At 37.6% G+C, this 272664-nt stretch overlaps 2 protein-coding genes across 2 annotated transcripts in view; one reads left to right on the plus strand and one right to left on the minus strand.

Annotated features, from left to right (window-relative positions):
• The window catches only part of LOC140231642 (uncharacterized), a 13597-nt gene extending 9132 nt beyond the window's left edge, over positions 1–4465 (minus strand). The window contains exons 1-3 of the mRNA XM_072311791.1: positions 4327–4465; positions 3004–3099; positions 985–1197 (exon numbers count right to left, since the gene is read on the minus strand). Of these exons, the coding sequence (XP_072167892.1) occupies positions 985–1197; positions 3004–3020 (230 nt within the window). The 5' untranslated portion in view covers positions 3021–3099; positions 4327–4465. The remainder of the gene's footprint in view (positions 1–984; positions 1198–3003; positions 3100–4326) is intronic.
• Positions 4466–67359: 62894 nt separating this feature from the next.
• On the plus strand, positions 67360–243516 carry LOC140231790 (uncharacterized). The gene is made up of 66 exons (XM_072311946.1): positions 67360–67500; positions 74065–74443; positions 75715–75762; positions 76272–76408; positions 77699–77757; positions 78912–79075; positions 82456–82592; positions 84454–84512; positions 85321–85481; positions 87421–87534; positions 88070–88183; positions 99445–99564; positions 100811–100945; positions 106543–106720; positions 108502–108758; positions 109322–109464; positions 109987–110149; positions 110763–111113; positions 112098–112214; positions 112909–113079; positions 115290–115649; positions 124155–124526; positions 129650–129751; positions 130275–130676; positions 131427–131531; positions 132016–132366; positions 140997–141104; positions 142578–142688; positions 143125–143237; positions 145302–145545; positions 145796–145988; positions 156266–156543; positions 158552–158691; positions 159363–159522; positions 167044–167076; positions 170174–170423; positions 172209–172300; positions 174325–174423; positions 178794–179144; positions 179904–179999; positions 181582–181837; positions 183229–183320; positions 185337–185435; positions 190044–190400; positions 197145–197240; positions 200808–201164; positions 202216–202311; positions 204119–204481; positions 205328–205423; positions 210304–210657; positions 211225–211323; positions 213170–213399; positions 215674–215830; positions 217643–217756; positions 218521–218628; positions 219789–219884; positions 221304–221408; positions 222188–222304; positions 226857–226994; positions 229995–230244; positions 233417–233508; positions 235567–235701; positions 236208–236376; positions 237647–237924; positions 239429–239574; positions 241374–243516. The coding sequence occupies exons 1-66, from the start codon at positions 67360–67362 to the stop codon at positions 241557–241559; spliced, it is 11694 nt and encodes a 3897-aa protein (XP_072168047.1). The 3' UTR covers positions 241560–243516.
• Positions 243517–272664: the final 29148 nt, after the last annotated feature.

The raw sequence follows: 272664 nt of genomic DNA on the forward strand, positions 1-272664 counted from the left end.
TGTTTTCTTGCTTCTATTTTCTAAGACCTCAAAGACGTAAAGCAGTTCAGGGTAAGTTGTCACGTGAAACAATCTCCTCCTTGTTTTCGCTCCTTTCACAGTCGGTAGGAGGAATAGTTCGTGAAAGTATAAATCATGATAGAACGAGTATGACTAATATTGCAAAATGAAACTAGTCTGTAAACCAACATTTTGTTGCTCAATTAAATGCAGTATGGTAGCAATAAATATTGTCCTCCTTTAAACAATAACAACAACAACATCAAACAAACAAACAAACAAACAAACACATTGACGATACAGCGGTGTACGTGTTAACAAACTCGGCATGGTGCAATGCAGAATGGAATTTTACAGTCAATGACAGTATAAGAAAACAAAGAGCAAACACTTCCTGATTGCAGCTTATGCTATGTTTACATCATGACCCCGACGCTTCACGGCGGCCACGGTGGCCCGTTTGCCCGTTTGCCCGAAACGTAGTGAGCCGTGGGTAGCTAGGTTGGATATTACACCCCCCCCCCCCACCACCACCACCAGTAATCTAGTCTTGTTTGTTTTAGTCCTCATGTACTACACATATTTCCCGTCTCGTCCCGCTACGGACCGCCTCCAAGTCACGGCCTATAGTATGTGCTGACACGTTTTGTTGCGTTCACTCCGTTTTACTACAGCTTACTTAGGATTCTCACCAGGGTATTGCCATGACAATTGTTTTTTGACTGTTTAAAAATCTGACACGACATCCAGGGCAATCACTGCCTGTCACGTTTGCCCATACATCCCGTCCCACCGCGTTGTCTCACATCCATCCCGTTATGTCCACGATGGCCTGAAACGTGGTTGCCGTGGCCGCCGGGAACATTAAAGCGTAGCATTAATACACTGCAACACACTGGGATTAGAAAATGATTATACAGAAAAGAACGAAAAAGGGGAATATAGGCCCTACACAGTAGCGGAATAATAGATTGGATTACTCACCGGTGGATGATGTGGAGGATGATGCGGTCCGTGATGCGGCGGGGGATGGTGGTGGTGGACTGGGGGAGGTGGAGGGTGATGATGGTGCACAGGCGGAGGTGGGCATGGTGGGTGATGGTGGTGGTGGTGGTGGTGCGCCTCAGCTGCGTAGTGATGGGCGTCTGCTTTAGCACCCGCTGCTTCGGCACGATGGTGGGCGTTGTGAGCTTTTGTCTGCAATTAAGGGAGAGAAAATCAGCATCATGAAATTGATTTTGCAGAAAGGACCATAATGTCGAAACCAACAGTTATTAAAGTTTGAAGTTTTCAACAAACAAAAAGGTATTATCTGAAATAGTTCGCTGAAAGACGACTGCATGATTATACTCACTGTGCTATAAAATTGAAATTGAAACTATACAGATCGAGTGTTTAGATATTAGATTAACTTTCTGTGGTCACCGAAGAAGCAATCATACTCATATCCTACTAAGGAAGCGGCCACGCATCGACAGCCCGTAATATTAATTCAGGCTGTAAGTTCTGAGCTTTTGGGGTGATTACAGCTTCTGTCACAACAGACCTGAATCGAAGACCTCGCTATCAAGAGTGAATTTTTTATCCACTGAGCCACAGGTTCTGTAAGCTATTATTCCATTTTGGAATTTAGGACCGGCGTAATGCAAGAAAGACATAGAATCGACCAACATTTATATTGTGTACATTGTCAAACATTATGAGCATTTGTATACAGTGGAAAAAATATGCTCACGACTGCATAAAATATCAGCTATTATCATCATTTTTATGTCATCAGGTGAATCAGTGATCGTACTAACAAAAAGAAGAAGACAATTTTCGACTGTTTATCTATAGTAGCGATTATCACAGAACTATCATTATCTTAGAACTGCTTCTTATTTGTTTTGATTTCTTAACAACTTTCCATTTCCCACATAGAAAAAAAAAATAGTTTGGTGTATATAAATGTACTCAGCTGATTTATCTGCCCAAGATCTATATTCAACACCGTTATACGTTAATGATTCTTGTCTATAAGCGCCGATCTTTTTTTATTCTTTACCGACTGAACGACAATATGCCCGGCATCGACGTAAATTAATACCGATTGCCGATCAGTTGCGATATATTATGTGCATTCGTACACTTTAGTACATGCTTGTCATATACTGTTGATAAAGCTGTTTTTTTTTCTTTATTCTCTTTATACTCATTAATATCCAAAGTCAATTATGCTTGGGGCCTGTTTTGTAGATTTCAGCAGCAAGTGGGGACTCTAACGCGTTTTGTGTTTGTAACATATCCGAGAATGTGTACAGTGTGTCTTTCATATTTGTTTTATTACATTGGTTCAGCAGTAATTGTGGGGTTATCACATCATGTCATCGTTTTACCACGTTCCAAATCAGGAGAACACCTTTATATCAGGTGAAGAGTTTTAAGGTTCGTCACTGTGTGTGTGTGTGTGGGTTTTTTTTTTTCTGATAACAAATGGGCGTCGCTAATGTATGAACAGTCTTTTGATGGCACTGTATCCTCATGTTTGCTTTCAGTACAGGGTTCATGACTGTCAGAGTCTCCCAACGGGTGAAAAAATCCATAACGAAGTGGAACAAATATGCAAAAAAACAAAACAACAATATTCTTTCTTTTCTTCGCTTCTATATGTATGAAATTTACTAATCCCTCTCCCCTCCCCCCCAAAAAAAACCTAACAAACATATATTTAACACTCCTAACGTAAAACTAATTACGCTATACAACAGTACTGTCAGCAACATTTAAATGGGAAGCAGTGTGTGAGGCGATACCATAATCTTAAACGGGTGATATTCGTCAGTCTGAAGGTTCGTTTATCCGAAAATGAAATGAGGTTCTTTATTCGTTAAGGTTCGGTATTCAATTGCCAGTTTGTTTGATCTTATCGTTTTCTTTCCCTGAAACTAATTCGCTAATGGAGAAGAATATATCTTTAAATGGAAAGCTTGAGTAGGGTGTGTGAGTTCATGCTTATCTTACCTCGAGCCGCATGGCATGCCCAAAGTTCCCCCTCAACATCTCGTTGACAGCCCTGTTGTGCAGGTGCTCCTCTCGACGCTCTGCCCGGGCTTCTTGCTGAAAATAATTAGTGTATGGAAATTGATTGGTGTTGTAAGAAAACAGATTACATTAACCCACAAGACAATCGTTTTCAAAATGGCTTCTTATATCCCCCTTTTCAGGTAAATGGCACGCATGCAAGGCGACCAGTAAGAGGGACAAAAATTGTGTGTCGTGGAGAGACAAAGATGTACATAAAAACTGTCAAATTTCATACGTAGGGGGGCCTACATAATCTACTACTAGTAGTATATAGGTCTGATCTATACAGGTCTGTAAAAGGGTCGAAAGCTTGACAATAAGTGAACTACTGCAACGTCTGCTAGCAGCTCTTCTTCCTCCTTCACGACTATTAAAGGACAAGTTCACCTTCATTAACATAAGGATTGAGAGAATGCAGCAATATTAGGAGAACACATCAGTGAAAGTTTGAGGAAAATTGGACAATCGATGCAAAAATTATGAATTTTTAACATTTTTGTGTTGGAACCGCTGGATGAGGAGACTACTAAGGCTCGTGATGTCATATGAGTACAACAGTATAAAGAAAATGTAAAGAAAATTCAACATATTTTCATTTTTTTCGCATAATAAAAGAGCACTTGACTTGCCTCTTTCTAAAGGCAATGGGAATAATATTTCCCATAACATATGTCAGTAACGAGTCAAGGGAATGTGTACTTTTTTCAAAAGATGAAATTTTGTGAAATTCTCTTTATATTTTCCTTATATTGTTGTACGCATGTGACATCATACACTGCAGTAGTCTTCTCATCCAGCGGTGACTGCACAAAAACTTCAAAAATTCATAACTTTTGAACGGATTGTCCGATTTTCCTCAAACTTTCAATGATGTGTTCTACTAATATTGCTACGTTCTCTCAATCCTTATGTTAATGAAGGTGAACTTGTCCTTTAAATCAAAAAGCAGCATCCATCACGTATGAGGCCGAGCCCACTTCACGTTATGTACATATATATATATATATATATATATATATATATATATATATATATAATATTATATGCTTACATAGGAAAACGGAAGAGAGAGAGAGAGAGAGAGAGAGAGAGAAATTATGCTTTTGGTAGAGTAGATTGATAGTATAAGTAAGACAAAAGTGGGCTAGGTGGTAGGCATCAATTAACAGTCAAATTAATAGCAGGTGTTATATTTGTTAACATGTTTCAGTGCTGTTAGAAAATAAGAAATATGCTAGCAGTATTTCAGTGCAAGCTTACCCGGAGCGCCTTATTCTCCTGCTTGTGATGATAATAGGCCATCTCAACCAAGACTGATTCCGATCCAAAGTCTTTACCTTGTAACGCTGAAGGCTATCAAGTCTTTACCTTGTAACGCTGAAGGCTGTATATCTCTTCGCCTATACCCAAGAAGGGAACACAACAGCGAACTGACAATCCCGTGATAAAAATTTCAATATTTATCAGTTTCCACCCACCGCGATTAAATAATGTTATCAATACATACTTCCGTCATAACCGAAATTATCAGGAGGGATCACGAGTGCTAAGTATCTCATGGCAAATATCAGGTGACGCGCGGTTATCCATCTGCACGTGATCGCACTCTATGACGTAGAGAGTGACGTCACAACACTCCGTCGCAATCTCGACCTGGTACGCGGTCATAAAGTCAGCCATGTTGTTTCGCACAACTTCTGACCGATTATGTGAGTGGAAAAAAAAAGGGGGGGGGAGGAGCAAGTACTAGACAACAGACAAACAGAAAGAGGATATCATAAAATGTAATGACGTGTATGTACATTGTCACCACCGATATAATTCAGACAGTTTTGGCTATAAGGCAAATTGGATTACCTGACAGCCTTACAGCTGCTTTTACATACATTTTTGCAAGTAGTTAGCAGAATCATTCCATAAAATGCATGTCTAATCTATGTATTTCTTTTTTGTACATTCTGTTGAAAAAGGTGAAAATGAAATTTGAATTGAATTGAATTGAACTGATCGAATTATTATCTTTTTTTTGGCCTCTTTGTTGAACATCTTGGCTACGAGGTACAAGATTTTTGTTTACATACCTTAAATGAGATCAAAATCACCACTACTCTATGATTGTTGTTGTCACTACTTTTATTTTTCTCATTCTCATTCTCATTATCGTGTCTTTATTTTTCTATCATTATGCTATATAATCATAATTAGTATAATGAGTTACACTATTAGTAGTTCAAAGCATTCATGGTAGTAGTACACCGTATACAGTGGCCGAGACAGGTCCTCGGGGAGGGGGTGGGGGGGGGGGGATGGGACATGATTTGCAGTTCAGAGGAGATCTCAATAAACAGTATGTTCAAACTCTCCCCCCCCCCCACATACACGCACACACACTCACCAGTCATTAAAACAAAAGTTTCTTAATTCGAAACCTGGGGGGGGGGGGACGATTGTACATACCATCCCTCCACCTTGTGAGCTGGGGACGCAAATCCCCCCCCCCACGCCCATGTACACAAATATAAACAAAAAGCAATATCCAACAGTGACAAAGAGAGTAGTGATTAACATGTCTTGCATTGGTGGTTTTTGTCATTATTGTTTCAGTCTCCTTTTCCCCTTTCTTTATATCACGTCATCGTTATTCCGTTTAAAAGTGGTATTAAAGAAAATCCTGTCGGTGTGTATAGAAATGCATGATTACCGATAACTTAGCACATGAAACGTTAAACCAAACAGACATCTGACTGTCGATCGCAACTGAAATGGACTTTGTAAAATAGACCTAATAGGTATGACGTGCTTTAGTGACGTCGTTCACGTAACCTTCGCCAGTAATAAAAAGAAGAAATTACCATTTAATCTTTATATAGATATTATTTGTGTGTACATTATGTATGCGTGTTTGTTGTGAAACCAAAGTCTATAATCAAATTCATTGGATTTGTTCCAAGTCAGCTAGCTATACAAGAGGTTAGTGAACATTCGTAGGTTCTGTACGCTGAAACAATCTTCAAATAACATTTCTTAAAGCCCGTCTGTACCGACGACATCGCGTTCAATATCAGAATACTGTCATCTACTGAGCAAGACCTCCCCCGTTTTATGTCTTATCTTTTGTTATTCATCTTGTTAATGAACTGTTGGAACCCGCCTTACAATTCCCCCAAACAACATAACAACAGCAGCAGCAGCAGCAACAACAACAACAACAATCCAACAACATAAACTCAGTGGGGTTTTTTTTTTTCTCTTGACGCAAGACGAATGAAAATAACGATGTTTTTAAACATTTTGTAATGTGGACTGCAGTAGTTTAAAGCTATGAATGCTGCTTTTATAGGTGAGCAAAGTGTATCATACGGCGTTGTAACACAGGCCAGGGAGACGTGTCTCACTTCCCTGCACAGGCTTTATTGCACTTTAATGTAAATGGCATAAAAATGAACACGTGAAGTATGTATAGGATTAAATTTATGCGAATGATACCCCTCCTCCCAACGGCGTAAATCCGTACTGAGGAGTGGGGGGGGGGGGGGGGGAGCTTTGTGCCCCCTCCCCCCCCCCCCACACACACACACACTTTACAGGGATCGGATGTCCCACTCTTTTGCAGAAATATAAAGTGGGAGGAGAATGGCAGCAAAAATATGAAGACTTTTTGTTCTTGTTGTTGCTTTTTTTTTGCTTGTCAGATGACTTGCGGCGGAAAATCAGTTTGTTTTTGAAATATCTGTGAGAGGGAGCGGAGCGACCGAACGGGGGGAGGGTGTGTAGGGGGGGGGGGTGTATCCCTCTCCCACAGGAGGAAGATTTTGCATTTTTAAGACCTGAAATTCAGCGATCTGGTGCACACGTTTGGTGAAATTTGTGTGTTTTTTTTTCCTTAAAAAAACCCAATAGAAAATGAAATATTCACAATATATTATTGAATGACTAAATCGTGGTATTTCAGCTCTTGCTCCGCCTGTGCGACATCACTGCGAAGGCTTACAAAATAGTGGGGTCTATCACCGGCGTAGACAGGATTTGATCTTAGGGGGAGCGGTTATGAGATCGTGAGGGAGCGAAGCAAGCAAGGGGGGAGGGTATGGTAGGGGGGTTTCCCCCTCCCACGGTGAAATCTCTTTACATTGAAAATTTTGACATTTTACTGTCCAAAAACTGCCGTTTGTAGCTATATTCTTCGCTTTGGAAACTAAGGGGGGGGGGGGCACACCGGCGCAACTGCTGTCAATCACTGGCAGCAACATCAGGAGAATGGCATAGCGATTAAATGCGAGCGAGCGGAGCGAGCGAGCTTGAAAATTTTGACATAATACTTTTACAGTCTAAAAACTGCCGTTTGTAGATATACTTCTTTGCTTTGGGAATTAAGGGGTGCCGCACCGGGCGCCGCACCGGGCGCCACACCGGGCGCAACTGCTGTCAATCACTGGCAGCAACATCAGGAGAATGGTGTAGCGATTAAATGCGAGCGAGCTTGAAAATTTCGGCATTTTACAGTCCAAAAACTGCCGTTTGTGGCTGTATTTTTTTGCTTTGGAAATTAAGGGGGGCGCACCGGGTGCAACTGCTGGCAATTACTGGCAGCAACATCAGGAGAATGGCATAACAATTGAATGCGAGCGAGTGAAGCAAGCGAGCTTGAAAATCTTGACATTTTACAGTCCAAAAACTGCCGTTTTTGGCTGCATTTTTTCGCTTTGGAAATTAAGGGGGGCGCACCGGGTGCAACTGCTGGCAGTTACTGGCAGCAACTTCAGGGGAATGGCATAACGATTAAATGCGAGCGAGTGAAGCGAGTAAGCTTGAAAATGTTGACTTTTTACAGTCCCAAAACTGTCGTTTGTAGCTATATTCTTCGCTTTGGAAATTAAGGGAGGGGGGGGGGGCGCACCGGGCACAACTGCTGGCAATTACTGGCAGCATGCAAAATCAGGAGAATGGCATAGCGATTGAATGCGAGCAAGCGAAGCGAGCGAGTTTGAAAATTTTGACATTTTACAGTCCCCAAAGTGCCGTTTGTGGCTGTATTTTTTCGCTTTGAAAATTAAGGGGGGGGGGGGGCACACCGGGCCAACTGCCGGCAATTACTGGCAGCAACATCAGGGGAATGGCATAACGATTAAATGCGAGAGAGCGAAGCGAGTGAGCTTGAGAAATTTTTTTACTTTTTACAGTCCCAAAACTGTCGTTTGTAGCTATATTTTTCGCTTTGGAAATTAAGGGGGGGGGGGGGGCGCACCGGGAACAAGTGCTGGCAATTACTGGCAGTATGTAACATCAGGAGAATGGCATAACGATTGAATGCGAGCAAGCGAAGCGAGCGAGTTTGAAAATTTTGACATTTTACAGTCCCCAAAGTGCCGTTTGTGGCTGTATTTTTTCGCTTTGGAAATTAAGGGGGGGGGGGGGGGGCACGCCGGGCCAACTGCCGGCAATTATTGGCAGCAACATCAGGAGAATGGCATAACGATTAAATGCGAGCGAGCGAAGCGAGTGAACTTGAAAATTTTGATATTTTACAGTCCCCAAAACTGTCCTTTGTGGCTGTATTATTTCGCTTTGGAAATCAAGGGGGGCGCGCCAGGCGAAAACTGCTGGCAGTTACTGGCAGCAACATCAGGAGAATGGCATAATGATTAAATGCGAGTGAGCTTGAAAATTTTGACATTTTACAGTCCCCAAAACTGTCGTTTGTAGCTATATTTTTCGCTTGGGAAATTAAGGGGGGGGGGGGGCGCATCGGGAGAAAACTGCTGGCAATTACTGGCTGCAACATCAGGAGAATGGTATAATGATTAAAGGGGAATTCCAGACGATTTTCATAATTTCACATCATGTAGTACATAAATCGACAACTCCATGTATAGATTTGTGGAATTTATTTTGGTTCTTGAGCAGAGAAGCAGTATTTTGAAAAACCTTAAACAAATTACACTGAACAAGGATGATGACATAGGAGGTTCACATATTTCAGAAATGTAGCAGTGTATAATTCCATTACAATACTGCTTCCTTGCGAGTTCACCTGTGTATAATCTATGCATGCCTTCTTCTATTGTTCTGCTTCCTTGAGCCCCAACTCATGCATTCTTATGGTGACTCTGCCATGTCATCATCCTTGTTCATTGCCATTTGTTCTAAATTTTGAAAATATTCTTATTCTTCATCCCAATTATCATAAATTTTGAAACTCTGCCCTCAGTTTAACTAATTTATAGTTGTTCAAAAGTAAAAATCTGAAAATCATCCGGAGGTCTCCTTTAAATGCGAGCGAGCAAAGCGAGCGAGCTTCAAAATTTTGACATTTTACAGTCCAAAAACTGCCGTTTGTAGCTATATTTTTCGCTTGGGAAATTAAGGGGGGGGGGCGCATCGGGCGAAAACTGCTGGCAATTACTGGCTGCAACATCAGGAGAATGGTATAATGATTAAATGCGAGCGAGCAAAGCGAGCGAGCTTCAAAATTTTGACATTTTACAGTCCAAAAACTGTCGTTTGTAGCTATTATTTCGCTTTGGAAATTAAGGGGGAGGGGGGGGGGGGCGCACCGGGCTCAACTGCTGTCAGTCACTGGCTGCAACATCAGGAGAATGGTATAATGATTAAATGCGAGCGAGCAAAGCGAGCGAGCTTCAAAATGTTGACATTTTACACTCCAAAAACTGCCGTTTGTGGCTATATTTTTCGCTTTTGTTTGTCCCACATTTATGGGGGAACCATTCCCCCCCCCCATCGACGCCTCTGCATAATTATGAGGGTGCTTTTGTTAAGTGAAAGATCTGCTGCACACTCTTTGATAAATTAGGGAAATATACGTCAATCTCAAAAGTGTACAAAGTCTATCGAAAGGGATCCTGTATAGCGGAGCTTTTGCATGTTTAAGATTGCAATACAACTATCTGGTGCATAGTTCTGCCGATATTTGGACAATTTTCCATTAAGAAGGTTCGAGATTTGTCCTCATCTCGGGATTGCTTGGGGGATAAATGATTTGTCTGCCTAAACACTTCCGTAGGGGCGGGCAGATGCCCCTTTGCCCCCCCCCCCCCCCCCCGAGATAGATTCGACGCCCCTGATCTTCCCTGGGTATGCCCATAGATGTATCCTGACTGAGTCACCAGTCACTGTCGTTCTCAGGAATGATTCAGGAAATGGAGGGGGTTCAATTATGGCGATATAGTTTTTTTTTTTTTATTGTTTGTTTGTTGTTTTTCGTACATATTTTGCAGATGGTCCCAAGTTACTCGCGTCATAGCATGTTTACATGTAGGCCTATACTATGTGATGTTGTCAACGTCTGAGCCATACCTTACATTGTACAGTATCGTCGGCCTCATGCCAAAAGGGCACTAATAGTGTACAAAGTCTATGGTGTTAAGGCCCTTTTGGCATAAGGCCGACGGTTATGTCGATGTTACTTTCTTCGCGAGCGAGCGAAGCGAGCGAGCGCTTGAGAAAATTATGTATACATTTTCCTACAAGATAGAATACTGTTCAGCTCTGTTACCTGTCTGAAGGCCGGCGTACAAACGTCACGCAATATGCCAAAATTGACACAATCACATTTCTGCTTCCTCCATTTTTTTTTTCAAAATTCAGGGGGGGGGGGGGATGATTGTACAGGCCATCCCCCCTCCTCCATTTCAGGGGGGGGGGGGGAATATATCCCCCCCATCCCCCCCCCCCCGGGATTTACGCCCATGCCTCCTCCCCACCCCCATATGACCTGTGGGAAAAAACAAAACTTCCTTGAGATCGTTATAAAAACTATGAAGAATATTTATAAAATGTGTGAAATGGAAAGTACAGGCAGACAGTGAGGTAGCGAGCGAGGGACTTGGAACTAATTCAAATTCAGTTCAGTTCAAATTTATTTCCATTTTCTCAATGATGACATTACAAAATTATTGACAAAACAAGAGTACAAAATATATACAATCATGTCTTTTGATTGTAGAAGAAAAAGAAAAAGAAAATATACTTGACACAAATGTACATGGTCACATCGTATGAAAATGTCACTAGTAAGTATAAGAAATATGATGGGGCCTACATAAAAGCTTTAAAGCTTGTAAAACTGTAGGTTCCCGAGCTCATAGGCATATAATTTTACACGGAGAACGGATTTGTTTGTCTTGACCAACTAAAATTACACCAGTACAAAAAATCGATGAGTAATAAACTAATGAACCACATAGATATCGCACAAACCAGACTGCATACAAATCTCGCAGTGTTTGAATAACAAAAATGCTATATTGTAAGATGTATCGGTGCCATGAAATCACTTGAATAACTTGGTGCTGAGGACAAGGACAAAAGACTGGGAGCTTAAAAAGGTTGCTAAAGGCTTGGTAGTGTGTATCCACAAAGTAATAACTGTTTTAATTTGCGTTTGAAGGTGAATAAGGATAAGGAAGAAGTGATATCTAGAGGGAGATCATTCCAATATCTGGGTCCAGTAAATATAATTGTCTTCTTTGCAAAAATAGTGCGAGTACGGGGAAGGTGATAGGCGTCACTCTGGCGAGTGGGATAACAGTGGATAGAACGATTCCTTTTGAACATGTGGATAAAAACAGATGGTGATTCATTAGTTGTTAGTTTATACATAAAAATTCCGAGATTATAAGAAAATAAGTCTGAAATTTTCAGAATTCTGTTTTGATGGAAAAAATAATTGGTATGGGCAAAATATCCGGCGTGGTTTATGATTCTTATTGCACGCTTTTGAATACGGAGAAGGGAATCTAGTAATGAGTGAATTGCATTTCCCCACGCCAAAATTCCATAATTGAAGTGTGGAGATATTAAACAAGAATATTATACTCTGCAAAATATGAACAGGAAAGAAATGTTTGAGTTTATTCAAAATGCCAATATTTCTAGACAAAATTTTACTTACAAAATTAATATGAGTTTTCCAGGATAATTCTTGGTCAATCCAAAGCCCTAAAAACTTTGTGTTATTAACCTGCTTTAGACATAAATCATTTATTTTGATATCATATGGAACAACATTCAAAGAATTACTAAATACCATATAATGAGTTTTTTCTATGTTCAAGGATAATTTGTTCGCATAAATCCAGGATTGCACGGACCTGAGCTCAGTATTCATCATATTTATTAATGCATTAGGGTCTCGATGTGAAAAAAACAAGCTTGTGTCATCGGCGAAACAAATGAATGACAAAATTTGCGATAATTTTGGAAGATCGTTTATGTATACGATAAATAAAAGTGGGCCCAAGAGGGAGCCCTGCGGGACTCCACATGAAATAGGCTTTAATTGCGAATTATGGCTATTGATATTAACAAATTGCTTTCTTTCTGTTAAATAACTCTTAAACCATTCTAAGGGGGTACCGCGGATTCCATAGTGACACAATTTATAAAACAAGATTTCATGATCTATCGTGTCGAAAGCTGTAGAAAAATCAAGAAAAACTCCAATTGTATGTTCAAAACTATCTATAGCATGAGCTACCTTGTCTATAAAAGTAAGTAAAGCATGGGTTGTGTTGTAATGTTTTCTAAAACCAAACTGAGAGTCCGACAGAGTGTTATGATTTGTGAGAAATTTTAATAATCGTGTGTAAACCACCATTTCAAGAATTTTAGAGATGGAAGTCAACAAAGAAATTGGTCGGTAATTATTCACCAAATCTTTCTGTCCCTTCTTAAAGATAGGGACAACTTTTGCGACCTTCATCTTATTTGGGACTTTACCATTAAATAAGGATTGATTGAAAATGTACGTAAGAGGAGTAATGATTTCGTTTAAAACATTTTTTGAAAGAAAATTTGTAATTCCATCATATCCTGAACTTTTTTTAATCGTTCAAATTCTTAATAATATCTATGATTTCTTCTTCAGCAATAGGTTCAAAAAATATTGATTGAGAATTTCTATTACCTAAGTATCTATAGAATTCAGTTGATGATTTCGGGATTTTACTGGCAAGATGTGGACCAAGAGTTGCAAAATAATCATTGAAAGATTCTGCCATATTGACCGGGTCGTTAATCTGGCGGCCGTCCACTGAAATATATTTAGGAGGATCAGTATTATTTTTATGTTTGAGCGCCTCATTAATCACCTTCCACGTACTCTTCACATCAGATTTAGAGTCCTCGAACTATCCGATATAAATTCCATTCATACTTTGCCCGTGTCCTTTCATTGTTGTCGACCCTAAAGCCACGGAAGGACTTTGATCGTCAAACAAAGTCAAAGTATAGGCCCTATTGACTGCAGAGCAATATACACGTGATATGTGACACACGTTGCACTATTTAGTCATGCTAGTGATATAGCGTTTAAAAAAAGTGAATTTGTTTGCATTGTCCAATTTTTGTGATGTCATCGCCGAGCAAGTCTTCCAATGCGCTTTGTTTTATACACAAAATTATGCCATATTTTCATCAAGTTATGTGTAGTGTAAATAAATGTTATATGTATATAATACGTATATAATAATACATATATAATTATACATATATATATATATATATATGAAGGGTTTGTTTGCAAAAACCGATAAGTCCAATTTTGAAGATTTTGAAGTACGATCTCTGTCAAAAAGTACAAAATAATACCTTTTAAATGATGTATTGGTCACTATGTATAAAAGTATATTTTTGAAGTTATGGTCAAAAGAAGCAAATATTTCTTATTATTCTCTTTATTTTTCTTGAACTTTAATCGCAAATATCTCCATTTGGCAAATATGGACAGTTTTTGCAAACAAACTCTTCATATATATATATATATATATATATATATATATATATATATATGATATTGTAAGTAAGCAAAGTGTGAACTGCAATGGCTAACAGTGTTCAATTTTTTACACAGGAGTTCATGTACTACGTATATTATTTTATATAGGGGCCGGTGTAAAGTGTCGCTTTATTAGTGAGTTAGCTGAACAGTCTCTTTCGGCCGAAACAGACTGTCCAGCAAGTTATTTCTAAAGCAGCACTTTTCACCCTACTATATTTATGTTGTACCATATTAAATTTGTTATACATCGTTATGGTAATATGATCTCAATTTGTTTAAATGAGCATGGGAGGGGGTGGAGGAGGGCGGTGTAGCCTCAAAATCCCAGAACTATTGATTTTGTTTTGACAAGGAGGTTTAAGGGTTGGAGTTCCAACTGGCTGTAATTATTCAAACAGTCGTCAGATTTCTATTGATGTACAAAAGAATTTCACAGGTGCATTTATGCCTTTGATGATCGATGTTCGAAGCCGCCGTCTTGCTGAGCAATCTGAAGATTCATTTTGAACTTTAGCATAATATTGGCCATATTTTGCTTGTCTATTTATTAAATGAAATGAATTTTTTTAAATTGTATTTTTGTCATACCTCCTCTGATGGTACGTGTATTGTCGAGTGCACTTATGTGGCTTCGTTGCAGCCAAGTCACCCGTGCGACAGATCGTGTGGCTTTACATGTATTTCACATTGTTAGGAATTGGTTGACCAAACTGAAATGTCCTATGTTGTTGTATTCTTTAGAAACTTTGGGGGTGATTCCAACCAATGTTATACCATCTTGTCATCTTTCTCAGGTATGTCCGTTACAAAATGTTAGCGAATGTATGTAATGGAATCGAAGATATCGAAACTCTTAATGCTGATATGCCTGATCTTGATTTCATTCATGATAACCATGATATTTTTTCTCACCAGAAACCAAAAACATCTAGTTATATATTACCCCAACGTGTAGCAAAGCTTAAGTCTTTTAAAACGGAGTATTATACTTTTTCAGTTTTGCACCATAACATAAGGAGTTTGATTAAAAACATTGATCAATTAAATTTTTTCTTGATACTTTGAATGTAAAACTCTCAGTTTTGGGGTTATGTGAAACCTGGATGACCGAGAACTTCACTTCTCTAGTACAATTAGACGGTTATACACTGGTCACAAATAATAGAGTTTGTAAAAGGGGTGGAGGTGTGGCATTTTATGTGAAGAATGACTTGAAATTTGAAATGGTAACCCAGTTGAATTATATGTCGGATTCAATTGAAAGTATCTTTATTGATATAAGTATGCCAGACGGTAAGAATGTCTTAATAGGAGAAATTTATAAGCCACCGAACTGTAATCATTCTGATTTTATGTCCATCCTTGAATTTATTTTAGATTCGCCCTATCTCCGCAACAAACACAGTTATATAATGGGCGACTTTAATTTAGACTTACTCGATTATGAAAAGCCACAAACACGTGATTTTCTAAATACCATGGTATCATCCTTTTTCACTCCTTGTATTACCAAGCCAACAAGATTATGTGGAGCTTCCGCAACACTGATTGATAATGTATTCTCAAACAATCACACTTATGTTGATCAATATATTGTTTTTACAGACATATCAGATCATTTTCCCGTCATAGTTTCTACCAATCCTGTTATACCTGAATCACAGAAACAAAAGATGTGTAATAATTCATCGCAAACAAGAATATTTTCTGATTACAATATTCAGCTGTTTAAACATAGTTTATCCACAATGGAATGGAATGAAGTTTTTGATTCCATTGACCCGAACGATGCGTATGATAGATTTATGAACACCTTGTTACCCTTATTTCATTCACATTTTCCATTGAGAAATCAAAGAGGAAATTATAAAACAGTTCCACGTTCACCTTGGATAACTAAAGCCTTACTCAGATCCATAAACAAGAAAAATACTCTGTTTTACAGATACAAATCACATAATACAGCTTTGAATAAATCAAAGTACATTGTACATTAAGTATCGGAATACCCTTACATCCCTGTTACGTAAAGTGAAAAAGGATTATTTTTGTTCCTTGTTTGAACAGCATAAGTCAGATGTAAAGTCTACTTGGTGTATAATCAATAATGTAATTCACAAACAAGAAAATAAAAGTGTAATTGATAAGATTGTCTGTGAAGGCAAGAATATAACAGATGATGGAGAAATTGCGGAAGCATTTAATTCTTTTTTTGTTAACATTGGTCCAAACTTGGCACGCAACATTTCATCTGCACACAGACCTTTCCACTCATATCTGCTAAATTCCAATCCTCAGTCTTTATTTTTTCTCCCTGTACTTGAAGCAGAGGTCTTAGATATTGTTAATTCCCTTTCCCCTAAGAAGAGTGCAGGTCACGATGGGTTTTCTAATCATCTCATAAAATGTATTATAAATGAAATTCTTTCACCATTAGTCCACATTTTGAATTTGTCTTTACTTACTGGCATTGTGCCCACTCAAATGAAAATTGCCAAAGTTCTACCAATCTATAAGAAAGGTAGAGAGGATGAGGTGGGAAATTATCGACCAATATCATTACTGTCTTCCTTTTCTAAAATACTCGAGAAGGTGGTTTATAATCGTTTACTTAAATTCTTAAAGCTATAGACTCAAAGTCGCATACAGTCGGCCTGTTTTTGGACTACTCAAAGGCCTTTGACACAATAGACCACGAAATACTTTTGTACAAATCCAATCATTACGGCATTCGTGGAAAGGCCCTGGAGTGGTTCAGAAGTTATCTTACCGAAAGAACTCAGTTTGTTACTGTGAATAACCATGACTCAGAAATAAGTTCGATTTGCTGTGGCGTTCCACAGGGCTCCCTCCTAGGTCCTCTTTTATTTATTCTTTATATTAATGACTTTCGCGACTCATCCTCTCTGTTGTCTTTTCTTCTGTTTCCAGATGACACAAGTCTTTTTTATTCCCACTCAGATCCTTATGTGTTGCTTGATTCTGTGAATAACGAACTGCAACTGGTATTTGAATGGATTCAGGCGAATAAATTATCGCTCGATATAAACAAGACTAATTATATGGTCTTTAGTAATACAATAAAGTTTCTTCCAGGTTCAGTATTAGTGAATGGTTTGCAGTTAAATCAAATAGATTCAACAAAATTTTTAGGTATTTATATTGATAGTAATCTTTCTTGGAAGGTTCATGTTGATTATTTATGTAAGTTGTTGTGTAAAAACGTTGGAGTTATTCACAAATTGAAGTGCCTCTTCCCCAAGCCAATATTGCATTCCCTCTGTCTATTCAACTCTATTATTACCTTACTTAAATTACGGAATATTGGCCTGGGGGAATTGCTCCAAGACTAAAACCGATTCGTTATTTTTTATTCAGAAAAAGGCCTTGCGGATCATAAATCGTGCACACTTTTTTGATCATACAAATGAACTGTTTGTTTCCAGTAAATTACTAAAAGTTTCTGATTTGTATTTTTATCACTTTGGAATTTTTATGTATAAGTTGAGCATTGGCGATCTTCCTAGTTTATTTTCCTCAATGTTTGTTAAAAACAGTGAAATTCATAATTACCTTACAAGACACAGTGGATCATATCACTTTTCCCCCGTTCGTACAGTTTTAGCCCTTAAGACAATTACTTCTACCGGTCCTTCTTTCTGGAATGAGTTAGATTCTGTTCGGCTGCAATCAAGTTCTCTAAGTTCCTTTAAGCAAAATCTAAAAGCCAATTTTTTAAAATCCTATGTATAGTTACTTGCCGTGACCATTTGATATATCTGTTCTTATTCGCAATGATGCCTCGCTCGGGTGACTTCATTTGACCACATTTCTTTGACCAATAGTGCAATTTTATAGAGCATTGAATCCCTGAGTTTTACCTTGAACATCATAAACTATTTTGTACATTCCGTATGGAGCTTATCATAATCTCGACATACCGATTTTCGATTGTGTTTCGTCATTTTTCGTAATTAGCATGTTGTACTAAACGCTTATATTATTTCTTTGGAACCTACACCCTGCAAGCATTGCTTTTTAGTAGGCTCCTCATATTTACACATCATTATATTACTGTCCTTATACATTTGTGAAATTATGTCTAAAATTGAATGTTGTGTTATACATATTTTACTCTGAAATCAAATGGAATATGAAACCTGAATATGGAATGTGGAATATGGAACTTGAATTAAAAAAAGAAATTCCCTTAATGATAAAGCATGTAAAACAAAAGTCAATCCCGTGCAGAAATTTGTGCAAAAGTGTAAATCAGAGCTGTATCATGTGAAAATGTTTAAAACTGTACCATCCTGGAAAGCCGGTTTTATCACCTTTCCGCTTAATTCCGACAAATAAAACTAACATGGACTAATCTTCAAGTATACTTCTTGATTGATAGATATATCAGATTAATGCCCGAGTATGCCCAGTCGAGTAATTTTCATCTTTATTTCAGCTTTTTTTTTTTGGCGCAATTTCTATTCGCATATCCTCGTGTCTGTACCACCTACCTTTTATATGAAGGGATAGCGAAAAGTAATTACCATCACAAAGACATATCTTCCTTAAAAAATGGCTGGTGATTATGCAATGAGACACCAGACAATTGTCTTCCTATCTGCGTGGCAGATCCTGTTTGGCGCATGCTTCAAATATTTTTTTAGCGGCGGCATCAAACATCAAGCAAAGGAAATAAGACAGTTGTGACTCCATTCTCTTGAACCTCCTTGGTTTTAACCTTCTTCTTCAGAATCAAAAAACTTGGAGCTAAGTTAGTACTTTTTAGTGCTTAGTGATTTCTCAAAGCGCCGTCTTGTTTTCATCCAGCCTGACAGTCGACGGTCGTGATGAGATCAAAGCACGAAAGCATGTATAAAATGTTGTGACGCTTTTGATAGAAACAGGTGTTTGAATTAATTAACGAGCGATGTATGTCCATTTGTAGTAGGTCCATGTTCATACCAATGTACCCATGACGAGAGTGTGCCAGCCCCAGGGGGTACGTGGGTTGTGTGACGAGAATGTGCCAGCCCAAGGGGGTACGTGGGGTGTTTGACGAGAAAGTGCTAGCCCCAGGGGTACGTGGGGTGTGTGACGAGAAAGTGCCAGCCCCAGGGGGTACGTGGGGTGTGTGACGAGAATGTGCCAGACCCAGGGGGTACGCGGGGTGTGTGACGAGAATGTGCCAGACCCAGGGGGTACGCGGGGTGTGCGACGAGAATGTGCCAGACCCAGGGGGTACGTGGGGTGTGTGACGAGAAAGTGCCAGCCCCAGGGGGTACGTGGGGTGTGTGACGAGAAAGTGCCAGCCCCAGGGGGTACGTGGGGTGTGTGACGAGAATGTGCCAGACCCAGGGGGTACGCGGGGTGTGCGACGAGAATGTGCCAGACCCAGGGGGTACGTGGGGTATGTGACGAGAGTGGGCCAGATCCAGGGGGTACGCGGGGTGTGTGACGAGAATGTGCCAGCCCCAGGGGGTACGTGGTGTGTGTGACGAGAGTCCACCAGCCCAAGGGGGTATGCGGGATGTGTGACGATAATGTGCCAGACCCAGGGGGTACGTGGGGTGTGTGACGAGAATGTGCCAGCCCCAGGGGGTACGTGGGGTGTGTGACGAGAAAGTGCCAGCCCCAGGGGGTACGTGGGGTGTGTGACGAGAATGTGCCAGACCCAGGGAGTACGTGGGGTGTGTGACGAGAAAGTGCCAGCCCCAGGGGGTACGTGGGGTGTGTGACGAGAATGTGCCAGACCCAGGGGGTACGCGGGGTGTGTGACGAGAATGTGCCAGACCCAGGGGGTACGTGGGGTATGTGACGAGAGTGGGCCAGATCCAGGGGGTACGCGGGGTGTGTGACGAGAATGCGCTAGCCCCAGGGGGTACGTGGTGTGTGTGACGAGAGTCCGCCAGCCCAAGGGGGTATGCGGGATGTGTGACGATAATGTGCCAGACCCAGGGGGTACGTGGGGTGTGTGACGAGAATGTGCCAGCCCCAGGGGGTACGTGGGGGTGTGTGAAGAGAAAGTGCCAGCCCCAGGGGGTACGTGGGGTGTGTGACGAGAATGTGCCAGACCCAGGGGGTACGTGGGGTATGTGACGAGAGTGGGCCAGATCCAGGGGGTACGCGGGGTGTGTGACGAGAATGTGCCAGCCCCAGGGGGGTACGTGGTGTGTGTGACGAGAGTCCGCCAGCCCAAGGGGGTATGCGGGATGTGTGACGATAATGTGCCAGACCCAGGGGGTACGTGGGGTGTGTGACGAGAGTGGGCCACACTCATGGGGTAGTGGGGTGTGTGACGTGAGTGTGCCAGACCCAGGGGATACGTATAGAGAAACAGGTAGATGATTGACTTCATTGTTAACTCTTGATAGTGAAAAATGAAGAAGAAGAGGTGTCATAACATTCAGACATAGATGCAACCGAGTTTACTTAAAGATTTTACGCACCTGCGGTTCAGAGACAAATTTAGCTAACTGAATTGTGAAAGCAATGCAGGAGACCATAATCACAAAAGCAGGTGGTTGACGAGGAAAATGGCCTCAGAAACACACATTATACGTACAATACAATAAATATATGTATAATCCAGTCACCACTCACGGAGTGGGAAAACAAGATGTCAGTCAGGGGGGCAGTGGTGCATTGTTCAAAAATTTAGGGGATGTATGTATTGCAGAGTTTCAGTTCGTCACCGAATGTATTTGTTCTCGAAGTTCTCTCCGAGAAGAAACGAAGACACATAATCGAGTGTCACATGTTGAGAACTCTTCAGCAAAAGTGCACTTTGCATTCATTCTCATGATATACATTGCTATACAATATGTATACTTCTCCAATACGCATTATATCTCAATCAAAAAGACACGTCTAATTTTGTACTTTTCATTGGTTTTCTCTCCAATCCAAGAAAAGAGAAGTCTCCTTAGATTTGTGCACCGCGAGACGATTATGATACTCCTGCACAAAATGGCGGACTAGCCCTCTTCTACATGGAATTTTCCGCTTGAATGTTATTTGCTGAATAATGTACTTTGCCATAGTTAGAGGTACTGCCTTGACACTTCTGACGTCACGCAATGCTACATTTTGCTTCACTTGACTAAAAAACAAAATCAAAAGTAAATACAGTATTAAAAGCGCACAAAGCAAATAAAAGCAATAACAAAGATAAAATCAAAAAGAGGAAACAATATAAACAAAGAATATTAAAGTACTGAAGGTGTGGCAACGACCTTCACAGTTAGAGCAGTTCAATTCATCTATTGTTTAATTTTAAGTTAACTGTTAGTGGAACGAATCTTTTGTAAAACGCTATCAGACTACTTTTTGTTTCTTTTTTTTTCTGGGAGAAGGTGAAGGGTATACTCAGAATTGCCAAAACAAACGAACAGACTAATAAAAAACAAAAACAAAACAAAACTGAACAATTCGGCGTTCGGTGAATTTATGCTGTGTTATTACGAAGCTGTATGATTCATATATATATGATATGACCATATGATCGTCCTTTCCTTCCCATTTTTATTCATTTTCCAATCTTCCATCTTTTCAAGTACATTAGGCTCAAAACGTTCTTTCATTATCCACCCAGGACTCTTTTTTATACCCCTTTCAGGTAATCGCGGTTCAATTATCCGCATCCAAATAATGCGGATGAAGTAATCAAAATCGCGTTCATATATCCCATGAAGTGCGCACTACTTTTACGAGCGCCCGTTCATATAACGGTGCGAAAGACGGGAGTATTTGTCATGGTTACTGCGCACGCCTCTATAATGACGCAATGTTTCCGGCGATATATACTCACGTGTATGCACAGCTTTCGCTCAAGCCTCCCTGCTCAAGCTCAGCAGTCAGCGGTTGTGTGCGGGAAATCGAGTGACCTTTCACCGAACTGTGGAATGTTAGTAAGCATAAGTCGTAAAACGCGTTTATGTATTCTCGGTCAACTCCTCATGCTGCAATAATGCGCATAATAGCAGCATCAAAATAATGCGCACTTTTTTACTCCTCTCCCGTTCATGTAATCAAAATTTTACGACTTATTGCTCCTATTATCCGCATCCACGATTACCTGAAAGGGGTATTAGTGTGATCAGGAATTACCATGGTCTCTGACAAGAACGATACACAGCGCCGTCCAAACATGTGTCGTAATACATAAATTCTGTCAGACTTAAGGTGCGATCACACATCGCCGGTTTAGATGGCGGTTCATGGCGGTTCTCAAACCGCCGTGAACCGTGTCCCAATGATGGCGGAAAGCACTTTGACTACGTTCTCAACACGTTTTGAACACAGAGCAAACGCGGATTGACGCGGTAGTAACACGTATCGTCCCGGAAGGTGGAGAAGTCCATACCAAGCCCATGTAGTTGGATGCAATCAGAGCCCTTTCACTTGTCCTCAATGGGTTTCAACAAGGAGCGTTTTGCTTTATTAGGTATATAAACACAATTTGAGTGATGCAACAAGCAATTATCTTCAAGTTTCAACGTGACTTTTCTCTTTCTCTTTTAATTTTTAAAATATCCGTATTAACTGTCATTAAAAAGACATACATATCAAAGCAGAATCCAAAATAGTTTCCAAAGTTTCCTGATCATTTGTAGGTTTATTTATCAAGTGATGTACAAGTACTTGCTTGTTTCAACATCTCTCTTTTTTTAATTCTTTCTTAATCAAGTTTTCACATAATTATTTCGCGTGTTGAATTTAAGATCTTGTTGCTTGTTTATCCATGTTTTCACAAAATTGCTCCTTCTTATCTTTCACAGCTTCTTGTGAAATATGAGCCTAGGAGAGTTCCTAAATTGTAAGGGGAATCTTTATGTGATACCCTCGATCCATTACGACAAACTAATATGGCAAACGTGGTTTATGCCGCCCCAGAACTGTGGACAGCATCCCAAGTGATAGAACATGCAAGTTCCATCAATAAGTCAAAAATGTTTTTAAATACTTAACTGTTAAAATAGTAACATAGTGATTGTAGATGATGATTTATGCAGCATGTTACTGTTTCTGAAATTACCTTTTCCTGTTTATCTTTTTGTTCCCCCTCTAAAGCGCATAGAGACCTTGCCAAAGGTATTATGCGCTATATAAGAACGGTAATGATGATAATATAATAATAATATCTTTAATAACAGTCAATAAAAAGACATATTATGTACATTATACATTATCAAAGAAGCATATATAGTATTATGTGTATAGTTTCCTCTTTACTTACAGGTTCATGTAACATGATAATGGTGTTTTTTTTTTCAAGTTTCAACATTGCTTTTCCCTCTACTCTCTTAAGTTTCAACATATCTGTATCAACATGCAGTCTTACAAAAATGGCATACATAATCACGAAAGCAGAACCCAACATATTTACATAAGTCTTCTGTGTGTAACACGTTGCTGGCCATCTTAAAAGCTGTTAAGTTTTGACTGAACTTACCTTTTAATGTAAATGATGTACTATTCAACATACCTAACAACTTTTTGAACATTAAACTTTATTTGTTACTGTATAAGTGTTAAAGAAGTAAGGAAACTGTAGCATTCAATATATTTGCCCGATCTTGCATTATGGGTTCATCTTTGCGTTTATCTCCATTTTTTATTGCTCCGCCACGAAGTGTCGCCGGAGCCATTATTCTCTTTTAAGTTCATTGTTTCTTTTCGCTTGAAAATTATGGCGGTGTTAACACGGTATTATCACGGATCTTGCGGTGCAAAGACGGAGGATGCCGTTCTTAACACGATGAACGGCGATGTGAACACGGTCCATTTCAAACCGCCTAGACCGCCACGAAAAATTAAACATGTTTAATTTTTCTGGCGGTTCCCCGCGGTTCCCGGCGGTTCTCGGGGTTCATGGCGGATGGGTGACGGATGACCACGGTTTGTGTACGGTGTAAACACGGTCTTTGGCGGAGCACGGCGATTTGCTGAACCGCCATGAACCGTCATCTAAACCGGCGATGTGTGATTGCACCTTTAATGACATAAACATTCAAACACAGACTTCGGGTGTATTTTTTTTACTTACTTTACTAACGTCATCACACAAAGCTACGGCCTTGACCACCAATAATTCTCTCATGCAGAAACTATACAAACATGTCATGAACCTCCACGGTACATTTGATGTGGGTCGGCGTCATCCTCCAATTATCCGCCTAAGAATAATGCGGACATTTCAATAAAAAATGTGTTCACAAACTCTGAAAATTATCCGCATTATTTTTACGAGCGCCCGTCCTGAAAAAGGCGGATAATCGTCATGGTGACTGCGGGTGCTGTTCGTTATTCCGAAGGTTCGCTATTCCGAAGGTTCGTTATTCCGAAGGGTCGTTAATCCGAAACACGCAAATTCCCTATACCTACAGGTTCGTTAATCCGAAAATGAAAAAGGGTTCGTTAATCCGAAAATTTGTGGCGTTATTCCGAAGGTTCGTTATTCCGAAGATTGGTTAATCCGTAAATGAAATTCGGAACAATGAACCTTCGGAATAACGAATCTTAGGAATAAAGAGCCTTCGGAATAACGGACCTTCGGAATAACGAGCTGTAACCGGTGACTGCACACGTCCCTCCTGCGGGAAAGACAGGTGACGTTTTGACCGCACCCCGGCAATTATCCGCATTATTTGGGTTTGCGTTCACAAACTCCAAATCTGGTCCCGATGCTGCTATTATGCGGATAATAGAAGGGTCGAAAAAAGGCGGATAATTCTTCCCCAGCTCCGATTTTACGACCACATGATGCGGATATTATTATTGTTATTATTATTGAGTTTATGAAAGGGGTATTAGAGAGGAAACAAGATGATTGCTATACAAGACAAGTTTGACTGCAATTCATAAGCCTAATATATCATAAATCATTTCACTCGGTGGTCATTAATTTCTAACGAATGTAAACGGGTGAACAAGACAAGACGCAGAATGCAAATGTATCCCATTCATCAACCTCGCCACATATTCGTAAAAGATTCTGTACAATATTCATATCATTCCTGGGGGGGGGGGGGGGGGCGTTTCATCAACGAGTTCGTCGGAGGTTTTCACCGACAAATTTGCTATCAGCCAATCAGACGCAAGGATTTCAGCAGCTTTTAACAGTTGTCAGTGTAAATCACCGACAAAAAGTTTCATGAAACGGTCCCTTATGCAAACTCTTCCCGGTGAGTCCAAACATTCTGGAGAGGGCAAAATTTACTCTTCCAAATTTTGATTGAGACCAAAGTTTTGACGGTTAAATGAACTTCCTAACATGTTTTGCGACTTAATAGCATTGTGCTTTACGTCAATTTTATCCATCCGTTTTTTAACACTGAGCAAAGGTGTACACACGATAAAGGAATTGTTCAAATTCGGTTCTGATCGCGTACGTATAGAGTCATTTGTGAGAACATCTTGAGTCATTGTGTGATCGCCTGAGTAAGTGAATGACTTGCGAAGCATATAAATACCAATGTTCTGGTGTTAATGTCAATCGTATAACAGCCGCCCAGAGTCAATAGGAGGTGTAAATGTGTTCACGACTTTTCAATAATCAAGTACTTTATCAGAAAGTTAATGTTTGTCATGTTGAAGTTCAAAATCAATAAGAAGAACAGTAACTATTTACCTATCCAGAAAAGAAAAGTTTTATATTTTGTAGTGACACCAGGAGGTGTCAATTTACTACCACAAATGAGCAGCGGGAATTCAACACCCGAGTCTTTGCAGTGTGAATTTGTGCATTTGTGTGTGTGAATGTATGCCCGCGTGTGTAGCAACACAACACATGTCCAGCGTAAGTCACCGTTGAAGATATGAAAATAAGGCACACATATTTTTACTCACACATAAAACACACACACACACACACACACACACACACACACACACACACACGAACAAGCAATATAAGAACACATACTGAAAAAAAAATTGTTTTATGTTTTCTTGAGATTTTATTTACTACCACGAAGGAGCATCCTGTGGCTACATCCTTAAACCTTACCCCCCTCCTAACTTTCTCCAGCCTCGCGATCAATGATCTGTTCGCAAACTCTATAATCCGCATATTTCCTCTTTAGTCCCGGAAATAAAAACGGGTATACGCAAAAGGTGATGGACAGAGTAAAATTCAGGAGAGGAAGTAAGCTTCCCTTTATTATATTCGTACACCACATAAAATACAGTGCCTCAGAAGACACAAATCTCTCACAGGCAGGAGATTTTTGAGTCTATTCAATTCCTAGCCATCTAAGATTTTTTTTTTTCCCAGAACATCTATCTTCTCTCATAATCCAAGAAATCAATAACCTACTCGAAACAGTCTCTCTCTTCTCCTTTTTAGACAACAATATGATTCAGATATGATTCTTTACCTATCAATCTATTGAGCAATGTTGAATTGTTAGTGTGGTATCTACATTGCCTGCTTGCCAATAGGACCTGCCTTTTTGTGTCTTCTCCCAACGACAGAGTGATATCTTACTCAGATGTGAGATAATTTCCTTTTATTTTTGTAAAGTCACTTCAGGTTTCTGGCTTCTGCAATATTTCTTCTTTTTCTTTTTTGTTTGTTTGTTCGCAGTTTGGTAAAGAAACAGGAAAACAGTAGAATGCAACAAAAACAATGACGACACGTCACATACATAAAAAGAATCTTATTCTAATATCAAATAGTTCAAGACGTTGCAGAGGGTGACATAATTATCATTCTGAGCAGAGATCAAAAAATTTGGTTTTGTTCGTATTTCGTCATCAAAACTTTAAGGCAAAAGTAGATAAGACTAAAGTGCTTGAGCAGGTGTGATTGGGACCCTCATAAGTCACACTTCGTTTAGATGCTTTAAATCTGTTATCCTCAGTTCAGTTCGGAGAATAAAAAATGATATTTTGAAAATGAATCTTACGAATTAAAGTGGGTACTGTGAGCGTTCTTCCAATTAACCATCTTCATTCGCACATTCTAGACAAGATAATCTTTAGCAGTTAGGATCCTCATAAGACAGATAATGCAGAGTCTAAATGACTGGAGATATGTTTTAACACCACGGTAAGCTTTCCCGATTGAATCGTACCATTTGGTATTAATAATCTATTCAAACCATTGATTATCACTACTTGATAAAATCTCACAAAATTTGGCAAGAATGTGATTGCGGTGAATGTTCAGAGATGAGTCTGTTACATACCTATTCAATGTTGATATTATGACGTTGTTAGCGACTGTTGCGTAACATTCGAAAAGAAACGATGCATTTCATTTTTTTTTTTACTTCTCGTCTATGTATGAACTTTAGAATTGGATTCAACCATCAACATCTTTTTCGGACTTACGCAACCAACTGAATCAGTTAAAGATAGAATCGTTTTCAGTGATATTTGCTGAAGTACAAATATTTCTAATAGTGGAGCGGAATTTTGGGTACTGTGCCGCATAGATAAACGGGTTGGCACATGAATTAAAAAATGTCAGGAATGAGAGGGTATGGTGAAGTGGACTGTTGATGTACGAAGACACAGTTCCGCTTGCTATTGCGATAATCGTTGCAACATGGTGAGGGCATATGGCAACGATATATACCAGGACAATAAGAAATGTAAGTAAAACAATTCGGTTACGCGCTTTGGTGTGAAACGACGCCTTTGAGTCTTCGTTCAATTTGCGCGCTTCTCGAGTGCGACGCCATTGGCGATGGAGCGAACACGCAGTCAAAACTTGAGTGACTATCATAGTGACCGTTGGAATGCCCACCCGAAGGATGAAAAGATACCACCATAGCGCAAACCTAACGGTAGGGCCGCCCGCAGATGAACAATTGTTGTTGATAACAATGAGGTTGATAGTGTACAGAAAAGGAACAAATGAGAACACCCAAGCCGCGAAAACGTACTTGAAAACTGCACGCGGGGTAACGACGAATTTGAAATGCAGCGGGCTTACCACCGCCACCAAGCGTGCACATGACATTCCCATCAAGGTGTACCCTGACGCGTGAAGGCACAACCAGGTTGGAAAGCTGGTGAACACTTATTTGCAGTATATCGTCCCAAGCACAGAGTTAGGTATGCGTAAAACAAGGGGGTGTGGTATGAGAAAAACTGAAGTGAGAAAATCGGCGACGGCAAGGGCAGCGATGAAGATGTCAGTCGAGTGTTTATTTCCTCTTCTCTTCATCAAGGCGAGAATAACCAGCAAATTACCAATCATACCAAACAGGGCGCAGACCAACTGAAGGATGGTGGACCAGGACCAATTGAAGATCCACACCCACTGCGGTAACTCTGACACACTCGACAAGTCAGTAACAAGTGCAGATGCATTCTCGTCTTCGGTAGATAGTGCCATGGCGTCTCGACCGGCGTAAATCTCACCAGTTTTCCGCACTCCAATGCCGTTGGTTACCAGAAGGGCGTAGTCTAATGTAGAGGCAGTTGAAGTCATTCTTTGGGTTTCATGAAACACTGTGGCCAGTACGTCACTGATTGCCATAAGACTTACTACGAAGACAACTCTACCGCTCCTTGTACACACATATCTGCGGGAATAACAGATCAGTATATGCATTTCATCCAGCACAATTCATTCCATTATGTTACATTTAGCTTTACTGTAATCCCAGTGCAAATCACGCTGAGAAAAACAATAATGTTCAAGAGTATAGCAAGTATTTATTGTTAGGATCGGCCTCAAGTAGTTTTTCAAACCGTGGGGATTCCTCCGAAAATTTGGATCTTGTGCCAAATCAAAACATCAACGTATATGAACGCGTAACAGAATTGATGCTGGATAACGTAAAGAATTACAGATATATTGCATTGTGTATTAATTTGCACCTTTATCTGACAAATATCAAATAAGACAATGCTGGTATTAATGATAAGAAATAAAAGAAAATACCAAAGTGAAGTCTAACACATCCAATGAAAATGCAATGTATACAGAAAGATGAACGCATAACTACATCTCCCCAAGAAAACAAATGCTCCTTATTTTATTTTGACGATGCGCCAGGTATGTCATAATTGCAATTACATTACCACTTTACAGGGACCGTTTTCTATGTTTGTGTGTGTATCTGTGTGTATGCGTGTGTGGAGTGGGGAGGGCTGGGAGTGGAGCTTCCTCATCCTGCGTTATATGACTCATCTAACAGTTCAAAATAAAATAATCTTCTCTTGACCACAGCATAGGCCTAAAGAGATTGCAGGGTAGTCCTATAGCACAAAATAGCGCGTTCGGCAGCTAGTTCACATTTGGACCTAGACATGTGCAAAAAAAAGTCTTTTGTACGTAATTTTACTTTTTTTCAAAGCATGAAAGAATGTCCGGCCGACAACACACAGATTTACCACTTAGATTTCCTACAATGTGATTGTGATGATGTAATACATTTCACATGCATTTAAAGAGTGCACGATGTATTATTATACAAATGATGCACAGGATAGAGGCGAGTGCATGTTTCACTACATTGTAAATACCCGAGAGTGAGCTGCATCTCCACTAACGCCACGAAATAATCCTGTGCATCATTTGTTTTATAAAATGGGTCGAAAACTAACAGCATTTTTCACGTACCTTTGTGGGTCAATACCAGTCAGCTACATGTAGCACTCACTCAAGTCAAAAAGTCAAGATGTCCGAAGATGTTCGTCCTAAACATTTACGCACGTCGCACTCGGAAATCCCGCACATAATAAGTACTGTACGTATAAGAGTATACGTACGCCACATGTTATGCACAAGAAAGGCCGGCCGGTGTAGCGGCAGATAGCGTTCCGCGGCGTTTTTTGTTCTAAAACAGTATCCGCCGGCAGATCGTGTCCTAACACTGGCGGATACTGTTCTGAAGCGCAGGTATCGTTAATATCGTTGCTTCTCACTGTGGTTTCTTCTTTTCGCTGCTTCTGCCAATGCGCCCCTGCTTGTTCGCTGCTTCCATTTCGAGTTTCACGTACAATACCCACCGAACTATACCTCTATATTTGCTGCTTCCGCCCCTCGCTGCTGCTGTTTCGCTGCCTCCACTTACACTCCAGACCGGTATTCCGTGGTTGATGTGGAGCTAGCTCTGGTCCGCACGTATCTTTTTTTTTCGTAGCCATGCGAGAAATTATCTTATAAATATTCATTACGCAAGCAGGAAAAGCCTCGATTTTCGTCGAATACGTCTAGTTCTGCGCCGTATCCCTGTGTGTGTGTGTGTGTGTGTGTGTACGCGTGTACAAATCATTTGGCACTGTAGCTGTCTGCACCAACCGCGATCTGTTTTCTGGAAGTAAGAGTTCTCTTCCGCGGTTTGGGCAATGATGATTGTACCTCCATGGTAGAGCGATGGAGCTTCATACACGTTATACTGATATACGGGTGTGAAGTATAAGGCTCTGAAGATATTGCTAAATTTGAAAATTTTCACTGACACGTTTAATAGAGGATTATAAATGTACTCGGGGGGGGGGGGGCATTTCATCAACGAGTTCGTCGGAGTTTTCACCGACAAATTTGCTATCAGCCAATCAGACGCAAGGATTTCATTAGCTTTTAACAGTTGTCAGTGTAAATCCTTGCGTCTGATTGGCTGATAGCAAATTTGTCGGTGAAAACCTCCGACGAACTCGTTGATGAAACGCCCCCAGATGTAAATGACAGGATATTGGCTCAGAATTGTGAAAGGTCAGGAGGGCAACACATTTTATTGATTTATCGTGGTTTTATTTTTGATATGCACAAAGATCAAAATATGTAGTTCACGTCAAAATGATGGATGAGTTACATATGCCTTAAGATACTCGGGAAAGCAGCTTTGAATTTTCTTTTAAAGGATACATGAGAACAAGATTGGCATGCAGCAACATGTTCAAATCGTCTTTGTTCGAATTATAAGATGATTTGTATTGACAAGATTCTGTTAGTGTCCCATGTATTTTTGCCTTTCATTTTTGTTTTTCTTTATTTTGGTCCTACGTTGCATCCGTGCTCCAGGCTTTACACCGTTCAGAATTTGGGATCTACGTGTAGGTTCCATCATATTTCTTATAGCGATATACGTCATAGAACCAAACGCACAATGATTGACCGCTATGTTTTACATGCTTACATTAATTTACTGTGCATCAAAGCCCGATTTTATGATTCACTATGTTTTTATTAGTGATGTACATTTCTTAATTGAGAAATATGAATAAATTGAATTGAATTGAATTAATTAAAAATTACTTGGCATTTGAGACGTAATTCCAGTTTTTAAGTCATACTGGTCGATGCAACTATACAATGTGTAAAATTCAAATGCACGTCTAATAGGTTACCCTTCCCTAACAATCGATTTCTGGAGTTTAGTGAATGAAGATTTAATGAAGAGTAGAGTAGAGTTCCATTATTCATTTGTGTGCTCTTTCTTTACTAGAAAAAGACAGTCGCTGTACATTATACCAACAGAATATTTCATCTAACCTTCTAGCTTATATCAAATGGATAGATTGCTTTGCGTGGCGATAAAAGGTGCAATAAACAAAAGTGAGATTCACTACAATAAATGTTGTAGTCTTTAAATCGGGGATGAGAGTATTCCTTTTATTTTTTAATGATAATAATACAACAGTTATCACACTGGTGAGCGGCAGCGTGGTTAAACAACTAGTGCGTTTACAATGTAATTTTGCTAAACACAGCAATTGTTATAGCTCCAGGTTTTTTTTTTTATTATTATATCTTCATTTTTAGGAGATATTCATTATGTGAAAATATGCTCATTAATATACACTTATTCATTATTGTAAATGTTTTTGTTGAGACTGTCATACTCCCAATCGGGCGTCGGCAGAGTTTAATAACATCTTACAAATCTTACAACACTTCATCGTGGAACTGAGGATTAACAACTGGACTCACTTTCATGTGCACGTAATGATTTTGATGCAGCATTTTGCTTACTAAAATGGCTGCCGTAAAGCTCGCGCAACTATTGGTAGCAATACAGTAGCCACTTGGAACCTAATCCGCGCAGCGCGGAACTCTTTTGACAGTCCCTGACGAAGATCACGTGCACGCGGCAGGTTAAGCAACGCTATTACAACGTAGTAGCCTGTACGTACAAAATCCGCCGCTGTACAGTATCTGCCGTAACTAATCGCGGCAGATTTCAGCCCATGTCGGAACGATAACTGCCGAGTGAAACGATAACTGCCGGCGGATACTGTTTTAGAACAAAAAACGCCGCGGAACGCTATCTGCCGCTACACCGGCAGCCCGAACTAGAAGTTCTTTACAGGATTGACAGCGCGTATAGTAGCTCGCGACGCACTTGTAACAACTGATTGAGTGCGCACTGCTAATGTAAACATTGTGACGTCAGGCCGTGCATGTTAGTGAGAAATTAATGCACGCACACGTGACTCATTTCAGCGCTTCCAATTGGCTACATTCTTGAACCCATTTTATAAATCATTATAATGATGTAAGAAACATTATGCCCCATTCTTTGTACCGCCACCCTCATTACCAAGCGTTTGATGTTTTACGTGCTTCTGAGAACCTCAGCAATGAACCCGAGTATGGAATGATAAAAATTTCCTGCTACCAAAGTTTCATGAATTTTCCTTCATATCATAAAATGGTTTAAATGCAGACCACGCTCCGTAGCATTGCATATACGTTGATGTCGACCAGCTCACGGTAAAGTCAATTTTCATTCCTCCCCCACTTTGATAAATTTCAATTCCACTCAACCAAAGACAAAGATTAGAATGTCACTATATACTGCTTTTACTCTCAATAAATCAAATAGGCAGTATCACACGCGAAAGGTAATTCAATGAGCCTTAAAGGTACTAGCCCACATTTGCAAACCCACGAAAATCAAAACTGCATAAAACAGGTCCAATATGACTTCAAGTACAAGTTACAACAGTAACATACCTCACCTGTTGTTCTTTGTCTATACCATTCGATAAAAAAGAGAAAATCATCGTTTTAAAATCAATTTTCAAACCGGGTCAACCCGACCCAAAATCGAATTACGAGCGCGGGCTAGCTACTTACTAACTGCGACCAGCCCCAACGTGCAGCGTTGGGGCTGTGCCGTTTTTCGCATTCAGATCGAGGAGTTGTACAAAACGGGTGCCGTTTCGGCGCTATATTTCCTTAATTTTTCAACAAAAACTACTAGGAATACTTACATGGGTCGATTAAACCTAAATGATTAATTTCGGCGACTGTTTGATGCATTTCATTGCTTATGATGCAGAAAATGTTGTCTTATAACGCGAATATCTTCAGCTCACCGATGCTCACTGAAACTCACAATCACTTGCACAGGCGCACAGCATGCATGCAGTGCAGTGCGTTGAGAGCATGAGTAATGCGTTCTAATGGATATAGCAGCAAGTCTCTCCACTGTTGCACTAGGGCAGGCCGCTTATTACTCCTAAAAAAATGTAGAAAATTTTGCAGTTTATAGATAAATGGGTGAGAAAAACCAAGTCGAAAAGGTAATGTATTAATTGTCACTGTGTTTATGATAGAAATTTAGCCGTGCTTTATTTGTGAAGTCGCCGTGAATGTGGCAGTGATTTTTGCTCCCGCTCAGCTGCGAGGTAGCCGCCAGGACCGCGCCTTGCGGCGCGGTCTCCGGGGCTAGCTACTAGTACGTACATGTAACTTACACATGTATCGCATGCAAGTAGTACGCGTACGTGGACCGGAGCTAGCGAGCGTTATACGCATGCATACGGTGCATTTTCATTTATTTTTATGAAAGTAATGGACTATTTGCACAGGTGTTACTGCCATCATACCCAAACTCCATGCTAACTATGAGACCAATTGCTGCAGGTTTACGAATGTGGGCTAGTACACTCTGAAGTCGGTGATTTTAAGCGCAGTAATGATCAAAGAAAAGTGCCACTTTTTTTCTATACCGCATTTGCAATTTTGTGGTCCTGATATTAACCACCTAGACAAACCTCTTAATGTTATCATTCAACCAACCTACCTTGTACTTTGAGCGGATCGTTGTCCATATCAGGTTCTAGAAATCGATAGGAGTAACAAATTAGCAGGCTTTCTCATGCTCATGAGGTCCTCTCAAAGTGCTTAAATATAAATTACGCATGGCTTTGAAATACATAACATGCATGTGGGCACCATGCGCATGCTCAGAAACAGAAAAAAAAAATCCCGAACAAAACAGATACTAATGATCATAATGTTCTGCGTCACAAAATGGAAAAGGACAGTAACCGCTCATGGATATTTTTATGTTCGTATAGAAAAATGTATACAAGAGTATATTTTTCGCATCATCTTTCCGTTGTCTCCTGGGCTTCAACCTCAAGCATTATTTCTCCCTTTCTTTTCAGAATTGTAGTTCTTTCAATCACTTTCGCAGTGATCTTGATGGTAAATCTCGGATTGTGCCAATTTTTTTGGCACTGTGTATGTTTGCATTATGTCATACCGACTTGAAAAGATAAAAACTGAAAGGAATTTCTCTTTTGTGTAGGCGTGTCAAATAACCCTCTGTGTGCCACATTACTTTCAGGTCCATAGGTTTGTGTGTGAAAATTCGACCCACTTGACCTATTGGCATAGAAAGGATTAACACTCACTTCATGGTTTTCAGTGATCTCGGTTTTTGACGCCGCAGACCCATTCGCGGTTGGAAGAAAAATGTGTTTAATTATATGTCAAATAGTGACGGCGTATTGTCTGTGAGTTATCACCCATGTAAGGAGAGGCTTATAGGATAAGTCAAGGTTACCAGAAGGTAAATATTATAGACACCGGTGGAAGAGGTTCGATATGGGTTCTGATTGGACAATATAAATCACAAGGTACACACTGACTTTAGGTTCAATTCAATATCAATTCTATTCATTTCCAGCAAACAAAAAGTAACATTAATTACAAAGTATATTAGATTGTCAACTCACATTTTTGAGCAATTATTTGAAAACATCATGAAATATGCTACAAAATCATCGTTCGGATAATTATATAACGGGAGAACAATGCATACCTTGCAATAGTTCCTCGTAGACTTGTATTGTTACCGTCTTCTCTCCTCTCGGTACTGTCTCGCGTCTTACAGTGTATACGTGTGGGTAATCGAATGTGTGTACGAACGTGTTGTCCTTGTCATATTTTCCCGGTACACGTGGTTCAGTGAGCAGTGTCCGGGCACTAGCATTGGTATTCTATATTTTTTTCCCAACCGGTGTATCTCAAAATAATTACATGTATATTGTTATAGAATAGTATATAATTTACTCATTATTTGTCTAGCGATCCACGTCCGACAAGCTATGCTTTTTAGTGGATCACTATTTTCCATAATCGAATTCATTTTCCGCTCTCCCACGAAGTATTTATACAGTGTTTTCCTAAATATTGTACATGTTATATGTTGTTCTATAACTTGTCTCGTATATATATTACATGAATCTTTTGCAAACGTTTGAACAATATTTCATCACATGTATACTTTGTACTATGTTTTGTTTTTTTTTGGATTTTCGTTGATTGGAAATAAACTATGATTGAATTGAATTGAATTGAATTGAATTGAATAGTAACAAAGAATGAACAAAGTGAATGAAAATAACGAATAAACAAAATTGAACTTACACATTCGTTATTCAAATGTTATCTCAAATAGCTAGCAATCATTTTCGTCATTATCATGTTTATTTTTCCATAACTGTCAAATCCTATACTTCAGCAATTCCTTGGAAGAGACAATAATCGTCTCAGCTTTTTTAATAACTGATGAGTACTTTAATTTCTGATAGGCTGGGTAGGTACATGAACAGTGCTGGCGCAAAGAATATTGCTGATCTTTCTGAAAGAGTTGTTAATCCATACTCGTATCTAAAGTCTCTGCAAAACCGATTTTCTGTAGACAAAATTATATTCCTCAATATGCGCATGACTAAAGGGGAAAAACAATCAATCCAAATTGCGCTGTCAGGCGTCACTAATGCATGGATATGCGTTACGCAGAACTTATTTTGATTTTGAGTTGATTTGATTTATTTTCGCATTCAGTCAAATACAAATTGAATTCAAAATTTCAAAAGCACAAAGACAAAGAATAACAAGTGCAGTGATATAAAACGAAAATATAACAGTATAACAAAAAGATACACACATAGGCAATTGCATTGAGCAGTATACATACACAGAAACATAAAATAAAATATACAGAATTTGTAGCAAACAACAGAGATAATTGAATGCAGGAGACCGCCAATATTCCCAAAAGATCACTTAGCTGGTGACGAGATGTCAGAATATTGATCAGTTTTAACTGTTAATTACAATTTTCACCCATGATAGAACTTTGTATTCGTAAAGGTTTCGAATTGAATCATCAATTCCGTTCGTGGCTTTCTATCTGAAATTCGAATGTCTGAAAGAACTCCACGCAAACAATAATATGCTTTTAGAAATTTTCACTCATGATAGAACTTTCTATTCGTAAAGGCTTCCAATTGAATCATCAATTCCGTTCGTGGCTTTCTATCTGAAATTCGAATGTCTGAAAGAACTCCACGCAAACAATTGCTTTTAGAAATAGTCGCCTCCATTGAGATGACAATAACTAGACGCATCTCGGAGAGCAATTCAATCGAGGGAGCGAATGTGAGTGTGAATATTTTCATCTCAATTCATTTCAACTTGTGAAATCCATTGCCATATGCACTGAAGAACGGATTCAATTCATTTCGTTTCACTGAGAATACTCTGACTTGCTAAAGATGTTTTTGATGTCTTCTGCGACCTTCACTACCCATTATTATGCTTCACAATACACCCTTTCATGTGATATGAATCTTATTCAGCTCTCCGGACTTTTTGGTATTATTCCTAGAAGAATTCCAATCAATAATCTTCACTTTTCTGCCCGTGGTTCATTCTCACAGAGTTGCCTCGTTTCACGATAAGTTTATCCTTTTAGTTAAAAAATCTTTCACTGCATGTTTGTGATTCAGACGATTGTGCATGGAGTTAACTGATAGTCCACGATAATAACAATGAGTCTTTAAGTCTTAATTTCGTGATCTGACTAACGTCTCAAGATCAACTGCCGCAAACTGGCAATGAATATCTCAAACTTACGACGGATTGGGGAGCTCACCAGTTCATTATGGAATCCATTTCCTTTGATGAAAATACTATCTGCAACCAAACCACATCATGTAATACAGGGATTTTTTTTTTAATGTGTGTGTGTGTGTGGGGGGGGGGATGGTTTGGTCAAGGTTCAATCATGAACCTACTACACAAGATGGACATTCATAATTTTCTTAAATAATGCATGCCTCTGTACATGTAATAAGCTTTCATTAAGTAAGTAATAAGCTTTCATTGAATATTGATAAGACATGTTTTATACACTTTCATACGTTGCAATCCCAACCCACCCTTCCTCAAAGTATTTTTATTGATGATATAAACATTGCTGAGAAACATTCAACCAAGTTCCTAGGAGTGACCCTGGATAGCAATCTATCTTGGAATACTCATGTTCAAAATATTACAACAGCAATATCTAAAGCAACTGGTGTTTTAAGAAGAATAAAATATTTAATTAATGATCAAACTTTAATTATGTTATACAATACTTTATTTTTACCATATGTAATGTACTGTAATATTGTATGGGGCAACAGTAGCAAAACAAAATTGAATACAATTTTTCTTCTCCAGAAAAAGGCTCTTCGTATATGCACACATTCAAATTTTTTGGCTCACACTGATCCCATATTTTATCGCCTAAAAACTTTGAAAGCCCATGATATACATCTATACCTAACTGCCATATTTATGTATAAACACACTCGAAATTTATTACCATTTTTTCATAATACCCTAGTAACCAATGACCATATTCATTTATACCCTACTCGTCGTTCCCATGATTTTCATTTAAGTAATCCGAAGCTTTTACTTGCTCAAAAGTCAATTAGACATCAAGGTCCGGATACATGGAACACTCTTCCTGAGGAGTTGAAACAGTGTGCCTCCTTGTTTTCATTTAAAGCAAACTTAAAGAAGTATATTTTATTACAGTATACTTCAAATACGAACTAAAAACAAGCAAATTATACAATTAATGTTGGTCTCCCGATAGCAACAATGCATAACGTCCCCTCTTTCAGTAAACCAATTTTATTATTTTAAATTCCAGCCTATCTGCCATTGTGCACCTTCAAGCACCTGCACACACATTCACCACCACCACTATCACACACTAGAGTTTATTTTCCCCTGCTACTTTCGCAGCAGAATTTATATCGTTACGAATCTAGTACGTCCTTATCTTTTCCTCGGGCCGGCCATCTTTTCAAGCAATGCTTATAATGGCGGCCCTCTGCATAATCGTTTCTTAACTATAAATGCTATTCTTATCACTGCTGCATAGACATGCATATTGTATATTATATTTCTTTCATATCGTTGTTTATGCAAGTCAAAAGACAGTGTTAAATTTATTTTATATATTTCCTACATGTTCATGATTATGTACTTATATGTATCGTGGTTTATGCAAGTCAAACGACTCTGCGTTGAATTTACTTTGTATACTTCCTGCATCCTCATGATTATGTAACTTATGTATATTGATTTGCAGAAAATAAAGTATCTATCAAACAAATGTCAAAAGTGTCACAAAAACATTTTAAACATTCTTCCCTGCGTTGATCGTATGATCTCCGCCGCCGGTAAGCCGGGGCAAAACACAACCCAGCAAAAATCTATAAACTAAATGCGCAGAAGATAACAATTGTCTTAAATCAAGGAAAATGCATGTGCAGTTGTGGTATGTATTGGTGTATCACAGCTCAGATATTTTCATTTGCGAAATGCAAGTACTTTTGAAGAGGTAGCTAAATTTTTAGCTAATTTATCATGACTTGTTATCCCATTTTCCACCTTTTCCGCACATTTTCCAGAGCAAAAACATATAGCAAGGGAAGAGGATATGTCTGTCTTACTATTAGGCAAAGCGAGCTAATTGGTAATTTCAAATCCAATGAAACGAGATCAGTCATGTCCTGAGGTTTGCTGCTTCTCGTCATTTGCGTTTATTCGAAGACGTTTCAGTCTGAAAAGGCGCATCAGCCAAATAAGACCAGAATTAGGGAAACAATTCTTTCGTCAGTGACGATGCATGATTATGCAATCATCATTTTTTCGACACCTGTGTGTACTCAATGAGACGCGCATAGTCAGGTGGCGGCGGATCTCGTACAGTTCAAAGTGGCAGGTTTCGTTGCAAGTCCATTCGTTAGTAGGTCCATGGTCACTGTAGTCGGCGTTGCTGGAGTCGGTGTTGGCAAAGATTTTGCTGCTGCTCACGAAGTTATTGCCGGAGCTTGAGAAACTCCATCGGCGGTTTTATTCATTTATGATGGCTTAAGAAGCCCTCATAAATAACAGGAAGCTTACGAACAGAGCCGAATGTAAACGTTTCCTTTATCGTGTGTTCCATCTTTGCTAATTTCGTGATAGTGTGAAGCTTGAGTTATGAAACAATGACTACAACACGTAGAGATAAGTCATCGTGGAATGCATGAACAGTAACAACATACACTTCAACACACACACACGGACACACAAACATACATTTTTTTTTTTTAACTTCCAACCAAAATACGATAGCAAATGATTTCACATCCGGCATGTACGGTGGCTGCTTGCAAACTCTTTATATTCGCATATTTCTCTTGGGATTCCCACCAATAAAACGGGAGTATTCAAAAGGTGCACTATGATAGACAAAAAAAAAAGTCAGGAGAGAACTTATAAAAAGCATTTTCTTTATCTTATTAGTTTACCACGTAGAATACGGTACACAATTATGTTGATAACTGAGCGTAGAATAAAAATTTAGGTTATATTCTTACATTTTCATAACTTCGTTATCAAAACTTACAATGAGCAAGAGTGGATAGGCTTAAAGTACAAGGGCACGTGGCACTTGGCTTCAAGATTTATATTTGTTATCCCAAATTCAATTTAGGAGAAACGTGGAGATAGTTTGAAAATACATGCATATCTTACGAATGGAGGTGAGTAGTGTAAACAATCATTCAATTTACCACGTTCATTCGCACATTCTAGACAAGATAATATGGTAAACAGATATTCATACGACAGATGAATGCAAAATAAAAATCATTATATCTCCATTTTGATATGGCGGTATATATGCTTTCTCGGAAAAAAAAATCGCAATACATGTACTTACTATTCATAATTCAATGGTTTATCACTACTTGATAAAATTGTTGATAATTTGGTGGGAATGGGGTGAATACTTGAACGGACATTCATTGAATCGGTCTGAAATAAGCATGTTATATCAATACATAAAATGTTATTATCACGGCGTCGTTAGCGTCTGTTCCGTAATGGTCGAAAATAAGTCATTGCATTTCACTTATTTTTTTTTTTCGTGTACAAAATTTTAGAAATGGCTCTTAGCTATCGCTATTTCTTGGAGTTACGCAGCTGATTGAATCAGTTAAAGATAGACTCACTTTCTGCGATATTAGTTGAAGTGCAAATATTCCTAATTGCGGAGCGGAATTTTGGATACTGTGCCGCATATATCAACGGATTGGCACATGAATTAAAAAATGTGAGGAAAGAGAGGGAATGGTGAAGCGGACTGTTGATGTATGATAACAAAGTTCCGCTTGCTATTGCGATAATCGTTGCAACATGGTGAGGGCATATGGCAACGATATATACCAGGACAATAAGAAATATAAGTAAAACAACTCGGTTACGCGCCCTGGTGTGAAACGACGCCTTTGAGTCTTCGTTCAATTTGCACGCTTCTCGAGTGCGACGCCATTGGCGATGGAGCGAAGACGCCGTCAAAACTTGAGTGACTATCATAGTAACCGTAGGAATGCCCACCCGAAGCGTGAAGAGATAGCACCAGAGCACAATCGTAACGGTAGGGCCGCCCACAGTTAAACAGTTGTTGTTGATAACAAAGAGGTTGATACTGTACAGAAAAGGAACAAATGAGAACACCCATGCCGCGAAAATGTACCTGAAGACTGCACGCGGGGTAACAACAGATTTGAAATGCAGCGGGCTTACCACTGCCACCAAGCGGGCACACGACATTCCCATCAAGGTGTACCCTGACGCGTGAAGACACAGCCAAGCTGGAAAGTTGGTGACCACTAATCTGCAGTAAATTATTCCAAGCACTGAATTAGGTATGCGCACAGCAACGGGGTGTGGTATCAGAAAAACTGAGGTGAGAAAATCGGCGACGGCAAGGGCAGCGATGAAGATGTCAGTCGTGTGTTTATTGCCACTTCTCTTCATCAAGGCGAGAATGACCAGCAAATTACCAATGATACCAAACATGGCACAGAACAGCTGAAGGATGGTGGACCAAGACCAACTGAAGATCCAAGACCACTGAGGTACTTCTGCTATCTTCGACAAGTCAGTAACTACTTGAGACGTCATTTCATCTTCGGTAGATAGCGCCGTGGCGTCTCGGCCAGGATAACCTCCACCGGTTTTCCGTACACCAACGTCGTCCGTTACCAGGAGGGTGTTGTCTAATGCGGTGGCCGTTGAAGACGTCTTTAGGGTTTCGGGCAACACTCTGGAGAGTACGTCGCCGATTACTGCTGCCATAAGAGCTACTCCAAAGAGACCGCTGGCCCTCATCTTATACAAATATCTGATGGGATAAAAGATCAGTAAACATTTTATGTCGCCTAATTCTGTATTGCATTTTGTCACACTTCTGTTCAGTGGAATCCTTATGCAAACCACATGAAGGCAAACATGAACATTCAAGAGTATGACGATTATCTATTATTAGAATATTTGAACCACCTGGATTAGATCGCACCGTCATTGCTCCTCAGAAAAATTTTGATTTTTAGCCGAATCGATTCATCTACATTCTCACACAACAGCATTGATCCTGAATAACAGAATTATCAATATTACACTATGTATTTGCATTTTATATTATACAAATGGCAAGCTCACGAGTCATACAGCCCATGAGTTCGACACTAGGTGAAAACAAACTACGAGTTCGACAGATACAACTCGGGGTTTAATGTGCCGGTCTCGTGTGTCTTGTTAGCTCATCAGTGTCGAACTAATGGGCTGTATGACTCGTGGGTGTCGGTCTTGTGACGTGCACCCAGATATGCCTGGGGACAATCAGAAAAAGGCATTTTGTGTCTGTACGTAAAATGTTGCCTATGTATATGCAAATGTCAACTGGCATCAACAATGACGAGCCTCAGATGAGATTTGATTCAAAACGATTCCTTTCATTTCTATTTGAAAGTATTAAAACTGAGAACATATTTTATGTCATTATCCAGGGAATTCCAAAACATCAGGATCACAAAAAGTGATTTTGTAAAAATGGTAAAAGTCTACGTGTCATTGGAATGATATTTATTCAGTTGAGGAGTTGAGCATACATCGATGCATTTTTTATTTTTTTAACACAAATTCGAAAACTTTTATTTTTGTAAATTCATCTATAAATGTATATTGACGTATAAAAAATGAACATGCAAAATCTATCTTCAGAATTTTGTTTTCAGACAGTTGAATATGAATTGTCATCTCGAAAGAACATTCCAAATAATACGAAATATTTTCTCTTGTAAATGTCAAATCTTATCTTATTACGTTAAATACCTGTTGCCCCATGCGAGTACTTCATAATTCCGATAAGATAATCAAAGAAGAATATACTTTTTAATGAAGTATACGTAAGGAATCATAGTAGAATACCATATATTCAAAGTCTGCGTAAGGAAACAAGTCTTTAATCTGATGATAGTATCTATATTTCGGGAAATAGTTTGTCATTAGCTATATCAATATGCAATTTCCGGGAAAGTTTACTATCCTAAATGAAATCTACAAAATCTCTTCTAAAATCGGGTTGTTTGAAAGACTATTTCTCTCTGTGAATTTTGTAAGATATTACTGGAAAATATAACAATTTTTGTTACCTAGGTTAATGATTACTAATTCGCTTTTATCCACTCTGATATGTAATTGATTCCGAATTCACAGTATCTATCAAAACAATGGGAGTGGAGCGAGAAAAGAAACGGATGATACGAACGAGAGAAGGATATAAATGATTAGTAATGGAGGACCAAGAAAACTTCCTAAATGGACGCCACATATGGGCTGCAAACGAGAATTGTGACCTTGTAACGTAACAGATTGAATGCTGTTGGACGACTATAGATGGCATTCTTCCTGATGCCGTAATGATTTAATTCATACAGTGTAGGGTAATAATAATGTGGTAGTACAAAAACACACCCCGGTGTGAAAATAATCATTGCCAGCTTTGGAGACGTCTATCATCCTCGAGTGTAGTAATCTTCAAGTGATCTCTTACAAAAATGGAATGATCTCTTACTGGCGAAGGTCTGTAGGACATCACCGAATTTTACTACTTAATTTTCGTAAGCATATTTTTATGAAGCAGATGAATATAGCATTATGATTATAAATACAGTGGGCATTATTCCCCTTTCGTTACCACAGTCTTCATAATTCACGGTATAATGTTTTGCGTTATTCTCAGGGCTGTCTTCAACAGTCGGAAGAGACCATGGTGTGATAAACTTTTCCTCTCATCAGATTTTGATAAACTTTCGTCCATAATCATAATTCAGAATACAGACCAAACTACTTAATGTTCCATAGAAGTTACTGTCGACCAGAGACAGTGAAGTCAATATGTCAAGTATATTTGTAGTCCGACATACACCCATCTTCGAAAGTAAAAAAAAAAAAAAAATCACTCTGTCTATGTTCGGCAACTTGCGTCTTATACTAATATCAGCAAACAATGTTCTCTTCAGAAAAAAATAAGAATAAAACAGCATCATGAACCTGTGTCTTGAAAACTGTTAATGCAGGTCGTAACATTTCAATTTTCCGAGGGCAATGTTAAAATGCCTACTTTGTCTCCAAACAGATGAGATTATTGAAATTGTCCATCTAAGAATAAGTGTCAATGAGTACTTTAAATTCTTCTTACATGATTGGCAAGGTTTTAGCTTCTGTTGGTTTCTTTTTCATTAGTTCGTGTTTTTTCACTTTGATTAAGTTCTAGTTAACCAAGACAAAGGTATAGGTTTGTCCTAAAATTGCATTTTCCCTTATTATCAAATAGGTGCTTTCAAACGCGAAAAATACAACATTGTAGTTTGATGACCATGCAGGGAGCGCAAATAAAGATAAAGAAAAATAACATTGCAATATCTATAGTTCTGATATTAACATCCTACTTATTAATAGTATCAGTCAACCTACCTGGTACTTACAGCGAATCGGTGTCAAGATCAGGTTTCAGAATTGATGCAAGTGACAATTAGTAGACTCTCTCATGCTCTTGAGGCCCTCACAAAGTGCTTAAATAGGAGATTACGCCTGATTTTGTGATACGTATGCATGTGGGTATACCACGCGCATGCTCAGAAAAAAAGAAAACCATTGAAACAGCCATTGATGATCGTAAGACTCTGTGTGACAAAAATGGATAAGGACCGTAACCGCTCACGGACACATTAACGTTTGCATAGAAAAGTGTAAGAGGATACTCACTTCATATGTGGAAAGTTCATCGTTTTGGTTAATTTACTCAATATGCGCACTATACAAAAGAACGCGTGCAACAGTCGCATCAATAAGACACACTGAACAAATGAAGATTTATTATGAACATAATCTTTCCTTTGTTGTTTCCTGTTTAACCTCAAGCATCTTTTTTTTTTTGGGGGGGGGGGGAGGGGAGGTGGGTTCAGAACCAAAGTTCTTTAATTTCTTCTGCAATGGTCATGATGTTAATTTCGAATTGTGTCAACATCTGCAGCATTTTGTACATCTGCATCATAATATCACACTGACTCGAAAAAGATAATTACTGGAAACAGGCTATTTCTATTCTGCAAAGGCAAGTCTTCTATCAATCCCTTTCATATTTTGAGTTATTTTGTTTGTTTATTTGTTTTTCCGTTAGTTTCAAATAGTTCGCGGTTGGAAGAAAAATATATTTCATCATTATGTCAAATAGTGACAATGCAAGAATTGTCTTGATTTGTCATCTGAAGAGGCTGACCAATACCTCACGGTCAAAGTTGCCAATAGGAAAATACAGACTGTGATAGAAGAGGTTCAAGATGGGTTCCTTTTAACCACCTCATACAAAGCAACACCAAGTTACGCTAATTAGACAATAAAAAAGTCACAACAGACACATCGATTTCAATTTGAATCCACCATTTGTCAATTTGTCATTGAACGATCACCATGATCACTGAAAGAACTATCAGCATCATCATTATCATCTGTTTCCGTAATTTCAAACCTTCTTCAAGAGGCTAATAAATCAATGCCGACTAACGTCATTAAGGCGCATACAACTTGTCCCAAAAGGATCTATGGCTATATAGTGACAGGTCAGAATGGCTCAGCTTTGATCTGCAACTGTCAATCAAATTTTCACTCTCGGCACAACTTTTCATCACGGAACTTGCTATTCATGAATGCTTTCAATTGAATAATCTATTCCACTTGTGGCATTCCACCTGAAATTTGAATGTTTGAAAGAACTCCAGGCAAACAAGTGCTCTTGGAAATATAATCATCCCCCACCGAGTTGATAATAACTAGATGCATCTTAGAGATCAATTCAATTTTCACTATATAGGGCGCGACTGTGAATGTAACTTACTTTATTCCACTCAAAGAAATTCAGTGCCATTTGCACCGAATAACAGATTCAATCAATTTCATTTCACAGTCAATATTAAGTAAAGATGTTTGCGATATCTTCTGCGACCTTCTGCTACCCAGTATTATGCTTTATAACACACCGTTTTATGTGATATGAGTCTTGTTCAGCCCTCCGCACTTTCAGGCATTGTGGAAGACTGTGAATAGAATAATGATATTCACTTTGCTGCCCGTGGTTCATTCACAAAAGTTGATATTTTAGTTAAAAGTCTCCCATTTTGTATATGATTCATAAACTGTTGTGAAGTTATCTGAAAATCTACGAGTCTCACTATTTCATGATGTGTCTCACTGCAGAGTATCTCAAGACCAATCGGTGAAAACTAGTGAAGAGTATCTTATTGAATGTAAAATCATATCACAAAATTGCAATGAACATGAAATATAGATTCCTGCAGATCACCATCCCTTGAATTATCCAAGTCTGACCCGATAGGAATGTCAAACTTCCTTTCCTTCAGTATTTGCACGGACTAAGTGAAAAACAGCCGTGGCTGATGTTAGTATTGTGATTAAATAAAACGAATGAATGAATGAATGAATGAATGAATACTCGTATTTTTAGGCGCATATCAATTACTGATATATATAAAAAAGAAGAGCATATATCGCTGGATTAGATATCCAAACCTCCCTGTATCTGGATTCAGGTGAGAAATATATAGGCTTTCCCGGTCAATTTCATACTTTTGTCATTTAAATTCATTAATGTGCATTCAAATTCACACAGCGCACGCACGTAAAAATATTCGGGCATTCAAATTCAGAATCCGAGCGATCATTTTCATTTATGGGCGTTCTACTTCGTTTTCATCAAATCAAATTCACGATTGGGCATTCGATTTCCAAATGCGAGCACCGACTTTCCTACTCGTGCATTCAAATTCATGCGATAGTTATGTAATAGTCCCGATGAGCTTGTTTAGAGCGTTCAGTTTCATTTTTAGGCGATCAAGTTCCTACTTCGTGCAATCAATCTAACGAGGAAAACGGAGTAGACTTTTTAAGAAAGGAAAAAGGGCCAACACAACCAATGAATGATTGCATGTAGTGTAATTACGATTGTTCACAGGTTCTACATTGTTCTCTGTTCATGTATTCTTTGTTTTTCATCTCAATAAATTTCAAACTGTAAGGTCCAACCAGCAGTGCATCCAAACAACACAACGACAATTTAATCATATTTCTTGATGATACTGCATGCTGACAACGCCCTAACACCAACCACATAATGACAATTCATCAATTTAAAGACAAGCTGACACACAAGGATCTCACATAGTCCCGCAAAAATAAACCAATAAGATAGCAATACACAACAAACAAGACGTATAAAATGTTCATGTATCAGTTTCAACATAGTCGAAATTGTTTTTTTTTTCTCGAAGGTGTCAACCAACCCTCCGTATTATGCTCGTCTGTAGGCCTATACAGTGCCCATGTTTGGTCCTTTGTTTCATTTTCCATTAAAGAAGATGGCTGGATAACCCATATTCAGCTGCAATAGCTGGTCTTCCAAATGGGGTCCAGTTGGATTTATCAAGCCTTAAACACTTTGCTCTTTGCGATGAATCTTTATGAATGAAGGAACTTTTTACTGTTAATCAAATATCCAAGCATTCTGGCTTGTTTTTACATCATTACACAAAACAATGTTCCTGGCCAAGCTACGGTCACAAAGGTTCGTACTAACGATGCGTTCGTACGAATGTCACTGTTCGTACGAATTCTGGAGTTCGTACGGCCGCCATACGAAGAGAGGGTTTCGTACGAAGTTAAAGTAAATCTTGGACAAGACCATCGACCAGGCTACGAACTTACCAACGGTCTACTAACGTTGGTTTCGTGCGGCCTTTTTAAGAAGATCTTACGAAATTGTCTAAAAATCGTTCGTGCGGCGTTCGTAGCAGTTCTTAATAGTATTTGTGACCGAGCCATGAGACAACATATAAATGCATTTTAGGTCATGAACATCTACTGAATAATCCCTCGCGCGGTTCATTTAATCTGGGTTAGCATTGGACAAAAAGTAACAATGGAAAAGATGTGTTTTTCCCTTCCAATTTCCAGACCATTGAAAAACAAATTTATAAGATTGCATTCACGGAAGAATGGTGAGGTACAAAAAGGGTATCGGATTTTCTTCCTTTCAATGGCAACGCCTCGGTCCTCCTTTGAAACACGCCCACACTCGCAACGGAACACATTGTGGTATATTTTTCATAAAATTATGTCAAGAAACTTTGCTCAGTGGTTATTAAACAAATATAAGGGGGGGGGGCACTTGTTATTGCAGATTTTGATAATTGATGGCTGTATCAAAAACAAAGAGGGAAATATAGAAACACTGGTAACTTTCACCATCAAAAGCGTACATTATTGTTTACCTAAGAACTGCAACAATGGCAAAAAGGCTGTACACGCAATTTCAACAACAGAAATACATGCGTTTTTTTGGACCTCAGGTTTTCATGCATACAGCAAACGCTGTGTCAAGGAGCTCTTTCTTCATGGCGAATCTTATCGTCCATGCTGGAATGAGTGGATGGTCTTACATTTTACAATTTCACTGTGTATGTTTGAGTCGGCAAGGACGAGTTTTTGTTGACCAGAGCGGTCCCGTTCCAAACGTGATCCCAAAGTTTGGGACAGATTGAGATCAGATCAAGATAGGGAGGATGCATACAAATTCCAAAATGTATTGCAAAAGGTGCAGAAGATGTCACAAGATATCATTCAAAAAATGGCTTAGTGAAACAGTTTCCCATACCTAAGGTGTGATCGATCCCAAATGTCCCTAACACATGGCCTAGGATCAGCTGAATTAAACTTGTCTATTGATGGACAAATTGCCCTACATCAACGTATTAAATAATATTGATCGGCGGTTTAGTAGTAGCCATGGCAAGAGAGACCGTGGGCATTACATACTCGAGGAGGATTCGAACCTGCGACCTCCTGATCACCGGGCAGGCGACATCATTTGCGTCATCCAGTTGAAATTAAAAAAAAAAAAAAAAAAAAAAAAAAAAAAAAAAAAAAAAAACCTCGATGCTAAAATTTCCTAAATTTGAATGAACTAATGAACTTGTCTTGTTTATTACTTGTCGAGTACCTTTTGCATCATGCAAATGTCAATTTCATGGAGACTCGATGGTTTAAGTTATAACAGACATTGTTTTACTTTATCATCACCAAATGTTACTGAGTAAATTACAGGAATGTGGGAATGTAATAGTGTGGCATGGCACCTTGAAAGTGAATAATTTGTTTATGAGATCAGACATCAACGGCGTAACAACTCTCAGCATTGTGACGTTATATGTATACTCGATTCATTCATCTGGCATCATAAAACGGTTTTAAGATATAGTCAATCGTATACTCTGTGAGTTCGGCACGAACCCAAACTATCATTAAATGATTTACAAGGTCGTCTGCACTGCCTATCGAAGAGCGGGGTGCACACTACGAGTCCGACACCCACGAGTCATACAGCTCACTAGTCACAGAGCCCTCGAGTCTATACAGCCCACGAGCTGGACAATAACAGAGGCCCGTGAGTCCTACAACTGGGCAAAACAAGTCCTTCGAGTCCGACACTGGACAATCAAGGCTAACGAGTCCGTCACGAAGCAAAACAAAACAAAACAAAACAAAACAAAAACAAAACAAACAAACAAACAAAAACAAATTCCCCCCCCAAAAAAAAAAACAACAACAACAACAAAGATGCCCACTAGATAGTCCGACACTCATTACATCATAGCGTTTTAATGTGTCGGACGCGAGTGGGCCTTCTTTGTCGAGTGTCGGACACAATCATGGGCCTTATTTGCCGAGTGTCGAGCTCATGGCTGTATGACTTGCGGACTGTATGACTCATGTATCTTTCCAACGTCAAACTCCTTGGTGTCAGGCTCGAGGGATGACCCCGAACAGCCAAGTCTTTATATATCACATATTTACCAGCTAGTCGCCAATTTAATAAAGCAAATAAAGCATACGATATGATGATAGTGGAATTTGAAGATTTGATGATACAAAATTTCCTCATAATCCTGCTGAATTGTAACCTTTTGTCTACCAAGGAGTCAAACGAGCCCCAATTTCACTCACTTACCTTTGAAATCATGTGGACTCTGTCCATCATAATTTTACAGTTATCAATTATTTTCGTTGGTTCAGTACTGTGTCATCAGGTTTTGTCCAAGGGCAATTCATGAGAAGGAGACGTGTATAGAAATGAGAGACTGCAGATGTATACGAGTTTTTGTCATTATACAATATATGTGCCAGAGACTATGGACAGTGTGTACAATGCTATGGAGTTTTCTTTGTTTATCGGTACTCTAAGCACACAGGAGTTGTGTTTTTGTAAATGTCATGTAGTCAGTGCACACAAGTGGACGTGTGTACTTACATCGCGAAAGAATTTCTTGGGAATTAACAAGGCTCGTTAAACCCTATGTCACACCAAATTCATCCATAACCGGGTGTAGGCCTTAAAATTCATACACATAGTTGACACGTTGATCAACACCTTGTCTGGGAGGGAAACGTAGCGTATGTACTTGATTTCACAATGCAGTTGCTGGTTGAACTACTTAGATTTACTCGTCTTGTGTCTCCTTTGAACGTAGAAATCTTTCATAGGATTACAACCCGCAAAGACTGACTACATAAACTTAGGAATTGTTATCACAAATGTATATTCTGTTTGTGTCTCGATATTCCATGCATGGTGCTGCCCTTGAAACCTTCCTTTCAAACGGGACAGTGAGGCATCACCCATTTTTTTTTTTCGGGGTGGGGGAAAAGTTGTATGCATTTCTGCTCTTAACAGAATTACGCTTCGGTTGAAAAAATTATGAATATTCATGCTGTATGTTGACATTGTGAACAACAGAGAGATATATATGACCGATGAACAACAAAGGAATTTCATAGTTTCGGTGGCATTCACCACAGTGAATCTTTCACGTGTTATCCGATTTACTGGCATTTAAGGTACACACGGTAATCGCACCGTGTACGTGACTCTGTTAAATACTGATTGACTGTTGGACATTTGGGGTTCGTGAATTCACCTGACACCCTGATATATCTGGTCTATGTCGAGGGAAAGAGAGGTATGTCAAAGATGCACCTTGCTTCTCAGATTTTTTTTTTCAGTGATAACCTTTAGCCAATCGTTACACAGATATTATCATGATATGCCAAGTCTCATCAAAAGTTGAAAAGTATTTCCGCGGTTGAAGGATGTGTTAAAGTTGAAAGATTTACATGGCATTACAGTGCGTGCGGTTACATCACCAGAACTAATATCTATCTATAAACTATTCAAATGTTTAAGGTATTTTGAAGCTGAGATTCGTCTGATCCATTTCATAGAATACAAAAAACAAAACAAAACAAACAAACAAACAAACTCGTCGATCAATGGATCATGAATCAGTTCATTTCCACTTATTGTTACAAACGAAACAAAGCCAGCAGAAACAGATTTCATTGTCGTGTGTCAAAATGTGACTTGATTAATCTCACCACGAAGGGCCCTTTCATGAAATTATAATCGAACGTTTTATGCACGCGTCAATCATTTTGCAGAGAAACAAGTTAAAATTACGATTGAAAATCTATAATGAAATATATATATGCAATGAACAGATGAATATCTGAAGTTGTTTCAGTCATTTCATTTTGTAGGATACGTAATCAATAATCCATGGAAGTGTTAAACCACGTATGCCATATTTCCTTAACGTATAAACTAAAATGTCATGATCTATTGTGTTAAATGCTTTCGAAAGATCCATGAATATACCTATCATATGTTTTTATTAGCCAGTGATTCAGTGACTTTATCCAATAATCGAGTTAGTGCCAGGTCGGGGTATATCCCTTTCTGAAACTGAACTGATTTGGTATGAGGAGATCATTCGTATGAAGAAAATAATCCAGCGGTTTATGAATATTTTTTTCACAATTTTTTGATATATTAGGGAGTATTGAAATTGGTCGATATAGTTCACAGGTGCAAGCACCTGTGCCCTCTGTTGGTAGTGCTTAACATGACTGTCATAGCGCAAGAAAGCAGAGATGGTAAGGCACAACAAAGACACAGGTCACAAAAAAAATCAAAAGATGGCAAAGAGTGAATTTCTGAGTTCCAGGTACCAGGTGTTCCAAAAAAGCATTTCCCACTTTTGATCCTTAGTAGTTCAAAAACTATATACAGATAGCACTAACATTGATAGGAGCAATAGCTGAATAGTGAACAATTTTGCCTAAGGTAATTTGAAAATGAAAGCATGATTCAGTTTCATTAAATTCAACATTAATTTTTCAGTTAGGTTTCAGATTTTGCTCTATTTTCAACCCTCTGTACAAAACTTTAACTTTGCGCAGGGTTGTTGGTGTGTATAGGAGTGTGTAGTTGACTCCCAGACAATGGTCATGGGCAATGGCCAGGATTGGAATGCTCTATTACATATTCATGAGGAATTCCACTTTTACAGCTAGTCTTCATTAATTCTGAAATATGGTGTATGCAAGCCCATGGAAACGTGTGATTCCTTTTTATGTGCGTGCATTTCACCCTTTGTCCTGAATTCAGACTAGCAGTGCTCAGAGCAATCCACATGAATAATAAATAAAGCATTCATGTGCCTTGGAGCAGAGCTCTGAACAAGTGGTAGCCATGTCCATTGTTCAGGACCATTGTAAGCACACACTCACATACACATCATTGGTTCCTGTTTTTAAGTTCAAGTTTTGTACAGAGGGTTAAAATTTGATCAAAATCTGGAACCTAACATTGAAATAAATCATAGATTTCATAAAACTAATATAACTATGCTTTCATATTTAAATCACCTCCAACTAAATTGTGCACTATTCAGCTATTACTCATATCAATGACAGCTTTATCTGCTATTTTTGAACTATTAAGGATCAAAAGTGGGAAACGATTTTTGTAACACCTAGTATTACCCTTACTACACTTACCCTATGACTCACATGACAACAGTTGGTTAGTCACTGATTTTAAGTGTAATCGAGTCCCATTGTAGTCTTTCATTTCCATAGATTTGATGGATGTTTGATCTGCTGATGTTGATATACGCGTATATGGAAAATTAAATATGGACACTTTGAGCAGAGTTGAGCCATGCAGTCAGAAGAGATTTGAGCCATGGCGCGACTCTTCTTTGACTGCATGGCTCAAACCGCTTGGTATTGAGGTAACCATTTTGTGTGATTTTGTATTCAAATTCAAATTTTGTATATTCAATTTCAGACCACCGTGCCACAAAACTATGAATGAAAGACATAACGATAGAGCCTAACGAATGTACCCCATGCGTTTGTTTGGGAAGAAAAAAAAAATACAAACAGAAATGAAAATGGAATTACAGAAATTAATTTTATTGAACTCCCATTAAACGTCATAGCTTTCCTAGTCAGATTAGTGGCACCTGTGACTGTGAAAGTATCGAATTATACTCTGCTTACAAATAACATACAATACATGTGACAGAGTAGAGTAACTAACTTTTGAAAGTTAAGTTTCATCCTCAAAAACATGCTGCATCACGCCTAGGGCTTTAAGTTGCATGGTTCTTACATTCGTCTTGACTTGGGAAATGTGCATTAAGAGGTTGTAAATTACAAGATCTCCAAAGGAAATATCAGCAAATCCCTGACGGTATGAATCATTGTGTATTTACCTTCAATGATATTTGCTTTTACATATGGAAGTGAATTGTGTATACACGCATTCTTTGACATAAATGACTACGTTTCTGCTGCAATGGCACCGGAAAATAGTTGCACTTTAATTTACTAGCCAGAAAGAGTGTCCATGAGTTTTGTCAGTTATCTTCCATTACTTGCCTGTATTCACTTGTCATGCATATTGATTGAAGTTGAATGAAAGCACAAGCACCCTGAAAAGGAATATATGTTATTGTTATAATACAAATATATGACTCACCTTAACATTTCTGTAATATGCTTCTAAAATAATGGTGCCATAATACTTTATAAGATTCAGGTTGCAGTTCCGATGAGTACCCTGTTTTTAGATGCTTCATCATGCAAGAGATTATCATATTTACAACATAGGAAGGGGATGAGCAATGTAATCCCATTGCAAAAACTTAATTGTGCTACGAGTGATTCTTATGAGGGGTGATAAAGTGCGTATGAGTGTTTGAACTTCTGAAATTTCAAGATATTCATATATTTGAATATAATATAAAACCAATTTTGTCAGCTAAAATGCATTTCTGATTACTTGTAAACCCATTTTTGAATTTCATCTTTGTCTGTTTGCGTCATGGTTCAACTCTCCAACAGGTGGCATACAGTCTTCCAAAGCCGGATCAATTCTCTTGACACTGCGATAGCGTTGAGCCACTTGACTTTTTTTTTTTCAATAATCGAAATCAAAATTTCATAGTTAGAAGACCCTTTGATAGGTATCTACAATTTGACAACACTTGGTATATTATAGGCAATTAGGAAATATGTCCCACATAAAAGAGAAACATTGGCTTAACTGTCCTGCATCTCCCCCACATAAAAAAGGGAATATCCAATTTACATCGTTACAGAAGTATAATTATGTATCATAAATCTTTCTTTGAGCAAGAAATTATTATTCTGCATGGAAATTAAACATTTTGACAAATTTGCATGCACTATATCCTAATGCCTTTTGATATGTTTTTTTCCCGCGAAATGACTAAGTAATCGTGAAGAAGTGTTCCTTGATTAATGTAGAAACAAAGATAGAACTTCTAATTATGCCAATCAAGTACAGCAAATTTTGAATGTCTGGTTGCTTAGATAGACAAGAAGCAGGAAGTACAGAGGTTTTCAAGATTGTAACATATCGAATGCTTGCATGCATTATATGGCCATGTGCTGTATTGCGATGATTAATAAAAAAAAAAAACCAAGGAAAGCAGTGAATTAGACAGAATCCATAGATTAAGGGCACAGTATGCGACAACAAGATATATAAGTAAAAAATGTGATAAACCGAAGTTTATCAAGTTGAAAAAAAATGCAAAAACAATTTCTGTTATAATATTCACGGTAAGGATGAGCGTGATCTCTTGTCGAAATCATTGTCACTCAACTGAATAGTCTAAATTAAGCAGAAAATTGCCAATCTTGTAGTCTATAACTTATGTCCTACAAGTCAAGTTCATGAAAAAGTTTTTGTTCTGAGCAAGTATCGAGGATACTTTATTGTTACAGGAATTTGTAGAGATTGAGAAAACTAACTAGTACTCATGGGACAGCTTGCTAATTCGCTTGAGCTTGCCGTATCACTGCAATGAACTATCATTAATCGGTCTCTCCCTCCACAGGAACTATCGCCTTCATTTACTGACATGGGTAAATGATTGTATTAAGAGTACACAGCAAGGAAATCTTTGTCAACTAATAAAATACGGTACTGCTCAAATTCAATCAGAGATATTTTCACAAACGCTTTATTTACAATGGAGTTTTATGCTATAAATCGCCCTTATGAAAACCGTTTTTTTTTTCTTCTGTGTATGTGTGTTTTTATCTTTTCCCGGTTGACTACATTCAAATTCAAATATTCACTGAGTCAAGGTCTGTAAAAGGGCTATTGAGGTCAAAAAGAGCATTCTTAAAAAGGGCACTAGGAAGGTCATAATGAGCTTTCGTAAAAAGGCTATAGGAAGGTCAAAGTGTGGCATTGTTACTGCTCAGAACCTAGTGACTGAAACACGTACGCCAATCAAACTTTTAGCAGAGAGAGAGAGAAAGAGAGAGAGAGAGAGAGAGAGAGAGCTCAAGAGAGAGAGAGAGAAAGGGGAGAGAGAGAGAGAAAGAGAGAGAGTAAAGTAGAAACAGAAAAAGCAACAACAAGCAAACCTTACAAAACAAAAAGTAACTCATGTGATCTGGCGCGACGTGGCTCGGGTGGAAGTCGCAAAGCATCAAAGTTTCAAACGGATATGCATTGCAGCTATAGATATTTGCAAAGGAAAGGTGTTTGTCATAGTACGGAATTTACATAACTGTAGAAACACGCAATAAAAGCTGGTGATGAACGAGAAGTGTTCGTGCGTGAATGTACACTGTGCACGTAGCGACATAATACTAAGCAACGGGTTCAATACATACGAGATCATAATAATGGAGATCGTATATGTCTCCTTTCAATAGTGGCGTGAATCGCTCCATATGGGAGCTGCGCCAATGTTATGTGTACTTCTCGCAGTAAATGTTTTATCATAAAGTGACCTTTTTGTCCGGAACTCTCATGTAGGTTCGGTATTGTCAAATTTTCTGTTAATCGTTTTTATATTCTGTAGTATCAATCAAACTTCTTAACTTCTTGAAATAACCATGTTCAATCTCAGCATATCTACCAGATGATGAATTTGGTAGTTATGCATTTCGCCGGCAATCACTGTACTGTTCGTTGTGTACACGAATGCTGTGAAATATCAGAGTATGTACTAGAGTCAAACTATTACGCGCGCCTCAAGTGAGAAATGTATACCTTGCTCCTTTTATGTTGTTTTCAAGAAAACCCCTGCGCCGGCACTGACACAAAACTTGAAATCACTCAGTATATGCGCGTCGTACCCTCAAATAAATCAACACATTATCAATGTTACACAGTACAAGATGAATGGCAAATTTATAACCAGACTCGAGGAGAGCGTGCAATTGTTTTTGGCGACAGAGAACCACGTCATAGCTGGTCCGATATACATGCATGCTTCTCTGCTACGTGCCTCTGACACCCGCATGTAATGAATAGAGTGGACATCTATATGTGCTCCTAATGCATTTTCTCTTGTCATAATTTTGATTTGTTTTTTATAGCAAAAGTGGATCTCATGTGAATAAGGCTCATTCATACTGACTCTTCCCCATATCTTCACAAGATTTTTTTGTTTTAAAGAATATTTTATTCTTCATCAATGGAAACATAATATACAAATAAATTGATACAAAAATCTCCGGACCAATTTTATAGTACTTTACATCAATGAATGCAAAACTGATACCAAAACTTTACATCGGTTTAACATGTTTTGATACACTCTGGTACATTTTTTTCACAATCCATATACACAATCCATATATAAACATCTCTTCTTTTCTAGTTTTACATTACTAATTCCTCAATCTCTTAACAATTTTACTCTTTCATTACATAATAAATTCTATCAACCGAATCACTTACCCAAAAAATAATTTCTTTTCAGCTTTCATTCAATCCAACCTAAAATATCAATATCCATTGATTGAAGTTTTTTGTTAAAAAAAACAAAACAAAACAAAACAAACAAACAACAACAAAACAACCCCCTCGCAACCCCCCACCACTCAATACCCCCGTCCATTCTCCCTCTTACTACCCCACCCCATCCCCCTCCCCCTTCCAAAACCCCCATCACAACAAAACCTCAAAAGCAACTGAAACCTGTCTCTTCCTCTTTATGACAAAAAGATCATAAATTATCATTTACGAACTTAAACTGATATAATTGATGATTTGTGTACACTATTCCATGCAATAATCTATACTGAAAATCCCTCAAAGCAGACCTCAAAGTGCTACTTTTTATCCTACTAAAAATACATTTTATATCTCTATTAGAAAAATCACAAAAATATAAATTTTTCATTTTTTCTATCACCGAAGAATCATCACTCACTTTCTTCACTAATTCAACATAAATGTCTTTAGAGGTAATCTTTTCCAGAGGTAATTCCTTCCCATTTCTTATAAAAGTCATTTCATCTACATTTGTATTCTTCTCTACCTCTGCAAGTGTTCTCTTTATTCCTTTTCCAACCAACTGGAAGCGCTTCATATATCTTTTGAATACTCAAAATATTCAAATAATTAAATCCTTTATTATAAAAATATTCAACCGAAAATAATTTACCATTCCTATCCATTATATGTTCCAATCTAAAGCATTTTCATTTTTTTCAAAAACAATTTTTCATCAAAACTGCATTTTCCCTCAATGCGAATCATTTTATTATTAAACAAAACTTCCTTCCTTATTTGATTTTAATTACCCCTGAAATCCCTTGTTTTCAAAATCATTTCCAAATGAGTAGCTTAGTCATAATAAATGTTGTTTTTTTAACCAATTTGGTCTCGTTTTTATATCCCTATACTTCTGAATCGACACTAACCGCTATACAAATATTCCTATAGGAATGATAAACGCCATATAAATTCAAATAACAAAAAGAGCACTGTCTTCCGTATGTCCACAGGTGTTCTGTTGTAAACGCGATGAGCTTAGTCTTTATTCAAGGCAGCGAAGGGAATATCCAAAGGGTTTATATGATGTCCACAGCTGTCACGCGGTGCGCTTAGTCTCTATCTAGACCAATGTACCGTTATCATATTATACTAAAGTTCCTCATAAAAGGGATTATCTATACTGTTTTTATACTACCCTCTCAACAAATACATCAGTTTTAAACATAAATCACTCTGTTCATTTACAATATTATTCATTGTAATGTATTGTAGTGTACCGGTACACTGTTTTTGCATTATATTTTATTGTTGGATGGAAATAAAGCGACATTGACGTGGTGTTAGTTTTTCACCGGAAAATGATAAATAATTGAAAAATACGGTGAAATTCACGAAGAATTGCTTTTTTGTTGTTGTTGTTTTTAGATAAAAGGATTTACACGGTATCATAAGCTTTGGATATTCCCTTCACCGTCTTGAATAAAGACTAAGCGCTGTGGACATCATAATCTTTGGATATTCCCTTCGCTGCCTTGAATAAATACTAAGCGCACAGCGTTTACAACAGAACGCCTGTGAACATATTGAAGACAGTGCTCTTCTTTGTATAGCGGTTAGTTTCGATTCAGAAGTATAGGGGTATAACAACGAGACCAAATTGGTTAAAAATTCATTTATTATGACTAAGCTACTCATTTGGAAATGCTATCATAGCTTGACAAGTGTATCTATGCCCGACAAACAAAATGACACAAAAAAGGTTTTGCCACCTCAGGTACCCTACCAATATCTGGCCTGGCCCATGGACAATAATGCATCCGGCCCGTTAAGATAGGGTTGAGAAACCTTGACCAGTGCATGAACTTGACAAATAACAATCAAACAATGTTATCATACATCTTCACCCCATTTGTTAATTTCCAACTTTCGTACTTCACTGACATTGACACTGTTGACGCTTACGTCTCCCCCCTCTCTCTCTTAAAAAAAAAAAAAAAAAAAAAAAAAACCAACAAAAAAAACCACCTCTTTTGACGTATGAAAGAGAAGGGCGTAGGTCTTTGAAAGCCTCTCATTCATGAAGGTTACCCTATAGTACGCTCAGCCATGTGTGGTGTTACAAGCACCGTCAGTGACACGCCACAATTTGTACTAAAAAACATGTATGGTCATAATTTTGCATTGACATGCACACACACACACACACACACACACGCGCGTGCGCGCGCGCGCGCACACACACAGATAGACAGACACGTGTACACTAGGCCTACTCACTATTATCATGAGTTTTCCCGTCCATTTGACCACTTTTTACCTTACAAGGATTACAGCGAGGCTCTCTTTATATTCATAATTCGATAAAGAAAGCCAAAATGCAAATGTGACCTCGTGACTAGACTCCTTCTTTTCTTCTGGTGTCATACAATGAGAATGAAAATATTATGACTACTATTTGGATGAACCAACGCTACACTCAAATTGCGTCCTCTAATACATATAACTGATAAGATAGTTGTGATTGGAGATATGAATTGTAATGTTAACTGAAAATATTTTTTCACGTAAAATTGTGCAGATGTGCAATACTCTTCACATGTCACAGATTGCAACCAAACCAACGAGGATAACTCGATAGAGTGAAACATTGATAGATTTGATTTTGGTATCTGAAACATTAGGTGATCTTTTTTCAGATGTATACTCCATGGCCATATCTGACCACTCTTGATTTATGTGATTTGAAAGAGTGCACGCTTAAGTCAGTTCCATAAATTTCATATATGAGGTCATTCCGTCAATACAAAGAGGAAGATTTCTTCACTGATATAGAAAATGAACAATGGCACTTTTTGGAGTCTGAACAGGTATTGAAAGTTTATAGGGTGAGTTTAAAGAAATGTTTTTTTTTTGTGTGTGTATTTGTGACAAACATGCACCTTGTATACATAAGTGTAAGACAAAAATAAAATCCGGCTCCTTGGATAAATGATGAGTATTTATTGGTTGCATGTCAACGTGATTATGTTAAATCAAAATTTGATAAGATTAGATCAGAAATATTATGGAATAAATATAAAAAATTGCGTAATACTCTCTAAAAAAAATCGAGTGAAAATATTCACTCTTAATGGAGTGAATACAAAAAAGAGTGAATTTAGAGTGAAATTGGAGTAGTTTTTGAGTGAAAATGTTCATTTTCACTCGTTTTGGAGTGACGTCAGGGATCACTCCTAAATCTTCGAGTGAGAGTGAATATTTTTAAGAGTGAATATTTTCACTCGATTTTTTTTAGAGAGTAAAGTCAATAATTTGAATAAAATATTGAATAGAGAATATTATAGAAATGTTTTTCAAAAAATTGGGAAGAATGATTTTAAAGCCAAATGGAAAAAGGTAAAAGAGCTATTACCCCGTAAGAAGGAAAGTAATATATTGAAATTAGAAATTGATGGTGAAATAATAGAAGATAGATATGAAGTAAGTAATGTTTTTAATTTATATCTTAATTGTATTTCTGATAAACTGCGGGAAAAAGATAAGATTTTGATGATAATAGAATTGTGGTTCCGCTGGGAGTAACGAAACAGATGTTTGAATTTATTGTTCAGAGGGAACTTGAATCACTTGAGCAAAATAAAAGCTATGGTATCGATGGAATGCACCCAAGACTGCTCAAAGCAGCCGCTAAAGGGATTGCTAAACCTTTAGCTTTTATTTTTAATTATTCTTTGCAAATCGGAAAATTACCAGCTGATTTTAAAATAGCTAAAATTATTCCTATACATAAAAACGGTAGTAAAACAGATCCTGCTAATTATCGGCCCATTTCGGTTTTGTCTACTGTAAGCAAGGTATTTGAAAAAGGAACTCACAGTCAGCTTTATAATCATTTGAAAGAACACAATTTGCTAGCACAATGTCAGTCAGATTTTCGACCACTGCAGTCAACGCACACAAGTCTCCTCAATGTTACCGAGGATTTACTGGCAAATATGAGTTCAGGTTACATGACAGGTGCCATATTTCTAGACCTTCGCAAGGCATTCGACGTTATGCCACATGAAAAACTTTTGGAGAAACTTAAACGATTTGGTATAACCGGAAAATAGTATTTGTGGTTTCACTCATATATAACAGAAAGAAAACAGTGTGTTTCAATAGACGGCAAGATTAGTGACTTCCTGACAATGAAGTCAGGTGTACCACAGGGATCTACCTTAGGGCTATGTTGTTCACAATGTCTATCAATGATCTTTGTCATGTCCAATTTTCTTCATCCACCAAGCTATCATTGTATGCTGATGACTCGGTTATGTTAAACAGGGGAAATTCATTACAAGAAATAGAATCTTCGTTACAAAACCAATTTAATCGCATTGTTAACTGGATGTATGCTAATGATATGTTTATTAATGTTGGTATAACAAAAGTTATGCTGTTTGGGTCAAGAAATAAGGTGAGAAATAAACAACAACATTATTCGTGAAAATGAGAGTCTGTAAACAGTTGTATCCATGAAGTATTTAGGTGTAACTTTAGACTCATTTAAATTGGTCTAGTCACGTGGATCACATTGTAAAAAAGTATCTAAAACATATGCATGTTTCCATAAAATTAAGACCCATGTTAATCAGAAAACGTTAATTGATTTGTATTTTTCTCTAATTGTCCCTTATCTGGATTACTGCTGTACGGTCTGGGGCAACAAGACTAAAACATGTACGCAAAGACTGCAGAAATGCCAGAATAAGTTTTCTCGGCTGGCCTTAAATGCCGATAAATTCTCCTCTTCTTCTTCCGTGCTGAAAACGCTTCGGTGGCAATCAATCGAACGAAGACTTAAATACCAGCAATATAGTGGAGCGGCATAGCCGAACAATTGTGCATTTTGTGATAAAAGCACCAAATTTCGTACACAGGTTGACAATCACGTTCAGATTAAATTTAGCTATTGGGCCATCGTAAATAGCGCCCTCAACGTCCATGGCAGCCATTTTTCAAAATGGCTGCCATAAATGCCATGTTTTCGTAAAATTTACTAATCTTAGGAGAGAAGAGTAAACAAGATTTTGGTCACAAATGGGAAATTACATTCAAAATAAATCTAGATATCGAGCCATCGGAAATAGCGCCCTCAACGACCATGGCAGCCATTTTTCAAAATGGCCGCCATAAATGTCATTTTTTCAAAACATTTGCTAACTTCAGAAGGGAAAGCCAGTAAGATTTTGCAAACAAGTGGGAAATTACATTCAAAATGAATTTAAATATTTTGCCATTGTTATCTGCGCCCTCAACGTCCATGAGAGCCATATTTTAAAATGGCTGTCTAATGTGCCACTTCTTCGATGATTTTGCAAATTTCAGAAGGGAAAAGTTAATAGGATTTTGCCCATATATGTTAATTACATTCAAAATAAATCTAGATATTGGGCCATCGGAAATTGCGCCCTCAACGGCCATGGTAGCCATTTTTTCAAAATGGCCTCCATAAATGCCATTTTTTGTTACAAAATGCAAATTTCAGAAGGAAGAGCCAATTTTTTTTTCTCTTTTGTGCAAACAAGCGGAAAATTACATCCAAAATAAATCCAGATATTTGGCAATTGAAAATTGCGCCCTCAATGGCTATGGCAGCCTTTTTTTTTAAATGGTCACCATAAGTGCCACTTTTTCATTTTAAAAAATTCTAATTTCAAAAGGAAAAGTCAATGAAATTCTGGTTATAAATGGGAAATGAAATTTAAAATAAATCTCGATATTGGGCCATCGGAAATTGCGCCCTCAACGGTCATTACAGCCATTTTTCAAAATGGCCGCCATAAATGCTATATTTTCGAAAAGATTTACTAAAATCAGAAGGAAAAGCCAACGAGATTTTGCAAACAGGTGGGAAATTACATTCAAAAGTAAACTTATTGGGCCATTGCAAATTGCCCCCTCAATGGCCATTCCAGCCATTTTTCAAAATGGCCACCATGAATGTCTTTTTTTCGTAAAGTGTTGCAGACGTCAATCAGAATTTCCACAAAGGTGGAAAATTACATTTAAACTGAATTTGATAATAGGCCATCCAAAAGTGCACCCTCAACAGCCATAGCAGCCACTAAGTTTCAAACAGCTGTCATGGATGCCCCCCCCCCCCCACCATTTTTTTCCAAAAATTTGCTGATGTCAGAAGGAAAAGTCAATAAGACTTTGCAAACAAGTTGAAAATGCTGCTCAAAAATAAATTTAAGTATAAGGTCTTCTTAGAAGGCGCCCTCAAGGGCCATGCTGATCGCCATGGATGTCTGCTTCTTTTTATTTTCTTTTTTTTTGGAAAGATTTGCTAACATCAGAGAGAAAATCAATGAAATTTGTACATATGTTGAAAATCATATTCAAAAGAAAATAATATATGAGGCCATTACAAATGGCACCATCAACGACCATGGCAGCCATTTTCCAAATGGCCACTATAAATGCTATTTATTTTTTGAAATATGATAATGCCAGAAGACAATACAATTTCTTGTGGAAATTGACAAAAGACATTCAAATAAATTCAAGTTTGAAATTGAATTTGAATTTGAAATGAAGATACTGAGCCACCATTTAAACATCGTCCCCAACGGCTATGGCAGCTCTTTGTCAAAATGGCTTCCACACACTCCTTTTTTTTATTTGCCTATTCCAGAAGGAGAAAGCAATAGAATACTGCTAAAGAGCAATTAAATCTAATGCAATCTGGTGTTCAAAGAAATTTAAATTGAAAAAAAAAAAGGTTTCATTGATGGGTTAGTTCTAAATTCATGTTTTCAGTTTAGTTCTAATTGCAGTATTTCGCGTGTGACGGCTAACAGTATGGATATCAAATGTATGTGTTTTTATGGAAGCATAGCATAAAGTTTTTTTTTTCGTAAAAATGAAAGGCCATTAAGAATGTCTTAAGAATGTTTAGGAAGTTACATTTTAGAATAGATACACGTCATATAGTCCCATATATTCAATGATATGGTGTTACTGTCAAAGTTGATACATGGCGCCATTATCCCTGGATATTCATATTACTCTTTTTTGGAAATTTTTCATGTTTGCCACCAAAAATATGCATTCATCATTGGTGAGATATAATCGCTAAGCATTTGCCTTGTTTATTTTAGTTGTTCCTCAAATGATTTCTTTAACACCATATTTCAGATTACACAATGTCTCTGTGAGTATTCTACTGTCTTCTCCTTCTAAAGTTAAGCAAATTTTCAAAAAAAGAAAGAAAAAGAAGAGTGTATTGTAGCCATTTTGACAAATAGCTGAAATTGCCATTGAGAACACAGCTTATGATGGCTCAATGTTTAAACTTCTTTGTATGTAATTGTCAACTTGCGCAAAAAAAAATGTTTATTGTCTTCTTCCGGCATTAGGACATCTTCATAAAAGAAAAATGGCATCTATGACAGCCATTTTGGAAAATGGCTGCAATTACCGTTATTAGCATTTTTTTCTTCTTGAAAATTTGCGAAGGAACAATTTCTAGAGTTAGTGCACCCTGGATATATTGTTTGATTTTAAACATGATTTTCAATTTATGTACACATTTGTTGACTTTTCTTTCTGAAATTACCATTTTTTAAAACAAAATGATTATGACAATTGCAGCCATTTTGGAATATGGCGGCAATGGCCGTTGAGGGCAGTATTATAATAATCTAATAAAAATATTTATTATAATAATCTAATACAAATACTTATTATAATAATCTAATACAAATATTTATTTCAAACATGATTTTCAAATTGTGTGCAAAATCTTATTGACTTTTCCTTTTGTGAAATCAGGAAATAAAAAATAATGGAATCCATGGTGGTCATTTTGAAAAATGGCTGCAATGGCCATTGAGGGCGCTATTTACAATAATGGAATACATAGGCGCAAGATATATTTCAAACGAAATTTTTGAATTGAGTGCAAGATCTTATTGACTTTTCTTGTGGAATTAGTAAATTCAGAGAAAAAATTGCATTTATGGCGACCATTTTGAAAAAATGGCTGCCATGACCATTGGGGGCACAATTTGCGATGGCCCAATATCTAAATTTATTTTGAATGTTATATTCCACTCGTTTGCAAAATCTTATTGATTTTCCCTTCTGAAATTTTTAAAATTTTACGAAAACTGGCATTTATGGCGGCCATTTTAAAAATCCCTGTCATCGCCGTTGAGGGCGCAATTTGCGATGGCCCAATATCTGAATTTATTTTCAATGCTATTTCCGACACATTTGCAAAATCTTATTGATTTTCCCTTCTGAAATTTGTACATTTTTACGAAAAATGGCATTTATGGCGGCCATTTTGAAAAAAAATGGCTGCTATGGCCGTTGAGGGCGCTATTTACGATGGCCCAATATCTGAACTTAATTTGAATGTTATTTCCCACTCGTTTGCAAAATCTTACTGGTTTTCCCTTCTGAAATTCTTATTTTTTTTTTGCGAAAAATGGCATTTATGGCGGCCATTTTGAAAATGGCTGCCATTTCCGTTGAGGGCGCAATTTGCTGTGGCCCAATGTTTAAATCTATTTTAAATGTTATTTCCCACTCGTTTGCAAATCCTTATTGATTTTTCCTCCTGAAATTTGTAAATTTTTACGAAAAATGGCATTTATGGCGGCCATTTTGAAAAATGGCTGCCATGGCCGCTGAGGGCGCTATTTACGATGGCCCAATATCTGAATTTATCTCAAATGTCATTGTCAACATGTGTGCGAAATTTGGTGCTTTTATCATAAAATGCACAATTCCTCTAATTTTTCAAGCTATGCCGCTCCACTAATATATAATGGTTTACAAGATTTTAAATGACAGAGTGTCGGTTTATCTAAAACCACTCATAATCATTATCCCCAGTATACTACAACACCAGATACGCAGTCAACAGCCCCCTCTTTGTGCCTGCAACGTCCTTTTCTTACCAGGGAAGTACTAGGTGTTTCAAAGAACATTTCCCACTTTTGATTTTTAATAATTCAAAAACTATATTAGATAACACTGTCATTGATATGAGTGATAGCTGAATAGTGTACAATTTTGTTGGAGGTGGTTTAAATATGAAAGCATAAATCAGTTTCATGAAATCCATGATTAATTTCACAGTTAGGTTCCAGATATTGCTCTATTTTCAACCCTCTGTATAAAATTTTCACTTTGCACAGGGGTCAATGGGTGTGTATGGGAGTATGTGGTTAACACCCTGACAATGGTCCTGAGTAATGGCCAGGGTTTGAATGCTTCATTATTTATTCATGAGAAATTCCACTATCACAGCTAGTCTTTATTCATTCTGAAATGTGGTGTTTGCAAGCACATGGAAACATGTGCTTACTTTTTCCATGTGCATGCATTTTACCCTTTACCGTGCATGAATCCAGACTAACAGCGCCCAGCCAGGGCAATCCACATTGGGAGCGCGAGACTCATACAACGACTCATCGGACCCATCGGACTCTCTCAGACTCTCTCTTCCATTTTCTTCTCTTTTTACTTTTTTCAACTGAACTACATATTTTAATCATCGTCATCTGACTCTACAATACCTGGATATTGTTTTAAGACCTATACCAAGTGAATGGATCTCCTACATTTAGAGACTTTTAACCGTCATTTTTATCCTGACAAGTTGCTGAGAATCGACTAGATAGCCTTACAGTCCCACATCATCGTTCCTGTGTTTGTGCCTTCTTCCGCCTTCCTTGCCAGCTACATAGCACTGAACTATTCATTCATCAAGCCGAATTTTTGCCCATTATGTCGACCCGCAACACCAAAGCACTGATAAAGGAAATTTTACAGGACAATGATGTACTCCATGTGATCAAAACAGCTGTCCAGGAGGCAGTCGACGCCGGGATGAATGAGGTGATCAGTAGGCTGGAACAACAGGAGGGCAGGGTACTTGACCTGGAAAGCAAATGCCAGTCTTTAGAAAAGGAAATCAGCCAACTTAGGAAGGAGAGAGAACAAAATGCAAATGAGGTGATCCGACTGAAAAGCAAAACTGATGATCAGGAACATTACTCAAGGCGAAACTCTGTCAGATTTTTTGGAGTTCCTGAGGCTGACCAGGGCAACATCGAGAACACAGACGAGACCATTCTTCGCATCGCTAAGGAAGTGATGGGTGTGGACCTCCCCCTATCTGCAATCGACAGGAGCCATCGCATCAGACGCCAGAAGCCCCCAAGTGACAGCGCTCCACAGAAGCCAAGAGCGATCATTGTGAGCTGTCCTCGTTCAGGTACCGGCAGATGCTCTTCAGGAATAGGAAGAAGCTCAAGTCAAAGGGAAGCACAAAAGCATCAGCATGTTTGAAGAAAAATGACAGACTTGAGGAGAGCTCTGCTCTGGGAGGCGTTCTCCAAGATGAAGGCCCCCGACAGCAACATCAAGCATGCCTGGACGATGGATGGTCGGATTAACGTTTCAATGACCACAGAAGCTGGGGGGATGGTGAAAAAGGTGATCCACTCGAAAAGAGACCTTGATCTACTGCAAAAGCACATAGCATTGCTTCAACATTTCATAATTTACAGGTATATATATATATGAATTATTTTTTTAACTTGTGCTATTTATCAATATGAAATATACATAAAAGGTTAATATATAAGCAAAAAGAATTTATCTCCAGGGTCCAATATGCCATTTTGATTATTGTTTTATAACTATATTTTTGTATGTTTTGATTGTATGTATCTATAATTTCCTACATTTTTATTTGTTTGTATATGGTGCGTGTGAGTGTGCATGTGTGCATTGAAATGTTTGATGATGACTGACATAGAAAGATATCAGCAATCACTAAGTTCGTGCAATATTGAAAGAATTTCTGAATATTTATCTCCGATTCACAGCGATGACCATGTAATTGAGCCTTTTCATTCCTTTTATTCCCCAAATGAATTCAATAATCAAAATATTGCGTCATCAAATATGTTCTCTATTTTTCATTGCAATTGTCGAAGCTTAAACAAAAACTTTGACGGTATGTTAACCTTACTTAATATATTGAATGTGGAACTTTCAGTGATATGTATTTCTGAAACGTGGTTGAGAAGCAATGATTCATTTTTTGATATTGATATTTATGTTTTTATTACAAAAGGAAGAGAAACAAAAAGAGGAGTCGGATTATATATAAATAATATTCTGAATTTTAAACAAAGGCCAGATTTAGATGTAAATACCTTGTACATGGAATCTGTATTTGTTGAGATACAGAATACTGATAAAAATATAATAGTTGGTGTTGTATACATCCACCTGATCAATCTGTACAATTATTTAATGATGTTTTAGAAGAAATTTTGAGAGTTGTAAAGAAAAGAAATTATTTTATCTTCTAGGGGATTATAATTTAAATCTATTTCATGTTTCATTTTCTGAGAATGTAAATAACTTTCTTGATATTTATATGACAACTTGTATTTATCCTTTGATCCATAGTCCAACACGCATCACCAGTAATTCAGCTACTTTGATAGATAACATTCTAACAAATGACCTTGAAGATGTCTTCTCAGGTGTCATTGTAGCAGACATTAGTAATAATTTCCCGATTTTTGCAATATCCATTGTATCTTTACGCCAAAATGAGAAGCCTGATATTAAGATGAAACGTGTTATGAATGAAGAAAATATTGCTCGTTTTATTACTGAGATGCAGAATTCTCGTTGGAATGTTTATGATAATGATGTAAATGTATCTTATGATGCTTTTTTTGAAAAGTTTATGTATATTTCTAATTTGTGTTTTTCAACTACAAGAGTCCTGAAAAAGAAGTTTAGAAATAAGCCATGGTTTGATAAATCATTAAGAAAATTATGTAATAAGAAATATTGTTTGTATAAAAGATGTAAGAAAAAATATAGTAAAGATATGTATGATAAGTATAAGATATTGAGAAATAAAGTGACTCAGAAAATTAAAGAAGCTAAAGATTGTATTTGCAAAGAAATTTGAAGGTGCTGCAGGAAATATGAAGATTACATGGAATATCATACATGGGATACTAGGCTCTCGGTCAAAGAAAACTTTACCAACCTCAACCAAGTGCAATAACAGTATTGTCACTGAATTAAGAGTATGCAATAAGTAACATTTTTAATGATTTTTTTTTTTATCAATGTTGGTCCAAGTTTAGCCGCAAAACGTCGAGGTACTGGTAATTTTTTGCGGTATGTCAACAAAAACCAATCTACTCTTTTCTTTTTGCCATGTACCCCAAAAGAAGTTATTGACATTGTTTCTAAATTCAAGAATAATAAGAGTCCTGGTTTTGATATTGTAGATGTTATGATATTGAAAAAAGTTATTCATATTTTATGTTATCCACTGAGTTCAATTATTAATTTATCTTTTACATCGGGCATTGTTCCGGATCAAATGAAAATTGCTAAGGTCATTCCAATTTACAAGGGAGGGTCAAAAGAAGAATTTAGTAATTATTGCCCTATATCTATTCTTCCTCTTTTCTCAAAGATATTAGAAAACTGTGTGTATAATCGTTTATCTGGTTTTTTTTTGGAAAAGTGCAATATGATTAGTAATAAGCAATTTGGCTTCCGAACTGGACATTCTACATCTCTTGCCATTGTTGAATTTATACACAAGGTCGCTGACACTTTTGATGATAAAGAAATAATGATTGGTCTTTTTTTAGATTTGAGTAAGGCCTTTGATTCATTAAACCATTCAATTTTATTGCAAAAGTTTAATTTGTACGGTGTAAGAGGAGTGAACCTACAATGGTTTGATAGCTATTTAAGTTAAAGAAAGCAATATGTTGTGTATGATGATATTGAATCTGATATGATGACAATAAGATATGGTGTGCCACAAGGATCTATCCTTGGTCCTTTGCTTTCTTTGTTATATATAAATGATATGTGTGATGTTTCAGATTCTTTGCAATTGATAATGTTTGCGGACTACACCAGTATGTTCATGAAGGGTAGAGATCCAGTTGTACTTCAAAATGATCTTAATAAAGAATTTCTGAAATTTTTTGATTGGTCGGACTGTAATAAACTTGTTCTTAATGCAAAGAAAACAAATTACATGGTATTCACGAAAAGACAGATAGATATCAACGAAATTAAGATTGAAGTTAAAGATTTGAATTTTGACCAAGTTTGTTCGGTCCGCAAACTCCTACAAAACCTCTTTTGAAAGATATAGAAAATTATGCCGTCACTTATTATGATACAATGGTTATTCATTGATTGTTTTAACATTTTTTAAACTGTTTATATTATTTCTAATTACTTTTGTTTTTGGTTTCACTAACCCCTTTTATGGTATTCTAAACTCAATTTTATTTTTGGTGTGTCATAACAGTAATTACACAGTTTTTTTTTTATACACTTTGTTTATGCTGAATTTAGTTTACGTTCTATGTCAGTCTCCATGATCTAGTATCTTTTTAAGCGTGTATTGTTTTGTGTATATGTGTTATACTTGTATGTGATTTTTTTTAATGAAGTTTATTGTAATCCAGTGTTTTATCATGTATATGTACACAGGGCTTCCCTGGAAAGCAGTTGAGAAACTGAGGGGAGTACCCTGTTCAAATATGAGGGAATAAATAAATAGTTCCTAGTGATTGCCCAACCTATTTCCGCTTTATAGTCTATATTGTGTTGTTTCCCCAGTCAAACAATCATGGATTCTTAGCTTAGCCCAAGGATGTACATTAAGAAAGAAGACTGAGGCCAGACCCACTTCACAGTCCATCAACACTCGTCCTGTCTAGGAACAGCTCAATTTCAGGCAGCCTTTGGGGGTAATCTAAAGCTCCGTTTTTACAGAGCTTTTCAAAGCAGAGTAACGGCGACAACGCCCGAATAGCGTCGGGATGTTAATTTTATTTTCCCCCTGTTTGTTAAAATGGTCCAGTCAAAATATTGCTCCGACGTTGGCGAAACAACTTTTGCCAAATTCTACCATAGCCAGCTAGTACAATTACCCCGACATTTTACCCTGACATTATCTAGACAAACCTTCTACTAGGACACAACGGAGGCAACATTCCTTTGACGTATTCAAGACGCTTGCGCAACATTGCAGACAGAGTACGATTGACACGCTGCGCGCCGATCACGTGTATGGATCATAACCACTGATCTAGATCAGTGAACGTAGCCACGTTTTGTTTACTAGACGTAAACAATCTAGAACAATAGGCGGTGCTTGCCGGGGGGGGGGGGGCGGGGTAGTTGCATCAGTGGACACATCCCCTTTGCAGATTTTGTTCTCCAAACGCTGTCCTGACTTTGTCAGGGTTACTAAGGTCTGTTAAAACGGGGCTTGTGGTAGGTTAAGAGAGTACACTACCCCCCCCCTTTCTCTCTCTAACAAAAAAAAAAAAAAAAAAAAAAAGAACAAACGAAAAAAAATGCTCCGAAATACAATAATCGCCAATAAAGGCTCTGTCACACCTTTCCGGGCAAGGTACGCGGGCTTGTTGCGTGTAAGGATTTTCTAGCAGATTCTGTGGGCGGACAAGGATCTGTGCTAGTTCCTCGAGTGTATTCTGTGTGACCTGCGTGTCAGGCGCTTGGTGGATGGCGCGTGAGAGCTCCGATAACGAGCCGTCTTAGTTACGGGCGGCATGCGGGCACTGCGAAGTACCCGTTTTACAACTGCTTGTTACTTGCTTGGGAGTTGTCTGCGAGGTGCCTCGGGCCTCCTACTGTAGTTCTGCATGGACCTCTGCGGGTAATTGTCCGTAACTTACCCGTTACAAGTTCTGAGCACGTTCAAGGGCTTGTCACACCTTTCCTGACAAGCCTTGCGTGCCACCTGCGGGGAGCAATTTTTGCTGCCCGAAGGCAGATGGCCCACACCTGACAGCACCTATAACCATTTATCTCGCCCGAAGTTGCCCCGAGGTGCGAACGCAAGTCCGATATTCCGCAGTCAACATTTGTTAAAAACGTATTCCACTTGAGTTGCGAGGGACTTGCAGAGGTCCACTCAGAACACCAGTAACAGGGGCCTGAAGTACGTAGGTTGCCTGTAGATATGTGCTTTGTATGCACCGGAATCGCATGTCATCTGCAGGCTCTCTACGAGCATATATAATACGGGTGTTTTACTGGCAAGAATGTGTCGATACTGTCAACATCCGTGCAGCTGGTCAGTTCTGAGGGAGTGGAGCGAGCTGTACGAGCAAATCACGTGCACGCCGAGGGTCAGTTACTGCCTTTCCGCTGGTTAGTTGAGGATCGGCTGCGACCAAGAAGTCCAAGACTACGGAATTTTTCCCCCAGCTATTCGACAAGGTCTTCTTCGTCAGCCTCGTCGTTGATCTTTGGAGGATAGCCTCCCTCTTGGGGACATGTTGGACTATTCCTTGCCGGATACATCCGCTTTATTGGCCTCTGTGCCCTTTGTGACGCAGAGGACCTCTTGGTCCTTGTTCATGGCTCTGTGGCCGCGCCCCTATGTTATTTCCGCCTTTGTTTACAACGGGGCATCTTTATTCCAAGAAAACAAGTTGAGAAATGACGGTTTCTCCATTGACTCGACCGGTATACCATTTTTGGATTAAGATTTCCATGCCTTAATTATGTTGGTTATTATTCATAATTTGTATAAACGCGAAACAGCTATATTCAGATCGCGTGTCACATGATATTAAACAACATCAACCTTATTAACAACTGAAGAGTCAATTAATTGGAGTGCACCGCAACTGTTGAAGATAGTAAGGCACAGTGAAGCCGTAAATGATGCAAACTCGCAAGAAAATGACCAATTAAATGAAAAAAGTAGACGACATTGACTCTTATTTGTCATTCTGACTAATCTTGTAATTCCTGTTTTAACTAGAGTATCTTTTTATGTATTCGTTCTGTATTATACCATGATAAAACTCAAAAGAGTTACACCAATTGTGCATCTAAAAACGAAGAAGTAAAAAGAAATCACTTTGGGTTTTGGGTGAAAACCTACTGAAATTGCAACGTTTTGAAGAGGCAACAGAATTTCTGCTCTTTCTGATGGCCGGTTTTGATTTCGTCTGCGATCCCCTTTAAATGTTTCGTTTCGTTATTAGACCTGCTGTCTATAATCTACACATTAATGAAAAATGTATGTATAAATATATACATGTATATACATATATATATATATATATATATATATATGAAGAGTTTGTTCGCAAAAACCGATAAGTCCATATTTGCCAAATGGAGATATTTGCGATTAAAGGTCAAGAAAAATAAAGAGAATAATAAGAAAATTTTTGCTTCTTTTGACCATAACTTCAAATGTGTACCTTTATATGTCGTGACCGATATATCATTTAAAAGGTATTATTTTGTACTTTATGACAGAGACAGTACTTCAAAATCTTCAAAAATGGAACAAACCCTTCATATATATATATATATATATATATATATATATATCACATATTATACGTCTTATATGTATAATTAATGTATACGCATATTCACATACAATACAGTCATGTACAAAATGTACATTCTTTGTCGAATGATGTTATTTGAAGCTTGTATTGACTTTTTTTCCTTTGAACTTTACTCGATCGAAATGCCAGAAAATGACCTTCGCGCATGAAAGACACTAGTTGTAATATGAAACATATTGCATTTTACAAATAATATTGGTGGTGGAGCGTTTGTCGATTTTCAAACAGATGATTAGGGTCTTATGAGCAGGTATTCGAGGGCTGTGTGAAATAAAAATACAACAATTTTTTCGTGTAGAAATTGATGCAAAGGGCAAAGTGCGAAAAATGACAGCAACAGTTAGTTTACTTTAAAATTGAAAGTTTCACGCTTATTAAGCTGGAAGCAAGAAATAAATGGACATACAACATCGATGCCAATATTGCTTATCATTTGCACCTGAATAGTTGGCTACAAAGTTGATATGTTTCGAGACTGCAGCATTCTGACAACAGTAAAATCAATGCAACATGATAAGAAGGCATTGGTCTATTAAGTGTGGGTGATATTAAGGCTGTGTCTAAATCTATTTTTTCTTCTAAGGATCGATATGGCCGCGGTTACGGCCTGGGTAACCGCAGTTATGGCCTGAGTAACCGCGGCTATGTGAGCTATGGCGACGACGGGGTCTATCCGAATTGGAACTTGGGCAGCAATGGACGTCGGAGCAACGGGATTGCATATGTAGCTGGTGACAGTTCAAGTTCTCGAGACTCCGTCAAGCCAAGGTTCATAGCGAGCGGCCGGGAAGGGCGGGAGTCTCCTTATCGCTTTGGATCACCTCTTGCAGGTGGTCATACAGACGCCTACGACACTAAAAATGTCAAGACGCGGCAGGGAATCGCATACGCCCTCATTTTCTTGACATTTTTTGTCATTGTCGCCATAATCGTCGCCCTCGTCCTGGGATTGGTCCTTACACGTAAGTGAAATTGCCTAAACACATCGAATCACAAACCCCGGTCCCCTTTCTTTTGTTTAAAAAACAAAACAAAAAAAAAAAAAGCCGTGTACAACAACATTCGTGCAGATCTTCAACTGTTTTTTTTCCCCTCTTATTGCTTTACATTCATATTTGTTAAAATTTTTACCTTTCGAATATTCTTCAGAGCCAAGATCGCTTATGTGAAACAGACAGACACACAGGTGTCTGTATATACACGCATGGATGCGTTTCAAGCTAAATATTCAGATTACTATATCATATTGATTTCTGCTGTGACGGTCATCATATATTATCTCAGAGTCTCATCTTCATTTTAAGGTGAAATTAAAAAAGACGAATTATGAGTGGTAGATATATCTGAATTCCATGTTCATAATACAAATCAATTCATAATTCAATAAGTCATCGAAGCGGCACAATATCCTGTAGAAAGTGATTTTTGTTAAATCTGATTTTGAACTGATTTGGCCCATTGGTTTTGAGTCTTATATACTATAATAGCCTTTTTCATGAATACTCTAACATAAATGAAGTTGCATATTTACAAATCGAAAATAAAAAAAATAAACAAGTCATAATCAAGAAGGGATGGGAATTTGGGGATTTCTCTTTTACTTAAGACTAATAAGTCTATTGACTCTGAGAAGTCAGATTTAATATTTAATTTTTTATTTATCATCTCGTGAAAAGAAATATTTGCAGATCAAAAGGTTTAAAAGCATACGTGCAATTGATGCCTGAACTTTCTACTTTATCCTGTAAAGGGAAATGGAATGAAAATACAAATGGCAATTGCTTGAATGCAGAAATTTTGGTACAACAGGTCAAAAGAGGTTTGAAGAAAATCGGACAATGATTTCCAAAGTTCTGAATTTTTAAAGGTTTGGTACCGCTATGAATAATTTATTTTAGAAAACCAACAACAATTCGTGAAGTCACAAGAAAAATAATATAAGGAATCCATAAGAAAAATATCGCACGGATTTTATTTTCCTTTCATTGGAGAATAGACATATATTCAATAATTTATTGCTGACGGCATTCTGTGAGGGTGATATTATGGCCCTTGCCTTCAGAAAGGAGCAAACCATGTGATCTTTTCATTATGCTTAAATGAAAATGAAAGCGTTCATGTATGTTTGTCTCAACGAATATTTCACTTTAACCTTCTCTCAATAACCCGTTTTGATTATGTTTAATGCAACACTGTCCTTTGATACGAATTTTTCCTCTGTTTTCCTCTCTAGAGACTGGCTCAACAACAACAACTACAACGTCGACTTTGCCGACCCCAGGTGAGTATGCTTGACCTTAAAGACAGGCAGATACTATTGAAATAAAAAAAGAAATGAAACGTTTAAACTCTATATCTGTGACATGGGTAGATATTGTGGACACAAAATACAAGTGGTGAAGTAACCTAAAGGCTGCCATGGCTATGTCAAATCTTCCTAGTCAAGGAGGTTATATGTTTGCGGGCGTTTTTTTTTTTTTTTTTTTTTTTTTGGTCTGTTTCAGAAATAAGTCAAGAGCACAGAACAATTAACAGGACAAAGTATTCGTGTCGCCAGGAGAGCATACGTGACCACAATATAGGAGTTGGTAGATACATATTTATTCTCTTTATGAGCATTTCTTGTTTCGATCCTTATGATTATCAGTTCTACATTGTAGTTATTACCTATAAGTTATAGAATTCGATTACATTGATATGTTATAGATAAAGAGAAGGATATATATATATATATATATATATATATTCATATTTACATATTGAAATTATGTTTTCATCTTTAATATACAGCGCCCCCGGTACCGCCTGACGCAGCTCACAGTACGATCAACTTGTCGGTTCGGTTAAATGACCTCGAGCTCTCAGACGCGTTGAGAGATCCTACGTCAGCAGAATACAACAGTTTTGTCAGTACTTTCACTTCTGCGGTAAGGATATTTTCATCTTGAAGATATAAGTGTAATGATACAATTCATACAATGATGATGATGATAAAATCGATTCTCACAATGACGATGTAGTCCTACGTATCGACTACCCGATGGGAAATGCCCATTCACCAGAAGCGTTTTTGTTTTGTTTTTGTTCTGTCGATTTCCAAAGATTGTCATGTAACTACTTTGATATGAAAATACTTAAAGGTACCATTTTATACATTTTGGGAAACATGGACAATCAAATAGGACCATATCTTAACTATATCCAATTTTTGGTTACTATTAAATATAACTGCAAGAAGGCTGTAGGGGACGGAGAAAGAGAGAGAACATCATGATAACTTACGTGGCAGCCGTATGAACTCTGCTGATTTGAGTTGACATTTCGCCCACGCGAACATACACACACTCACGCGCACCTATGTGTGTTATATTGTGTGCAATGTCTTTTTTTTTTGCCATATTAATAACACGGAAATATGCAAGTTCTTTTCACTATCGGAAAAGAAGAATGTCAATATCTTCGATTAATTATATAAGGCAGAAATGTCTCTCAGATGATGTCATCGGTAAGATATTGGTTTGAAAGGTTTTAGAGGACTTATCAAAGTGATATGAAGGAATATTCCAGAAAAAATAACGATTATAGAAAGCGCTTAGTTGGACATTTTTGAAAGTATGGGTGATGTCGAAGGTTTCTTGAATTAAAAACAAGTCAAAATGCATTTGAATTGCAAAGTTCCTTTATGCCTCCAAATTGTCAAACTTTCGACACTCCTGCTCACCATCTTGTTAGATTCTACAAGAGTTTTACGTAAATTTCTACAATGTATTCAAGAAATGAATTCCACAGAAACATTGGGGTCCGAGGGAACTGATTGTAAGTCGCATTATTCAAGATTAATAAAGAATAGGGCCCTACTCTGACAGGAAACAGAATAATCGCGAAATCGTGGAAACGTGACAAATTGTCACACTATTTACACTCACACACATATACACACATACACACGCATGAACACATTCACACGCATGAACACATTCACATACATTAATACATACTATCATTATGATATATAAACCCAAAGAAATGGATTCCCACTTTCTTTTCTCAAATTTTCATTTTATACATATAAACATATAACATATTCTTCCCTCATGCACCAAAATCGTATCTTTATATACATTTATGATGATTATCATTATTGTTATCACTATCATTCTTATATTATCACAATCAGTCTTATGTCTAGTGTTTCTACCTTTTTACGTGTCCCAAAGATTGAATCTCAAATTGGAAATCATCCACTGTTCGGAGGAGTGGCGGTCACAGGCTTGAGGTAATCCGTGTTCAATTTGATATATTTCAACGACTTTACAGATTTGTGGCTGCAAAGTCAATATTCCATCTCCACAAAACTGCCGCATCAACGATGCAATATAATTACATGCGTTCGATTAAAGTGCAGAACTTCAGAGCTCGTTCACTGCGTTCTCTCGCACTGACAAAATGCTATTCATTAACCTATAATTCTGACTACATACTTATTCTGACTACACACTTAAAGGCAGGTGTATGCAAACAAATATCTCCGCTTAAGGTTTCATATCTGTTCTACCATACTGTGTCCCCAAAAATTACAACGGGACCCTCCGCAATAATAACTTTAAAAACAGTGAATCCTTTCAAATACAAATTCAGGGTACGAAACTATAACTCATTGCCCACATCTTACAGAAAACCCCATTCGATTTACTTCAGTGGTCAAAGAGAAATGAGGAATTTTGTAGAGCATGTCAGGAATCTCTTCCCTCCAAGTTCTGTCTATTATGTTCACACGCAAGAGCATCCAAGTGCTAAACTTGGAAGAATCAGACTCATGACATGCTTTACAACGACCCACATTTCTCTGTGACCGCTCAATCAAATCAAATGCAAATTGAATGGGGTTTTCTGCAAAATAGAGCTAAGATGTTCTATTTTAAGACCCTGAAGTAGCATTTAGACAATGGGTGTTATCAATGTAATTCTTTTTGGGGGACATACTGTAAATCTATGTACCAATGCTTCTGTAGACGAATTGTGTATATTCATTCTTTACTCAACCCTAGAACCGAGAAGCAAAATACGCCGGAATGTTATTGCGAAACCATGCCACATACTAGTGAAGGTAAAAATGACCAAGTATGCTCGTCGATTGCTATTCAAAATTTGTTTTCGAGAAACGTTAAAATTGTTATCACGATATGAATTGTACACGAATATTGTGAAAATATTCTAAGTTGAGATTATCCGTCAATGGAAAACGAGAGAGAAGCAGTTATTTCCCGAACAGTATTTTGCTTAAATCATATAAGTGTCAAATATTTTGCAGTATATCACGTTTTTAATGATATATTTTTGATATGTATGAAATATATAATATACTAAATTCGTGTATTTATAGACTTGGTAAATTTTGTAAATATATATGTTCCCCTTGTTCAAACATAGGTCTGGAAGTGTCATTGTCGATTTTGTAGTCTACGTCCTGACACCAACAGGGACAGGCGATCAAACGGCAGATGTTGGCGAACTCTTGAAGAACATTGAGTCTGCAATTCTCCCAGCAGGAAGAACGCTCGCCAACGATGTGACTACATACGAGACACAAACAGGTACTTTACATACATAGGAAACTTTATCGCCCTCCCCTGCGATAAAGAAAGAAAATTACTACGTCATGGTTACGTAATTTCACTTTAGTCCACGATTTTTTCAAGTCGTCGCAACACAAATTGCTCAATGTTTCGCTGCCACAATTCCAGCTGAATTGAACGATGAACGATTGCACCACACAATACCTGCCATTATATTATTAATGGATTTGACCATTGTGAGAGACCGACCATCATACCTGACGGGAGTGGGGTGATTTTGGAAGCCTCCTCGCTCCTCCATGTCTTCATTATTTGTGTGTCATTTTCCTTTCTGTCCTGTTTTGAATTACTTTATATCTTCCTCTTGTTGCAACGACAGTCAAAACATTTGCGTTGATCGGAAGAGTTGTCCACCGTATTCAATCACTGCTTTTTAGTTGACATCTCATTTTTTTTTGTTTTACTCAGAGCATTGATAATGCAATACGTTTGGTTTAAAACTATGCGTACCTGCTTTCAATTGGTTGATTACCTTTAGTTTTCATCGTACAGTCAAGCATTGCGTAAAGATCATCTATAAATTTCTGATAACGGTTGAAGAAAATAGTAAGTAAAGTGAGTTGAAATGAATTGAAATGAGTCTTATGAGCACTCATAATGCTAGATGCCAATTAGTGGGTAAGATTTGAAGAAATTACGTAATCTTGGTATCTATATGGAAAGTATCCATGCATATAATGATAATAATAATAATAATAATAATAATAATATATATATATATATATATATATATATATATATATATATATATATATCATTTTTTTTTTGGGGGGGGGGGGAATGATCGTGAACAAACATTCAAAAGGTTGTAACATAGAACAGAAGAAATCGATGATGCTGCTGTAGTTAGGAGTTTTTGGATCCCGCGTCACTCTCGATGAGATTGACTTATTCAAACTACTTGTCTCTGATGTTTAGATCTCAGTTCAGCATCCAAAGTGAAGTCCAAAGTATTTGGACCTGCGTTCTTTGATGACACATTGATTGCTTTTCATGATTACCAAATATCGACAGAATTAAACTGTGATGTCTTTCGTATTCATTTCCAGATCCTTGTTCCATAGGGGTGTGCGCCAACGGGGGGACGTGCCTGTCTACCTCTAATTCTTTGGCATTCACGTGTGCATGCGTTTCAGGATATACCGGAGACTTTTGTGAAACAAGTGAGCACCACATCTCCAGGCGTGTTGCATTGCAGTCATTTTCCTACCTCTTCTAATTCTTTCCACGATAAACCCCGTGACTCTCACTTGGTAAAAAGTGTCATTTTGACAGACTGATGTTGCAAAGCTGAAGTATGCAAAGCCATTTTTTTAATGTCATTTGTATTTATTTTCAGATATCTCAATGAAAAAAAAAAATCAGATATAGCGAGATAGAATGATGCATGATATCCAGCATGGATGCAGAATGAAATAATAGAATTACATGTATATAGAACATAGCCGTTAATCTATGATAGATGAAATCTAATTTAAAACACGATAGAAAAATACGATGGAACCTATATAAAAACAAGCTCGTTAGGCGTAGGTAACAGTAGAAACCAAGAATGAGGGTCAAGATAAGGATCAGTGGATTAAACGTAGGACCGAACTAAAGAAAAAAAGGACAATAGTACTCTGGAATGTAGCAAATACTTCTCAACCGATTATTAGGACAAGTGCAAAACATGCTGCAGATATTTAAATACTACTTATAGGCAATTATTTAAGTTTCCTTGGCAGTCAACAGGGACGACAATGAATCAAATTATCTAAGCATATGCTATGCCAATCATTTCTATTTTTTTTTACATCTTGTTTGCATAATTTAGTACATTTTATACCATGTAATTCTTAAAGGGGATGGCTAGTAACTGATCAGTGGGAATCAGTGGGAATGCTGGGGATGATTGTTCCTATCCTTGTGGGATTCATTTAAGAGCACATTATATATCTATTGTTGTGTGAAAATTATTTGTCTCAGAATGGTCTCATATTCAAGTAATGTGCAGTTTAATGTTTCCAGGTTAGCATGCCTGTACAGTAAGATATAGATTATATTATAATCACGACAATAGATATATAACAATGTATAATGTACTCTTAAATGAATCCCACAAGGATTGGAACAATCATCCCCCAGCATTCCCACTGATTCTCACTGATCAGTTACTAGTTATCCCCTTTAAGGAAGCTGTCAGTTGTCATTAACTTTTCTCTAAATATTCAGAAAACGTCAATAACCGGCAGTTATATGTTAGTAATTAGTAATATTGTCTACTTAGGTATACCAAGAGCACACAGTATTAAAGGCTGTAAGTGGTCAATTATTTGTGAATGCAAAGTTTCACATTTCTTATAGCCTACATTTTCCACTCTTCGCAGATATTGATGAATGTAAAGGTAACCCGTGTTTGAATGGCGGAACCTGTGTAGACCAAGTCTCTGGATTCGTTTGCACATGCGCAAACGGGTACACAGGGATCACGTGCGCAACAGGTATGACAAACAACAGAAAAGGAAGATTTTGCAACGTTCCCCTTTAGAGTTCCATTATGGATAGGATTTCACGAACAGATCTAACCTCTTTCTTTTCTGTTTGGATGTGACAAAATAGTCCATCTCTCTTTCTTTCTATATATTAAATAATATATACATACATCACGTACATTTGTACATTTGTGGAGTGTACATAAAAACACAGGCAGATCAAATATGTAGAATACTAAATAATGAAATATGATCTGTATCCCATTATCAAATTAATTAAATGTTGTAAAATTATGCGAAAATTTTGCATAACTAAAAGGAAATGTCTACTTTCAAACATTTATTAGCTGTTTTTTCTATGTGCCGTTGATAATTCAGTCATTGTGTATGTGAAGCACACTTCTGATAGTATACTTTGAATCATACATATTAATTTATTTTTAGAGAATTTGTTAATGCAAGACTAAGTCTTCTTTGTTGACTGCTATGTTTACATATCTGTTATCAACGAATATCAACGATACAGATATCAACGAATGTCAAAACAATCCGTGTCAAAATGGTGGGACCTGCTTCAATTTGATTGCAAGATACCGCTGTGACTGTCCAACTGGCTATGTCGGACTTACCTGCAGCCAAGGTTTGTAATTTATACACATTTTTTTCACTCTCCCCATCTACGTATTATAGACTACTCACGAACTACTCTTTAATTCCAAGTGAGTAAAATGCAGTGATATCATATATAAGACATCAAAAGTAAATTGGTAATATTGGTAGTACTTAACCGTTATCCGTTTGATATGTACTTAAAGACGTACTCGACGGCAATTTTCTCCTTTCCTCATTTGCAACTCCGAACAGAATTCCAGGCACCAGATAACACGTCATCTACAAACTTCGCATTGACCTTGACCCTGAACGACCAACCTTACACAGATGAACTTGCGAATGAAGACTCTCCTGATTACCAGAGAATCGTGACCAGTTTCACCTCAGCTGTAAGAATTGCCGCAACATGTGCTCAACTCGGTCAACGTGTCTCATGGTGGTCATGTTATTTTTGAGACTAAAGAATATTGCAGTCAGCTTTGATATGGGCGTACTATTCAGTCTTTAACAAGACATCGATCTGGTATGCAATGAACGTGACGAATGGGCAAATAATATATGAGAACAAGTCAGAGTTGTAATTGCACGGAAGCCACCGACTTTGTACGGCTACTACTAGTATCCTTTCAAAGAACATGACACCCTTTCTCATCACAAATTGCATCTCGGAGTTCTCTTGACTTTGGGTGAATTACCACTCATTGTTCAAGTTCCTCTTCGATCATTGCGAATTTTAGTGAACATAAAAAAAAACCACACCAAACAAACAAACAAACAAACAGACAAACAAAAACCGACCCACAAAGAAAGTAACAATACAAACCACGACCTCCAACGACAACAAATTTAAGAAATGTGAATTTCCACTTGTTTCGATCCAACAATATCACATCTGTCTGATTAAATGGTGATGATCTCGTTAGTTAATTTGCACAGTGACTGATATCACTATGAAAAACAACAGCGAATCCAGACCCTATTTTACGTTATCTGATTATGCAAAACCGCTTCCATTATCAGCTGTTTGATGTTTTAACTTTTCAATCAAACTAAAACATTGCACTCAGAAGGACTGAAAATTCTTCTTCCACCATTTGCATTTCTTGCATATGAAAACTTTACCAAGAAGCTTGTCTGGCTTACGCGAAATGCCAGGATAATAAGCTGTTTTGGAGTATTTCAAGACCCAAACTGTAAAAAAAAAAAAAAAAAAAGGTGCACCTGAATATTTTTCTTGAACAGTCCATTGCGTTCAGTAGTGAGTAGGTATTGAACGGTACGTGATGACATATCATGCAGTAGCAATTGCATTCCCCGACGAACTGCATGGGATTTACTCTAGAGCGAGACATGGGTTAATACGACTGTCATGTCCATGATCGCTGTGGCCCCGATTTGTAGATTATTAATGATCGCTTGTAAAGAAAAACACTTAGCAAAAACAATCAGCTTTATGCCACAAGACTGTTATTCGTACTTTCGGCAAACTTTTTAAGGGGCTAGGGTAAAGGTTAGGATTAAGGTCAGAATTAGAGGTAGGAATAGTGTTAGGGTTAGGAATAGGGTGGGGTTAGGCTTAACAGGGTAATATTTCGTCATTACCAGTCTGAAATCGTGATATTACAGCCTTATTTCTCACATTTCTTGTGCATATGACATTGTGTCAATTTTAGAGCACAAAAATTGACAATCTCTGTAGAAGTATACATTATGTCAGTACTAGTATGTATGATTTACCTTTCATGCAGTTTCATTAATTGATGAATAGAGATACGGATACACAATGTATCTTGTCAAAATGAGTTCCTTACTTTTCCCCGTTACCCTATTTATATACAATTATTGTTGGCCTTATCCCCATCTTCGACATCTGCCTCATGATTGTAGGTAGGGTCTATAGGCATAATGGAAAAGAGAGAAAACCCGCACAGGATCCGATGTATTTTGCGACTAATCAACAAGCCATCTTCGAATATTGTCTCCATCAAGAAAAATTAGAAAAAGAAATCTTCATGAGTTTTCTTTGAATTTCATCTTATTGGATATCAAATTAGATTGCCTTGATATAGAAGGATATATATATAAGTGTATTCATATTTCATTCCATCATAATTTTCATTAATTTCAGGTATTAGTGAAGATCAAGCATCTTTGAATGCATACATAACACAATATTGACAAGAGCACTTTATATAATTTTGTACCTTTTCTTTTTGAAAATCAAATCTAACAATTATCATTTTCTTTTAGATGGATAATCAGTATCGAAACGATCCGACATATGGAGGTGTGGAGGTCACTGGTCTGAAGTAAGGACGTGTGAATTCAAATATGACGATATAATCATATCATAAACATAAAGTGTGAGTCTGCTCAACGAAATCTACAGAAAGTCGATGGATAAGATCTGGAGATTCTTTCAGTTTTGAAATAACATGACATCTACCTATCAAGTAGACATTACGCAAAGAGGCCCATGAGTATGACAGTATGCGCTCAGGGCCCACGAGTTGGACATTAAGCCAAAACACCCACGGGTTCGACAAATACATCCCTGGGGTTAATGTGTCAAACTCGCAATTTTTGTTTTGGTTTTTTGCTTACTGTTGAACTTGTGGGCCGTGTTTGCCAAATGTCGGACTCGTATAGCCCTCGATCGTTGGTCTAGTGTCAGACTCATGGGCCTTATGTGCCTAGCGTCGAACGCATGTATGGGCTCTATGACTGCATTACTCGTGATCTGTGTGACTAATTGGCTGTGCTATGAATGGTGAATGTCGAAAAGTTATTGCAAAGCTCCACAATACTCTGTTATTGAATGTGTTGACAACAGTCATGATCAAATTTATGCAGTGCATTTGACAAGTAACCTTTCTACAGCAACTTCAGCTCACAATTACAAGCATTACGCCCTCGCTTCGGCAAATTTATGCAGCTGGCTTAACAGGGATACAGAAAAAAAAATAATGTAAAGAGCAGGATTCGAATCCTATATCTTCTTTTGAAATGCACAAAGCCCCTATCCTCTACTACGTCGTTTCCCCAATAGAAGATTATGAGAAAGTATGTACTGTTTATCGCCGTATATTGATTTCATTTCTCCTTTTTTGAATAAAGCGAGGGAAGTGTTGTCATCGGTTTCATCGTGATCATAATCATACCGATAAATCCACAACTTAGCGCCATCGTTATTGTCGGGTTTCTTTCTAATCTCTACAACAACGTGGAAACCGTCGGCGGGCAACTGTCAAATTCAGCCAGCGTGGACGCCGATTCAGGTACATGCTGTTGACGTCTGAGTGACGACAAAGAAATGAAACAAACAAACAAAATAAAACAACAATGCATGTAGGTACTTAGAAACATATGCGCACATGCACACAAACATCGACTCGCACACGCATATTCCTGCTGGAAAGATTTTTTTTTTCAATTCATTTTATTTCCATACTTCTCATTTATGGACATTATAACAGAAATCAAACAAGTTCTTTCACCTTGCGAAACACAACAATATACATGGTGATACCACAGTAATTATATGTAATAACTGGTCAAATTCGAAATCGAGATGGGGTTGATCAAAGAAAAGTATGGCGGGACCTACATGAAAGCAAGCTTGTTTGGCTGTAAGCCCCGAGTAATCAGTGTTTGTGAAAAACAAACGGAGAACGGATAGTAGATAAGACCAGATGATGTAAGAGTGCCAAATAAGAAAAAAAAAAACAAAAACTAAAATGTGAACTATTACTGTGACCGAGCTATCATTGGTTTCAGGAGTACAACATGATTTGCATAATCATAAAGCCTACTTTGGTATATACACTATAAACTGTTGTTGCATTAAAGCTATCGCCAGGGTATGATCAGTAAGACGCAAGAAGTAACATGTACAGCTATCAAGCCATTTGGTGTCCGCCGTCAAGCTCTGTATAGAAAGTTAGAGAGAGAAAGAGGGAAAGAGGAAGAGAGGGAAGCGAAGTAGAGTGTGGAATTTGATAATGATGAATTAGGAGAGCCTGACAGCAAGACCCAAAATGGAATCTGCAGCGTGTTGACAAGAATGTTTGATCGGACAATAACATGCAACATTACATAAGACATTACAATTATTCACTTTCTGCAAGATATGCACTCAATAAAAACTCTTTTAATTTGCGTTTAAATGAATATAAATACAAGCAGCTTGTTATTTCGGGGAGAGGTCATTCCAATATCTAGGGCCCGTATACATTAAGGGTTTTTTAGCGAAAATTGTTCGAGTACGTGGAAGGTGAAATGCGTCACTTTGGCGGGTAGGATAATTATGAATCAAATAGTTTTTCCTGAACATGCGAGTGAAAACATCCGGTAACTCCTTGGCAGAAAATTTATACATAAATATGCCGAAGAACACAGTAATTCACAGTACGGCTTTAATGTGTTCACACACTCAGTCAGCTATGTGAAAACGCTCGAATCTCACAGCATGAAGATTATTTCACATCCTGGTGTGGTTTTTCAAAGAGAGATCAAGAAGTAATGTTCAGTTTCACATTGTGAATTGATGGTTCACAATTATGTTCACATCGTTAAAACCCTGGAATATAACAGTGTGACGACATTTCACACTGTGTTCACAACGTATTTCACACTATAGAACACTGTGTTCTTTTCATCGTTGATCGATATATGAATATGATTATATATATATATATATATATATATATTCATTACATTGATTTTTGCATGAGTATGACGGGGAAACATCTTCAATATGACAACAAAATTCACATACTGGACATTCATATAAACTTCTTGGCACAATTCGTTACCAATGTGAATACCGTTACGCATCCTTTTTAGACGTATTGAATTATTGTGTCTTTTGTTTGAACTTTTAGTTACTTTCCATAAAAATTGGAATTAATCTTGATTGAAATGATGCTAAAAGTAGTCGGAGTCAAGCAAAATGGTGAACTCAAGACTGAGTGTAAATCATTGATTGTGGGCGGACTATAAGCGGTAAGCCGTAAACCACGCAAGTTAATGGCTCGAGGTACTCAAACTTCCAAATGATGCGCACTGATGTATTCGTTTTAAGCAGTAGATTACGATGCTGACCTGATATCATCTCTAAAGCATTGTGTACGTGTTTTTCTCTTCCACGTTTATATCTGCTTGGATCGTTCGTTATTGCCATGTCAAGCCTTACAATTATGTTCTTTACTATCCCAGATCCATGCGACTTTGATTCTTGCTTAAACGGTGGGTCATGTTTCCCTGGGTCCGACGGCGTGAGCACTAATTGCACCTGCGCGATTGGATACACGGGAATGTCGTGCGAGACAGGTTAGTATGGCAGAATCATAACTCAAAAATAATGTGTTAGATCCCCTGATTTTTGGCTGATCGTGTTTTACAATACTTTAATCTGGCCAACATAAACATACATCAGCTTACAACACCAATTACACTCCATCAGACGCCGCAATCCAAAGAATCATGCCGCCCTGAAAAGGGGACTTCTTGAGGTTAATGCAATGACCCCTAACACCTATACGCTACTGCGCAAGCATGGGATGGACCACCCAGCATGGTAAATAAAAGCAAAATGATAACAAACGTAAACAGGATAAAATCGAATTTTGATGAGAATGTAATTCCCAGCTTTGTAAAGGTTTCGACTAGAATGCTGTCGACAAGGTTTTCATCTCGATTCTCATCAAAGTATAACAAGACAAACATCATTAAGCTAATGAGAAAGCATTCAAAAAATCCAGTGCAATAGTCTGAAGTGCTCCAAAAGCTTTACCTGGGGAGATATCAGTACAAAGAATGATAGATTACAGAATGTAAAATGCTTATGTAATTGATCTTCCGACAGATATTGATGACTGCGCAGAGAGCCCATGCTTAAATGGTGGCACATGTGAAGATCAGGTCAACGGATTTACGTGCACGTGCATAACAGGATATTCCGGTGACACGTGCAACACAGGTAAGATAATAAACAATCTTACGGTCACAATCTGAGCATGTATAGATAAAACGTCATTGCAGACCTTAATCTCTAGAAATTGACTTGTAATCGAGATATTTAGAAACTGGATAGGTCTCCATGCAAAAGCTATGGTACAGAATCAGGTGTGTATTGTAATGTAAAGGTAAATGCGATGTGTTCTTTTCCACTAAATCAACACCAGACGTACACGCAGTACTTACATGTAAATTACCATTTTTTGCTTGGATGTTTCAACTGCTCTTCAGATAGATTATTTCATATCAATTTTTTTTTTCTGCGTCTGTGTGTGTGGTTTCACACGTCATTGCATACTAGTCGGGTTTTATTTGTGAACTAGCTCATACACTTAATTGCACCTTTCCTGTGGGTATGGTGTTACCACTCATTTCATGCAAAGATCTGATCTTGTTTGCCAACAGACGTCGACGAGTGCACAAACAACCCATGCACAAATGGCGCCACCTGCGAAAATTCGGTTGGATCGTATCAATGTCACTGTGCACCTGGGTATGAAGGAGTCCATTGCGAAGACGGTACGTATGGAAGATTTCTCTGCTTTTTTCAAAATGTACATGTATGTCACAGGTAGGCCGCCCTTTACACAGTCCCTTTGAAAGATATCAGTCTTGTTGATCAGACATTAACTTTAGGGTATGAGTGGATCTGAAACGAGGTTTTTAGTATGATAAGGAAGGTCTCTTTTAAGTTCTTTGTGCTATAAAGAAGAGCATGTGTGTGTGAATGTGAATGTTTTAAAGAGGACTTAATATACATGCAAACTTCTCCTTTTACGTCTGAAGGCTTTAGCCAGGCAATGGCGATTAAAAAAAATCCCCCAACAAACCTATTAAAAATAAGTATTAAGTGACACATTGACTGATTGTTTTGTCGGGCCACCAGCGAAAGCGGTTAGTGTCGAGCAGTGGTAAGCCTATGTATCCCTAGCTGTATGTGTGCATGTGTGTATGTGTGTGTGTGTACGTATGTTTGTGTGCATATAATATGTGAGGAAATGCGTGGGTCTCTCATGAATCCATGATGCATAAAACTGAATTTTGATATGCATTATATCTGGTATCTGGTAGGGTTAACAACGTTGCAATGAGGCCAGAAAGATTATTAATTTCATTTTCGTTCACAATTCTTTATATGTACTTGAAGTTTCAAATGATAACGCGCTAACGAAAATTTCTTTGTGTTGGTTATCACACAGACATCAATGAATGTGACAATTCTCCGTGCCAGAACGGAGCTTCCTGCTCGAATTTGGAAGGTTCATACAACTGCATTTGTCCTGAAGAATGGGAGGGAATGAACTGTGAAACAGGTATGAAGGATAGTACGCTACTTTGCGGTCTGATTGGTTAAAACCTGACATCCATTCCGCGGCTGTACAGTTGCATATAGGCCTACAGTTGTGTCATTTACGCCTCATTTCGCCCGCCATAGCTATTGTCCTCGAAAGTTCTGCTGTTGCTGCAGGTAGTTTGTCCATACTTTCTTATCCATTCCTTTCCCATTATCCTTTCTGCACTCCTACAAAAAGAATGGACGAGAATTAATTGTGAACTGTGACACAGGTATGGTATGAATGTTAGTACTGTATAAGGATCAAAAGTTCTGATATTAGCTGTAGGTAATTTTTCCATAATGTCATATTCATTCCAATACACAGAGTAATAGAAAAAATTGTCCGTATTAAAACACAGTGAATTGAAATGCGTTGGAGAATGTTACTTTGATAAAAAGTCTGCTTGTTTGTTTCTGATACATTTAACAGAATACATAATTGTTTCCATCATCATGTCTTAAATGGAATAGATGTCAATGAATGTGATGTCGGTACGTGTGTTAATGGAGCAACCTGCCTCAACTGGGATGGTGGATACAACTGTACATGTGCAGCTGGCTGGGAGGGAACAAACTGCGACACAGGTATGATCCTACGTAATATGTACGTTTTTACTCGAGCCATATCATCATCGAGTAATATATTGCAGTTTCAAACATTGTATTTGGTCTTTTTGGCAACAACATTCTTAAAGCGAACTTCGTCTTTGATATTGATGTACGAAAAATTTGGGTTGGTACTGATTCTGCAGCAATGATTTCGTTGATTATGCATTTCGGCTAGTTGAGTGTATTGTACATTAACAGATGTACTGAATAAATGAGTGTTCTGCTTTAGGTTGTATCATGTCTCAAAGCGATACAACACCTCTAACAAACGGTGCGTCATGCTTAATGCTTGATGTATCTATGTGTTTGGTAAGAAGAAGTTAGCGAATTAGCATATGAATCAGGGAATGAATTGTAAAACCGGTATGACTGATAATACGATATTGCCCTCAAAAGTTCTGGTCTTGCTGAGGGTAGTTTGCCTAAAATTTCTTATCCATTCCTCTAGACTGTGTAATAAGAAATAGTGTTTGCACGAGAACACATGAGATTAAAAATGCAGCTACATAGGATACTGCAACCTCGAATGCAAAACCAGACCACTACTTTCTTCCTGATATATGAAATGCAACACATAATTGTTTACATTATCGTATCTTATATTCCATTACATGTATTAAACATAATAGATATCAATGAATGTGACGACGGTACGTGTGCTAATGGAGCAACCTGCCTCAACTGGGATGGTGGCTACAACTGTACCTGTGCAGCTGGCTGGGAGGGAACAAACTGCGACACAGGTATTTTCAGTAGATTTATATCATCTAACAGTACATAACATTTACATTAGCATAACATGTAACATTGAACTTTAGTCTTTTGGCAACAACAGTCTGTCACCTTATTTGATGTAACAGCACTTGGTTGCATCTGGTTGTGCAGAAATCATGTCCTCAATATTATAGCTACCGTTGAGTGTATTTTATCTGGGTACCTCACTGATATTTCCTTTTACCTTGTGACAAAATCAGTGATGTAGTGTAGTAAGAATTCCAATATTTTTGTAATAGGGCTAATAATCTAAATATAAAAGAAAGGAGAATTAGAATGTTTTATCGAAACTTATAGGAAAGAAAAACAATACGAATCATGATATTAAACTTACAATTAGTAATGGTCAAATGCTAACAAGGAAAAAGGTCAAGTTCTAAACATAACCTTGAATACATTATGCTCATAAGACAAGGTTGCAATCTTCTTCTGGTAATACCATGACAGATTCATAAAACATTTTGCAAAGCTTATCTATGCCTGGATGTGAATTTATACATTTTATGCAGTAAACACCGAATATGTGGTAAAAGAACCGATACGTGTTGACTGCTCAAAAGTATCAGGAATAAATGGTATTAATCCTAAGCTTCTTAACCTGGCTGCAGAGTAACTAGGTGGTCCTGTGACCAATTGATTGAATGCTACTTAACAACGTGGCTGTGTATTTTACGACAGCGCGAATTACTCCTAACATAGCGCAAATTGCTCCTATACACTGTACATTAAGGGGGATCTTTTGATATTGATAATTTTAGACCTATACCTTTGTTAACTACCTTGTCAAAAATATTGGAGAGAGCAAAACCATAAGGCGTTCCGCAAGGGTAGATATTAGGGCAGCTGATATTAACTATTTTTTTTCTTTTTATCAGTGATATATGTAATGTGTAGATTTGCATTTAAATTTTAAAATGTCGAAATATGCTGGTGATACAGTCATTAAATCATGGTAAAACAATTAGGAGGTACAGAAAAAAAAAATCGTAAGATGACTTTGTTACAATATGCAAATTATTAGACCTGGATACCATATACATCTACACCCACAAAAGATGAAAGTCATGGTTTTTGAAAAAAAATGGAGAGTGAGGTGTTGTTAATAACATTCAGAAACTTACCTTAAGAAAATATAACGAAGATAAGATATTTAATTATCATTGCTCGACTCATGTTTGACATGGTGCGAACATGTTTCCTAGTATATTGTTTGCAAAATCTCTCAGGCAATAGCTTGTATAAGGAGGATTTAACATTTGCTGTCATTCAATCTCAATGAAGAATCTGTATTTTGCAATGATTTTACGATATTTATACATGATATACTGATTATTGGGGAAGCTGTGCAAAAATCCATGGGAATAAGACACTAAAACAACAAAAATATACAATGTGCCATGATCATGTTGAGTGATGATTAACATACATCTCAAACTTCCTTGTAACTAACGCTGAAATGGCAATCGGTTGAGCAACGTTTAAGCCATCAATATTGTGCTTTCATTTTAAAAATACCCTATATGTAATGCATAATGTAATATCAAACATATTTAGAATCACTGATGTGTTACCGAATTGTAAATTATAGGATTTAAATTATAGAATTATGGATAATTGTGTGAAATGCCCTTCAACTTCCCCGCCCAGGGACAGAAAAGAAAATCGTTTTCGTATGTCGGAGCTAGTTTGTTTAATGCACTCCCTGTAAATGTTCAAACATGCACATCTCTTTATGGATAAAAAAAACCAAAACAGTTCATAGGCTTATATAACGATTCAGCCAATTTGTGATATGCTGCTATTTACATGTATATCCATTTACTATAATTATCTATCATTAATCCACTCCCGATGACTATAGTGTACAATGTTACCTAAAATTGCATTCAGTGTTTTCTTGTAGAATGATGTTTGTTATTGCTGTGAGGGTGCCTTTGAAAAATATTACAAAATTGAACAGGCCCACCCTGCAGTGTATAGATAAAAAACAAAATAAATCAATAAAAAACACTGTTTGATCGTAAAAATGTGACTGCATTCATATTGAATTGACATTTATCCTCAAAGCAATTAAGTGACCCAATGTTTTTGTTTGTTTGTTTTTATTGTTCCATATTCCACGTTTGATCCTAAAAATGTGACTGTATTCATATTATATTGACGTTTTTCTTCAAAGCAACGAACTGACCTGAAGTTTTTGTTTGTTTGTTTGTTTTTATTGTTCCATATACCAGGTTTCAACAAATAAACCATAAACATAACAAAAAATTATATTCACAATTGAAAGGAATGACAATTTATGAATTAGGGAAATATAAATGTCGAAGAATATAAAGCAAAAATAAACAATGTCCGCGGCACAAAACTTCTAGAGAGTTGCGTGCTCTAGACAATTGCTATTAAGGGTCTAGTAAAAGGCTAACATTGGAAAAAACCTTTACATTTCAACAGACGTCAATGAATGCAACAACTTACCTTGTGAAAACGGAGCTTCCTGTTCAAATGTGGATGGGTCGTACTACTGTATTTGTCTTAGAAAGGAGAATATATCATATATATATATATATATATATATATATATATACAGAGAGGGTGTTTGGTATCCTGTCAAAAGAGACTATTTATGACTTGCCTATCTGTCTATGTGTTAAATTTGAGTACAAAGTGGTGAATTTGCATCTTTTAAATCTACAACTCCCATCCTGAGTAGTTCTTCTTCGGTGTGTGTGTGTGTGTTTGCTCTCAATTCAATTGCAGTTCAGTTTTCTAGCAGGGCAGCTAAAATCACCAACTTGTATACTGACTATACAACATGTGAGTGTACTCTCTTTCACCAAAGATTGCTCAAATTACTTCCCGCCAACCTAACCATGATGTGCGGGAGGAAATTCAGGTAACCATGTACTCTGGCCTTTGCTGTTTGAGTACAAGTATATAAATGACAATGTGCGACTAAAATCGATGTCGCAAATATCGACAAAGTCAACACCAAAAATGAGGAAGAGATGGTTACCTTTCAAGTAGATAAAAGAATATTATACATTAGCACAAAAACAATGGTTTTCGCATTAAAATATAAATGTCGAATAAAGAAAAATGTATATCAAATAACTGAAACATTTTGAGCGATTATTTTTCCTGCATAGCTGTTTATGCCATTGTCTCAAAATGATATAATGTCTTGTTAAACGGAATAGATGTCAATGAATGTGATGCCGGTACGTGTGTTAATGGAGCAACCTGCCTCAACTGGGATGGTGGATACAACTGTACATGTGCAGCTGGCTGGGAGGGAACAAACTGCGACACAGGTATGATCCCACGTAATATGTACGTTTTTACTCGAGCCATATCATCATCGAGCAATATATTGCAGTTCCAAACATTGTATTTGGTCTTTTTGGCAACAACATTCTTAAAGCGAACTTCGTCTTTGATATTGATGTAAGAAAAATTTGGGTTGATACTGATTCTGCAGCAATGATTTCGTTGATTATGTATTTCGGCTAGTTGAGTGCATTGTACATTAACAGATGTACTGAATAAATGAGTGTTCTGCTTTAGGTTGTATCATGTCTCAAAGCGATACAACACCTCTAACAAACGGTGCGTCATGCTTAATGCTTGATGTATCTATGTGTTTGATAAGAAGAAGTTAGCGAATTAGCATATGAATCAGGGAATGAATTGTAAAACCGGTATGACTGATAATACGATATTGCCCTCAAAAGTTCTGGTCTTGCTGCGGGTAGTTTGCTCAAAATTTCTTATCCATTCCTCTAGACTGTGTAATAAGAAATAGTGTTTGCACGAGAACACATGAGATCAAAAATGCAGCTACTTAGGATACTGCAACCTCGAATGCAAAACCAGACCATTACTTTCTTCCTGATATATGAAATGCAACACATAACTGTTTACATTATCGTATCTTATATTGCATTACATGCATTAAACATAATAGATGTCAATGAATGTGATGTCGGTACGTGTGCTAATGGAGCAACCTGCCTCAACTGGGATGGTGGCTACAACTGTACCTGTGCAGCTGGCTGGGAAGGAACAAACTGCGACACAGGTATTTCAGTCGATCCATTTAAGCATTGTGGATCAACCCATCACAATTTCTAACTTTGAACTTAGTCCTTTGGCAAACAATAGTCTAAAACCTAATAAAATTTTGTGTTTAGTAATGAAAGAGCAATGTGCTCAAACTATATATATAAATATATATATATATATATATATATATATATATATATATGTATAAAAAGGGCCGTTCATTGTATTCCTTGTACCTCATTAATGTTCCCTTTTACTTGCGAGAAAGCACTAATGAGTGATACTTCTGCGCTTACGTTTGATACGTATGTATTTCTCTAAGTGAATTATAGTTAGTGAATCAATTAATGCTGCAGTGCAGTAACCATTGCATTTTAGTAAACCTGCGAAACAGGACAATTATGGTATGATCCCACATCAAATGTACTTTTTTGTTTTTACTCAAATCATATCATTGAGCAATATACTACAATCTATCACATTGCCTTTCGTCTTTCGGCAGCAGCAATCTGAAAGCGAACTTCGTTTTAGTGATGTAAGACAATATGGGGAGATACTGGTTCTGCAGCAGTCATTTCGTCGATTGTGTATTTCGGCTAGTTGAATGTACTGTAACTGATGTAATGAATTATTGAATGTTATGCTTTAGCATGTATCATCTCTGCACGTGATAAAACACGAGCAAACTCTGTTTTATGTTCTAATTTTGAATATATCCCTTGCTTTGAATAAAAGATGAAAATATTAAATCAATTTATGTGGTAGTTTAGTAGCAATTTTATTTGGTAGCGATTCTGTTTTGTCACTCATGTATGACTACAATCAAATTAATCTGTGAACTATCTGCCAAAGGCAGTAAAATTAACAAAATGTTAACATTGAAAATACATTAACTTTACATTGCAACAGACGTTAATGAATGCGAAAACTTCCCTTGCGAAAACGAAGCTACTTGTTCGAACGTGGACGGATCCTACGACTGCGTTTGTCCTGACGGATGGGAAGGAAAGGACTGTGAAACAGGTTTGAATGAAGGCTTTCTTTAGTCATTTACTAGTCCTATGGAAGGTGCATTCTTGCTACGTTCAATTATCTCTAACTTCCGAACTGTACCACTGTGATAGAAATGTTTCACAAAAATCATTTTAACTGTATTCATCGCCACAATAAGAAAATATTGATTTTACTGTGAGAAAGAGAGAGCGAGATAGGGAGTGAGATACATACAAAGAAAGTGGTATCCTGTCAAAAGAGGCAATTAATGACTTGTCCTTGTGCTTGTTAATGTAGTATAGCAAGTTAGTAACATTTATTCCTTCTAGATCCACAATTCCTTTCCTAGAAATTTCCCTGAAATCGCCAACTGGCATTACTGCCAACACAATTGAGTGTAGGTTTTTTTTTCCCCCAATGATTGTTGATAGTAATCTTGGAGAGGATGTGTTGAGAGCGATTCAGGTAACCATGCACTCATGAGCATTGCTTTTTGTGTATGAGTCTTTAAAAAGGATTATGCGACGGAGATCTTCTTTAGTTTAAAAAAAGATAAGACCAAAAATGAAGGAAAGGTGGTTACCCGTTACGTAGATAGAAAATCATGGATACAAGGACAGAAAATCATGGATACAAGGACAGAAAAAATGGTTGTTTACATTAGAAAACCTCTGTGGAATTAAAAAGAAAATAGACTTGTACCATATTACTGATACATTTTGAGAAACTCTCTTACGTGCCTGGCCGTGCCTTTGTCTCAAACTGATATAAAATCTTATCAAACGGAATAGATGTCAATGAATGTGATGTCGGTACGTGTGTTAATGGAGCAACCTGCCTCAACTGGGATGGTGGCTACAACTGTACCTGTGCAGCTGGCTGGGAGGGAGCAAACTGCGACACAGGTATGATCCTACGTCATATGTACATTTTACTCGCGTGTATGTAACATACTGTAGTTCTTCACAAATCAAAGCATAAAAAATACAATCCTAGGTTACTACCTGCCCACAAGCAGATAAGTGCAAGAACAAACACAAGGATGTTATCGAGCAATATATCACAATTTCTAACATTCATTTGTTTTGTTTTTGTTTTTGTTTTTTGACAACAACATTCAGAAGTACACATCGCCTACGTGATGTTAGACGATCACGGGGAGATACTGGTTCTGCATCAACCAGTTTGTCGATTGTGTATTTCGCAGCTTGTATAGTTTATCTGCATGCGAAAACAGCAAGAACGGTGTTTATTGTATTAATGTTTGAATGTATCCCTTGCTTTAAATAAAAGATGAAGATATTGAATTAATTTATGTTGTAGTGTAATTACAATTTTATTTGGTAACGAGTCTGTTTGGTCACTAGTGTATGACTACAATCAGTTAATCTGTGAAATGTTTGCACAAGGCAGTAAACTGACCAAAATCTGCTTGTTTTAATAGTTTCAACAGGCTAACATTGAAAATATCTTAACTTCACATTGTAACAGACATTAATGAATGCGACAACTTTCCTTGTGAAAACGGAGCTTCCTGTTCAAACGTGGACGGGTCGTACGAGTGTATTTGTCTTGACGGATGGGAAGGAAAACACTGTGAAGCAGGTTTGAATTATGGTTCTCTTTTGTGCAACCATGGAATTCTTGTAGTAGGTCCATGGTCCTTGCTGCAGGCAATCCGCATCCTACCATTGTGAAGACCTCTAGCGCATCCCATCCCCCCCCCCCCTAAAAAAAAAAAAAAAAAAACACCTCAAGTCTAACTAAGAGCATTTATATTGTTTTTATCGCAGCTACAATACAATTCTTTTCTTCACGATGAAAAGAGAGAGTAATAGATTCATACAGAGGCGTTCATTTTGCTGTAAAGAATAGGATAAAATTTGCCATTGTTTTCTTGGACTTTGAATGGCGGGCAAAAGTGATTTGTACTCTAAAAGATTCTCTTAGATTGTAATAACTTCGGCAATTGACGAACCTCATAAACGCAGTGATTTCACTTCAATTTGAATTCAGTGTACTAGCAGGACAATTAAACTCACATGCTAATAAAACAGGATACTGCCAATAGAGAGGGTATTATTTCCCCAAACCAGTTACATAAATGAACAAAGGTAAAAATAATGAAAGGAGAGAGAATTTATTTAACCACTTGTGGGCATTGTTTTTGGATGTGTGCGTGTGTGTTTTTAATACACGTTAGTCTGTAGAATGCGATTTTGCGTCTCAAATTATATTTGTCTATACACCATATAGGGTCGTTGAGTAGAAGATGCTAAACTATGCGTTCAATTGACCTGTTCGTAATTTATGTTAGATTTGTAAAGATACTATAATCTTTAAAACTTATACCAGTAACGAATTAGTTAAAACATTAATGCAACTTTTCATTATTCCTTTCAGTTTGACCTAAACTATTAGCTCTCTTTTGTTCTCGAAATAGCCAACTGTATTTCTGAGTTTCGTCGGTGAATCTTCAAACGTTAACACCACTTTTCCGTGTGTTTCTATTATTACAGACATTAATGAGTGCAACAATTCTATTTGCCAAAACGGAGCATCCTGCTCCAATTCACAAGGGTCATACAACTGCACTTGTCCTGAAGGATGGGAAGGACGAAACTGCGAAAAAGGTATGAATATTGGTTCTTTTTAATGTCCGGCGGAAATGCCAGTCTTGCATGCATATGGCTAAGGCCTATATAGTTGTCGTTTCTTTTCTCTGCTGCAACTATGACTACTTAAAATGTCAAATCTGACAAACTCAGAATAAATACTCATTGTTGGTCTTTACTATTGCACATCGCTCAAATCATCCCAAAATTAAAGTAATCTTATAATTGCCATTTTCCTTTCTTTTTCAATTTGGAGAGACTAGCCGTCAAAACTAGTCAGATATAAAACCAAATGGTCAAAGATTCACATTTTGAACAATGCATTCTATTTATGAATTATGTAAGTCATGGTTATTACTTTGTAATGCGCAGTAGAGTATCATTACAATTAGAGTCTGTTATAATATTAACTGCGCAATATTGTAATGTCCATTATTGAATTGAGTATTAAGATATCAAACTTTCTATATCGAATGAAACTTTGAGTCTACACAATATTCGCGTCCTTGAAACACAGAAAAGGTCACTTCATAATTATCTTTTGAAACAGTAGATGAACTACTGTTCCACACATCAACACTCCAAATTAGCAAGCATTAAAAGGGAATACTGGCACTGAAATAGTGTTTTAGTGATGATGATTCATGATAAAGTTGTCCCATGCGTTGAAGCTGATAGAAGTCACTGTTTTTTTAGTTGCAATCTAAAGAAAATATACTCGAACATGAAAACAATTATGAAATACCCTCTCCTATTTATCACTACTTATGATTGGGAAGAATAATATGCGTCTCAAAAGAACTTTTAATTTGCTGTTCTCTTAAATCCAAACAGATATAGATGAGTGTACGTTCAACTTTACATATTGTGAGAACGGTGGGTCCTGTATGAACCTCAACGGATCATACGAGTGCGTTTGTGTGAATGGATGGACGGGAACATACTGCGACCAAGGTAAAAATGTTGACATTTAAAGGGAGTCTTAGGCAGTAACGTCAGCCTGAAATTTAATTTCTTCCTTAACAGAAGAAGGAACACACACACACACACACACACACACACACACACAGGCATTTGTATCAGTGGCCACCAAATTTCGAAAAGGCAATTTTTTTTTTGGTGACACTGAAGATTCAATACAATTTGCAACATTCGACGCACTACACAATTCTGGTCATCAAAATTACAGATAAGGATCTTAGAAGTCCAAATCCCACTGTTTGACACTAAACTGTAATTTTGTTAAAATGCAACATTCAGAGAACTTGGAGGAGGGGGGGGGGGGTGGAGGCACTCTGAGTGTAAACTGATTTTTTATGATATCGACCAAGGTTCTGGATAAATAAGTCAAAGGCCATCGAAGGTGAAACAGTTATTATTTGTGGTCAGTTCTCATGATGCATTATGCAGAATATGAGGATGTCATATTGAACCAGGATCAACATAACCCGAGACATCGTAATCTTACCCCCCAAAAGTCCTAGTTGTTTTCTACGAGCATTTTTCTTTTTCTTTTTTGTATTGGTATGTGCTTGAAGTACTAAATTGATGGCATCTTTATCGATGGTAGTAAATTTTTCTGGTTTTTTTTTTCATGATTCCTTTTTTTTTTCTTTAGTTATACAAATGTGGGCTGGGTAATATTACTCATCAACAAACACTGATATAACGCATGCAAGTAAATATTGCTTTGATACGTAATTGTATAGTACCTTAAGATTTCTACACTTTCTTCTCACTTGTACCATGGCGCTATAAATGAAAACATGCAAGTTTGGAACAGTAACGGAAATGAGCAATACTTTGAATGTAGTTTCAATCAGGGTTTAATAATTTTTTCAGAGTAAACAATGATACATACATGAGCAAGGCAAAATGGTATTTCCGGTCACGTTACGATAAAAGCGGAACCCAATAAAAGGGCCTACGTTTTGTATATGACGTAGTTCAAACTGTATTTAGTAAAAACAAACTACTGACTCAGAATTTAGCGAGTGAGAAAGAGAGAGAGAAACATGAACAAAATATACACATGACTGACATAATAATCAACTGCTTTTATGGTTTTAATGATGTTATAACACTTTGAAACTGTCAAAATATAGGCAAGTATATCTTACTGGACACTACGACTCTGCACACAGACATTTTAATGTTACTTCCCACTCTATGCTAACCTGTAAATGTTCTTCATGCAAAGGTTCCCAAATTCTTGTCATTGAGCTGGTAATGGAAGGAAACTACGGGGCAGCCTTCACCCAGGAAGGCACGGACGAATATATTCAGATGACGAACGACTTGCAAAGCATGGTAACAGATATTGTTCCTGTCCTAGGTTGACGTATATCAATTCAGAATGTAAAGCCAGTGGCATGTTTTTTTAAGTTATTGCTTTCTGTTTTACGGTTGATGTGAAGTAACGTCTGAAATGCTCCCTCCTTGGAAAGATGCAAGTATGGTTCATAGATTTATGGAAAATTTCGCTTTTGATTCGATTTCATCAGATAGGTCCAATCTGATTGAGCGTTACGCTATCACTATGTGACGGAACTTGAAAGTAAAGCTGTAATATGTTGAACTCGATGACAGAAACAATTTAGATATAGTGCGAAACGTGTTACGTCAACACACTTTACTAAAGGAAAGTATCAAAATCCCTTGAAAACGTCAAATGGGAAAATAATTTGTCCAATCGCTCAAAAATGTAGGTGCTGTTCATGAAGATGAAGCGGTTTTCTCTGAAAAAGGGACAACACACAAATATGACCTTGGCGTTTTAAAGTTTACCACATATTCATATATTTATACTATCTGACAGTTAAAAGGGCTATATGCGACGTGTGGCTCAATAATTTGGAATATTTCTTTATATCATTTCACACCTCATGAATTGTGAGTTGAACGAACGTGTTTTGATGGAAAGTGAGTACCCGCTGTCTTTGTTGATGTATTTCCAGCCTCTCCATGGCTGGGTTAAAATAAAGTTACGTATCACAAAACCAAAAGGTTGAAGGTATTCTGTTAACGTAGCAACGTTCGGTCGTTTGACATGTGGTTTACTTTGCGTGTCTGTCGGCAGTTACGCGACGTATTGTCTCAACTCATTTACGTGTATGCCGGCTCTTCTGTGGACAATATAAGGTATGGAGATTGAAAACGGTAAAATAAAAATTGTGAGAAAAGGGTAAAATTTGACCCAGAATTTCATGTTAAGATTGGCATTACTGAGTAGTTTAAATTGAATGAAATGTACTCTTAATAATCCTATTCAAGCGGGCAATAACATTACGAAGTATCGCGGAATTTTCACAGCTTTTTATGACGTCACAAAACAGCTTTATTAATATCAGTGGCATATGTAAATTGAATTAGATAATATGTTTCTGCCCAGTCTCTCTATTTATTTTCTTCACAAAAAGTAATTTCTTATCCATATCTAAGAGTCGAAATTGCATCCTTGATGTGAAATTGCTTGCGATGATAACTTCAAGATTATGCAGCAAAGATTTTTGAATTAATGATACATTTCTTTTTAGGTAGAATGAGCGCTTCATAAGAGTCTTTCTATTACTATTATTATTATCATTATTATTGCATGATACAATAAGGATAACTAAGATGATAATAATGACAGTGATAAAAGTAATAGTAACAATAATGATAATAATAACAATGAAAATGATAATGATGATAATGAAAATGGAATCTTCTAATGGAGGCTCGTCAGTTTCGGTATTACAAGTTTTTTTGTCTCCACTTGTATGAAAGAAATCAGTATGACAATATCATCTTTTCACTAAAACATAAAAATATAATCAAGAGAAGTCATAGGAAATACAATAATGTAAATAAAATGTACACATAAATGTATATCTAATGATATATCTTAAAGTATATGCCTAACGTTATGGGAGACCTTCATCAATAAGTATTTCGCTTGACTAGAATAACAGCCTGTGGACATTATGGTTACAATTCTTTTTTTTTTCTGAATGACCAAATCATATACAGGAAAAATGAATAAATAAATAAATAGATACATATATACATACACATACTACAAAAAAAAAAATATATATATATATATAAATATATATATATATATAAATATATATATATATACATATATATATGTATAATTATATATCAAGAGATTGTTTCGAAAGGCGCTAAATCCATAACAAGATCGCGTTTCCTGCTTTGATCTATACCTCGGTTCCGATGGTAGATTTGGAAGCCTTATCGCAACAGTTTCCCTCCAATTTGCTGGTACTTCACCGATCAGCATTGCTGCAATACATGCCGTTCTAATAGAGGCAATGCACACCCATCAACTCTTTCAAGACGTTGGAGTTACGGACGTGCACATAGGTAAGCCTATAGCTTGTGGCAAGGAAAATCTTGCCATAGGTACTGGTAGTAATTACTACATTGTATATAGGGACGGATTAATTGAAAGAAATCAGGCAAAAAAAGTCGAAGTTCTTATAATTTGTAGTTTCGCTAATATTCATCTACCATCCCTTAGACAGTCAATATGAACGTAAACTTGAGTATTAAATTTGATGTTATCCCCTTCAAACTTGTATAATTTGTACCCAATATATTGAAGTTATAAGTTTGGTTTTGCTCAAACGCATGCCCCAGTCTAAAGATCAATATTTGACTGGTTGACTTTATGAATATATGATATTTTTGAATATGTTTATCCAGTATTATGCTTTGCACTGTGATAGCAGAAAACGCTAATTTTCATCATCTTACGCATAGTAATAATGCAGACATCCTATCCCTTATAAATCTCTTGTTAAACATAAAAAAGAAATCGCCATCCACTTCAAAACAGAAGAAAATTGTTCTTCGGGATAAAGATGTTTTCAACATTTTCAACATAATGAAAAATAGCATGTATCTATAACTTCTTCAATTCATTGTTTATATTATATTCCTTTGTATTTACAATGTATGTAAACTATGCATATTTCTTTCTTTCTTCATGCTATGTTTTGTATACATTAACACTCTTAGTTGGAAATGAAAGTGAATGAAATGAATAGTGGTGATTATAATTGTAAATGATAAAAAATCATAATAATAATGGTGGTAATAATGTTAAGAAGAAAAGTGTTGATAATATTTCATAAACAAAAAAAAAAAAAAAAACAACCACTCATTATAAAAATATGTCAACCGAACCCCCCAACCAACACCCCGACCCCCGCTGTCAGATACGCCCAATGTACTGCTGCAGGGCAAATCAATGTGCGTTGTGAATTTTAAGGCGATCAAGGGCACAATGTAATGGAAATAATTCACGATACAGAGGATCCCTCTCTGCCTTTTCCTGCTCACCGTATCTATCTCTGTCCTTAATTGGTTTCTCACAGTCTATCAATTTCTGACCTCCATCTTATTGCTCCCTTTATCATCTTAATTTTTCACCTTTTGCTTCGTTTTTTTTTTCATACTTTTTATCAGACGTTCCAATTCACATAATATTTATTCTACCTCAGTGGCGGATACACGGGGGATGTTTTGTTCTGATTTGTTTTGTTGTTTGTTTTTTTTTGCTTGTGTAGCCGATGTGGAGAAGTGGCAGCAAAAATTGTGAAGAACTTCGGTTTTGTTGTTGTTGTTGTTGTTGTTGTTGTTGTTGTTTTTTTTTGTCAGCCGATTTGGGGTGGGAAATTGTAGCAAATTGATAGCACGCAGCAAATTGATAGCACGCGTGCTATGACATGGACCCCGTTTACAGTGCGGGGCCGGGCTCAATTGCGCGGCCGAGCCTCGCAATTTTGTCCGTTTACACTGCTGGGCTCGGCCGCGCTTTTGATTCAAACCTTTCAATATTTTGTCGTAGTGGCGCTCTGCTTGTAAACAAAACGCAATTTGGTATTGTCTGGTTTTAAGACCCTTTGCCAAATGAATTCCGTGGCGACGAAGTTGCCGTTCGGGCAAAGGCCTTTGCCGAAGGAAAAAATCCTTTGCAGGACAAAACCACCTTAAACTATACTAGTTTTCGACGTTGAGGGGGTTAATATCCTGACTAGCGAAAGATACAGGCAGAGGGTTTGGAAGCCAGACTAAAATTGGCCGCGCAATTGGCCGTGCATTTGGCCCAGTTTGCGTTTACACCAAGAAGAGGCCGGGCTCGGCCGAGACCACCTCCGAGACCACCTCCAGAGCGAGGCCAAATGCGAGGCCAATTTTGGCCTCGCATTTGGCCTTTTGCGCGTTTACACTGAAGCGGGGCTGGGCTTGGCCGCGGCTCGGCCGCGGCCGAGCCTCGCACTGTAAACGGGGTCCTGCAGAGCGAGGCCAAATGCGAGGCCAATTTTGGCCTCGCATTTGGCCTTTTGCGCGTTTACACCGAAATGAAGGTGGACTCGGCCGCGGCTCGGCCGCGGCCGAGCCTCGCACTGTAAACGGGGTCTTTGTTATGGCTTGTCGCGACTCATCATAATTGGATCAACTCCCCCCTCCCCTTAACAAAAAGCTAGATCCACCCATGTAGGCCTACCTGTTAACAATGTGTTGATTGCAAGTATGTTTGATACTTAACGATTACAAACTTGATTCAATGACCCCGTTTACAGCCCGGCCTCAATCGCGCGGCCGAGCCTCGCAATTTTGTCCGTTTACACTGCTGGGCTCGGCCGCGCTTTTAATTCAAACCTTTCAATATTTTGTCGTAGTGGCGCTCTGCTTATAAACAAACGCAATTTGGTATAGCCTGGTTTTCAGACCCTTTGCCAACTGGATTCCGTGGCGACGAAGTCGCCGTTCGGGCTAAGGCCTTTGCCGAAGGAAAAATCCTTTGCAGGACAAAACCACCTTAAACTATACTAGTTTTTCACGTTGAGGGGGTTAATATCGTGAATAGCGAAATAGTACGGGCAGAGGGTCTGGAAGGCAGACTAAAATTGGCCGCGCATTTGGCCCAGTTTGCGTTTACACCAAGACCCCGTTTACAGTGCGAGGCTCGGCCGTGGCCGATTCGCGGCCGAGCCCAGCCCCGCTTCAGTGTAAACGCGCAAAAGGCCAAATGCGAGGCCAAAATTGGCCTCGCATTTGGCCTCGCTCTGGAGGTGGTCTCGGCCGCGGCCGAGCCGCGGCCGAGCCCTGCCTCTTCTTGGTGTAAACGCAAACTGGGCCAAATGCGCGGCCAATTGCGCGGCCAATTTTAGTCTGGCTTCTAAACCCTCTGCCTGTATCTTTCGCTATTCAGGATATTAACCCCCTCAACGTCGAAAACTAGTATAGTTTAAGGTGGTTTTGTCCTGCAAAGGATTTTTTCCTTCGGCAAAGGCCTTTGCCCGAACGGCGACTTCGTCGCCACGGAATTCATTCGGCAAAGGGTCTGAAAACCAGACAATACCAAATTGCGTTTGTTTACAAGCAGAGCGCCACTACGACAAAATATTGAAAGGTTTGAATCAAAAGCGCGGCCGAGCCCAGCAGTGTAAACGGACAAAATTGCGAGGCTCGGCCGCGCAATTGAGGCCGGACTCGGCCACGGCCGAGCCGCGGCCGAGCCCGGCCCCGCACTGTAAACGGGGTCCAAGAAGAGGCCACCTCCAGAGCGAGGCCAAATGCGAGGCCAATTTTGGCCTCGCATTTGGCCTTTTGCGCGTTTACACTGAAGCGGGGCTACTGTAAACGGGGTCTTAGATTCTCATCCAGGCGGAAGCAATTATGTAGACTGGAAGTCACCCATTAGCATGTACACAAATCAACAAAGTCTAAATTGAGCTAGCTAATGACATGATAATCATGTTGAAAAATGACAATTAACTGAAAGATGCTTCACATTCTGCTAACCATTGCTAACTGCATGCAGGGCAACTGTGGGGGGGGGGGGAGGTGGGCATACAATGCAGTGAACGACTTTATCATATTATGCAAGTTATCCCTTCATGTATGATTAACCAGTGCGTGAGTGTGGCTACCGTCCTGCCAGTTCGGCGACCAGTTCTCGGATCATCGGCGGTTCAGACAGCACTCTCGGAGACTGGCCCTGGATGGTCTCGCTGCGAGACGCATCGAACAACCACCGCTGCGCTGCCGTACTGATAGACAGCATGACCGCAGTCACCGCCGCACACTGCGTGTAAGATAGTGCCGGGTGTTATTTTGGGTGCAAGCCACGAGCTCATACAGCCCACGAGTCATAGAGCCCACGAGCCATACAGCTCACTAGCCATACGAACAGCCCATACCATGAGCTCGACACAAAGTGAACACGGCCCATGAGGTCGACAACGAATGAAATAGGCCCACGAGCCATGCAGTCCAGCAGCCCGACCCCAGTCAAAGAGATCGACATTACATCAAGGGATTAGTGTACGCAGTGTACGCAGTTTCGTGTGCCTTCTTTTGCCGAGAAAAGTGTCGAGCATGTGGACTCATGGCGGTCTCGTAGACATTATACTTGCCTAATGCCGATCTCATGAGCCTTATCTGCTTGGCGTCGAGCTGGTGGGCTTAATGACTCGTGGGTGTCGAATTCGTGGGATGATCCCATTAATTGTTCATTTCCGAATGTTTACACTTTTGTCTCACTTGACACTTGAAATAACATGGTGGACAATCATAACCATTCGTTGTCTGTTGATGCATACATTATCTCATCTATATTGTAACCTCTTTGTCAATAGCATCCCTCAATGTTACATCTATAAAGTTGTGATTATTCTAACACTGAGGATGTCGTATTCAACTGCAACTCCGACGCTTCTCTGTCAGTGTCTGTCTTGTCCGATATGTGAACCGCAGCAACAGCAACAGACCTCCGTATAGAAGTATAATTGTCGACATTTAAATTCCAATGTAATATCCATAAAACTGTGCTTGTATAGCGCATATCACATTCAGGGAGAAGTCTCTATGCACTTTAAGAATGAAACAATACAAGTTAACCCTAACTAGGCCGGGGGGGGGGGGGCCTCCGAGGCCCCCCCCCCCCTCGACGTTCCGCGCGATATATCGCTAACGCGAAAAGCTATCGCCGCGACGTTTCATGACTTTTTTCTTTCGAGTCTCCCGCATCTTTTGACACCAAATTTGCCATGCCCGGGCACGCGGTTCCGAAGTTGTGCATAAATATCTACGTGCATGTCAGACCAAAAATTGCTCAAAAACGTGAATTTGTGTACAATTTCAATGCAAACTGTGCTAACAGGCAAATTTCATAAAAGCATGATTATTTTGGGGTTTTATAGATTAAAATCAATTGATAACATATTTTCTTGTTTGGAACAATGTCGCGGACAAGTTTCACCGAAAAAACAATGAAAAACATAAAGTCGAAAAAACAGAGAAATACATAAGAAATTCAAAAAACAATAAAATACTTAACAAATTTTTTCTGATGGCACAATTTTTTGTCCTTATATTTGCTGAAGACACTAAAAAGAATATTTTCACAAAAAATGTGCCCATTTTGAGCTTTATTTAGTGATTTATACCAAATTGTCTGATTTCATGCATCATTATGCATAAATTAGCATAATTTAGCATAAATGATAATTTTTTGAAAATTTAACTTCATGGTACTTTAGATTACATCATAGGCAGTGTGTGTGCCAATTTTCGCCGCGATCGCGCGGTCGATGGTCGAGATCTGGAGGGGGGGCCTGGGAGGCCCCCCCCCCCCCGGCTCTATGATCTACCTAAATAGCCCGGCCTAGTTAGGGTTAAGGAAGTATGGTGAAAATGGGACAGGTAAGTAAACAATAGAAAATTAAGATAAAGCTGACACTGAGAAACACTAATGGCCATGAGCCTTATCAGTGCAAAAATAAATATGTATTATTTAATTATATATAAATATGTATTAAATAATTATATAAATATGTATTAAATAATTATATAAATATCGGCATCTTTCAGAGACAAATTTGAGACGGCTGTCCTCGGCGATTTGAAGCTGTCAATGACATCAAAGTATCACGTGGAAATCGACGTCGAAAGCTACTCCCATCCCGATTACAAGCCCAATCAGATCTTCAACGACATCGCTGTCATCCATTTTAAGACCGCACTTTCATTTGATCATGATTACATTCTTCCCGTCTGTTTGGCGGCACATGAAAACTCAACTGCGTACACATCATGTTATATCACCGGATGGGGCCATACCAGTGAAGGTAAAGGCGTTTTGTTCTTATTTGTCAAAATACTATAAAACCGTTGCTGCTCTGTAAAGTTTGTGGCAAGCCGATACTGGTAATCAATTCATATATTGTATAGTATAGACGGGAGATAGTTGTGCAAAAATTTACTGATATGCTATGAACTGTTTATATTCTAAACAACGTTAATGGGAAATATGCTAACATAGATAAACAGACACTCTCTACAACTATGCAAAGAACATTAAGGCAACTATGCGGAATAAAAACAACAACAACAACAACAACAACAACAACAACAACAACAACAACAAAAACGTCCTTGGTGATGAATGCCTCATTACATGATATTAAGAAAGATTCTGTATTACCTATTCCAACACATAATCGATCCGTCATGTCGATTGCTTACTCTGATCGCAGGTAAGAAACAAAATCACAAACTTTTTTTTTTCTAGTCGAACAAGAATTGTCACATGCAATCTCACTTTCATATATACACACATATATATATACATATATATACATATATATGTAATCTCTCTTTTTTTTTTTTTTGCAATGACTTTGTTTCCAAGGGGGCCATGTCTCGGATACCTTGCAAAAAGCTACCGTGGAGTTGTTCGATCAATCGCAGTGCGAGTCCTTCTACAGTGATAGAGTCATCCTTCCCAGCATGCTTTGTGCAGGTCACCTGTCAGGCGCCATGGATTCGTGTCAGGTTCGTCAATTATTTTGATCACTTCTATCAGAATATTCTCCTGTAGTTTCATCTCTTTTGGTGGATGTTTTGGTGGTGTTTGCGTGTTTTCTGAAAATAATTCGTCTAAAAGTAGATCGAGCAAAAAAAATCCCCTATATATAATGTGCATAGGAAAAGAGAAAATATAATTTCATGAATGTACTTAGCAAAATAAAGAAAAGATGACTCGGATGGTTGAAGTAAAACATGTAAAAGGACGTATCTTTATTAAGTTATATCCATTCACTTACCAGTAACTCATACGCCTTTTCCGAACTGAAGTGCATCGTTATCATCCTCACTTCCATTTATCTTTAATTTCCTGTGGATGGAAATTTTCTTTCTTTCATCTTCAAAGGATTCTCTTTTCAACTAAGTTTAGACCAGTGTCATTCATTTCAAACAGAAATAAACATACAAGAATACAGGTAAGATGTGTTTTTTGGGTCTTCATTTTGCCCCAGAGGAGATTTTTCCTTGATTATTGACTGTTGGATATAGGGAGATACCGGAGGTCCCCTGGTGTGCGAAGACTATGACGGAAGGTTTCACTTGGTCGGCATCACCAGTTTCGGTTATGGGTGTGGCAAACCGAACTATCCAGGGGTGTACACGCGTATCTCCAGCTTCTTAAACTTCATCAATTCAGATGGCGACGATGACGGTGGGTTTTTCTTTATTTTACGTCGATGACAGGTGATTATTACGGTAGAAGAGTAATAATAACAAAATTGATAGAGCAAGAGAGTTCACACATATAGAAATGTCCTGTTTTTTTTTTTTTCCCGCTCCGGTTTTTGAGTGCTATTCTGTCTGTCGTTTCTCAGGAAATAGATAAACGAGTTGTCCTCTTTGGAGGTTTTATACACCTGCTAAAAACATGAATGAATTGAAAAAATACGCGACTATTATTTCTACTCGTGTAATTTCTAATGTTAATGGGTATGACATGAAAACAGACTTTCCTAAGATATCAACTTGCATAACGTTGTTCTGTAATCGCACGATCTGTGTGACAGGTAGGAGATATTTGAAAATAGGTAGATAATATAATACATATACGGAGAAAATTTGACCTTGCTGCCCATCTTTACAAAATTTACAGACAAACGAAACCACGCAGTAATTGAATTGATCCGAGGCAAAAATGAAAAAAAAAAGTTTGAAATGGTGGCGTTACGCTTACACATAGATCCAGGACATTTATTATTTTCATTTTGTGAACCTAAAGCTGTTTTTTTTTTCTTTACTAAAATCTCCATGTGATTTGTCTATAGAACTGGAAGAAATCGAGTTCTCCGTGGCTTCATCGGCAAACCTTGTTTTTCCTCCCGGCCTCAATGACCCTTATCCACCCGATTTCAAGCGAATTTGGGTTTTGACATCAACCGACGGAGACGCAATCGACGTTTTTGTGCGACTGGTCAGGGTCGAACGCGGCTTCGACACCTTCCTCTTCGGCGAGGGGAGCATCCCCGACGATCCTACCTCAGTAATAGCGAGTGGCGGAGATTCCGTGGCAGACTTCTACCGCATCCACGCAATGACTATGTGGTTTAAATTTGAGAGCGACAGCATCGTAGAGCTGGTGGGATTTTATGTCGATGTCTACGCCAGAACAGTTTCAGGTGAGAAATTCTAAGCATATTACTCTCATCATACCGGCTGTGTCTATTTCAGATCTCACAATTTATTGAATATGAATCAGGTTTCTTAAGGATTTATAAAATGAATAAAAAAACGAGCAACAAAGCGTAATCCACAAATATTACCACATGCAACAGAAGGGAGGTATACCATGGCAGTGTGATAAACATTCGTTTGCAGTACACAATAGGAAATACGGGTTCAAGTTTGAACCCTAAAATTGTCGCTATACAACCACCCTATAGGGTGCAACTTTGCACTCCAATAAGCAATTTGCACCCTTAGAGGTGCAATTCGCTTAATATTGAACATGCAGGTGTGCGAATTTGCACCCTCAGTTTTGTGCTAATCAAGGATGCAAACATGCACCATGAACATTAATACATTATTAATTGAAAATTTGGACCACGAGTACCAAGGCTTTACTCGTAAAATCAAACTTACACTCTGATGGATATGTCTGCCTCTTTGTAGGTACGAATATTAAGAGATTTAATATTCTACGTGGATAATAAAAGGTGCAACTGTGCACCCCAGGGTGCTGCTATAGGGACAAATAGGGTGCAAATGTGAACCTGTATTTTTTTTTTTAGTATGTAGTTCATAATTAACTTTGATGAATCAATAATGTTGTGTATGGGTGTTTTTCCCAGCACCGCGACTTTTCCTCCAAAAATGCAAGTCTTGTGCATCTTACCACTTCTGCTTCACTTAATTATGTTTTTCTATGTCAGCCCACCAGTTTTCAGCATTGTATACAACCAGACATATTGATTGTTTGTGCTAAAATCAGTGCTTTCCGTCAATCGTTTTGGACCATTCGACTTACAATTATATTCCCTAGTATCATGAATATTATTTCGCTGGATTTTCTTATCATGACATAAGAAAGTGGTAAATAACGTAGGGTCGTATTCTCATGCTCTGAATGAAATGACATTTACTCTTACTTTTGTCTGATTCAGATGGTGCAATTACCTGCGAGACTCAGTCGTGTGGGAGCCGTAATCTCTGTGAGGATCACCCACCAAATACCTTCTCCTGTCGTTGTTACTTCAGAACATTCACCGGACCATGTGCTGGTTGGTTTAAGATTCATGTTCTGCATTGAAGTGCTGCACACTCCTAGTACAAATGTGTTTGTCCCGCCGGAGGCCCCCCCCCCCCCCCCCCCCCTACTACAACCTGGCACTATGAAAACACTACGATTTAGTCGCAACCGTCCAATTGGAGTGTGCATTAAAAGCGAAAGTTTTGGTCGATAACTTAGAAATTTCATCTCCCCCCTTCCAAACTTCGGCCCGTACGAGTGACAACCACACAGGTATTCTAGGGCTGCACAGTTGCATAATTGAACAGTTGCATATTATGTTGTACGATTTCTAGCATTTTGATTGGTTAAAACCTGACATCTATTCCATGGCTGTATAGTTGCATAGTTGTTTGTTAAGACACATTTTACCCGCCATATGTAACGCCGTCGGTACAAGGCTATCTGCAAATTCACAGTTGAAAGAATGGTTTAAAGCCTTCCCTCACTCACTCTATACCTTCAATACAATAAAACTAATTTTTCCCTGTGAAACAAGCTGCCTAATCAAGTGACATGAGATTATGCCATCCTCATTTCAAAATACTGCATAAGCTATTTCATGCAATAAATTGTTTGTCTTTGTCTTTTTTGCCAATTCAAATATCTGGATGTAAGAGGAGATCTAATTTTCCGAGACTTTTTACCATATGTTGACGTCTTTCCTTTGCTTAATCTTGATTTAGAACCTGTGTATGAACATCGGAGCAATGAAATCCGGTGTGACTTTGAGGATGGATTATGCGGCTGGCAGCAAGTTGCCTCTCCACGGGACGATTTCAGCTGGGAACTTGATTCTAGTGGCACGCCTTCTTTTCAGACGGGACCCTCGGCTGACCACACGTTAAAAAATGCAGGTTAGATATACACTGTAGGTTCGCGTGCCTGCCCTTTCCCCGTCTTCCTTCCCCTTTTTGTCTCTCTTTCTTGAATGCAAAATCATCCAAGTTATAAAATTCTTGCGAAAAAGGACTTCATACATTTCTGATGGAGACTGAGCTGAGACCCATACCCCCTCCCCCCCCCCCCCCAAAAAAAAAAAAATAAGAGATATCATGAACAAGAAATCTGATTCATTTGAAGGAAGGGTATTCTTGTGCTGACAAAACAAAAAATCATCTGTCTTGGCAATCTGTCACATACAAAAAGTACTTACCCGTGCTCCCACAATATTTCAACGATTGAAAATAAATCGCTCTGGTACAACTTGCAATTGGCAAAAGCTTAACCACATTCTATTTTTCTGGTGCCACTTCCGGCACGCCCTATTATTCCTATGTACTGTGCAAAAAATGAGAGAACCCTCCCCCTCCAGTTCCGCTGGCCCTAAGGTGTATACTGCCTGTATTCTGACTGTTTCTGTTGTGTGAATGGCGTGAAACGCCTTAAAGCGAGGAGTGGATTATTATGTTTAGGGTTGCAGACACTTGAAAGTATGGTACAAACACGCACACATGCAGAAACGAGACACACACAATCACACACACACGGACACACATATATATATATATATATATATATACAGTCAAACCTGTCTTAGCGGTCACCTCTCTATAGCTGCCATCTGCTCATAGCGGCCACTGAAAATCCCCCCGAGGAAATTACTGTATTGGGGACACTTTATACAGCGGCCACCTGCCCAACGCGGCCAGCACTGACTTCTTTTGTTTCCCGTGGTGTATATCTATCTGTGTATAGCGGCCACAAAAATTTAGCTGAACCGTTAAATCAGCCATGAATACGATGTCTTTAACGTTCATTGCGTGAATTCTACTGAGTCCTAGCTCAGGCACAATCACACAGACACCACTGACAAAGTTAATGCAGCTCTTTGCCACGAAAAGCCACCTTTTACCACTAATTTGACTAGATTAGATCTAGGCTTCAGTAATGCCGCCCTGAATAGATGCTACAAAACAAAGACAATTCCTAACAATATCTTTGAATTTTACTAAAATGCCAACTAATTAGTGATGAAATTCCTTTCAATAAGGACAATTATGGTGCTTGATTGGGCATTGTTTGTTATTTACGAAACTTCACACATTATTATTCAATCATTATCGAACTCGGCACTCGTGAACCCCGTTCATGCAAACCGGTACGCAACAGAGCTGTTTCTCAGGCCCGAAATGTTGCTCTTAAAGTCAAAAGAACAGAAGCAGGCAAAGAAGTGTCATTGTCATTACGCGTCGAGACTCCTGAAGAAGGTGGATGGAAGCCAACGAAAATTTGAGTTGCTTATAAACTCATTCTTTCTTTATACTTGTATTGGCGAAATATTGCATTACCGGTTTGTTCTTCGTTACATTGGAGCCAATAAGTGAATTCGCAACATGTTTGGACCTAGACTATATATATATATATATATATATATATATATATATATATATGAAGAGTTTGTTTGCAAAAACCGATAAGTCCATATTTGTCAAATGGAGATATTTGCGATTAAAAGTCGAGAAAAACAAAGAGAATAATAAGAAAATTTTTGCTTCTTTTAACCATAACTTATGTAGTGATCAATATATCATTTAAAACTAGAAAGGTATTATTTTGTACTTTATGACAGATATCGTATTTCAAAATCTTCAAAAATGGACTTATCGGTTTTTGCAAACAAACTCTTCATATATATATATATATATATATATATATATATATAAAACATGTGGTAATGAGCGTTACTGTAATAAAAATTATCTTGAATACATATACTTGTTTGACTGTGAAAATCATACATAATTTTTGATGCCTAGCTCTCCCACCTCCTTCCATTATATCTGTTGATTATCCGTCATATTAGTTATTTTAAAAGGAAATTTTGATATCAACTAAAAATACCTTAGCTGCTCTGTCTCACGTTTCACCCGTGTCGGCCCATTGATATCAACGTACCTTTTGATACTCGCGTCAACTTCTTCCCAAATTAATTGTCCTCTTTACTCCCTTACCTCCACCTTTGTTTTTCTGTATCTCTCGCTGTCAGTATCTATGCACTTTTGGTATCAGATATCACATATTATGAATCAAAACGTACATGTCCTTGATTTCTCGTTGCACATAGATGGCAGCTACATATACATTGAAACCACTTATTCACAGTCTGGTCAATCAGCGAGTCTCATCAGTCCGAGAATCGACAGGAAAAAGGACGGTTCTGACGAACCACTGTCCTTCATATTCTACTACCACATGTACGGTGCCGACACGGGCACACTGAATATCAATTACCTCAAAGAAGACACCATGCAGTTCCAGACACTATGGTCGAAAAATGGTGACCAAGGTGATGAATGGCGATTTGGAGAGGTCGACCTGAGTTCTCTTGGTTCCGGGTGGCTTATCATCCAAGCCATCGATGGTCCTGCCTTCCGGTCAGACATTGCCATAGACGATGTGAGAGTCACCCGGAGTCCGTTCACAGGTAGGCAGCAAGTTAGATGTTCCACCACATACACCGACCTAGTTCAAATCACAATTAATGTATAACCTCAAAATGGTCTTTGTCAATAATATTTTACAGTCATTATATTGGGATATTAAACAATCATAGATGAAGTAAAACTGAGCAATCAACACATAAATTGAAAGAATCCCTTTTTATCTATTTCCAATACTATAACGTTGTTTATCCAATATACTGTAAAAAATAATTTTAAAACACAATGATGATAATAACTATAAATATTTGTTCTTATACAGCGCATTTCACCCCTGTTAAGCTTGTCAATGAGCTTTGCAGACTATTACTCCGGTCACTGGACACGTTATTTCCAACCAACACCAACCGTGATAGCAACAATGAGAGGATATAATCTATGTAGACGATTATGGCAAGAGACAAATATTGCAACTTCAATCGTACATCGGAGCGTAAACTAAATAACGCCTCGACGGGATAATCACCCCGGTTACGGCCATAAGCACACTCTATGACGAGAGACACTCTATAGTACAAATTCTGAGTATTTGATTTTCCCCCGACAGACAAAGCCAGCATGTGATTCTTATAAGTAACGTTAATGGTAAGAACAATCAATGTTTCAGTTCAGATGTGTCGGAGGGTTAACGTCTGTTGATTGGAGCAATATGACCCCATAAGATGAAAAAAAAAAACTGACTGAAATCTCAAATCATATTCAGGCAGTTCACGAATTCCTATGTAACATTTTAAACTCAGTGGTTTGCTGAAACACACACATAAAATAATTATCACACTTTCAAAGACAATTGTTGTATAGGTAAACGATGGTGACAAAAAAAAATCCTCTATTCAAATTTGATAAGGCTAATCACCTTTGCGAACAGAAAACTTGAAGAGTTTGTCCGCAAAAACCGATAAGTCCATTTTTGAAGATTTTGAAGTAAGGTCTTTGTCATAAAGTACAAAATAATACTTTTTGAATTATGTATTGGTCACTACATGTAAAGGTACATTTTTGAAGTTATGGTCAAAAGAAGCAAACATTTTCTTATTATTCTTTTTATTTTTCTTGACCTTTAATCGCAAATATCTCCATTTGGCAAATATGGACTAATCGTTTTTTTTTTTGTTTTTTTTTGCGAACAAACTCTTCACTTACTTCTGCTATTGAATATTATCCGAGAGGGTACAATTCGTCGCTGAATCCACGAACCGGCACACGCGCACCGCCGGTGCGCGAAGTACATTTCGAGTAAATCGCATTTAAAGATTTCTGTTTTTTCAAACTATCAGTAAGATATGTTAATGGAATTGCTATTCAATAAATTTCACTGTGACGTATGAGAAGAATCTGCTCTTTCTTGCTATTCATAAAAATACTCCCAGTGTTGTAACATTTGCACACAGTAAGGCTATAAAGCTGTGTGTCGTTTTGTGAAAACTCCAGACTAGGTCCAAAAAAATCCACGAACCGGCACACAGCGCTTAGTGTCGCGCAGAGCGTTCAGGATTCTCCGCAAAATAAATCCACGAACCGGCACACAGCGCTTAGTGTCGCACATGGCGTTCAGGATTCTCCGCAAAATAAATCCACGAACCGGCACACTGCGCTTGTGCCGCACATAGCGTTCAGGATTCTCGGCAAAATAAATTGATTACCGCTCGTTATTCCGAAGGTTCTTTAGTCCGAAGGTTCATTAATTCGAAAATGAAATAAGGTTCGTTATTCCGAAGGTTCGTTATTCCGAAAATGAAACAAAACTAGATATTCCGAAGGTTCTTTACGGACCCTATGCCCTATCATTTCGGATTAAAACCTTCGAAATGACGAACCCTATTTCATTTTCGGATGAACGAGCCTTCGGAATAGAGAACCCTATTTCATTTTCGGATTAACGAACCTTCGGAATAACGCCGCAAATGCTCGGATTATTGAACCCTACTTCATTTTTGGATTAATGATTGTCTAGTTATAGGGAATTTGTGTGTTTCGGATTAACGAACCTTCGGAATAACTAACTTTCTGGATAACGAACCTTCGGAATTACGGACCTTCGGAATAACGAACCTTCGGAATGGCAAACCTTCGGAATAACGAACAGAACCCAATAAAATCACGAAACGGCACATGGCCTTCAAATTTATTTCTGGTTAAGGTTATTTCACTAAGAAAATTTATATTTCAATTAGCTCTTCTAGTATAATACTAGCACTGTGCTCTTGGGATTGTTAATCTAATATCCGTGGATAAAAGTATTGTAGAATAGTAATTATGTTGTTCTTTTTTAGATCATGGAGCTTCATGTTTAGATCTTTACTTCTTTTTTCTTCTTTTTCATTACGTATTCTCAATATTCATTTAAACAGAAAGGCAGCCTTTTATATTTTATGATCTTCATGCACTTGCTTGCTTACGAAAATGAACAAATTCCCGACTCATTTTAGTAGGTATGCAGACGTACATTAACATCCAATTAGAATTCACACAAATTCCTCGTACTCCCCTCTTCTCTCCATCACTCCTTCTCTTTCAATCATCATCATCATCATCATCATCATCATCCTCTACACTTGTCTTCTTCGAGAAATAATGACATTTTCAAACTCTCTCAAGTCCTGTATTATATTCAATCATTCATTAAAGGAAGAAATACACATTCCTTTTTCAACAAATGACATTTATTTTTATTAGATCATATTCAACATTTAATTCGTGCACAACTGCAAAGAAAAAAGAAATGTAGGAAAAATAATCGTTTGAATATTTACATTCATTACTATAATTATATTGTATTGTTTTCAAGTATCATAAGTTGTACATTTCATTAAACGGATTTCCACATTTCATTTTCAGCCAAATTAAAAGTTCATTACTATGGTATTCCGTAACGACAAATATATAAGCAAAACTGCTGCTAAATAAGAAGCTGTTAAAATGAGATTTGTGTATTATCTCGAGGATGGACAGTAGTTCATTCAATCATAATTTTAAATAACTATATTTCCCGTAATGAAAGAAATCTTAACGTTATTAACATATATGTTTTAATGAACAAGACAATTTCGAGGAACCCATATCACAATGAAATAGAAATATATTACATTGTACCTTTACATAATATTCCTTTACCTTTATAAAATGAAATATTGCTTAGTATTTCTTATATCCATTTCTGACCAAAAAATGAAGGAATAATTTTTTTCTTATCATCAAATTAAATACTAGTCATCTCTACTTTTTCGGAACCGATTATAAAACTCATTGTTCGCTTTCAGCTCTCTGGCCGAAAGAAATGTCATGTTTGTTCATTCCAAATCGGCATAATATCAATCTCGTTTCTTACTCCAAAATCAGTTACTGGATATTCCATATACACGAATTAATGATAAGTTTTACTTCTTAAACTTTACTGTTGTTTTAGTATGATTTATTTTGATTGCAGGAATAAAGTCTAACCTCTTCAAAGTAAACATTTCTTTAAACACTACAAAGATATCGTTAAACACTTTACAAAGTTATCTACACAAGTAATGTTCTTTAAAAAGATTTCATACAGATGAATATCTACAGGATATCTTTACTATAGATTTACTCGGAACTAATCAGTTTTGATATCTTTTCGAGTATCACACTTTCCACATTCAGAATCGTTAACGCAATCAAATTTTACATGTTTTTACATTTCTGTGGTTCTTTACGTCACAAATATTTCTGTATATAATTTCTGCACATGTTTCTGTGAATAATATTGACACCATGAAACTAGGTGACTGTGTTTTTTTTTTCTGTTACTCTACCTGTTTACAATTACACTGCTAACATATCAGACCTACATTTTCTCATTTTTCCGTTAAAAAATGAAATCCACAACAATATTCAATATAAAAAGGTAATGATGGCCATGCTATAAGTCCTGATGTGGACACAGACTGCAAGAATATGGCTGTGTACTGCAGTACAAGTATCATCCAATTAAACATTATCTGTCAAAGTTTATTAATCATTCTCGAAGCGAAATGAGAGCAAACAGAGAAAATGTAGGCATCCAATTGCTTATAACCCTCTTGCAGTCTCCTAATACCTTTCTAGCTCGCACATCTTGACTTGAAGCTTAGTCCTGATTTAATTTACATCTGCTGTGGGTATCCGAGGTGCTGGGGTAGGCATGATAAAAAAAAAAAAAAAAAAAAAAAAAAAAAAATTACTGAGAATCATTAATGGGGTTGGCCTAATGGCGGCCTGGCTAAAGGAGGCAAAATGAATAGTATGATAGGTGAGCTGGTTCAAAAACAAAGTAAAAGAAAATACATTTTATACGGCTTTTGATACTTATAAAGTTTTTGTTGTGAAAAGCACTGTTAAGCCAAAGAGAATGGAAGCATATTACAGTGGAAATTGAGGAAGGCATCATTGTGACAAAGCTGTGTGGAGAGACCCATGGATTGATTGTTATCACGATTAATGCCAGTGAATAAAGTGACAGTGTAAGATACAGTACTTAGGATTAATGTCCCTTAATGTCCCCTTGATTCTTTCACATACAATATTTGGAAAATGTGCGACTCCATCGATAAACACATAGCAGTACGTTCAGTTCATTGTTTCTTCATTTGACATGTTGATTTCATCATTAATTAGTTTGTGGATTGTCAGTCAAACAGATACAGAGATAACAAGCTATTCCAAACTCTGCTGCAAGACTAGTGTTCAAATTAAAAAAAAAAACAACAACAACAACATATTAACACAAATTTAAGTGGTTCTACGAAGCTTCCACTGGCTTCAAGTCAAAATTCATATTCAGTACAAAATGTTGATATTAACTTTTGAATACACACTATTTGAGAGAACTACTTTAAATAGGAGACACACCAGAGAGAAACCTTTGTTCGAAAGGCAGGGACTTATTTGTTATGCTGAATAAAAAAGCAACAACATACATACTTGCTTGTCATGTCTCTACCATATGGAATAATCTACCCCAGAATTTGAAATAATTTACAAATGTTAACAAACCTAAGTCAGCCTTGGGAATGCCTTCATTACAGTCTAAACATGAAACAAGGTATTATTGTTATTTGCAATTGTATGTTTTTGTGTAATCATTTTAATCCTTGAGCACATACGGACATAACACAGAATGTTCTATGTGCTATACATAAGCACTGTTGATTATTGTTATTATTACTTTTATTATCATTTATATTATTATTATTATTGATATTATCATTATTACCATCACTATTATTATTATAATTAGTAGTAGTATCATTATTATTATTATTGCTATTATTAAAATGATGCCATATTTTATAATCACACTACCCACCCCCCCCCCTTTCTGCACACACACAACCCAAAGTCATTAAATACGACATTACGCAGAATATCGAGATAATGTTCTGCCAGAACCTGACTGCCCATTCATCAGGCACACACATTGTGAAAAGTTCGCTGTCTCGAGCAACTCTGTGATTGTAGTGAAATATTGCTATGATCTCCTTCCATAATGATCCCTGGCTTGGACTTTGGTGCAGATGTTCAGCTCAGCCACCCTAGTCATTTGAAGCTATTCCTGGTTTCTCTTGGTTTTCTCCACTTCGACATATCCAGTAGACAGTTGTCATCAGCTTCTCTCCCTATGCAAAGATGAACAATTGTTTTTCAAAGACAATGTTACTTCTATATTGCAGAGGGGAATGATGATAATTATTTGAGAAGACAGTCATAACATACTACTTAAACAATTTTCCACATCTGTAAAACTATATTTGATTTGCCTGAGAAAAGTATTATACAATAGTGTTCCTTTCATATCAACACTTTGGTAGTGTTTTGCTCAAAAGTGCTAATGCAATTATGTTGAATTATAAGTTTGAATCAATGTGATAATGTACATAACAAGACTATACTAGGATAACTTCTAATTGTCCAATGACACTGAATATTCTGAGTAATATCTATGACAAAATAAAACCGAATACTACATGAATAGGTGTTGCACTGATTGCCGTTTATATCTTGCTCACCTTTAGCTCAGTGCACAATGTAACCTTTGAGTGCAGTAAGAAGAGGATGCTAAGCCAGACGAAATGGTGAATGAACACATTGTTGACTAGAATCAGGAGCAGAACTGAAGTAAAGAATAAGACAAAGAATAAAGAAAGCAGAACATCACAAGTGAAAATCAGTGACACAGTCAACCCCATGTATTAAGTAAAGTCTCAGATTCTTACAACATTTGACTTCTGAGTGTAGAAAGCAAAAAAAAAAAAAAAAAAAAAACACCCAACATTAATATGAATGAAGCTTTAAATGCATATTGAGACCTTTCATTTTCATCGTCTTTGCCAAGTATTTGTCATACAGTATGTACCATTGACTTTTGCAAAGTTGATGGCATCTCATATCAGCACAGAGAGCTGCTCATTCCCCATCTCCATTGTGCCCCCCCCAAAAAAAAAAAAAAGAAAAAAAAAACACACACACACACACAGCAAAAAAACAAAAAAAAACAAAAAAAAACTACAGTTATAACAGTAATGAAAGATAAATGACACTGAAGAAATGCATATTGGTACCATATCAAGATCAGATTGAGAGACAGCATTGCCTTTATACCAAAATGCAGCATGACTGCAGGTAATTAGATGTCAAAATGTCGGATTCCATGTTATGTCAGTGCTTCACGTCCATCTAAACTACAAAATACAGTTGTAATTTTTAAAAAAGAGTAAGATACACAATCATTTCATTATGTGAAAAGTCAAATTATTAGTCGTATTCCTGCATCCTGTACTAGCAAACACTGGTTTGTCTAAATCCTTGTCAGATAGTAATGTAACTTACGGTTGTTGTTCAAGCTTGTGATGATGGTAGAAATCTACAGGAATGTGGTTCGGAGTACAATTTTGTAAAGTAGCCCATCATCGAAGAACATCACTCATTTCAGTCCAGTCTGCAAGTTGTCGCGTTGTCCACACAAATGCCTCAATATCTGTTTGGAATGGAAGATGAATGCAAGATGTCAGTCACATGAAACTCCATCACTACTAACAATTCTGTAAGATCATTAATATGAGCCACAAATTTGCAAAACATCACCCTGCCCCCTTCCCCACCTCCTTTTCAGGTCTACATTATAATGGCTTATTAGAATCTGAAGTTTGAGAACATCACTCTGGTCTAATATTATAATTTGCACAGTTCTGAATCCTCATAGCCCCCCCCCCCCCCCAAAAAAAAAAAGAACACACAAAAAAAAAACCAACAACAACAACTGTGTTTCAAAGAACTATAGATTGTAGAAAATCAAAGCAAGCAAAACCACAAACTAAGGCAAAATTACTTGCCAGGCACATGCTTTTAATGTTTATTTTTAGGCCTATAGCATGATAGAACAATTTGTGAATTCAGGTACTGAGCATTAACGAACCTTATTTTTGCTCTTAACACCTCAATTTAGACAATGAGGTGGGAGGAGGACCTTCCTCAATTACATTTTAGTATAAGTAGCTTTAAATCATTTCTTTTCCATTGAGACTTCAAGGGTAGTCAGCGAAATAACATCACAGTAACCTGCACATGCGGTATTCACGAGCACTATTAATAATTTTACACTGTAACACAGTTAGAGTCTAACTACTAGTATCTCAATTAGATCTAGAAGAACTGTAACGTTAGATACTTCCTGGAAGGTTCAGAGGATCTATAAGAGAGCTAAATTAGCTGGGAAGAAGTAGGCCGTAGCATTACAAACTTGAGCTCGTATTACAGGCAACAATAGAATTGTTCAATATATCACCATTTTAGTGCGTTACAGACCCGATGCAAATGTGAGACGAATTCATTTGATTCTACTAGTTCGAACCGCTTTCCCTATTCTTTACTTACACCGAACAATAGCTGTGGGACTGCAAACGTACAGTACGAAGCTAGGACAGAGCCAAACTAAGTCATTGTGACCTGTTAGAGTACACATTTACACTCTTTTTATATTCTAATTCCTTATTCACAAATCTACATTCAATAAAGTGAAAATTCGAATAATTTAAGTGTCAATACAGAGCTATATGTAACTTTACCGATTTCATCTGTCTCTTTTCCGTTGCTCAGGGCGCAGCCATTTTGGACGAGCGCGTACGAGGACGTTTGACAGATCAGTGATTTTTGATGAAGTCCGGCGTGTACGCACGCGATAGTGCCACTTCGTGAAAATCTAGACGGACCGGTCGGAGTTTTCACGAAGTGGCACAGTCGTTATTATTACGTAATTACTCGAGATTGAGGGTCAAAAATTTGTCAGGTTGTAGAACTCGGTATATACTATCATAATATGCACAAATCTCAAAATCGAAAATTTACCCGATTTTGGCCGGTTGTGCCGGTTCGTGGATTCAGCGACGAATTTATTCAGCAACATATGATAAATGAAGCACATTGTATGAGATATATTTCCTTGTACATCCAAGTCAAGTTGCCATGCCCTTTTGGTTCTCCCTCAGATTTTGCAACTGGTGGGAACATCACACTGCAACCTGACTATCTTCATTATGTTGCCTCCCCGGGATTCCCCGAGCCGTACCCTAGCTGGTCCGATCAGGTCTGGACAATCACCGCACCCAACGGGTTTGGCACAAAAATTACTATTGACTTGCTATCGTTGGAGCCCTCGTTCGATCGTCTGACTATTGGCACGGGGCACGATGCTTCGGCGAGAGACACTGTGCTACAGCAATTCTCTGATGGACACTACGATCCCAGGGGCATCCTACCAATCACCACTATCGACCAGCATTTGTGGATTAGATTTAAATCTGATTTTACAGTCAATAATGAAGGATATCTCTTGGCAGTGGAGGTCATCGATCTATCAGGTACGCCAATGGTGGTGGGATATAGCGGGGTCTTGAATAGTCTGTAGATCACGTGTGAATTTGCGGCAAAAGTAAAGGCAGTACAGTACATGAGCGCCGATAGAAGAATGCATATTTTCACTTTGTATATGTCAAGTAGTATCTTTATCATGCTTATGTCAGAGACAATGGAAAGAAACTCTACCGTGCTTATTCTTTTTGAATCGATGTAGAGTACTTCATCTGCGATAGTACAACTGTCATAGAACCACACCGAAGATGCGATGACTCTATCGATTGTGATGACAGAAGCGACGAACGTTCATGCAGTAAGTGGATTCTCAATGTCTTACGTCATTCTTCTTGACCCTCGCAGTAAGAAGGAATCTCAGTCTACTGTTTTGGGGTGCAGTGTGGACTGTATACCTCATTGTATATCCACGGCTTTCCTTACACTTACAGTTAGACGCATACTTTTGGACAAGGTGCACTGGGCTTGCAGCAGTGGAAGTAAATTGAAAACATGGATGTAATGCTTCATCAAGATTTGAAAAAAGAAAAAGTGAGGCAAGTGGGATGAGATGAACGATTTGCACTAACAAGGACAGGATTCAGAAGAATTTCTGAAGAAGAAAATATTCTAAAGGGATTCAAGCTGTACAAGATAAAACAATGTGGATATACAAATTAATGTCACTGCATAAAATTAAAACCCGTCAATATAATATTAACGTCATGGATTAACTGCTTTCCGGCTCATGCATTTTAAGTAGAACATTTTGGGAGATATTCAGGTGGGGTTGTCATTAGTAAGTATGGAAGATTAAACACCTAGCCAGATATTCAGTGTCTCTTTTCGGTTGCAAGGTATCTAAAGTAAATAACCAACCATATGTTTCAACCACCATTTTTTTTTAAGTCTCATAGCGCTAATGCTAACAAGGCGTATCCCCCTGGTAGAATTGAATGATTCTTCTCATTTGATAAAAGAAGTAAATTAATTAAGTAAATAATGACTTTGCATGAGTAAGGCGTTCGTAGTCTTTGATATCATACAGTATGTGAGAAAAAAAACAAAGAAAATCTTTGCGTTGGCCGTGTACTTCTGCCCAATGAAAACAACTAATTACACTAGCTAAAGTCAAAAGCCTACTCCTCATTGAGATCTCACATAGAATTTCCGAATCGCTGATTTGAGTTTCGTTGAATAATCCGCGTTGATAACTAAGACCTCGAATTGCATTTCATCTTATTTCATTTAGTGTTTGAAATCATGAAGTGTGACACTAGTACAGATGTACATATAATTTATATGCGTATGTATTATTTGAGTTAATATTCATGTTCGCGAGCTCTGCCAAATTTACGTTATTTACTTACTTACTTTTACTTTTCTGGAACGATATTGTAGGTCAGGACCTGTTCACTGATCATGCAGAATTGCGTATCCTCTGCTGCTCTTGATCCTTCCACTAAAAGCTAGACTAATCTCATTCAAACATCTATTCTAAAGTCTAAGAATCTACTGGACATGCACATGGCAGGGAGTGGTGACAACTATTTGAGATCAAGGACTTACATCATACGTAGTCAAACTACCTAATTACTCGTAGTCAAATCCACAATTCTTCCAGTGCTCGTCCAGCTTATTCTTAAAAGGCATTAACGGAGCACGCCGAGACCACAAGTCATCTTCTGGAAGATAATTCATTTCGACCACTCTGTTGGCAAAAAAGTACATCCTCACATCCAATCTTTCACATCGTTGTCCAAGTTTTATTTTAATGACCACGCTCGAGTTCTCCCACAACTGTTACGACTCAACATGTCAAACTTAGTGTAACAATGACCATGCAAGTATTTGCACACATCAAGTGTATCTCAAAACGCAAATTATTCACTTTTAGATGTCACTTTGGAGAGTATTGGAGATAGCTACGAGCGGAATACAGTCGGTTACTTTGACTTCGTCTATGGCGACCAGTCTGTCATCGCACCCACAGGAGTGCAAATTCTAGTCGAATTCTACTCTGTCGTGGTACCGGATATTGTCGAAGTGGAAGTCGATCTTGACCCAAGCGCTTCCGACTCGACATTGGAGCTTACGTTTAACGACGTTAACCTGCGGGATTCCCCTCTCCTTCCTCCCCAAATGTTGTCATCCACCAATGAAGTAACAGTCAAAATTCGAACACCTGAGGGATTCAGCCCCAGATACGTAGCACTTTCGTTGCTATTTACAGCAGTTAACGCGACTGGTAAGTGAGGTTCACTTTACCTAGAATATCGCATTTTACATGTCAATAAAATGTGATTCTGTCAAGAAGTCGTATGCCTCTACCTAAATCTTTAAACATGTCCTATTTGAGGTTTGTCATAAAACGAAACTGTCCCAAATACATGTTTCATGACAGCTACTGTTTCCTCCTGGGAAGGCCACACAATGTTTAATTGGAATGTTTCAATAGTTTGAACCCGATGTCATCACTATACATAATTATTCACAGTGAGTTCACTATGTGAGCACACCGTGAACAAACTCTGTTCTCTACGGCAAAGATTACCATGTCTGTGATTGATAACTCATATCACACAAGTCTATTTCCTAATCAATGCATGGTTGCCGTATGATATACAGTAAACTTGCCACATCCAGACAACTACTAGTATCACATTTAGAACCAGCTTCTTAACATGCTCTTGATTTGAGAGTTTAGAACTCAAGAACGTATCGAGCATAAAAGTACAATTAGATAATACTTTTTCATTTCCTATTTCTCGTCCTGAGAATAAAAAGTAATGTAACCTATCAGTCTTAAACCAGTCATTTAATTAATTGCATGATCGGTAATCAAGCCATTGAGTTCCTCTCTGTCTCTTTTTCATGCATAATGTAACACACAGTCCCTTGAACAAAATCATCTAAAGTAATGTTTGAATCTAACACTGAAAAAGGTAATAATCTACTAACTTTAGTACAATATTATTTCATGAAAATACAAGACAAAGACTAGCAGGCGTCATTTTGTACGTATTTCGTATTTACGTATATGGCGCGCTATTTGCCCAATAATTCAGATAAACTGAGTTTATCGGAATTATTGGGCAAATAGCGCGCCATATACGTATCTAAGAATCACACCTGGCTGCTGTCCAAATTAAGCTATACAAATTAAGCAGCCATTAAGTGGAATAGAGATATGGCTGATGTGAATTAATGGGAAAAATAAATACAGACTACGTTTTACCTATAGGGAGAAAAATCATACAGACAGAAGAAACTATACTGTACACAAATAGACAGTGCACTCCCGTTATAACGAACACGGTTATAAAAAAAAAAAAAAAAAAATCCCGATATAACGAAGTAACAATGTATGCCGCAACATTATCTATTTTTGTCTCGCCCACCGGAGGTGAAGGCGAGACTAAGGGATCCAAATGGCGTCCGTCCGTCGTCCGTCCGTCGTCCGTCGTCCGTCACAAATGTTAAAGTTTACCTGCAAGACTCTCTTATGATGCATAACTTAGCAACTGTTACAGCAATGGTAGCCACACTTGAATGATAGAAACACTAGGGGTATCTTCATGTTATGGTGTTGTGAGAGGTCATGTGATGATGTCAAAGGTCATTTGAGGTCATATATTAAAGAATATGTACAAGACTCTCTTTTCTATGTTAAAGTTTACCTGCAAGACTCTCTTTTGACAAATAACTTCGCATAAGTTGCTTGGATTACAACCTAACTTGGGTCATAGATGCACTGGGGGTACCTTCATGTTATGGTGCCATTGGAGGTCACAGGATAAGGTCGAAGGTCATTTGAAAGACTCTCTTATCACATGTACCTCGACACATGTTGCTACAATGGCAATCAAACTTGGGTGATGGATGCACTAGGGGTACCTTCATGTTATAGTGCCGTAAGAGGTCACATGATAAGGTCAAAGGTCATTTGAGGTCATACGTTAAAGTTTACTTGCAAGACTCTCTTATCACACGTAACTCAGCACATGTTGCTACAATGGCAATCAAACAGGGGTCAACGAACTTTTAGGGCCCAATGTTAAGTTTTTAGGGCGCATTTCGTTTATGGCTCATATCTTCTGATCCCTTTGTCCGTTTGTGACCAAACTTGGATGGAAGATGTCCCTTGGGGAGGTGAAGGTCGTCACAAGGTCAAAGGTCACAAACAGGGGTCAACAAACTTTTAGGGCCCAATGTTATATTTTTAGGGCGCGTTTTGATTGTGGCTCATAACTTTTGATCCCTATGTCCGTTTGTGACCAAACTTGGACAGTAGATGTCCCTTGGGGAGTTAAAGGTCATCACAAGGTCAAAGTTCACAGAAAGGGGTCAACAAATTTTTAGGGCCCAATGTTAAGTTTTTATGGCGCGTTTCGATTATGGCTCATTACTTTTGATCACTTTGTCCGTTTGTGACCAAACTTGGATGGTAAATGTCCCTTAGGGTGTTGAAGGTTACCACAAGGTCAAATGTCATAAGCAGGTCAATTAACTTCTGGGAGTTATAAAAAATATTAATTCCTTGTACGCAAATGGGCGAGACACAATTTGGCGATTGCCGTGTTATTGTGTATTTGTTCGGTTGTAACGAAATTTCGATACAACGAAAGAAAACTGCCAGTCCCGAGGACTAAGTTATAGAGGTAGTCCGCTGTATACACCAGGGACCGCTGAAGAGTGCTACAGTGTTTTCACTGTTATGATAATACACACCTATTGTATATTGGGTTTTGATATCCTCTAAAAGCACAAAATCTCCTGTTTTGACAAAAATGTACGAGCAGATGCTTCTATTCGTTTTGCTCAATCTTATTTATCATAAGCCTTGTATTCCTTTTCATCAAAGCTGAATTTTACAAAATGTGGCTGTATGTGGTTTGATTAAATAACTAAAATGACATCGCAGTGCCAAATCACTATATTACGCTAAAATACTCAAAACTTATTGAAAGAGTACACCATAATCTCCAGTAGGATACCTCCTACTGTTGCGAATTGCAGCATATCATTGAATGTGAAATTCATTTCAAAGAATATTGGTATTGTTATAAAATTGTCCTATGATGTTAACAACAAATAGTAATGTACAGTATATAATGATTGTCTTTATTTGTAGAGTACATGTACTGCAATAATGACACAGGAGAAGCAGTTGAAGTAACCAGTCTTTGTGATGATGTGCATGACTGCTTTGTTGGCACAGACGAGAAAGATTGTGGTAAGCATACCATACACGATGTAAGCAATACTCACATTTACCAACAGAAGTATGAAAAAGACTAGTCCTATAGGTTAAAAAAAAAGTATCTCCCACGAATGAAATCATATAACCTAGGTAACCAAATATGTCTTCAATTGCGCTTATTTTCTAGTAAGGTATGTCAAAAAAGAAATATTCATTCATTGACAGACAGACATTTTCTCATTAGATTTGTGTGCATATCAATTAAACAAGAGAAATTACTCAGTTTCTTAGGATTTTGATTATCTGCTTCTGAAATATTTTGAAAACCAATATCTAAAATTTATTTTTCCGTATTCAAATATCAATATTCGTTGTAAGTCCAAGTTCAAAGCACTTTACTTTCATGTTTTACATCCATTATTTTGAGATAACTTCTCGTCATTGTTCTTTGAAATTAATTCTTCCCACCTTTATTCCATTTAAATGGTAGCTGCTCAGATACAATTTTAACGATACAATGTGTGGCTTTATGACATTCTTCATGCTTTTCATTCAGCTGAATTCTTACCACCTGGGTCGACAAGGAACCTTCTCTCCTATGATTATCCCAGACCCGTCCACGCTAATTCAAGGGTAGAGTGGACGATTTCGACATCGCCAGACTTTGGGTTTTTCATCCTGTTTGAGGAAATCAAAATCGATCAGGGTATGCTATGCGTGCACGCCATCAAAACGAGTGACTCGAGAGTCCCCGCAGACGACTTGAACGTGTGCATATCGCAATTCCAAGACACGGATCCTTCCTTGCAGGATATCTACGAAGGTCCGTATGTCTTCCCCGTGTACTCCATACCCTGGGATCGAATCAGAATCACTTTCCACAAAGACGACGTTGAAAGCCCGGACCTTTACTTCCGATTCGCGTTGAATGTTACGGCAGTGAATAACTCGGCTAGAGGTTTGATGTTTCGTGTTTTTTTTCATAGGTATATGTGAAAATGCCAGGGAATTTCTACGCAAGTATTTTAATCTTTAACGCAAGCAACACATTGTGATTGTTCTGATTGTGCACAAAAAGCAGCTCACTGACTTTCAAACCTTTCTGACAGGAAGCAAATACGCGAAGAGATGAGCACTGTGAATTCGAAATGATTCCTCATTATTTGTTTTTGAATGTAAATCCGGGTCAAAACACTCTGAAAGGAGGAAATAGGCCAGAAGTTCATTTGTTTTCGTTTATTATTTTAAAGCAAACATATAGTTTTGAAAGTTGTCATGACTATCACAACTTAGAAAAAGGTATAGGATCCTACCACTTTTTTTCTCCTTACTCCGCAAGTGGCACCAGAAAGCTGCCGATATTTTTTGACATATATTTTTTGTTTGCTTGTCAACTGATTAAACTCGAAATGGCACCAGAAATATAAACTGGCCCCACGCTTTTAAGTACATGGCGCTGGCCCTGGCAGTCAAAGTACACGCGCACACACATAGATAGGCCCTGAAATGCACTTTGTTTCGTACATACATAATCGTCTGAATATGCCATAAACATCATGCATAAATCCGTTAGGGAAATAATTTTTCCTGCTTGAGGGCATCTCTCTTATTTCGAGTAAAAATCTCTGAATCATTTGCTTTTTCTTTATACCGGGCCACTTTCTTTTAACCTCCCAAACCATTTTCCTTTTTAACCGATGTTAAAAAGAGGACGTCACGAGCTGTGGCAACGAGACAGTTGGTGTGTACCTGTCACCCACAGGCTGTGATGGCGTAAAACATTGCGAGCTCGGATTCGACGAAACCGGTTGTGGTAAGGCAACGATTATGATTTTCAATTAACGCATTGTCCAAGAAGAATGATGTGATTTGCAGAAAGAAAAATCCGCCAGATGGGAATGAGTAATCTTTATCAATTGAGCTTCAAAGCTTGCATTGCAGTTCCCCGATCTCAGTTTGGGTATATTTCATGTGTTCTCGATGTTAAATCTAACTGACATTTTGGGGATGAAGAAAGAGGCGTGCAACACTTAGGTAAACTTTAAACAAGAACTGACATTGTCATACGTCTCTTAACATTTACAGCTTACATAACATATTATATCATTGCCAGATTAACTAAAAATTCAAGCCTTCAAAAAGTACCAGATCCATAGAAAAAATACATTGTGTGGAATGATTTGTCAGACGTCTCTGAAAAAAAAATCTTATAATAAAAAAGTCAATGCATCTATCTCTCTCTCTCTCGCTCTCTCTCGTCTTCTCCGCCGCGGTGTCATACATGTCGATGATATCAGTACCGGACCAGATAACATTATCAGATGGCAACCTTTCCATCCCGCTGGTTTTCTTGGGCTATGATAGCAGTGGTTTGCCAAATTATCAGCGCACCTGGACTGTGTCGGGATCTGACGTTCTGACGTACCAAATTCAGTTCCTGGTTCTTGGAGAGGACGATGGAGATGTATTTCTCATCGGTGAAGGTATTTACGGCGATGATAGCGGCGATACTACCATCATTTTCACGTATACCTCTGGGTACACATACAACCAGATTGTCAACTCGTCAAAACAAGTGGGCTGGATTCACCTTTCAACGGATTCACAGTTTCCGCATGGCGTTTTTAGCGTGACGATATGGAACGGTGGTGAGTAAGCATTTTGAATATTCGATTGCAAAGGAAAACTGTTAATTGTAAAGCCTCTTTGGAAAACCCAAAAGGCGCATCTACACTACACAGTGAGTTTTAAAACAATGTGCTCATCTGCTAGGTAAAATTACCAGCTAACAGAGAAAGAGACAAGCAGACAAACAGACAAATCTTGGTGATATCACTTTCGGTGATACTGGCACATTTACTGTGCTGACGAGTAGATAGAAATAGGTAAGCATAATTATAGTGCAGTCTTGGTTTGGTGTGTAATAGTACTCCTACGTGTATGACTGCTGTATACGTCTCAAATGGCAATTCCGGACCAGTTAAAAGTCTGTATTTGAGAACAAAAGTATAATTCAATAAGCACAACAGTGAAAGGCTTATCCAAATCGGATAAGATGTATATATATTATGGAAAGTAGGATGTCAGGTTGATGAGGTCATCGATCGCCTCATAATTTGACTTATGACCTATAAATTGTACGCAAAATTCTGATGGTCTTCTTTGTTGTTGTTCTTCTTGTTGTTGTTTAAACGCAGTAATACCCTAGTCTACCAACCCTGGTCATCCACAAATATAACTGGCCTTAAATCTGAAGTTCTTTAGCTAGGAAAATTATTATGTTTAGGAGTCTGGCAAAAGAAAATAATTCTTTGTTTTGTTTTTTGTACATCACGTTAATAATCAGGGAAAATTGATAGATGATGACATCACCAGTTCACTTTGATATTCACAAATTTGTATCAACTGTTCCTGACCACTTGCTCTTATAAGCGAAACTTCACAATTCCACAAGAATAACTTTTAACTTTAGGTACTATCTTCTGATGTTAACCTCTTCGATTTCCCTGGATTTAGGCCCTATCCTATTTGATCAAAAATAAAAAAAAAAGTCTGCGGAATCACCTCTGTAAGGTCACTAATAAAAGTCCAGTGCTATACTGATTGCAAAGTCTTTGATTGTGTAAGCAAGCACTTAGGTCCTACAGCTGAATATTAAGTGTGTATAGTTACACCAGCGATTTTAGGGAGATTTGTGGTATAGGCCTATACATGCACTAACAGGGAGTACCACAGCTCTATTACTTCTTTCTTTGTTATGAAACTGCCACAGCACAAAATCTTTCATAGAGTCTTCATCCATAGAGGAATATCACGGTTTATCTATTTGTTCATTCATTTAATTTTTTCCGCATGGGCAACTTATACTCTCTGTTCGGTGCGACATTATGTGACTTTATGGCTCTATGTACTCGAGTACAGTAGTTATAGTCCCATCAAGATAAGACCACGGACTATCGATCATAAAATAATTGCTTGCAATCCTTGTGTTGTTGGAAAGGTACTTTGCCATCAGCTTGTCATCCGTCCAGTTGATACTTGCATATGAGCCTTTAAAGGGGAAATCCAGTCCAAAAATAAGTTAGTCTGATGAAAAGAGTAAAATCTTACGAATTTAACGGTAAAAATTTGACTGAATTCAGATGAAAAATAAGGAAGAAATGAAATTTTGCTAATTCCTGCAAAACAGGTCTTGTACAATGGATATGAATATGCAAATGACTGAGCTGACCGAGTTATAACCTCACAATTTTCCACTGATCTTGTAAAAAAAAAAAAAAATGACGAAGATTCAATGTTTCTGTCTTAGAAGTCTGTAACATGATGTTATTCCTGGTTGAATAACTTCAGAATCGTGATCAATGAGATATATCAGGATTTCAGCCTCGGGCTTAATTGCGTTGAAAAACCGGAAATTTTCAAATTTTATGTACTAACTTTATGGCAAGTTGTGAGGGGATAACATACTCACTTTGCCATTTGCATATTCAAACTGACCGTTCAAAAAACTGTTTCCTGAAATATTAACGAACCTTCAAAAATGTCATAACTTCCTTATTTTTCTCTCGATTTCGATCAAAATTTTACTGTTGAACTCGTCATAATTTACTCTTTCTTATCAGACTAACTTTTATTTGAACTGGATTTCCCCTTTAAAGGGACTGTACAGTACTGGCTGAGGTGGGGATTCATGTTTTGAACATTCCTAAGTGAGATAATGAAAAGCCTCTTATGAAATATGAAAGAGCATGTAACTTTAAAAAGGATTCAACGTTTATTTGATGAAAATTGGTTTTCAAATGGCTGAGATATCCAAAAAAGTGCTAATAATAAAAGGCGACATGCCACAACTTTATTAGGATCTCTTTGTTTCACCTTGTTTTTGGATATCTCAGCCATTTCAAAACCGATTTTCATCGAATAAACTTTTGATACCCCTTAGAACTGCATGCTCTTTGACATCACATAGAGTGATTTCTGAATATCTCGCAAAACGTTAAAAGCTAAATTCTCACCTCGACCAGAACTGTACACAACCTTTAATGCTTCCGTCGCTGTAATCTAAGACCAGCTAGGGAAGTGGCTTCCCTGGACCAGCTGTCACAGAAAGTACATGTATGTTACACATGCTACTTAAAGAAAGAGATAACTTTATACTCGTGTTGTGTTTTTATTTCTGTGTTTATATTCATTTCTATGTTTTTGATAATTACATTTAATGAAGAAGTCGTTGACCCCATGGACTGTTCTATCTAAATTGTTAAAACATGTTGTATTTGTTCAATTTCATTTCGTTTCATTTTACCTTGAATGGAAAGAAATTCGAACGCTCGGTACTTGCGCTGAAAGGTGTTGTAGCGGCTTCGATGAATCATGCTTCAACATCGATTGTAATTGTGACGAAGCTTGCGTAGATAGAGGGGACTGCTGCTGGGATTATGCTGATTATTGTTCGAGCGATCGTGAGTATCAATACTTTTAAGTGACATAAGGTAATCATAATCGATTCCTATTGAATTCAGGAAGGTGATTAAGTATTTGATCCTTCATCAACAAAGGGAACATACGTCAATCAGAAATGTTGTACCATGCAAGCGAGGAATTCAAATCAGATAAAACGTGGTCTGTTTGTCATGATCTTATAAACAGACGTGGGCAAGTAAAACACCATGTCATAAATGAGCATTATAAGTAAGGCGGTAAATGTGCTGTTTAAAATGATACGCAATTGACAAAATCATGCTTTCGAGTGTCACAATGTATGTATTCTGGCGCAGAGAGATGTTCCCACTTCCCACTTAAACGAATTCAACAAATTTGTTTTCTTTTTCTTTTGTTGAGATGGTTGAATGCCTATCAGCTCATGTTGTGGCCAGACAGGTAAAACAACAGTAGATCTAATATGCTGTATGCATCATTTCATTCACTGTATTCACTTTATGGCACACAATTTTTAAATGCTTTTCCCCCAGCAATATCGTAAAAAGCATATGCTTTGATGAACAGGTACTACGCACTCTGACTATTCAATATCAACAATCTTTACACGTACATCTGTAGCATAATTGCATGCGTTATGGATATAGCATATAGAAAGATAGTCATGAGATAAAAGCTCGACTCTTTGGCAGCCTATTTCCATGACATTATGATACTCTGAAAGAAGTGGTCCAACCTGATGCTCGTGGAATAGAGGGATGAGGAAAGAGATACAGAAAGACAAGTATATGAAGAGATGAAGTTAATAAAACCTCCCGATGCTATAGTCTTGCCAGATCAACTCGCAATACATACATGCATGTACATGGTAATTATAGATTATCGTAATATATTCGCATACTACTAGCCATGTATACAGTGTTGCTATTGACAAATTACATTGAATCATAGTTGGAAAAACCAAAACAAGAATTATGGAAGCATAGTACATAACCATGACCATAACATGGCGTATAGAAGAGCACAAGTTACCCGATGTGTATAACAAGAATAATAGACAACAGAGAGAGAGAGAGAGAGAGAGAGAGAGAAAGAGAGAGAAACACCCTGATAGAGAAGAGCAATATATAGGCACTGGCAAGTTCATTTTGCATATTCAGAATCTCGAAAACAAATACGTATAAGTTAAGTTTAAAGCAGCATAAAGAATGAATCGTCTAAGTTTCTACATAGGACATCACTGATACTGTGTGATCAGCATAAATTATTCTCAACTGTTTTTGAAAATGAATGTATGGAATTTGTTACGTAATTCGAGGGGTAATTTATTCCAAATATCTGGGTCAGCTTTTCTTGCCGATTTCAAAGCCAAAAATGTTTTGAGGTTACAGGTGCGTAGTCCCATTGCCCGCCTTTTTGGATACGAATGAATTTCTGCGTTTAGAGGAACATTAATCACGAATGAATACGGTAACAAGTTGTTGTTAAAACGAAACATGATAGTGCCTTGAAAGTCTTAAATAGAAGAAAAGTGGATAATATGTTTGATCGTAATAGCCAGCATTTAGACATATTCGAATAGCTTTCGTTTTGCAATTAAGATATAATATCAGTGGCATAACATCAAATTTGCCCATTAAGGAATGCAAGGTAAAAGAAGTGCATTATAAAGCGTGATTGAAATACAAAGACAAGAAACGTCACTACTTACATGATATTCCATAATTATGAGCAACGCAATTTACTTTACAAAGTTACTCCAACTAAGATTTTCATTATTCATAATCTAGTGGTGTTTAGTAGAAGGTTGTGGGTTTGTTTTCCTCGAGAAATACCATCTATCATCAAATTGCATTCAATATCGGTATTAATAATTTTCCTCGGATGTTTGAAATGAGCACTGGCCATGACAATCCTGTTGTAATAATGGCATGGACTTTTCGTGGCAAGAACAGTAATAATACCGCAGATTCTTTACCTATCAAAATAAGACCATAATATTATTGTTCTTCTTTTTCCTCTTGATATTATCATCACGATGATTGCTGATATTTTCTTATTGCAGTCATTGTATTATTATAAATAAGGAAAGAAAGAAATGATGTTTGATTTAACACTGTAGATTCATCTGGAAGTTTCATCACGTGGATGAACCAATAACCACTATTACAACAAACGTGGAAGATGTTACGCTCCCATGGAATATTACGTTTTTGCCGTATACAAACTGGATAACAAATCAAAGTAATACTGTAATCAAATGAAATATTTCTGTACATCATGCTACAGTCTGTACTGTCACTTCAGATAACAATATTATATAATCGGATTATAACTAATGTCGCGACGATTGCATTATGCAATTTGCCATTGATACTCCAATAAGTGATTATCCAGCAAGTCACAGCTTCAATCTCGCAATATCAACATAAATTGAAACGGAGGTGACAACAGATTGTAGCGAATAAAGTCTCTGCAAGCAGTTACACTTCCACGTCGTTAAAAAATCTGACAGGACAGTAGGTAACATACACCTAACTACAACTAAGTAAGTTGCTTCAGAGGTAGACGCATGACAGTATTCTAAGAACAAACACGTTAAAAATGCAGAAAATTCTCTGCCCATTAGATTTGACAATATCCGTGGCTTATAAAATATACTCCGTAAACCACTCTGGAACTATCCTTGAAGGTCTACAACCTTATAAATTCTCACGCTTTCCACAGACCATGACTCATTTCCTATTCATGTACGAGACATCATTCTAACAATACCCAACCAGTGCCAACAGAGAACACCTCAGACAAAACTTTACAGTAGATATTTACCGTCCTAACTGAGTTACTGTCTGTATTTATATACACACACATAATACAAAATAAGGAAATGCAATACACGTACACACTCACAGGGAATCCACCCGCCCCCTTCCCCGCGTTGCACTAATTGAACATGCTGCTACCATTTTCTACTGGGTTCCATCAGTATAGCTGAAAGTATTTTATGCAAGCACTGCATAGACAGTCCTGGAATTTGTGAGGTCTTTCCTTGCAAATGCATGCAGTGTAGCTTAACAAAGTATATTACTGTTCTATACCCATCGTACTCACTGTTGTGATGGGCAAAAAAATCTGAATTACTGCGAAAATATTTTCGAAATAAAAGGAAATGTTGTTTACATTGTAAACAGCACTAGATATATAGCTATCACGAAGGATATATTCTTGTGCCTTGAAGTATTGAAAATACGGTATATTATATGCATGTGTTTGATTCCACGTTGCAGTTTTCATGCATTAGTTTTATGACGATTTGCCTCCATATCTGAACCTATAATGGGTCAAATTGATATAAACACAAAGCTATGCAAATGCTACCAAAAATATCATCTGCCTCTTCTTTTCTTAGAATCTTCAACTTTGCTGTCTCTTCTTTTATGTACAAAGAATTTGTTCGAATAAAGTCTCCTAGCCAAGAAAATCCCTTTAAAAGAAGTCACACTCTATTCCGTACAGCTTACTATACGATTGTACTATTTTGGACTCAGTTTCTACGAACGCTTTCTAGAAATAAAATAAAGACATGGTTGTAACGTTTTTGTTTGTTTGTTTATGTTGCCTTATACAGGTGTTTCTTAAACAATGAATTCGGACCTAAAACATGAAATGGAATGCCTGACTCTCCTTGAACGAGGATAAGATAGTAAATAGTTGAAACTGAATAGTTTCGCTGTGGTCATTGCACTTTCGTGTTTTATATTGTTGTGCTACATTAAAGCTATGTATTTTTCATCTATCTCTTTCAGTGGCTGATATCAGCTTGACCTTTGGAGAAATGGCTGTTCTTCAATCACCAAATTATCCAGACCTCTACCCAAGTAATGTCGACATTGAATGGGTGATCAGGATTCTTGACAACAATTCCGTTCTCCTCCGGTTCGTCGAATTTGATATAGAGAGAGGTTATGACTTTTTAGTAATCGAGACAGGGGAATCGCCGGACGATAGAAATGAGGTCGCCACATTCCACGGCTTCGACGATGCATATGATCTTAGGTTTGTATGATATATATATATATATATATATATATATATATATATATATAGGGCCTATATACTTACGTATTCATTTGATATTTTATTGATTTATCATTAATTAATTTATTCTTTTCTTTAAACATGGTAGACTCATCATGGGCTAAGCACGGCCATTCTTAGGTGCCCTGCAACAAAACTATCTAAGTGACTCTCAGTTGTACCTCAAAATACAACAGGTATGCCGGAACTCAAAATTAGTGTAATTAGTGGAAAAACTAGAGCAGTGACAACACTGAAGATGCTATCGTTGATAATTAAGACTGTTTTATTATTATTATTATAATCATCATTATTATTACCCCCTATACGAACTTACGAACAAAACACTCATCTATATTACGTCACTCCACGACTCAGTGTTGCCTGTATCGTAGATGAGATATTTTGGTTGCTGTGGTATGCCCTTTCTTAGGAGATTGCTCTATTCCATCACTTTATAAAATGTATTCTTATGGTTTCTGTTGCAAAGTGTGTATTGTTCTCCCGATCTATATACATTTCTTTTGTACTATATTTCTCGAATTGTATTTTTGGGGTGAAATTTCTCGATAACGTGAATTGACAATAAATACTCTGTATTATATGTTACTTTTTGTTGATTGAAATAGGTGGAATCAAATTGAATTGAACAATCATGGTAGTAGTGTAGTGGTAGTAGTGTTAGTAGTATTTTCAGTAGTGGAGGTGGTGGTGGATAGTTCAGAGAATAGAGAAAAATCATTTAAAAACGCGAATGAGTCTACTGAGAAGAAGGGATATTGATAGATATTAGACCTTAAAGATAAAGAGACTCTGTTTAGTACTTAGTGATTTTATTTTTCATCATTTTCCTAGAGCATTTATATATAATATATATATATATATATATATATATATATATATATATATATATGTCTACTTTTGTTATACATTTGGTACATCACTTTTCATTCTAAGGTTAACGTGCCCGTGGCTTTGGATACATTTTACCAGCGATTACGTAGTACAAAGGACAGGATTCCATTTGGAGGTGGAAGCGGATGTACCAGGTGTTATTTCACATTCAAACTTCATAACGAGTTCTTTTTATCCTAAATAATCAATTATGATTAATCTTTACTTAGGAATGATATGAGTTGGATATGAAATCTTAATGCCACAGATTAAGTACTCATATATTTTCTATCTAATCTGAATAGTTTCTACATGATATGCATGGATTGTTTCCCACAATCAAGCGATATCAGTTATTTATTTTTTATCTAGACGCTTTATAACGGCAGGAGCAGAGTAGTAAGGTAATGGCCAGTTGGAACTGTGTGCTTGTAAGCATATCTGATATACACAGAGAAAGATCATACCGTATTGTCACTTTCTCATGTTCTTTTTCGGTCAAAGCCGACTTAAATTAAATGATGTACATGTATTCCAAAAGGAACCCTTTAAAAACTTAGCATAGACGTTGTGTTTCACATTGAGTGTTTCTATTTATCCTGCATTTTCTTTGACAAGTCTTAGGTTTCTTGTAAATTAATGTTATGTCTTAAAGTCACCTATCTAGAGCAGATCGAACTGTGATATGTTTGTAATTGCCGCATCATCTTCCTCGTCACTGTTTTAAAGTCATCATTTTGAATTATTTTGATGAACATTATTATCATCGTAATCAGGTAAAATGGTACTGGTAGATAAATGTCTACGAACATGGATGTGTTGAATACGGCTAACTCCTCCAAAATTGCCAATGACTCTGTGTTTGAAGGCTGCGGGGACGACATGACCTCCTGCCGAAGCAATTGTTTGTGCGTTTCTTCAAACGTGGTATGCGATGGCGTCGACGATTGTGGTGATTATTCTGACGAGATTTGTAGTAAGTATATTACTACCACTTTGTTTGATCTTAAAGTTTCGATAAATCCGTTTTCATTCTTTAAACCGCAATTATATATTTGTTTTTGTTATCTTATCTTCCTTTTTTTTTGGGGGGGGGGAGGTTGCTGTCAGTTAGCATCACAATTCAAAGAGATAATGTGAGTTGTGATTTATAGAAATGATGGGATGAAACTAAGTTCACCCTTTACACCTTATTTTTTATCAACTTTATATTGAGGTGATATTCTTGGCCTTTTTTTCTAGATAACCATGTTAATTGACATTGCATGAATATTTTATCCAAAAAAAAAAATGCCTTGATTTACCGACTGTATATAATGTCACACAAATTATATGAAATTATAAAGAAGCTGATTTCCCTTACATCGCCACCAAAATAAAACCCTATAAACGGTTATTCTCAATAATATACCTGCAATGTCACATTGATGTGGAGTATCAAATTATGGTAGGTCAGTCCGTGTGGTAGATACAGCATGAATTCTCTCTGAAGGAGATTTGAACCATTTTGTCAGCAAATAACGTCAGTTGTTTATGAAATACGATATGAATCTTTTTCCCTGTCGGGTGGGGACCCCTTTCAACCGGCACTGATTTCCAAGGGGGTCCAATTATTCGGAAACACACAATTTAATAACATTTATAATATCAGCGCATGATACAGTCCCCTCCCAACCCAAGGCAAAAAACTAGATGAAGATATTAATTTCATCAAACACATCACAATGACTTACAATGCCAATAATAACAATCATTGGTATAACAAAATGATACAAAATAAAAACCCGATGTTATATTGAAACAAAATAGAAATCGGGAGCCTAAATCAAATTCATTAAGAAGCACCTCCTGGTTTGAAATAATTGAGTCTACTGACAGCAGGAGTAATGAGTGTAGGGAATAGCAAGCTGCCATCACCCAAAGAGTAGATCGAATCTGTCATCAGCTGATTTATATGTCAAGGTACTGACAAGACGGCTCATTCTTTTAAGGAGAAATATATGTGCTACGTCCACAAAACCCTCAAAGTAAATATCACTCTTTGAGAATTGTTGAAATCAAAACTAAAGTTACTTATTTCTGTCTGGGGTTTTGGATTGCACTTTACAATTCTTTACCTTATGGCAAGTGGTTCACATGTCGGTGGATTTTAGCCACCCATGCAAAGCTGAGCGGTCCAAGACATTGTGTCAGTGGATATCATAGTCGTTGTCATTCTCTTTGCCACTAGTGATAAAATTTGAAGTGATGAGATTTAGTTAAAAACTTTGTCATCTCTTCAGCTTACATGGCTTTTAATAAACAGAGATATCATGAAGTAATGAGCGTTCTACAGCAAGTTGTCATAGGACGTTAAACCAACCAACTAGCAAATCAGATAGGATAGAGAGATGCACACACAACCACTGTCCAAAGCCTCAAAGTAACTGAAAATATTTGTCTTTCAAAGCCTGTGGAGAAAATACGACCAAGTGCCGGAACTCTTTTCTCTGCATTCCTCCGAACAACATATGTGATAGTTTCAACGATTGTGGAGACTTTTCAGATGAAGAATATTGTCGTAAGTATCATTAGGCAATTCATTTGTTTCAAACAGTCTAAAGTTGTTTCGGTTTTATCAAAATCAGTTTCCTTTTCTGCTTTGTATTAAATTCGGTCGACTTTATATCTCTCTCATGTTTCCATCAACTTTGCGTTGAAATTCTCAATTGTGCTGTTCGCAAACGTTCCAATCAACAAAAAACGCCTAGGTTTAGTTGAACAAGTATTAAAGCAGAGATGTTAGCTAAAATAATCGCTTAGGTAACAAAGGCATCCGTCGTTCAGCATCCACTTGTAAAGTTTTCATGTTACCATATGACATTGATTTAGTGGTGGCGTCATTGACTGTTTACAGACGACCTAAAAATGATACTAAGGCGTTCCTAAGAGGCGTATCTTATCGGCTTTGTTTCTGATTTGTTTTATTTCTGATTTCTTTCTTCTCGTCTTCAAAGCTATTTGTTCGGCCTTGCCATCTGACTGTTCATTTGCACCGTACAGCAAGACGTTTTTCCCAAATGACCTGTTCTCATCAGCTTCTGATGCATTTGACGTTTTCTCCACTGGGGTAAACAATTCAACGTAACGATTATGCAAATTTAAGATGTAGCTACATAGATCTAGCAAGGATTGATAGTGTACCCCTGCTGTCAGGATCCTTTCATGATGTCGGTCCCACCAAACAACTTTAATGATTTCGTTTTTAAGGCGAACGCGTATCAGTCATCTAGACTCATCACATTATATTCTAGCGGGGTAAAAAGTAGATACCTCCTTGAAAGACTATTTGGAAACCTTCAGGGAGTCAAGTCACTCCTCTCCCCTAGCGTTGTTGCTTATTACACCTATAACAATCATAATTTGTACGTTGGGGGAGCAACAGTAGGGGCAGACTCATGATATCTGGCTGTCTGGCGGAAGCTCGGTAGTCTAGTGGATGCTACGCCTGTCTAATAATCATGAAATCGTTGGTTTGACTCCAACGATTGTTTATATTCCCACATTTATCTTAATACCATTACTACCCTAACACTGAATAATTGGTTTTTATTTAAGTCATTGAAGGACAACTCGTCAACCACTCACAATAAAGATAACTAGACTCAAGAATCAATAATTTGGATAGATAACAATTATCAGCTGTTAAAGTGATAAAACCTTAAATCGTGTCAATCAGGCGAACTATCAGGCGAAAGTTGATATGACACATATGTAGCAATCAACAGGTATGACATTGGGGTCACTGTCACTGTCATCGTTGTCGCCGTCGTTTCAGGGGGCGTAGTCAACAATTTGGCGATGTTGAGGTATGACTAGCAAACTCGCACCACACGCACATTAACCCTTAAAGAATGGTCAAGTTTGAATATGGATGAAGTCTGACAAGGTCAGAAGTCAAATGATGTGTACCTGACAGAGCCTTTTAAGCATTCACATAGCACTGTGGCTTTTATACTCTATAAATACCATTCCACGGTTTTGAGCTGCAACCATGTAACTCACAAGACAGGTACATCACCTGAAGTTCCTATTCTGACGAATTCTGACGAGGTGAAAGGTCCAAAATTCAATGGATTTACCTGATAAGCACTGCTGTCGTAGCATTGTCGTGTGCTCGATCTCAATAACTTTCCACAGTTTTGAGCTATGACTATCAAATTCACAAAACCGCTACATCACCTAAACATTCTGTTGAAGTTCTTTTTTTGGTCAAGTCCGCCTAGGCCAAAGGTCTAAAGGTCATTGCATTTTGCCGTACCTGCAATATGCTCTCAAGAACTTTCCGCAGCTTTGACCTATGACCACGAAACTCACACCACACCTGCATCTTTTAACGACCCGATTCAATGGTGAAGTTAGACAAGGTCACTAAATGTCAACAAGGTCAAAAAGTCATTGATTTTGCATTGGAAACACTATTTTACCGCTGCTCTTGACCTCATTTGTCAAGCATTGTTACAGTTATAATATAGAACAAAGGTCGATGGAGTGTACGATAGTGAAATAATTCTTAGCATTTTACTTGAGACAAATATTCGCTGCTGTGACGTAGATGAGCTCACGCCAATCTTCCCTCCTCTTACCTGCTCGTCGGTGAGACGCAGCCGAGCAGTTAAGTCCTGAGTATTTCAGGATGTTTTCTTCTCTTTTCGTCCAGGCTTGTTGCATTCCCTTTTTTACAACCTGTGAGAAGATAGCTGAATATCAAAAGCTCATAACTGCACAAGCATCCTCGGGTTTCAGCTGGGTTCAAAGTGAAGCAGCTTCACTGGATTATACATCTCTCTCTTTTCGATGAATAAATGGAGCGTATCATTTTACCAAGCTCCTTGATTTTACGGGCATGAGTTGTGACTCTAACATGAGAGACATGTATTGAATATCCTTTCTGAGGCACTGAATGTTCAGCGTCACACTGTGAACAGGAGACGGTTTGATCGCACATAACCTAATTGCTCAGCTGGACTCGGAAGGTGGGTCACATGAGGGGGTAGGGGTGCCAAATCATCGGTCCAGATTTCAATTTCCCCTGAAAACGTAAGGACCGACATTTATTTAAAAAATTTTATTTGAAGACAATGGGGATGAATGTGGTTATTTTAAATCAATTGATATCTTGTATCTCAATCAGGCTGGCTCTGCAGATGTCCGTAGCTGTCATCCGGATTTCGCTAGGTTTGCATGTAACATGTTGTTTCCCGAGTGTCCACACTATGGCCCAACACACCGACCATGCTTCTCTGATTGTGTCAACATCACAGCGTCCTGTCGATACATTTTCGAAAACGTCACGGGGATGTATTGGCCAATAATGTGTGGGGGTCTCACCGATTCCCAGATGACTACCAGTGGGTACTGTAGCGGCAGTGCTGCAGGTGAGTTTTGCTACCTCTGCGTCAACTCTAACCTAATACCCTCTATCATTTTGTCAGCTGGCAATTCCTTTGATTGTAGGGACAATCTTTATTATGAAACTTTGTAATTGTAACAGTCTGTGTTTCGCAAACGTGACGGTAAGTTTGACGTTGTCATCTTCAGTGTATTCCCAATGGGGCGGGGAACTCGAGTTAGGCTGGTACATGGTTAATTATTAAGATGACCAAAATGACCTTCATTATCTTGCAGAGTCGTACAGCAAGATGGAATGTGGGACAAGACCTGCATACCAGTCCGACCTCACACAAATCATCGGAGGGGTCGACGCAGAGGAGGGGGAATTCCCCTGGATGGCGCAACTGTACTCTAGATTCGTGGGCGGGCACTTGTGCGGCGCCACGTTGATTGCACCCGAATGGGCCGTCACGAGTGTACGCTGTGTGTAAGAATCCATTAGATTCCTATGTACACTAAGACGGGAAAGGTTGTTTAGAGTGTACGATTTGCATTGGTATATCACAGGAAATGAGAAATTGTGATCTTTTCTATTTCTTATTCTTGTGCGCTGGTATATGACAGCGCGTTTTCACAATTACTTACGAGATGCCCTCTCTCCCTCTCTGCACCTATACGGAGGGGGGGGGGGGGGGAGCAGACAGAGAGGGAGAGGTTGAGACAGTTATGAAGTATAATGTAGAAAAAAAAAACTTGACAGTTTTGTTCGTGCAACAATAATAACAACAATCGTAAACAAAATCATAACTTTTTTTTTTTTTTTTGCGTATTCAAGATCATCAAAGAAATCGATCCATGCCTACGATGTACCCAAATGACTTTTCTTGTGGTAACCACAGATTAGGCTTGCCCGGAAGCGATGTTTTTTCCGTAACCCTAACGCGTCGAAATTGCCAATAGTGTCACTTGAGCAAAGACTATCAGTGTACAAGTTGGTTTTTGTACGCATGTGCGTGGACTTCGCAGTTAGGCGTTGAGATCGTACTGTTACACAGTATACAGAGTACCATTGGCATGGTCGTCTGCTAACCACAGAATCAGATTGCAATGTGAGAATGGGACGCCGTCCTTCAAGCAGAAACATAACAACGGGTTTGTGTGTATGGGTATGTGTATTCGCGTGTGTGTGTGTTTGTGTGTGTGTGTGTGTGTGTTTCGACTTCACATGTCATCGCCATCGCGCTCGGCTTTCCCTTAGGTGGTATTTTTGTAATTTTGTTCGCCGTCTGCTGACACTTTTCCTGTGTCTCGCGAGACTTGCGTTACTAGGATCCATGCAAACTCGACGTCGTCATCAGTATCTTGCAAAAAGTAAATTGGAAATCTAATTGAAGCTTGGAATAAATCGTAATCAAAGTATTATATATACGTATCATAGCGACACGTAGCGGTATATAGGTTAGTGAAGCAACCTTCTTTGTCAAATTTGTAATCTGCTATTTACATGTAGATTAAAGTCTGTATATCTTTTCATTTTACTCATGTTTGTATTCCCTTATACACTACATATCTTCTGTGTCATGTGTAATCTTTGAGTATTGTATTCACTGGTTTGTTATATTGTTATTTATACTCTCTGTTTGCTACTCTCATACCCCGAGAGGAGGTCGAAAGAGTCAATAGAATTCACAAAATTCACAAATATTTAGGTCTGCAGCGATTGCTATTGTTAACATTGATCATGTTTATTAAGCCCCACAAAATCAGATTTGAAGAGGGAATTTGGTCTTGGGTAACATGGATGAACTCCTGATTTAGTTTGGGTTTATCCTCCAACTTCACAATGCTTCAGAAAGGCGTAGTATAGGCTCCTTTTTAGTTCAGGTTCATTATATATCAACGTATATGATTACATTCTCATGCAATAACATCCATGATGAAGATGGGGGAGGGAAGAGAAACTGCGGGAGGGGGGGGGGAAGCTAGTAATCATCGATTTTGATCGATGAAATCTCTCTATAAATATTTTAATTTAATCAGCTTTAAAAAGGCAATTTGGATCGGCATTTAAAGATCAAAAGATGTGCTATTTCCATCAAAATCAATTCATTTTCCCAGTCCATACATGTGCAAAATTGCTCTAGTATCACGGTTTGAATGGCTCTATCAATAATTTTTTGATTTTCACTTTATCATTGCCAACCCTGTAGTCCTTCTCATCACTTACCATCGTCACCTCTACCACCACGACCATCATTGAAGGAAACCAAAACCCAAAAAGAAATGTGGATTGAGTGAAAGCAGCAACATTAGTAGAACACATGCAGTGAAAGTTTAAGGAAAATCGGGCAATCGATGCAAAAGTTATGAATTTTTAAAGTTTGGATGTTGGAACCACTGGATGCATGACATCATGTGTGGGCAACAACATAAAGAAAATATAAAGAAAGCAAACATGTTTTCAGTTTTCTTGAGTAATGGAAGAGCATTTGATTAACCACTTGCAGAAAGTAAGGGGAATGATACCCTTAACATAAGTCAGTATCAATTAAGTTGATGGAATGTATAATTTTATTGATTTTTTTTGTGGAATTCTCTTCATATTTTCTTTACATTGTCGCCCATCATGGTCTCTAGTAGTCTCTTTATTCAGTGATTACAACACAAAAATATAAAAACGAAAAACTTTGCATCGATTATCCGATTTTTCCTCAAACTTTCACTAACGTATATTGCTAATGTTGCTGCGTTCACTCAGTCCATATTGGTCTTTGGGTTTTGGTTTCCTTTAATATCAACCAATCATCACTACCATCATTGCTTTTATTAGATTACCATGCACGACCATAAACATCATTACTATCATTTCACAACTCGGGCAATCGATGCAAAAGTTATGAATTTTTTAAGTTTGGATGTTTGAACCACTGGATGCATGACATCATGTGTGGACAACAACATAAAGAAAACCAAAGAAAACAAATATGTTTTCACTTTTCTTGAGTAATGGAAGAGCATTTGATTAACCACTTTCAGAAAGTATAGGGGGAATGATTACTACCCTTAACATGAATTATGTCAGTATCAATTAAGTTGATGGAATGTATAATTTAACGATTTTTGGGGGCGGTTTTTCCTCAAACTTTCACTGATGTATAATGCTAATGTTGCTGCGTTCACTCAATCCATATTGGTCTTTGGGTTTTGGTTTCCTTTAATATCAACCAATCATCACTACCATCATTGCTGTTATTAGATTACCATGCACGACCACAAACATCATTACTATCATTTATTTTCACAACTGGATATCATCTTATCACCACGATTATCACTCGTATTACCACCGTATACATATCACCACAAGCAATATATCTTCCACCACTATCAATACGTTTTTCCATGTAATCAATCCATCAACAACAACTTCACGAAATCTCTTTCAAAGTTTTCAGCATCATCATCATTATCATCGGTCTAAATAAGCATTGCGACTGGCAATATATTCATACTCGATTCCTCCCTTCATTGCGCACATGGCCTAGCACCCGTAATTGAAATGATGAAGAGAAACGATTGAATATTAAAACACTGATTTGTTGGATTGTTTGTTTGTTTGTAAGAAAACTAGCCGCATTCACACGTACAAAATAGCTGGTTACCGCGCGCGCTCCAAAACTCGAGAGTTCTTGTTATACTCGCAACTTTTTATAAACTTCATGATCGATATATTATAGAAACAAACAACAGGCTTTAACTGGTATCAGATTCCCAGGTGGGTTCATGATTTTAAATGTGTATAAACCATTCGTTGTCGACTGACACCCAAAAAGGGAAGCCACGCGTGATTTGTTGTCTCGAAGTCGTGCAGTATCGTACACATAAAAATTGACGAGATATTAGAGCTGTGATAGAAGTTTATCAATATCAGCATAGCCATATGTTTACTATGTGTGAGAGAGAGAGAGAGAAAAAAAAATCAAACCCACAGCTCCGATTCTCAAGTAAAACACATTTGTAGAAGAAATTTGAAACGATCGTTTTATAATGTGTTGTTTGGCACAAAATAATTTCACTTATTTTTAATAATATTAATCGATAACCAAATGAAAATCAATTTGCCCGATATTAGCCAAATTTAAGATCTTTTCATTAAGTTGGATCAACGAGCATTAGTTCAGAGTCACAGAGGCTACTTTCGAGTTTTTATGAAATACATTCATAGGAAACTGATAACTATAAGTTTGAACGATGATAGCACCCAAAATATCATGGTTACAGTTCGTTATTGAGAAGGTTCTTTATTCCGAAGGTCCGTTATTCCAAAGATTCGTTATTCCGAAGGTTCTTTATACCGAAGGTTCGTTATTCCGAAGTTTCGTTTTCCAAAGGTTCGTTAATCCGAAACTGAAACAAGCTCGTTATTCCGAAGGTTCGTTACGGACCCTATTTCATTGTCGGATCAATGAACCTTCGGAATAACGAACCCTATTCTATTTTTGGATTAGCGAACCTTCGGAATAACGAACCCTTTTTTCATTTTCGCATAAACGAGCCTTCATAAAGCGAACCCTATTTTTTCGGATTAACGAATCTTCGGAATAACTAACCTGAGGAATATCGCCACAAATGTTCGGAATAACGTACCCTTTTTGATTTTCGGATTAACGAACCTTCGGAATAACGAATATCCGAAACACACAAATTCCCTATATACTTAGAGGTTTGTTAACCCTAAATTCAAGAAAGGTTCGTTAATCCGAACATTTGTGACGTTATTCCGAAGGTTCGCTAGTCCGAAAATAAAATAGAGTTCGCTATTCCAAAAGGTCGTTTATTCGAAAATGAAATAGGGTTTGTTATTCCGAGATTCGTTAATCCCAAAATCAAACAAGGTTCTGGAACGGGTCATAAGACTTTTTTTGAATGTTCTTTTAGTGTTATCTTACCGTTTAAAAAAAAAAAACACGTTTTTATAACGTCGAATTGAAACGTTTAAATACGTTGAAAACCTTCCTCAAGAAGACGTTCTGAAAAAGTTTTGACAAAACGTTCAAATAAGGATCTTGGAATGTCTTAAGAACGTTTAGAAAACGTCTGAGTTAGCTGGGTAAAGACGTAAAATTCGAGTCAGTTTGGAGACGTATTATTCACTTCATATTTACGACGTATTAGTGAAATGAAATTTACTTTGCTTTGCAACCTATTTACCACGTCATATTAATGACGTGACGTTAAATTTACTTCAGTTTTGCGACGTTTTTGTGACTTCATATAATAAGGCCTACGAATTATGATTTCATTGAGTTATATAAGTTTGCGACATATTTTACTGTCGTCAGAACGACGACAATTTCACGTCAGTCAGCTGTCAAAAATAAGATTTTTTTTTTGCTCAAATGGAAGACATAGAGAGACGTAATTATCTAGACTTTAGAAAGGCGTAATAACTGTCGTTTGTTTGCGGTAAATAAGCAAAGAAAACAGACGCTATTTAGACGTCTCAAACTGAAGCCAGTAAGTCGTATTGTTGTTTGAAGATATCTAAAAGACGTCATATTTGTGACGTCCTCTGACGCCTGGTTGGTTATACGAAGACGTTGTAAAGACGTGTAGATTACTAATTCAAAGTCTTATAGACAAATATAAACACAGATACTTTACATCATTATAAACGTTTCAAACTGACTTGAATAAAGTGTCGTATTTTTCAAACTGACGTCAATATGTCGTATTTTTGCTCAAATGGAAGTTATCCCAAAGATGTCATTGGTGGTCATTAGATTCGTCTAAATGACGTGTAAAACACAATTCTAAAGACAAGATTTACGTCAGAATAACGTCATGAGCACGCCATCTACACGTTAATTCATGCCTTTTTGATGTATATTGGAAAGAAAAAAAGGAAGACGTCTGAAAGACGCCTTTTTCACGAAAACTATGTAAACAAGGAAAATGGACATGATTTTGACGTCATTTTTAGATCGTGGGCGGTTAAGGTCTAATAAAGCGCATGTGAGTACCTCAAAGTACAACCATGATACAAATCTGGGTCCTAGCTGACATTTGGACGTTTCTAAACGTTCTTGAAACGTTCCAAGTTCGTTATTTGGACGTTTTGTCAAAACGTTTTCAGAACATCATTTTTCTGGAAGGTTTTCGACGTATTCAAAACGTTTCAATTGGACGTTATAAAAACGTTTTTTTTTTTAAACGTTAAGATAACAAGAAACCTTTCTAATTTTTTAAGGACCGACAGAAAAACGTTTGGACGTTATAGACATCCACATAACTTTTGAACAAAAAAAGTTTATGAGTCATTCCAGAACCCTGTTTGATTTTTGGATTAACGAACCTTCGGAATAACGAACCCTATTTCATTTTCGAGTAAACGAGCCTTTGGAAAAGAAACCCTATTTTATTTTCGGACTAACGAACCTTCGGAATAACGTCACAAATGTTCGGATTAACGAACCTTTCTTGAATTTAGGGTTGACAAAAATCTAAGTATAGGGAATTTGTGTGTTTCGGATATTCGTTATTCCGAAGGTTTGTTAATCCGAAAATCAAAAAGGTATGTTAATCCGAACATTTGTGGCGTTATTCCGCAGGTTAGTTATTCCGAAGGTTCGTTTATCCGAAAATATAGGGTTCGCTTTCTGAAGGGTCGTTTATTCGAAAATGAAATAGGGTTCGTTATTCCGAAGGTTCATTGATCCGACAATGAAATAGGGTCCATAACGAACCTTCGGAATAACGAACCTTTGGAACACGAAATTTCGGAATAACGAACCTTCGGAATAAAGAACCTTCGGAATAACGAATCTTTGGAGTAACGAACCTTCGGAATAAAGATCCTTCGGAATAATGAATCTTTGGAGTAACGAACCTTCGGAATAAAGAACCTTCGGAATAACGAATCTTTGGAATAACGAATCTTCGGAATAAGGAACCTTCTGAATAACGAACCTTCTCAATAACGAAATGCAACCATGATATTTTGGGTGCTATCATCGTTCAAACTTATAGTTATCAGTTTCCTATGAATGTATTTCATAAAAACTCGAAAGTAGCCTCTGTGACTCTGAACTAATGCTCGTTGCTCCAACTTAATGAAAAGATCTTAAATTTGGCTAATATCGGGCAAATTGATTTTCATTTGGTTATCGATTAATATTATTAAAAATAAGTGAAATTATTTTGTGCCAAATAACACATTATAAAACGATCGTTTCTAATCTCTTCTACAAATGTGTTTTACTTGAGAATCGGAGCTGTGGGTTTGATTTTTTTTTTCTCTCTCTCACATAGTAAACATCATGGCTATGCTGATATTGATAAACTTCATACTGGTAAACTTCTATCACAGCTCTGATATCTCATCACTTTTTATGTTTACGATACTGCACGACTTCGAGACAACAAATCACGCATGGCTTCCCTTTTTGGGCGTCAGTCGACACCAAATGGTTTATACACATTTAAAATCATGAACCCACCTGGGAATCTGATACCAGTTAAAGCCTGTTGTTTGTTTCTATAATATATCGATCATGAAGTTTATAAAAAGTTGCGAGTATAACAAGAACTCTCGAGTTTTGGAGCGCGCTCGGTAACCATGAGCTATTTTGTACGTGTGAATGCGGCTAGTGTACTTAAAAACAAACAAACAAACAAACAAACAAACAAACAAACAAACAAACAAACAAACAAATCAGTGTTTTAATATTCAATCGTTTCTCTTCATCATTTCAGTTACGGGTGCTAGGCCATGTGGGCATTGGAGGGAGGGATCGAGTATGAATATATTACCAGTCGCAATGCTTATGACTTATGATAATGATGATGATGCTGAAAACTTTGACAGAGACTTCGTGAAGTTGTTGTTGATGGATTGATGACATGGAAAAAAGTATTGATAGTGGTGGAAGATATATTGCTTGTGGTGATGTGTATACGGTGGTAATACGAGTGATAATCGTGGTGATGATGATAAGATTATTGTATCCAGTTGTGAAATGATAGTAATGATGTTTATGGTCACGCATGGTAATCTAATAAAAGCAATGATGGTGGTGATGATTGGTTGATATTAAAGGAAACTAGAACCCAAAGACCAATATGAATTGAGTGAACCAAGCAACATTAGCATTATACATCAGTGAAAGTTTGAGGAAAAATCGGACAATCGATGCAAAGTTTTTCGTTTTTATATTTTTGTGTTGTAATCACTGAATAAAGAGACTACTAGAGACCATGACGGGCAACAATGTAAAGAAAATATGAAGAGAATTCCACCAAAAAAAAAAAAATCGATAAAATTATACATTCCATCAACTTAATTGATACTGACATAATTTATGTTAAGGGTAAACGATGTAGTAATCATTCCCCCTACTTTCTGAAAGTGGTTAATCAAATGCTCTTCCATTACTCAAGAAAAGTGAAAACATGTTTGTTTTCTTTATATTTTCTTTATGTTGTTGCCCACACATGACGTCATGCATCCAGTGGTTCCAGCATCCAGTGTTCCAAGATCCAAACTTAAAAAAATCATAACTTTTGCATCGATTGCCCTATTTTCCTTAAACGTTCACTGATGTGTTCTACTAATGTTGCTGCTTTCACTCAATCCACATTTCTTTTTGGGTTTTGGTTTCCTTCAATGATGGTCGTGATGGTAGAGGTGACGATGGTAAGTGATGAGAAGGACTATAGGGTTGGCAATGTTAAAGTGAACATCAAAAAAATATTGATAGAGCAATTCAAACCGTGATACTAGAGCAATTTTGTACATGTATGGACTGGGAAAATGAATTGATTTTGATGGAAATAGCACATCTTTTGATTTTTAAATGCTGATCCAAAATGCCTTTTTAAAGCTGATTAAATTAAAATATTTATAGAGAGATTTCATCGATCAAAATCGATGATTACTAGCTCCCCCCCCCCTCCTGCAGTTTTTCTTCCTTCCCCCATCTTCATCATGGATGTTACTGCATGAGAATGTAATCATATACGCTGATGAACCTGAACTAAAAAGGAGCCTATATACATACGCCTTTCTGAATCATTGTGAAGTTGGAGGATAAACACAAATTAACCCAGGAGTTCATCCATGTTACCCAAGACCAAATGCCCTCTTCGAATCTGATTTTGTGGGGCTTAATAAACATGATCAATGTTAACAACAATCGCTGCAGACCTAAATATTTGTGAATTTTGTGAATTTTATTGACTCTTTCGACCTCCTCTCGGGGTATGAGAGTAGCAAACAAAGAGTATAAATAACAATATAACAAACCAGTGAATACAATACTAAAAGATTACACATGACACAAAAGAAAGACAAGATTATATAGTGTATAAGGGAATACAAACATGAGTAAAATGAAAAGATATACAGACGACGTCGAGTTTGCATGCATCCTAGTAACGCAAGTCTCGCGAGACACAAGAAAAGTGTCAGCAGACGGCGAACAAAACTACAGAAATACCACCTATATGGAGCTAAGGCAAAGCCGAACACGATGGCGATGACATGTGAAGTGGAAACACACACACACTTTGTACACACACACACACACACACACACACACACACACACACACACACAAATACTCACACACGCGCATACACATATCCATACACACGAACCCGTTGTTATGTTTCTGCTTGAAGGACGGCGTCCCATTCTCACATTGTAATCTGATTCTGTGTATGTGGCTAGCAGACGACCATGCCAATGGTACTCTGTATATATACTGTGTAACAGTACGAACTCAACGCCTGACTGCTGCAGTCCACGCACATGCGTACCAAAACCAACTTGTACACTGATAGTCTTTGCTCAAGTGACACAATTGGCAATTTCGACGCATTAAGGTTACGGAAAAAAAAAATCGCTGCCCGGAAAGGCGTGACAGGGCCTTTAGATCGGGGAAATTCCTTTTCATATCTAGACCTAAGGTTCAATAGACCACAACCTTTTTGCAAAGGACTTTTGCAATGGACTTGCATACAACGAGCAGGACTCGCACGCACGCATCGATCAGATCGGAGCAGCTACGCACGCAGCTCACCGCTCGCGCGCTGTTTGTGCGAGTCCACTGCTTTCTGTGTGCGTGTGCTGAAATTATATCGAGCTTCCTTTGCAAAAGGCTGAATAGACCAGAGATTATGTATGTGTGTGGTGTACAATGAATGTAAATACCATACATAACAGAGGTTATACATTCGACCACAGGTAGGCCTACATGTACCATTTATAATCTTAGCACCAGACATGAATATTATAGACAATCTTCTATCTATCGAGCACTCGGTCTATAGGGTTGGAACCCTTTAGATATAGCCTACTTAGTTTAATTCAAATTACGTTACCATCAGGCCCACCATAAAAAAAGAAGAAGAAAGAAATCATTTAGGCTATAGGCAGCAAGTGAGAGCCTTATAATTATCGCTTGTTTCCTTTTGACAAATTATTTTTGTTTGTCAAAAAACTCCGAAATAGGGCCTACTTTGGCAAAAAGAGGTTAATGACAACCCCTTGGTATGATTGTCACTTGTATTCTTTTGCAATTTTTAAAGTAATTTGTTTCAATCGTATCAAAATTCTTTGAGATGTCATAGATAAATCACCGTATCACTCGTATGTATATCAACATCATTTCTCATCACAAATGTCTATGTCGTAGGGCCTGCCTAAAAACATGTTTTGCTTCATTTGAAGCGTTTGTTCTCATTGTCACTTGTTGCCTTCAGCGAAAATTTTGACTTCTACCCTTTGGAGCTGGTAATTCTCGGAGACGTCAGACCATCAACTTCCTCCCCACATCAAGTCGCTATCGAGCCGGCCGAGATCATTCCCCACCCTCTTTTTGATGAGAATTTTCAGTTCGACCGCGACATTGCCCTGATCAAACTCTCGCAACCAGTGAACTTCACCGATTTTGTTCGGCCCGCCTGTCTGGCAGACACTTCGCGGGAAACCATGGACTACCAGCGGTGCCTAATAACAGGATGGGGTTCTACCGAAGACGGTGAGTTCAATTTTCTTATTTCGTTATGCATGACTGCTCTTCAGAGAACGCTCCTGAGAATGTTTGTGAGAAATTTCTCTTACACATATGGGTGCTCCAAAATGAAGGGGAATATATGCCTTTTCATGCGATCACCTTTCATCATGGAGCTATAAGGTTAACTCCGAAATATAATTATTCTTCGGAGATTCCTAAGATTAAGGTAGGGAAACAAATATGTTGAATTCTTCGATACCAATATGTCTACGTGCGGTACTCTGTGACAAAATGCCAGTTCTCAATTCTGTGAAAAACAACAACAACAACAACTAGAGTAGCACTCTGAGAGCACAGACCTCCGCCAAGTATGCAGCTCATTTCACCGCTGATCTTGTTCTTCCATAGGGACGTCAGTGATTTCCATCCTTACATAGCATGTGCTGAAAGTCGCCCGATTTCCCAATATAGAAGCCTTTGTTACGTCATAAACCCTCAGCTGCACGGCGCGCCTCACCCTAGCAGAAACTAGAGCACGCACTTTAGTGCGCGCATGCAAACCTCAAATACGCGCAGCCTGAACTCCAAGTTCATTGACCCTACCTGCCAAAATATCAAAAGTCCTTCATAAATTCGCAATTTTTTTTTTGGATCGCTACCAAAAGTTTATCGTTTGTTACTTGTGTCATTCTCAACCTTTCCTGCAAGTTTCATCCAAATCCGTTTGCTACTTTTTGAATTATTTTCCACACGGACAAACAAACGAACACACAAACCAACGGTAACGAAAACATAAACCTCCTCCCTTGGCGGAGGTAATAACACAGACAGTGTAGGTTTACAAAATAGGTTCAAATGTGTATATTTGCCATGTTTTTACCCATTCTATAACACAGATAGTGTATGTCTTTTCGTGCGTCAGGCGGAATATAGTGTGCATGCGGTAACTATGGAATTTCGCCTAAACCCACTCGGCTTAGTAGTTACCTTATGCACACAATTCCGACTTACGCACTCAGAGCTGTGCGTCATTTGTATACAGGGGCCCGTTTCATAAAAGTTGTCATCACAGGGGCCCGTTTCATAAAACTTGTCATCAGTGACAAGTTGTCATAAATGTTACAAGCTACTGAAATCCTTGCATCTGATTGGCTAAGAGCAAATTTGTCATAGAAATGTGGCAGTTGTCACTGATAACAAGTTTTATGAAATGGGCCCCTGATCACTATTCTGATCTTATTCAACCAGGAAAAACGTCATATTTCAGACTTCAGAGACAGAAACATTGAATTTTCGTGAGTTTTTTTTTTTTGGTACACGATCAATGCAAACTTGTTATGGTATGATTATGGTTAGCTCACTCATTTGCATATTCATACCCACTGTAGAAGAACTGTTTTGGAGATATTATCAAAACTTCAAAATTTCATAACTTCCTTATTTTCATCCGATTTCGGTCAAATTTATACCGTTGAACTCGTAAAATCATAATCTTTTACTATCAGACTAACTTATATTTGGACTGGATTTCCTCTTTAAGATGTATGCCAGAGATACTTTGACTTTGTGGTCTAAAGGTTTCTTGCCTATGTATCAACAGCGACAAGTTGTAACAAGATAGTACTTCTTGGATATACATCGTTAGAGCGCCCACTGCCGTGTTTGTGATGTTTTATTAAGCTTGTGTTTTACTTTGATATCTATGTACTCGTTTCATTTCGTTTGATTTCAATTCCAACATATTATATGATTTCAAAAGTTGCATCCACACATGTACTAATAATGCAAAAAATGCAATGAAAAACGAATTTTCAAAAACAATACAATTTTGTTATTTCAAGACAAGTTTAGAAAAAAAAATAGTCTGAACGGAGAGGATTGCTAATACTCCTCTGTATAGACCCAGGTACATTGTTTGTAATTGCTCTTCACAGTTTTCTTGATCATTGATCATCCGGTATTCTCTGTAATCACTTAGCGGTAACGTACTACCTTTCATCCTTTAATCTTTTTGTTTCTGTCATTTCCGAAGCTTCCGCTCCCCGCGTGCTGCAGAAAGCCGTTGTGAGATTGTTCTCCGAGGAGGAGTGCAAGGATTTCTATGGAGAAGACAGCATAACAGAAAATATGATATGTGCCGGCTACGAGCGCGGAGAGATAGGCCCTTGCTGGGTGAGAAGTTTGCTTTACCAACTCAGTTTGTTTTTCAAATATTTGTGGTTGGGGATTACTGTTACCAAAATATAGGGAACTGTACGTTGTAGCAGCCACTTCATCTATTATTTGTTTAAAAATTATTCAATTATTGTTTGAAAATTATCCCAGATAACTCTATATAGTTTTCAACAACCAATTTTCTCTTCGTTAGAAGCAGACAAAAAGTATGTGTTTACTCAGCGATATATAATGCATGCATCCATGCAGTGCATTATGATCTCCTAGATTTTGTCTTTAATTTGACATCAATTTTCGACGTAAAAAACAAGATTATATGCGTCACACATCCTGCAGTCTTTAAATGAAACTTGCGTTTCCGCTCCCTTCCAATACGAAACAACCTATGATGAAACCAAACAGACGTTTATTTATAGGAAAAAAAAATCAATCGGAACTTAAACAAAATCAGTTGAACAATACGGCATATTGATTTTGGCCACTGAATGCTGATATCTTTTAGTAACATGCATCCTTTAATAGGGGGGAGGTGCTTTTGGACAATGAAATCTAGAAATGTCCGTTTCTGAACCACACCCCAAAAGATTGTCACACGTCTGTGGGTTTGTTGTAAAAGTCAGAGAAAAACATGTAATTAAGTGAACACTGTGATTCAATCCAACTCTCAGCGTGACTTTGGTGGCCCGCTGGTTTGCCAGGGGATCAACGGCCGATGGCATCTAGTCGGTGTGACAAGCTGGAGCTATGGCTGTGCCATTCCCGGAAGGCCAGCAGTCTTCACCCGAGTCTCTAAGTTCTACACTGACATCGTCTCCATCCTCACTCAGAGTCAGTGTCTATTAAAGTGCTGTAAACAAACTTGGGTCAAAGGTGCAGAGTATTTCATGGTCTTCAGGGTTTAGGCAGTGAATGACACCCGTTAGGGCCTACACCCGCGTTTAGGTCCATTTGAAACATCTTTGGGTTCAATACTTCATTTTCAAGGATTACAATGCACCCTTTCGCTGACATCATAACTGTGGAGTAATACTTTGGATACATTGTTATGTAATTTCTAGAAGAATCCCTGCATAGATGATTAGTCCCTTGGAAAGAGCGATTTATAGGTTCATAACATGTCACTGTTTTGGCTTTCAAGAGCATGTGTGAAATTACGGATTTCTCTCCATCAACGACATTTACATGAGGACTAAAATATAAATGGTTACAGTTTCTGTACATGCTGTGTTGTTCGATGTAAATTGTATCTTTTTGTAGGCAACATCTCAAGGAAGGATAAAACGGGCATGTATGATACGGACTGAATTTGATTTAATAGATTTAATTCATGGTTAACCCCTTACCTATGATTGCCTCTATTCTTCATCTTTTTCTATTGTTTTGTGCTATTGTCATATATTCTTTCATAGTACATTCTTTATCAATGTTCGTAAGGGAAGTAAGTGTTTAAATTATGTATGTATATTAAGGAAGTGAAATTATAATGCCGTTATATTTTTGCAACGCTTCAATTTCACAATAAACTTATTGTTTCAGAGTTCACGGACGAGTGGCCTTCCACAGAAAGTAAGTTTCCGTAGAGAACATTATTTCAAAATGTTTTTTTGTCGTATTGTATACTTTAGTAACCTATGTTTATGCAACTCGATCAGACACAACTCCTGCTGGATTTTTAAAATATTTTCTAACTATTTACTGTCTCATAGACGCAACACCAACAACATTTTCAAAGTTCTTTTGAAATACCAGGCAATCCATGCATGATCACCTTACCATGAGACCATAGCTTCTGAATATTGCGAGTTGAATCATTTGAATTAGGCCTTGATTGGATATAGAACTTTAGCTAGCTTGGATTTCGGTAATGTACATTTCTGTTTCATCTGCCCCATAATGAGCATTTACGTCTTTAAAAGCTTCAGAATACAGCTGTCGGTATGATCACTCAGAGTAGATAGAGAGAACATAATTACTCACGTCCTCCAGTCACTACATTGGCTGCCCATAAAATTACGAATTCTGTTCAAAATGCTCCACTGTGTCCATAGCACTATCCCTGACTATATCGTATCTATTGTTCATCAATATACCCCTCCTTGGCAACCTCTGTCATCTGACTCCATTGCATATAATGCACTATAAGTTCACTGCAAAATAATGGGGGATCGATCATTTATTTTGTTCACGCGAGTCCATCGCTTTGGAATAAATTCCATGTGGATAGGCAGGAAATAATGTTGAATTTGATGTGAATTCAAAATTCCATTTCTTTAGATTGCATATCTCTCCTTAGTTTTCTTGTTATGCATCGTTCCCTTTTTACGCCTCCGCCACGAAGTGGTGCCGGAGGCATTATGTTTTCGGGTTGTCCGTCCGTCCTTCCGTCCGTCCGTAATGAATTTTGTGGACAGCGTAACTAAAAAACCTTTTGAGGTATCCTAATGAAACTTGGCATGTATATGTGTATTAGGGGGTGAAGTTGTGCCTATTAACCTTTGGGTGCACATGCTCAAGGTCAAAGGTCAAAAGATCAAGTCAAATACGTAAACTTTCACTATTTCCACCATATCTATGCAATGCCTGAAAATATTTTCTTGAAATAGTGTATACATGTATTACCCAATTAAGATTCTCTGGTGAAATTTGGGGTCACGAGGTCAAAGGTCAAAAGGTCAAGTAAAATATTAAAACTTCACTTTTTTCTCCATACCTAGGAAATTGTTCAAGGTATCTTCCTGGAATATAGTATATATATATATATATATGTACTGACTGGCAGTAATTATCTAGACAATTTAATGTTCATGGGGTCAAAGGTCAGGGGTCAAAGTTCAATGGCAACTCTTCCAAATTTTACTGTTTCCGTCATGTTTTTGCAATGCCATCAGGACTTTTTTTTTACACTTGGTGTGTGCATGTACATGTACAGAACCTAATAGAGATTCTGTGGAAAGTCTTTTTTTTTTGCCTCAAAGGTCAAAAGGTCAATGATCAAGCGAAAGTGCGAACTAACTTTTTTCTCCATATTGCGGAAGTGGCTCAAGTTATCTTGAAACTTACTAAATATTTATGCATGTTCTACCTGACAGTGATTATCTTATGAATCCTAGGGTCAACGGCTGGATGAAAATGGTAACAATTTACTATTCAATACAGAAATTGCACTTTTTCTCCATACCTTGAAAATTACTCAATGCATAAACATATGAATGGGTCAAAGTCAAGTTAAAGTCCTTAAATCCCCAAATACATGCTCTTCTATTCATCCAATTAAACCTAGGTCAAGGAAGATGGACATTCAACACATTTGGACTTTATTTGGCTTTTCTTTTTATTGTTTCGAAAGCTCTCTCTAAGAGACAAAGGTCTCCCTTATTTTAAGGTATCCATGTATATACTGAAATCTAAATCTTTATGCCTCCGCCACGAAGTGGTGCCGGAGGCATTATGTTTTCGGGTTGTCCGTCCGTCCATCCGTCCGTCCGTCCTTCCGTCCGTAATGAATTTTGTGGACAGCGTAACTAAAAAAACCTTTTGAGGGATTCTAATGAAACTTGGCATTTATGTGTATTAGGGGGTGAAATTGTGCCTATCAACTTTTGGGTGCACATGGTTAAGGTCAAAGGTCAAAAGGTCAAGGTCAAATACGTAAAATTTCACTATTTCCACCATATCTGTGCAATGCCCGAAGACATTTTCTTGAAACATAGTGTATACATGTATTACCCAATTTAAATCCTCTGGTGAAAGTTTGGGTTCACGAGGTCAAAGGTCAAAAGGTCAAGCAAAAATATTACAACTTCACTTTTTTTCTCCGTACCTCGGAAATTGTTCATTGTATCTTCATGGAACATATAGTGTATATACACATGTACTGACTGGCAGTGATTATCTAGAGAATTTAGGGTTCATGTGGTCAAAGGTTAGGGGTCAAAGGTCAAGGGCAACACTTCAAAATTTTACTATTTCCCTCATATTTTTGCAATGCCAGCAGGATTTTTTTTTTTACACTTGGTGTATGCATGTATAACCCAATAGAGATTCTCTGGTAACTTTCTTTTCTTTTTCTTTTTTTTTTGCCTGAAAGGTCAAAAGGTCAAAGATCAAGGGAAAGTGCTGAACTACCTTTTTCCTCCATATCTCGGAAGTGGCTCAAGTTATCTTGAAACTTACTACATATTTATGCATGTTCTGCCTGACAGTGATTATCCTATGAATTTTTTTTTTTCAATTCAATTCAATTCAAAGTTTATTTTATTTTCCGACAAAACATAAGTTACACTTCTTTTGACAACAGAGAATAAGGTAAACAGAACATTATGTATTGAAAAGAATGTACAACAATTGAGGACCTTATAGTAATTATACATTGTTGTAAAAAAGAAACAGAAGTGATCGAAATGAAGTACATGTATAACTTTGCTTAAAGTGCGAAAAATGGAGAGACCCACTAAAAAGACAGAGCTTGTAGAATGTGGGCCCCTCTGGAAAAATAACATCAGTGGGAAGATTAATTGAAGCATCATAAATACAAAAGGAAAAAAAAAAGAAGAAGAAGAAGTCTGGAAGCCCACTGAGAATTAGATTCACAGATAAATACATTTACTTTCATAGACACGAACAAACATAGAAAAAGACTAGACAACGAAACAACTACTGAAGAAAAGGCTGTACGGGACAAAACGGAATGGACAAGACTAACAAACAGAAGACAAAATAGCAAACGAAAATGCACAACAGAGACAGCTATCTTCGACAGAAGCATGTCAAGAGAAACAGATGATAGTTGTGGAGAAAAAAAGTGATATTGTAACGCCTGAAAGGAGAAAAGCAAGGAAATGAAGGGACGTATGAACAGGAGTAAGACAGAAATTCAAGTCTTTGACGCTTTGGGCGATAGCGTAGATGGCAGCAGACATCCACTAAAAAGAATACAATTTATTTTTCAAAGAGGATAAAAGGTAATTAAGTCAGTATGTGGGAAAGAAGGCCAAATGGCTAATTCTGTACTGTAGAGTCATACGATTGCAATAGAAAGGACTTCAGTCTCCTCTTGAAAGAATATATACATGGGGCGTTTTTTATATCATGATTCAAAGAATTCCAATAATTTGGGCCTATATAAATAAGTGTATTTCTAGCAAGGATCGTGCGTAAAAGGGGTAAATGAAATTCATTGGAACGCCTAGTGGGATATTCATGAAATGATTGGTTTTTGAGGAACATAGAATCAAAAATAGATGGAAGCAAATTGTTGCAATAATTGTACATAAATTGGCCTAAATTATACAAAAACAGATCTTTAATTTTTAAGAGCTTGCTAGAGGCAAACAACGTGTTTGTATGAGAACGTACAGGGGAACGGCAGATAACGCGAAGGGCTTTCTTTTGCAAGAGGGACACTCTTTCAAGTAAATTCTGATGCGTGTTGCCCCAAACTAAAACTCCATAATTCAAATGAGGCAATATTAACGACGAATATAACATAAGTAATATTTTTTGTGGAATATAAAATTTCAATCTATTTATAACACCTATATTACGCGATATTATGTTACAAATATTATCAACATGTGATTTCCAGGAAAGTTTATCATCCACAATGACCCCCAAGAATTTAATATTTGATACTCTTTGTAGATGAGAATCATCTAAAACTATATTTGTGTTTAAAGTATCAACAGTATTACTAAAAATCATATATTTCGTTTTTTGAGCATTGAGTGATAACTTGTTAGCTCTGACCCAGTTTGTCACTTTATTCAATTCAATATTGATTTTGTGAACGAGAAAATCAATATCGTTATGGGCGAAAAATACATTTGTATCATCTGCGAAATGAATAAAAGAGAGATCATCAGATACGCGACAAAAATCATTTATATAGATAATGAACAATAACGGCCCTAAAAGACTTCCCTGTGGGACGCCACATTTAACTTCTCTGATAACTGAATCATTATTTTTAATTGTAACAAATTGTTTTCTATCGACTAAATAACTCTTGAACCACTCCAAGGCCTTCCCACGTACTCCATAATGCGATGATTTATAAAGTAAAATGTCATGATTGATGGTGTCGAAGGCCTTGGAGAATTCCAAGAAAATACTAACTAAATGAGAATGATTATCAATTGCATGAACTACTCTATCAACGAAGTATAAAAGAGCATGCGAAGTACTATGTTTCTCAGGAAAGCCAAACTGAGAGTTCGTAAAAACTTCATGTACCTTCAAAAAATTGATCATTCCCTTATAGATAAGTTTTTCTAAAACCTTAGACAGTGAGGACAATAATGAAATTGGGCGATAATTGCTGACTACAAGTTTATCGCCTTTCTTAAATATTGGTTTTACTTTAGCCAATTTCATTTTATCGGGAAACACACCGTTAAAAATTGACAAATTGAATATGTGAACAAGTGGATCAGCAATCGAGGAAATAACACCCTTAAGTATAAAATTATCTATCTCATCATAACCAGAACTTCGTTTGTTCTCAAAAGAGGAAACTATATCAATAATTTCAAATCTATTAGTCGGTGTAAAAAATATGGAATCAGAGTTGCGCTGGCCTAAAAATTCAGTAAAATGAGTTTCTGTTGCAGGAATAGTTTGAGCATAGTTTTCACCTATTTTTGAAAAATAGGAATTAAAAATATTTGCAATATGAAGAGAATCATTAATCAATTCATCATTCATTTTAATTTTGTCAATGTCTGAGTTTTTACTAGGAACATTCATGGCCTGTTTTAGAAATTTCCAAATATTTTTCATATCAAACCTATATCTCCAGAATTGCTTAAAGTAATATCTTTTCTTTTCAGAACGTAAAATCATTGTCAAAGTATTTTTGTATGATGTATATCTATTCTTCGATCGCTCAGTTTTTTCCAACTTATATTTATAATACAAACGATTTTTCCTATTAATTAAACGAAGGATTGATTTTGGGATCCAAGGTAACCTGGGTGGTTTTTTTTTTTGTAATCTGTTCTATTTTTTTGTTTTGGAGTTACATCATCTAAATGATGATTGAATATTTCCATAAAATTATGAAAAGATATATTGATATCATCGCTGCCAAACACTCCTGACCAGTCAGCATTCTCGAGAGCCACATCAAAACTAGCTAACTTTTCGGGTGAAACTCTACGACTAAACAAAGGAAATGAAGGAGGTTTAATATTAGATGAAGTTTTAAGAGTAAAATAAGTTATTATTGGAAAATGATCAGTCATATCTGAAAGAATTATGAAAGAATCGGGGAGGGGTAGAATATTACAAAAAAGGTTATCAATGAGGGTGGCAGAACAATCTGTAATACGTGTGGGTTTGGAAATGAGCGGAAGAAAGGATGAGGATAGAAGTGTGTGAAGAAAATCACCAGAGATATTATCATGCTCAGACTTCAGCAAATCAATATTGAAATCGCCGAGTAAAAAGCAATCCTTATTTCGGAAAACGTGTGAATTTGCCAAATCTGAATAATAAGTTAAAAAATCATTAGCGTTTAAATTAGGAGGTCTATATACAATGCCTAACATAAGATTTTTACATCCTGGGATGAGAATTTCTATAAACAAAGATTCAACCGTTTCGTCCATTCTAGAAATATCTTGATGGACAATAGTTTCAAAGGAACATGATATGTACAATGCAACACCCCCACCATTCTTATCAGACCTATTATTAACAAATAAATCGTAACCATCAATTGCAAAGGAATTTTCTGCATTAGAAGTTAACCATGTTTCACTTAATCCAATAACCGATAACGACTGACTTTCATCAGATTCTAATAAGTACTTTAAATCATCAAAATGTTTATTTAAACTCCTAATATTTAAGTGTAACAAAGAAAACGTATCCTCAGAGAAGTTATGAATCATATCTTTGTATTGATTTACTGTAATATAATTTTAGGGTCAAAGGCCAGATGAAAATGGTAACAATGTACTTTTCAATACAGAAATTGCACTCTTTCTCCATACCTTGAAAATTACTCAATGCATAAACTTATGAATGGGTCAAAGTCAAGTTAAAGTCCTTAAATCTCCAAATACATGCTCTCCTATTCTTCCAATTAACCCTAGGTCAAGGAAGGTGAACACTCAACACATTCGTGACAAACTTGTCATTTTAATATTTTGTCAATTTTGTGAAAATGTAATCACACATTGTCCACATGTACCATAGACCTATTAGGAAAATCATGCATTATGGCGGAGGCATACCAGTCGCCTAAGCGACATTTCTAGTTTCGTAATGACATACGTCCTTAGATATATCGCATTCTGTACGTACATAATTCATACTCAAAACCTTCTACACTTTCTTATTTTACAGATGTGACATCACCAATAGATGTTAAAGAGACCGGTAAGACCATCAACCCTAAGTTTGAACGTCACGAATAATGATTTGCAACCATATCTTGGGTTGCATATTCTTAGTCTATTATAGTACACAAAATGTGGCTTTTATAGAACTATTCCCGAGAAGCAACCTGTTTTTCAATCATTTTTTCAAATGTTCAATAAGGAATTGAAAACGAAAATCCCTGGTTGTCATCATTTTCATTCAGTGGTAAATTTGGTCATGGTGAAACATCTCAATTATTGTCTAGCATTAGATTAGATTTGTACGATTTTTTTTCTTTATGTAGTAAAGCGGTGGTAATGTAACACAAAAAGAAATCGCTATTCAATCTATTCAATCTTATATAATACATGTAAATCTTCGCACTGTAATTGCTTTGACACAACTAGTTTACAAAGTCCATCACCTACAGGGTCCCCAGGTCCTGATGACGGCATTTAGGATGATGATTGAATGATCATGTAACAGGCCTCTTAAAAGTCAAACCTTTTAGGTACAATAAGATCTGGAGATATATATTTTCCATCAAAGAATCCAGTATCATAAGGAATGGTTCATTCATATACATTATCCAAAGCTAATTCGTCGACAACCATAATGGGGGCGTACTAGGTGGGCAACACATTGAACGCAGAGTGAGAACAGCCCTGCTTATATTGACATGTCCTTTCTTGCTTCTAATCCTGTCAGTAACCCGTCGAAATACTCATTTTGTATCTCCTATCGTCAGATGTCTTGAGTTGAAGTGTTTCTGTAGTTTTGATGGAAAAAGTACTTCGTTACAGGATCTCAGCACAAAGATTTTGTTTTCTTCCATCAAATTTCCGCTGAAAAAAGTTAATCCATGCATGTTGTATCGCTGATTATCAAGGAAACATGAAGCGATAATAAAAACAAAAAAGTACAAGCTCTTATTTAACCGTTTGCGAATGCATGCAGAAACAACGGCACGACACAAAGCGCGTACATGCACATTTCATGCATAACACGTATAGTCTGCATATGCCTATTATTTCCTTGACAAATATTTTTATTCTTTTCTAAGTTTGGCCAAACTCCTCGTCTACCTGAGTTACCTGCTGCCTACACACTGAGAATGGCTTATTTGCAAAATATTTTGCAATTACTACTAAATTTGTCTCTCTTACTATAGTTTTTTTTTTCTTCTTTTATTAATCACAAAGGCATACCGTCCCCGCTTTTCTTATTTGGTACGATTCACTCGCCTGGTCTTATCCTCTATCCGTTCTCCGTTTCTTTTTTCACAAACACTGACTACTTGGGGCTTACAGCCAAACAAGCTTGCTTTCATGTAGGTCCCGTTATACTTCTCTTTGTTCGACCACATTCGATTTCGACCAGTTATCATTTCAATTGATGTGTTATTACCATGTATATTGTTCGTTTTTGCACATTTTTTACAACAGTAAAAGGTAAAAGAACCTGTATTATTATTTCTGATGTGACATTCATATACGAGGAGTATGAAAATAAATGAATTGGAATGAATTGAAAATCATATATTCCACAACAAGAATATTCCCCACATACCATGACATTGGGCCGAATGCATAAACGCTAGCAATTGCTTGTGCCAGCCTTTTACTCGAATCCGTATGCATAAAAACAAGCAATTGCTTGCGAGCAGAAGCTTTTGCTAGCAAGCACAAGCATTTGCTTGTTGCCCGCAAGCAATTGCTTAGAGACCAAGCATTTACGTAAAAACGTATTCATAAAATGTACCTTTTGCTTGTTCTTGCTAGCAATTATTGCTTACGATTTGCCAAGCTCTGTAAAATGAGCTTGAGCTTTTGCTTTTTTTAAAAGTATCATTTTCATATTCATAAAAGAAAGACCACACTTGTGCAGGAGTGATATCAATCTTCAATAAATTACTCCTAAGTAGTATAACAAACTTTTTCGTTTCAACAACGGGATGTCCAGTGGTTAGCACGCAAAATGTGATGAAAAGCAGGTAGGATGTCTCACTCCGGGGGAGGAGGAGACCTCTCTCCACGTGCGTGTGGCAGATCCAGGCTTATACTGTATAGGGCTCACACCCGTAAATACAAGGGAATGCCCCAGGCCCCTTCACAAATTCGTACCAAAGATACCAAAATAAATGAAGAAAAAAATTGATTAAAAATCAATGATGTAGTTTGGCAAAAAACTGAATAGCTGTAGATATTGAATATGAATTCCTCTCCAAATTGCATTTTGGTTGGAAGATGAAAGCTTTTCTGATGGAATTTGAGGGGACTATATTTCATTGGGTACGTGTACGGAAAATGGGTGATTTTTTGAGTGATAAGAACTCGTAGTCTGGCTTTGCGGACCCCTGGACAGAATTTGAACTGAATTATCCACCCTGAGAATTTGATGGATGAAAGGGTATATCTAACTTATCCAGGTTAGTGAAGCTGAAACACCTCATTTCTCCCAGCTGTTTTACAGAATTTTTTGAAATTTGATTTTTAACACACATCCCTATGGGGAAATATTTATGGGTGTGAGCCCTATAAGTAGTGATGGGAATCAGCCAGTACATGTGTGTGTATAGATGTGTTTGTGCGTCTGTGTGTGCATTTATGAGTGTCATTTCATAGCTCTTCTGCTACTAGTATGTCATGAAATGTTTCCGTACACACATTTCCTTTCAAGTACATGCTGCCACACTCGCCTTTGTTCTTGTGTTCGCACAGGCGCGACGTTGAAGACGCAAGCAATTGCTTGTGCCGGACAATCAAAAGGTATAAGCACTAGCAAAAGGTTATGCATATGGGTTTAAGGAATTGCTTGAGCTAGACCTTTTGCTAGACGAGCTTGTGCTTTTGCTTGAAGCAATTGCTTACAAGCAATTGCTTGTTTTATGCATTCGGCCCTTTGTCAGTGACTATCCTTATCCATTCCTTCCGCTGAAATCAGTGACTAATCTCCACATGCAGAGATTGGCAAGATCAGCTCATATGACATCAGTATTCCGGTAAATTGTCAAATTGATCACAATAACCTTAGCAATGAATCCAAACAATGAGTTGTCATGTTCTATGAGTACCTCCCATCGGCTTCCTATGTTTCTCTGTGTACATGCCCGCAGTGGTCAGCCTCAACGCAGAAGAATCAGTCACCGTGCACTCTCCAGATTACCCACACCATTACCCGAACAATGTGGTCAATCTTTGGCTAGTGGACACCATGCCTAATACTTCGATCATAATCTCGTTTCTGGACATGGAAACCGAAGCTGACTTTGACATTCTGGAAATTGGAAACGGCCTCTCTCCGTCCGATCCCGACAGCTATCTGATAGGGGTTTATGGTGGCACTTACCAGCCTAGGGACATTTGGTTTGTATTTTTGATGTCATTACGCACTTACACGCGTCGACAAAGAAAACCACACACACACAAAAAAAAAACCCAGCAATTATATACACACACACATACAAAATAGAAAAAAAAAGTTCTACTTCGGATTATACTGTATTTTGTATATCTAACTTATCGCGTTTGTAATATAAATGAAAACAAAATCAATCAAGATATGTAATACAATATTCTATATTTATATATACGTGTATATATATGTGTACTATGCAGGTCAAAGGGCACATAAATGATGTACATATCAGTTTTTTACATATTATGATGAAATATGAAAGTGCAATTATTGAGAAGAATGGTAATTAACCAGATTTTCTCATCTGCACGGCATTGTCGTTTTAAACATATTTAGCATGGAGTACCTTAAGAAAAAGCTTATTCTAAGGGAAGGGGTTAGGTAAAGGAATTAAAGCTATCAGACATAGCCAATTGCCAAGGGCAAAGCATAGTTCTGGTACGCCTGCAAAATTGTCAAATTTCGCTACAAAATATACTCGTATGCCTAAGAAATGTCTTAGAGAAGCATCTTCCATTGATAGTTTCAAAAAGTATCTCAAGACATATATTTTTAATTTGAATTGATAATATTGTATACCTGTATGTTTAGTATGTGTACGTATATAGGCCTATTGTTTGTTAGTTTATTGTCTTATTATTTTCTGTGATACTGTTGTAAAGTGACACAATATGTACTCTGTTCTATAGCGCCTTGAGTATCTTTTTTAGGTAGAAATGTGCGCTTTACAAGAGTCCCACTATATATTAGATGTGTGGAATAACGCTGTTATAACAAGATATTCGTTGGGTAACGACGAAAATGCGAAATATTAACCAAAAATGTTCGCATCTCAGAACTTACCGAACTGGGATCAGGCCAACTCGGACTCGGGAACGACTCGGCCTCACTTTGATGGCGGGGCCGAGTTGTCCCTCTGGATTGTACAGTGTTGTACTATGGGAGTGCTTCGCGTTCTGGCTGGTCGTATAGTTATGGGCCAAGTTGATTCAACGCGCGCATCAAAGGGTGCGTTCGAGCGCTCTCCTAAAGTGAACTGTACCGTACCGTACCGCGCCAGGGGAGCGTTCGAACGCTCCTAAAGTGTACCGTACCGTACTGTACCGAGCCAAAAGTGGATCACTTCCCGATGTGCTCCAAAAGCGTACCAAAGCGTACCAAAAGTTCGTTGTAAAGCATGCGCGTATCATGCGCATACGTCACAATGCAAAAACATCATTCTCTTTGTTCGGGACAGCTGTAAGTAGGTCAAGCGCAAGGTGAATGACCTTCTTGCTACAAACAAGCGTGACCTTTTCTAAAAATAACTCGAGAGGTACGCTTTCTCAACAGAGCATTCGAACGCTCCCAAACTGGCACAGTACGGTACGGTACGCTTTAGTTCAGTTCGCTTTGGTTCGCTTTAGAGCGTTCGAACGCACCCAAAGAACCTCTTTGGCGCGACAATAAAATTAAAGTGCGCCTATGCATGGAATGTAATGATCACGAACAGCGTATAAATTGTCTGAAATAGGGCCGAGTTGTCCCTGAGACCGAGTTAACCGACTTTTATTTTTGATCTCAAAATACTCCTAAACAACGCATCATCCCGGCATATCGTGTCAGCTGGGTGAGTTTCTTGGTAGACTCTTTCGATATATTGCAAGCAAATATGAAATGGTGCAAGACAGGTTCTTAAACCCTTACTAGAACTACGTTTTCACTTTAAATTATTGCTCTGATTGTTTTATAAGGTTGGCGTCTACAAACATCTGGATTCGTTTCTCCAGCGACTCTTCTTTGACATTCAGAGGATTCCAGCTGAGACTGAAAGTTAATGTTTCAGGTTTGAAATATATGACGTTTGTCGATAAGCTACTCACTTTGTCAGGTACAATGTATATATAGAGGAATATAGGAATATAAAAAAGCACTTCTTCTGGATTGAATAAAATCAGAATGGCATTGATTAAACGTGCCTATCTACAGCTAGCAAACTATCATGAAAGCACAAATTATTGTGTTGAGTGTCTTGCATACAAGGGCATATGCAGGGCTCGACACTAACGGTGGCCCGGTGGCCTTTTGAAAAGTATGTCAATAAAATTCGTAACTTTTTGCGCCGGAAATTAGCAGTTAAATTTGTTCAAAGGATGGATGAAAAGGACTGAATGAGTGCCTGAGAGTGAGTGTTGAAAGTTTGTTGAAGTTTATGAGTAGATATGTCCAACTTCTAATTCTTACTATCATAAATCTTAAATATTTGACTCACCAAATTTTTCTCTCGGGCCACCAAAAATCTGAAATCTAGGATTTTGGTGGCCCCATCGGGCCACCAAACAAAAAAGTTAGTGTCGAGCCATGGCATATGATTTAGAAAGATCAATTGATACTTTCTGTTCTGGCTCGAAACCGCCTTCTCAACCTCCAATCTAAAATGCGTGTGAATGTTCTTGATTACAAATGTTCTTGAAATGATCTTAATTGTACATGTGACGTAATGTACTTGTTATTGTTCTAACGCAACAACAGCCTTGTGCGTACCAAAAAGGAGAAATGATTTACAAATTATGTCTTATTCTAAAAACGAATGAAAATTCTTTCATATTCATGATTAACATTTTAGAGTTGCTTTTTTATCTAGGCATTCCTTATTTCGTTTATTTGGTATTCTGAATCTAAATTCGATTCCGTCCAATTAGTATAATTACTGCGTAGGGCCTATATTATGTAGTTATATTATTTTATTTGTTGATCATTGACAAGCTACCAAAATCCTGCTTTTATTTTTCATGTAACGTTGATATAGGAAAGTATGAAATATTGAAACTGGAACAGAAACTAATATTTTTCCTCTAAAAACTGAAAGTACAAGAATGGCTGTCTTTTTTGACAATAGTGCCGTTCTCATGTAGAGCGATCAGGGTCGCGTCGTTTGGATTCAGCGTTCTCACAGTTAAAACTCTCATGGTCATGATTATTTGCAAAGAGTTGATCTGTGCATGGCATGACTGTATGCTTAATAGTGTACATATTACAAGACCAATTTTATATACGGCAGCGCGTCACAATTGGTGAAAAAGAAAATCATTCAAATAAACAAATACAAAACAAATCAAAACAAAACAAAAGCTGAAAGAAATATATTATCCAGAGGGGTGAGGGTTCAGGTGTAAGTTTCTTCAATTTTAACGAATTTGATTTGTAGAGAGAGGCAAAACAAAAGCTTATAGCATGCAACAAGGGTTACACGAGGGACGTTGTGGGATACAGACTATTGAAATTAAAGGTGCTGTTTACCATTAGAAACGTTTTTTTTTCTCGATAAATCATGTTTGATGTATATGTGTAAATCAGTTATGTCACAAAACATCCCATCATATAAAACTTTGCAATAAAGCCTAAAATATAAGAAAATATCACTATCTTTCTTATCAAACCATAATTGTAGACGGTTTAGTCTAGAGACAATTTTATTGTAGCTATTGTTTACATTTTTTATATTTCAATATATGTTATTTCAGTATGTTTAATAATACTTAAAATCGATTATACTGATAAACTTTTTTCTACACTGGTTGTTTTTATCCCTAAATTACATTTTATAACTACTTTGAAGCACTAAAACTGGGTTTTTGTTTCACCTGCAAATGGTAAATAATGCGTTTAATATGTTTCAAAATTTTAGTCATGACGCTGATCGCGACCGGAAATAGCGCGTTATAAATATGGTTGCAATGAGAAGGGTATAGTTGGCCTATCAAGTTCATTTATTTCCTGGAACCAGTTCTTGATGCTATTTTCCAACAAACCCCGTCCGAATCACCTTATTGTAAATCATTTTGTTTTGTGTTGTGTGTTGATCTGAAGGTCCATCCTTGTGCAACGATCATACGTTTCTCAATGACCCGGGAGCAGTCTGTGACCTTCGTCCTGACTGTCTCAGAGGGCAGGATGAGGAAGGCTGCAGTGAGTATTGAAGCTTAAAACAATGTTCTCAAAAATCCATCATTCACTATTTTGAATTTGCTTACAAAATTGCAGAAGGGTTTACCAAGACTTGTCTGGTTGACTCAATTTGCCAGGGTAAGGAGTTGCTTTGGATTGTTTTGAGATCAAAAGCTTACAATGGTTTTGATCGAAGTACTAGTACAGACATGCGCAAATTTGTGCTTCTGAGATAAAACAGCGTGGAAGGTGTTTTAACTCTGTCGTAACTTTCGTTTCAACTTGTGTTTGTATAGTGAGATGATTTATTAACTTAGTATTGTGGTATGCGAGTTCAGAACACAAAAAAAAATATACAAAATGTAAAAACAATATATATATGTACAGAATGGCAAAAGATAAAGCAGTTTGACAAAATGTAAACTCATTCCGCAATATAAAATTTGGTAACAGTAACCTTGCAAATATACGCGTAGCATAATATGCACATAGGTGAAAACACAAACACATGAACAGAAAGGTTACCGGCACCGCCGGCAGTTTGTTTTAAGCAGTAAAATACAAACTTATAAATACAAAACGTCCTATACCATGCCAGAGACCTCCTTTAAAAAAAGTTTTCCTCAGTTATAAAAGAAGTAAAAGTCATTTAACTCTATCTATGTTACCGTTTATGATTATTCATCTTTCAAACTATAAAACTTTTATGATTCTACTATTTACCAATAAGAATTCATTTTGAGTACCTTCGGGTGTTTCAAAGATATTTCTTAAGTGCTTGTTCTCAGAGAAGTTTCAAAAAGCAGACATTGGATATTAATTTTTTTTCCCCAAATATCAGGAAGTCAATTAGATCTAATCTTCTGAATGCCGTGAGTGCCGTGAACAAACAATTACAGCTAACAAAACACAAGCGTGATATTTTCCCATCCCTGTAATGGACAACCATGTGCAAATAATGATGATGATAATAATAATAATAATAATAATAATAATAATAATAATCAACTTAATATAACAATAATGAATATAATAATAATCATTATTACATGATATGGGAAGGGCCTGCTTACTAAGCGTCTAGTTCCCCATAAACCATGAAATTACAAATATGTTATTTATCTTTCAACAAAATTTTAGATAAAAAGACTCAGTTTGAGATAGCTTTTTAAATCCCCATTCCGCACGAACTATACGTCAGAACATAAATGATCAAGCTTCTGTTGTAACTTTATTTTATATCTGGCTCTCTTTACCTGCGCATGCCATTGTCCTATTTTTGCGCAGGCCAGAGAATGAGCGCTTGTTCAAACGCGCAAAGTTAAGCAAGACGCATTTGCCCAAGGGAGCAATCTTATTGGTTAAAATGTCTGAGGTGCTACTTCTAACAATATTTCCTATTGGATATATTTGTTGCGATGGGTGTGGTTTTCACGACTTACAAAACCGTTAAAACAGTTTTCAGAATACCGATTTACAACTGTTTTAGCGGCGTTGTAACTTCCAGACTTACAACAGCAGTTACAACACAAGTTACAACAGAGATAAAACAGTGTTGTAATGGATATGTGAAACATCACGTACCAACCACGAGCATGTTGTTTCTGAGACTGCAATACTTCTGCGTATTTTTTTTTTTATTCTTTTTTTTTTTTTTTTTTGGGGGGGGGGGGGTAACTTAGTTTTCGCATTTCCCATCAGTTGCAATTATGTTATCGCAGTATTACTTCACACACTTCTTATGCATAGGTCTCCTTCATAAAGTAAGCATTGCATTCAGTAGTTATACCGCTGGGGGTACGTTTGAGAATGTTTTGCCGTTAGCACCGATAACAAGATTGCCATAGTTTCAATTCCATTTTTTTAAAGTCTTATATTGCAGTAGGCCTAAATGTACAAAGATAAAAGGCTATTTGACACAAAATACCTGGGATGATAAAGTAATTATGCAAAGATGAAGAATGTATGCAAAAGTAACGTACTTATCACAACAGTAAAAACTAGAGATTAATATTATGAGTTTATTGCCTATAACGGTACAAACTATTAAGAATACAGTCAGATACATTGCTTGGTACAATGGACTACAACTAGTATTTTACAGTAGCTGTGCATCTCTATCAGGTGTATGTACTGTATATATATATATAAATATACATGTATATGTATATATATAAAGAGTTTGTTCGCAAAAACCGATAAGTCCATATTTGCCAAATGGAGATATTTGCGATTAAAGGTCAAGAAAAATAAAGAGAATAATAAGAAAATTTTTGCTTCTTTTGACCATAACTTCCAAAATGTACCTTTATATTATGTAGTGACCAATATATCATTTAAAAGGTATTATTTTGTACTTTATGACAAATACCGTACTTCAAAATCTTCAAAAATGGACTTATCGGTTTTTGTAAACAAACTCTTCATATATATATATATATATATATATATATATATATATATATAATTATAGTGATTTTTCACTTATGACATCCTCTCAAGAATTGTTAGTTTTCAATTGATGTTGTTGCATCCTTGCATTAAGACTATGAAATACCAAGACATATGGTTCTTACAAAAGTACATTCAATTCAATTCTTGTTGGTAAGAATGCAGCTGTTCATGTTGGTGAAGAGGCGATAGTAGTTATCAAATCTGCATTTTCTGTTAGAAAAGAGATAATTACTAATGTAAATGGTTTACGTATTTTTTTAAAAAAAAGTTCATATATATAGTGATTTTTCACTTGTGACATCCTCTCAAGAATTATTTTATTTTTCAATTGATGTTGTTGCACCTTTGCATTAAGACTATGAAATACCAAGACATATGGTTCGTACAAAAGTACATTCGATTCAATTCTTGATTTTCTGTTAGAAAAGAGATAATTACTAATGTAAATGGATTACGTATTATATATATATATATATATATATATATATATATGCGTGTGTGTGTGTGTGTGTGTGTGCGTGTGTGTGTGCGTGTGTGCGTTTATGTGTTGGAGGAACTGTAGGTCTTTAATATTTGAAATGGAGAGTAGCCCATCCGTCGTCACTAAGGGCGATGTGAACATCACTGAAACCTCTCTGTGTCGGGTGATTAAACGTTGTGCTCAAAGTGTATGGTGTTTTATGCGCTAAACGGCACCTAAGGCACAATGAGGATTGAAATAGCTCGGGCTGCTTTAATGGCATATCGCGGAAAGAAGGCATGCAATCGTACCTTCACGTATCGTGGATATTATTTTAAGAATAAAATGCTGTTTAGTTCTGTTGATCTGGACATAACAAGTGTTAGTGATCAAATGGGTGTACATAAAGTGTATACACAGTGCTGATTATGATAGATCCACACGTGAGCAAGGACTTATAATATTATGTTGTGTACAGCTACCAATTGGGCAGGAATTACTTCCCATTAGACGTTTGGGCAAAATATTTCTCTTGTTTGTTTAAAAAAAGCTACATTTCATGGAAATTTAGAATGGAAAATGATTCATCGCTCATGTTAATTCCAATTTTCACAACGAACATTTTCATTGCATAACGTCAATATCAGTCGATTAGCTTTGAGCAGCAGTGGGGGACGCAGTTTGTGAACTCGCGGCTAGAAGGCGTTTCTCAAAATGTAAACACCTTATAATGAAAGAGCCCCCCCCCCGTAAATATACAGACATTTTATATCTAATTTTGAAAATAGGAAATGTATTTTTTTTTTCAACAGGAATAACCGTGGAAGAATATTTCAACTTAGTAAAAGCCTTTAAAGAAAGTGGAAAATCCAACTGTGAATTTATCCATCATTTTTTTTTTCTTTTCCTTGAATTTGACCTCCGGGTGATTCTCAGACTTTTGCATTTGAACAATTATAAATTAGTAACATAGAGTACAGACTTTCAGAATTTATAGTGATTGGGATGAGGAATGAAAACGTTTTCAGAATTTATACCAAATTGCAATGAATACGGATGATGACATGGAAGCCTCGCCATAAGAATCATGAGTTGGGGCTTTAGGAAGCAGAACAAAAGAAGAAGGCATGCATATAGTGCATATAGACTCTTCACAGGTGAACTTGCTGAGCAAGCGGTATTGTAATGTGAGGCTCTGATGTCATCAACACCGTTCAGTGTAATTTGTTTCCGATTTTCAGATTGGTTTCTCTGCTCAAGGACCACAATAAATTCCACGAATCTACACATAGAGCTGTCGATTTATGTACTACATGATGTGAAATTATGAAGAAAAAAAAAACACGTCTTGAATGCCCCATTAACAGCAGTATGGAGTTTCATGGTTCTTGCACTTAGCAACATGTGGCTCATTCTGAAGTGGCGCGTTACACAATGTAGAAATTTATTCAATGCCTGCCCTTCTCCCTCCTTGCAGACACGCAGTTGTCAATAGGGGATCACATCTCTCTGTCTTCTCACAACTATCCCGGTTACTATCCACCTCATGCCTACGTTCTCTGGACCTTTCAATATGACGATGGCGGAGGAGATGCCATTTATGGGATAGTATTCGGCTACATAAACCTCGGAAACAACGATACCCTCAAAGTGGGCAGCGGTTTGGACCCAGAAATCAACGTGGGTCGGTTCTACAGCAACGTTAGGGGCACTCCCTATCCGTATACTCTGCCAGCTGGAGATATTTACGTAGTCTTTGAATCAGACGCTTTCTCACGAGAAGAGAAAACAGGATTCCAGATGGAACTCACTGTGTATAATCGCTCAGGTAAATCGAAGATTTTCAATTTAATTTTCAACACGAAGTACATCAATGAATCATAGAGCAAAATTCACACAAAATGATTTTAGGTCAATATCGAAATATTTTCATAAAACGCAATTTTAAAGTATTTACTGAAAAAAAAAAACTTTACTTGCAAGTCGAATTGATCATTCTCTCATCATTGTCTCAGCATAAAGTTCTCGTCTAACTCATCTAATTTCATACCTGTGAAAAATAATGTCCAAATTTTGCAGGTCCATATTTTGCAGGTCCAAATTGATTGATTAAATTTTTTGATTTGTATTTTCAGGGATCGGGCTTGTGTTGCTGAAAATTAAGTGCTGATTTCAAGTGTTTCCATCTGATGTATAGCCGGCTCTAGTATCCAATACCTTTTCATGAGTGTTGGAATTGACTTCTGCCTGGTATTTCTGCAAGGAATTTCTTTGCCAACAGTTATCCTTCGTCATAGCAATAGGTAGTTTTGGCAAGAATATTACGTAAATGTCAAAGGATGTTTTTGGTTCAGTCAGCACTTTGTTGACCATAATAGTTCCATCCTGAATAATCCATGTCGATCAACTAAAAGAGCAACATATAGCAAACAGTGCAGTAAGAGTTCCATTCATTTTGCTTTCAGCTGCTCAACGATCGAGCTTCATTTCAAAGGAATTTTTCATAACTCTTGATGTTGACATTCTTTTTAACGCCTGCATTGATTACAATTCATTATTGATCATCACGTATCATTTCACCTCGCAGAAGTGTTCGTTTGCTCCAATTCCGCCGTGTGGTATAACTCACAATTATGTGATGGCATAGCTCAATGTCTGGAGGACGAGGATGAGAACGATTGTGGTAAGGAAACCCTTTGATTACTGTGGCTTGAATAAATTATCTGTCATACGTCGTTCTATTATATTAGTTTCGGATATCGGTTATTGAACTCACACACGAAAGCCATGCCGACAATGGCATACTCTATAACTGATTAAACAGTACTACTGTTGTTGTTTTTTTTCTTTCGGGCTATTGACATGTAGCATTCAAGAATTAATGTAGCAATGAACTTGATTTTACAGAATGTTGTGGTAATTGCATTTTTTCTCCTCTCTCAGTCTCGCCAGTTGTCTTCTTTCACTTAGTTTTATTCTATTATCTTTTTCTTTTAATATCCACCGGTTCATGAAATCTTGGTACAGTATGTAGCAAAAACACATGAGTATTCCAAGTGAAATTATCATCCAACAGACTGGTCTGACTACCAACTCGTTTACGTAATTGTTTTTGACCCGAGACTCTCATGTCACCTACGTAAGGCATACAAAAGCATGAACGTGGACTGTAACTGTACCACAGAACAACGTTTCCTATGAGCAGAGCTGATTGTGCTGCAAAACTCCGCCAAGTATATCTCGATTTTCTCTTCTCATAAATCATTGCCATGTACTTTGATAGATATTTTTTCTGACATATTGAACTGACGGCTTCCTTGATCTCCAGGTCCCTTGGGAAAGCTTGTGAAGTATTACAGATTTATTCCGATATATTGATTCTTCTTTCAGTTATGATATCAGCATTACATGTCTTGATTTGTAAGAAGTTCGCACAGAATTCTGGCAAAATCGTAGGACATTATTTCATTACTTCAGATGGCAACGTGGAGAAATGCTAATGTTCAAACTTTTATTTAGAATTAGTCATATAGTATTTTACTAATGGAGTTATGAAACTTTTGTGAAACCAAATTAACATTTGACTAGGGAAGTGCAAAACCACTGCCGATCATTCTTTATTTTGATCTTCTACAATCATCCAAAAAGAATGTCATGATAAGAAAACATTTTAAAGAGATATTTTTATCTTTTACAATCATCCAAAAAGAAATAATGTAAAAAACATCGAAAAAGGTCGATAAATATTTAACGCTGTATTAGAGACGATATGTCACACGTGATATGAAGATAGGTAATACCTAGGTTTCACATCACGCACTATCGATAACGCTGATTATAGATTTGTGGAATTCATTGTGGCGTTTGAGCAGATAAGACAATACTCTGAAAGTCCCGAATTATTATACACTGAAAAAGAATGATGACATATCTAGAGGCTCAAATATTCCAGTATTGTAGCAATGCAATTCTACCATAGTACTTTTAAAGCTTCACCTGTGTATAAATTATGCATGCTTTCTTCTTGTGTTCTGCTCCATTGGGCACCCGATCATACATCCTTACATGAGGATGCTACGTCATCATCTTCTTTCTTTGTGATCAATGATTTGTTATCAATTTTGAAAATATTCTTAATCCGCATCCAAATCACTTCACATGAGTGTATGTCCAGTTTATGAATAGTCAAATGCAAAAATCTAAAATCATCCAAAATCTCCTTTCAACCAGTTTCCCGTCTATATTTTCACACCTTTTGCGTACAGAGATTGAAGTCAGTCTCGATCCAGAAAATTCTACATATCTGACATCTTTGAACTACCCTGGATACTATCCGAACAACGCATTTCAGCTGTGGTCGATTACTGTGCCGACCAACTACTCGGTGATCATCGAGTTTCTTGAATTTGAAACCGAGGAAAATTCAGACTTTCTGTATATCGGACAAGGTTCACTTCCATCAAGCCCTGAGGGTTACCTTGTTGCAAGCTATGATGGCTATAATTTACCAGATGACTTGAGGTAGGTATACTATTTCATAGAACACAGTGTTGTTGTCCGGCCACGGGAAATGCACAGACACGAATACACACAATTGTACACAGTCGTTTCCACTATAGGTTAATTCGACTGATTTTCTCCAGCCCCGCTTCAGTGTAAACGCGCAAAAGGCCAAATGCGAGGCCAAAATTGGCCTCGCATTTGGCCTCGCTCTGGAGGTGGTCTCGGCCGCGGCCGAGCCGCGGCCGAGCCCGGCCTTTTCTTGGTGTAAACGCAAACTGGGCCAAATGCGCGGCCAATTGCGCGGCCAGTTTTAGTCTGGCTTCCAAACCCTCTGCCTGTATCTTTCGCTGTTCAGGATATTAACCCCCTCAACGTCGAAAACTAGTATAGTTTAAGGTGGTTTTGTCCTGCAAAGGATTTTTTCCTTCGGCAAAGGCTTTTGCCCGAACGGCGACTTCGTCGCCACGGAATTCAGTTGGCAAAGGGTCTGAAAACCAGACAATACCAAATTGCGTTAGTTTACAAGCAGAGCGCCACTACGACCAAATAATGAAAGGTTTGAATCGAAAGCGCGGCCGAGCCCAGCAGTGTAAACGGACAAAATTGCGAGGCTCGGCCCCGCACTGTAAACGGGGTCTTACAACCATTGCGTTTGGAATCTCGTTTTGGTTCACGCACGACGATGAGAGACCCGAGGCAATTTAATAAACCCACAGACATCCACATGATCAGTTGTTTATTTCGTTTGATTAGAAAATTTGCCTTCTTGAAAGTGATATATTCCATTCTAATACTTAAAAAAAATTCTCCCTAGATACTTTCCCTTTTTGTCACTCTTCATCGCAATTTATGGCTAATGCCTATGCCAGAAAAGTTTTACTCCGTATACTAAGTTCTTTTTTTTCATAGCCGTGCGAGTAGTTTACATGCCTGCTCTAATATTTAAAAAGGGTAACCAAAAATCAATTTCGGAATGCCTATAGCCAGAGAAGTTTTACTCCATTTATTACGTTTTTTTTTTTTTTTTTTTTTTTTTATAGCCGTGGGAGTAGTTTAAATGCCTGTTCTGATTTTTAAACAGTGCATCCAAAAATCAATTTACGATTTTCGTTTCAGTGAAACGATAGCGACACTTTATACTCGCGATTCTATATATAATGTGTAGCGCAAGTTCGAATTCTGACCGAAACCGTCATTTCTGCCTCGTTTTGGCGAGATTTTATATAATTATGCATGATATATCAATATCTCTAGTTTCGCAACGTAATTCACTATGGAGGCTACAGACTCAGCCACATGTCTCATAATATTACTGCAATTTGACATTTTGACCTGTAGTGTTTCCCCCTAAGGACAAGGCCACAGCTTTTTTTTAACACTTTGAATTTCTCTTCCATTTCATTTTCCAGTCTAACGTCTCCCAATATATGGATTCAGTTCATTGCTGATTCTTCTTTCCAAGAAACAGGATTCCGGCTTCAACTACGTCTGAACTTTACAGGTTCGAAACATGACATTATCTCGCAATTGCACTGTTTTGCTAGGATGTTTCTGAACGCATTTATAGATGGAGCCATAGCAACAACATCCAACATACGTTTCATTAGATGTTTGGCTTGACACAGCAACTGACTGTTGTATTAATAGTTCGTTTTTTTATCTACGAGGAAATACACCCCAAAATTTTGACTTCAAAAGAAAGAAACAAAATATTCCCTTCAGAACGATACCAAAGTGACAAAATCGGATAAGAATTAAGGAAGATTTTACATTTTGAGATTTCACTTTTTCATGAATATTTTAAATGAGCGAGTTGATGATGTCATACCCTAATACATTTGCCTTTGTGCTATATATGGAATTTGGGAAAAATGTGATTAAAGTTAACATTTCTTCTTTTTTATCTTAGGTGGTTTTAAGGCAAGTTTTATATTACAAGTTTTATATCATATTTACACAGGTGAAATATAAAATTTCGGTCATTTCTGTATATGAAATTGTGACACTGTCGATGACCTCAAGAGATAGCCAAAAATGCACATTTTTCTCAGTTTCTTTGAGAGAAAACATGTGGCAGCCGTAGGAACCTAAGTGTAATATACCGTCGGATTGTGAAATTGGTAAATAATAGTAATTGTGAGATCCCCAGCACCTTTGAATGGATTTGTTGTGCGTTATGAATTATATATATATATATATATATATATATATATATATATATATTATTGTTATTATTATTATTATTATTGGCATTACTATTATTATGATTATTATTATCATAAGAAATGACGATGTCGTGCTCATTTGAATATTCATAAGGACTGGTCAAGAAATTTTTTCTGAAGAAGTGAAATTATTTCAAAATGTCATATATACCTTAACATTTCTTATCCGATTTTTGTCAATACTACGTCGTTTTGCAAGGCATATCTTTCTTCTGCAGTTTGTTCAATTTAAGGTGGATTTCCTTTCGAAACAGTTGTTGATTTTTCGTGAGATAACTATTTGCATGCATGCAGTTATAAAATGTAAAACGAGGTTGCAATACCATGTTTGTGGGAATAGTCTCGACAGCTGGCCGCTTGGAATTACGTAAGCTTTCAAGGCAAGCATTTTCGTTGCTGTTGACACAGAAATACTGACGTGACTGATGTAAACGATGAGTTCCTTCATAGAGCTACTCACACCTCCGTTGTTCTACCAAGGAGATTCGAGAGATGGAGTTACAACTGACTATAATCATTCAATCAGCTGTCAGTTTTCTATGGATGGGCAATAGAATTCCACAGGTGCATTTGTGCCTTTGATGTTCGATGCTTGAAGCCGCCATCTTTCTGAGCAATCTGAAGATTCATATTTAACGCTAACATAATATCGGGTATATGCTGCTCGTTTATATATCAAATGCAATGAAATTTTACCTAATGATAAAGCATATAAAACAAAAGTCAATTCCGTTCGAAAATATGTGCAAAAGTGTAAATCTGAGCTGTATTTTGTAAAAGTGTTTGAAATTTTACCCTCGTGGAAAGCCGGTTTTATCACTTTTCTCCTTATTTCCGCCAAATGGAACTAATAATACATATGGTATCATCTTCAAGTATAGTTCTTTATAAATCAATATGTCATATTAGCGTACAGACACGTACAGTCGAGTAATTTTGATATCTGTTTCAGCAATATTTGAACAATTTCTATTCGCGCACCCCCGTGCCTTTACCATTGTCTACCGCCCATCGTTTGTAAGTAGGGATAGCGAAAAGTAATTACCATCACAAAGACATATCTTCCTTGGAAAGTGGCTGGTGATTATGCAATGAGACACGAGTCAATTGTCTTCGCATCTGAGCGGCAGATCCAGTTTGACACATACTTCAAATATTTTTGAGTGGCGGCTTCGAGCATGGGATCAAAGCGAATAAGACTGTTGTGACTCCATTTCTCGAACCTCCTTGGTTCTACGTTTCCCACTTCGACTAATTTCAGCTCACTCTTTTATTATCTTTCATAAATTTAGGTCCATCATTGTGTGAAGACCACCGGTTCCTGAATGACCAATCAGCCATCTGTGACAACAGACCAGATTGTCTCCGGGGAAGTGATGAGCTAAGTTGCAGTAAGTATATAAGAAAAAGGAGTGGCTTAGGTTTTAGTACCCAGAAGAATAAAGTTTATACGTGTTCTTATGCTACAGTCACACACGGCAGGATTTCGAACCGGGTCCATAAGGAATTAAAACCGTATCGACTCGGTTCGAGCGGTAGAGACCCGCATTGACCCGCGTCGTAACCCGTGTCAATTCCTGATGGATTCCGGGGGCTACGATACGGTGGTGAAAATTTTTTGGTCATTGGATATTCGAATTGACCCCGTTCGAACCGCATTGACTCGCATCGACCCGCTGCAACCCGCATCGTAAAACCGTATGGACCCTTGCCTTATACCGCGTTGCCTTCATGCAACGGATGACAAGGTTTACATCCGGGTCGGTATGGGTCGAAGTGGGTTGACATGGGTCAATAGGGGTCGAAAAGGATTCAGTTAAGGATTAAAAGCGGATTTTTATACGGTTCGGTACGGTTCAATACGGGGATCTACGGGTCGAACCGGGTCGATACGGTTTTAATTCCTTATGGACCCCGCCGGTTCGAAATCCGGCCGTGTGTGACTAGAGCATAAATTACCCTCCGTTCCGGGACTAATCCGGCTCATTTTCACCCGGATGAAACCCGTTCTGTTACCCGGCCGTGTGTGACTGTAGCATTAATGTGCAAACCACTGGGACAACATTTAATCAAAATCACAGAAAGAATTTGAGGAAGATAGTATGTCATTTCGCAACACAGATAGACTATCACCTTAATTGTGAACCCCCAAAACTGTTGCGTGATATCTGGAACAATCTACGTGGTCCACTAAAACAATGAACTTAACTTTTTCCTCTTTCTTATCGAAATATGTTTCCAGCTAATATATTTGTCTTTGATTTATTATGTACTTCAGTTCACTTCTGTTAAGTTCGATTTTATTTCTGCTTTTTTTTCCCAATAATCATGTATGAAAAAAAAATGACAACACGTGTATCTAACAACAGAATAGAAAAAAAAAACAATATTACATTCATAGTATCATAATCACAATCTTTAAAGTATAATCATAACAATTGGATCAAAGGAATCAACGATACACTTGTTTCTGAATAAAGAGGAAGAATTAAAAAAAAAATGCGGGAGCCTGCCGTCTGTAAGCACATGCTTGATGGTGATGGCAGCCTCAGAATCTCAAAAAGGAAATAAGAAACATGGTAATATATAAACAAAATGGGCAATGACTAATTGAAATGCTTTGTGCTAAGTTTGTCCGCAAGGGGACACCAGTGGGGAAAAGAAAGGAAAAAGAAAAAGAAAACATGTTCATAGCTGTGAGTAAAGTGCATTAAGTGCGATGAAATGTGCTTTTATTATTATTGCAGATCAATTAGAACGAATTATATGGATGTGAGAGGTCGTATGATTACTAATACCTCTGATCATGTGTATTAAGTGGTTGTGAGCATGCACGTATTTATGTTAAGTGTGTTTGTGTGTGTGTGCCTCATGTGTGTATATGTGTGTATGCACACGTATTCTGCGTGTGGGTTGATACATACTGAGTAGTTTGAAAATTTGAAGAAAACCCTCGTTCGTTTATTATGAATTAAATGATTATATTTTATAGCAGCCAATATATGAATGATTTCAAAGGGAAATCAACTTAACGAATCAAGATTTAAAAGAGAAAAAATCTATTTCATCTCTTTTAATATGCATGGTATTTTGAAATAAGATATTTCTTAGAAAGTGCCTTAAAGGAATTTAGGAACATAACTTCAAGTAATCCGGTAAAGCGTTCCATTCATCCGGTCCGTGATGCCTGATTGACTTTGAGCTTACATAAGTTTGGGATTATTTAAATGATAATATGGTGAATGGCTTGTCGGATAATTATGAATATTTGAATGTACATTATACATATCTTGAAACGAAGACGGGAGTTGATTGGACATATATTTAAACATAAATATACCTGTTTATAAACACCGTAAAATGTGAATAGTATTTAGATGGTTGAATAATGGTTCTGTATGAGACAAATAATTGTTAGTGATTATACGAATCGCTCGTTTTTTAATTAATAATAAGTGGTTTATTTTTGATGTGCTGCAATTCTCCAAACGAAAACTAATTAATTATATGAAATCAAAAGATATCTTTCAGTATTAAAGAAGATCTTTCATCTTGTAAAGTATTCAAATATTTCTGGATACAGATCTTTGTATGTTAGAAATATGCTAATATGCTAATGGTAAGTCCAAGAATATTTGGCTTTTTTTTTTTTTCTAGAAAGAGGATGTCCATCAATGCATATATTACAATTTCCCTGGCGCTTGTTTACCATTCTAAAATGAATATAATTTGTTCTATTAATATTGAGTGATAATCTATTTGATTTAACCCTAACTAGGCCGGGCTATTTAGGTAGATGATAGAGCCGGGGGGGGGGGGGTCCATCAATGAATATATTACAATTTCCCTGGCGCTTGTTTACCATTCTAAAATGAATATAATTTGTTCTATTAATATTGAATGATAATTTATTTGATTTAACCCTAACTGGGCCGGGCTATTTAGGTAGATGATAGAGCCGGGGGGGGGGGGGGGCTCCCCCCCCCCCAGATCTCGGCCGTCGACAGCGCGATCGCGACGAAAATTGGCATGCACATTGCCTATGACGTAATCTAAAGTACCATGAAGTTAATTAAAAATATATATCATTATGTTAAATTTTGCTAATTTATGCATAATGATGCATGAAATCAGGCAATTAGGTATAAATCACAAAATAAAGCTCAAAACAGGCACATTTTTTGTTTAAATATTCTTTTTAGTGTCCTTAGCAAATGTAAGAGAAAAATCGTGCAATCAGAAAAAAAAAAATCGTAAATATTTTATAGTTTTTTGAATTTCTTAAGTATTTCTTTATTTTTACGACTTTATGTTTTTTTTGTTTTACGATGAAATTTGTCCGCGACATTGTTCCGAACAAGAAAATATGTTATCAATTGATTTTAATCAATAAAACCACAAAATAATCATGCTTTGATGAAATTTGCCTGTACACACAGATTGCATTGAAATTGTACACGAATTCACGTTTTTGAACATTTTATTTTTGGTCTGACATGCACGTATGTATCTATGCGCAACTTCGGAACCACGCGCCCGTTCATCGCAAATTTGATATCAAAAGATGCGGGAGACTCGAAAGAAAAAATTCATGAAACGTCGGGCCGATTTTTTTTTTTCGCGTTAGCGAGACATTGCGCGAAACGTCAAGGGGCCTAGTTAGGGTTAAACCATTCGGAAATTTTAATCAGTTCATAAATTAATTGGTTGGTTAGAGTTTCTAAATTTTTGTGAGAATGAAGAACTATTTTCTTATTTTTTTCCCCTTTTCTTCAGGTCTTGGTAGGCCCTGAACCATAACAAAATGCTATCCGATTTCTTCCATTCTCTCCCGTTCTTTTCTTTGTTTATGAGTTTTGCAGGGACATTTATTTGCATATTGCACCTTTCAGTCAAGAGCATACCTTATGCCTAAAATATGCGTATTAGCATTCACACTCTCTTGCACTGTCACCTGCACACACAACGCACTGTCACTTGCACATACCTACACTTCTATCTACCAGTAGTCAATGGTGCTGCGTTTTCCTCTTCTCCTCCTTCTTTTTTAAAGCACCCTGTCACTTTTTTTTCTAGGAAACGTGTTTGGTAAACAACGGTAAGGTTAAGAGTTTTATGTGTAGGTTTATTGGTGAATACAGTATGCTTTTAAAGATGATACTTTGATTCATATGTTATGACAGACTGATGTTATGGAATTGACAATTCTTGTATTGATTTGTATAATCATGCTCTTTTTTTTTAGATGCAGCCACTTTGTTGTCATTTGTTATTGTAAGTGGAAGAAGAAAGTGCATAAATAAAGCAAACAAAACAATTCCACAATTATGTAGTCTGAGAAGTATGTTCCTGTTTTATTGTACTTTTATTATAAAAGGCACGCAGATATAGCCATGGATCTAAACAGTTTCATGATATACCTATAAGAAGGTGATACTTGACTTGACTGTGTATTGACTGTGAACACATTTTCACGTATTTGACGTGCCTAATTAGTTAAGCGCAAGAATCTTTGCCATTAAAGGGGCATTCCGGACGATTTTCATAATTTCACATCATGTAGTACATAAATCAACAGCTTCATGTATAGATTTGTAGAATTTATTGTGGTTCTTGAGCAGAGAAACAATACTTTGAAAAGCCTTAAACAAATTACACTGAACAAAGCTGATGACATAGGAGCCTCACATATCTCAGAAATGTAGCAGTGTCATTCCATTACAATACCACATGCTTGCAAGCTCACCTGTGTGTAATCTATGCATGCCTTCTTCTTTTGTGCTGCTTCCTTGAGCCACATCTCATGCATTCTTATGGTGAGGCTGCCATGTCATCATCCTTGTTCATTGCAATTTGTTATAAACTTCGAAAACATTCTTATTTTTCATCCCAATCATTATAAATCCTGAAACTCTGTACCCAGTATAACTAATTTATATATGTTCAAATGTAAAAATTTGAAAATCATCCGGAGGTCTCCTTTAATATTGTACATGCAGATTCTTTGCTTTCACCCGGAATGCGCCTTTATCTGCCCTCGCACAACTACCCCAACGACTATCCGCTCAACGCATATGTGCTTTGGACATTCCAGTATGGAGGCGGCGAGAACGAACTTGGAATCTTTCAAATATTCTTTGGCCTTGTAGAACTTGGAAGCAAGGATTTTCTCACTGTGGGTGTAGGTTGGGACCCAAATGTTGTTAAACAGATCGTCGTGCGGTTCAGCAACTACTACAGAGGTAACCCCACTCCTCGTATGATACAATCTAAAGATATGTATGTGGAATTCAAAGCGGACGACATTTCAGTGGACTCAGGCTTTCAACTTGAACTGGCTGTCTACAATATATCAGGTAAATATGAGGTTATATACCGCTCTGAGGAAATGAAGATATGAGTGCATGAACAGAGAACATCACAAACGAAACCTATTGGATAAATGACGAATTTGACAATCGTTAAATTATCTGCCCATTTTGGCAAAGATAGGCCTACTTCACATTTGTGTGTGTGTGACAGCGCATCAGAAGTTTTTGATTTCCTGTACAGAAACGATTTCTGCGTAGGCCTATGCAGGTAGATTGGTCAATTTGACACATTTTCGACTACTCTGTATTCCATTTGTATATGTATAAATTGAATATGTACATAGATATATGTAAAAATCATATATTTTTATATATATGAAGAGTTTGTTCGCAAAAAAACGATGAGTCCATTTTTGAAAATTTTGAAGTTTGGTCTCTGTCATAAAGTACAATATAATTCCTTTTAAATGATATATTGGTTACTACATATAAAGGTACATTGTTGAAGTTATGGTCAAAAACTGAGAAGCAATTTTTTTTTATTATTCTCTATATTTTTCTTGACCTTTAATCGAAAATATCTCCATTTGGCAAATATGGACTTATCGGTTTTTGCGAACAAACTCGTCATATATATATATATATATAGCTATATAATATGTATGTATATGTAGCTTTCAACCAAAAGGTGCTAAATCCATAATTTTCAATGGATTTAGCTCTGGATTTTGCAAGTTCTTCATATATATATGTATATATGTATATATATATATATACATATATATATATATATATATATGTATATATACCTATAATGCAAGAGAGGTCACCCCTGACCGAGGCATACGCGATGTCTCATTGTGAAGCACTGCGAAAGAAATCAAGATTGAGGCGGACGTACAATAGCTCTCTACTTTTCCTTTAAATAACGTTTTCGGCCCGTCATGGCCTTAATAGTCAGGATCTACCAAGCAAAATTATTGCAATAAAAGTCTAGGTGGCAAAATATGGCATAATACAGTATGTCCCCAAAAAAATTACAACGGGGCCCTCCGCAATGATATCTTTAAAAATAGTGAATCAATCTAAATACAAATTCAGGGTATGAAACTATAACTCATTGCCCACATCTTACAGAAAATCCCATTCGATTTGCCTGAGTGGTCAAAGAGAAATTAGGAATTTTGTAGAGGATGTCGGGAATCTCTTCTGTCCAAATTCTGTCTATTATTCACACGCAAGAGCATTGACTTGCTAAAATTGGAAGAATCAGACTCATGACATGTTTTACAACAATCCACATTTCTCTGTGACCGCTTAACCGAATTGAATGGGGTTTTCTGCAAAATAGAGCTAAGATGTTATCTTTCAAGACCTTGAAGTAGCACTTAGACAGGTCGATGACATTGGGTGTTATCGATTCGGAAAATCTAACTGTATTTTTTGCGGCGACTTACTGCAGTATGTCCCCTTATGGAAAGAACACAGTTTTACCACACTATGTAACACAGTTTGCAACAAAGTGTGGCACACAGTGTTGTGGCACACAGTGTCGAACACAGTGTTGAACACAATGTGTAACACAGTGTCGAACACATGTGTTTAATATGTGTTTAATATGTGATTTTGGGACATGTGGTAACACTGTGTATTTACCACAGTGTGAAACAGAGCGTCACCACACTGTGCAACATAACGGTACCACATGGTCCAAAACACATATTGAATACACTGTGTATCAAACCACAGTCTCACACACTGTGACAACAGGGTTATAACCACACAGTCCATTACACTGTGGTAGTCACCACATAATCCACCACAGTATGGTGTTCACTACATAGTCCACCACACTATGGTATTCACCACATAGTCTACTACACTGTGGCAGTCACCACATAGTCCACCACACTATGGTAGTCACCACATAGTCTACCACACTGTGGCAATCACCACATAGTCCACCACAGTACATTGTGGTAGTGACCACATGGTCATCAGGTGTATCGATACATAATAATGTTACCACATAGTAGTCATCAGGTGTATCAATATTTGTAATGCATGAAGGTACGGTTACTGACTAGATAACACTGTTATTGAATATGAAATTACCTTTTCATAACAACATTTATGACATTGGGTATAACATAACATTATTAGACAATAGTTCAAAGGAAATCCCATCATAAATACTTCGAATATAGAAGTATTATATGAATTTTCTAAAATTTAGGTTGCTTTTAATGAATATTCATGAGCTATGCAAAAATCTGTACCACAGGAATACCACAGGGATACCACAGTGTTACCACAGGAATACCACAGGAATACCACAGAAATACCACATGAAGTATCACATGCTGTACCTCAGCACTCCCACTTAATAGGTAATACTGTAGGAGTATAGGATAGGTTAAGTACTGCTTAAATCAATTGTCATAATTCACAGCATAACTCACCTATTTATGAGATTCTGGAATATGCGTTTTGTTTTGTTTTTGCTTTGTTTTTTATTCCAGTTGGTACTACTGTGTGGTACTGCTGCGTGGTATTGTCCTGTGATAGTCATGTGGCATAGCATGTCAAGGAAAAAAAACCCACAAGAATATCCTGTGACATTTTTCTGTAATTAAAGTGTACAAGAAAGCAGTTGTAAACACAGTTTGTATCCATGCTACTGAATATTCTCGGCACACTACCAGAAGAAATAAAGTGTACAAGTAACAGGCAATGAAGTGGCATTTGTACATGGTTTTGTGGTTTTGGAAGATGATAGTGATGCCTTTGCTGTCATTAAGTATGTAGAGCATGATGGCCCATTTGTAAAGAATAGGAGAACCATGCTGATGCTGGACACATCAGAGTAGTGAAACGTGTGACCAATAGATTATATGTAATACCTCCTCAGCTGGTGAAATCATAGGAAAGCATGTGATTTATGAGAGAAACAGGGAAGTTATAACATGTCGGTTTTTGTTCTCTTTCCACAACTACAGATACCCCTAGTATTATATCATTTCTAGTGTTTGATGTTATGCATCCGTAAACAGTATTAACACAACATTAAATGCATGATTTATCCATCTGAAGGATGGATAAATGACATGTATAGGTCATATTCTCACATTAAATGAATCTGTTGTTCCATGCCTGTATTTGAAATTTAAAAGATATCAACTGAAATTAGAAAAATAAATAAGTATTGAACATTTGCAACTACCGTGTACTTAAATTGTGTTGTATATTGCCCAGCTATAAGTTATTGGTTTATTACTTCACTGGATAATAAGACCAGATAAGTTGCTTTACAAACTCAATAAAAATCTCTGGTAATTTGATACATACATGTACATTTATTAATAAACTACAATACTTGAATCCTTTGACCATACTGGTAAAATGCTCTCCCCCCCCCCCCCCAACAAAACCAGAAATAGCCTGGTTTTATAAGGATTAACATGTCATGTGGTAGTAAAAGATCTGAAATCCCATACTGACAATACTATAGCAAAGTTCAATATACACCACAATGTGGTAAACATGATGTGTGTCAAAGTACTAGATGTTTAAAAAGATAGTTTACGCTTTTGATTGTGAATAACTGAAAACCCATGAAAATATAACTTTCCACAAATTTACACAGTAGGTAGCTAATATAGGCATACAATTTTGTTGCATGCTGTTTCCTGCAATATTTTGAAACAGTACACAACAAAATTGTGCGTTATTCAGCGGCTACCTACTGTGTAAATTTGAGGGAAGTTAATTTCATTATTTTTTTAGTTATTCAAAAAAAAAATGGAGTGTTTTTCCTAAACATCTAGTATGCGGATATTATTGTGTTAAATCAATGATCTGAAATCCCACTGTGTAACAAGATTATGGAAACAGGAGTACACATATTTCTATATATACCACACTGTGTGTTCAGTATGCCAAGTATGTGGAGATGATGTAGGTGAATGATCTGAAACCCACAAAGTGACAACACCGAGCACAGCGTTTACACATAGTTCAATATATACCACACTGTGGTAAGCACAAGTCACAGTGTCCGGTATGCCAAGTCTGTGTGGATTATGTGGTAATTGAATGATCTGAAATCCCACAGTGTGGCAACACTATCAACACAGAGTGTACACATAGTTAAAAATGTACCACACTGTGTCAAACATGATTCACAATGTGTTCAGTATGTCATCTATGTGGGGATTATGTGGTAAACCACTTAAACTGAAATACCAGACTGTGGTAGCATTATGAACCAGGGTTTACACATAGTTCCATACATACCACACTGTGGTATATGTGTACCACTCTGTGTTCAGTATGCCAATAATGTGGTACACTATGTGATCTCAAATCCCACACCGTGACAACGCTGTGACCACATGGTTATCACATTGTTTACACATAGTTAACTATGTGAACACACTGTCGTAACACTATACCACACTGTGGTATATGTGTGCCACTCTGTGTTCGGTATGCCAGTTATGTGGTACACTATGTGATCTCAAATACCACACTGTGACAACGCTGTGACCACATGGTTAACACATTGTTTACACATAGTCAACTATGTGAACACACTGTGGTAACACTGTGTTTGTTCCATAAGGGTCCCCCCAAAATTACAATCAGATTTTCGCATTGATAACACCCAATATGATTAATTCTTTTAAATGCTACTTCAGGGTCTTAAGTATAACATTTTAGATCTATTTTGCAGAAAACCCCATTCAATTTGGCTAAGCAGTCACAGAGAAATGTGGATTGTTGTAAAACATGTCATGAGTCTGATTCTTCCAATTTTAGCAATTCATTGCTCTTGTGTGTGAATAATAGACAGAATTTGGACAGAAGAGATTCCCGACATCCTCTACAAAATTCCTCATTTCTCTTTGACCACTGAAGCAAATCGAATGGTGTTTTCTGTAAGATGTGGGCAATGAGTTATAGTTTCATACCCTGAATTTGTATTTAGATTGATTCACTATTTTTAAAGATATCATTGCGGAGGGCCCCGTTGTATTTTTTTTTTTTGGGGGGGGGGGACATACTGTATATTAGGTGCAATGCAATATACCCCAGTGCAATATTATGCTCTTTTATGACATGATTATATTATGATATGAAATATAAGATTCGCACAAATCGATAACATACGAAACATTAAAAATAAACCAAAATACAAACTTGATATAAGATTATTTCGCCATCAAAATTTTGTTGTGCATCATACATAATGGATTCAATTCTGTATCTGACTTTCGAGGTACAAGGATCACATTTTACCATGATTTTAAACCTGAAATATACAATAACATGTGTGTTGCTGTATAGGTCAGCACGTAGTATTAGGATAGTAATTTTCATGAGAGTATTGTAATTTTGACTGCGTATATCCCAAAACCAACCTGTAAAAGTCGCAAGCCCTCATTTCATGCAATCACTTTTAAAAAGGTGAAATGGGTCAGCCGAATCAGTTTCATTTTTTTTTGGTATTTTCCGAAAAAGCAATTCCTCTTCTACATTAACCTTAAGTTCGGGATTGTAAAACAATTTGAGAGATTGTGTTTTTATCAGTTTTTGTAGGACACCCTTTTGTAGAAGTGTGCTTTGGTATGTCGTAGAGGCTCCATGTAATTTGTCAAAACCCTATAAATCTCAAATTTAATTGTAAGAAATTTTTGAAGATGCACCTCCTTTGAAAAGTTGGTATCAGTCGTGGATAGAATGTGTAAGTAGATTCAATTTGAACTTAATCTGATTATCGGTTTATTTTGCATCCTGGGCCCTGTTTTATGAGGAGTTAGAATTGATTATATAGTTGATTTCAACTGTAAGTCTATGGCAGCCTGTGTTGTAAGGAAATTTAAAATCGATTTTATATTTTGATAAAACGGGGCCCTGGATTCTGTTTTTGTCCCAATTATTGCGACTTGAACTTGAATAGACCCTCAACATTTTAGCCTCTTTTTTCAGTACACACTTTTCCAGAGTGTTAACTTTTTTTTTCATTTGTAGGGATTGCGTTTAAATTAGGGAAAGATTGAAAAAGAGCAGATTCTATGCTTTGAAATGATGTATAACTCATTGTAAACGGACTGCCAAACTTATCTATAATAAAATGAAGAGAGATAACACATTCTGCTCTGTGCAATAAATGGAGCAAAATAAGATAAGATGAAAATATCTGTTGCAACTACGTGTATAATGAAGGAGTTATGAAAGCTGGAAATTTTCACGGTTAATGAGCACCCTCTATTGATAACTAGTCCATGTTGTACCAACTTAAAATGCCGCAGCATTATCAATGCTTTCAATAGTTATCAGAGTTGAAAGTAGGGAGCAGGTATAAAACGATTTTATAACATATAAATTGCCGCCTCTCAGACATGCCTAATCATTCCAAACTATTATACAAAATTGTGATCTAATTCCTTACCAAAATCCAAAACCAAAAACACACACGCAATTTCAAATTTGTTTTATGATCCCAAATATTTTCATTTTTGAAGCGCCATGAGCACTGAAAAGTGGACCTGTGCGCTATACAAGTAGCCACTATTATTATTATTATTATTATTATTATTATTATTATTATTTTGTTTTTGTTGTTGGTTTACTGATGCGTAGTCACATTTTTTTATCAAGCCAATGTACATTATACGTGCGTGTATTTCTATATGTATTGGTCATGACTTCCAATTTTTCAATGACTTCAGCTCCACATGATTCCTACCATCCTCCACTCATCATGCCACATGTCCTCATCCCTAGATTCTTTCTCCTGCGAAGATTCACTTGTTTTGGATAATTCTGCCGTTTGTGATGGCAACGTTAACTGTGATGACGGCACAGATGAGATGGACTGCGGTAAGTTAAACACGAGATCTTCAGAAACTAGCTACCCTCCCACCCCAAGACCACCTCCCACAGACTTCCCTCTCGAATGAAGATGAAATGTTAAATATACAAGTGGGAGTAAAGGGACTTATTTCAAAATTTTCTTCCCCTCTTCCAGCAAAGAAATACAAGAAGCACACCAAAAGACACAAGGAGCTAGAAATGTCGCTATGGCAACTGATAAGCCTCCGCCATATTTTAAGGTTCTTGTAATAGGTATAGACTGTATCTTGACAATGTGAGAAGACAGTTTGACATTCGAGTAATTGAAAAAAAAATTACATGCTTGTCAACAACGTGTTGAGAGTTTACTCCCTTGAACTCGGTCTCATTTGAATGTATGGCTATTGTTTAAAGAGCAAGTATTCGGGAATTTGAACATCTTCTCTTGACCTTTTACCATGTCCTTTGATGTATATATGAATATTATATATAGATATTGCTGTCATGATCATTTGAAAAAGAGAGAGAGAGAGAAAAAAAGAATAACAAATCAGAAAACAGATGCCAACAAACTTCAAGCAAGTTTTCAAAAGAGTTGATAATTTCATATCATCCATTCTTCTTTTTCATTCCATGTGCTACTGCGTGGACAACTCAGAAATCCGAATTGTTTTTGATATAATTCTTTTTTCATTACTTCAGTTGAAATAAAAAAACACAAGCAGTCATTTTATTTTCAAAACAGATTTATAAGAGAACACAATGAAAGACTTGGTGTTTGTAAAGCGTTAACACCATGGACAGTTCGTCTCCTTATAAACCCATGAGGGGATGGAAATAGACAGCAAAATATATAGTTGATTTTTTAAGTTGGCATATTGGTACACTTTGCTTCTTTACAGCACTTTCATGTTGCACATCACAGGGGCTACATGCTATTATCTTAAAGGCATAGTTTACCATTTGCAGATGAAACAAAAACCCAGCATTAGTGCTTTAAACTATATAGTTCTAAATGCGAGTTAGGGATAGAAACAACCACTGTAAAAATGAATCCGTATAATCGATGTTAAGTATTGTTAAATACACAAAATGTGAACAATAATTATAATTAGAATACTTCCAGATTAAACCGTCTACAGTTACGGTTTACTGAGAAAAATACTGATATCTACTTATATTTTAGGCTTTATTGCAAAAATGTTATATGGTAGGTCGTTTTGTGATACAACAGACCTACACATGCATCAAATGTGATATCTTGAACATTTTTAAAATCATTGCTCCCAAAGGTAAACTGGACCTTTAATGCTAATCTTCAGCGATCTTGTAAAAATGAAACCACATACACACAAGAAAAGACTTGAACTACAATCCCTGTAGTCCAGGAGAAATTGTTAGACCTGTACAAAAGCAATATTCTTTTTTTAGTTTTGCTTTGCTTTGTTTTGCTTTGTGTTTTGCTTTGGTTGATTCGTGTTCTACAAGGGTATCGAAGTACATTTAGCTAAGTTGGCGCAAAGGCAACCTTGGGAATTTTTCTTAGGAGGGGGGGGGGTAGCCTCATCAGTATAATCATGTGATTAGCATGCTCATTAAAGATATGTAATATAAAGCCCATATAAATCCAGGAAACCTAAAAGCACGAGAAAAAACAATTTTATACAGCGTTCTATAACGAAAAATCAATTCATAAACATATTGAGCTAATTTGCTTAGATGTATTCCAGAAGAGGGCACATATACCACGTGTAACGTATATGACCTGGAAAAGTTGTTTACGTTCAATTTTGTTGTTGTTCTACATTCGTGTTTTAGAAGAGCACTGAAGTAAAGTAAGCTTGGTTGCCATGTTGGTAATCTTAGGGAAGTGTGATCAGTAGCCTATGTAGCATATCTAGCTATTACAGTTATGGTGTTAATCTTAATCCAGAAGCCTGAAAACTCAGATGAGTATTCGAGGTCTTTCATGATGAAAGATTACATGTATAACTTTAGTTTGTATTCTTAAATAATGCAAATGTGATAACAAGAAATTTAAGAATAAAGAGATGGGCATAATGCATAAATATCCATACGAAAATAGCAAAGTAGACGGAACCATACACGAATGAATTACAAAATACAGTCACGGTTTATTGAGAATAGTAACACTGTCCTCCTTATTTTTTCTATGTCACTTAGTATAATCGATGTTAAGTATTGTTAAACATACAAAATGCATACATGCTCAGTAAGGCATTATTGCAAAATGTTTATATGCTAGGATATTTTGTGATACAACTGACCTACACACATTATCAAATGTGATAAGTGCAACATTTGTGCGGGTTTTTTTAATCACTGCTCCCAATGGTGAACAATATAATAACAAATTTTCCCCAAGGCTATACCCATTTGAAAGATAAATGTACAAAACAAACAAACAAACACAAAGAAGGAAACGTATTGATTTTTTTTTTTTTTAATTCGGGATAATGGGTCACAATACATTTTTTGACATATGCTCTTTGGGTCATCATGCCCATAATCTTGCAATTACATTTTTTTCTTCAAGTCAGAACCGGTGATATAAATGGATTCCTTGTTACAGAAACCAATGAAAAGGTTTTGTGATCTTTGTTTTTTAAGCCGCCTGCAATAAGAGTGATAACGTATATCTTAGTTAGGTTAATGAAGATAATTGCCCTAGGCTGAAATGGTAGTAACCAGGCCTGATCTACTTAATATCCATCTGAAATACAAATCATCAACACCCCTCACCCCTAAAAAAGATATTGAAAAACTTCCCAAGGTCACATACATTGTATCTGGTCATAGAATACCCACCAAAAGTTATATTTCCTGTATTCTTAGGGTTTGTGCATTTTCGTACTTCAACAACAAATTACACGTTGCGTTTATTAGTTGAATATGCTAAAAAGGCTCATAAAAATAATTGATTAAGGCTGTCAAGGTGGCTACTAAACATAGTTTAGAGGCACATATAAACGTGTTTATATGGAAAGTAGCATATATGTCAATTATCGTATTTCAGGGTTTGCAGTTGTAAAAAATATAAATGGAATTATCATAATGAAAAAAAAACTCTTAGAAAGTCATATTACCCCTGTTTTCAGGCTTTCTGGATTAAACTTGACAATATCATACAAATGCGCATGTGCTAATAAGATCATGATGCTAATTAGATTACAAAAAAAAGTTAGCCAAGGATACCAAAATGGCAACCAAGCGAAATTCACCACACTACTCTTCTTTAACACGAATCATCAACAGGAATAACAACAGCAAATGCACTAAATCCCTTTTCCAGGTCTATTGTGTGTGTGTGTGTGTGGTTTTTTTTTTAATTCCAACACATGACCTTAGTGTATTATAGTTATTGGATATACTGAATAAAAACAGACGTGTCATGAAGATTGCTCTGAAAGATTTAAGATTCTTTTTATTGTTTGTGAATTGAAGAATATTGTGATACACATTTCTGATTTATCTCGAAGAAAATATATCCAGTATTCGTTTACAAATTGCCAAGCAGAGATTATCCAACAGACGACAATCAGGTTTCTCCTTCTTGTTTGCGTATTCATGCAGATATCACTATGGAGGAAGGGGATGTTTTCGTTATCGCGAGACATCGGGCTTCTTACCTCACATCTCTAACCACATCCTCACACTGGAATCTCACTTTGCAGCCGGCTGAAAACGGAGGAAAAAATCTCACCTTTGTCATTGTTGTTACAGAACTCTATCTGTACTCAAGTAGATCGCATCTCTTGATTGGTACACGACCTGATGATGAAAACAATGCGGCTGTCCTGTACGAACAGTCTGGGTACTACACTAACCATCAGTCTGTTACTTTTCTGAGTGCTGATGATATCTTCGTAGACCTTGAGTTAACTTTCACCAGTACTCTAGTGATTGAAATTCGTGCTGTAGGCAGCGAAGGTAAACCAATATTTATTTACATAATAAGTATATACTAAACATAAATAAATGTAGATATATAGAAGATATGATATGATGTTATGTATATATATATAGTGTATATGTATATATAATATGTATATGACAACGTATCATACAACAGGGACGTAGCTGTACGTGTTTCAAACCCCTTTATTGAGCTTATTAGCCGTTGTAGATTTCTGGAAAAGGGCAAAGCCCGAAAGCTAAAGGGGTTCACAAAACACGCACAGCAAAGTGTCACATTCTGCACAAGCAAACATGAAATAGAGTACGTACAAATTCTCGCATATTTATGATAAATAATTGGTATATCATAACACCTTAAGCATGACAGGGCGTTTAAGTTCATATATCAGTGCAGCTCATCAGCTTGCGATTTGATTTTAGGATCACTTTAGTACTTAAGCTGGAACTGAATATTGACTGCTTGCCACTTTGAGGGGACTAGCAATTTTATCACCTTTAAAAACAAAATAAGTTGAATTGACGGAGAAGAACAGTCACAATGACATAAACTTGGAAAGAGGTTTTACCTCTTCTTCCCCAGAATCATGTAAATGTAATTTTTCTCATCTTTCTAAAAAAAGATTGTCACCACTGCTTTGGTGCGTGTATTTCATTTTACCATGAAACTAAGTTTTCTGGTTCAGTAAAATGAATATATTATAAACGAAACTGCTCGTACTTATAATATACATATTCATGCAAATACAATGATTTGATTTGATTGGTATTCATTTTGCATTCACCAAAGTATGAAACGAACGTAATCAAATTACAATGATTACTTCAGTTATCACTATATACTTATACAATCATATTTTGTCAATTTTATACATAAAGTAATTGTAATAATACATGTGCATACGTTTGTAAGCGCTTCAGGTTTGCTCTAGGTGTCTCCATCTTAAGACAGTCTCTTACATGCAAAACAGACCAAATCAAAGATATGAAATACCATACTTCAAAAATATTCTTCAGAATTCTCTTATGCGGCATTTCATCCAAGTTATGACTTTCCTTTTTTTAGACTTATTTCAATGTGCCGAGTCGATATACATCAACCACACGGCAGTTTGTGATGGCAACACGGACTGCTATGATGCAGACGATGAAAAGGACTGTGGTATGTATTTGTTTTGAATATAAAAATTTGGCAACAAAGCCGCAAATATCAGGAGATATCAATGATTTTCCTCAGTAAACCACACCTATAAACCGCTTGTTCACAAGTTGTACATCTAACAATACTCAACATTGGTTAGACTGAGTACAAGTTTTACATTGTTTTGTTTTTTTCTATCCTAACCCACATTTTAAAATTATTTCAAGCAATAACGTTGCTGTGTTTCATTTGCACATGATAAATAGTGGTTTTAATGGGAACGCAAAAAAAGTCAAAATGATAGAAATATACTAAGAGCACAGTACCTAGAGAGTCTTGCCATGTCAGGTCGAAGGACTGGTGAAGTTTGGTGCTGCATGCTTCTGTGCAGTGATCTGTAACAGGACATGTGTGTATGTGTGTATGATGGGGACATGAGACGTCCGCAAGGATTCGGATCACTTTGAAAGCCATGGATTATGCTGCGATTCCGAAATATTAATATATTTTTAATTTGGTCGTTAGTCGTTATTAGTGGAAAATTGAGCAACATCACTTCCCTTGCATTTATCCCCAAGTTGAATTATCCTTCGGGTTTATGCGAGGTTCAAGTGTGTTTGTGTGTGTCACACACAAACACACTGCTATAGCTTCTGACCATTCGAGCATTGAGAATTTAGGGTTTCTGGGACGAACACTGAACTGGGGTTTTCTATAGGTCAGTCGGTAGAAGACCGGGCTAGCTATCCGGAGGACTGGTCTTGGGATCGAATCCAGATGGAATTCCCATTTTCTTTGCTCAATTTTCCACTGATAGATAGTTTTTCTGTTTGCGTTTGTTGTTCAAAAAGCTGCATCACTTCGGTGATCCCTCGCATTTATCTCCAAGTTGAATTATCCGTTGGGTTTATGCCAGGTTCAATGAAGTGTGTACGTGTGTGTCACACACAAACGCACTGCTATAGCTTCTGACCATTCAAGCACTGAGAATTTAGAGTTTCTGGGACGAACGCTGAACTAGGGCTTTCTATAGCTCAGTCGGTAGAGCACCCGGCGAGCAATCGTGAGATCTCGGTTTCGAATCCGAATGGAATCCCATTTTCTTTGCTCAATTTTCCACTAATAGATAATATTCATTCTGGTCATTTTTTCTTTTTTTTTAGTCGTTAGAGCAGTGGGCTAGCAATCCGGAGGTCTTGGGTTAGAATCCCGATGGAATCCCATTTCCTTTGCTGTATTTTCCACTAATAGATAATATTCATTCTGGTATGTTTGCGTTTACATTTAATACTAAGCAGGTTTCTTTTTTTTTTTTCCAGCGGTGATACATCCACTATGCAAAAATTCAACTGTAGTGTTCCTCGAGGAAACTTGCTTGGACCACTTTTACTTTCTTCTCGATGTCTGACGATATGTCGAATTCATGAAGAACACTTTCATTTTTGTTAGTGGAAAAGATCTAATAAATTGCCAATTAATTTATCCCCAAAAACAATAAGTATCTGATTTTCAATAGCTCCGGGAAAATCTACCGCAGAATATTTTCCACGATGACATCATAAAAGAGCTCCCTTTAATCATGTCTTTAATTTTGATACTTGACAATGGATATTCTTGAAATGATCTATCCTTGTTCAAAGAATATTGCTGCTCTTTGAGTGAATGCACTTTCCATGGTGAGCAAGTTGTATTCAGGTAAAAATCTGAGCGGTATTCATAAAACACGAACTTAGCAGGTTACGATTGATTAAAAGGATACGTAGCGTACCACTCGGTATCTGCACCTGAGTACCTGCTAAACCTTCCTTCCATTGTCTTCAATCCGTAGAAATTATTTTGGAAGAAGGAGACACATTTGACCTTACGCGATATCTCGGATACCCCGAACCACGTTCGCCCGTATTTGCAATCTGGAAATTCCAACTTGCCAACCCGAGCAACGCAGCCAACCTAGCCCTTGTCATCCATGTCAGTCGCCTCATTTTATTTTACGGAGACCAATTTTATATTGGAACAGGATGGGATGAAAACAATGTTACAAATTACATCTTCGAAGCTGAAGGATTCTCCCAAATTTATCAACCAATATATCGCTTCACTACGAATAGCTTCGTATTTGTGACGTTTTCGTCTTTCGGAGTCTTCGGATCCGGCGTTTTCGAAATTCACTTGGAGGCGCTAGACATTGAAGGTAACGCTTGCAGTAATTATTTCAGTCTACTGATTTTCAGGTTTATGATTATGTTTGGCATGTGCGCCAACAAATACGTTAGCAGGACACTTTGCATCATTTCATTTTAAATGTTATCGTCGCAAGAATTGGATTATGACTTTTTGATAGAAAACCAACTGCAAAGTCCATCTTTTTAATATCTTACAACAAGCACAAGTTTAATGTTGTTAATGAGTATGATAACACCACTTTTTCAGAATTGAAATAAGATTTATTTACCAAACAAGCACTGTCAATATAGTCAAAACAATCCGTCGTAAAAAAAAAGGCAATATAGCGTGCAGGCTACATGTTGTGGAGGTCACTATTTGATAAGAGATACTTTTGCAATTATGGAGCAACAAACAATTTTCTATATATAGTGAAAAAGGAAATATCTTTAATTTTTTCTCTACAGGAGAGAATAAATATTGATTCCAGGTTCTTTGTTTTTATTACTCTAAGCAATCGAATGCATATTTTGTCGTTTATCACTGTTATCGGCAGCGCTCATCAGCCGAAAGGGAATTATATCAAAGCAATATTATTGTAAATAATAATAATAATAATAATAATATATATATATATATATATATATATATATATATATATATATATATATACAAATAAAAGGGACGGGTGAGGAAGGGAGGTGGGGGGTTCCGCCACAGGCTAAAATCGGATTGAATAAGATCTTGAGCTTTATGTGCAGATTAGTAGTTAAGATGAAAAATTGATTACTTTCAAACCGGAATCAGCCATCCACATTATAGCCAAAAAAGATCAGTCTCATTAGTTTAAGGTTTGAATGTTTTCATGTTACAGGGAAGTTCGTCTGTACTCCTGTTGGATCCCTCAACATTTCATCGTTGTGTGACATCAACGTTGACTGCGCCGATGGAAGTGACGAAAGTAACTGCCGTAAGCAAACTTTTTCGAAGGATTATTACAACAACAACAACCAAAAAAACATTGCCATATTTTGACAAATACATTGCTGATGGTAATAACGGATAGCGGTTTTACGTTGCCAAAGTCGACTGAGCCGATGCTTGGTATTTACTATTCCAATAACCTTCTTTGTTTGAACATTATTTCATTTTAGAAAGAAGTTAAACAATTTCGAATCCATCGGGAAAGTCAAAAAAATCTACGATGTCCTCGATTTTTGTGTGGGAGTTGTAGTTGTCACCATTAAAGGTCATGACTCCGCACAAGTTATTTTTTTTTATTTAATTTTCCCTTGACGGCATCTGTTAAATGAGAAATTCAATAGCTGTTAAACGCATCGTTTCTTTTATGCAATATAGCATATATTCTTCGTGCAGGGAACTTGAATGGTATAGGGAACCGGCAATGTATCCCAAGTGCAAAAAGGTTCCCTTTATGGTGTCTCTATAGTTCTGATGGTAGGCCTATCAGCTGCAGTGACTAAGGAGCCCTTCCCCCCCCCCCCCCCCCCCACCCCCGTTCCGCCTGTCCTGCACTACACTGGCTTTGGATATACGCCAGAAATGCACATTAGCCCAAGTGCAGTTTTATTTCGCAGAGGCCGAGTTGAAATAGAACTGCACGAGGGCGAATTGTGCATTTGGAGTGCATATTGGCTAGGATAGCGCATGAAAGAGCATGTAATCACCAAAGTGATATCCAATCCAGTAATTTGTGTGCATAATGCACCTAAAAAAATAAGTTATGCATCTGCAGTGATGTCTAAAGATGTTCTCTAAACCTCTGCAATTTTATTTTCAAGATGACAAATTTTCACAAAAAGTATACACCAAATAAGAGTTATCCTTGACACGATGAAATATAGGAGTATCTTTCTCTTATTAGATCAATGATCACCTGACCAACTTTTGAATTTATCGATTTCATAGAGAGTTGCATCTCAGCCGAAACTGTAGCCTGTCTTCTCGCACCAGAAATTGCACGTCGCCCCGACAAGGATTGTCGCCCCGTCAAAGATTGTCGTCGGGCGACAATCCGTGACGCTTGTGCAGTTCCCAATTTTTGACCTCGATGGCGACAATCTACGATGGCAAAAAAAAAAAAAAAAAAAATTGTTGCGACAAGGATTGTCGCCCCGTCAAAGATTGTCTTTTGGTGGGTTGGGTATGACTGGTAAGTTATGCGTGTGTGTGTGTGGTGTGTGTGTGTGTGTGTGTGTGTGTGTGTGTGTGTGTTTGTTTGCATGGTATGTGCTGTGTCTGATTTGTAGGTACCCACAATAAGTGACTTGTGTATGAGTTTCCGTATAGCTGTGTATGTGTGTGTGTGTGTGTGTGTGTGTTTGGAGTATAATAATACAATATGTAGAAACTGTGCATGTGTGGTGGTTGTATAGTGGTAGTGGTTTGTCTGTCTGTGTGTATACGTGTGCCTGTATGCGTACATGTGTATGTGGGTATATAGTGGCGTATACATATAGACGGTGCGTGTTTGTGGGCGCAGTTTTGTGCCTGCATGAGTATCTGAGGGATTTGGTGTTCTTGGGCTACGTAGGCCCTACGTATGTTTGTTGTGTGTGAGCGTTCGTGTGTCTACGTAAGGCCCCAGTCACATAATGCTCTGCGTCCGGCGTTACGTCCAAATAAGTCCTTTTTTTTTTTCTTCTTTTCTGCGGACTCCCACGGATCCCTTTGTTGTCACCAGAACATTTTTACAGAATATACGGGAAAAATATGCGGGCGATACGGAGAGATACGACCAAATGCGAATACTTGCGTCCGCTTCCGGATATTCTTACAAATTGGCATGTAATTTTGTTCTTTCAACTTGCATAAACTTCCGAGTAGTTCGGAACACTTGCGGAGAGTTGCGACTATTTACGGAGAGTTGCGGATATTTTCGGATAGTTACAGATTGTTATAAATAATTATGTACAATATGACGATCCCTGCCAAGTGAGTGTATTATGACAGCAAATTTATCACATGTTGGACGGTCTTACATTGTACACTGGGGAAAACTGAATTTGAATTTACGCACAAGTTGTGAAAAGTTTTCGCATTTCTTTAATTTGCTTTACAGTAATAAAAGATATATGAAATTCTGAACTTGAAGTTTGAATTTTATTTGTGCAGCTCAAATATGGATAAACAGCATAAATGTAAAGAATACATAACATAATCATACCATAAATAGAATACAGATCGATAAGTTAAACAGAGTAAGAAAATATTACTTACAGTCATGGAATAGACAAACTGTGGTTACACTGTCATTGTGCAGCGATATTCATGACTTTCTGAGTTATGTTAAGGAGATTGTTATAATAAAGCAATGCCTATTAAATTTCCAGAAAAAAAAAAACCCAGGACATTCGGACACCCCTCCCACATCCAAATACAATATTAAAAAATGTAATATCCATGGAGCGTAAAGTGGGTAAGACTATAGGGAAATACTAAATTCGTTCTCATTTTATATAGTTTATCGCTCTCCCACACCTTCCCGGCCAGAAAACAGCCAGAAAAGCCCCAGCCAGAAAACAGAAAACGTCGAAGGACGTAATCGTCTACAGCATCCGTAAATCTCCGCAAATATCCGTAAGCGGACGAAACACTCTGTCCCTCGGATAGGACATAAAATGGAGGTCCCGTGTATGAGAGAGTCACAGCTCATGCACGTAAAAGATCCCGCTTCATTCATTCATCGCAAAGAGCAGGGTGTCTAACCCGGTGAGGTGGTCCCACCCCACATCCAACTGGACCCCATGGAAGACCAGCTTAGTGTAGCTGAATATGGGCTATCCAGCCATCTTCACGGATGGAAAAATGAACAACAACAACACACACACACACATACACACACACACACACACACGAAGGTTCGTTATTCCGAAGGTTCATTTTATCCGAAACACACAATTCCCTATACCTAGAGGTTCGTTAATCCGAAAAATTAAAAAGGGTTCGTTTAATAATCCGAACGTTTGTGCCGTTATTCTGAAGGTTCGTTGATCCAAAAAAGAAATACGGAATAACGAAGCTTCGGTATAAAGAACCTTCGGACTAAAGAGCCTTCAGAATAACGAACTTTTGAAATACCGAAATGTAACCCCCTCCCCACATACACACACACACCCGAACCGATACCACCCTCCTTCCTGATGAAACGACTTCCCAATGTTGATACATAAGACATAATGGACCGTATGCATAAAAGCAGTATCCGCCCTCACGCAAGCACCACTTCGAATTCATAAATACAAATCCGTCAAACAAACTCATCAAAGTCAAAGCTGCTGATAAAATCAATATCAACGTTTACGCCAGCAACAGCTTACTAGGTATTTCCGACCTCCCCACGCGCAGCCAAAACACATCATACGCAAAAAGCTGGCATAATAAACACATTCATCCATCATGGTTATACACTAACACACGCGCATACACACACACACACACACACACACACACACACACACACAAACGGACACTAAATTATCATGTGCGCGCGCACATACACACTTCCTTGAAACCTCACCATGACTTTTTACATGGCATGTTTGCATGGATGTAGCCATGTAAGTTATGTGTTGGTATTTCAATGACTATGTCAAGAACGATATTAACCAGCAAATTGTGCTTCGAGGGCGGGCGACAATCCTTGCCGCCAGCCCTCGTCACGGATTGTCGCCAGACGACAATCTTTGACGGGGCGACAATCCTTGACGCCAACTCCGTCAAGGATTGTCGCCCCCGAGCCGGGGGCGACAATCCTTGGGGCGACAATCCGTGTCGCTACGCACGTATTTGCAAATGCAATTCTGTGACCTTCAAAATCAATGCACATGAGACGAAAGACACAACGATCAAAACCGATCCCTGCAAAGTGTGGATAAGAGACAGATTTTTAGAAAATACCCATATGCCCTAGGACCAAATGATGTCGATTATACATTGCAATTGTATGAGAGATAAATGAGAGACCATAACGGTATCAGGTGGAATAAGTCAAATAGATATTAGGGGAATTGGAAATCTGTGGAATGTTTATGGAGTACATTCAACCATGTCTTTAACCTTCTTTCGAAAAAACGAGAAAAAAAAAAACAACTAAGCTTGCTTTTCTTTCTTTTCTTTATTGTGCCCTTCTTTATTTTGCTTTTCCTGGTTTCGTCCTTTTTTTTGTCCTTGTTAGAGTCTTATCTTTGTGTCCGTTTTGTCTAACGTCATGATGTCAAGATTTTCCCTACGTGGAGTCTTGGCAGGATCTTGAGATGCCCTTCTAGGATAATTTACAGATTTATACTATGTTTGTGGATTAAAATATGATTTTAATTCCTCACTTGTTCATCTGAAATTCTTTCCTCATGTAAGTTTAATTAGTACTGTGGAAATAAAATTGTATAAATTGAATTGAATTTAATGAGTCTATCGCTAAAGTGGGTATTAAACAAGACTTGCAAACACCGAACATAGACAATTCGATCATCGGATCAAACAGACCAAAGAGTCCAGTAGAAGAACAGGATATATACATATAGACGAGTAAAATTTGGACGATGCTGTTTAAGGCCAAATCGTATAGGTAACAGACATTCTAAAAGCTTAAACAATAACAAGTTCAGTTCAAAACAAAATAACAAACAAATAAAAAAACCAAACAGAAAACAAAACACCAGACGAACTAACATTAATATGAACTATTCGTATTGCGTGTAAAACAATCATGTGATGATGTAATATTTTTTTTTCGTTCGCGAATGCATCACAGTACCTGATAAAAAAAGAAAGGTGAACAGCAAAGTGTTGTGTAACGTAACCGTATTCATCTTACTTTTATATCTGCAGCTCCTGTCGTATTGCCACCGGGGACGGGCTTCAACCTGTCTTCTTACAACTTTGACAACTTTGAGCATGTGGAAAGCTATGTAGTCTGGCGAGTGGTATCTGCGAGCCCTCCCTACACACTGCTTGTCACAATTTCCTGGCTCTTACTCGAAAACTCTGATACCCTGACCATTTCAACTGTTGGGGCTGACCTTGGGGAAGACTACACATGGTTCTTTGAAGGCTTCGTCTTGTTCGAAAGAGGAGATATTGGCGGAAAGGTGTTTCCAAGCGGAGAGCTGGTGATAGAGCTCAGAGTCGGTAGTTTTGGTAATTCGCGGATAAGTGCAGACCTGCAGTCAACCCTGCTGAAAGGTATTGAAACTTTAATACTCGTATATCATTCCTATACACAGGCTTATGTCCAGTGATTCATCATGAAGTCAAGATTACTATTAAATGAAGAAAAGACTTATATCTCGCACACATTCACACAAACACACACATACCCCCCCCCCCCCACACACACACACACAGATAATGTAACAAGGTTTCTCAATTACTGTTCATATATAGCCACTACGTTAATAAGTGCAGCGAGTGCTGTCTATCATGAGTATACCACATCCTTCAGAATGTGTTGTTTTTCTTTGTGAGATAGCTTGGGTTGTAAGGAAGAATATACCCAGAAAAAAAAAATGCAGATAGCCAGAGAAATAGAAAGACAATTAAAATTAACATTTTTATGCCAGAGACTCGTATAGAGTAAGGCTTCAGTCCACTTCCAAAATGTTTGCACTGCTACAATTTGTTTATGGTATGTGTCAACATAAGGGGATTGTTATTCTTTTCTTGACATAATAAAGGCTTATATGATCGATGATTGCTTCTGACTCTCTTTCCGGCATGATTCCTTCTTACTACTTTTTTTTTTTCTTTAAGACATTCTGCCGTGTGAAGACGGAAGCGGGATTATTACTACGGCAGAGGTGTGCGACAGAGTTGTCGACTGTCCGGATTTCAGTGACGAGAAAGAATGCGGTACATATCTTTCTTATTATCATTTCACGCTTGTATGATTGATTCGTAGAGATTCATTATATATTTCATAAGTCTCTCGTGGCGTTAATGAAATATATTTGCATATAGTCACATCTTTGAGGTATTGAATTTGCGAATATGATTATTTGTTAGGTGATTGAAATAACGTCATTTTTTCTTTGTCACCATTGACTACTTCACCAATTCACTTTACGTATTTGTAAGCATGTAATGTCACAAGAACAATGTTCAATGTCCAACCCCTCGCAAAGAATTATGGAAAACACTACGAGCCCAAATCATGCAGCTTTGTTGACCGAAGACTATAGATCATACGATGCACGTTGATGTCTTTAATTTTCGGGTGCCCGAATTTAGTAAAATGATATTTATTTGTTTTATTTTTTTCTTTCCTTAATGTTTGCTTTTCCATGCCACACACGATCTTCTCAGATGTTTCCACAAAATAAAGAGCTATAACTCCTTTCACACGGGGGGGGGGGGGGAGGGGGTCTTTTTTGTGAAAATAGAGTACAAAAGTCGCGTTTAAAGAACATTTCTAAAAGCAAATTTCTAGGGAATTAAATATAGTTCTAGTGCTATGATTATAACATCCGTGGGTACATTAGTTTATGTGGGTTTATTAGTTTACAATAATTGTTCATATTATTGTTAAAAATTAATCAATATTGTTATGGGTTTATTAGTTTACGGTGTGAAATCCTCGGCGAACGAGGAGGGAGGGGGTGATACTCCCTCCCACGGTAGGAACTTTTTTTTTTGGAAAACAGAATATAAAAGTCGCGTTTATATTGCATTTTTAATAAAATTTCTAGGGAATTAAACATAGTTTTTTTTTTTTTTTTAAATCACTGCGAAGGAGTATGGTTATGACATACGGGGGCACATTAATGTGTGAGATCCTCGGCGAGGGTGTGGGAGGGGTATACCCCGGGCCTCCCCTCCCACGGTAGGGACTTTTTTTTTAACGGATTGTAAAAGTCGCCTTTATAGAGTATTTCAAATCAGATTTCTAGGGAATTAAGAAAGAAATCACTGCGAAGGGCTATAAGGGATCATAACTTATGAAAACTATTCATTTTACTTTATGTACGGGCAGAGTGAGAGAGTCACTTTTAGTTTGCCATTCGTCTGAAATGTATTTATTAAAAGCTTGTGATCGCATTGTTTGAGCAATGAAAATTATTCTTATATTGCTAAAAAGAATAGAAGAAAGGGAAACATGAAAGGGTTACTAAAGGTATATGTTTCATGGGGCCCAGTAGAGGATGCGAGGCTTCCTCTATGCACTAAATTAACTCATAAGTAAATATTAGTGCATATGTTATGATGAATAGCCTATAAATTAATAATATTAGTGTATCATAATTTTTGCCACGTTAGGGGCAAAAATGTAACATTATCAGATAAGAAATGGACAACTTTTAGACAAGAAAGTGTTTTTTTTTTTGTTTTGTTCAATTTGGTCTTTCAATAAATAAGTAATAATCATTTGCTACGGGGGGGGGGCGAGTCCCATCCCCCCCCCCCAAATTTTTTTTTTTTTTCTTTTCTTTTTTTTTGGGGGGGGGACGGGGAGGTTCAAGTGTCCCCGCTTTAGGCGCGATGAAAGTATGAGCTGGTAACGCGATTACATTTTTTTTTTCTCTGGGTGTGTATTAACATGGAAACATCTGGATTCTAATATAAACATTTTGAATTGAATACGATTGAAAACGATTGCAAAGGAGCTGTAAAACCTCTAATTTTGCTCATGTCGTAATTTGCTTATAGAAAATAAGCACTATTAACGTCTTGTTTCTTCCTCATGGGAACAATAACAAAGAACGTGATGACACTGTTGAAGTTTCATTGGGGCAAAGTGTCCTCCTGGAATCACCTGGATATCCGTCTCCGATTTCTGCACTAAACCCCGTCTACTTGTATTGGTCTATCCGGAGCATCGACGGATCAACACTGTTTTTGGAAATTATCGACTTGTCCCTTGAGGTCCAGGATTCCATAGCAATTGGAACTGGCCTTGACCCTCAAAATGAGACCACAGTTTTTTTCCAGGTAAGTGAGGCTGTGCAAAAAGAGCTAAGAGCTTGGGTGTTGTCGAAAGCATCGCTCTTGGTTAGACCTTCCACACTGATTTACCAAAAATACGTAATTGAGATTATTATATACACAAAATAAGTAAAGGCAAAACTGGAATGTTGTTATTTAATTGACATTCTTCTGCTACGGGTATCATAATATGCTGCCCTTTTCCAAAAATCGCATAATTCAATGCCAGATTTCTTTTCCGTTAGATGCATTGAGTGAACCAATCACTTTTTTATGCCTCCGCCACGAAATGGTGCCGGAGGTATTATGTTTTCGGGTTGTCCGTCCGTCCGTAATGAATTTTGTGGACAGGGTAACTATCAAAACCTTTTGAGGTATCCTAATGAAACTTGGCATGTATGTGTTGTGCCTATCAACTTTTGGGTGCACATGCTCAAGGTCAAAGGTCAAAAGGTCAAGGTCAAATACACAAAATTTCACTTTTTCCACCATATCTATGCAATGCCTGAAGACATTTTCTTGAAACTTAGTGTATACATGTATTACCCAATTAAGATTCTCTGGTGAAAGTTTGTATCATGAGGTAAAAGGTCAAAAGGTCTAGTAAAAATATTAAAACTTCACCTTTTTTTCTCTGTACCTTGGAAACATAGTATATATCTATATACATGTACTGACTGGCAGTGATTATCTAGAGAATTAAGGGTTCATGGGGGTCAAAGGTCAAGGGCAACACTTCAAAATTTTACTATTTCCCTCATGTTTATGCAATGGCAGCAGGATTATTTATTTTTACACTTGGTGTATGCATGTATAACCTAATAGAAATTCTCTCGAAAGTTTTTTTTTTCTTTTGTTTTTGCCCCAAAGGTCAAAAGGTCAAAGATCAAGTGAAAGTGCTGAACTCATTTTTTCCTCGACATCTCGGAAGTGGCTCAAGTTATCTTGAAACTACTACATATTTAGGCATGTTCTGCCTGACAGTGATTATCTTATGAATTTTAGGGTCAAAGACCAGATGAAAATGGTAACAATTTACTATTCAATACAGAAATTGCACTTTTTCTCCATACCTTGAAAATTACTCAATGCATAAACGTTTGAATGTCAAAGTCAAGTTAAAGTCCTTAAATCCCAAATACATGCTCTCCTATTCATCCAATTAAACCTAGGTCAATGAAGGTGAACATTCAACACATTTGTGACAAACTTGTTTTGCCAATTTTGTGAAAATGTAATCACACATTGTCCACATGTACCATAGACCTATTAGGAGAATCATGCATTATGGCGGAGGCATACCAGTCGCCATAGCGACATTTCCAGTTTGCGATATAGTTTACCATCAGGATCCTTGAATGAATTTGAGGAAGAACCAATTTCTGGCTGCAGATATATACTTTTCCGACCAACCCGACAATGCGTAGACATGCCTCAAGACACGAATCATAATACAGTAGAAGAGCCAGAGGCGTGAAGCTATGGTTCTTTTTTTATACATTTGAATCATAATTTCATTGGTGTAGCCCATGGTTCCAACAATGGACATGCGCACTGAACGTCTGAGCACTTCCAGTAAGAAGTAGCGGCGGATATACGCATATTGCCGTGTGGAAACAGGGAGGTGAGTCTCACCTCCCTGGTGGAAAAGAACACCAGGACACAGGGCACATGCAAATCACAACAGAAACTGTAAATTTATCTTTGATATCAAGCCTTATTGGTACTTGCACCTGTGTATATGCAACATTATTCTCATATTTGTGACGACAGTGACTGTGTTAATGCACGTCTGTGTAATTACAATGTGGTATAGTTTTAACAACACTATAATGATAATACATGTACATTTTTCTTTCTGCCTGTGACAATATTACATTGAGTGCTAGACCCATTTGCCAGACGCATTTTACCCCAACAGTCGCTTAGCAAATACTAAGTACAAGTACATGCAGGACAATAGAGTCTTCGATATGACGGATAAGGCCCTGGCCTATCCAACAAGAGGTATAGAACTCGAATTTGTCAATTATTGGAGCAGATACCCCACTTATATAAATGAAATGCAATGGGTTCTTGAAAAGAAGGGTTATGATACAGTGTATCACAAGACCCAGACTGACATCAGTGCTACCAATGTAGGGGCTGTCCTCAGTAAATACAACCATAGTTGCTTTCTGCGTTGATATCAATCCATGCAAAGTCTCAAGACAAAAGTATTCCGCGCTGATTGCCTCACAACAGTAGGCCTTCTGCCCCATTTATGTTGCATGCATTCAGGTGTCGTCAACACAAGTCTTCGGCTCTGTATCCCCACCAATCGTCGTACCGGGAACTGAATTCTGGTTCTCTTTCAAGCGGTCGGCAACGTCGTCATTCGAGAGTTTCTATTCTTCCTTTTTCTCCATCAATATCACAGCAATTACAAGCGCCGAAGGTATGGTGTATTTAAAAGGACTGGCCATGATGTGTTAAGATTACAAGAATATTAGTTATTTTTGTACATGGTCATGTTAATTTGTGTCATATTACATTGTACTTGTTTTCGTTTTCATGTAGTTGGGTAGACCTCACTCAGTGCAGTTGAAGGGGGGGGGGGGGCAACCTCTTCGTTTTGCTATTTATGCTTGAATTGGATGACATTTCTTACATTTCTATGTGCGTAACATAAACATAGATTTAGTTTTGTAGACGCAATTTTGTAGGAATTCATCAATTCTCACTACATGTATTATGTTTCCAGAAATGTTGAATACATTACGTTGTTTGGAAGCGAAATGTTCTTTTTTTTCTTGCAATATACTTTAAATAATCGCAATACACTCAGTATATAAGAAGAAAGTAAACACTTTTCAAGTTTAAATTTCTCATAGAATGCGTGGCTAAAGGTTAATGTATTATAAACCATTGTATGAAAGGTCATTTAATTGAATTCCAACCTGTAAAGTCAATAAAAACAGGAACTTTACGCATGAGTGCACACCTTTGTTTTCCTCTTCATAGGCACAAAAATAAAAATTGCTAAATTGAACAAGTGTCAATCATGCATCAGTGCAATTTAATGTAACAGTGAAATCAAAATACAAATTTAATACGAAAAAAATACTTAAGTTGCAAAAAAAAAAAAAAAATGTGAACACTATGATATTTTGAAGCCCTAAATATCGATAAAGGCTGAAATGATTAAGGACAATGAAAAGCCTTCGAATATCAAAATTCAAATGAAATGAAAAAAGAAGCAACATAAACAAAAATTGTAGGAGGTTGAATTGATTTCTCAAAATTAAGAAAATTATAAATGATATTTGGTTCTTGAGTTTGTCTCATGAATTTTTAAATTACTAGATTAAAAGAGTTTAATGCAGATAGTCTGTTCATTTAGTCATTTTTTTTTTTGCATTTACTTCCTATGTCCTTTAAAGTTTGAGTTAACAGAAAAGTCTTATTTTCTCCTTTTCGTTAGAAGATATAAAGAGAACGAAAACTTATATTTGCCCTTCATTCATTTCTCTAATTTGAACTGGTGTTTTTGTTATTAATGTTATCTTGACGGGCATTTCTAGTTAAAGATAACTTGTAAATTTTTGCAATTTTGACCTTTGTGAATTGGAGAACAAAAATAAATGTATTCACTCATGCACATCTTATACCCATGTACATTTCCCCGTGGACCTTTTTTTTTTTTCATACAGATCCACTATACACACCGATGTTTTTGCATCGCTGTCAATCTCCCCTAATTTGAATTGATAGTTAATACAGTCCTCCATCTACACATATATACGCAATCTCTGTTTTACGGTGGAGATGTCTCGAGGCAGCAAATCAATGCTTTACCATTGAAAAACACTGTCAATATCTTATTTAAAGATCTTATCAAGGGGAATCTCAAATTTCCCCTTAAGAATGAAATTCCCCTTAGATACCTTGCTTTAAGACGTATATTCGCCCAAAGTTATATGATATTATATATATATATATATATATATATATATATATATATATATACAACCCATATCGTGAAGAAATTGATAAATATATAAATGGGTTTGTGTGTGTGTATGTTGTCAGAAAAAAAGATTCGAAAATAGGTAATTTGGGCGTGTATACCTCCTTACGGTGACATATTCAGTAATTTTACAGCAAATTGTAAGTGTATTTTACAGTGACGTTCGTATATATTTCGTTCTTCAGAGAAGATCAATGCTTCGGATCTCTGAATTTTGGTTGCTACCTTACCTGTTTCTAGTGAAATGTCCGGCAGATCAGCTGCAGTGTGACGGAATCTTCTACGAGTGCTACGATGCTACAAGATACTGTGATGGTGTCAATGATTGCTTTGATGCTTCTGACGAAAACTGCAGTACGGAAAAAAAATATCTTTAAAATCCTATATAAGAGAGACTATAGAATGAATTTATAGAAGTCCCGGTATGTTATGTTGGGGAGGATTTATTTTAGCCATTGATTCTTCGAATTTTCCTGCAGAAGTTTTATATTAGTACCGTTTCTTGACGTCAACAAAATTCATTATCTGATCTTTGAATAATTTGGAGGAGAGATAAGATTGCACTGAAAGAAGAAAACAAAAGAAAAAACAAACCAAGAGCTGTATTTTAAAACTTCTTCCTAATTTATTAACCTCACTGTGTTATCAAGACAGCTTTAAGAATTTCTGCTGCCATCACTACCAATTATGCATTAACAACGTGTTACGATGAAGTTAAATCATGAGTTAAAAACAAATCACAGAACAAAAATAGATGTACGTTTTGGCACTTAATGAGTAACATCATAAATGTAAGACACTTAAACTTCCGGAGAACATTGTATAGGGATGCGTCATTGTCTGAGAGTTTAATTGAAAAGTGCTTTATCATACAAACTTATGCCACATAATGATCAGTTTGACGACGAATGGCCCAATATGAAAAATTGCCAGCAAGAACATCCTTCAAGGTCATAAATGAAAAGGGAAACCAACATCAGCTACGAAAGGAAATCAACGATTTTTGACTAATTTGTACATTTCCGTATAGGAATAATGAGAACGTGTCACTTTGTTTGGAAATTGACTTTTACAGTTTATAATACTTACTTGCATATTAAATTCCTAAATTTGAACAGCCTGTCCTTCTATTTGGGAGGTGAGATGTGGTGTTGGCAACATCTGCATTCATCGCAGCTGGTTTTGTGATGGAATCTATGACTGCGGCGATGACGAGGAGGACTGTAGTAAGCATTATTCTTATCATTTTTGTGTGTATGTGAGGTGGGGGGGGGCATATGCGCCCCTAAAGTACAAAACGTATACAAATTTGTATCATTCGACAAATGTATGTGTTAGTTCGTATTATTCTACTATTATCCATTACATTTTATTCCAAATGACTCACGTGACCAATTGATTGATTACCAATCTCAATATCGTCCCTTGAATTGTGAATAACACAGACCTTGTTTCTATTTATATTTCTATTTATTTTTTTTTTTTGGCTAATTATTGAAAAAAAAAAGAAAATCCAGAGACTTTTATATAGCCTTCGGGTAGCTATTACAAAGAACAAAATTAATCTCCGATATCCGTTTTTATGCCTCCGCCAACGAAGTGGCCGGAGGCATTATGTTTTCGGGTCGTCCGTCCGTCCGTCCGTACGCCCGTCCGTACGTCCGTCCCGTTTTGTTTTTGTCGATATCTCAAGAACCGTGTGGTGGTTTTACATCAAACTTGGTATGAGGATATATCATGGGGGGATAATACTTTGTTTGGATCTTAGGGTCACGGGGCCAAAGGTCACAGGTTATTTTGTGAAAAAAAAATTCTCAATACCTTGAAAATTACTCAATGCATAAACTTGTAAAAGGGTCAAAAGTCAAGTAAAAATCATCAGTTCCCCAAATACCTGCACTCTGACGTTTTAATCATTCATCCAATTGAACCTAGTTCTAGGAAAGTGAACATTCAGCTCATTTGTGGCAAACCTGTCATTTTAATATTTTGCCAATTGTGTGAAACTGTCATCACACATTGTCAAGACATTGTACTATAGACCTATTAGGAGAACCATGCATTATGGCGGAGGCATACCAGTCGCCGTAGCGACATTTCTAGTTTCTCCTGCCATCTTTTACATGCTTTCATGAGAAGACGTGCACCCAGATAATTTCCATATTTTCGCCATCCCCCTCTCCTCGTCATTTCCTTTTTTCTCTCTTCCCTTTCATCATGAATTTCCCTATCATATTGTCCATCGTGGGCTTCTCCATCCTCTTATTCCTCTCCTTCATCTTACTGTCTCCACTCGCATTTTTCTTTGTTCATTTTGGTGAATCCTTTCTTGACTGCTTGCTATATATGTTGATACCATCTTTCTTCGTTTTCTTTTTCTAAACAGCCTTTCGATGTGACAACGGTCGTACGGTGAGCGAACGATTAATATGTGATGGCTACAATGACTGTGGAGACTTCACAGATGAGCGACAAGACTGCGGTAATTAGCTGTTGATGCTTTTCATAGGATGTTTGGCAAAGAATAGCACTCCAAAGCACGTAGTTTGGTTATTAATTCAAAAAAGTCAGTATCATAATCATTAGTTCCCCTCATACAAACAACAAAAGAAGAGTTCAACAGCAATATGTTTGCAAAATAATTACATCTTTCTTCGATTGTAATTTCCATGTGCAACTAGAAGCAATTTTTAAGCAACTTTTCTTCGTCAGTTGATATTCTTGTCCTCATAGAAAAACAGGAATATAAGTTATCATCTGAATTAGGTCAGTGTTCGATACCAAATAGGATTATCACCTTGTATTCTTTGCACATGACTGATGGTTGAATGATTCATGTCATATTCATGATTATTTCTTTTGTGACATAAGCCTAGTTGACTTGTTATGTAGCATAAACAATAAATTACAATCAGTTAGGAGTTAGTCGTTTGTCTTTCAAAGTTCTGAGTGAATTTTTCTACAGAAATCAGCATTTTGTAAACATAGAATTATAATCATGATCACGTATAGCGTAAAAATGTCCGTTTGTGCGAGAAAATTACGCTGAAGTTTTACACTTTATCAAATATTCACAATATCAGAATATGAATTATGGAAAGCCGAAAAAAAAAACAACTTTCTTCCTAAATATGTGGCTAATCTATAGTTTAATACATACATACATACATACATACATACATACATACATACATACAATTTCTATATCGCCGTTCTCCACTTTGATTAAATGTTCAAGGTGCTTTAATGATTAAAGATAATTTGATGATCATGCAGATGATTAAAGAGATGGTATATAGTATTGGTGGAGATGAGGATTGGGCTTTTAAGTTTTTGTGAGATACCATGAAACCACTTATGAAACAGAACAGAGCATACCATTCTTGGTGGAATTCAAATCTTTTATGAAAATCGGTTTCGGAACGGTTGAGACATCCAAAAACAGAGTAAAACAGAGCGATCGTAATAAAAGATTGGTCTCACTTTTTGTCAGGATTGCTCTATTTTGGATATCACAGCCATTTCAAAACAATTTTTATGGAAAAAAAACTTTGGATTCCTCTTGGAATTGCATGCTCCTTCATATTCCATTAAAGGTTTTTCATTATTTCACCAAAAAATAAAAAATGTTAGAAACTTGAAGTTTGGTCTCAACCAAAACTTTACAATCCCTTTAAGCAACATGGTATGACGTATACGACGAAAGTTTAGTAAATGCTTGTAATATTTGACCAAATTATAAAATAATTCTTCGAAAACATCGAGGAGAAACACGGTGATAAGCCCTAGAATAATGAAGGATTTTTGCGAGAGTCTGGACTTAAGATATAAACTTTGAAAGCTGTGCGTGAACATCATTCAGTTCCTTTTCTTTTTCTTCTAATCGGCGAACTCATGATAGAATGTGCATCACATCAGTTCGACTGTGGGGAGCGGTGTATCTCTGAGAACGAGGTTTGTGACGGACACGACGACTGTGCCAACGGAGAAGACGAGGCTAATTGTGGCAAGTTTGAAATTCCTCAAAATTCCAGAGTACCCAAGCACTTGTTCAAATACCGGCCTCCTGTCAACTGTATGGTCATTACTGTATAGATGTAAAATTGTACTAGACTTTTACATGGGAACTTCCTCTTATTAAAGCGATTCTAGTGAATGCGCAAGAGAGTGTATAAACCACGATACTCGTATACTACGATATTTGAACATGCCTCTCACTGGTAACGATTCATTGAAATTAAATTCTTAAGATTTTAATCATGACACAGGGGCGGATCCAGGAATTCTCTAAAGGGGGGCGTGACTAATATTTCTGGTGCCACTTCCGGGTTTCATTTCATTTTTTTCTTTTTATTTCTTTTGTTTTTAACGAAAAATAAAGGGGGGCGTGCGCCGGTTGCGCCCCCCTCTGGATCCGCCACTGCGACATTTCTGTACAATGTAGGCCTTATGTATGTATACCTATAGATACCGTTCTATTGTTGGAGTGTGGCGAACTGCTCTACCCTTGTTTTCGGGTCAAGAGATTAATGCCAATTCGATCAATTTTCAAGATCTAAACTTCTCGGTCACAAAAAATAAAGCGAATCCACTATCACTAATTTTGATACACATCGCCTAATTCAAGACAAAAATTCAAGAAAAAAATACATGTGAGAAATGTTATCTACAATTGTTATGCTCGAGCCTCACTCTGATACTCGCAGCATGTCAATTTGCCCCTTACTCACCGATTGTTTAATGACAGATGATAAAGAACAGTATATTTATTCTTTTAACCGCCAGTCTGTAAAGGCTTCGAGTTCGATTGTGGCAGTGGAGGATGCATACCATTCTGGCAAAAGTGCGATGGAATCCAACAGTGTGGAAACGCCTCGGATGAAGACACAGAGAACTGCAGATGTAAGGCTGATTTTTTTTTTCCCGCGCATGGGGATGTCAGTTTATCTTTAAAGGCATTGTTTACCGTTGAGAGCAGTGATTCAACAATTTTCGAGTTATCACATTTGATGCATAATAGTTCAGTTGTATTACAAATCATCCTACCATATAAAAATTTTGCGATAATGCCTATAATATAAGGCGACAGTACTATTTTTTTCTCACTAAACCCTTACTGTAGATAGTGTAGTCTAGAAACAATCGAATTATAACTACTGATCACATTTCGTATATTTAACAATATTTAACATTGATGATAATTACTGAAATTCTAAATTTGTTTCATCTGCAGATGGTTACTAATGCCTTTAATTCTGGGTAAAGGTCGACAATATGACTAAAATTTTACTAGAGACCAGGTTAGATACAAGGTTAGATACAATCCTGATATGAAACTTCGTGCCATGTTTAATTACAAATGATAAATGAAATCAAATGTCATTTTGAAAGACCAATATGCACGTTGATTTTCGAAATTGTGGAAAAGTTCCTTTTCCATGACTTTCCAAAATTTTGTGCGATGAAAATTCACCTGTGCTCTTTGCGTGACTTTCGTCCATGGGCGTAAATCCCGGGGGGGGGGGGGGGGGGATGGGGGGATATATCCCCCCCCCCCCCCCCCCTGAAATGGAGGAGGGGGGGGGGATGGCCTGTACAATCATCCCCCCCCCCCCCCCTGAATTTTGAGGGGAAAAAATGGAGGAAGCAGAAGTATGATTGTATCAATTTTGGCATATTGCATGACGTTTGTACGCCGGCCTTCAGACAGGTAACAGAGCTGAACAGTATTCTATCTTGTAGGAAAATGTATAATTTTCTCAAGCGCTCGCTCGCTTCGCTCGCTCGCGAAGAAAGTAACATCGACATACACTGTAAGGTATGGCTCAGGCGTTGACAACGTCAAATAGTATAGGTCTACATGTAAACATGCTATGACGCGAGTAACTGGGGACCATCTGCAAAATATGTACGAAAACATACAAACAAACAATAACAACAACTTTATCGCCATAATTGAATCCCCTCCATTTCCTGAATCATTCCTGAGAAACGACAGTGACTGATGACTCAGTCAGGATACATCTATGGGCATACCAAGGGAAGATCAGGGACGTCGAATCTATGGGGGGCAAAGGGGCATTTGCCCCGCCCCAAAGGAAGTGTTTAGACAGACAAATCATTTATCCCCCAAGCAATTCCTGAGATGAGGACAAATCTCGAACTTTCTTAATGGAAAATTGTCCAAATATCGCCAGAACTATGCACCAGATCGTTGTATTGCAATCATGAACATGCAAAAGGTCCGCTATACAGGATAAGGAATAAACTTTGGACACTTTTGACATAGACGTATATTCCCTAATTTATCAAAGAGTGTGCAGCAGATCTTTCACTTAACAAAAGCAACCTAATATGTATAGAGGCGTCGATGGGGGGGGGGGGGGATGGTTCTCAAATAAAAGTGGGACAAACAAAAGCGAAAAATATAGCTACAAACGGCAGTTTTTTTGAGTGTAAAATTTTAAAATTTTAAAGCTCGCTCGCTCCGCTCGCTCGCATTTAACCGCTATGCCATTCTCCTGATGTTGCTGCCAGTGATTGACAGCAGGTGCACCCGGTGCGCCCCCTTAATTTCCAAAGCGAAAATATAGCTACAAACGACAGTTTTTAGGACTGGAAAATGTCAAAATTTTCAAGCTCACTCGCTTCGCTCGCTAGCATTTAATCAGTATGCCATTCTCCTGATGTTGCTGTCAGTAATTGCCGGCAGTTGCGCCCGGTGTGCCCCCTTAATTTCCAAAGCGAAAAAATATAGCTACAAACGACAGTTTTTAGGACTGGAAAATGTCAAAATTTTCAAGCTCACTCGCTTCGCTCGCTAACATTTAATCAGTATGCCATTCTCCTGATGTCGCTGGCAGTAATTGCCGGCAGTTGCGCCCGGTGTGCCCCCTTAATTTCCAAAGCGAAAAAATACAGCCACAAACGGCAGTCTTTGGACTGTAAAATGTCAAAATTTTCAAGCTCGCTCGCTCCGCTCGCTAGCATTTAATCAGTATGCCATTCTCCTGATGTTGCTGCCAGTAATTGCCGGCAGTTGCGCCCGGTGTGCCCCCTTAATTTCCAAAGCGAAAAAATACAGCCACAAACGGCAGTCTTTGGACTGTAAAATGTCAAAATTTTCAAGCTCGCTCGCATTTAATCGCTATGCCATTCTCCTGATGTTGCTGCCAGTGATTGTGAGCAGGTGCGCCCCCTGAATTTCCAAAGCGAAAAATATAGCTACAAACGGCAGTTTGGGGACTGTAAAATGTCAAATTTTTGAAGCTCGCTCGCATTTAATTATTATTCCATTCTCCTGATGTTGCTGCCAGTAATTGCCAGCAGTTTTCGCCCGGTGCGCCCCCTAAATTTCCAAAGCGAAAAATATAGTTACAAACGGCATTTTCTGGACTGTCAAAACGCGAATGTCAAAATTTTGAAGCTCGCTCGCTTCGCTCGCTCGCATTTAAGCATTATGCCATTCTCCTGATGTTGCTGCCAGTAATTGCCAACAGTTTTTGCCCGGTGCGCCCCCTTAATTTCCAAAGCGAAAAAATACAGCCACAAACGACAGTTTTTGGGACTGGAAAATGTCAAAATTTTCAAGCTCATTCGCTTCGCTCGGTCGCATTTAATCATTATGCCATTCTCCTGATGTTGTTGCCAGTAATTGCCAGCAGTTTTCGCCCGGTGCGCCCCCACCCCTTAATTTCCAAAGCGAAAAAAATACTAGTACAGCCACAAAGGACATGTGGGACTGTAAAGTGTCAAAATTTTCAAGCTCGCTCGCATTTAACTGCTATGCCATTCTCCTGATGTTGCTGCCAGTAATTGCCAGCAGTTGCGCCTGATGCGGCCCCCTTAATTTCCAAAGCGAAAAAGTATAGCTACAAACGGCAGTTTTTAGACTGTAAAATGTTAAAATTTTCATGCTCGCTCACATTCAATCGCTATGCCATTCTCCTGATGTTGCTGCCAGTGATTGACAGCAGTTGCGCCTGGTGTGCCCCCCCCCCCTTAATTTCCAAAGCGAAGAATATAGCTACAAACGGCAGTTTTTGGACTGAAAAATGTCAAGATTTTCAACGCAAAGAGATTTCACCGTAGGAGGGGGAAACCCCCCTACCATACCCTCCCCCTCGCTTGATTCGTTCCCTCACATAACCGCTCCTCCTAAGATCAAATCCTGTCTACGCCGATGATAGGCCCCATTATTTAGTAGGCCTTCACAGTGATGTCGCACAGCAAGAGCTGAAATACCACGATTTTGTCATTCAATAATATATTGTGAATATTTCATTTTCTTATTGTTTTTTCAAAGAAAAGAAAACAAAATTTTCACCACAAGTGAGCACCAGATCGCTGAATTTCAGGTCTGAAAATGCAAAATCTTCCTCGTGTGGGAGACGGATACCCCCCCCCCCCCCCCCATACACACCCTTCCCCCGTTCGGTCGTTCCGCTCCCTCTCACAGATATTTCAAAAAAAAAATGTTTTCATACTTTTAAGGTCTGATTTTCTGCCGAAAGTCGTCTGACAAGCAAAAAAAAAAAAAAAAGCAACAAGAACAAAAAGTCTTTATTTTGTTGCTGCCACTTTTCTCCCACTTTATATTTCATGCAAAAGAGTGGAGATCCGATCCCTGTAAAGTGTGTGTGTGTGTGTGGGGGGGGGGGGAGGGGGGCACGAAGCTTCTCCCCCCCCCCCCCCCCAAAAAAAAAAAAAAAAAAAAAAAAAAGGCTGCGCCGGTCCGGTTATGGGCTTGTAATCGTGGTGATGGTGACCATCTCCCCCCCCCCCCACTCCTCAGTATGGATTTACGCCGTTGCTTTCGTCACTGCATTTTTACGATGTTAACTTTGCTATTGATTAATATTTCTGTTAAACGGTGCGTATCCCCCCCCCCCCCCCAAAAAAAAAAAAAAAAAAAAAAAAAGGTTATCCAGCTTCAGAAGGCTTTCATATACATGTCAATTATAGAAAGCGCAATGTGGGTTATGAGGAAAGGGGAACTCCTCCTTTTCCATTGATACCTTATTTCGTTAACAAATGTAATGACTGAGCACATTAACTTAAAAGATGACGACAATTTTACACTTGTCCAAGTTTGAGGGTTATCTGTTCAAATTCAAGACATGGTATGTTCGCTGCGAGCTCTGTGTTGAATATGAATAAAGAAGAATGGATTGTCCGGGATAGCCTTTGACGGCGTGACAGGTTATCCAACAGGTGGCCATGACATGGACCATAAAAGTAAGGGAAAACCTTAAGCACTAACCTTCAGTCATGCAGGGTGACGTGTTCTTATTTGACTACTATCATTGACAGGTCTCATCCATTTCAGTGAGTTATTATTCAATGTTTCTACATGGTAACGCTGGAACTTGGAAAAAGTGAAGTTTGTTATTGTTGTTTCGATTTACTGACGTTTTCGTATAATCCTTGGACTTGTATTATTCACCTATTACAGATTGCCCCGGAAACTACTTCCAGTGTTTGTCATTCGGACGGTGCTTGCCAAGAAATCTTGTTTGTGATGGGACGTTTCACTGTCCAGATGACAGCGATGAACATGGATGTGATGATTCCACACCAGTTAACCAGACCAGTGAGTATGAATCCCCACTTACATTTCTTCCTCATTTTAATACATTATGGATTTTTTGCCTTGGGTAACTCGGGTAAACTTTTAACTGAATTAGAAAAGTCTATCCATAAAATTTTTAATTCCAATTTTATGCACACATCAATTGTTTGTATCGCAAACATTTTTATGATCAAATTCATGACCTACAGTTATTAAATTATTCATACCCCTGAGAAATTATTAGTTTTGAGCAGATTTCTTTCAAGTTTTGAGCATATTTCTTTCAAGTGAAGGATGGAGTGATGGTGATTGGGTGTTAAATTTTTACTCTTATTCGTCCTCTCGTCCTCTTTAAATTGACATTAATTCCAGTTTTACCTCATTTGCATGACAATAGAAGTATTGAGATATAACACCCAATCACTGTCACTCCATCCTTTACTAGTAAGAAATCTGCTCAAAACTAAAAATTTCCCAGGGGTATGAATAATTGTATCCCCCGAACAGAGTTCGGAGGATACTATGGATTTGGCCTCGTCGCGCCGCGTCCGCGTCCGCCGCCGCCGCCGCCGCCGCAGAGATTTCCTTTTGAGCGCTCTACCAACTGCATTTCTTTCCGATCATCTTCAAAGTTGGCTTGAAGGTGTATTATGGTTAGACGAAGACGCCTATTGTTTTTGGTGATGGCGCCCTCGCTGGTTCCGTCTTTATACATGAAAAGGTAAATCCAATAGGGTCTGCTTGTGAGCGCTCTACTGGCTGCAGTTCTTCTTCGATCATCTTCTAACTTGGCATGAAGGTGTATTATGGTTAGACGAAGACGCCTATTGTTTTTGGTGATGGCGCCCTCGCTGGTTCCGTCTTTATACATGAAAAGGTAAATCCAACAGGGTCTGCATGTGAGCGCTCTACTGGCTTCAGTTCTTCTTCGATCATCTTCATACTTGGCATGAAGGTGTAGTATGGTTAGACAAAGACGCCTATTGTTTTTGGTGATGGCGCCCTCGCTTGTTCCGTCTTTATACATGAAAAGGTAAATCCAATAGCGTCTGCTTGTGAGCGCTCTACTGGCTGCAGTTCTTCTTCGATCATCTTCATACTTGGCGTGAAGGTGTATTATGGTTAGTCGAAGACGCATATTGTTTTTGGTGATGGCGCCCTCGCTGGTTCCGTCTTTATACATGAAAAGGTAAATCCAATAGGGTCTGCATGTGAGCGCTCTACTGGCTGCAGATCTTCTTCGATCATTTTGAAATTTTGACATGAAGGTGTATTATGGTAAGATGAAGAGGACAATTGTTTTTGGTGATGGCGCCCTCGCTTGTTCCGTCTTTATACATGAAAAGGTAAATTCAATAGGGTCTGCTTGTGAGCGCTCTACTGGCTGCAGTTCTTCGATCACCTTCAAACTTGGCATGAAGGTGTATTATGATAAGACAAAGACGCCTTTTGTTTTTGGTGATGGCGCCCTCGCTTGTTCCGTCTTTATACATGCAAAGGTAAATCCGATAGCGTCTGCTTGTGAGCGCTCTACTGTTCAGTTCTTCGATCATCTTCAAATTTGGCATGAAGGTGTATTATGGTTAGACAAAGACGCCTATTGTTTTTGGTGATGGCGCCCTCGCTTGTTCCGTCTTTATACATGAAAAGGTAAATCCAATAGCGTCTGCTTGTGAGCGCTCTACTGGCTGCAGTTCTTCTTTGATCATCTTCATACTTGGCATCAAGGTGTACTATGGTTAGACGAAGACACATATTGTTTTGGTGATGGCGCCCTCGCTGGTTCCGTCTTTATACATGAAAAGGTAAATCCAATAGGGTCTGCTTGTGAGCGCTCTACTGGCTGCAGTTCTTCTTCGATCATTTTCAAATTTTGACATGAAGGTGTATTATGGTAAGATGAAGAGGACTATTGTTTTTGGTGATGGCGCCCTCGCTTGTTCCGTCTTTATACATGAAAAGGTAAATTCAATAGGGTCTGTTTGTGAGCGCTCTACTGGCTGCAGTTCTTCGATCATCTTCAAACTTGGCATGAAGGTGTATTATGATAAGACAAAGATGCCTATGGTTTTTGGTGATGGCGCCCTCGCTTGTTCCGTCTTTATACATGAAAAGGTAAATCCAATAGGGTCTGCTTGTGAGCGCTCTACTGGCTGCAGTTCTTCTTCGCTCATCTTCAAATTTGGCATGAAGGTGTATTATGATAAGACAAAGATGCCTATGGTTTTTGGTGATGGCGCCCTTGCTTGTTCCGTCTTTATACATGAAAAGGTAAATCCAATAGGGTATGCTTCTTGATGCTGTGGGTTCGGGGGATACATGTGCTCGGCTGCGCGACCCGCCGAGCACTAAATTTCTAGTTTTGTTGTTAACTGTACATGATTTCCCTGTACGACAGCGTATACATAAGCATGATGATAATGATATTTTGAGAATATTGACTGAAATCTCAATCAAAAATATCTTTTGCATTTGGCTTTTAACAGAACGCTGTCTGCTAGCAAAATTTTGCCATTCACCGCGCCTAAGACGTGGAATTCATAGGACACAATTTTAAAAGCAACATCTAGTTTGATTAACTTCAAGAGACACAGGAATAAATTATTACAAATAATATATTCTGTTTAGAATTATCAACCCCTTGGCTTCATGATCCTCTCCTTTTTCCATTTCTCCTTTCCTTTCTCATCTCGATCGACTTTTCTTACCTTGTAGTTGTTGTTGTTGTTTCATAGAAAGAAAGAAGAGAGAGGAAAATGGGGCCCTACCTTGTAGTTCTTCTCTTTCTCACAATAACTTTTCTGGGGTATAAGTAATATAAGCTGTGCTTTTGATTTATAGGCTCTCCCAGTTTGCTTCTTAAGACTACAGTATATCTGCAATTTGCTGTAAAGTATGCGTTAATAGAATATATGTTTCAATTATGTTTGTATTTCAAAAAAAAAAACAACAACACTATATGCGACTTTTTTCCTAGACTTTACATTTTAATCATACGAACGTTTCACCTGTCATTATTAGTGATCTACATCAACTTAACCGCTGGAGAAAGAACGGTGCTGCAGTCACCAAATTATCCAGAGGACTACCAAAACAATACGGACATCATCTGGGTGATCAGTATTCCAGATAGTTATTCCGTCCTCGTCCATTTTGTCCAATTCCATACGGAAGAAGGTTACGACCTTCTATTGATCGGGACTGGGGATTCACCAAGCGATGAAAATGAGTTCGTTCGCTTCCATGGTTTGGACGGAGCCAGTGATCTCAGGTTTGTATTCTGAAAACCAAAATAACAAATTCCTGATACCTAAAAAAATAAAAAAAAAAACCAAAGAAACAAAGGACGCGCCTCATTTATTGAGAGGTCAATGAGCACATTATTAAAGATAATAAAAAGTTTTGGTACCTCAAAAGTGTCCTTGAATTTCCTTGTCTTAGTTTGTGTTTCAGGTTAAAGTACCTTTCATATAACTAACACTGTGAGACTTACTCGCCCCAAAGTGCTCTCATGTCTTAGTAATCATGCAATTAACTGCGATCAGCAGCCCCATGCGCATTTATTTAGCGACCAGCAGCCCCATACGCATAGCGTAATCGGGCTTCGCATTGTAGCATTCAGGATCATGACAGATTTAGTATCGCAGGGTAAATGTCAACTTAAAATCCCATAAATTCGTCAATTTGAAGACTTACCAATTAAGTTGAAGTATTGAAAACAGGCTTCGGGCAACGTTTGGTTCTGTCTATAGTCCCTTTCTGTTCGAATTGATGACTGAATGTGACTCGGTCGACAGAACCTTAGGAGAGCTACACAGTACACTGAATACTACAGCCACTGCATGCGAACACATCACATGCACACAGATTTCAAATCCATGAACGGATACGATGTTTGTGTGCGCATGCGCTGGCCATGGTATCCAGTGTATGTAGCTCTCCCAAGGTCCTCTCGACCGAGTTGAGTTGAGTTGAGTTGAGTTTATTTTATTTCACCACGGGTCACTCACTTCAGCCAATGGCTGTTCTTCTGTGAGTCCGTGAAGTAAAAAAATCATACAATTACAAAATACAACATTTTATACATAGTATAGGAAACTTAAAAAAAAAAAATTAAAATTAAATACAAAAATCAAACAAACAGACACTCAAAAACAAATCATAGGAAATCATGCATACTACATAAAGAAAATGAGAATTAAGATATTGAAAAAAAAAACAACAAAGGAAAACGATTAATGCACAGTGTTACAGTTCAATGCAAACAATTACTACGTATATAATTTATCCACCTTATGTTTAAATGTAAGAAAAGATACACTTTGCTTTACATCATCTGATAAATTATTCCATAATTTAGCGCCTCGATATGTTACACTACGTTTCTTAAAATTAGTTCTTGGGTGTGGTACATCTAGTTTCAATATTCCTTTTCTCAGTATATAAGTAGTCGGCTTAAATGGAAATAAATTACATACAATTTGTGGCATAATCCTATTTACAATTTTATACATCACATACAATAACTGTTTATCACTTCTTTCAATAAATGTATCTATCTTTAACTTTGCATTTGTTTGTATCAAATCAAATAATGCTTCACTCGAAAATCTCCATTTTACATTCATAGAAACTCTCAATGCTCTATTTAATAATTTCTGAATTTTATCAATACGTATTTTCCCCGCGTTTCCCCAGATTACACTACAGTAATCAATCCTACTTTGAATAATAGTTTTATAGAAAATCAATGCCATTTGCTCTGTTATATAAGGTCGAATTCTTTTCAACAAATATAAAAGGGTTTGTAATTTTTTATACAATGAATCGATGTGATTTGTCCACTCTAAATATTGATCAATTTTCACACCCAGATATTTACAATTTGAAACACGAGTAATAACATTGTCCTTTATCTTAATACATGGTGGCTCCACTGAGTTGAGTTTCTTTCTTGACCCAATTAAAAGAAATTCACACTTTGTAACATTAAGAGCGAGCTTATTTCTGGTTAACCATCTATGTATTCTCACCAATTCTTCATTTAAAACGCCCGTCAATCTCTTCACATCACTACACGAGTAGTGCAGGCAGGTGTCATCTGCATATAATGAAACCTTGCCTTTCTTTACAGATAAAGGCAAATCGTTTATGTATAGAACAAAAAGTAAAGGGCCCAGATTTGACCCCTGTGGTATTCCACATGTGATTGTCCGTGGACTAGATTGTACACCGTTGATGATAGTGCATTGTGTGCGACTGGTAAGATAACTTCGGAACCATTCAACAACAACATCACTGATACCATACATGCGTAATTTCTTTAAGAGGATACCATGGTCTACTGTATCAAAAGCCTTCTTTAAATCCAAGGTTACTATCCCAACAAAGTTGCCTTTGTCCATATTGTCAAGCCAGTCTTCAGTGGTGGTAAGCAAGGCAGTCATGGTGGAATTGTTTGGCCTAAAGCCTGACTGGTGCTCACTAAGCAAATCATTCGTTTGCAGATATCCGTAGAGTTGATCAAATACTAACTTTTCTATAATTTTTGTGATAATCGATAATATTGATATAGGTCGGTAGTTACTCATATTAGTTTTCTCACCACCCTTGTGGACTGGCGTAATACGCGATCGTTTCCACGTCACATTCAGTCATCAATTCGAACAGAAAGGGACTATTGGCAGAACCAAACGATGTTCGAAGCCTGTTTTCAATACTTCATCTTAATTGGTAAGTCTTCAAATCAAAGAAATTTTTGGATTTTAAGTTGACATTTACCCGCGATACTAATTCTGTCATGATCCTAAATGCTACAATGCGAAGCCCCATTACGCTATGCGTATGGGGCTGCTGGTCGCAGTTAGCTATGCGTACAATGGGCTGCACGCTGCTGGTTGCAGTCAGTGGTTTCGTACAATATTTATCGACGCTGTACAGCGTCGGCTCTGGTACGAAACCATTATTGCATGATTACTAAGACATGAGAGCACTGTGGGGCGAGAAATTCTCACAGACAACGTACTTTAACCTGAAACACAAACCAAGACAAGGAAATTCAGGGAAGCTTTTGAGGTACCAAAACTTTTTATTATCTTTAAGTTTACAAAATGACTTTCGTTGCTGATGTAGAGCCACATGCGTGTTTTTGTTTGTTTGTTTTGTCTTTTTTATCAAAGGAACCCGAGAAGACAAACACTCAGTGATATTATTTCAATACCAAACATATACCCGCACTCGCAGAAAGGGAATTATTCTGTAATTTGCAAACGAGCGGCCATAGTACTGCAGAGAAGAAGATGTCTTTATTCGTGACTGATACATGTATGTGTTTCGCATTTTCGAGTGTGTGTGTGTGTGTGTGTGTTTCAAGTTAATGCATTTTTCTAGTGCTAAACATATTGCAATCATGTTCTTGACTGAATCTTCTCTACCCTTTAAAGAGTCCTAACACCGGCGATTTGGATACGTTTCATCAGTGATTCCATAATATCGGAGCAAGGATTCCATTTGGAACTGCTGGCAGATACAGTTGGTATGATTAGACATGTTTAATGAATTATGTGCCTACATTTCCTAATTCGGGAAAAATGTGCTGATTTCTTTTGTTTTCGTTCTGCGTTTAGCATTTAAGTACTGATCACCATGTACTTCATATGGTGCATATTTAATGGTTGTGGTTATTTAGGCGACTTATCGCAAGATCTTGTCTTTAGAATAACATTGATTCAAACATTGAGAGTATTCTAGCGGGGTTCATTACGTAAACGCTGAGTAAAGATGTAAAGCCTAGTCTTCGATGGTGCTCGCGACAAACGTCGAAACTGGTTTTCCCGAGCACTCATTGTCAGGACCCTTCTACATACTCTCATCAAGGGGCATTTTTATGAATAATCTTTTCTAACAAATTTAAACAAAGAAATAGAAAAAATAGAATTAAGTTGTTATTAAAGAATCGGCCAAGATTTTCCTACATTTTACTCCGCTTGTTGTAATGGGTGAATGTTATTAGTGTTTCAAAAAGTACAACTTTCTACTCCAAAAAGAGAAAATTGTAAAGGCCTGAATAATATTTGCTTTAATGTGTTTTATCGGACATGATAATTCACACTGCTAAAAGCAAAACGGGTTACAGGAAGATGAGAACACGAGTTCTACGATTCTTGAATATTTTCTATATGTTAAAACTTACAGGGAATCATCAGGGTGTGCTATAAAACGGATATGCCTGTCATTTTTACTCTGCTGTATATAACAGCTTTTCAATCATTTTCATCTTGTGTCTATGGAATGGTGTAATAAACATGGAGATTGTTGCGATAATCTACAAGAGGTATGGTTATACAAATCAACTGATTCAAAAATTTCCCTTTCTTCTCGGAGAACGAACATTTGAGAGGAAAAAAAATGAATTTAACACCTTTTTTATGCCTCCGCCACGAAGTGGTGCCGGAGGCATTATGTTTTCGGGTTGTCCGTCCGTCCGTCCGTCCGGCCGGCCGGCCGGTCGTCCGTAATGAATTATGTGGGCAAGGTTCCTATCAAAACCTTTTGAGGTATCCTAATGAAACTTGGCATGTATGTGTATTAGGGGGTGAAGTTGTGCCTATCAACTCTTGGGTGCACATGCCCAAGGGCAAAGGTCAAAAGGTCAAGGTCAAATACATAAAATTTCACGATTTCCATCATATCTATGCAATGCCGGAAGATATTTTCTTGAAACTTAGTGTATACATGTATTACCCAATTAAGATTCTCTTGTGAAAGTTTGGGTCATGAGGTCAAAGGTCAAAAAGTCAAGTAAAAATATCAAAACTTCACCTTTTTTCTCTGTACCTTGGAAATTGTTCAAGGTCTCTTCACGGAACATAGTATAAATACATGTACTGATTGGCAGTGATTATCTAGAGGATTTAGGGTTCATGGGTTCAAAGGTCAGGGGTCAAAGGTCAAGGGCAACACTTCAAAATTTTACTAAATATTTCCCTCATGTTTATGCAATGCCAGCAGGATTTTTTTTTTCACTAGGTGTATGCACGTTTAACCTAATAGAGATTCTCTGGAAAGTTTCTTTTTTCTTTTGTTTTTGCCTCAAAGGTCAAAAGATCAAGTGAAAGTGCTGAACTAAATTTTTCCTTCATATCTTGGAAGTGGTTCAAGTAATCTTGAAACGTACTGCATATTTATGCATCTTCTGCCTCACAGTGATTATCTTATGAATTTTAGGGTCAAAGGCCAGATGAAAATGGTAACAATTTACTATTCAATACAGAAATTGCACTTTTTCTTCATACCTTGAAAATTGCTCAATGCATAAACGTATGAATGGGTCAAAGTCAAGTTAAAGTAATTAAATCCCAAATGCATGCTCTCCTATTCATCGAATTAAACCTAGGTCAAGGAAGGTGAGCATTCAACACATTTGTGACAAGCTTGTCATTTTAACATTTTGCCAATTTTGTGAAAATGTAATCACACATTGTCCACGTGTACTATTTAGACCTATTGGGAGAATCATGCATTATGGCGGAGGCATACCAGTCGCCGTAGCGACATTTCTAGTTTATACTTTTGTATAAATTGTGTTTCAAAGGGTGTGGAGACAACATGACCAGATGTCAGAACACGTCTTTGTGTATTCCCGAACATGCATTCTGCGACGGTGTCAACGACTGCTTAGACTTTTTCGATGAAGATGGTTGTACGCTTCCGAATGTGTCTTATCCAGGTGAGAACTGTTAGGATGTAATCAATGCCTCTAAACGTATTCTCTTGATTCTACGGACCAGCTTAAGTTTGTCTTGTACATTGAGGGAATTATTTCATGACCATGAGCTTTGCTTTACCAAATTTTGCAATACTGTATTACAACTTTATTTTTATCAATGTTTGATAACAATTATGCAATTGGGGTGATGATGCGAACAGAATGAGCAAATGCGACCTCTGTAGTACTGATATATTGGCATTTGTGGAGGAAATACTCGTATACCTTGACATTTATTAATATTGAGTGACATGATACTGCGTTGATGCAATAATTTATCATGATGCCACTGCAATGAGCTGCATTTTAGTGTACAATTATACATGTGCATCTAGGCATAACGTTGAAATGGCAGCAGCGAATAAGAGAGTATCCAAATGTCGAAGATGACATGATCACCGTAAACGATTCTGGTTGAAAATTGTATAATTCAATATATATAAATTTGAGTATTCTATTCGATCTAGGCTGCGGGCAAAGACCAGCGCTTCAAGTCCATCGCGTCACTCACGGAGAGGATGTTGTCGTAGTTGGCGAGTTTCCGTGGCACGTTGCACTTTACGCCTACACAGATAGCTTCATCTGCGGTGGAAGTGTTATAGCTCCAGACTGGGTCCTCACAGCGGCTCATTGCGTGTAAGCAGAAATGTGCAAACTGCTCCTGTATATTATGAGACAAAGGTGTAAAAGATGAGAATTTTGTAGATTGTGTAGTCAGAGTAAAGGTATTCTGATATCAGGTGATAGCAACAATATCCCTTCTGTTCTGGTGTTTACATAGGAACTGGTTCGAATCCGGAGGTCATATTCAATTCAGGGGCGGATCCAGATATTCTGTAAAGGGGGGGGGGGGGGGAGGGGCGCAACTTATATTTCTCGTGCACTTCTGGGTTTCATTTCATTTTTTCTTTTTATTTCTTTTGTTTTTAACGATAAATAAGGGGGGCGTGCGCCTCTTGCACCCCCTCTGGATCCGCCACTGCAATTGAAGGGGAAGAATATAGGACCTTCGAATCTATGCCAAGTAATAAAACATACAATCATAATAGTCTTTTTATTTGTTTGTGTAGGGAATATGGTTGAAGTAAAACATTATGTGAATATTCATTCTAAATGATGTTAAATAATATGTTTAAATATTGTTATTAACGGCCTGGACGATGGTTAAGAAAATGCTTTGGGTTTTCTGTGTATTCTACCAATAAAAAAATACATTTTGGCTTTCTTGGCTTCGTTTGTATATCTTACTTCTAGCTGTTATCATTGTATGATTTATGATTGAATAAAGCGTTTTTACAAGACATGGACCAGCTGGGGGGGGGGGGGGAGCCATTGGCTGAAGCATGTCCCGTACGAACATAAAATAAACTGAACTGAACTGAAGATTCAGCGGTGTGTACATCTTGCCTCGCTAATCGTGTCTGAGCACTGACATTTACATCATTGGACTCTTTCAAGAGGAGAAATTGGTAGAGTTTCCTTGCCTCTATACCTCCCTCAGACTATTCTAGATTGCTCTGGCTCCTCTCCCCCTCCTGGTCATTTGGCTTGCTTCTGTGATTTTAATTGTCATTGTTATTCTTACTATTCTTCGTTCCCTAACTCCCTCTACAGCGACAGCTCATTTAGATTGGTGTCCGCCAACCGGTCGCCGAACAGACTGATTTTTGCTGGTTGTGACCATAGCCTAGCAGGGTTAAAACGCATACGTTTTCCTTGTTACTCGCACATGCCTTCAGAGTAGAATCAGACGTTTAGGTTTTACAGACTTTGTTTTAAATTTGTCATAATGTTCATGTAAACTCCAGCCACCCCCCCCCCCCCCAAAAAAAAAAGGAAATAAAATCCACTTCTCGTAAAAACACCAACATCTCGTCAACCTTTTCTTAACTTTTCTCTCTTTCAGTGAAATAGATGACAACTTCGCGGTGAAAGCTGGCAGTTTGTCGTACGAATACGAGGATTCCACTGACTCTGCACAGCACCGCGATGTCTCGGAAGTGTTCATGCATCCAAACTACAACACACTAACCCTCATCAATGATGTAGCCCTGCTCAAACTGGCGTCACCCCTAAACTTTACCGATGCCGTGCAGCCTGTCTGCCTGCCTCAGGCCCGCGAACTCCCTGACGTTGGGAGTTACGTCACTTTTACTGGCTGGGGTAGTTATTTCTATCGCGGAGGTGAGATAATATTTTTCTTAAACTGTATGAAAATATTGGCTGTATAGAGTGTGTATGTTTTATGTTTAGTGTAAGATGTGACCGTGCACCACAAAACCTACAAAAAGTCGTGCGCACTGATTTTGTTTGAGGTGAAATGGGTCAACCCATAATCTGGAGTTTTTCATATTTTCTGAAAGAGCAAGTCTTCTTCGACATTATGCTGAAGTTTAGGATCATGAAACAGACAGGAAATTGTGTTTTTAGCCGTTTTTCTTTCGTAGAATAGTGTAATAAGGCGTGTCTCATAGAGTCCTCATCTCATTTCTTAAAAATCTTGTGCATACTCTTCACTTTCAACTCTAAGAACTTTAGAAAGAATTATGCTTATACTGCTTTGAAAATTGGCACTAATAATAGACATATCGCGCTAATAAAGCATGATCAATATCTGTTTGATCTGATAATCCCTTCATTGTTGTTGCTGTGATAGTTTACATCCTATTTTTGTCCTATTCGTAGCACGACTAGCACAGTTTGGTAAAGATTAAGCGTTTGAATAGACACTGTACTTCAGAGCCTCTTTTCTCAGTTCAGGTGTTACAGGTCTCCGTTAGGGTTTGACAAAGCCCTTACCACGTCCTGATGAAGTCCTGTAAAAGGGTCGAAATCTTCGCAGCAATAAAAACAAACAAACAAACAAACAAACAAAGTGAACCACTGCTACGTCTACTAGTACCCTTCGTCCTTCGTCATGACTATAGCTGCAATGCAGTACCCACCAAATACGTGGCCAATTTCATGCTTTATCTATTTTTATCTATCTTTCTATGTATCAATCCATCTATCTATCTATCTATCTTTCTATCTGTCTGTTGGGGGTTTCCTTTTGGGGGGCAACGCATCTGTTGAATGAAATGCAAGTTTTATTTCGAGGGTGAGAGTTGGGGGGGGGGAGGTTGAAGAACAGAATTGAAAAAAAAAACAGAAATAAGCTGTTATAGGCTTGCTAGAGGCTACATAAAATGAATCTCGAACATTAGAAAGATTTGAATATGATTTATGTTTGTCATGTCATGTCACACTAGTAACGTCATGCTATCACTATTTCTTTGCCAGAAATTTAAATATCGATTTTATCATTTTCTTATTTACTGACTTTTCTTCTAAGTTTAAGACGGAATAGATTTAATACCGAGGGGTATGATGTTCCATACTAACATTTTCTTTTTTTTTTTACATAATGTAATGTAATGACTTCCTAAAATATGAGAGGGCATGGATGGGATTGTGGGATGGGGCAAAGCGAGAGGATATTATAAGAGATGAACTTTGTGAAGAACACTTGTCACTGCTTCTCCCGTGCGTTTACTGCGTATATACATCCTCGCGCAGCCACGATGCACGCTAGAAGTGTATGTCATATATTCAAAATAATGCTCTCTGAATCTACTTTGAATGTTTCACCCTTGATTGGGATTCACATTTATTGCTGGTTTACGTCTTTTTTTCTCGTTCCTTGCAGGGCCACTACCGAATCTACTCCAAAAGGCCAGGGCACCTGTGATTCCCAATGCATTTTGTCAGCAGTTACTGTATTCAGACCTACTGCAAGTCAGCCCGTCTATGTTTTGCCTTTTGCAGCCTACTGGATACCAGTCGTCATGTACTGTAAGTGTTTTTCTTTTTTTTTTTTGTTAGCACAGTTTACCGACTTGTTCAGATTTTTTCATTTAAAATCTACAATCCTGTTACATGGATAGCATCTGCTTTAAAAACAATAACTACTACAGGACCTAAATTTTGGAATGACTTGGATAGAGAAATAATCCAATCCCAGTCTCTTAATTTATTAAAGCATAAACTTAAACTAGTTTTTCTGAATTCATACTTATAGCTATTCTTTAATCATCCTCGATATTCTCTGTTCATACTTCGTATTTCTGTCATTATCGATTATGTAACACGTTCCTCGCTCGCGATTTCTTATTATTTCCTGGACCTTCTTTGTGCATATTTTGTATTTTTGCTATTGTACACTGTATCTGGTTTGTAACCCCGCTCGGGTGATCACGCAACTCTCCAGAAGTTTTGTGCCGCGAACATTGTTTTCTTTGCCTTTTTTTTTTTTTTTTGGTCTTTCTTTTAATTCTTCGACGTTTATATTCCCCCAATTAACAAATTGCCATTCCTTTCAATAGTACATATTAAGTAAGAATTAATCTCACCTCAGCATCTGGGAATCTACACCCTACAAGCAATTCTTCTATGTAGATTCCTCATATTTCACATGGTAAATTGTCTTAAATGCTATACTTGACAATTCATCCATGCTTTTGTATTTTTATGTTTATGGTTTATTTATTTGTTGAAATGTGGAATATGGAACAATAAAAAAAAATCCCTCAGCAGTAATAGAATATGCTTTGCACATAATGAGTCCAGTCTTCTCTACTCGTTTCCAATGCAGAGCCTGCACTCTTTTTCACACGAATATTCGAATTGCCAAGTGATGATGTTAATGTATTGGCAAAGAGAATCATGTTATATCTCTGTTTTTGTTTAAAATGTGTCAATTATTTATCTTTACAAAAATCCCAAGGGGGGGGGGGGGCGGGCTCCATTTGCGGCAAATTCGAAAGAAAGCCTTTAAGTTTGATAAAGTAACATGGCAGATCTGCATAATGCTCTCATGCTGGGCCCTGGCTATTTCTCGTCGCTTGGTTCCAACTTCAATTACGACCCTCTGGTAGTTTTGCTTGAAAGTACTAGCAGCGGAAGGCCTTCTCAGAAATGCTACGTAACCGGGGCATTGCCATCATCTCACTTGACAGATGGCAGATCGGCTGTTGGACCCCAATCGCAGAAGGAGCATGGCAATGTCTATTTGAACTAAAGAAATTGCACTTCCGCTATAACGTCCACTGTTATAACGAAATTCTCGTTACAACGAAATCCAAATTCAGGTTCTGAAACTACCATCTATATATCTGGAAACACTACACTGTTCGATTAAAACAAAATTTCATTAGGAAATAGTTATAACGGGAGTACACTGTCTTCGTAAAAGCGTCCCTTGATTTGGAAATGCAAATACAGTTTATTGCCAGAAAATGCGCATTTATGTGTCTGTGTATGTGCTCTATTCTGGGGCTCGTTTCATAAAACTTGTCATCAGTGACAACTGCCACATTTCTATGAAAATTTGCTGTCAGCCCATCAGATGCAAGGATTTCAATAGCTTGTCACAAAACAGGAAATGAGAAATACACGGGATATAACAGCAGATTAGTTTCCGAGTTAACATAATAATAGGAGGATTTAAGATGACTGTGTTGTTTGATATGTCCTTTTTCCTTTTGTCTGTGAAGGGATTTTTGTTTTCAAAATCGGATATCCTGTACATTGTTTGACCGTCAGTGAAGATTGAGAGGCGTTGGCTTAACCTTAGAGTATTTTCATCTTTTTAGGGTGACAGCGGCGGACCAAACGTTCAAGAGACAGATGGCCGTTGGACTCTGTACGGTGTTACAAGCTGGGGCGGCACGTGCGGTGAAACGTACTTTCCGTCGGGTAAAATGCGCGTATCCCGTTACTTGGACTTCGTCCAAAGAATCATGCAAGAAAACCAGCCTCGCGAAAACGCAGAAACTTAGGGTGTTCAAACATGCTTATTTCAAAGAAATAGAATACATGTGAGATTTATCATCGATGGTTCATCGATTAAACATAATAAAGTTAGTGTGGATCAATACCGACAATACTTTTGTGAACAACTTCCAAGGGCGAAAGAATTCCTTCAGTAATCTAATATATTAAGGTATGACGAGTGGACGTATCGCATTACTGTTGACAAAGAACACTATCATTTCTAGTAGATGCGAAACCGATGTTTCCAATATCTCCACTTTCCGTAATTCAAAACGGTTTTAGTTGCATTCCGAACATAAGCAATTTGTTGTTCGTTCATAATAAGGTGATATTTAAAAAAGGATTTATGATTTGTGTCTGTGAGCAGAATGTAGCCTATTCATTTATTAGGTATGAATAGTTACGTGTCCCTTCTTTTTCTGTAATGATTATTTATACACAGCTTATAGTTGTATAAATGGAAATACGGCTCCCACCTTATGGAATAAAACTTACCTTCAGCCATAGAAAATTGTTCTTCATCAGACTCCTTTAAAAGCAGTCTAAAAACTCACCTGTTTAAGGCCTCTATTTGATTACTCGTTACATGTATTTGATATTTGTATGTCCTTTATGTTCTTCACTTTCTCTTCCTTCCGCGCCTAGAGCACTCTGCAGAGTGGATTTGGTGCTATATAAATCATATCAACTATTATTTATTATTATAAGAACGAACATCTATAGTTACTTAGAAACGCATACCTGGCAATGGCAACGTTTCACTTTGGTGTGATTAAGTTTCAACCTGTAAAGAACAAGGGTCGTTGTCTGAACGCAAATTGCAGCCAGATGTCTGGAGATACTGACCTTTTTTTTTTCAGTCTTATCATGTAATGGATAAGCTTACATCCCGCAGTCATTGGTACTGCAAAATTGTGACATAAGTTTTGAAGTTCAAAGTGCTTTTTTATGCTTTAGACATGTTAGAACGTCAAAGTGTTGCAAACACAAATGCTGGAATTCGGAAAGGCAAATTAATCTTTTTCCGTTAATTTTGCAAATTCCGATTGCTTTAATGTTCATGACACTTGGCTTCGTACTTGCTTAACAAACATCAAAAATATAAACCTGCGCTGACGGGTGCATGTGCTAGATAGGTTAGGCTGTTCCATTTTTGTTAAAGCCTATCTAGGCTAAGTTTATTTGAATTTAAATCTTATTTCCGCAGAACCAGTGTTGCTTTCTTAATTTATGCTGTCTTAGCCCTTTTTTTGTGGTGTGGTTAGATTGTCTGATCTGTATTCTTGTTTATCAGGCAGCATACTTTTGTACGACTGTCATTTCCAGATATGACTGTCAGAAAAGTCTACATAAATCAAATAGAATGTAATATCATATAATAGGATTATCATATTCATGCATTGTGTAATCTGTATTCTTGTTATCACGTAGCATACGTTTGTAACGATTTCAATATTTGAGATGAATGCGAGAAGAATATATATAAATTAATGAAATGTATCTTATAAAAGGGTTAACAAAATCATCATAACGACATTCACAAATATATATTTATAAAATCATCATAATCTTATACATTCATAAACTTTATAAACATGAAATCATATTTACTCAGAAAATTTGTAACTGTTGCTATTTACTCATACATGTACTTTATTTATATGCATATCAACTTGATGTTTTATTTCTGTCTTATCTTTCGGCAGATGTCTTTCCCACGAGTGTCTTAATTGTGTAATAATGTTTGAACAAATTCCAGTTTTTAGTTTATGCCTGGCCCATATCTGGTAAAATATTGCAAAGAAACTCAGACCTAGATATTTACACCTTACCTTCCATCATTGTGTTTCCCCTACTGAATTCAATGTAAGATGTGTCATATGATGACGGTATGCATATAAACATCGTGGTCCTAGCTATGTTTACTAACATTTGATGATTTTTGCATATTAAATATTATATACTAACAATGCAATGTTTCGTGATTTATTCATTTCTTTTAATCATTCTTTAGTCTCATTATACGATATTAGTAGGGTAGCATTTTCTTTTTTTGCTAAGTGATCTGTATACAAAGGGGCTGAGCTCGCACCGTATAAAGGTAAAAACTGTCATGAACAAGCAAAACAAAACATGTACAATGAAATAACATAGGACCATTCTAATTTCTATAACAAAATACAAAACATACCACAAAAAGAAGACCCACAAAATTATAGGAAAAATCACAGAAGAATTATCATGCCATTAACCCCGGGTACCTCCCTCCCTTTATTACTCAGTACCTTCATATCCTTCCCTATCAGTCCTTCACACTGAAATCATAAATACACAAATTGATTAATTCTAATACATTTTCCATACCTCTGTATCTTAAATCAAAACCTACCAGTCATGCTAAAACACAAAAATAAAAATAATAAAACACTCAATGACCGCGCATGTCGAATAAAATTTGGCAAATTGTTCTGTGAGCAAAAGTGCCTATCCTGTCATTTGATTGGATGTACTAAATGACTTAGAAACACATTTTATCTGCGGTATTATGGTCTAAATGTTCATGTTTCATAGGCCTAAAAACTCAAGCTACACAAACACATTGACTTATTGAATAAGAAGAAATCCACCAAAAGATTTTATTTTCAAAAGAAAGAGAAAAAAAATCCCTTCAGAACAATGCAAAAAGATCAAAATCGGATGAGATATAAAGAAGTTATGACATTGTTTGTGTCGGTCGGAAGACCATTTGTTATGAATATTTTAATCAGATCAAATTCAAACATGGATTAATATCCAATATTTTAGGGGTTTCAAGTCGAAACCTGTTTTCATTTCTTTATTGGTCTATGTCAGACATAGAAATTTGGCTTCCACTGCCACTACATTGCAACAAAATGATCATGACAGTACAAACACATTTTACATCACAATTTTTAATTACGTCTATGATAAGCACAATGAATACAAACAACACCCTGCAAATCTGTTACACAATTATACATATACAATATATCAGTTCTTTATAACCCTATATAAATCAAACTACTTCAACCCTTCTCAGCCCCCAATTTTACATTTACAAAATATTAATATAATACTACAAACAAAACTTATATCAGAAAATTCAAAATAACACACGTACGCACACACACACACACACACACACACACATGACTAACATGAGTCTCAGTTAACATTTGTCATAACAACCAGTAATAACAAACATAAGCCCTCTGATGTTCCCTATAGAGTTAAATAAATACTTCAAATCACTTCAAACATAATCAAAATAATACTATTTCAACATTCATACCTACAATATCTACCCAAACCCTTTGCTCCATAACCCACACAAGAGAAGGAGAGAGAGAAAGAGAGAGAGAGAGAGGGGGGGGGGGGGAGAGACAGACAGACAGAGAGAGAGGGGGGGGGAGAGACAGACAGACAGAGAGAGAGGAGGAGAGAGGAATGTGAAATTTGTCCCTGGCCCATAATCCTGTTCCCTGGAGCAGGTATGTGCAGATGAAACAAAACAAAACAGAAACTCCACCCCCCCCCCCCCCCACAATTCAAAAAATGTCAAAATATGAGCTACAAACAAAAACTACCAACATCATACTGGTAAACATTTTAATCAGAACAATAATGTCAGACACTGCCAAATATACAAAAATTAATGTGAACAACAGCTATACGACTGTTTCAAAATGTGAGTTACAAACAAAAACTACCAACATAAGCACCTACCGATAAACGTTTCAATCAGGACAATGATGTCAGACACTGCCAAATATACAAAAAATGAACTGCAGCTATAATAGACCTATTTCAAAATATGAGTTACAAACAAAACTACCAACATACCGGTAAACATTTCAATCAGGACAATAATGTCGGGCATTGCCAAATATACAAAAATAAACAGCAGCTATAATTAAACTATCTACAGCCAGGTCTTATGACAATATCGATCTTTACACTTCAAGCCCTACTGCAAAACTCCCAAATAACAGAATACTTTATAACACAACTGACCCAAAATTACATACATCAAAAATCAATGTGAACATTTAAAGATCCCTCCAATAATCACTCCCATTGACAAACAATACCTTCAATCAACACAACCTCAACCACTCATAAAAACATAAGCCATTCAGTGACCTCACATAATTCCTATATTGATATCAACTTCACACACAAGTATTCCCAAAACCATCAAAATATCATCGTCTAACTGATGCATTGAACATATGTACTGAGTTTGAGATAAAAGATTGCCTAAAGCGTGCTCGACGAGTTTGAAGTGGACACAATCTTATTCCAGAACGGTTGAACACAAAACAACCATTGAGTGGATGAGAGGACTGGTGTCTGTCATTATTTTCTGCAGTTTGGATAGTACACGTTTGGCATACAAGGATTGCATAGATTGGAGCTCTGTACCTATCACCCGCCACTTTCCGTGCTCGATCAATTTTGCCCCTTTGTTCATTTGTCAGATTGCCAAAAATGCAAATGATGCTAAAGGTGACCACGCTTTCAATGACAGATTGATAGAACAGGATTAAGATGATCCTGTCAACTCGTAACTTCTTAAGTTTCCGGAGAAAAAACATCCTCTGATTTAATCTTTTTCGAATAGACAAACCATTTTGTCTCCAGCAGAGTTTGTCGTCAACAACTGTTCCTAAGTACTTATACTCGTGAACTTGTTTAATGACATCCCCATGAATCCGTAGAGGTTCGTGCCGTGCACTGCCTTTCCTGAAATCGATGATCATTTCTTTGTTTTTTTTTTTTGGGAGCGCACGTTGAGAGAGCTAGCTTGAAATAACTTGCAGAAGAAGACTGAGGGATAATCTTAGTCAGATTACTAAACTGCCTATTTCTTTTATGATGCTTGACACAACGCCTTGATGAAGTGATAACAGAGATTGGAGTATCTTTGAGAGGATTACATGCAAGTTGAGCAGCAGCATGGGTGATGTTAGCGCTACTGCTGCAAGACCATACAGGAGCTGTATCTCGTTGGTGGCGCCAACTTCTGGTTTTCACCCCACCTCGCTTGCTTCGCCTTGTGGGTTTTATACAATTCAATTCAGTGTCATGATAGTAATATACACATGTTTGGGCAGGAGATAATTACTTCCATGCTGCAGCTCCAATAAATCTTGCGAAGTATATTGTGATTGACATAATGATTTGCATGTTGACTCCCTGTTGAATTCATGCTCATCAGGACCTGATGGGTTAGGATGTACGTGACCATCCCTCAGCAGCTGAGGGATGAGGGAACTCCTAATATAATTATAGCAATTTCGTGTTGATTCCCTGTTGAATTCATGCTCATTATGAATTATAGCAATTTCGTGTTGATTCCCTGTTGAATTCATGCTCATCAGGACCTGGGTTAGGGTGTACGTCACCATCCCTCAGCAGCTGAGGAATGAGGAACTCCTAATATAATTATAGCAATTTCGTCTTTTACTGTACACCAATGCCCAGAGTGATCTGGGTCCTGTTTAACAAAGCTGTTTCCTAATCATTTTTAAAATGTCAACATCTAAAGTTCAAATTTGCAGATAGCAATGATTATTCTTACACTTTAACTCATCTTTTAGTTGAAAGTGTATTTTTTGCCCCAGCGTAGTTGAAATATTGACATACAATCGTACTTTGTTTAAAAGTAAGGACAAAAATGGCACATATATACCATTAATGGCACATCATAATTCCATTATTACAGTAGAAGTTATGGGAACTAAACTTTAGGAATAACTTTATGAAACAGGGCCCTGTATTGTAAAATTTTCTTGGCGCAGATGTCTGAAAAGTCGCGTTAATAAACAGAGATGTCCTAATGCCCCTCTATTGTTCCCATGGCTTGCCTACTAGACTGAGGCCAGTTGTTATACTCAACGGGCGTAGTAGGTTAAGTACAACTAGGTCAAGCGTGAGTGGAGAGATTACTGAATGCTAACAACATGGCACTTCAAGTTATACGTGCCTATAGGCACATTAAGTATATCAATTTAAATTATGGAAAAGGTTGAGTGTAAACCTTCCTCATCCACCTGGGTTTCGTGGGAATACATACTAAACGGGAGTTACATGGGGAAGGTACTGCCCCAGGTCTGGTGTGAAAACATTTTAGCTGACACATCCTATTGGATTACTACAGTCCCCCAATGATAAGGTGATAACAATGATCCCTGCTGTGAATGCACCGTGAAAGCCAAGTGAACAAAGCAAATACGTGGCAACCTTGGAATAGTGCATAGAATTAGGAGTGTCTTTCTTACGATTTTATAGGAGAGGCGCAGCACGTCGATGTGTTCCTCAATTGGAGTGCAAATTGTATTAAAGCTAGTCGTTGTACAATATGTTCGCAGCATTTATGGTCGAATAAATGGGCCATAAATTTGCCATTGCGACATTCCGCCCTAGAAAATAGGCCATATTTTTCTTTACTGGTCACCTGAAAGGCAAGGAACCGCTCAGTCTGTAAAACCATATGTGACTGGTCGATATCCCAAGAACTTATATCTCCAAAAGCATTGAGATACAATCCTTTCAAAAGAGTAGACCTTTAAGAATGTTTACAAAAAATATCGTTGTGATCTGGTGTGATTGTGACCATGTTTTCTTTTTTTTTCCGGGACTGGATTTTATTGTGTAACTGTTAGCGCTTTTACACTGTTTGAGTACCAGCATGGAATGTGAACATAATAATATGATTAGTGTAAGTAGTAGGACTCTTCCCAAACTAGAAATTTGTGGTGTTTGTGAACTGTCGTGTGCCAGAAATGTATCAGGGTCCCGTTTCATAAAACTTGTTATCAGTAAACAACTGCCTCATTTCGATTACAAATTTGCTCTGAACCAATGACATGCAAGGAATTCAATGACTTATAAGAACTATCGTAACTTGTAATTGATAACAAGTTTTTTTGAAACGAGGCCCAGGGGCCCGTTTCATAAAACTTGCTATCAGTGACAAATGCCACATTTCTATGACAAATTTACTCTCAACCAATCAAATGCAAGGATTTCAGTAGCTTGTCACATCTATGACAACTTGTCACTGATGACAAGTTTTATGAAACGGGCCCCTGGTCTACGTGGAGCCGGATGGGGGAACGATAGGGGCGGCTTCCTGTATGCTTCTGTCATTACAAGTTAGTTATGATAGACACTTTTTTTTTTTCATTTGTTTCTTTGGGTATCAGAGTCACAACTATCACCTGTAAGAATTAACGATTGATAGTTTATACTGGAACAACGCATGCATGGAATTTGATTACATCATTGAAACAATGTCCATTCAAAATATGGATGAGAATGTACTTCCACATCCACAATACAATTGTGTGTGGTGGGAAGTTACATAGAAGCAGATGTGTGTGAGAGTAGGTCCCCAGACGGAAAGTCAAACACAAGCTAACCCACACACTCTGCACGCACGCAAGTGCACCTGGACAAGTGTACGTGCACACACACTCACACACAACAAAGGGAAGAGATGGAGAAAGAGGAAAAGGAGAAACACCAACAATATGATGGACCTGTATAACACTGACTTAATGAAATTACGTCATTGGAAAAAAGATGCTCATTTACGAAATATAGGTAAGGATGATTAAAAGAATTTACTTCAGTAATGGAGATGAACTTGATTATTGCAATTCTTATCATTATGACTACCACTATCCTTCATTTGCACGGCTCATTGCAAGAAATACTGAAACATACGAACATGGTTATCGGAGATAGTATACTTGGCTAGCATGGAGTAGTCTCCTCATCCAGCGGTTCCACCACCAAAACTATAAAAAGTCATAACTTTTGCATCGATCGTCCGAATTTCCTAAAACCTTCCACTGATGTGTTCTTGCTAATGTTGCTGCTTTCACTCATTCCACATTTCTCTTTGGGTTGTAATTTCCTTTAAGCTAAAAAAAACAACAAAGAAAGCAAAAGGAACGAAATGAAAACGACGAAGAGAGGTTTGCGGTAACGCCATGTATGTAGTATTTGGAAGGACTAGGAAAGGAAGACTCTGGAGGGTGGCATAGGGAGTGGTATTGGGGAAAGTGTGAAGAAGACAAAGAGTGAAGATCAGCGGTTAGCCTGGAAGTTTAGGTTGTACTGATTGAGAATAGGAGACAGGGACAATTGTCAGGAATACAAGAGTGAGAATCAGGAAACGGGTTCTGTAGTCGGTAGAAGGAGAAAGAACGAGTAACTATCAGTGCTTCCCACTGAAAATGTTCTATGCACAGATATAATTGGGTGATTAGGTGGAGGTAAACAACAAAAATTTGACTTTTGTTACGAAGGACTTTGAGCTGGGTGCTACCAGTGTGGCCAATAAATGACTAGTTTTTGTTTTTGTTTTCTTTTCTTTTCTTTACTGCAAACCAACCATTACATTCCTGCAATTCTATCACTTTGAGAATTCAGGATATTGGGAACAAGATAAGTTCATGATTGGGCCTAAAAAGAGCCCACACACCGTGTCAAATGTTCTAAAACATTCCTCTCCTATATGCGTCATGATTCCCATTCATATTGAAATCATGAAACGCGGGCGTAAGCAGGTATATCGTGAATAGCACTGAAACTTGTTAAGCCTTACTGCGCATACTTCCTTTAATGACATTCATCATCTGAAGTGAAAAAGTTACTTACTTGTTATGCGTTTCATGAGAGAAATATTGCACAATGATATGAATAGAAACATGTACATTGTTCCCAAACATTAGATGCAGATAATGCCAATGTGATCAAAATTGTGATATCTAAAACAAAATTTGTCCTCATTTTGATAACATCAAACACTTCAATCATAATATATATAGGAAGAGCTAACTGAAAAGAATAAATATGCAAACGACTCATTGAGGGAATCTATACTGCTGAGAAAAAAAAAATCAAAGTGGACAAGCTTATATGATATTCAAGGAACGAGGTACTTTTTCAAATAGCACTAATATGCTATGAAAAGTCATCAATATCTTTAAAAAAAAATAAAAGTCACTTATTTATTATAGCTTGAAATAAATGTTTAAAATGTGACAAAAAGTATTACAGGAGTACATTCAAGCAATTGCTCCTACTTTAACTGAAGTGGGTATTTGGCGCTGCTCCTGCCTCCATGTTATAAAGCTATAAAATGCCCTACCTCTCCCCTTTGAACGCAAGTCCCTGTAAGTGCTTTTCTCTTTTTAAAAATGATTATGATGCACGAGCGCGTAGAGAAAGACAGCTAACCCTCTGTGACGAAACACAATAGAATTCCAAAATAATCGCTTTCAATAGTGTCGTCACGCCTTGCATCTTCTGTGTGTGCACTATTTTCTGCCATGAAACACACAGGCAGTTTCCACATTCTGCGTGGTGATTCTTTGTACCTAGTACAAAAGTGAATGGGGGGGGGGGGGCGACGTGAGCTTGAAAATCCATAATTCATTGTTTTGTTTGCCATATATATTTCATGTAGTTCGATGGATCCCTCAATCGTCCCATCATCAAGATGGGAAATATTGTTTTCACAAAAATTCGACAAAGAAATGCCTCCTGAATCTCATGCTACACTGCCATTAGTAACTCACTGCCTGTCCACGAAGTTCATGAAATATCTACGGTTGGCCTCTTGGTACATGGTACCAGACCGTAGATATTACTTGCATTTCTTGTACCAGACTATATATTTCCCGTGCTTTATGAGAACAAGCAAGTGTACCGATTTTCTCTTAGTATGTAAGATCTCGATCTGGATGAATCCTGGAATGTAATTACATTTGTATTCTCTATGCAAATATAATTCACATTTCTTAAACATTGGTTTCCTCACCACTCGTGTTTTCTTGTTTGTTTTTTTTTAATAAATGCTGCAATGCTGCTAGTGAGAAATCATCACCGGAATCCCACTGTGTATAGCGTCCGTTTGGTTCGTCTAATTGCTTTTAGTTTAATCGTCGTTTGGCTTATTATCATTTCGTCTTAGTACTGGTAAGGCTAGGCCAGTTTCGTCGTACAGTCAAACCTGTCTTAGCGGCCACTGAAAAATCCCCGCACGAAATTCCTGTATTATGGACACTCGTCTTTATATAGTGGCCATCTGCCTAACGCGGCCAGCGGCCACTCATTTTGTATCCCGTGGTGAATATCTACCTGCGTATAGCGGCCACAAAAAAAAAATTTAGCTGAACCGTTGAATCAGCCATGAATGCGATGTCTTTTACGTCATTGCGTGAATTCTACCGAGGCCTAGCGCAGTCACAATCACAGAGACACGATTAACAAAAATAATGCAGCTCTTGCTACGAAGAACCGTCTTATCCCTCCCCCCCCCCCCCCACCTGACCAGATTAGATCGAGGCTTTAGTAATGCCGCTCTGAATAGATGCTACAAAAGCAAAGACAACTCCTAATAACATCTTAGAATTTTACTAAAATGCCGATTAATCAGTGTTTAAGGGGATGGTACAGTATTGGTGGAGATGAAAATTGGGCTTTTAACTTTTTGCAAGATACCAAGAAAAACTTATGGTATAGTACAGAACATACTCTTTTATGAGGAATTCAAAGTTTATTTGATGAAAATCGGGTGTGGAATGACTTCACACATTATCAATCTCCATCGAACTGAGCACTCGTGAACCCCGATCATGCAAACTGGTACGAACCAGATCAGTTCCTCAGGCCTGAAATGTTGTTTTAAAAGGTAATTAAAAAAAAAAGAAGCAGGCCCCCCCCCCCCCCTCAAAAAAAAAAAAAAAAAAGGTTAAAATGAAATGAAATGTACAACCAAAAATACCCATTATTTGTAGCTGAACATGCAAACTTATCTGCTGGTTGTTGTTGGTTGTTGTTTTTTAAAGAATAACATGCAGTATTTTCTGCTGTTATAAAAAAAAATGGCCACCAACCTGTCTATAGCGACCACCTGTCTATAGCGGCCACTTTTGTTGTTCCCCTTGGGTGGCCGCTATGGAAAGGTTTGACTGAATATTCACTTGTATACATTAATTACCACTTGCAATGACTTGGTCTCTGTACTAGATCGTCTAATCACCTATTTGTCCAATATTGTTACGAATCTAAACTGCTGTGCTCTCTTCGCTTTTGAAACTGCTATGCTGCCATATCGGCTCGGCACGTAACAACACATTCGTCTATTCCATTAATTTTGCCAGATTACCACTTCGTCTAATACGCACTTGGGCTACCTCCGCTTTAGCTAATATCCACACCCACTATAATTTATCACTAAATTTAGTCTAATCATCATTTCGGCTAGGTTTTAGTCTAATATTCATTTTATTTTGGGCTCCTCATCAACAAGTCTACTGACTAGTTGATCTAATGGGCACTTGGTCAAGTATACAATTGGATAAGTGACCATTTTGTTCAGTCTACTGTATATTTCGTCTAGTGTTTACTGGTTTTGATGGCTGTCATTCACTGTCAAATCACGGTACAAGGTTGCTAGGTTCAGCAGACCTTTCTGTTTGTATTCTGGAATCTCCGGGATACTTCCTTACAGTAAATATTGTGATCATTGATTTATATCTATATCATTTTTTAAGTTTGATGTGACCTTCTAACATATCTTTCATTATTTGGTGTTATCATTACGTGGCTCATTTTGAAAGCAGCTGCTATTGGCTCTTTCGTGTTTGTTTTTATGATCTATGCTTATACTAAGCTCATCGATATAGAGATCGCAGAGCCTTATCGAAAACAGTAAGAGCATGGTTAGTTTCTTTGGATTACAAGATAATTAATATTGTTACGTTAGATTTGATCAGACATAAAAAGTTAACAAAACTGATGGAAAAAAGGAGCAGCCATTTTATCATTCACCACTGAGACATTGATGATGATTTACTAAGAGATTAATCACCTCGGTATATACTAATGATACTATGATATTATTTCTTAATGAAGCAGAGTTGTTATACTGTCCATGTTCTTTGTGTTCTACGCGGCGCTATTCCATGTCAATCATCATTGCAATAAAATCACTACTACGTCTTCTTGGTAGCGACGAAGTGATGCAATATCAATATGTATAGCTATACAAAGGTTATTTTTCTTGAGGCGCACACAGTCAATTATTGTATATCCATATCATATGTTTTTTTTTTTCTTCTTCTCGTTACTGTTATTTTGGTCTTGCATTGTCCTTACATCATCTTGTTTTCTAGTTTTCTGGTATAGAAAGCACCAGTGCACTTAGAAAGCGCCGTGTGAATGCATTTATTATTGTTGTTATTATTATCATATCCTTGAGTGAAGAAATAGATGTAAAATTTGTGTGTATACTACAAAAAGTAACATAATGTAAGAGATCAACTGAACGAGAAAAAACATGAAATGGAGCCCTAGTGTACTATACTGATTTCCACATTAGCAATGAAACTGAAAAATGGCAGACATTCGATTCAACAGAGAATGGAGGATAAAACTCTATCACTGAGAAAATACTGTCCGACATAAGGTTGGCTGCGAATGTTAAAGCCGTAGTCTAACGCATTATCAATTTTCTGCTGCTAGGATTTCGCATACATTGTATACCGTCAGACCGTTATTTGCTACCTCAATAATGATGCATGATTTCAGCAAAAGTAGTAATAATGTGATTATAATAATAACAACACACACTACTTCTATTACTACTATTATATCTGGAGTCTGCGTTCGTTTTACGATCAAAAACCAAAAATATTTAATATTGTGATAAGATTATTATCGCTTTCGTGCATTACACTCGTGCGCTTTGATGCCACAGTATTATTTGTGCTGGTGTCCTGAGGGAGTGTTTTCCAAAAGGGGAACATGATGGTTTGATGTCGAGAAGTGAAATTTCAGAATTCTCATTATACCTCACCTGACCTCAGTGATCACAAATGCTTTTCATTGGCAGTCTAAACCCACACGAAAAGAAACACAATGCGGCGACGACTTGTCATTTGCAATATTAGTTTGTAACACCCTACACGAATAAACTCTTGTATAATGGGGTGCTGTAGAAATTCCAAGTGTTATTTAAAATCATGAAAATTGAAAATGGTATTTTGTTCTTGATTTTGTCTCATGAATTCTTAAATTGTTACATCAAAAGAATAAAATAAAGAAATGCTGTCCATTTTATCACCTTTGGGACTGACCCCTGTGTCATTTGAAGTTTGATTCGACAGAAAACTTTTATTTTCCCCTTTAGTTTCCTGCTTTGTTTTTGTTTGAGGTTTTAAAGAGATATAGGGGAACGAAAACTTATTTTTGCCATTTCATTCATGTCTCTCATTGTGTTAAATAGGTCTTTAGTTATCATTGCTATCTTGAAGGACATTTGCAAATGAATGAAAATATGCCAATTTTTGCAATCTTTGCTTTTGTGTCTTGGAGGACAAAAATCAATGTGTTCACTCACTGTTTCCCTTTAGATTACCCTACCACGTTGATAGCCAATTAAAGAATTAACATGGTATATGAAACATTGATTTTTATCACAATCTTTTATGAAAGATATGTACTTGAGAAAGTGTTTACTTTTTTTGTGCTGAGTGTATTATCGGTTCATGAGCTATCAAAGAGAGGTTTTTCATGTGATGTATTCTAGTATATATATATTTTTTTTTCATTGTGCAATAATTGTCACTTTACACGCTTTAGCCCTATAATTGAGCGAACATTCGGATTAAAAAACATTGTCCGAAATTGTGTTGAGGATGAGGTACAATGGAATACATGGGCTTCATTAGGAACACAAACTTCTCGGGTTCTACTCGGGGTACCGTCTCAGGTCACTTTTAGGGATCAGAAAGGAAAGCAAAATCCTCATACGGGCATGCATACCGTATAACCGATTTATGGTTATGAGTTTTGATGACATACCCCTGATTTCAAAGGAGAAAAGCAAAGCAAATCAACTAATTGCCAACACGTGACAACCTGAAATAGCGTGGATAATCAAAACTTGTCTTTCGATTTAGGAGTGACTAAGCGCTTCGGTATGCACCCAGAATAGGATGCGAATAATACAAATTGCATTCACCCCCACCCCCACCCACCCACCCACCCATCCACCCATTCCCATCTTACCATGTTCTTTTATGTCTTTCACACACACACACACACACAATCTTCACACGCTGAGTAAATGGGCAGTGAATCTGCTATTGGCACATTGGGGCAGTGAACCTACAAACCCTTCAAATAATCAAAATTTAAGCCTAAAAAAACGTGAAAATTGTTAAGCGCTAATGGATGCGTCATGATGTTATGCAGACTGAAATGCTTCTGAATGCATACCTCAATTGGAGGACGAACATTGTCTGTGTATACATGATATCTATACACTAGTCTCGCTGTTTGTATCATAAGCAGTGAGACTGATCGTGGAACTCTTCGCACTGAAGAAAAAAAAAAACGGTCATGTAAGAGAAATGCAACGGCTCTTTGTGGCGTGCGGACGGGGGAATCATAGGGCAGGTTCCTGCATGCTTCCGTGCACCTTTAACAGTGCTTGAAACGAAATTTCATTTCACTGGTGCTAGTCTTGACAAACATATCATGAGTGTGGAGGATGTGTAGGGATGGAGTGGCATAAACAAGTAAACCTTTCGTCATGGCCTGACGAGGAACATACCTTGGTGCCATCAAGTTATAAACCCTTCCATGCAACAACATATATATTATATATTATATACACAGTATATATATATATATATATATATATATATATATATATATATATATATATAGGCCTATGTATACATATATAAATATATATATATATATATATATATATATATATATATATATATATATATATATATAAAATTTGAATTGCAAGGATCAAATACAATAAGGGACCTCAAGGTTTTGAGTAACTGACATCAGTTATTCACCGAAAGTCCATGACTGGCCAAGCTGAGAGCCAACACATACTGCTGAAGTTTAGCAAACATTTCCCCTTAAAAAACGCCGTATGAGTCCCTTTCATTAGATGATATGCACTACAGTGCGTATCACTTATTTAAATTCATGGAATTCGAGTTGTTTTCTTGCGTCGACTTGGACAATTTGTTCATCGGTGCGTATCACCTCTATTAGAGTTTGTCCCAATTTTTGTCTGCTTATATTTTATTATTGTAAGATATTTATAAATTGGATATTTAAAAAAAAATCAAATGGAAACTGAACTAACCATTAGATTTTCACAGTGTCATTGTCAAGAATGGATACAATGAGCTTTTCATGTGATCACTCAACCATGACGGACGTGACGCAGATGCCATTTTGTAAACTATCATTATCATTTGAAATCAAATGGAATTCATTCGATTGCTTTGTTGAATAAATGTGAATAGATTGATTTCTTCGCAATGCAAACAAAAATAGTTATATGTTATTTAGTAATTCTCTAATTTATTGCCTGGTCATCTAAACATAAATATTGATTGCTTATTCAAATTGAATCATCCAAATTTGTAGGCCTTTAAATTGACCATGATTCCAGTGGAAATTTCACATAGATTACTAATGTAAGATACTTCCAAGAAATACTTGAATTTTAAGCAAGTATATTGACTTTTTTTTTTGTATGTCACGCTTATTTGTTATCTTTTTTATTTGTTATCTGCCTGGGGGAATTGTGTAAAATCACACACCGAGGAGATTTTTAATGCACAAAAATGAGCTATTCGGTCAGTCAACCTAACTGGCTTTTATTCGTCTTAAACAGATTCTTCAAAGTTGCTGACTTGCTCTTTCATTACCGTGATAATTTAGACACATTAATCAATTATCTGCCAACGACTTGCCTGACAAATTTACTCATATGTAAAAAAACAAAAAAAAAACAAAAAAAAAACAAACAAACAAACAAACAAACAAACTTTGCAGCCTATGCTGTACACCCCAAAAAGACCAAAAGATTCATTTCACCTTCACTCGGACACTCAGCACAGAAAACAATTGCTTTCACAGGACCGAAATTTTTGGATGATCTTCCCGATATTTAATCAAAAAATTGTTCACCTCTGTACATTTTCAAACAAAAACTCAAATCATTTCTACTCAATGATTATAAGTTCCCTGAATAGAACCCCTTAACCTGCTATTTAATGTTATGCCCTCTTAACGCATGGCGAATCAATTTTTAGTGTACGCTTGCTTTCTGGTACCATTATTTATGCTTTTATTACACTAGTTCTCATACTTTGAATTCGTCATGAACTTTAATGTAGATATACTCGTTATAAGGTCTTGTGCAAAAATTGTCAGCATTTTCACTTAGTCCTTCATCGTTTTCTCTTTTTTTCTTCTTTTTATTTTTTTCTTTTAATTCTTTTACTCTCTGTACATTGTTTAGCTGTCATAAAGCTACGTTATCAGTACTTTGTGCCCTGTCTTCATTGCGGAACGTATTCACATTAGTATATTTGAAACCTGCGGATACAAGCTTTGCTTTTGCAGCTCCTTCATGTTTCACATTTTATTGAGAAAAGTCGTTTATGTAGATCTCGTATACGATGACGTACTTTCTAGTCATGATCCAGTGCATATCATTATCTTGCTTGTTTGTCTTTCTTTTTAGTTTTTAATAGTATATGTATTTAATACATCAATGTGAAGTAAAATATGAAAAACAAAAATGTGCTGGAACTATCCACTGAGCCTCGAGTGTATAATACCGGTGCAGTTTAAGTAATTCAGTTCAATTCAATAGTGTAGTATAAACAATGCTAGGTATAAAGCTGATGACATCATGCACAAACTGCTAGGTGCACGGATCAGACCATGCACACAAATTCGTTAAAAAAAGGAGAAACACTTCAATCATTTAAGACGACCTAACTCAAGGGTGAAAGGGTAATCAGCTTATTTAGGAATTCTGTATTGTTGAGAAAAAAAAATATAGACAGGGCTATATTAAATGTATGTAATTCCATGTCAAGTAACATTTACATGCTATCAAAACAGAAATGCACTGATTTGGTTCGATACTGATCGTGATATTGCACCTCACACAAAGTATATTTTTAGTTGTTTAAAATGTACGATTGAAACACATCTTTACTAGAAACATGCAAGTTGAGTTTGTAATTATTCCTGCATGCACTTAACGGTCCTTATTACTTTACAATATCTGCCATCCAAAGAATACAGAGGATTGCAAAGCGATGATATACCAATACATATAAAACTGATGTCCGAGTGTCAACCCACAATAGAAAGAAAACATGTTTTTGGAAATAACATTCCATTTCAGTGCCATCATTTCTTGGAACGTACTTCCTCCTCGCACATATTTTCTTGCAGTTGTTATGGTTTTGGTCTTATCTTTAATACAGAATAGCCTCACAGCGCAAATACATTTTTGGCACCTTTGACAAACACACAAAAACACACACTCATACACGCACACACACATGAAAACATGCAGACAGCGACAACCGCATTTATACACTCTTGAAGTACCCCAACAACATTTTAATTATCTTTTCTAAAGTTGATCTACCCCCTTTTCCCAGTACAATGTAATATGTAAATGGCCATACACTCTTTTGTATCTTTTCTCTCTTTGAGTTAGCAGTCAAATTTGAACTCTGTATTACTGTTGAAGTCATTGATGTATATGTATAACGTGACATACTGTAATGGTACAGTAATTTAGTCCATACCTCTTTCCTGCACATGTGAGTGAGTGCACTGTATCAGATCTTTGTTTGAACAGAAACATTAATGCATCCCACATAATCTTTCCTTGCCACTCGGTCTATTTTGTTACTAGGCTAAGTGATTTTATACGCAGCAACACCATTAGACATCAAACTTTATTCACTACGTACTTTGTTTCCTTGTTTGTGGTGTTACTTAACTGTACATGCAAATATTTGTCAATTCATTTGAATTAATGTCAATTAATTGTTAAATAGGGAAAGCCCCTGCTGTCCACCTGAACCCTGCCTCTTCGCATGAAAGAGAACGGAAATGAACAGTTCACTGGCTGTAAGAACACGCAGTCGAGCTTTACAAAATTTGCATGCATTTTATCCTCGGAAGGCGTGAATCGGCCTTCGGCTTTCTTCGCCTGCACCTCTGTTGTATGCGGTCGTGCTGGCATTGACTGCTTAACTTTTCAGCATCAACTCCACATTCAAGTTGACCGTGATTATAAGAGTTTAAATATAGAACATGAATGTCTCATTACAGAATGATATATGTTTTGTCAGCACTTTGGAATAATCTACATAATGATTTCAAACATTTTAAGAGATTTGAAAAGTGATATCATTTTCGTCTCCAGAAACGCATGATTCTAGTAACTTTTTTTTTTTCAAGTAACATATAGCGATGAATATCCTAAAATCTCCTTGGGACTTATCAATACTAACTGTGTAATTCATTGAATTGCTAGTTTGCACATGCAATAGTTAGCTTGTTTTGCTCTGGACATTTAGCAACACTCCTCGTTCCCTGCTCAGAATATTCAGTGATAAGTATGAATATTTTCTGTGTATTTAAAATAATATATACTATAAACATCATCAGTTTCCGACTGCGGTTAGAGCACGAACATCTTGTAATTCCACCTTCCGAAGATCAGTTGTCCCATACCATTCACTTAAACGAGGCATCGTTTCTGTTTTTATAGAGTCTAAACTTGAAGAGCATTACTGAGTATATTCCACATTCTAAGAATCTTGCTATAGGATTGGTCAAGAGCGGATCACGTGATAAAGCGTAGTTTTGCCCATATCTCATCACCTGAGAAGAAAAGTTTGTTACACTCTATGATGATAGTCACTTTGTTTCGCTGATCTCTTAGTCCTCACAGTCCTAACGCGTGATATAATATACAAATGATGCACAGGATGGAGTGTGTTAGTGAAGGTGCGGCGCGCTCGAGAGTATTGACAATGGTGCGAAATGCATGAGGCGCAGCCGAGTGCATGTTTGCAACCGTTGTCAATACTCGAGAGTGCGCCGCACCTTCACTAACGCCACGAAATAATCCTGTGCATCATTTGTTTTATAAAATGGGTCGAAAACTAACAGCATTATTCACGTACCTTTGTGGGTCAATACCAGTCAGCTACATGTAGCACTCGCTCAAAAGTCAAGATGTCCGAAGTTCGTCCCAAACATTTACGCACGTCGCACTCGGAAATCCCGCACATAAGTACTGTACGTACGTATAAGAGTATACGTACGCCACGTACTGTTATGCACAAGAAAGGCCGCCGGCTGTTGTGGCAGCCCGCGGCCCGAACTAGAAGTTGTTTACAGGATTGACAGCGCGTATAGTAGCGCGTGACGCACTTGTAACAACTGATTGAGTGCGCACTGCTAGTGTAAACATTGTGACGTACGTCAGGCCAGGGAGGTGGAAGAGAGACTCTTCTTAGTGCATACCTGAAGAAATTAATGCACGCACTTGTGACTCATTTCAGCGCTTCCAATTGGCTACATTCTTGAACCCATCTTATAACTTACAATAGGGAGCTTTAGATTTTAGACGCGCGGACGTTCAAAGAGAAAAAAAAAACATGATCTGAGCGTGCGCAGTAGCGCGGATCAAGTTACTGCGCACGCTCAGATCATGTTTTTTTCTCTTTGAACGTCCGCGAGTCTAAAATCTAAAGCTCCCTAATACCAAAGATAGTAGATAACAAGATACGAAGGCGCGCGATAAAAATGGACACAAAATGGCTACCCTACATGACGATACAAAAGGGAGCTAAGTACAAACTCAGTACACCTAGGAACATCATTCATTTCCAAAGGTAGTGGTATTCTTATCATCTTAAAAAGATTTGAAAATTATAGTCGTAGCTTTTTTTCGATTAAGGGTATAATTTTGAAAAACGAGATTTTAGAGTAATAAGGATTATTTCGTGGAGGTAAAAATTTGGCAACAACATGATCTCACAATCAAAAACGCTTGATAAACAAGAACATCTTCAAAGACAGCGCGTCTCAGGCAAAGACACACATCACCTGAGACGCGCTGTCCCCGAAGCCGCTGCTGTTGTTTATCAAGTGTCAAGACAGCGCGTCTCAGGTGACGTGCGTAATACGCTTGAAGACCGCGCGCTGTCCATTTGTTTTGTACAGGATTAGCGCGCACTTTCGTGTCTTATTAGTTAAGCGTCTTTGCTAATACTGAGTACGCGCGAAATGAAAGTGCGTTGCACTGTGGTCTATCATTTGACCTGGGTCAAGTGCAACGCACTTTTATTTCGGTGCCACGCGCGGGGCGCGGAGCAAATTTGTCGTTTTGTCATCTACGCGCATACGTCATAAAGTAAACTACGTAGCCTGAGCCCTGGGGATACCCTGAGACAGGTAAAACGGTTTCAGATGTGGAATAAAATGGGAATATCTAGGACCCTAGATGTGGAATATAAAGCAAATAATCAACTTTTAGTTTCAGGCAATGAGACAAACTATCACTTCCTCGGCGATCTGAATGTGTACGCTATCTTTCCTCATCTGCGCTTCGGAAAGATAGCTACATCCAGATTGCCTCGGAAGTGATAGTTTGTCCCATCACCTTCACCAATGTTGATTATTTGCTTATTATAAACATAGTTGCATGAATCTCTGTAATCTGACTTGGAGAACTATTAATATCTCCGTCAGATTTTAGGAAGGTGTAGTTTCGTTTCAGTCTGGTTTCCCCCTCTAAAGGATTTTTTTTTTCTCTCAAATTCATTGCTGGTAAAGTATACCACAGGCATGTCTAAATTGAAAAGATTAAATTATTATATATATACATGTGTTTGCTGTAGCACCGTGAAAGACAGCTACCATGCCCGGTTAAATACAAAAGGATTTCTATTCAAATGATTTAGGGGCGTCACGCTGTGCGCTTTTCAAGTGTGTGTAGATTTGCTGCCATTAAACACGCAGGCAGTCTCCACTTATGCACGACACTCTGTAGGCGTGCAAACTTGACTGTGGGATATCTTCAGCTTGTTGACTCATCTGCTACAGTAAGATATCTTGTCTATGTCCAGGGATAGAAAGGTAGGTAAACATTTCAAATGTTTATCACAGTGAGAGAATCTAATTATATTTTCGATCTTGTAAGTCCCATATTACAATTAATTAGTTATCTTCATGGCACAGTTTGTATCTAAGGTTTGACAGATTTGTCACCCATGAAATGCCACAACTAGATTTAATATCCACTCAAATATCCCAATAATCTGTTCAATTTCAAGGAAAAGGTTATTCCGATCAATGTTAAATTTCTGCAGCTTCGAAACATTCAAAAATATAAGAATTCCAAGGATATGGTAACCCCAAATTTGTTCTTGGACAATCTATCGTGTTCTGTAAAGCTTTACACTTTGTGAAACCACATCTGGTACAAATGAGTAAGAAGTGGGTAACACCTCTCAATTATCTATACTATCTCTATATCATAATACTGATATTCAACGTCGGCAATAAAATAGACGAACAGTATAGGTTTCATTTGCATAGAACTTAGAACATAGAACATGGCGGTCGATGTGTCAGTTTCGATCAAAGTAAAAGAATGTTATAGAGAAATGTCGTAACGATGGAACCTACCCTAAAAGCAAGATTGATGAGCGTAATAGGTTCCCTGTGTGAAGAACAGGATAAGGAGCACGGGTACAAATTAAGACCAAACTAAGAAAAAAAGACCATTTATACACGAGGTACAGAAGATTCTTCTTAAATCCAATCAAAGGAGAACATATAACCACTTGTTGCACTCAAATTAGATTTTGCTATGATAGCAGTATTGACAGAGGTATGATAATGTGACTGCGACATGAGCTATTCATTGACGGCTCCATTCAAAAATACTGGGGGAGTGTTGGAAAATGAAAGACATGTACCAACAGTTCTGATGTATGATCTACCAGTCAGATGCATGCGGCGAGAAAAAGAAAGGAGAAACAATGGCAGCATGTCCAACGCCCTGTCACACCCTTGCGTGTGACTTGCGAAGAACAATTTTTGCTACCGCAGATGGCCTGCACATGGCAGCACCTAGTATGTTTCTCGCCCGTAGTTGCCCGGAGTTGCGCAGTTAAAGTCCTATTTACCCGCAGCCATGTTTAGGCCCTGTCACACCTTTCCCGACAAGCTACGCGGGTTTGTTGCGTGTAGGAATTTTTACAGCATGTAGGACAATTTTTGCTGGCGGACAAGGATTTGAGCGAGTTTTGCATGCGTCTCACCTGCTGGATCCATGCTACGTGCGTTCTACTTAAGTGTGACCTGCGTGCAGGACTCATGGATGGCGCGTGAGGGTTGACAACTTGTGAAGGAATTCCTCTGAAGAACTTCAACATAGCAGCTAGAGTCCCACAAAATGCCATTACCTTGGCCGCAGCCGACTTTCAACTGACCTTAAACAATTTGGCAGTAAGTGACCCTTAGCATGCACGCAGTTTTCTAGAATAGCTCTGGTCGGGAACCAATCGCCAGCCCGGGGCCAAAATCGAAATGGGTGAATTAATACCGCGGACGTGAAAAATGACAGAACGGCAGCCATTCCATTAGAGCCGCTCTCGTACGAGAGAGACTGGCGGCCGGAAGCTCTCCAGAGGCTGTTCACCGTGTTGCGTCTTAAGCTCATGTCACACTTTGCCGAATAAGGCAAACGCATGAGAAACGAATGTCGATTTTTTGGCATTCCTTGATATCCGTTGAAATGCGTTTCATGTCCTTTTTATCCTTTGGATGGGCGTGTATCTTCAGGTGATTTCCGTCAGAGCGGCGAGAAACTTTGTGCATGTATAAAGTGGTTTTTTTTTCCTCACCCAAAACGGATATCGTGATCTGACCCTTGTCCGATAATTGCATACGTTTTCTCCTGTATCTGTACTGTACTTTGTCGTTTTCCATGCGTTTCCATCCGCTAGGCCTCCTGTAGAGTCCGTTTCTCCAAGAGATGGAACGGACGGAACGGCTATGTACAGTGCACTAAACGTATAAACACAGCATAGCCACAGGACGACTACCGGGCAAAACGCATGTAGCTACGGATGACAAACGGACAGGACGGCCATAAGTGCTGATTACAGCATATCTATAGCATATCTGCAGCACATCCACATTATATGAACAAGACATAAGCTGATGTTTAACGAATATGTTCCGGCCTTGCTGCAACTAACTCCTGCAAGGACATATAAAAACGTCGTTCTCTGACATTCGATGCATGTCTCATGCGTTACCCATTTGTTCCTCGTGTGTTTTGTCCTGTGGGCATGCGGTTCATATTTGTTTCTCATGCGTTTGCGCATGTTCCACTGTCCTGTACACAAATGCCCCAGGTGCGTTGTTTGTTCGTTTTGATCGGCCCTAGACCGTGAATGTACGCCCATCTAAAAAGGAAACTTTACACTTTGTCCACCGGATTGACGATTTGAGCAAGGAATGAGCAAAATATCGCTCGTTTCTTGTGCGGTGGACCTATTCGACAAAGTGTGACAGGGGCATTAACAGACACAATCTTCTCCAGATAACAATCTTCCCCGGAGGCTACCCCAAAGCTACCCTGTTGTTTGTGGCCTGTCAAGACCGGGCTCAATTGACCCCTGTGCAAAGTTAAAGTTTTGTCTCATAGAGGGTTGAACCCTAACTTTAAAGTCTATCTTAAATTAATAATGAAACTGATTCATGCTTATTTCTAAATTACCTCCAACCAAATTCTACACTTTTTATCTACTGTTAATGTCAATGTTATTTGGTATTGGTTTTGAACTATTAAGGATCAAGAGTGGAAAATGGACGTTTGTTGTTGTTGTTGTTGTTGTGGCACCTAGTAACTTAAGTTATAATTGAACAAGTCTGTCAGTTTATTTTCTCTCGTTGTTTTTTTTTTTCTTTTGAAAAGTCGTTTGTGTGAAATAAATACCCGTCATGGTTAACTATTCTGATCGCGCGTTTTTGAAGAAGAAAAAGCGAATACAGCAAACATTTCTATGAATTATCACACGCGATACCATAGTTGTGAAATGGGGAAATCATAGGTTAGTGTGTAATTTGCATAATTATGCTTGTGAGTAAAAAGATGTTTTAAGCTTATTTAGGATCCCTATGTTCCTGATCAAAATTTTGCCAAAGAAGTTTTTCTCAGGACAGGTCGCTATCAATGTGATGTCCTACTTAATTTAGTACTGTCAACTCAGATTAAATCACTATAAATCTGAACATGATCAGGAATAACTGCTGAATAGCATGTGATATGTTTTTATCAATATCTAATGCTAACTGATGGGCATATATCAAGGACTGAACACATTTTAGTTCATTGTTCCACCTACAGTGTTAAGCGTATAAGGTTTTCGGCATGACAGAACAAATTTGTAGCATCAACGAAACAAATAAGGAAAGAATCTGCGATCAATTTTAGAGTTCATTGATAAGGAAAATGAATCATAAAAGTGGGCCAAGGAGAGAACCATGTGGGACGCCACAAAAGCTGACTTCATACTGGACTCATTTCCATTTATGTAAACAGACTTTCTGTAATGACTTAACTTAAGATACAGCAAAATATCATGGGCGATTATCAAGCGCCTTTAAAAGATCGAGAAAAAACACACAAACAAACAAACAAACCACCGACAGTGTGGGAAGCGTCGTCTAAAGCATGAGCTACTTTACCAGTGAAAGCTAAATAAAGCGTGAATTTTGCTGTGCTGTTTCGTAAATCCGAACTAGAAACTGGAAAGAATATCAAAGAAGCAAGAAAAAAGTATCTAAGAATTCTTTCATTTACAAGCCATTTTCCAGAATTTTCGCGATGTGGGTTGAAAGAGATATCGACCAGTAATCATTTACCCATTTTGTTGTTGTTGATGTTTTCGAATAATTTTGAAAAAAACTCTAGCAATATTTTCATCTTATCTAGGACTTGTCCACTAGATAATGACTGATAGAAAATATAAGTAAGTGGAGGAATTATTTCGTTTATTATGTTCTTCAGCATGGGACGCAGAAGCGTATCGCGATGTAGGCCAGGATTTTCAGTCAGGAAATCTCTCTCTCTCTCATGTATTCGTGGGAGATACCTCTGAAAAAGCATCTAGATTCTATTGAGGTTGGGACACATACGTGATTATCTGAAGGTACCAAGTTACCCAGTTGCGACTCTAACTGACTACGGCAAATGATAATGTAGTTCAGTTTAAACGTCTCCTGCAGTTTACAATCAAAAGTATTAAATGTAAAGCAGCTCAGAAATGTACAGTTACAGAACGGAATCATTTCCTAGAAAGATAATTCACGCTACGTAGCTTACATCATGATTATGGCCTACACTTTAATAATAAACAGTGTGAATACTTGGCCCCTGCACTATTCTGATCAGAATGTGAAAACAGTAATGGTGTTATTATGAAATGACTTACTGATTCTTCTACCACAGTAATGAGAAACATAAGTTACTCAAAAGTTGGCCATTTTAAATCTCTTTATTTAAAATAAGAGGAGAAATAGAAATGTCGTTCTCTGGAAATTATGTAAATTAAGAGTCATGCGATCTAAAATGAGGAATCTAATACATAGGCGCCGACAGTCAAAACGCATCCATAATGTGATAGCTATGTTCAAGACTGAAAATATGTATAACTAGAGCAAGAAGTGGATATGGCAAGTAATACTCGATCTCACTTTGGATTATGTCAACTTTTTCTTTTCTTTCTTTGTGATGATGGAAATAAATAAACTATTGAATTGAATTGAATTGAATTGAATCTCAACAGTTCATACAGCACGTGAAACACACGTGATAATCCGTGTTCCGGCAGTGATTGGGGAGACGCGGTAAAGACGCGAAAGTTTAGCGGTCTGTCACGGGCAGAGCATGGTTGTCTGACGCGTGACGCGTGGTATCACGGGAAATAGCGTGTGTTTAGCGGCTTATCGCTGACAAATGGATTTTTCCGCGTACACATACGTGGCTGGACGTGGTCAGCCGTGCTTAGGCAGTGCTTCAGCAGTGGAACAGCCGTCAACGGCCATACCCCGTACACAGCACGGCCAAACCAAAATTGACCAAAAAATTACCACTTACGACCACGTCCACCAGATTTTCATAACTTTTGGTAGGTGATTTGGACGTGGAGTGCTGTGTGACTTGTGGGCTTTACGTACAGGAAGAACAGGCGACGGAAACGCGAACAACGCAAATTTTTCAATAATCATGGGAGAAAATGTACCCAAGGAGAGGTGGAAGCTCTCTTGAGTTGAAGTTTTTTTTTTTTCCTATATTTCTCCTTTCTTTTTCTCTCATTTGTCTACTGCGTACGTGCCTATCGAGTTTTTTCTTAGGACCTATCTCAACTAGTAAAATATTTGATTTTTTTTTTTTTTTGCAATTTCTCCAACACATAATCTCTAGTTGCAAATGTAATTTGGGCATACTTTAGATTCATTTTCAGTTTATTCTGCGATATTTTTTTTTTTGTCCATCAAACACTTCTTTCTCTTTGCTAGTCTTTAATTTCTTCTTTTACTATATAGGGGTTAATACATCGTTTGATGTCTAGATGTATGCTACGATTTTGATTTGTAGAAAACGTATGTCATACATCCCCAAACATGCGCTAAACGGTCGTGAGAATGTCTCAAAAGGTATGCAGTTTGCGGTTACGTCGTAAAATGATCGGAAAAATTTCGCAGATTTCGCGAAACATAAGCTTCCCTGACACTTGCACGAATTTGGGTTTGCGCATGGTTTGAGCATTGTCACGTATCATTTCGTGCCAATGCGAGAAGCATTCGTGGCAGCCTGCGGGAGGATGCTGGTCAATGCCGTCAATGCCTGAAAAATTTTCGAACTGATCAAAATTTTGGCACGACGAAATTATTGATCAAGTTTCGCGAACTCTTCGTGAACTATGCATAACCTATGCCCAAACTCGCCGTACCAGTACGTACTAAGGGTGGGATTTCACGGAGCACGCGAATGACAAAATCCAACATTCGGAAAAGTTTTTCTCCGAATGTGTTCCGACAATGAAGCCGACAACTATTCTTGCGCAATTTGTGCGAAGTTTCCACGACGTATATGCGAATGTCGTGTGTATCATTGCAAAAATACAGCATGTTACATGTACGTACAAGAAGAACACGCGACGGAAATGCGAACAACGAAAATTTTTCAGTAATCATGGGAGAAAATGTACCCAAGGAGAGGTGGAAGCTGTCTTGAGTTGATTTTTTTTTCTTTCCTATATTCTCCTCTCTTTTTCTCTCATTTCTCTATCGTGTGCTTGCCTACATTTTTTCACTCCACTAGTAAAGCATTTGATTATTTTTTGCAGTTCCTCCAACACATAATCTCTGTAGTTCAAATGAAATTCTACATACTTAAGATTAATTTTAAGTGTATTCTGCAATTTCTTTAATATCAAACATTTCTCTCTCTCTGCTAGTCTTTGATTTCTTTTGTTACTGTAGTTGTTAATAATTGTTTGATGTTTAGATGTATGCTACGATTTTTATTTGTAGAAAACGTATAGGTCATACATCCCCAAACGTGCGCTAAACGTTCGCGAGAATGAATGTCTAAAAAGGTATGCGAACAGTTTGCGATTACGTCGTAAAATGATTGGAAAAACTTCGCAGATTTCGCGTAACATACGCGAGACATTCTCCAAGGTTTCGGAGTCTGTTTGGGGTTTCACGAACATTTTGCGAACATCGCGCGTGTCTTGCGAAGGTCTCGCGCATATGACGAGGCTTTAAAGACACTTTCGAGAACAAATCACGAGCAAATCACGACCAAGTTATTGTGCGGAAAAGTTTCGCAAAAAAATTTCATTTTTTTTTTAATTCTCTCAGAAGTAAAAACGACATTCGCAAACAATTGACGACGTTTCCGAACCCTCACGTTGGTTTGGCGATCTTTTGCAGACTAAAATTCGAATGCTGGATTTTGCCATTCGCGTCCTTCACAAATCGTTCGCGTGCTCCGTGAAATCCCACCCTTAAAAACGACATTCGCGAACAATTGACGACGCTTCTGAACCCTCACCTTCGTTTGGGGATCTTTTGCAGACTAAAATACGAATGCTGGGTTTGCCATTTGCGTCCTTCGCAAATCGTTGCGTGCTCCGTCAAATCACACCTTTATCAGAAGCCAACAATACATTTGAATGTGAACATAATACACATTTTTATCCAGTAGGCCCCTAATTGGGAGCCGCACGCTCTGGGTTATAAGTGGGTTGTGGAGGGCTTACGGTGGAGCAGGTTAAGGCTGCTCTTTGTTGCTGTAGGCCGGCTCCCGATCTACTCGGTTGGTACGCGGGGACTCATCAGTGGTTTCATTCTTCCTTTTCTTCTTTCTGTTTTTCTTCTGGTAAAGACTTTCTTCGGGCATATTATTGGTGCCTAAAAAGAGTTATGCGTCTTCCGTGTCCTCCTCTGCATGAAAGTTCTGTACATCAGGATCTTTCATAGAGTTGGAAAATTGTGGAGTTTCGAGTGTGAGGGATGGATGGGGTCATGCTGGATCTCTCTATTAGTGATGGGTACAGTCAGTGCAAGGAATATGTCTAGCTTTCTTTGTTTGCTTGATTGGGCGTGAGCTGCTTTTTAATTACATCGTATTCTCAAGAATGTAGCTAGATGGTTGTCCTCGTCAGGCCAAGTTAAAAACAGCTTATTCAATGACCAAACTTATTTACACACTTAGCCTGTTTACAAAGCAAAAATAGTAAGGAAATGTTTGTTTGCTTGTTTGTTTTCTTAACAACTATCGTTCTGTAACGCATCGGGTGTGCAGGCTTCCTTCTTGCAACTGATGACATGTTTGGCCGCAGTTTTATCTTTTGCTCTCGTTCACTCAATGTTGTTCATCAGCGCGTTCTTGTTTCCACACATACGTTTTTTCTCTCTCTCCCACTCCCCTCCCCCCCCCCCCTCTCTCTCTCGTCTGAATGTTGTATGTTTTAGAATACAAACTCCAGTGTAAAGCCGTCCAGGCTTTCGCATTTCCGGCAGCGCAATGGCGTGCCAGTGCATGCTATCTCACCCGTCATGTTGAATTTATAACTATAGTTCCTGTAACGCAAAATCTTCAGGACACGCATTAACACGTCAAGGCCGTGTCACACCAGCCTTGCGTGCGACTTCCGAAGAACATTTTTGCTATCCGGAGGTCCCCGCAGATGACCCGCACATGACAGTACCTAGCATGTATCTCAAAAGTAGTTACCCGGAGGTGCGCACGCTGGCTCTATTTACCCGCTGCCAAAAAAAGGCCCTGTCACACCAGCTAAGCGGGCTTATTGCGTATGGGGATTTTTCAGCACGCAGAATAATTTCTGCGGCCGGACAAGGTTTAGGGCGAGTTTGGCGTGGGTATTACATGATAAACGTGTGATACCTAAGTCCTTCTTGCGTGTATTCCGTTGAACTGCATGTTAGGCGCGTGGGTGTCACGTGATAGCGTCGTGATAGCTTCTTTTATGTCAGTTACTGGCGACATACTGGCTCTGCGAAGTACCTGCGCCACAACTGCGTGTTAACTGCGTACTAGTCGCCTGCGAGGTGAGTGCTAGCCTGAACAATAGGATGGTTCGAGTGGATAGGCAAACAATCATTTGTCAACTAGCTTTCAAGAAGTGAAGATGCCCCGTAGACGGAAAGTGCACAAGGGCAGAGAACGTCCAGTGGATGGACAGCCACAAAGCCCGGAAGGTTCACAGCAAATGCAGCAAATTGCTGCTGAAGTCCATTCGGCGGATGAAGTCCTGTCCGAAAGGGACCAGGTAGTCCTCGACGCCACAGAGGACAGAGGACAAAGAAGAGAATGAGCCCACAAATGGCACGCACTCCCTTCACATAGGCATAGATCAGCGGGCAACTTACCTACTTCAAGTGGGTCAAATGCCTGTGAATTGCGGCGGCTACGGCCCTCCTACGGGTGTTCTGCGTGGAACTCTTCGGGCAATCCTCGCGACTCATCCGGAAATAGTTTTGGTCATGCTCAAAACTTTGCTGCGGGAAAATTGGACTAGCGTGCGCACCTTCGGGCAACTAAGGACGAGATAAGTGCTAGGTACTGTCAAGTTCGGGCCAACTGCGGAGAGCTCCGGGTAGCAAATTTGTTTCCCCGCAAGTCAAGCCGCAAAGCTTCCCCAGATACGGTATGACAAGGCCTTGAGCATGCTTATGCTCAAAACTTGTTCCGGAAGAGTCACGGGAGTTGCCCGTAGAGGTACGCGCAGAACACAAGTAGGAAACCCTTACCGGTAGCACCTCACAGGCAACTCCAAAGCAGGTACTTCGCAATCCCCGTAAGTCGCTCGTAACAGAAAATGAATCGGTTTCAAAGCTCTCACGCGAGTCACACGGAACGCACGCAAGTAGAAGCTAAGTAGCACGCGTCTAGTAAGTAAGAAACAAGTGCGAAAAGTGCAAACATTCTTGTCCGCCCGCGGAAAATCTTCTACGTGCTTTAAACTACCTCCTCGCCACAAGCCCGCGTAGCTTGCCCGGACAGGTGTGACACCGCCTTCATGTTTACGCCACAATAACACAATATTCACGTATTGACTGACCTCTTGACCCAAACAATCTTTTGATTTTCAAAAAGGTGACCTGTTGTCCTCTGTTTCTTTTTTAAAGATACTATCATGAAACCTAATTGAAACGCATTAATCCACTCCAGAAGAATTTTATCTACCCTGGTTAAAAAAAAAAAAAAGAACATCGTTGATATCATCACTGTTTACATGACTGTATCCTGTGCCCCCATACTGTGAAGAAGTTCTGCAAATTCTGAGTTGCAATGCAGAGTTGGAGACATTTCTCTTTGAATTGCAACCAAGCGTAAAAAAGAATGGTCACAGACACGATTCTTATTCATGACTCCACGAAGAGATGTTGGCTGCTCTCAAAAAGCTTCGTATAGAGCACAATGGAACTTTATGCCGCGTCATGATACTTCCACTGCATTACGTTATTTTCCCAGCATTTATCGCATGAATGTTTGGCTGTTTGCTTTCCACCAACAAAAGAATTCTGGGACACATACCCAGTAATTTCGACCAATCAGGACACGAAGTTCAACAGCAACGC

Source organism: Diadema setosum, chromosome 8 (assembly GCF_964275005.1).
Source record: "Diadema setosum chromosome 8, eeDiaSeto1, whole genome shotgun sequence".
In the NCBI taxonomy this organism is placed as follows: Eukaryota; Metazoa; Echinodermata; class Echinoidea; order Diadematoida; family Diadematidae; genus Diadema; species Diadema setosum.

What these genes read in the sequence shown, in the direction of transcription:
- LOC140231790 (XM_072311946.1), top strand. Translation starts at nt 67,360, where the DNA reads ATGACAGACTTGAGGAGAGCTCTGCTCTGGGAGGCGTTCTCCAAGATG. An exon ending in TCGTGCTGTAGGCAGCGAAG is followed by an intron (nt 201,165 to 202,215) that starts GTAAACCAATAT and finishes TCCTTTTTTTAG; the next exon opens with ACTTATTTCAATGTGCCGAG. An exon ending in ACTGCTGGCAGATACAGTTG is followed by an intron (nt 233,509 to 235,566) that starts GTATGATTAGAC and finishes TGTGTTTCAAAG; the next exon opens with GGTGTGGAGACAACATGACC.